This window comes from Chlorocebus sabaeus, chromosome 11, assembly GCF_047675955.1.
Source record: "Chlorocebus sabaeus isolate Y175 chromosome 11, mChlSab1.0.hap1, whole genome shotgun sequence".
Lineage (NCBI taxonomy): Eukaryota > Metazoa > Chordata > Mammalia > Primates > Cercopithecidae > Chlorocebus > Chlorocebus sabaeus.
Window position 1 is genome coordinate 110,929,791 of NC_132914.1, and position 288,358 is coordinate 111,218,148.

The 288,358-nt window shown below is 48.3% G+C and overlaps 1 protein-coding gene and 1 pseudogene across 1 annotated transcript; both read right to left on the reverse strand.

Moving 5' to 3' along the window:
- Positions 1–8,625: 8,625 nt before the first annotated feature.
- Positions 8,626–8,994, reverse strand: LOC119620605 (dynein light chain 1, cytoplasmic-like; annotated as a pseudogene).
- Positions 8,995–40,464: 31,470 nt separating this feature from the next.
- On the reverse strand, positions 40,465–182,073 carry RBM19 (RNA binding motif protein 19). The gene is made up of 25 exons (XM_008004832.3): positions 181,892–182,073; positions 177,973–178,155; positions 175,840–175,959; positions 175,646–175,684; positions 174,929–175,121; positions 173,477–173,745; positions 170,834–170,914; positions 168,233–168,311; positions 165,840–165,911; positions 164,614–164,817; positions 163,108–163,238; positions 162,066–162,187; positions 161,547–161,643; positions 157,996–158,106; positions 155,565–155,765; positions 152,553–152,682; positions 142,666–142,841; positions 140,010–140,070; positions 135,941–136,020; positions 133,701–133,756; positions 130,266–130,382; positions 76,723–76,828; positions 62,821–62,941; positions 41,642–41,754; positions 40,465–41,054 (listed from the first exon to the last, which is right to left on the reverse strand). The coding sequence occupies exons 1-24, from the start codon at positions 182,039–182,041 to the stop codon at positions 41,657–41,659; spliced, it is 2,997 nt and encodes a 998-aa protein (XP_008003023.3). The 5' UTR covers positions 182,042–182,073; the 3' UTR covers positions 40,465–41,054; positions 41,642–41,656.
- Between the last annotated feature and the right edge of the window lie 106,285 nt (positions 182,074–288,358).

Below are 288,358 nucleotides of genomic sequence, written 5' to 3' on the forward strand. Positions count from 1 at the left end.
CCCTGCGAGATACAGCAACCTGCTCTTTGCAGATGGGGAAACTGAGGCCCGAGGAAGTAAAGTGACTTGCCAAGGGTCACACCATGGATGATAGATCTAGGACTCTAACCAGATTTGTTTGATGATAAATTCTGCTTCTTTCTTTTTTCAAACTCTCACTTTCAAAGCTCTTGAGAGCTTTTTATACACATGAGAAATGGCAACTCCAAGGCATTACCCACTGTCAAACTGGGGCAGTGAGAATATGGGTGGCTGTTGGTAGTTCCTTTGTCATTTTCTGTTATTTCTCTTATTACTACTATTGAGTGATTACAAGATGCCAGACACTTTGTCTATCATTCTCAGTTTGTCCTCACAATAGCCCTATGAGATAGGGTGCATTATTATCCCCAGATTATAAATGGGGAAACTGAGGCACAGACAGGGGTTGCAATTTTCACAGGTCCTCTTAGGGACGGTACTGGGATTTGAACCCCGGCTTGTTCTGGTCCCTACCTGCAGGCTTCATCTGTCTTTCGAGAATATCGATCCTGTTCCTCCCATACCTTTGTTTTCATGGTCCAGATTCTCTGAAATGTTCCCATCTGTTATCTCCTATGTGTGTGTGTTGTGCAGGAAGGTGTGCAGGCAGTGAGTGCAGGAGAGTTTTATTATCCCTCTTTTCTTAATGGGGAAACTGAGGCCCAGAGTGGGGAAGTGGGTCTGAGTAGCTGGGACAGGAGGGCAGGGCTCCATGCGTGGCTCGGTTCTTCCTCCCTCCCTTCGATCAGAGCTAAGTGCCATCCTCTCCCCTCCCTCCCGTGGTCCCCTCCTCCAGACTCATCCCCCCCAGGGAGAGCCGAGGAGGACAGTGATGGATTTGGGCCAGCCTTCATTTTCATTCTCAATCCCTGCATCTCGCGCTTGCTCTCCCTCCCTCTCCACTTCTCCTCCTGCAGACGGATGACAAGTGAGAACGTCTGTGACCCAGAGAAATTATCTTCCCTTCTCTTTCACCGCATAATTTTCTGCCCTCTCGTCTGGACAAGCCTGGGTGATTTTTAGCTACAAAAAAGAGGGAAAATTATCATTCAGGAAAAAAAAAAAAAAATAGAAGGAGGCTCCTAGCCATCCGACAGACAGGCTGTCTTCTGGGTGAAAATGAGAATCTCCTGTCTTGTGAACTCGGTGGGGGACTTTGCAGGGGGTGTTCACACCGCAGGATGACTGTGAGCACCCCAGAGGGCCAGGCCCATGCCCCAGCAGATTCTAGAGGCTTGAGGCCCGTGCAGATTTTTCTGGGAGTACCCCAATGTCTACCACATGTGGGTGCACACCTGGAGGACTTCATGGGGGAGGCAGCACGGTCATGAGGCCCCTGTGATTCAATTGCATCACCTCACTCTCCAGCCCTGTGCCTAGGACCTGGCAACTTTTCCCCAGCTTGTGGCTTTCTGGAAGTTTCTTTCTCCCACCCCGCCAATCACATACACCTGCATGCCCAGACACTACGCTACATGCTCAGGGCCTGCTCCACAGGTCGACATACTAAGTCTTATTATTTCTAAAAATAAAAATCTCTATTTTATTTTTCTGATTTAAAATTTCAAACATTACAAGAAAAGGCTTAGCAAGTAAAGGTCCCTCTTTTTTCACAACCCTTTTAGTATAACCACCGCTAATGGGTATCCGTTTTGCCAGACTTTCCCATGCAAACATCATGATTATAAAAAGGTACACACACACACATGCATATGCACATGCGCACACACACACACACACACACATACACACGACTCACTGAGTTCCTCACCCAGCACTGGCATTCTCTGTGTGGCCTTAGGCAGATTGCTCAACCTCTCTGAATCTGCTTCCTTGTCTGTAAAACAGACACAGTTATAGATTGTAGGTTGTAGGGAAAACCAAATAAATTCACACATGTAATGTGCTTAGAACAGCACTGAGTACATAGAAAGGGCAGAGGACGAACATTGGAATACACTCACCCCAGCCCAGCACTTTAATCAGCCTAGCCTCTCTTTGTTTTACATATTATGAATTGTTTAGGAAAACAGGTTCTCCTGCTTAAAACAGCACACACACACATACACACACCAGTTGTAAAACTTCTAGCACTGGGGTCTGAGCAAGGCTGTGGTTAGCAGACTAAGCTGGTATACTCCTACTGTGTGACCTTGGACGAGTGACTTTGCCTCTCTGGGTCCCAGTTTCACCATCTATAAAATGGGAATAATAATAGCATAGAGGGCTCTTGTGAGGAGTAACTTAGGTAAAGTCTATAAAACAGACAGCAGTGCCTGACATACCGTAAAGATTGCCCCCAAATAGTAGCTGTTGTTGTTGTTAATTAGCTGTGAACATGACTTTGCATTGAATGGATTAGAGGGGGTGTGTCCTTATTCAAGGACTAGAAGCAACTATGACCTCCCTCTTTCCCAACCCCTGCTGTCACTTTGGGGTCAGAGATGGGCCTCACAGGGTTAGTGAAACCTCTGAAATTATGGGCATGCACACCCCTTTTGCATCCACTAAAAACGGTTTTCTTCCCAGGCAAAGATCTTTCTCTTTCATCAGATACTCAAAGTGGTCATTAACCCAAGAGAGTTAAGAACCCCTGAGCCTTAACACAGGCTCTCTGCTTCCTGCAAAGATCTGCTTTTCTACTAAGGAGAAGCCAGAGTTTGAATCTCTAAGCAGTGTTCTAAGGACTCTTCATGGCCCCAGAAATCCTTCCAGGGAACCTGGGGGGCTTTTCCCTTTCTCACCTCATATTTTTGTACAACTAGATTTTCTTCATATGCCTCAAGCAGAACAACAGGTTGCAAAAGAGGGTTTAAGAATCCAGGTGTTGCCGAGAGCAGTGGCTCATGCCTGTAACCCCAACACTTTGGGAGGCTGAGACAGGTGGATCACTTCAGCTCAGGAGTTCAAGACCAGCCTGGGCAACACGGTGAGAACATGTCTCTACTAAAAATACAAAAAACTAGCCAGGTGTGGTGGCATGTGCCTGTGGTCCCAGCTACTCAGAAAGCTGTAGTGGGAGGATCACTTGAGCCTGGGGGCGGAGGTTGCAGTGAGTGAGCTGAGATCATGCCACTGCGCTCCAAACTGGGTGACATACAGAGTGAGATCCTGTCTCAAAAATAAAAGAAAGAAAGAAAGAAAAAGAATCCAGGTGTTTTCTGTTCAGCCAGACATTTGCAAAAATGTAGAACAATGTCACTCTGCAACCTCCACCTCCTGGGTTCAAAAAATTCTCCTGCCTCAGCCTCCCGAGTAGCTGGGGTTATAGGCGCCCACCACCACATCTGGCTAATTTTTTGTATTTTTAGTAGAGATGGGATTTCACCATGTTGGCCAGTCTGGTCTCAAACTCCTAACCTCAGGTAATTTGCCTGTTTCAGCCTCCCAAAGTGCTGGGATTACAGCTGTGAGCCACTGTGCCTGGTCTTTCTCATTAAATTTTTATTTTTAGAACATGATTAGCTTTCTATAAAATATGTTAATGTTAATATATAATGACTTTATAATTATTATTTTTAAATAATTAAGCCTTTTAAATGTCTCAGTTTTAATTTCTAAAACAGTAAATATGGATACACATAGCTTACATAAATAAAAGCTCTTTGAGATCCTCAATATTTTATGAGTGTAGAAGTATCCTGAAACCCCAAAAGTCTGAGAACTTTCGTTCTTTGGAAACCTACCTGGTTGTGATAGAAGGAGCTGTGACACATCCAGCTCTAACCCAGGGCTTTGGCTATGGGGCATTCTGGGAGATGTGGTAGTTGAGGCAGGCTAGTGGCAGGAAAAAGGGGTGATTAAGGATCAGGCCAGCTGAACAGTAGCCAGAAACAGCCACCCTTGAGGGTCATAAAATCAGCAATGGATGTGTAATAATATGGAGAAAATAGTGTTTTGTCAAATTCCTCTCAGGAGAGTCTTGTATGAGGCTGTTACAGGGATAAGTAATGAGGTCCCCAAGAGGCTTTTTCAAGTAACAGTGATGATTGCTAAACTGCCTTGTAAGGACTGTGTACCTCGTAACTAACTGCAAGGCCATTCATTTTCCTCTAACAAATGGCAAGAGGTTATGCAAGTTTGGGGCCAGAACGGAATTGCTGCAGTTCCTGGAGAAGAAGCTGAACTTTGCCACCAGAGGGCACTCTTTCTTGCCATCTCCCCTAGAAGCTCTTTGCTGCCCCTTAAACCAGTGCAGAGCAAATACTTTTACTGGCTTTTACTTGGAGGGGAAGCAAGTTATTGGTTATACTGGGCAGAAAATGTGGGATGATTGTAAAGAAGGAGCAAATGGAGAAGCAGGTGAAATCAGCAAAGAGGCAAATCAGGACTCCTGGGCAGGAAAGGGCTCCCTTATTCATCAAGAGTGAGTTTGTGGCTCACTCTGTAAGACTCAGGACCCAAGGTGAAAACATGAACTCTCCTGTTAGGAAATTATGCTTACTGAGAAACATCCTCAGGGGCCACAAGGAAGGTGAAAATCCCAAATCTGCTGGGGAAGGAGGCTGGCAATAGGAAAGGAGGTTCCTTGGCCAACCATCATTTAATATGGAATGCTTTATCTTTAAGAAATAGATTCAAAGAATTCAAACTCAAGGCTGACTCACATAGAACCTGGCTGTCTTTGCAGGTTGGAGGTATCTGTCTGCCTTGTTAAAGAGGATAATCAGGATATCTGTCTGCCTTGTTAAAGAGGCTAAAATTCTTCTCCTTCCCTTCTGTCCCTAGTTTTCCCTCAGCAAGTCATGCATTTTCTGCCCAACTGAGGAAATTTTGAATGCTCTTGAAAAGGTTCTAGAAGGCAGCTGTGAAGCCAGAGGTATTTCTTTCACAGATAAGCTCCAGGGCAGTTAACCACAAGAGGGGCAAGTCATGCCAGGCTCTGCCAATGGGAAGGACAGAGGTTTTGAGATTGGGGGAGCTGTGGATGACTCCCAACTCTCAAATCTCACTTCTAGAACATCCCAGAACATTCCTGTTGTATGGTCTTGGTTCTGTCACTGAATCTCCATCAGCCAGGTTTCTGGGAGGAATGAAATGGTAATTGAGGGAGGTTTAAAGGAACAAATGTGTGGATGAGGTTAAGAGACATCAGAACGGGGAATGAAGCTACTTGGGACTGGTGGCAGTGAGGAGCCATTACACCTTGTCCCTATAAAGTAAGGTGAGGCAGAAGCTACTGGTGGTACCCAGGGAGCTCATGCTTTCTTAATAGGGTCAATTTCACCCCCCAAAAGGGGCAAAAATTGATTATTGGGAGGTGAAACAGATCTTACTCTGTTTGTAGGAAGCACAAATATACACACAGCACATAAACAGGAACACAGAATATCTGCAGGATTGTAATTTCATGGGGGAGGATTAGTGATTAGAAAAAAGTCTAGAAAGTCTTCTTAGGGGGATGATCATTTTTTAAAAGGTTGACTGAGTGCAGTGGCTCACACCTGTAATCCCAGCACTTTGGGAGTCTGAGGCAGGCAGATCGCTTGAGCCCAAGAGTTTGAGACTAGCTGGGAAACGTAGAGAAACCCCCATCTCCGCAAAAAATAGAAAAATTAGCTGGGTGTGATGCCGCATGCCTGTGGTCCCAGCTACTCAGGAGGCTGAGGTGGGAGGATCACCTGAGCCCAGGAGGTCAAGGCTGCAGTGAGCTGTGATGGTGCCACTATACTCCAGCCTGGGCAACAGAATGAGACTCTGTCAAGAAAGAAAGAAAGAAAAGAAAGAAAGAAAGAAAGAAAGGAAAGAAAGAAAGAAAGAAAGAAAGAAAGAAAGAAAGAAAGAAAGAAAGAAAGAAAGAAAGAAAGAAAGAAAGAAAGAAAGAAAGAAAGAAAGAAAGAAAGAAAGAAAGAAAGAAAGAAAGAAAGAAAGAAAGAAAGAAAGAAAGAAAGAAAGAAGAGAGAGAGAGAGAAAGAAAGAAAGAAAGAAAGAAAGAAAGAAAGAAAGAAAGAGCATGCGTGAGAGAGAGAAGTAAAGAAGGAAAGAAAGAGAGAGAAAGAAAGGAGAGAGAAAGAAGAAAGAAGAAAGAAAGAAAAGAAAGGAAAGAAAAGAAAGAGAGAAAGAAAGAAAGAAGAAGGAAGGAAGGGAGAAAGAAGGAAAGAAAGAAAGAAAAAGAGAGAGAAAGAAAGAGAAAAGAGAGAGAGAAATAAGGAAAGAAAGAAATACAGGAGAGAGAGAAAGAAAGAAAGAAAAGGAAAGAAAGAAAGGAAGGAAGGAAAGAAGGCCAAGAAACACTGCTGCCCCTGCTGGAGAGAACTGCTGGTTAGGAGCTATGACCTCTGGCACAGGACATGACCAACTCATGGTGCTCCCACAACAGGGCATCAGGGGCATTAATACCCCAACCTCTTTCTCCCCCTGCCCTCCCATCTTCTGCCAGTGCTTCCTATTGGCCAAACACAACCAGAAGCCTGAAAGGGGATCTATGGATGCAGCCCACATGGGCTCTGCCACCAGGCACAGAGCAAGGTAGAGAATAGTAAAGGGTGGATCAAAGGCGGCAAACAGATGATGTCCAGATCTGAGTCTGGACATCTGAGTTAATTTCCACCACTTATAAGCTGAGCGACTTTGGGCAAGATCTATTAGGTTCCCTGGTCAGCTCCACTTCCCATTTCTCTGTCAGAAACTCTCTCTCTCTCTCTATCGGAGAAATTGGGTTAGAGTTGGGTAGTTTGAAATAAACTATGGCAGTCTCGATATTTGGGAAGCTTGTGGTTTAACAGGGAGATAGACTCGCAGAAAGGACAACTACCCTGCAGAGAAGTAAATCAAGGGATGTACAAAGGTCACAAGAGGTGAGGAGGAGGCAGAGAAGAGGAAGGAGATCCCAGTTAGGCTGGGCCCTGAGAGATGGGTAGTGCCCTTCATACCACTGAGGCTGAGCTGCCTCTGTGCCTCCATTTATGCTGTTCCATCCCAGAATGTTTCTCCTTCCTCTCTCTAACTGCTTAGGTTTGATCCATCAGAGGCTTTTCTTCCCTGTTATGAGGTCTACGCCACCTTCTTTCTGGTGATTTCTTGGAGCTAAAGACAATCCTGTTGCTAAGTAATTTCTACTGTCTTGCTTCCTCTAACAGACAGCAAACGCCTAGAGGGAGAGAGGGCAGGGCTGCTCTTCAGATAGAAGGCCTGGGGCCAGGGCTAGTTTAGAAGCTCAGGGCTCCCTAAGTACTTGTGGATTGGCTCATTAGAGTAGCAGTTCTCAACTAAGGTTGAGAACTTTGCCCTTCAAAATTATCCGGGAAACGAAAACGTCACCAACGTCCCAGATAAATTATTCCAAAATCTCTAGGGATAGAATCAAGGCCTGGATGTTTTTCGTTTGTTTGTTTTTAAGACAGGGTCTCACTCTGTCACCCAGGCTGGAGTTCAGTGGCATCATCATGGCTTACTGCAGCCTCGACCTCCTGGGTTCCAGCTATCCTCCCATCTCAGCCTCCTGAGTACTGGGACTACAGGAACAGGCCACCCATGCCCAGCTAATTTTTAAATTTTTTTGGAGAGACAGGGTTTTGCCATGTTGCCCAGGCTGGTCTTGAACTCCTGTCCTCAAGTGATCTGCCAGCCTTAGCCTCTCCAAGTCCTGGGATTACAGATGTGAGTCACCACACCAGGCCAGACATGAATGTTTTTCAAAAACTCCCTAGGTGATCTGGATATTTATCTAGGTCTGGTCTGAATCAAATGATATGCTTTATAACTACTATCCACATGTGTACATTTCTACCCTTCCTATGTTTTTTAAACTGAGGTATAAATTAGATAATGTGCACATGTTGATGAATTTTGACCTATGTATACACTGTGTACCTATCACCCAGATTAAAATATAGAACTTTTCTCTTCTCCAAAGGCCATTGCTATCTTGTTACCACCTTCAGTTTTGCAAGTTCTTGAACTTCAGGCCAGTGCTGCTGTGGATGTCAGTGGTTTCTTTTTCACTGCTGAACTGTATTCTGTTGTGTGGATATACCACAATTTATTTATCCATCCTCTGTTGACAGACATTTGGGTTGTTTCCAGTCTTTTGCTATTGCAAATAATGCTGCTATGGACATTTGTATATAGATCCTTTGTCTATATTCTTATTGTATTTTTATTTTTTTATTGACATTTTATTCCTTTCTCCTTTCATGTTGCACTCCAAGTCCAATTTTCCTTTTTTTTTCACATCTGCAACATATTTATTTTTCAAAGGAATGGATTTTGAGAGAAAATAACATGGGGCAGAGATACAGAATAGAAGATAAATACAAGACCAGGTGATCCCAGCACTCTGGGAGCCCAAGTCAGGCAAATCACTTGAGGCCAGGAGTTCGAGACCAGCCTGGGCAACATGGGGAGACCCTGTCTCCACTAAAAATACAAAAATTATCTGGGTATGATGGTGCGCGCCTGTAATCCCAGCTACTCAGGAGGCAGAGATTGCAGAGAGCTGAGATCGTGCCACTGCACACTCCAGACTGGGTGACAGAGCAGAACTCTGTCTCAAAAAAAAGAAAAGAAAAGAAAAGAAATACAAATGTAGGTGGTTTTGCTAATTGTTTTATAACCATAACAAACTAGTTCAGTGACTGCCTTGTGTAAAACACAATGAAGGTTCCAAGATCAAGGCTAAAAATTTCGGTCTCTGGTTTTTGGAACTTAGGGTGCAGTCCTTGATTTTGGATGGATCACTGGGTGTGTGGCACAGTCCATGCTTTTAACCAGATTTGAATAGAAGAGTGGCCACTTGGCCCAGGTGGAAGCAGATGAAGCATTTGGTTTCATGTGTCACATAACTCCTAAAGTTCCTCCCCACGATGCAAGTCACGTGGGATTGGGCTTCTTGTCAAATTCCTTCTTGATATGAGCTGGAATGTCCTTCTGTGTATTCTATTTCTCTAGCGCCTGAGTAGTGCACTCCACCAACTCCTATTGCATCTCTTCCAAGATGTCAGCATTTTTTATCAAAGCCTTTAGGTTGCACATGGTTACCTAGGGAGCAAGCGACCCTCCTACCTCGGCCTCCCAAAGTGCTGTGATTACAGGCATAAGCCACCGTGCTCAGCCATGTCTGGAGTTTTCTAGGTACAGAACAACCATGTCATGGTTGAAATGCCACTGGAAGCACATTCCCTAGAGGCAAATGTGGCATGTAGAATATTCTGTATTATTTCTGGGACAGCTACTTTGACATCCATCTTTTATGATAACCCTATGGTCTTAGATGATTCCAGCACATGGGGCAGTATGTGCAGAGTAGGTAGGTATTTCTTCAACAAATGTTTGTTGGTGTATTAGTCCATTCTCACACTGCTAATAAAGATATACCTGAGACTGGGTAATTTACAAAGGAAAGAGGTTTAATTGACTCTCAGTTCAGTTTGGCTGGGAAGGCCTCAGCAAACTTATAATCATGGCAGAAGGGGAAGCAAACATGTCCTCCTTCACACGGCAGCGGGGAGAAGAATGAGTGCCTAGTGAAGGGGGAAACCCCTTATAAAACCATCAGATCTTATGAGAACTAACTCAATATCATGAGAACAGATAGGGGAAATGGCCCCCATGATTTAATTATCTCTACCTGGTCCCTCCCACAACACATGGGGATTATGGGAACTAAAATTCAAGATTAAATTTGGGTGGGGACAAAGCCAAACTATATCAATTGGTTACAAGTCAATATGCCACACACTTAGGCAGAGAGCTGCATATTTAGCATTTACACTGTACAGTGGATGCCTTCTCCTTGGGCAGGATGGTTTCTCTTGGTCAAACTGGACCTTAACACTTGTTGGCATTAGATTAAGTGGATAGGATGGGGACTGCCCTGACGCCAGATTCTTGGAACCAAGACTCACAGTTTCATCTCATCTCATGTCATTTGTGCTCTCAGCCTTCCATGATTTTGAGACCTTAACTCTGTGCTATCTAGAACTTGTGGCCATCCGTATGATTTATATTTCATTGCAGACTTGACTTTACAAGAATTTACATGGGCCTTGAGGGAACACAAAAAGCAAATAACCGTTCTTTTTTTTGTTTGTTTTCTAACATTGTATAATGAATCTGCACATCCCATAACTTTTCTTTCCTATTCCACAAAAAGTTTATTGTCACAATATGCCTCAAATCCTGGAAGCCCAGGGGATAGCAGAGCTCATGTGGAAAGATGTTCTACTTTCCACTGTTGTTCATTTTCCATCATCTTCAGCCCTTCCCCATTCAGGCTCAATGTCTGATTGGCTAGAACTCTGTCTTGGACACCCCCTAGCTGCCATCAGGGCTGAGAAGTCAAGTGGAAGGCAGCACTGGTGAAGGGGATTGGAAGCAGTCTTTCTCCAATGCTGCTATCTGTCCACCAAACTTGCTTTTGGGTGAAATAAGGGTCACATATAAAATAAGGATTCATGCCTATCTTGATTCATTTCATCTTAGCCCTTCCCCCAAAATATGGAACTTGAAGTAGAGATATTTAAGTAAGAAATAGATTGATTTTACCATCAGAGATGGCTCTTTCAAGCCTGGTGTCCATCTTAGAGTCTTAAGACTGCTGCTTTTGAACTCAGACTCACTCATATTGTTATTCCCCCATCCATAGTCCCAAACCCTTACTCCACGGATCAACTCAAGAATGCATTTGAGAGCAAGTAACAGAAAAGCCAACTATGCCTTAAACAGATGGGAGCCATTCTTCTTACATAATGAAGAGTCTGGAGGGAGGTGACTGGTGTGGATTAAATAGCTTGTTTGTCTTTGTGATTCTTTTGGTGGTGGTGGTTGTTTTTTGAGACAGAGTCTCGCTCTGTTGCCCAGGCTGGAGTGCAGTGGCACGATCTTGGCTCACTGCAACCTCTGCCTCCCAGGTTCAAGTGATTCTCAAGCCTCAGCTTCCAGAGTAGCTGGGACTACAGATGTGCACCACCACGCCCTGCTAATTTTTGTATTTTTAGTAGAGATGAAGCTTCACCATGGTGGACAAGATGGTCTCAAACTCCTGACCTCAAGTGATCCACCCATCTTGGCCTCCCAAAGTGCTGGGATTGCAGGCATAACCCACCATGCCCAGCTTCTGTCTTTGTGATTCTATTGGCCTTTGCCTCAAGTTTGGGAAATAGCTGTCACGGCTCCAGACATCACATCTGCCTCTGTGAAAGAAAGACAGAAAGAAGGCAGGAAGGGAGAGGGCCTATGGTTTCACTATCATTTTAATTAGGAAAACAGAAACTTTTCTGGAAAGCTCTTAGCAGATTTCTGGGTTTTTTGTTTTGTTTTGTTTTGTTTTGTTTTGTTTTTGGAGTCTTGCTCTGCTACCTAAGCTGGAATGCAGTGGCACAATCTCAGCTCACTGCAACCTCTGCCTCCCGGGTTCAGACGATTCTCCTGCTTCAGTTTCCAGAGTAGCTGAGATTACAGGCACCTGCCACTACTCCCCGGTAATTTTTTGTATGAGGTTTCGCCATGTTGGCAGGCTGGTCTTGAACTCCTGACCAGTGATCCATCCACCTTGACCTCCCAAAGTGCTAGGATCACAGGCACGAGCAACCGCGCCCAGCCAGATTTCTGTTTATGTGTGATTGGCTAGAACTCTGTCTTGGACAACCCCTAGCTGCCATCGGGGCTGAGAAATCAAGTGGAAGGCAGCACTGGTGAAGGGGATTGGAAATAACTGGTTATCCCACAGTATCTGCTGCATCCTGTTTTCACCCCATCTCCTGCACCTCACTGTTGTGTCATTTAACCTTCCAGTTTCAATGAACAGTTGCTTCTACGAGGCTGAATGTCTCTCCAGTTCATTCCACACATGGATTGTGTTCCGGAAACCTGGGCCAACTTTACATCCTCAAACACAAAGTCTCCCCGCTTCTGGACCTTTGAACTTTCTTTTCCCTCCACCCAAGCACTGCTGGCCCCAGCTCCATTCTCAGCAAACATCGGTGGTATCTTCTTAGCCTTCAAGTCTTGGCTGAAATGTCACCTCCTCAGGGTGACCTTCCCGGGCCACTGCAACCTGAAATCAGCCCTTTCTGTACCCCTCATCCCTGCCTGAAATGACCACTGTTTTTGTTCCTGGCTTGTTATCTGTTTTCCCAGGAGACCTCAGAAGAACTTTCTCTCCTACTATAGTACGCCCAAGTGCAAAAAACTGTAATGATATTGATGAATGTTTGTTGAATGAATGTGTGAATACGTGAAAGGGAGGAGGGAAAAATTCCAATAGTCTCCGAACTGTTGGTATATATTGTCAAGTGGGGACCATGGCCCAAATAAGTCCAGAGCTTTAAATGGTTACCACAAGACTTGTTAGGAGAAAAATGCATGTACATGGAAACACACACACACACACGCCAAAATAAAACAATAAAATAAGAAGAAAAAAGCAGAGGAATATTGAGGTGTGGGAAAGAAGTAGAGGCAAATTTTGTTGCCAGCCTTTTTGCTTCATTATTCCATCTTAAGGAGTACCAGGCTGAAGGCAGGCGGCCTCACCGAACAGATAACGGAATTTGTCATTTGCAGTGGCCGTGCTATTTTTAGGTCCAAATGCATTTCTTTCAACATGGACTCCATGTTGCTAGCTGCCAGTTCATGCAAATCAGGCCTCCATATGGAGGGACTGGGCTCTATTTTACATGTAATGCACATGTGCACCTTTGTTTGAAATAGGTTAGCTTGAAAACAGCCCTGCTCCACCCAACTACAGGGGTCTCAGTGCATGTGTGAAGTGGGTCCTTCACTGTGGCAACCTCCCACCTGGATGCCCCCTTTCTAAGAGGTCATCTGCATGCCAAGATCATTCCCAGTACACTTCAGCCCTCCAAGACCAGGGACTGTGTCTCTCATCTTTGCCACTCTTGTGCTCAGCACCTAGTGGATCTTATTAAATGCTCATAGCATTAATATCTGAACCCCACCTTGTTCTGATCTTTCAGAAGCCTCTGCACCTTCCACATGGAGTTCATTCAATTCATTCTTGTCTTCTGAACCCCATACACCATTTTAAGCTCTTTCACCACAGGGCCTGCATCTCTGCCCCTCAGCACCAAGCCCCATGCCTGGTCAATCACAGATCTTTGCAAATGGCAATTCCAGAGTTGACGCCCAGCTTTCAAAATTCTGAGTGCAAATTCCCTGCTTCTGTGAACTCTGAACAAAGAGAGGTGTTGCTTTTTGGCAAAGGAGGTTGTCAGGAAGCTTGGGGAAAGAAGTCTGTCTCTGGCCTGCAACCTCCCTGAATCTTCCTTTGCCCATCTTCTGCTTCTGGAATATTCTGGATTTGGAGAACATCAGTTACACATGAAGGGAGACATGAGAGAACGAAGTGGGTAGAGAGACAAGCAGAAATCTGTCTCTGCAAAGGCACTGTCTACAGTCTCCCCGAACCCTTGGGGCAAACCTCGCAGACCTTCCTTTATCTCCATCCTTCCTGGACAATCTCAGCAGCCCAGACCTCCTCCTCTCCATGCACAGTGCCCAGCCCCTCCTTCTCCCATTGCTGGACTCCATCCAGCCAGCTATGTTTGCTTCTGTGGAAATTTCCCCCACCCAAATTCTCTGGCCCCAACTATCCTGGGAGAGTGAGCTCCGTGTAGAACCAACTGAGCCTGCTGTGCAGAAGATAGACCTTGCCTGCTTTGCAGGAGGGCAGAACCAACCTCCTCGCAGCACCGGGTGGCCTCAGGTGCCCGTTGCCAGGGAGCAAACGGTCAGAACCTCAGTGGTATTCTCCCTCTCACTCAAGGACAGGAGGGTGGCCATCTGGGCCTCGGCCAGAGTTCCACGGAGGAAGCCCCAGCCTTTTCTCTCCAGCAATGATGCCGTTATCAAAACCAGGAGAGGGAATTTGAATAAAAAGGAGAGGGGAGAGAGAGTCACTGCCCCCCACTGCGGTTTCCAGGCGACACGTCGTCTGTTGCGGTCGCTGTCATACAAACCCTTTCCCCGTAAGACGGCGGGTCCCACGGGGAGAAGGGGTGAAGAGGAATATTTTATCAGCCGTGTACATATGTAACCAGAAAGGGGGCTGAAAAGCGAAACCTCGTTTCCCTGAATAGGGGGAAGGAGGGAGGGGGTGGGGACGCTGGCGGAGGTGGCAGAAGGGACTTATCTCTAGGAGGTCAACAGCGGGAACATGCGGTGACTGATTTCCACCCTCCGTCTTGTCAACGCAGGGAGCGTCTGCACAGACGGCTGTTTGGGGCACAAAGTTTAAAAGACATCTTGTTTTTGTATTTAGATATAAGAACCCAATATACATATCATAGGCAAAAGAAAAAAGAATAATAAATATTCTAAAACCATGCCGGAATGGGGTGGTTGAGTCTTTAGAGAATGGAACGTGAATTTCTCATACATGGGCTACTTTTCACTCATGGTTTGAAGATTACTTTGCTCCTTTGGGGAAGAAACCCTAAGCACTGGGAGGCCTGCCTTCCTCTGTGTTGAAGTCTCAAGTTCATTCTACAACATGGGGCAGTGTGGCACTGGGCTGGAGAAAGCCCAGCTTCCCCGTCCAGATCTGAGAAGCCTGGAGGCCTGGTCAGCATTGAATGTCCAAGCATGCAGGGTAGAAGAGATGATTTCATCTCTGCTCCACAAAAGGCAGCCATCTCGCCCCTTCCCCACTGAGCACCATCCTCGGAGCACCTTAGCAATGAGTTAAAAGGAAACAATTGTGATGAAACACTAGCTTTGCCCAAGAGTTTAGTGCGAATGCAACCAACCTTGCAGACAGTCACCAGCCCACTTGCCTAGGGAAAGCGACCACTCACAAGGTACTTCGTGAAGGAGGCTGGTTTGTTTATGCCGCTTTGTTTATTGTGCTGGTTGGGAAAGTCTAGCGGGAGAAGGTGAACCCATGCGTTTCTCTGGGAGGCATTTTTCTGGTGTCTGCTCTGTAAGCCCTTTTCCAAAGAACACGGCATGAAAATGATCAGATGTGAAGACAGCCATCCTACAACTGCTCTACCCAAACGCTCGGGTGGGGCGCCTGTTACTACTAGCTCATTCAAAAGTTTGGGAGGTTAGGAAATAAAAAAGTTAAGCCAAGAGGAATGGAGACAGAATGAGAGGGAGAGAAGAGGAGAAAGAGAGAGAGAGAGAGGTGAGAAACGCAAGAACCCATCTGGACCATGCATCACATTGAAATTGCCCCGCATTAAAAATTCACCAGCCAGTGAATTTTCAAGGGATTTGTAGTAATTAGATGACAAAATGCTGGCAAATCTCAGGCTTGCCAAAGATGTTACTCAGGGGTCAAAGACTCGACACTTTCGGCTGGGTAATTTGTAAGTGTCAATCACTCGCAGCCATCAGAGAGGATGCAGCGATCTAACGGCTGCATTCTAACTAAGTCAGGCGAGCCCGCAGCCGGCCGGCTGCCAGCAAGCCCCCAGACCCCGCGGCCTGCTGCTCTCTGCCCTGCTCCCTCCCAGCTTGGGCACAGACAGCGGCTGCGGCCTCGCTAGGGACTCGGAGCCAGGTGGGCCAACCCAAGTTTCCAACTTCTAGTTCGATTTGATCCCTCTTTTTTCTTTTTTGAAAGCTGCGGAGGCTTGCCAGGAGCCGAACTTCCCACCTTCGTGGAGGACAGAGTTCCCTGTTGTGCTGGTGCCATCAAAGGGTGACATGGGGCTCTCTGCTTTTGTGCAGGGTGGCCATTTCAGTGTCAAGGAAACTAGGTTCTCCTGCTTCGAGCTGCGTGACACTCAGCCTCTGGGACCTCAGTCTTCTGATCTGTGAAGTGGGGATAAGATGACTTACCTTGAAGGGTGGTGATGACTAAGGAGGGAGCCCGCGGCGCTCTCTGCCTACAAACTCATTCACTCCCTATCCATGTGCCTTTGTCCAGGGGTCGTTCTGGGCACTGGGGACTCAACAGAGACCAAGATAACACACCCCCACCCTCGTGGAACATTCTAGTTGGGGAGGGAGGAGAAGCAATAAACAAATAAATATAAAGTATGTCAGAGGGTGATAAGTGCTAGGAAGAAAATCCAATGAGTTGGGGACAGAGCATGTCGGGGGCGGTACATTACACAGGATGGAAAGGAAGGCCTCTCCAATGAGGCCACATCTGAGCAGAGACCTGAAGAAAAGAAGGGGACAGAGCATAAGGGACTGCAAGGTGGCCCTAGTGGCTGAAGTGGAGCAGACAATTCTAATCCCAATGAGAATTATTACCATGAGGCTGGAGACCACTGGGCAAAGGCAGCAGGGATACGGTGGGGGCTCGGCTCCAGAAGCCTTTGACACTTTGAGGCTCCAAGAAGCTGGACTCGTGTTGCCCAGCCTGACGGCCCCTGGTAACCCCTATTCCAGAGCCCTACGAGGGCAGAGAAAGCACCCTGAGATGCCCACGCGTGGTGCCTGACCCTGCCTATGGGCCAGGGCTGACACTGGCGGGAGGGTCTCATTCCAGCTGCTGGCACTGATTGAAAGTGAGCTGCAAAGGGGACCAGTGAGCCTGAGGGTAAATTGATGCTGTCACAGCTGCAGCCAGCTGAGACTGCCTGGACCCCAGGCCAGAAACTGTTTGCAAGATGATGGCCCTGTTTTCTCCCTCGCTGCTCCGGCCCATCCAGGTATCTTCTGGAAAGAACATTGACTTCAGAGTCAGACAGACAGGGGTGGGGAGTGGGGGTGGATGGGCCTGAAGCCTGAGCCCTGAATCTGTCGTTTCCGAGCTGTGTGACCCTGGGCAAGTCACTACACCTCTCTGAGCCTCAGTTGCTGCACCTGAAAAATGGGCATAAGAGCCTTCCTCACACGGTTATGGGCTGGCATTGTGAATGAGCATCTGGGGGAGGGCAGATTCTCAAAAGTAGCACTTCCAACCCCCCTATAACTAAAGACGATCACACCCCGGCTATCACAATCAAAGCAAGAATTCTGCAGCCGAACCACACTTTAGGGAAATGGACTAGGGGGCAAATTGCTGCTTTAAAAGATAAGGAGCTGCAACAGGATGTCATTGTGCGGTTTGCTGTTCAGTTTGCAAAATAAATGTCCCGAAGTGGGATCTCTGTGCGGTGTCATTTTTTGTATTTGGGGAATTCTTGTCTTGGAGCCAGGGCCAGTGTTTGTAAATCACTTTCTCCTTTGAGCTCTTCCTGGCCATTTCATGTTTTTTTTGTGTGTGGTGGGGGCAGGGCACAGTGTGGGGCATATTTGCTTCCCCTCACCCGCCTCCTTCCTGGGCCTGGGTCTCCATCCCAGCCAGCCTTTGCTGCAGGTTTAACTGGGCTGTGAAACTACTCAAGGGGAAAATGAGAAACTACCCAGTGTTTCATGGGAGGCAGCGGGCTGGGCCTTCCGAGCTCCGATGGCAAACCCTCTCCAGCCACCAGCCATGGATGCAGAGAGCCCCCGGATTCCCTCCGACCAGGGGGCAAGTGTCCCCTCCCCCCCCGTATCCTCATGGTGCTTCCCCACATCAGGAAGGTGACAAGGCCCACTTGAGATGCAAATAAAAATTAGCAGCGGTGGCAAGCTGGCCCATCTATTCCCCATGGCCCCTCATGAATATCGCTCATCTTTGCAGTTTAGATGGGGGAATTTCGAGCTGACCTGGCATCTGCTTAAGAATCGATGGGACCGAGAATAGGAATGTAAATAACAAGAAGAGGCACCACGCCAGTGGTGGCCGTTTATTGAGCACTTACTATGTGCAGGCCCTGTGTTGAGGGGCCCTGGACAAGCTTCCTCCCGGTCATCCTCAGGGTGGCGGTAGCATGACTGTCACCTCATCCGTGAGGCCGTGCCTGGGTCCCAAGTGAAGGCATTTTCTCACTGATGTGGTGCCTGCCCCTTGCTCTGATGACATTGCAGGCCCCTCTGCCTGACGTTACGTTCTGACTTGCTGAATGTCTGTCTCTGGGAGTGAGATGTGAGCTTCACGGGGGTGGGCCTTTTTGTCCGTTTTCTTCACCGCGGGATCCCCAGTGCCTAGAACAGGGCTTGGCACTTAGGTGCCTTTCAATATACACTTACCAAATAAGCGGATCCCCACTTTATAGAGATGGAACAGGGCCACGAGGATCCCAGGGGCAGGTGGGGCAGGGCTGGATTCGGCCACAGTGCAGGGTCCTGGGCCATGCCCTGGTTCTTGACCTTCTGCCCACCCACTCCTGGACATGTCCTTTAGCATTTAACATTTGATGAGGAGAGGGGGTGCTCATCCAACCTATACCCTGTTTCCTTACAATTCAAACCTTTCCCTTCTGGCTGACTCACACCTTCCAACAAAGGGCCGGGTGACCGCACAAGCTGGGAGAAGATGCGCACAGTGTGCTTTTGAAGCTCATCTTTTTTTTTTTTTTTTTTTTTGAGACTGTCTCGCTCTGTCACCCAGGCTGGAGTGCAGTGGCAGGATCTTGGTGCACTGCAAGCTCCGCCTCCCGAGTTCATGCTATTCTCCTGCCTTAGCCTCCCGAGTAGCTGAGACTACAAGCACCCGCCACCATGCCCAGCTAACTTTTTGCGTTTTTAGTAGAGACGGGGTTTCACTGTATTAGCCAGGGTGGTCTCAATCTCCTGACCTCGTGATCCACCCACCTCGGCCTCCAAAAATGCTAGGATTACAGGCATGAGCCACCGCGCCCCACCGAAGCTCATCTCTTGATGGGCTCTGACTTCCATAGGCTGAGTGGTGCAGACAGAGGTCCCGCCTGTTGGGAGCCCCCTGCCAGGAGCACATGCAGGCGTGGGAGGGGCCATCCCAAAGTTACGGTGTGCTGTGGTCAGGGGTATAGGCCCTGGAGCCAGATTCCCTGACTTCTCAGCCTGGTCATGCCACTTAGAAGCTGTGTGGTCTTGGGCACTCCACGACACTGCTCTGTGCCTTGTTTCTTTGTCTGGAAAAAGGGGAGAACACTAGTATCTGTTTCAAAGGCTGAATGAGTTCATTCACCTAGAGGACTTAGAACAGGGTCAGTGATCATGGAATTCATGATCCAGGAGAACTGGATGCTCACACATGCCAGAGTGAAATGGAACATGGTGTGCCTGGGGTGTTTTTTTCTTTTTCTTTTCTTTTCTTTTTTTCTTTTTTTTTTTTTTTTGAGATGGAGTTTAACTCTTGTTGCGTAGGTTGGAGTGCAGTGGCGCGATCTCATCTCACCACAACCTCTGCCTCCTGGGTTCAAGCGATTCTCCTACCTCAGCCTCCCGAGTAACTGGGATTACAGGTGCCCACCACCACGCCTGGCTAATTTTTGTATTTTTAGTAGAGACAGGGCTTCTCCATGTTGGTCAGGCTGGTCTCGAACTCCTGACCTCAGGTGATCTGCCCGTCCCGGCCTTCCAAAGTGCTGGGATTACAGGCGCTGGGGTGCTTTTTTTCAGGTGGGAGAAATGCCGCTTGTGTATTAGAGAAAGGAAACTGAGACTGATGAGTCCTGAGCTGCCCCCCAGCCTGACCATGTGCCCAAAACACTGCTCCATCAGAGTCCCAGTGGCGCTGTCTCATTTTCCTGGAGCCACTCCAGACCTAACACCCAGCCCACTGTCAGCAGTGGCCTTGGGAACGCCCTAATGCCTGGTCTCCCCGGGCCCCTCTGCACAAGACTTGACGTCATGTTCAAGATGTCCTGGCTGGAGGTGTCCACACCAACACAGCTTGTCTGTGGTGAAGGCAGACAACCTGCTCACCTGCCTCCCTGGGTTACAAAGCCTGCTGGTTTTGGCTGGGCATGGTGGCTCATGCCTGTAATCCCAGCACTCTGGGAGGCTGAGGCAGGCGGATCACTTGAGGTCAGGAGTTCAAGACCAGCCTGACCAACGTGGTGAGACCCCGTCTCTACTAAAAGCACAACAACAGAAAAATTAGCTGGGTGTGGTGGTGCACTCCCAGCCGCTTTGGAGCCTGAGGCGCAACAGTTGCTTGAACCTGGGAGGTGGAGGTTGCAGTGAGCTGAGATCCAAACACTGCACTCCAGCCTGAGCAACAGAGTGAGACTCTGTCTCAGAAACAAAAAACAAAACAAACCCCCCAATCTGCTGGTTTTAAAACTACCTTTTATGTCATCCCACATCAGAAAAACAGGCAGTGTGGCTGGGGAGGGGTCCTGGAGGGCACTGCATCCGTGTCCTGGCTACTGTTTAGATGAGTAAAGGCAGTGCCTGGTGCTTTCTGAAGGCCAAGGCTAAGCTCGGGGTGACCACGGAACTGTATGTCTGTGGTTTGCTGTCCCTTTCCACATGCGGGTGCACACAAACACACACGTCCAACAGGGCCCCGGGTGTGCCTGACCTCGGCATTCTCAATCCTCCATAATCGTTGGAACTGTGTGCTCCCCCTCCAACCTGTGGCTCCCCCTGTGACCAGAGGCTGTGTCCACCCTCTTCCCCATGGACACTAAGGCCAGGCCCAGCCCGGAAAGGTGCTAGTCAATGTCTGTTCTGATGAATGAATAAATTCTCTGGGCTCACTGTCACCAGCCTTCAGTTGGGGGTCCAGTCTTGGGGCTGGAAGTCAGAGACACCCAGCAGGAATGCCACACCGGCTTATTCCAAGTCATTTGGCGCTGAGAAGCCCCCAGAGCAGCCCTGAGCCTCAGTTTCCTCATCTGTAAAATGAGGGAGACAGCAGTACCCATGGGGCTGTGGGGAGGATTGGATAATGGAGCGATAGATTCAATTTATCATTGAATCCCCAGGACCTTGAATTTAGCTCTCAAAGAAGGCTGGTTACCGTCTTTAAGACACAATCCCCAGCCCGAGAACCTGTCCAAGATGTGCCTGGATGGATGCGGCATCTTCTGATTTCAGCCCCACATTTCTCCTGTCCTTACTGTGGGTTGACCGCTGTCTCTGATGGAAGGAATCTTTTGAAGGCGGAGAAGCTGTCCTCTCCTGGAGCTGGCTGCAGCAGATGCCATGAGTGGGAGTATGCAGCTGCTTCTGGGAACCGATCGCCTCTTAACAGCTAGGGACAGTGGCACCAAGACGGCACTGCACCAGGAAAATAAAGGATTTGGTATGACTGATTCTCTGCAAATCCCCCCATCAGCTCCTGCTGAAAACCCAACACTGCTTCCAGTGCGTGAGGGAAGGGGAAGTTCTCTCAGCCACCAGCAGCCTGCAGCTGGGGGCTGGAGGGAGATATCCAGTTTCCAGAGCCTTCCATTGCTTTCTCCAATAGGCGGGAGCACATGCCTGTATTTAAGACATTAGGCAAAGACTGACCCAGCCAGCTGAGGGGAACAGCACCAGGTGGAGAGCACAGACCCAGAGTCAGGCCGCCTGGTTCTAACCCTGGTTCAGCCATGAGCTGTGGGGTCTTGAGCAAGTGACGGGCCCTCTCTGGGCTCCTGCTTCCTCATGGGAGACAAGGATGGCAATAATGGCACCCATCTTGTGGGATGGTGTGAGGGTTGAATGAGTTAACCCATGGCTAGGGCAATGATGACAATCACATGTCAGGGTGGTGGATGAACCAAGACTCCAATGGGGGAGGTGGAGGGAAGGAGGAAAGCAGCCCTCATCCAATGCCCATGGTGTGCAGGGGGCTTTCTGCCTCTCATTTCAGTCTCCTGACCTCACCCTACAGATGGGGACGTGACTCAGGGAGGCACAGTGCTTGCCTGAGTCACACAGCTGGGAGGCGACACACCCAGGTACGCTCAGTTAATCCTCAGAGATGGGTGTTCCTCTCATCCCTGTTTTACAGAGGAGGAAACTGAGGCACAGAACAGCCAGGTAACCGCCCTGAGGTCACAGAGCTCGTAAGCAGTAGAGCCGGATTTTCACTCAGCACTCTGGCTGGTTCCCACGAAACTGTCCACAGTTCAGACTTCCAGCTGGTTCTGGTGAGATTGAGCCCGTAGCTCACAGGAAGGGCTCAGAACAGGGCCGGGTGTCACCCTCGACTCTCAGAGTCCCGAGCTGTCAGGGTGCTCTCTCTCCTGGACCATGGCCCCGGAGTCTCACCCCTTCTGGAGCACTCTACCCAGACAACTCATCTCTCCTGGGATCCCCAGTCGGACCCCACAGCTGCAGAGAGAGGCACTGGCTCTCAGCCAGGATGGAGAAGAGACCCGGAGGGCTCTCACGTTCCTGATGCCAACCAAAACACTAGGGTGGGTATCAGACATCCCTGAAAGGCTGCAGCCCTTTCCTCAGCCCTGCCTGGGGCCGACAGCTGCCTCCTTGTACCCTGAGGAAGCCTACCAGCCCTTGGTCCCTCATCACACTGCAGGGGTTTCTGAAGCATTCCCTTGGGCCACACATGCTCTGTGCTAGGGCTTAGAGCCTGCTGCCTGTGAGGGGACCCCTGCTCCCCAGGCTGTTTGGCGGCCCCTCCAGTGAGCAAGCAGGCGACCACGGCCACCTTGTTGCCTGTGGCTCTGTTGTCAGGTTTTCCAATTCTGGTCACATCATGCCCACACATGCCCGCTGCCCGCCGCTGCCACTCTCCTTCCCCAGACCCAGTTTGGGGTGAAAGCCTTGCTTATTAGTCAATCTGGATCTCACTTACTGTGAATTACCAGGCCTCATTGATATTCATGAGTGGTCACATCTGAAACCTCAGTCAGCTGCCACGTGACTCCCTGCCTCGGGGAGGAGGCCGGTCTGAGGACAGGGGCACCTGCGCAGCCCTGACCCAAGGCGTCGGCCCCCAGATGGGGACAGTTCAGTGTCCTGGGAGCAGCCCCTGGCTGATGGTGTTCCATCCCGGGACTGGAGGTGCCAGCTGGCCTTTCCAGCGGGGCAGGTGATGGAGAAGACGGGCCGGGGGCTGGGTTTGGAGGGGAGCCGGCAGCCACACACTGTTCCCGCTGCTGCACCTTTGCACAGGCTGCTCCTCCCTCCTGAACCTCCTTTTCCCTTTGCTCAGCTGCCTCCTACTCTCCCTTGGCTGGAAAATCATTTCCTAGAGAAACCTGCTCATTGTCCGTCTGAAGGAGGCCCCCAGGATCCTTCTCTCGTGGCACCCTGCACCGCCCCTGCATACACATTACACAGGTGTCACTGGTTGTCATTTTGGGTCTGGATGTGTGGGGATGACTTCCATCCCCACATCCCCTGGATGTGGATCCTTGGCTTACCAACCAGTGCCTGGCACTGGGCAGCGTTTAGCAAAACTCGGTGGAATGAATGGTTTACGTGTTTCCTGCAAACCAGGCACTCTGTGGTGGCTCAACACTCATCTTCTGGGTCTTCCTAACACTCCTGGGAAGGAATAGACACATTATCCCTGTTTTCAGATGAGGAAGCAGATGCAGAGATGTGGGAATCAGGAAGGAGAATCCTGGTTGGGGTGATTTTCCAGCCTGTGATTCCAGATTAAAGGGAGAAGTTTGACCTCTCACTCCTCAGGAACTGTGTTTCTTTCTCTCTCTTTTTTGTTTTTTTTTTTTTTGAGACAAGAGTCTCACTGTGTTGCCCAGGCTAGAGTGCAGTGGTATGATCTCAGTCACTCAACCTCCGCCTCCTGGGTTCAAGTGATTCTCCTGCCTCAGCCTCCCAAGTAGCTGAGGCTACAGGCACCCACCACCATGCCTGGCTAATTTTTGTATTTTTAGTAGAGACAGGGTTTAACCATGTTGGCCAGGCTGGTCTTGAACTCCCGACCTCGGGTGATCTGCCCACCTCAGCCTCTTAAAGTGCTAAGGTTACAGGTGTGAGCCACCATGACTGGCCAGGGCCTGGGTTTCTTGGAATCACTGGCATCTCATCTTGAGGGGTCAATGGCTTCTGCCCCAGAAGTCAGGACTCTCAGGCAAGATGCAATCAAAGTAAAAACAGAGCAGTCAACTCAGAAAACACAAACGCTGACTGCACCCCTTCCCATCCACCATCCCGCCTCGTTTTGAAAACTGTTTTACTGAGTCTGTTGGGTGGAGGGCAAGGAGACAGGTACGAGTACACTATTCTTTTTTTTTTTTTTAATTGTACTTTTACGTTCTAGGGTACATGTGCACAACGTGCAGGTTTGTTACATATGTATACATGTGCCATGTTGGTGTGCTGCACCCAGTGTACACTATCCTAAGTAGATCACCTACCTAACCACAGAGAAGAGAGACTGAAGAATCGGACTGTTTTTAAGACACCAGGAAGTTAAAAATCTGGGCTTCTCTGGGCAGGAACAAGGACGAGTTGGTTTTTCATCTGCCCCCAGAAACGAGGCTGCCCCAGCTGGGTGGTGAGGCAGGGTGGGGCTGCTCGCCCCTGATTCAGGGCTCCACAGTGAGGGCAGGGAGGCCTAGGGAATTGGAGAGGAAGCAGAATGCAGAGAAATGAGGCTAAATCCAAAACTCAGATTTCTAAATTCAAAGGTTTCCCAGGGAAAATGGGGTTTGAAATGACTGAGTCTTGGGAACCAGAATGAACTAGATCCGGCTGTTGAAGAGCCCTGGGGGCACTTTTTAAACTGGGGATGGGCACCATTTCCAATCCACACCACGGCCAATCTCAGCAGGCCGGGAGAGCGAACGAACGTGTGGGCACGTGCAAGGTCTGCTACAGAGGAGGTGGGTGGGGGGAAGGAGGGGGGTCCGGTTTGCCATCTGCCCTGGCAGGGAAGGAGGGATTGGCTTTGAGCTGGCTGGGCTGGCTTCCCTTCCTTAAAGATGATTGGGACTGGAGGCTGCCTGGTCCGAGGGAACCTGTCAGTGACCTCTGGGTGGTCCTGGGATCCACCTGGCTGTGACAGTCAAGCCGGTTGGACCACAGTGAAGAGCAAGACAAAGAGCACAGACCCTTCTGGCAGGAGGGAGTTAATTCGCTGGCCCACTCACACCTGGGGCTTGGGGAGTGCCATCTGGGTCCCTTGGCAGCACAAATGCTCCTGAAGTTGGAAGACAACCATGGGTGAGGCTGAGCTCACCTGCTGGACAGAACTCTCCTGGTTTTGGGCAATAAGTCTCTGAATGCTCCGTTTCTCAAGGGGACAGACTAGGGGCTCCCTGCATTCTAGCAAACACTTAGTGGGTGCCTCTCGCTTGTGGATGCTGCTGTGAATAAGGCATGGTTTCCGTTCTCAAACTGCTGGCAGCAGGGCGACAGGGCACACAGACTCTACAGTACAGTGAGGGAACTACCCTACAGCTGTGGCAAGCCCTACAGAGGACCAGAGGGAGAGCACCTGTCTTGGGTGGTCAGTGGACTGCTCAGAGGGAGTGATGTCTAGACCTCAAGGATGAGCAGCTGGTAACTAGGGGAGTGGGGTGAGGGAAAGGGGAGCGGGAGGCTGTCCCACTAATCTAGGCAGCACATGGGGGCTGGCACAAAGACGGTGCCTAAGGAAGATGACGGATGCAAGATATATTTAAGAAGTATGTGGCAGACTGACTATATTCATGGTCCCAGTTTTTTGTCCCTTTCCAGCCCATATCCAGGCCTTCTGATAGATGCTTCCCTTGCTGACTTGAAGCTCCACCCTGTGACTTGCTTTGACCAATGGGGCAAGTAGCAAACTTGGCACAAGAGGCTTTGAATAAACTCTTCTTCTCTGGCTCCTCTGCCTCACCCATGAAAAGATGCCTAGGCTGGCCAGTTGGAGGATGAGAGAGCACTGAGTCAGTTCAGTCTGAGGCCAGGCCAGACAAGGAGACAGCTCTGAGATATGGAAGAGCCCAGCCAAGATCTGCAAAGCCACTTAATTAACCTGCGGCTGAGGGCAGAGGCATGAATGACCAAGCTGGACAAAGACTGCCTACCTCACCTACAGACTCCTGAGCTAAATAAGCATGTAATGTTTTAAGTTACTGAGTCTTGTGATTGTTCATTAAGCAGCAATAGATAACTAATACAAGATGGAACTGGCAGAGCTTGTGTATGTAGCAGGTATTTAAGGCTATGACTTTTCCTCTAGGCATAGCTTTAGCTGTCATCAGAACCATGAGTGTTTCTATTACTGCTGGTTTTAGAAGATATTATGCAATTTCAGTGTTTATTTTTGACTCAAGTTCTTTGAGAGTTTTAATTTATAAGAGCTTTTCTTTCTCCTGTTTTGATACAAATTTCTACTTTTATTGCATGTAGTCAAAGGATGTAATCACTATTATTTCCTCTTTCTGGAATGTATTGAGGGTTTCTTTGGTAGCCTTATATATGGTGCTCTTTTATACATGTTCCCATGATTGTTTGAAAGGAGGTACGTTACAGTCTATGTTTACAGCAAAGAATCTGATACCTGAAGGCAGATAATATACATGTACACTTCATAACAGTGGATCCCAAACTGGGATACAGACAAATTGCAGGGATGGGGTGTATTTGCATTCTCACACTGATATAAATAAATACCCGAGACTGGGTAATTCATAAAGAAAAGAGGTTTTAGTTGGTTCATGGTTCCATGGGCTATACAGGAATCATAGCAACTTCTGCTCCTGGGGAGGCCTCAAGAAACTTACAACCATGGCAAAAGGTGAAGGGGAGGCAGGCACATCTTACGTGGCCACAGCAGGAGGAAGAGAGAGGCGGAAGGTGCTGCTACACCCTTTTTTTTTTTTTTTGTGAGACGGAGTCTCACTCGGTCACCCAGGCCGGAGTGCAGTGGCACGATCTCGGCTCACTGCAACCTCTTCCTCCCGGGTTCAAGCAATTCTCCTGCCTCAGCCTCCCGAGAAGCTGGGACTAGAGGCGTGCACCACCACGCCCAGTTAATTTTTGTATTTTCAGTAGAGATGGGGTTTCACCTTGTTGGCCAGGATGGTCTTGATCTCTTGACCTCGTGGTCTGCCCACCTTGGTTTCCCAAAGTGCTGGGATTACAGGCGAGAGCCATCACGTACTTTTAAACAACCAGATCTCAGGAGAACTCACTTAGTATCACGAGAACAGCACCCAGGGGGATGGTGTTAAAGCATTCATGAGAAACCACTCCCGTGATTCAATCACCTCCTACCAGGCCCCACCTCCAACACTGGGGATTACTATTTGACATGAGATTGGGGGGACATAAATCCAAACCATATCATGGGGGCAGGGGAGAAGGTGCCTGGTTCAATACAGAGTCTTAAGACTCAACCTCATTAGTATTAATTCATTTGGTACAAGGAGGTCCTGGTAATTGGGATTTCCCCCTTCCATCACAACCATAGCCAGATTCCTATGTAGAAAGTCACTGACTGTTCTTTGAATAACTTTATTCTTTATCTTTGATTGTTTATTGCTTTCTTGTAGACAGAGAAAGGGCCCTTAAAGTCTCTTGACTAATCCCCCTAATAGCCTTGCAAATTTGGGCAAGGCGTGCCATCTCTCTGCACTGGTTTCACTTGTCAAATGGGGACAACAACCCCATCAATTCTGGCTGTCATGAGAACTCCCTGGCTTATAGTGCCTGGCCCAGAGTAAGGCTCAGTAATTGTGACCACTGCTGCAATGATGGCCTGGGATTCCCGTGTCCGTTCTTTAGGTTCTGATGCCGGAACTGGCTTTCAGGCCTCTGCTTAAAAGACAATGACCTTCTGTCTCTTGCAATTAGTTAGTATTTACAGTTGAAATGTGGCTCAGCACCCACCCACGTAGTCAGTCTTCAGCAAACCAGACATGTTTCTAGGTTTTATATACAGATGATATAAGCTCACTCATTAAGCAAATATTCTTTAGCTCAGACTAAGTATCCTGTGCTGTGCGGCTGCAAGTCATGGTCCTGCCTGAAGGTAGCCTTGCCCTCAGCTGAACCCTGTCCCCAGTTGCCTTCTCTACCTATTTCCATTCCCCGCAACTCACTCCAGGCCCCCTGGAGTGGTACCTGCCCCACCCTCAGGAACATGCTTTGAAGTTATGCTTTCATAGTTCCGGAGTCCACAAGCTGAAATCCAGATGTGAGCAGGGCTGTGCTTCCCCAGAAGCTCTAGGGGAGGATCCTTCCTTGGCCCTTCCAGCTTCTGGTGGCTCCTGGCATTCCTGGCCTTGGCTGCCTCGCTCTGGCCTCTGCCTTCTGCGCCCATCATCGGAACCTACCCACTCTGCTACAACCACGGCTTCAAAGTCAGCCAGGGAGAGAACAGGTCGGGCTTCGTGGGGTGAGGGTGTTATTCCTGCAGAGGTGGTGGAGGGAAGGTCCACTAGAGGAATGCCTTCCCTGGGAGTGTGGGCTGCGGGGGCGTGTCCCTGAGTGTCAGGGTGTGGAGGGAGAGGAGGTGGCAGCTTCACAGGCAGCTGGGCATGGCTGCTCTCCTGCTCTTGGACCTTCAGGGGCTCTCTGCTGCCCTCAGGGTAAGTCTACCTCTCAGGGTAGCCACTACTCACCTCCTGGGACACAGTTTAGAAACCTTGTCTTTTGGGAAGCCCTCCCCACCCTTCCTTTGGACACTTGCCCCACTTCTCCCTTGGCACCATGACCACCTGTTACTTGGCCATCTCCCCAACAGACTGTGAACTTTCACAGCAGCAGTGAGCCTACTGTGTTGTATGTTTGCTTGTTTTTGAGACAGAGTCTCGCTCTGTCGCCTAGGCTGGAGTGCAGTGGTGCCATCTCAGCTCACTGCAACCTCCACCTCCCGGGTTCAAGTGATTCATGTGCCTCCTAAGTAGCTGGGACTACAGGCACCCGCCTGCACGACCGGCTAATTTTTTGTATTTTTAGTAGAGATGGGGTTTTGCCATGTTGGCTAGGCTGGTCTTGAACTCCTGACCTCAAGTGATCCGCCTGCCTCGACCTCCCAAAGTGCTGAGATTAGAGGCGTGAGCCACAGCGTCCAGCTAAGTTTTTTATTTTAGTAGAGTTGGGATTTCACCATGTTGGCCAAGCTGGTCTCAAAGTCCTGACCGCAAGTGATCCGCCTGCCTCAGCCTCCCAAAGTGCTGGGATTACAGGCGTGAGCCACCCAGCCCGGCCGATCCTGCTGTGTTGAAAGCTGGACCCCTGGTCGCCAGTTCAGGGCTGGCCAATAGGAGGTGCTTATTAAATGCTTGTAGAGCAAGGAAAACTCAGATGGTCTGCAGAGGGTTGAATGGTGACCTCCCCCAAAATATATGTCCACCTGCAACCTGTAAATATGACCTTATTTGGGAAAAAAGGGTCTTTGTACATATAACTAATGATCTTGAGATGAGATTATGGGTGAGCCCTAAATTCAATGCCAACTGTCCTTAGAAGAGAAAGGCAGGCTGGGCATGGTGGCTCACACCTGTCATCCCAACACTTTGGGAGGCTGAGGCGGGTGGATCACTTGAAGTCAGGAGTTCAAGATCAGCCTGGCCAATCATGATACCTCGTCTCTACTAAAAATACAAAAATTAGTTGGGTGTGATGGCGGGCGCCTGTAATCCCAGCTACTCGGGAGGCAGAGGTTTCAGTGAGCCGAGATTGTGCCATTGCACTCCAGTGTGGGTGATGGAGCAAGACTGTCTCAGAAATAAGTCGAGCAAGCATCCTCCCCTAGAGCCTCCGGAGGGAGCACAGCCCTTCTCACACCTGGATTTCAGACCTGTGGACTCTGGAACTGTGAAAGTTGCTTTAAGCCCCCCAGTTTGAGGTATTTTGTTACAGCAGTCACAGGAAATTAACCAACTGCCCTATCAGTGAAAGCCTTTCTGAAGATCGGCGGAAAAGAAGGACGTTAGGGAAAAGACAGCCTCTGCGTAGGCAACACCCCGAGGGTGCACTTGGCTAGACAGGAGTGAATCTACATATGGGGAAAACTTGATGCCTTATTCCCCCAGCCCCCCAAATTGGCATTTTGTCTTAATGTGTAAGCAACAAGATCCACATGTTACTTTGGAGTTTTTCACTGACAACCAGCACTAGTGTCTAAGACAGTGGGTTAAGAAAAGTGGGTTAACTTTTCTTGGTTTAAGAATGTGATGAGGCCAGGCACAGTGGCTCACACCTGTAATCCCAGAACTTTGGGAAGCCACGGCAGGAGGATTACTTGAGCCCAGGAGTTTGAGGCCAGCCTGGGCAACACAGGGAGACCCCTTCCCTACAAAAAATTAAAAAATTAGCTGAGCATGGTGGTGCATGCCTGTAGTCCCAGCTACTCAGAAGGCTGAGGCAAGAGGATGACTTGAGCCTGGGAGGTTGAGGCTGCAGTGAACCATGATCACACCAATGCACTCCAGCCTGGGTGACAGAGCAAGATCCTGTCTCAAAAAAAGAAAAGAAAAAAAAAAAAACGTTGAACACATTAGATTCATGAGTCTTTTTTTTTTTTTTTTAAATATACTTTAAGTTCTGGGGTACATCTGAAGAACGTGCAGGTTTGTCACATAGGTATACACATGCCACAGTGGTTTGTTGCACCCGTCAACCCGTCACCTACATTAGGTATTTCTCCTAAAGCTATCCCTTCCCTAGCCCCCCACCCCCCGACAGGCCTGGTGTGTGACATTCCCCTCCCTGTGTCCATGCCTTCTCATTGTTCAACTCCCACTTATGAATGAGAATATGTGGTGTTTGATTTTCTGTTCCTGTGTTAGCTTGCTGAGAATGATAGTTTCCAGCTTCATCTATGTCCCTGCAAAGAACAAGAACTCATCCTTTTTTATGGCTGTGATTCATGAGTCTTTAAACAACGCTTACATGGGGTTCAGTTCCAACGTCGGCTCAAAAGGTCGAAATCGAGGACAGTCAAATTGACCTTGAAAATGCCCTGGGAAGGCCCCAGGCAGCACCCAACGATCTGTGGCTGAGGCTGCTGGCTGCCTGCAGCATTTGTTTTCCTGCTTCCTGTAGAACGAGAGGCTGTGTGTTTTGGGGGCATACGGCTGCCCAGGAGAAAGACCATTTCCCAGCATCTCTTGCAGCTAGGCTCAACCAGGTGACCATATTCTGGTCAAAGTGAATGCCCAGGCTGTGTCCTTGAAGGGCAGGGCAAGCGCTCTTCTTCCTCCCCACTCTCAGTGGCTGGATGGTGGCAGCACAGTGGGGTGCTGTCTGGGCCATGGAGGCACGTCAGAGCGACAGTTCAGAGGGCTGGGCCCCTGCTGCTGTCAGACCAGACCTGCTCACCTTCCAACTGTCACGTGACAGAAATCCACCTCCATCTCATTCAAGCTCACTAATGTCTGGGTCTGTCACAGGAACCAACACATTCCCTGACCTATATATACTGTTGCTCTGGGAGGCGAACACAGCAGCCTGTCCCCCAGCACTGGGGCGGGTGCTGTTCTTTGGTTGAGCACTGGGTGAAGTTGTGACTTGTGTTCAGGGTCCACAAAATACCTCGCAGCTCACAAGGATTGCAGTGAGATGCGTACACTATGAGGGCTGGGCAACTGAGCCCAGGAATATAAAATCCTGGGAGGTGGAAGGGTTAAGGGCGCTGGACTCCACTCCTTCAGCCTCACATCTCAGCACCTCTGGGGAATGCAGTCTGAGAATTGTTCACGGGACGCAGTGTTTCCTGCTATCCCTTGCATGACTGCCACGTTTCCAGCTTCCCGTCCTCCTTTTCCACAAAGCCAGAGGGGAAGGAGAGGAGACTCTTTGTAGAGCCACAGCCTGGGAAAGGAGACTGCCTTCTTTCTGGAACATTGGCCGCGGGCTGCTCCCCTCCTTTCCTGGAGCCTCAGTTTCCTCATCTGTGCCACAGCAGTGACAGCCCCTGCCTAGTGACTCAGCTCCCACCTGCGAAAATGCTTTGTAAACTGCAGGTGTGCAAGGTGGCAGCGATGTTATCACCTGGAATCTTTCTGGGGACCAGGAGAAGGGAGGGCTCCTGACAGTCTCCAGGAAAGGCAGGAGCAGCTGCTAGGCAGAACTCTGCACAACAAAATGTCTGCTGTTGGCCTAAGCCCAAGGATGGGACGTGGTGGCCCCCGTGGACCGCTTCCATGAAATCTGCAATTACGGGGAAGTGGGCTTATTAAGGAAGCTGGAGGGGAACGCAGCCCTGGCTTCTAGCAATGCTATAATTAGATTGCAGGGCCCCTTTTACTTTGCTGCCGATCCAGAAGGCCTTGGCCCGGGGCTTGTGCTGAAATACCCCGGCCTCCTGGGTGGCGGGTGATAGCCCAAGCCTGTCGGGGTGCAGGAGGACACTGCCTTTATGTTGGGGGGATGGGGTAACAACAGCTGAGGCTTGTGTAGTGCTCATGTGGGGCCGGCACCATTCTCAGCCCTCACTTAATCCTGGCATCTGCAGGAGTCTGTCCTGTTCACGGTTCAAAGGTGAGAACACCAGGCACAGGGAGGTTAAGGAGGTTGCCCAAGGTCACATTGTGGCTAAGTGGCAAAGTAGTTAAGAAGGGACATGAGCTGGGCGCGGTGGCTCAAGCCTGTAATCCCAGCACTTTGGGAAGCCGAGATGGGCAGATCACGAGGTCAGGAGATCGAGACCATCCTGGACAACACGGTGAAACTCCATCTCTACTAAAAAATACAAGAAACTAGCCGGGTGAGGTGGCGGGCGCCTGTAGTCCCAGCTACTTGGAAGGCTGAGGCAGGAGAATGGCATAAACCCGGGAAGTGGAGCTTGCAGTGAGCTGAGATCTGGCCACTGCACTCCAGCCTGGGTGACAGAGCGAGACTCCGTCTCAAAAAAAAAAAAAAAAAAAAAAAGGGACATGAATGATTGAAATCAGGGGTTGCCAAACCACAGCTCTTTTTTTTTTTTTTTTTTTTTTTTTTTACTGCTACTGTTGCCTGGTCTTGTCAATAAAGTTTTACTCAGCATATGTGCTATTGACAATATGCAAACTAATGGGCATGGCTGTATTCCAATAAAAATTTACAAAACCAGGCAACAGCAGCAAAAAAAAAAAAAAAAAAAAAAAAGAGGGCCATGGTTTGCCCACCCCTGATTTCAATCATTCATGTCCCGTTTTTACTACTTTGCCTTATGAAAGTCCTGTTTTTAATACTTGTCTTTATACAAATTCACTGGTAATCCTTACAGCTTAGCAAGGCCACTGGTTTGATGACCTAAACAAATACAAGTTTGTATTTGTGGCATACATGTAAAAACAAACTTGTGAGTTAAAAATTAAAAAGAAAAGCGTGCAGTCCACCTAAACCATCTCCTGACGCACAGAGGTCCACGCTCTGTGATTTGGGAGACATTTTTTAGTTCAGTGTTATTTTTTTTTTGAGGTGGAGTCTCACTCTGTCTCCCAGGCTGGAGTGCAGTGGCTCGATCTCGGCTCACTGCAACCTCCACCTCCTGGGTTCAAACGATTCTCCTGCCTCAGCTCCCCGAGTAGCTGGGACTACAGGCGTGTGCCACCATGCCCAGCTAACTTTTTGTATTTTTAGTAGAGACGGGGTTTCACCATGTTAGCCAGGATGGTCTTGATCTCCTGACTTTGTGATACACCCACCTCAGCCTCCCAAAGTGCTGGGATTACAGGCATGAGCCACCGTGTCGGGCCTAGGTCAGTGTTTTTCAAATCGCTGAGGTGTTGGGGGGCAAGAGGAGTCTGGGTGGGGAAGGTCAGGCCCTGCACCCTGACTTGGAACAAAGCAGTTCTTGCTTAATCTGTTTAAGACATTTGTTTGGGAAATGGGTTCTGGGGCCAAAGGAGTTTGGAACCATCTAGAAGTGGCTTCAAAATGAACTTGAGGCCAGTGCAGTGGCTCATGCCTATAATCCCAGCACTTTGGGAGGACGAGGTGGGAGGATTACCTGAGGTTAGGAGTTCGTGACCAGTCTGGCCAACATGGCAAAACCTCACCTCTACTAAAAATACAAAACTTAGCCAGGCATAGTGGTGCATGCCTATAATCTCAGCTACTTGGGAGGCTGAAGTGGGAGGATTGCTTGAACCCAGAGAGGCAGGGGCTGCAGTGAGCTGAGATCACACCACTGCACTCCAGCCTGGGTGACAGAGTGAGACTCCGTCTCAAAAAAAAAAAAAAAAAAAATTACCTTGAAATTTTGGAGCTATGAGATTTCCCAGGTCTGTCTACACGGGGCTGTTAGTTCCCATGTTGACTCTTACATTTCTTTTTTTTCCCTTTTTTTTTTTCTTTGGGAGACAGCATCTCACTCCATTGCCCAGACTGGAGTGCAGTGGTGTGATCATGGCTCACTGCAGCCTCGACCTCCTGGGCTCAAGTGATCCTCCCACCTCAGCCTCCTGAGTAGATGGGACCACAGGCCCACATCACCACAGTGGACTGATTTTAAAAGTTATTTGTAGAGATGGGATCTCCCTATGTTGCCCAGGCTGGTCTCGAACTCCTGGCCTCAAAGCGATCTTCCCAGCACAGCCTCCCAAAGTGCTGGGATTACAGGAGTAAAGCACCGAGGCTGGCCCCTCTTAGATTTCTTAACCAAAGAAGGAGAATTTCGCATTATACCTCGGTCCAACCCTCTCTCCTCAACCCAAGACACATATCCTCCGATGTGTTCTCTACCTCTTAGCAGTTAACAGCTTACCGAGTTTAAAGCCAGTTCCTGCTTCCCTCTGAGCCGGCTCTTCCTGCAATGGTCTCAGCGCACACTAGCTTCCTTCTTCCCACTGCTTGGGCTAGAGCCAGGGTGCTAGCCTTGGTTGTGCACACCCCACAGCCAAACCTTTAGGCCACTGGCTGCATCTTCAATCTGTCTACAGGCTCGGGCCACCTCACCCCTCCACTGCCACCTCCCTGCTCTGAGTCGCCACCTCCCTGCTCTCCTGGCCACTGCAATGGCTTCTGAACACCTGTCCCTGCTTCGGTCCTTGTCCTTCTGCTACTGATCCTCAACATGGTGGCAGACTGGGCTGGCTCTGCTCCCCTCCACAGGCCTAGACTTGACACCCAAGCCTGAGCTGGGTTGGCGGCCCCCTGCCCACTCTCCCTGGCTTTTTCTGTGGCCTGGGCTGTCCCCCTCACGCTCCCTTGAGCACACAGAGCTGTTCCCTTCCTCCCGGCTCTGCTCACATGCCACCTCCTCAGGGAGCCCTTCCTTGACCCTGCCAGACATCCCCAGAGAGAATGGAGCCTCAGCAGTGCCAGGGAAGCAATCCTCTGTCCACGCGGGTCTGGGTCTCCCCACATTTGACCACCAGGTCCTCGAGGCCAGGGAGTCTTATCTGCTGTGTCCACTCCTGCATTCCCAGCATCATGGCCATGCCTGGTGCACAAAAGCTCAACACACATTTGCTGGGTGTTTCAGGTTGGAACCTCTCCCTTAGGCTCCTGGTCTATATGAGCCCTGGAGGATGAAGACAAGGACTCAGTCCTTGGAAGCGAACTGTCCTGAAGGTGGTCTCAGGGCTGCCCCCATCACCCCACTCTCTACCCTGAAAACCTATGATGCCTGGGCAATGCCTGGCACTGTCCACAGCCATAATGAGCTGCCACGCATGCCCACTGGCCCGGCATTGATGGCATTTGATATTTAAAAACAAAACGAAAAACACACTGGGGGTTCCATGGCAAGCAGGAGCTGAACAGGAGAACCTCATCAGGGGTGAGGAGAGACAGCCCTTCACCCACGCTGCCTTCAGGACAGGGCTCGAGTCGGCACACATTGGGCCTCCCTGGCTGTAAAGAGGAGACAGCAGTCCAGGCGCCACGGCAGGAGCGAGACGCAGGGTGCGCCTCTAAAGTCCGGCATAGGGCCGGGCCCCTGGTATGTGGGAACTGCCCTCACTGCTCTGGGAGGTAGGGGCTTGGGCTTGTGCCAGAGCGAGCTGAGCGTGAGCCTGGTGGCAGCCCTCTGTGCAGTGCCGTCTTGGGAATGTCACCCACCTCTCCATTTCTACATCTCCCGTCAACTTCCCTCTCGGGCCACCGATTCCTTCAATGAGTATTTACTAAGCATCTACTCCATGATGCAGCACGCACAAAACAGGCACGGACCCTGCTCTCCTGGGGCTTCCGGTCCAGAGAGAGAGGTCAGACATGAAATAAAAACACAGAAACTGTTCACAGCCGTAAGGAGCTACGGAGGCGTTTGGTGTGATGAGCACATCTAACGAGGGGCCTGGGCTTGTCTGGGATGGGGCTTGGGAAAGTCATCCAGGCAAGGTGTCTATTTCAATGGCCTAGGCAGCATGGGTTAATAGATTATTATTAGGAAAGTATTCTATTAATCTTTTATTATTAAGATGGCTGAAAAAAATGACGACATATTATTAGTGAAGCTCAGCGGAAGAGAAGCGGGCGGAAAGCTCTAACCCAAGAGGCCGCTCTCACAGGATGGGAGGATGGGTTACATTCTGCAAGGTGTACCAAAGGGTTAAAGTCATTTTCATTAAAATTTAAATTTCAGCAGGCGCTCACTCTCCCTTCCCCGTCCTTTGAACGTTTGACTGGCAACCATTTCATATTTCAATCTCGGCAGAACAAATTGAATTAGATGTTGAAACCAAGCTCGGCTCTGTTCACCAAAGCCTGCATGCTCTGCTCACACTAATCCTTTCCTAGACGCTGCGGAGCACAGACGGGCGCTGCGAGAGACGGCCCTGCACAAAAGACAAAAAAGACCGAGGCGGCAGGAAAAGGAGAGGAGGAAAAACAAGCGGGCAGAGGCCGCTGGAAATCATCTTCCACCTGATGCATGGGGCTTAAAGCCTAGGAGACAGAGCCTGTGTCCACCCAGCAGGGAAGGCCCATGTGGAGGGACACAGGGCGACCCGAGTTTCTGTCTTGTGTCTGGGGCACCCAGCACAGTGCCTCGCACACCGCAGATGCCCAGCGGGTGTCTGATGGATAAATGAATGAATGAGCGAGCAGACTCACTCTATCAGCCCGTGCCTGTGGCCTGTGCCCGTTCCTCCCCTCTGCAGAGTGGGCCCGGCTATTCTCACCCTCACAACTTCCTGAGAAGTGACAGCATGCTGAGCTGAGCTCAGTGGCTTCGTGGCTCTCTAGCCCCCGTGCCCAGTGCAAACCAGCGGAGGATGCCCCCTCAAGTTTCTGGGGAGGAAACAGGCAGACCTCTGGGCCTGGCTTGGGATCCCACTGGCACCCCAGGATCACCCCATGTTTGCTGGCTCTTTCTTTAAACTGTGTAAGTCTGCGGAATGACCTAGAGGTGCTGACCCAGGGTCCCCAGAGTCTGGTTTTCAGAAGAGACAGTTCTGCTACTGTGGCCACGGAGTCCTCACCCACGTGACACCCCCAGTTGAAAGGGTTAGGAACAGGCTGGGCGTGGTGGCTCACACCTGTAATCTCAGCACTTTGGGAGGCCGAGGTGGGTGGATCACTTGAGGTTGGGAGTTCGAGACCAGTCTGGCCCACATGGTGAAACCTTGTCTCTACTAAAAATACAAAAAATTAGCCAGGCGTGGTGGCTCACATCTGTAGTCCCCACACTTTGGGAGGCTGAGGCAGGTGGATCACTTGAGGTCAGGAATTTGAGACCAGCCTGGTCTACATGGTGAAACCCCGTCTCTACAAAAAATACAAACAATTAGCTGGGTGTGGGAGTGCACACCTGTAATCCCAGCTACTTGGGAGGCTGAGGCGGGAGAATTGCTTGAACCAGGGAGGTGAGCCCAGATCACACTACTGCACTCCAGCCTGGGGAACAGAGCGAGACTTTGTCTCAAAAAAAAAAAAAAAAAAAAAAGAAAGGGTTAGGAACAGACACACAGACATAGCGACAGACAGGCAGCTGCTCCTGGTGGGGTGTTCAGCTGTTTCCCAACAACCACTGGCCCACCTGGGCTTGAACTTTGGTTCTGTGCAGGAATAGCCAGGTGCACAATGTGCTGGTTTGCCTACTGGGGCCAGTGGGCAGGGGGGCACCTCCTACAGGCTCCTTCCTGGATCATAGGCTCCTCCCCAACATGGCACAGTGCTCTGTGAGTCCCTATCCTGCCCCAGCCTCTGGACGTGGGCCCAGCTGGCCTGACATCTGCTGGGTGCAGCCCAACAAGCTTGCCTTGTTTTGAAGTTATTTTCACAATAATGATGGCAACTACCATTACTAAGCACTCACCAGGCATGACACAGTCTGCTAACTACTTTCCATTCATGACCTTCTGTTTCTGTCTTAACCAATCCAATGAGGCAGGAATTCCTGGACCCATTTGAAAGACATGGAACGCAAGGCCTGGAGACACTAAGAGCCTAGAGATTCTAACGCAGGCCTTTGGAGTCAGAGCCTGTGCGTTCCGCTCTCCTCCTTCCATCACCTCTCTATCACTCCTGTCCCTCCTCCAGGCTCCACTGTCCCTCACCGCTGTCCGTTCTCCAGGACCTGTCTGACCACCCGTCTCCCTCCTGCAGTCTGACTGTGTGCATCCTACAGTAGAGATACCAGGGCCCTCCTCACCCATCCAGGGGTAGACCCTTGGTGAAGATGCCACAGGGGACAGAGGGAGAAGGTGGGACGCCTGGAGTTTCTCTTCTACCAGCCTTCCAGGTGCCTGCTAGTGCCCACCGCTGGCCAAACTGAAAACAAGCCTCTTGACAAGGGAGCTTCAGAGACGCAGCTCAAGGGGCCAGGCCCCTAAGACCCACAGCGGGTGGAAGACGGACATGAGGACAGCAGATGCGGGTCTAGCCAGCCCCCAACTCTAGAAACAGCCTATCTCCGTTCCTCCCAGGTTACTGAGCCGCGCTCTGAACACTGGGTCCCAGGCCTTGTCCAGATGTGTGCCTCTGGCTTTTCTGAGGCACGTGTCCCGCTGATCTCCCACCTCCCTGTGTCCCTTTGGCCCCTCTGGCCTCTTGGTGTCACCTCTCCTTTCCCAGGCATGTGCTCTGGTCCAGCCTGTCATGGTTCTCTTTCCTGGCTCTCTGGTGACCATATCGGCAGGGGACGGGTCACAGCCCCTCTGAGATGTGGCTGAGCCAGTTTCCTGTCCCCCTGCAGCAGTCCTGACCTGGGTCAGGAGGTTCACCGCCCTGGAGCAGTACTCCTTCCTCAGTGCCCCCTCGGTGGGTTATTTCTGGAATTTCTCTCCCAGATCTTCTGGGTGTCTGGGTCTACCAACGTCCCATCATTGCTGCAAACACAACCAAAGCTGCCTTTCGGAAAGCTCCCGTGTCCCCCTCCCAGTGACAGCGGTGACTATCAGTCCCTTGCTGCCTTGGCTTGAAGGCTTAGAGTCTTCCAGTTCAACCCCCACATGTCGGACGGAGGAATTTCTCGTAAGACGTTTTCACCAGTCCCTCTCCTCCAAAGGAAGAAGAGACGAAGCCCCTCCTCTGGACCAGGCAAACCATCCAGCTCACGGATCAGTCAGGCCACACTGGCTGCACGAGGGCAGCTGAGCCGGAGGAGAGGAGATGCGGGTGCAGTCTGGTGGGTGTGGCAAGAAAGGGCACCCCGAGATCTCTGTGGGAGTGGACTCCACTACTCCTGCGTGCTTACAGATCTGCCCCTTCCAAACAGCGAGTGCCTGGGGCAGGGGTGCAGAGGCCAGCCTCAGTATATGGTCTCCAGGCTGCCTCATTCTGCACTGCCAATTCCGGGCCAGGCCTGGAGAGGCTGGAAGCTCTTCTCCTCTTGCCACTTTTCATTCTCCTGCAGTTCCTGAACCTCCCCCAGCTCACCGGCTTTTTCTTTTGGCCACAGGGAAGGCAGTGACACAGGAAGGGTCGGACAGCCCTGATTCCCATCATTCCACTGTGTGAGCTCCGGCAGGGGCCTGCAGCTGCCTGGGCCTGAGGACGCTTTTGTGACGGGGATGCTACTTGGATCACCCCATTTTAAAGATGAGGAGACTGAGGACTCAGCAGGTTAAGTCACTTGCCCAGGCTCACGAGGCTGGAGAGTGGTGGACTGTCACGGAACCCATGTTTGTTCATCCCACACCAAGCCCTGGACGATGCTGAATCCTGCTCTGGGGGGAGGTTCTAGAAGCATCCTCTGGGCCAGTTAAGTCAGTGCCCAAAGACACCTGCCTCTGCACCAGGCCCGTGGGTCTACACCTGATTTTTGGTGACCAGCCGGCCATACCCGCTGGCTCTGGTGTTGTGGAAATGTGAGTACAAATTGTATAGACAAGAAGGTTCAGCCAGAAGGAGCCAGGTGCTGTTGAACAGGACATGATCCAGCTCACGGATCTGAGCAGTGGGAAGGCATGGGGTAGGTTCTCCAGCCCTATCATTCCGCACGATTCACAGCAACTTGGGAGCCTGGTCACCTGAGGGTTGGCCTGGGTGTGGTTTAACAGAGACCTCACCATTCAGCCCCTACATCCAGAAGGCTGTGGTCAATGTGACTCTATGAGCCACCCCACTATAAAAGCTGGAGCATGTGGCTGGGTGTGATGGCTCACACCTGTAATCCCAGCACTTTGGGAGGCTAAGGTGGGAGGACCGCTTGAGGCTGCAGTGAGCTATGATCATGCCACTGCACCCTGTCTCTAAAAAAAAAAAAGCAAAGGGCTGGGGAACGAGCCATTCCATCTCTTCTGTTACCACGAATTCTCAGGGATGAGCTTGGATGGCTAAGGGGGTGCCTGCCCTAGAAGACACAAGGAATATGCTTGGTCTTGCAGGCTGCCAGCTCTGTGTGGCCTTGCCTGGGCTCTGGGCCACTCTGAAAACTGGATGAAGACCGGAACCTCATCTCCACCAAAACGCACCATGTTTTATGCACAGAGTGAAGATTCCCACACTCTCACTTGGAGCCCCACCCAGTGATTCTAAATGAAGACACAACAAAAGTGCTGATGAGAATCTTCTCTGGGCTTTACTTGGCTTGACTCAGTTAACTCTGGCACCGTCTATCTGAGGTAGGCACAATTATCACCCCCATTTCCTAGAGAGAAAAACGGAGGCTCAGACAGGACGTCATTAGTCTGAGGTCACACCTCGGGGAATGGCAATGCCTGGATTCAGACCGCAGTCAGATGCCGTGCAGTTCTTGCTCTGCCCTCTCCGTCTTGCCCTCTGGCTGGTGCTGGCACAGACCCTTCCAGGCAGGAGGCTGCGTCTCAGGCTGGAGAAAATGTGAACACGGGCACCTGACAGAAGCCTGAGGATGCTGTTGGCCAGCGGAGAGGACCTTGATGCATTTCACAGGGCTCTGGGCCCATGAGCAGAACGCATCCGCCATGAGTGTCATCACTCGGATCAGCCGGGGAGCCTGGCGTCTGGGCTTGGAGCTCGATGCTTCATGAGCTGCTGGGAGGCTTCCCTGGGTGACTGAACCAGGGCTCCTGGTCCCAAGTGATGAGGATGGGGCAGGACAGAGACCAAGTCCCAAGCTGTGAACAGTCCCTTGGAAAGCCATAGGTGGGAATTCTAGCTCAGCAGCCCTGGAGGGAGAGTAAGAACAGGGCTCAGCATCAAGCTCGGCGCTCTTCATGCATTATTGCGTTTATTTCTCTCTAAAACCTTATGAGGTAAGAACTAGCTAGCAAGGGCAATGCTGGGCCCTGGGAGATAAGGAAACTGGGCCAGGGTCTCCCAGCTTGAGCTTGGAGACGGGGTTTCATGTCCAGGCAGCCTGATGCCAGAGAGCCAGCCCTCGTCCCCTCACTCTCCTGGGGTGGGGACAGGGGGAGCAGGGCTCCTTGCTCCCTGTGCAGCTGTCCCCAAGTCTCTCTTCCTAATGTGGCTCTTCCCTTGCACTCCCACACTCCCTGCTCCCTTGCGCTCTTCCGTGTCTGCCACAGAGCAGGTGCGCAGTCCGTGTCTGCTAGAACGTATCACTGGTGAAACCCAGGATGCCTGGGCTGTTGGGCAGTGGCCTGAGGCCTTCCTCATCCCCTGTCCCCTCCGACCTTAGACCAGTGCAGGGCGGGGCTCCCTGCCGCTCCCCGCCCCACGCCCCAGCCCACATGGTGGGGAATGCAGAAGCTGGAGCGGCTGTCCGGGTCCCCAGGGCCCCAAAGCCACGCACCCTCTCGGCGCCAGCTCACAGCTGAAGGGTCTGCTCCTCGCTGTCGCTGTCACTGCCTTCCAGCTGCTCCAGGATCTCGTCCAACACCACAGACCGCTTTTTCTTCGGGGGCTCTGTGGGAGCCCAGATGGCAAGAGAGGAGAAAAGAACAGCCGAGAGGGTTGGGAGGCAGGAAGAGAGAAATGACAGAGGAAGGAGGGAGAGGGGAGAGATGAGCAGAACAAGGGTGCAGGGAGACAGAAAAGCAGTGAGAAAATGCGAGAGGGAAGTCGGGGGGGGGAGTGGAGGGAGAGAAGATACAGAGGTGGGGGAGAGAGGATGGGGCAATGAAGAAAGACAAGGAGTAGGGGAGAGAATCAAAGGGGGAATGAGCAGGAGAGAGAAACACTAGGGTTAGTCTCAGCATCGTCATGGCGGGGCTGCCTCCCTCGCACTCTCAGAAACTCTCCTGCTTCCCTGGCCATCCCCTCCCCATCTTCCACCCACAGGGGAAAGGATTCCCTCGAGAAAAAAGAGGGGGGGGGTCTCCTGTGCTACTTCCTCACAGCAGGTCAGAGCTTGGTTTGGAGGAAGCTGAAACCCTTCAGAGAGGCAGAGCCAAGCAGTGGGCCACGGCTGGGGAGACAAATAGAAGCTGTTTCTGTTTTCCTAGAGGCCAGGCTAATGGTGTAGTACATGGCTGGCATAGAGCAGGTGCTCAGTAAGTTGTGGGTGAATAGAACAGATGCAAAGCTCAAGGATTCCAGAGAAGGCATGGAAGGAATGACAATTAGAGGTGGCTTTGAAGAGGAGGACTATTTGACTTGGGCTTTGAAGAATGCAGAGGAGTTTTCTGTGAGGAGAGGGAATTCAGGGTCATGAAGAAAAGCATGGAGGTAGGAAGGGGCACTGTGGGCTCAGTCCTACAAGCACCTCCTAATTAGGTACCATCATGAGCCACTGCTCCATTTCTGTCAGCAACCCCACAAGCAGGTGGTACGCAGGTGGCGGAAGTGAGGCACAGACAGGCAGGCCTGAGGTCACCCAGCTAGGAAATGGTGGAGCCAGGATTCGAACCCCAGTCACACCTAAATCCACAGTCTTTCTGCTTTTCATGGAAGTCTCGGGTGCTGGGCAGAGAACTCCAAGGGGATCAATGGTGGCAGGAGAGGATGTGTGGGGTCCCTTGGCCCTCCAGGAAAAAAGTGAGGCTGGGATCCAGGCTGGCTTCCTCTGCCAGTCCCTCTGCAAGTCTAACCACTAGTCAATGGGCAGCCTCGCTCGCAGGTAAGGCTTGATTTGTACAGAGGCAGTGTAAAGAGGCTGTCCAAATCTCCTCCCTTTCCATGGCTCAAACACCTCCCTGAATAAATCACGCTGAGGCCCTTTACCTCTATCTCTCCACAGGCTGTGAGCTCCCTGGAGCTCAGAGCAGTGGCCTAGCCTTTTCTACCGAGACCTCCCCAGGGCCAGCACAGTGCTTGGCCAGGAGATGAAGACTTGGTTTCCCTTTGTGTGTTCCTGGGCGAGTGATTTTACCTCTGAGACTGTTTCTTCAATCTCATCCCTCCCAAATCAATTCAAACACTGACCTCATTTCTCTTCAGCTCCATGGCTATACCCCAATCCAAGTACCTCTCAGCCCCTCACTAGAGATCCCCCTCCCACCACAGGATCCCTCTAAACCATGTGTGTCAGATGTACCACTCCCAAAGACCCAAGTTCCTCTGGAGGTGTCACTGGAGCTGGCCCACCTCTCCCTGCTCAAGACCTTTGCACTGGCAGCACCCAGATCTCCCTCACCCTCTACCCCTGAGCTCCAATGCCACCCCACCCCCTGGCACTTTTTATTATCCACACTGCTGCAGGCCTTTCTTTGTGTGGGATGTTGTCTCACTCATTGCTGTGTCCCTAGCCTTAGTACACTGCCTGGCACCCAGCGAGTGCTTGTGAAATATCCCAGAAAGGGGAATGAGCGGACGGAGCAAGGGTGAGAGAGACGGCAGAGCCTGCCCCATGGCGAGGGTGTGGAAGGTGCGGGAGGCGCCCACCTGCCTGCCACCTGGGAGCCTCAAGGCCTGGCAGCTGTACCCATCATTGTTAATCATGAAAAGGGAGAGGGGGACAGGGTGGGCTGGGGTGGTGGGGACTGGTGGCCTGGGGTTCAGATGCCGGCTTCCTCTCCTTCCTCACGCCCTCCTAGACACTCTTGGTTTCCTTATAATCGCCAGTCCTGGAGGTGTACAATGGCCTCTGGAAATTGAATTTGTGGGCAGGTAATAGGAGCTGGAAAATAGAAACGTAACAAAACAGGGCCTGCAGGCAATCGCTGGCACCCCTCCCATCTGCTAACATGGGTTGGGGTGGCAGCTCACTCCTGGGGCGGGGGTCCCTGCCTTCCTGGGACAGGCCTGGCCTGGGGTCTAAGGGATGGCCAGCAGTGGCGGCATGGGATTTTTTCTTCTTTCCCACATCCTGACAACTAGGAGGGACAGGCGAGGGGCGAGTTCTCGCTCCATCCTTTGTGTCGGCTTAACCTTTAAGATATACCCGGACTTGGGGCGCTTCTTCCCCGTGCTCCTGCACCCCTGGGCCGCACCACCATTGCCTCTGGCTTCCTCTGCCCTCCCTCCTAGGAGTCCGGTCTTGAATGGCAGCCAGAGGGAGCTTGTTAAATCCTCCATCACGGCATGCCGCTCCTTTGCTCAAGCCTCCAGGGACACCATCTCACCTGGGGAAAAGCTAAAGCTGTCATGTCGGCTGCCAGGGCCACTGAGCAGGCTGCGCCCCCTCTCTGCTTCCCTCCCACTCTGCTCAGGCACTCGGGCCCCTTCCTGGCTCCTGGCTCCAGCACTCCCACCTCAGGGCCTTGCACCTGCTGTTCCCTTGGTCTGGAATGCTCTTCCTCCACGGAGCCACTCAGGGGCCTTACCTTTTCAGTGAAGCTTCCCTCCTTATTGAAAATCCCAAGTCCTCCAGAGTGCCCTGACATACACTTCCTAATCCCTTTCCTGTCCATGTCCCCCACAGCATGTCTCCCAGTCTCACTGTGTATCATATTTCCACTTTACTATCTGTCTTCCTGGCTGGAACATCAGCCCTAGGAGGGCAGGGGTTTCTGTCTGTTTTATCCACTGTTCCATTCTCAATGCCCAGAACTGTGCCTGGCACATAGTAGATGCTCAATAAAAGTGTGCTGAGAGACTGAGGGAGTGAATGATAGGGAAACTTGAGGGTCAAGGAGTGTAGGTTGCTGAAGGACAAACAGCAGCAGAGATGAGGCCAAGAACAGTTCTTCAGAGCCTTCATTCATGCTCTCATTCCCTCACACGACAGAGACACCTGCAGCACCTGCTCTGGGTCAGGCATGGTGGGGAACAAGCCTGGTTTGGCCCCACCTAAGGCTTTCTGGTCTGGCAGGGGGAGATGGAGAAAGAACCAGATAGTTGTGCCTCAATTTCTAACCTGTAAAATGGGAATACTAGGGGTTGTGGTGGGGCTGAAATGAGTAAAAAGGGCAATGCCTGGCTCCTGGTTAGGGCTCAGTCGATGGTGCTGAGACCAACACCTGTGTTACTATTATGGATAGGAAAGGTGTTGATTTCGTGTCTCTCCTGGCCACTGGGGCAGTGAGAGCTCACAGGGCGGGGGCTCTTACACGGAGGCTGGCTTATGATACATGAGCAGTACACAGTTGGCAGGTAAAGGAATGAGATGATTTGGTTCATCAAGGCCAAAGGAAGTGTGAGCCCTGCCTTCTCGGTTTGCACACTGGAAACAGGGGCATCTGCTGACTCACTGTGGGGCAAAGTATGTGGAAGGCACAATGGTGACAGGCAATTCCATGGCTATGGGAGTCACATGATCTGAGGTTGTAGCTCAGCCACTGACCAGCCAAGTGACCATGGGACAGTCACTCCAGCTCTCTTGGCCTTGGCTTCCTGACTATACAGTGGGGACAGAAATAGGGGACATCTCAGCAGGCAGCTATAAAGATGATCAGGTTCACGGGTGGGGCCTGGGATGCCCAGGGGCCCACTACTCAGGAGCCATTACTGTGCTCCTGGGCCAGGCATATCTGCCAGGGTTCAGGCTGGGGCCCCAACTGCCCCCCTGGAGGACGTGTCAGGCCCTGAGTTCCCACCAAATGACACCCCGCACCTCCCGCCGGCCCTGCTTCCTTGAGGAGCACCCTGTTTGCAGGGAACAGCTGCTGAAATCCCACTTCCCCGACATCAAAAGCCTCAGTGGGTTTTCACCAAACAAACATAATGCAGAACCGGAGAAAGGTGTAAAATAAATAAACGAAACAAGCTGTGCATTTTCTTTCAGTATTACAGCTGCACCCGAAGATAAACAACAAGTGAATGTCACCAAACATCAATACCCGAGAAATTAACTTGACAAAAAGCTCAGCCGTCCCCCGACAACCCCCCAGTCCTGCCCCCCTCCCCCCCAACCTCTGACTACCATTTTTGCATTTCTGGAGTTCCCACCTAATGATTTTATTTTTCAATTAATTCCTTGACAGAATGCCAGCCTGTGTCTCTCCCTTCCCTGGCTGGCGCTGTCGGCCCTGCATGGGAGGCACAGGCAGGCAGGGAGAAAGGCGCAGGCAGGGAGAAAGGCGCGGGCGGGGGGCGGGGGTGTGTTGGGAGGACAAGAGAAAGCGCTTCTTGGGGTTTTGTTCCAGAAGCAGACGTTGAGGAAAGGCAAACCGGGGGAGAAGAGCGTGGCTGATAAGAGGAGAAGGGAGTTCTGAAAGGAACCCTGGGAAGAGGCGGGCATGAACAGCTTGGGGAGGGGAAAAGCGCTGGGCCAGGAAGCCCAGGGCTGGATTCTGAGTGGAGAGGCCTGAGGTGCAGGATGGAGGGTGCTAGATGCGGGTTGCTGGGCGGGTGAGCTGCCAGGATGAAACCCTGCTGCTCCTGGCTGGGCAACCTTGGGTAAGTTGCTTCACCTCTCTGGGATCCTCTCAGTTTCTGCAGTTACTGAATGGTGATGAAATTTACACGCCTAGGGTGTGTAAGGATATTAAAAGAATGAATATATGTATGTAAAGCCTTCACAATAGTGCCGAGCACACGGCAAGAATGTCAATACAGGTTGGTCATTCTTACTGCTACTGATAGAATCTGTTACTGAGAGCATGAGGGTGGGCCACTCCCCTCCTCTATAACATGAGGATGGCAATAGCAGCTCTGGATTCTTGTCTCAAAAAAAAAGTGACCAATGGGATGCAGCAGGGCCTCCCACTGTGGGCCCACATTAGAGCATCTGGATTTGCTGACATGATTTGCCATGAATAAAGAAATCAGTGACTAATGTTCAAAAACAGGGAGATGCTACATGACAATCTGCACCTCTAGTTTCTCTTGAACCTGGAATGGCTAATCTGTGAGTGTGGCAGACCTGTCCCCTCCCTGCCTACAGGTAACTGACAAGGCTGTGTACTAGCTGCCCCTGGAGACCGGAGGCCTCACTTACGGGAGCTTTTCTACCTGTTCCTGGAGGCTCCCAAGTTGCTACTTCCCAAGACAGAGGATAAGCAAGGCTTTGACAAACTCCACTAAGTCGGAGACAGAACTGACTCCAAGAGGCCGGGGTGAAGGGCATGGGCCGGGGGCACAGGAGGGCAAGGGGAGGAAGGAGGATGGGGCAGGTGGAGGACAGAATGAGGCACCACAATCTTCAGACTCAGTGGTGTGCAGTCCCGGGCTGCTGGGGGACACCAGCCACCTGTAGCTCCCACCCTTGGGGAGTATGAGGGTGTCCCGGTATGGGTACTGCAGGGGGCTGGCCTGGCTTGGGAGTCTGCCTGCTCTGGAAGGCTGGCCGAGCCAGATCCCCACCCTCAGCTGCTGGTGCCTGTGCCTGGGTCTCTACCCATCCTCCCTGGCTTCAGATCTTGCAGCCCCCATGGGCAGAGCTCTCATACCCAGATGGGTCTGCATCTCAGGGCTCTGTGTACAGCAGGCACACATTAGAAATGCACAGAATAAAAGGTACTCTTCAGGAGATTGGCCTGGCCCCTAAGAACAAGCCAATGGCCTTTTATTGATACAGGAGGCTGTTTTAGGGTTGTGCCTTTTTTTTTTTTTTTTTTTTTTTATTAATAGAATCTCACTCTGTTGCCCAGGTAAGTGCAGTGGCGTGATCTCGGCTCACTGCAATCTCTGCTTTCCGGGTTCGAGTGATTCTTGTGCTCAGCCTCCCGAGTAGCTGGGATTATAGGCGTGCACCACCACGCCCAACTAATTTTTGTATTTTTAGTAGAATTGAGATTTCGCCATGCTGGCCAGGCTGGTCTTGAACTCATGAGCTCAAGCGATCCACCCACCTTGGCCTCCTAAAGTGCTGGGATTATAGGCGTAAGCCACCACATCTAGCCAGTTGTGGCTTTTTCAAACACAGCGAGTCCTTCTAAGAACTAGGTGTGATGTGAGAGAGTCCTTGCACAGAGCGGGTGGGCAGGACCCTGGGCTGCAGACTGGCCTCTGCCACTGCGGGACTCCCAGGAGCTGCTAAGCTCCTTACCTCACTCAGTGCTCTCACCTGTTAAACGGGGATGGTGCCTGTTCTGCTTACCTCACGGGAACCCTAAGGGTTCCTGCCTTCAGTCACTCTTAGCAAGCATGACCGAACACATTCTATGTGCCAGGAATGATGCTAGGGATACAGCAGTGAAAAAAACTCCACAGGATAAACTAAACCACCAGCCACGGGGCCACACTAGGGCTCCGGGCAGAGAAGACGAGGTGGGACCTGAGTGCTGCCACTTGGTGGTCCCAGCCTTCTCTGAGTCACCAAAGTTACTCTTCTGTAGACAGGACACAGTAGTAGCACCCACCACAGGGGATCTGATGAGATAAAGCATGACAGCACTTAGCCCAGGGCCTGGCACATTGAGGTGCCAGGCAAACATGAAAGCTAACGATCAAAGGGTCCCGTGAGGCCACCCCAGAGGACAGGCAGGGCCCAGCAAAGGGGAAATCCAGCTGCCCAAGATAAGGCTGAGGGGTGAGCTGCAGGGACCACTCCTCAGAGGCCTGCTGGCTCTGGACTTTCCTACAGAAATTCCACCAGCTGGTAACATCATTGTCCCACTTTTCAGATGAGGAAGCAGCCACTCTAGGGCTCTGAAGAGTCAAGTGGCCACATTCTCCAAGCAGGACCTTGAACTCAGATGGGGCTGGCTCTAGCCTTGCCGGCACAGCACAGCAAAGCCTGCCCGCCGGCTGGGGACAATAGCTCAGCCTCCCTAGGCAGGGGGGGGTCTCAACAGGAAAGGCATGAACAGAACCGGGCCATGTAGCAGCAATTTTCTTTTCAAAGGCCATTGGTTCTCAATCCAGCTGTCTGACAGAATCAGCTAGGAAACCACTGATGCCTGGATCCTACCTCCAGAGGTTCCGATGCAAATGGCCTGGGGTGCGCATGGGATATTATGACTGCTATAATGACCGCTGTTATTAATCTTGGTGCTGAGGACTTGGGCTCCCTGAGTGGCTGGAGACTGGGCTGGTGGGTGGAGTAACTTCGCTCTGTGCTCTGGGTGTCTTATGTGTATGCAGAATTCCACAACTGGCCACGCACAACCCCATACACAGGGGCCGGCGAAGGCGCTGAAGCCCGGATTCCTGTGGATTTATCCTGAGCTAGGGCTGTAGGCGTGGGCTATGCCTGGGAGCTTCTAGACTTGGTCCCACATGTTTGTGTTAGTTACAGATGTTGGGAGACCTGTGCGGGCTGGGAAGCAAGGGGAGTGTCCCGGTGAAGGTGACACTAGGAAAAGGGAAAAAGAACCAGGAAAGGTGGGAAGGTGTCCCCTACTTCTCTGCCTTGGGTCTGGAGGCATCTCCCAAGTCTTAGGATTTGGTCCACATCAGCTACTGATCTCTTTTCTTTTGGCATAGGCCCTGGGTTGGAGGGCACAGGCTGAAAGAGAGCAGCTGGTAACATCTCATGAGGCCAAGGTGTAGTGGTGTCTGTACCAGGCTGTGTAAATGCAAAGGCTCGAGGGTCCAGATAGGAATATGATGACATCAAACAGTCCAGGGGGTAGGGGGAGATTACAGGGAGGACTATGCATTGTGGGCAAGGGGAAGCCCAGCCTTCGTATAAATGTGCAGCCATTCCTTGGGCCTGGTGCCCTGTAGGAATGTGGAACCAGGCTGGCCAAATCTGATTTTTCAAAAGAGGTCAGAATCTTGATTTTCAGGTTAAATCTTCCAATACAAAAATAGTGATGATTCATTCAAAACCATTGTTTTCGTATCCGGTAGGCAAAATAGAGATCTAATTTCATCTGACAACTTGCGATTGTGGTCTCTGCTCTTTTCTCTCTCTCCTCTCTGTCTACTAAACCCCACTAATTTCACTTGTGGTCATGAAGCAGTAATAAAAACCTTGTCTGTGTGTTTTCCTTGGGTTTCTCCGGGCTGGGCCAGCCTACAGTTCAGAAATAAAACTGGCCGCTCCCTACCACCAGCTACAACCCTGGAGGGAAACCCACCCTCCTCCTGTCCCTGTTTCTAGCACTCTGGTCCCCAAGTGCCCAAACCCTCGTCCAATCCTGGCCCAGCCCCTGCCCCTCCCAAGTCACTCTGAAATTCTCCTTCTGTCAGTTTAATTCCGTGATCGATGAGGAAGAGCACGAGAAATGGCCCGGCACAGCTGGCTTCCCCGTTAGCCCTAGCAGGGATTCCTGGCCTTGCTGGCGACGGCTGAGTGAAATGTTTGCGGAACGCAGAGAACACAAGTCAATAACAATTTAGCTGGATTGGGAGCAAGTACCTTCCCCGCACGGACAGCCGCTCCCGGGGGAAGGGGAGGAGAGTGTGCGGGATATTGCCGAAGCACTTGGAATTATTTCCAAAACACCGCCCAGCGAGGCTCGGGCGTGGGGAGTGGAAGGAAGTAGGAGGGGTTGACTGGGCCCTACCTGCTCCAGCTGACCTCCAGGCCCCCCAGCCTCCCCACACCGCTGCAGGGAGAAGCATTTTGCTCTCCGATCATGGCTCCCTGCACGGCCAGCCATGTGCACCACTTGGGTGCACACTTGGGAACTGCCTTGACCAAAAGAATTCCCTCTCCTTGATTTTCCTCCTCTCGATTCGGCCTCCAGCAGCTGTGGTAGCCAGGGGTGTGAGAAAGAGTGGGTTTCCCGGGCAACCTCAACCTCTTCTGGAACCACTTCCCAACATGACCAGGAGCTGGAGATAGATTAAGACACACTACCGTGAACACAAAAAGTGATCTTTTTTCTTTTCTTTCCTATTTTTTTTGTTTTTTTGAGACTAAGTCTCACGCTGTTGCCCAGGCTGGAGTGCAGTGGCGTGATCTCGGCTCACTGCAACTTCGTCTCCCAGGTTCGAGCAATTCTCCTGCCTCAGCCTCCTGAGTAGCTGGGATTACAGGCTCGCACCACCATGCCTGGCTAAGTTTTGTATTTCTAGCGGAGACAGGGCTTCACTGTGTTGGCCAGGCTGGTCTCGAACTCCTGGGCTCAAGTGATCCACCCACCTTGGCCTACCAAAATGCTGGGATTACAGGCATGAGCCACCACTTTTGGCTGAGAAGTGATCAAAGAGGTCAGGGATAAAACAGCTGCATATCCCCATGCCCCACCCAGTCTCAGCCTTTCCTGTCAGGACCTGCTGTGGCAATCCGGGACAGTCTCCCTCTTTGCCCGCCTCCTGCTTAGGCCTTTAACACCTCCAGAGGAAGGGCTGCCACAGCCAAGTCTTCAGGAGAAAACAAGAAGGACCCAGGTGAAGGAATGAAAATGGGAAGCTTATAGAAAACCTCTGTCTCCAGGTAGATGGAAGGAACCACGACCAAGGGATATTCTGAATAATAAATTCTGTGACTTCACATCCTTGCTTGAACTTTCCTGACTGTGAGTTTGAAAGCCCGATGATTATGTTTTCATGGGCAAGATCAAGGCGGCCTATTCACAAAGGTTGACGTGGGGATAACGGGCTCTCTCGTCTCCAGTCTTTTGAAAATGTATGGTCCTGTGAATGATGATTAAGTTATGGGAGTGGGGAGGGGGATGAACTCTTGCAGGCTTTAAATATCATCTGTCTGCTGATGACTTCCAAATTTATATCTCAGCCCAGACTTTGCCCCTGAGCTCCCAACTCATAGATCTATCTGCCTGACATCGAGGGGAGTCCTAATAGGTGTCTCAAATCCAACACGTTCAGAACACCCCCGCCCAGCCACCTGTTCTTCCCGGCTTCCTAGGCCTCCGCTCACCACGCAGCACCACCATCCTGTGAGTGGCTTGGAGCAAAAACTATGCACCAGTTTTGATTTTTCTCCTGCCTTCCAGAAGCAAGTCTGGCTGGCTCTACCTTTACCAAAAATGCTCAATCCACCTGCTTCCCCACCTCCACAGCCTCTGCTCCAGGGCCCTTGCTGGCCTGGATGGGACCTCTGCCCTCCATTCTTGCCCTTCTACAATGCAGGGGATGAGGTCTGACAGTATGAATCAGGTCCTGAGACTCTTCTCAAATCTTCTAGGAGCTTCCCACTGTACCTTGAATATAAGCTGGGCTTTCTGGCAGGCCACACAAGGCCCCGGGAGGAACCCCTGCTGGCTTCTCTGCCTGTTTTGAACACACTCTGCCCTAGGACCTTGGCACCTGTGGCTTCTGCTACCTGGGATGGTTCCCCCCAGATCTTTGGCTGGTTGTTCCCTTCGTATCACACAGAAATGCTGACTCGGCAGAAAGACTTTCCAACCACCATATTTGGAATCTCTCCTTTCCCTCTCTGGCCCTGAAGAGCTCATTATGCTATTTTTCTTTTGTTTTCTTTTCTTTTTTTTAAGAGACAGAGTCTTGCTTTGTTGCCCCGGCTGGAGTGTAGGGGCACAATCATGGCTTGCTGCAGCCCTGAACTCCTGGGCTCAAGCGATCCTCCCACCTCAGCCTCCCGAGTAGCTGGGACTACAGGTGTGTGCCACCATGCCTGGCTAATTTTTAAATTTTTTCTTTTTTAAGAGACAAGGTCTCATTATGTGGCTCAGGCTGGTCTCAAACTCCCGGGCTCAAGTGATCCTCCTGCCTTGGCCTCTCAAAGCACTGGGATTACAGGTGTGAGCCACTGCATCCAACCATATGTTACCCTTTCTAATTTCCACCCCAGGACTTGGTATCATCAGAACTTTGTTGCTACTTATTTTTTTTGGTGGGGCAGGGGAGGGGGCAATCATCTGTCTCTCTCACTCAAGTATGAGCTCCACGGGGGAGGACTTTCTCTTTTGTACACTGTTTTGCCCTCAGTGCCGAGAGCACAGCTTGATAACACGGTCATCAGTGAAGAACTGTTGAATGAATGAACGAATGAATGAATGGGGGTCTCCCATCTGGGGAAGCTGGAAATCTAAGCCCAGGGCACTGGGGGTGCAGCTATGATGCCTCTAGAGTTATATACTCTGAGAAAGGGGGGAGTCAACACGGGAGGAACTAGCCACCCCTGGCTTTTGGATAAAATAAGGGCAGCTACTTCACAAGGCCTAGGGACTGCAAGCCCTTTCTGTGAGGAGCCAAAAAGTAAATACTTTAGGCTTGGTGGGCCATGGGGTCTCTGTCACAACCACTCAACTTTGTCCTTGCAGTGGAAGAAAATAGCCCTAGACAATATATGAACAAATGGGCATGGCTGTGTTGCAATAAAACTTTATTTATAAAAATAGATTATAGGCTGTGGTTTGCAACTGTCCAGATCCAATAAAGAGAGGGCAATTTGGGATTTAGGAGGAGCTGAGGATACAGGGTGTGATAGAACACGCAGGTATAGACATTAACTACAGTTCTGCAGTGTCCAGACCTGTGTGCCTTCAGGCCAGGCACTAGGCTGCTCTGGGTCTTGGTTTGTGCTACAGTAAAATGGGAGCAACACTGTTCTTCAGGCAGCTGTGAGCCTGAAATGAGACTGAGTTATGTAAAAGCACCCGGTATCACTCTCTGCACATGGTAGGTCCCTGACAAAGCTCCCTCACCCTCTTTCTTTCCTTTTCCCCCGGCTTGATCTTTATAAGAACTTACATGATTGCCTTTTCAGACCAGCGGTGCTTTGAAGCACCCGGTTAGGAATATCTGGCTTCAGACCACACAGGGCTCCAGTGCCGACTGCACACCTGTGGCTAAGCATGGGGCCTGGAGCACATTAGCCAGCTTTTCTGAGCCCCAGCTTCCTTCCTTGTGGGGTGACAGTGAAGATGAACCAAGTTAACACTCACACAGTGTCCAGTATCTATTAGATGTTCAATTAAATTCTAATCATCATTCTGATGATTAGGTTCTTATTTATGTTCATATTTTCCACCCCACAAATGGTCACTGAGTGCCTCCTCTCTGTGCTAGATATGGGGCCCAGGCAGGGTGGGCAAAGGGCCTTGTACCCCCCCAGAGGATAAAATGTCACATGGAGAAGGATCTTAATTGCACACGTGAGCACCTGATGGCAGGTTGTGGCACTTGAGAAGGACGAGGGGAGGGGCATGACAAGGGAATCACAAGAAGGAGGGGTGTGGGGGAACAGCTGCATCTTTGACACTCTGGCCGGGAGGCAGTGGGAGCCAGGGTCAGTGGGGGCTGCTGGGACCAGGGCTCTAGCAAGCAGGCTCCTTCCCTGCCCCCCGTGAGGCTGGGAAGGTGACTGTTTGCTAGAGGCCAGCGACCCATGGGGACAGCCACCTGTCTGTGCCGGAAGAGCACTTCTCTGGGCGCTCTGCTCATAGATCTCCCGCCCCAGCCCAGTCTGGCTTGGGCAGGCGGGGGAAGGCGCCACTGCCAGCCACTCACCATGCTGGTCATGTCTGCGCTCCCAGCTCTGGAGGTGAAAGGTAGAAACGCTAACCACAGCCCATCAGTCCTCCCCAGCTGGAATAAGACAACACGGGAAGCAGAGCCACGCTCCCAGCCAAATAAAAGCCTGTTTGCCCGGCCTCCCTGGCTGTGAGTGCTGTAAAACAGAGGGTTCTGCGCACGGATTTCTTCCATACCATTATATTCTCTCGGCTGCGCTCGCAGGTACTGTGGCCTGCCGCGGCCCTGAAAGCTTCTCGATGCCGTGACCCTGCTGGTTTGTAACACGCTCGGGAAGAAAAGGACACAGCCAGCGGCGGACTTTCCTCTTTCTTCCCTCCTTGCTCTCTCTTTTCAAACTCCCACATGCAAGGCAGTGAAGAATAGCACTTTACCTACCATGGGGCTGCTGCGCTGGAGATGAGAAACCTGATTCTTGGCCGGCAAGGAAGGGAGGGAGGTGTGGGGCAGCGGGCAGGGGCAGGAAGAGGACAGGCGAGACGGGGAGGGCAGTTTGGTGGAAAAACGTCTGTCTTGCTATTCCCTTTTGAAAGCATCTCTGTCTGGTGTCAAGGTCTTTGCCTATTCAGGCCAACTTTTACAATGACTTTCAAAGCCCTGTCCTTCGCTGTTCAATTTGACAGGTGTTTTGCAAACATCAACTTGCAAGGAAAAATATAATGCCCTGCCATTATACAGGGACAATGGATAAAACGAAGGCTTCCGGTTGGTGGGGAGGGGATGGGGGGTTTACAACAAGCTTCTTTTGGCTGCCAATAAGGAACCTGGATAAGCAGAGAGCTGAAGACTGGGTGTGGAGCATGAGTTCTTGTAACTGCCTTAGAAGGCAGGACATTACGGTTGCTGCTTGGGCAGCAGTAAGTCCTCCTCTTCCTCATGGCACCTGGGCACTAATAAGCTTCTACTAGGTGCCAGGCTCTGTGCTATGCCTTAGAGACAAGGAAGAACAGGTGGCATCTGTGGTTAGATGTAAACATTCTACCCCAAGCAATGCTTATGTGTCAGGCATACCTGTTCTCTTCCTTACCCCACCCCCAAACACACACATCCTAAGCAATGCTTATGTGTCACGCATACACACCCTCCTACTTACTACACACACACACACACACACACATGTCCCAAGCAATGCTTATGTGTCAGGCATACCCATCCTCCTACTTACTACACACACACACACACACACACACACACACACACACACACGTGCTACTGCCCAGGCTTCTAAACACCAGGGCTCGTCTCTGTCTCGGTCCTTTGCCCAGAGAGCATCCTCCTTAGCTTGGCCTGATGGGAATGCAAGGAAAGTGGGAGTGTTTTTGGCAACTTAGAAAAGGAAGAGTGAGTGCCCTGAAGGACAATGAGGCCCCTCGACAATCCTATTTGTTGACTGCACGTGATGTGCCAGGAGCTGTGCGCCATCTCCTTTACAGGCATCCTCCCCTTTGAGCCCCACAATTTCCCTAACAAGGTGGGCGCTGTGGCCCCATCGTACCAATGACAGAGCTGAGGCAGAGCGACTTGCCTGAGGTCACAGAACAGGTATGAGGACACATTTGGGTAAAATGCAAGGGGCAGCCGCTCAGATCAGCTGGTGCAAAGGCTCGGTACAGCAGGACGGTGGAAAACACAGGTTTGAATCCTGGTTCTGTGGTCAGTAGCTGGGTGCCCTTGGGCAAGTTACTTGCCCTCTCTGTGCTTTAGTTTTCTCACCTCTAAAACAGAGGATTGCGACAGTACAGTAAATTGACAGGTTCATAGGTTCTTGGAAATCTCGCAACTTTCAGTGAAAAGATGTATAACAAACTCAATGTTACCACAGGCTAATGGACGTAAACAAGAGCTAAACTCCTACACACAAATGTATTTCTAATAACAAAAACATCACCAAACTTCTGAGTAAAGACACCAAAACTTCTAAATATTAAACACTGAAATAAATGTGAGCACTATATACATTTAAGACAGATTAATAAAAACAAGGAAGATAATGATTTACCCAACGATTCCAGTTCAGGGCTGCAGGTGGCCAGAGCCTCTCCTGGTAGCTCAGGACACTGGGAGGGAACCCACCCCGGGTAGGGCACCCATCACACACATAACTGCACTCACCCACTCTGGGACCACTGAGACGTGCCAATTCACCTAGCGTGCATGGCTTTGGGATGTGGGAGGAAACTACAGGACCTGGAGAAAACCCACATGGGGCGAACACACAAACTCCACAGGGTGAGCACGCAAACTCTATGGGGCGAACACACAAACTCCACAGGGTGAGCACGCAAACTCCATGGGGAGAGCATGCAAACTCCACGGGAAGAACACGCAAACTGCACACAGACAGTGGCCCTGGATGGGAAGCCATTTTTTTCTTATCAATTATGATAAAATGATATTATCTGAGGACCTGTGTTTACCTCCCAGGATTCTGCAGGACTCGTACCCATGAAAACTTGCAGATAGTACCTGGCTGTCAAGTAAGGCTTGACACATGAAGATTGCTAGTTACAGTAATGATAATAATAATTGGTATTATTTAGCTTGAACTACAAATTGAACGTTCTACTGTGACCTCGGTGCCTCAGGGACCCAGGGGAGATGAGGCCAGTCCTGGGAGCTGGGAAACTGAGACCAGGGGCAGGGGCACTCCAGGGTAATTCATGCTGGTGGCACCGACCACATCAGGGCTTCGGCTAGTGCCAAAGCTCCACTCTATCTGCTCTGGCCACCTCCCACTGTCCCTGAGTGCAGCTCACAGGCCACAGTGTCACCGGCATCTTCCTGCCAGGCCCTGCTGAACGGTTAGGATGCCTGCCTTTCATTCTGCGGCCCACATTCTGCAGGGAGCTCTTTGTTGCGGCCTCAGAGCTCGGCAGCCTCCACCTGAGATCTGAGTGCCTTCCTGGCAGAGTTCAGGGCTGAGGCCAGAGCCGGGGGAGGGAACTGGGCACAGACACCACCTGCCCTTGGGGTCTGCCAGGGCCCCAGGAGCTCTAAACAATGCGGATTTTGACACAAATGAACTGGGTATTTTTCTCCATGGGAAAAGGGCACAGGGTGGGGAGAAGGGTCTGGCCAGGAGGGCAGGAGGCCGGCGGGCCTATTCTGAACATTTGAGGCTGCTGTGGGCACCTCCTGTGTCCCAGAGACATCAATCGGACAACGGGTGTCTCAGTGGGTGAGAGAGACTGACATCTCCAGCATGGCTGCTCTGTGCTGGACACACTCCAGGTATCACCTCACTTTCCCAATCCAGTGTCACACTCCCAGGGGAGGACGGATAGAGAGGTAAACCTCAATATTGTCCAAGTTAAACCATTCACTACCATGTGACCTTGGGCAAGGTGCTTCATCTCTGCGGGCCTCAGTTCCCTCATCTGTAGAATGGGGAGATGAATGGCATCTCACTCACAGGGGTGGTGTGTGAATGACATGAGACCCCTCACAGCAAGGGATTTAGAAGAGTTCCTGGTCCCCAATAAGGAAAGCTGCTACTATGACTTTTGTTACTTCCCTGATCACTGTTAAATCAATTCCAGAAGGGAATTGTTAACAACATCTTTCAAATGAGAAAACAGAAGCCCACAGCACGCAGCGACTTGCCCCAGGACAGTAGCCTGGGACTTGCCCTGGGACACACAGCCAGAATGCAGAATCCAGGTCTCGCTGACTCCAAAGTTGATGCTCTTTTTCCTAAGCTGGTGGTTCCTAAACCTTCTGGGGCCCATGACCTCCTAGAAAATCTGATGAAAACAAAAGATTCTCTTGCCAGACACACACATAGACACAAACGCAATCACCAGGCATTCCCAGTCCCTCTGAGGTCAGTCATACTGGAAGAGAAAGTTCCATGGATTCTTATTTAAAAAACCCCCATCTTACATCTTGCTGTATTTTACAGAGTGTGTTCTTTTGTTTTCAAGGGATTATCATGTTTCTTTGGAAAACAGTGCTGAAAAATGCCATGAGGAATTCAGATTCTTTGGCTCCAAACTCTCAGGCCACTTCCTGGTCCACACAGGTGAGGCCAGCAGGGAGGTCTGACACTCCGCTGTGCTTGGCCCTGACCCCTGTGGATGGGTCATATCCAGGACCATATCAGCATCCTCTCCAACCTGGGCACCGTTTCTTAGGGCTGCTCCTGCCCCCAGGAAAACACAATCCCTACGCCTGGCAACATGCCCTGACATGTACGTAGGTCACCATACGTGCTGGACATTCTCTATCTGGTCCCTCCACATCCATCCTGTGTTCCACTCCATCCCCGGAAGGCTGACCCTACTGAATGTGTCACAGGGACAATCTGGGCCTGTGGCCGACAGGTGGGATGGCCTGATGGGAGGCTGCGGCTGGAGAGCAGAGGGCCGCAGGAGAGAGAGCTGCAGCTGTTCTGTCCCTAGCCCCTTCTTCATGCTTTGCTGCTGTCCTCTGGCACTGTCCCTCCACACTGCAGTGCCCACTGGTAGCTGCTCCTAGGCTCCTGTCCTCACTGGACCCCAGGAACATCACTTTCTCCCCCTGCCCTTTCAGCCCCTGGGGTGGTAAGAGCTCTGACGCTGCTCCCCTCTGGGAGCCCCAGCATCCTGCTGCTCCGTTGGCACTGCCTATACCCCTGTAAGCTGCCATTGCATGACAGGGTCTTTCTATGAGGCTCCTGTGTGAATTCTCTTCCCTCCTGGACCCTCGGCTCATCTCCCGTGGCACTGGGGGAGGGTCCCTAAGTGCTCATCTTTTGACACTCTTGGGGAGCCCAGAGCCGATGTCCCCTTCCAGAACCTGGGAGGGCAGTGCTTTTCCAAAGGGACTCAGAGGGGTGGAAACACGTGGCTCTGACACTCAAGCCCGCCCTCAGGGGCCTTATCTCATCTATGCACATCAGCTTCCTCATCTGTACAATGGGAACAATGAAACACGCACACGACAGGGCCTTCCACAATATGCCGTGCCAATCCTGAAGGGCCAGCAGTGCTTGTCATTATGATTCGTTATTCATTCTCTCCATTTCTGAAGCAGCCCTGCAGATCTTAGGTTCATGGTCTGGATGAGTCAGAGGGCCAAAGCCATGCAGTCAGTAGACACTCACATACCCCAGGTTAATGAGGGCCTGGGACTTTCTTTTTCTTTTTCTTTTTTTTTTGAGACAGAGTGTCGATCTGCCACCCAGGCTGGAGTGCAGTGGTGTGATCTTGGCTCACTGCCACCTTCACCTCCCGGGTTCAAGTGATTCTCCTGCCTCAGCCTCCCAAGCAGCTGGGACTATAAGCATGTACCTCCAAGTCCGGCTATTTATTTTGTATTTTAAGTAGAGACGGGGTTTCACATTGTTGGTCAGGACGGTCTCAAATTCCTGACCTCAAGTGATCCACCTACCTTGGCCTCACAAAGTGCTGGCATTACAGGCCTGAGCCACTGCACCTGGCCAGGTGACGTTTTTTTTTTTGTGACGTTAGATAGTATAACATAGTTGGGGCCGGTGAGTGGGGTGGGAGGCTCTAGAGCCGGTCTGGAGTTCACGTCCGAGCCCTGCCACTTCCACGCTTAGACACAGCACTGCCTACAGCTGCCACAGTTGCTGTGAGCACTGAGATGATGCCAGTGTGAGGACGGCTCCCTGATGCACAGTAAGTGCTTAATAAACACCACTCGTCATAAATGACTGCAGTGTTTGGCAGGCCTCAGTTCTCTCATCTGTGAAATGGGGCTAATCTCATGGAGCTGCTGGGAGTGAATCGGAAGATGTAGGCAAATGAAGAACTGTCATTGTTACTGTTAACCATTCGATCTGCCCTGTCTGGCCTTGGCCTGGCTGGTAAGTGGCTGTGGAGACAGCCAATCCCACAGAAATGCTGCCAGCCAAGTCTTTCCACTATGGTGAGGCAACAGTGCTGTCTTTGGAACTCGATTTATTGAAGGGGGTTTCTCTCTAAGGCAGGGCAGAATCGCTGAGCCTGCACTCCTCAGCTGGCCCAGGGGGTGGGGGATGGGGGTGACGGGGGAGGTGGGCCCCCGTCTCCGCTCTGGGGAGAGTCCCTTACGCAAACATTTGCCGACGGGAGCATTTGGGCTTGTCAATGGTTGTCGATAAGGACAGGCTCTCTTTCTGCACATCAGGATTTGGGGCCTTATTGAGTTGTGAGCTTGCAACTGTGTATTTAGCCTTCACTTCTCTGGTTCCACATTTGTCTAAGCTCATATATTCCCCAGCCTGAGACTGGGAGCCTGGCATGTGCCAGGTACTGTGCCAGGCACGGGGGACCCAGGGAAGAACTGATCACTAACAGAGATGAGCATGACACAGCCTCCACGTGGGGGAGGCACAGGTCCAGAGAGGATAACAAACCATAAAGAAATAAGTTGCAGCATGGCAAGAAAGCACAGTGACAGAAGAGGAGAGTAGAGGATGGAGAAATTACTGATACTTGTGGAGGGGGAGGGAACAGGGAAGGCTTCCTGGAGGAGGTGTCATTCTATCTGGGTTTTGAAGGCATTTAGCAGGTTAAAAAAAAAAAAAAAAGTGAGGGGCAAGGCATTCTAAGCAGAGGGAACAGCGTGTGCAAAGGCACCCAATCCTGTCTGGAGTGTGGGGAACAATGAACTCTGTGGGAGGTGCAGCGGGAGGAAGGAGGAGTCTGGGAAGACCATGGGCGTGGGCAGGAGACAGTGTTCTGAAGGGAGTGGCAGCTGGGCTAGAATCAAGGGGCTTCCCTGCTATCTCTGGAGTTCCGTGTCCACTTGTGGGGGATGCAGTCCTGCTGCATTGCTGAGACCCTGCTTCTCAGAAGCCCGGTTGTTTCGCCCTAAGGAAGACCAGTGCCCCCACTGGAAGGCTCCCATCTCCATAAGAGAAATTGTTCCCAAGGTGCTGCCTGGTTTGGCAACAGAGCCGCACAGGAGAGGGAACAATCACTCCTGGCTCCAGGTTCCATGTCTACCCAGAGAAGTGGGGTTGGGGGATGCTGGCAGCAAACACCCCCAGTCTGCACCCAGGTGACACCCGAGGCCCTGAGCTGCCCCACAGGGAAGGGATGGATGAGGGCACAATGACGGCTCCAGCCAGGAAAGCACCTGAGACCTGGGACCGAGGCGACAATGAGGTGGGGAGGAATGCGGCGGTGTGCCAGGAAGACCTCAGAGCACCACAGGTAGCACTACAGACAGGACTGTTCCCCATGACGGAGCCTGGCTTTTCTGGGCATGCAAAAGGCAGAGAAGCCCCAGCTGGGTGACCCACCGCCAAGTAAGCAGGATCCAAAGTGCGTGGAAAGCCAGCAGCTGCCGTTTTGCTGCCGGGCCCAGGCCACAGTGGAAGCACTTCTGCGATGGGAGGCAGAGGTGTGGAGATGGGGATCAAGGTCAGGTACCCCTTGATATCCCAAGTTTGGAGGGTGTGTACCGGACAGCAAGGGGCACCTGCCATACCTTCCATGTGCCCAGGGTGGAGCGATTCTTGAGGCTGTCTCAACCTCTCCTCACCTGACTCAACACAACCTCTTGGAGAAGACGAGGCCCTGCCGACCTCATCTGCTCCCTCTCTCCTCCCCTCAGCTCCAGCCATGCCGGCCTCCCTGTTTCTCACACACATCGAGCTTGCTCCAACCTTGGGGTCTCCCTGCCCCTGGCCTCCTGCTTAGGCAGCCCTTTCTTGGGTACAGATGTCACCTCTGCAGTGAGGCCTCTCTAGCCCACCTGATGAGGAATGTGTCCCAGCCTTTTCCACCTGAGCCTAGGACCCTGCTTGGTTACTGTCACATGGGTACATGAGGGCACAGCGGGCACTCAGTATTTTCTGGCCACCACCTGAATAGTCACTGAGGCCACATGACACCACCAAGGTGGGTAAGAGGGGAGTGAGACCTGTGGGCATCAGCCCTCCAGCAGGGAGTGGATGATCCTCCACCGGGGTCATGGAGGCAAGTGATCAGCAAGAGTGTGGTCCCCAGGGCTGGCCACCAGGAAGGCCGTAAGCATCCCTGCCCTGTGAACACTGGAATCTGAACACAGACACTGTGAGGACAGGGCCAGCAGCTGCGAGCTGTGGCCTGGCAAGCCGGCAGGCAGGGAGCGGATACACACTCTGATCTCTGTCTCTTCCTACCAAGGCGCCCAGTGACCCAACCTGACTGCAACCCAAAAGGGCACAGAACCCGGATGCTTTCACACAGGCCAGCCTCCCGGCAGGGAGTGCCCAAGAAAGGTGGAGAGCAGGTCTGGAGGGGCTGTGGGAGGATACCCAGCAGGAGGTGCTTGGCAGCCCTTGTGGCCATAGCCTGCTGGGTAAGGGCAGTTCTCTCAGATGCCCCACCTCTTGTGTTCCCCAGGGGGCCCATGAATCAGCCCAAAAGACCGTCCCGCTCCTACCGTGAAAGTGCGCGGCCGTCTTCCGCCTTAGGGCCTGCAGGGTCACCTCGGAGTCGGCCCACTCCAGCACCAGCCTCCGGCCGTACAAGTGGGTGCTGTGACACAGGGCATTGAAGGCTCTCTGCAGAGGGACAAGAAATGAAACTGCACATCAGCTGGATCAGTGCGGCAGACACTCCACTCTGCCCGCCAGCTGCCTGCCCGCGTCTCAGATGCCAAAGCCCAGGTTGTGGCCCCGTGACATCTGATCTCCAGCGAGGGTTTGGGGAGCAGTTGGGTGCATCTATTTAATTAGTGGGTTGCGTTCCCAGGGAGAAAGCTGCAAGTGACTGAGCAGTCAATATATCCGCCGTCTGGGCTGTAATTGGTGCCTGGGCCGAGGCAGCCGTCTATTTGCTGCGTGTCATCCGATCTGTGGAGGGCGACCCCATTAGTGGGCTCGCCTCCCACCCGGCTGTCTGCATGGTGGCCACTTGAGAAAGCCGAGCCCTGGCTGGCCGCCAGATGACAAACGTGCAGGCCTCTGGGTGTCACTGGGTGCCGCTCTCCTTCACTGCCCTGGTGACTCTGTCCCCCACGCTGTTCGGAGGGCCCCTTCTGCCTCCGCTGCCAGTGCCCTTTGCCTCCTCGCTGGTTCCCCCAGCCCTGCACTCCCAGCTCCCACCCCCAGCTCAGCAGCCTGGGTCCTGGCACAGGCTGTTCCCGCTCACTCTTTGCTCTTCCCGACTCCCACATGCTGCCTGGTTCCTCTTCCTGCTTTTCAACAGCTATACCGAGACAGAATCCACATACTGTATACACCGCTTGTCTGAAGACAGTTCAATGGCTTTTAGTATCATCACAGAGCTGTGCGAAATGTCACCAAATCCATTTTAGAACGTTTTCATCACCCCCAAAGGAAACCCCACACCCCTTAGCTAGCAGTCCCCCAGCCCTTGGCAACCACCAGTCTGCTTTCTGTCTCTATGGATTTGCATATTCTGGACATTTCATGGGAATGGAATCATATGGTAGTGATCAGTACCGTCTTAAACATCGCTAGGTCTCAAGTTCAATGGCACTGGACAGGAACACCCTGAGTTGATGGGCTCATCCCCAAACACTTCCATGGCACAGAGTGAGGTCACCCTGCTCAGGAAGGACAGACCCTGCAGGTCCTAACTTGAAGATCTTGGGCAAGTTAAATAAATCTGCCTTGACTCTATTTTCCTTACCTATAAAACAAATATGCTCATATATGCCAATCTCAGGGGTTCTAGGGACAAAAACGAGTCAACACAGTGTCTAGAACAGTATGGGCACACCATAATTACTCAAGAGATGTTACTTCTCGTTGCTGTTGTTTTGTTACCGTAGACATCACATCTGCAGCTGCTTTCTCTCAGCAGAGAGCTTTTGGGCAGGCATTGGTTTAAAAAGCAGTAGGCTCCAGGTGCTCAAGCATTGGCAGTGGAGAGCAACAGTGGCTAAGAAGGCCCTTTGCTTTGCTTCTGGGTTGCAGAGAGCACCAGTTGGTACAAGCAGAGGAGGGGTTTGCTGCTCTTGTTTCATTTATGCCGTGAGGAATCATATAACTGGAAGGGTCTGGATGGAAACCCATCCAGCTGTGCTCCTTATCTACAATGTAGCTCTTACGGTTGGACCATGTCCCGCAAGAGGGGTCATGTTGAGTCCTAACCCCCTGTACTTCAGAATGTGACCTTATTTGGAAATAGGTAGTTGCAGATGTAAACAGTCGAGACGAGGTCATACTGGAAAATGAAAGGCTCTGAGCCAATGACTAGTGTCACTGGATGGCCATGTGAAGACAGAAACACAGGGCGAATGCCGTGGGGAGATGGAGGCAGATACTGGGTGATGAGTCTACAAACCAAGGATGCCAGCTGTCCCCAGCAGCCAGGGAGAGGCACCAAACAGGGTTTCCCTCGGAAGGAACCAATCCTGCCAGCACTTGATTTTGGACTTCCAGCCTCTAGAACCGTGAGACACATTTCTGGATTTTTAAAATGCTTTTTGAGGCAAGGTCTCGCTCTGTCACTCAGGATGGAGTGCAGTGGCATGATCATGGCTCACTGTATCCTCGAATTCCTGGGCTCAGGCGATTCTCCCACCTTGGCCTACCGAGTGGCTGGGACAACAGGCACATGCTACAATGCCTCACTAAGTTTTTCACTTTTTGTAGAGATGGGGTCTCCTTACATTGCCCAGGCTGGTCTTGAACTCCTGAACTCTAGTGATCCTCCTGCCTCAGCTTCCCAAAGTCCTGGGACTACAGGCCTGAGCCACGGTACCTGGCCCATTTCTGTGGTTTGAAGCCATCCAGTCTGTGGCGTTTTGTTACAGTAGCGCTAGGGAAAGGACGCAGTGCCCTTGGGTAATCAACTGCCTCAGTTTCCTCATCCATGTTGGGGCTGGCTATGGGACTTACACAAAACATGCACAGAGGGCAGCACATAATATACATTCAATAAACAAATGAATCTGAAAAGACAAAAGGGAGGTGACTAGAACATGCATCTTTTTAAAACCAGACATGTGGCCAAATTAAAGAAACGCTTTGTTCTCCTCTGTGCTGTTCTGAGGAGGACCAGGTGCAGAAAACTTTTTCTTTCCTTTTTTTTTTTTTAACTTTAATTTAAAAAACTCTTTCTGACTGCCAGCAGAGCCTCTGCATTTTTTTCCATGTGGATATAAAAATGCATCTGGACTCCGAGCCGAAATGGCCCATTCAGAGCTTTAAAACACACGCGTTCTCAGCTGGCGAGGCAGAGAAACGGCTTGACTGGGGGAGTTGGGGTTTTAAGGCGGGGGAGAGGAATTGGTGGGGAGTCTGGCATGGCGGATATTCCATCCTCGTGCCAGGGTCCCTGAGGAGCTGTGGTCCCGGGGACACGGTGGGGTGGGGGTGGCCAAGGGGATGCATCTGGTGAATGCTAGGCTGGAACTCTCAAGAATGGAATAAGATCTCAGGAGGTAGGTCCGGGTGAGAGGCCCCAACCCCAGCCTCTCTGATTCCTACTGTTAGATTTCAATGTTTCTTTCTCTCCCTTAGAAGCCAGTTCTCCATTCTTGTACCACAGAAAGCCCTGGAGATCTCCATTCATTGCAGGAGTCACCAAAAATTCCCTCTCCTGGTTTCTTTGTGACATCACTTCTCACAAATCTTCCTCTCTTCCCTCTGCACTCCTCTGACACGTTACTGGCCTCTCTCTGGAAGAGCTCTTCACAGTAAGAGGGGAGGTGGCATGGCAGTTAGACAGGGTGGGCTCTGCTGCTGGCCTGCCTTGGTTCAAATCCCTGCTCCACTGCTTACGAGCTGTGTGATCTTGGGCAAGCTGCTGAACCTCTCTCTCTGAGCCCGAGCTTCCTCATATGTAAAAGGAGGGCAGCAGCAAAGAGTAGTGAGAATTCAGAGAACTGTTAAGTCTGACACTTAGAACATTGCCTGGCACATAACATGTGGCACTTAAGATTGGCTGCTGTGATGATGATGTATGCTTCCACTTTTCATTATCAGGCTAAAGAGCGGGGACAAGGGAAGGTAAGACACAAAAGCTCTTTTGTATTTGAAGTTAGAGCACAATACGTGGTTCTCCAAAAATAGCAGAATTACCCTGCTGAGTTCTAGTCCCTGCAGGTTAATATGAAATCAGGTTGCGTTCCCGAGTTCCCACTGCCTGGGTGGCTGGAATATGGTGGCCTCAAACTGTCGCAGGCAGTGTGAGGATAGCGATTTGAGGCTAAAATTGGCCTCGGATAATCCAGAGTAATTGTGTTTCATTAAAAGAGCGTAACAAGAGCTTGTTGTATTTGACACATTCTAGGAGGTAAGGCGGGTGCGGAGGAGGAGGAAGATGCAGGCCCGGGCCTCAAGGGGCTTTCGGGTTGGCACAGGAAGGACTGTGAGAAGTTTGGAAGGTTCCAGCCATCACAGAGGGGAAAGTGCAAGCCAGAGAGGTTCACTAGCAGCTCGCTCCCTGGTCTCTGCCTACACGTGATCCCATTAAAACTTGACCTCCACCTTCTCGCAAGCGTTTTTCTAAACCTCAACCGCAGGCGTGGTGCTCCTCTGCCAGAACAGTCCCCGGGCTTGTTCATCTCAGGAGACTGAGGAGTTACTAGACCTCTGCTCCTCTCCAAGTCTGTCTGATTTTCCTTTTGTGGCATCAAAGGCCTTTTTAGCATGGATGATCCTATCTCCTAGCTCCACAGAACTCCAAGCATATCACCTCAGCCCACTCCTGAGAATAGGTATTATTCTCCCATTTCAGTGACTGGGAAACTGAGGCACTGGCCAAAGCTTGTATGCAGGTCAACTTCCTTCTCCTTCTTCCTTTTGGCCTCTACATGTTGTCTCTGGGCCTCTTACACAGACGGCCCAGGGAGGGTTCTGCCCCTCCTGCACAGGCAACAGCCAGGCACCCTCCCTGTGCCCTGGACACCCGGCCTCCATTTCCAGAACCTGCTCCCTGCCCCATAATGCCTTCTGTGTGCCAGTCTTCCTGACTGAACTTTGAACCCTGGAGGGAAGACACTCCATGCTTAAGATCCTCAGCCTGGTGCTGGGGCAGAGGCCACTCAGTCAACAAAGCACACTGCGGCATCTCCTTCACTGGGGGTCTTGAGAACACGTCTCCAGACTGGGGTAGATGGTTAGGCTGGTCCTAGCTGGGGATGGAGGGCTGGCTTAGATGTCCTGCCACAGTTCCCTTCAAACCCCTGCACTTTATAGACTACAAACGCGGCGGGGATAAGAGCGTGTCCCATTCTGAGAGAGCAGGTAGTCCCCAACCATCCAGATGAGGGGGACATTTGGCCTTTTGAAACGATACACAAATAATCTTGGGTAGGGCTCTGCTCCCAGCATGCCTGGCTCGGGGCCTGGCAGGACAGGAACAGTAACCTGCACCATCCGGGCTTGAGAGACCGCATGTCAGACCCCCAGTTGCTTTGCTGGAGAGGCCTGAAGACCCAGCACAGAACCCCGAGGATGCAGGAGTCCAGCAAAACGAACGTCACAGAAGAGAAGCCACTTCCATTCTTGGGAGCACTTCCTGCCATCATTGATGGCCAGGACTGGTTATTCCTGGGCCCCCCTCCCCCATCCTCTACACTTTGGGAGTCGACTCTGCACAGTGTGACCAGGGCTTCCTTGGCCTCTGGTATCTACTGGGGGGAAGCAAATGGGCGGCACTGCTGGGAGACTGGAGGGAAGAGGGGAAGAGGGGAATAGGGAGGAGAGAGGTTGGTGCTGCGTCCCTCCCCCTCCCCGCAGGGCTGTAGCTCCTGCTCAAGGTCTCTTCTCGGCAGCTCTAGCCCTGTCTTTCCTTCCAACCCTCCTCTTGGCCTAAGTGAGATGACAGTTCTGGGGGCTTTGCCATCCCTGGGGAGTCCCTTCTCCCTACCTATACCTCCATCAACACCTCTTCATTCACACCACCTGGGGGTGGGGGTAGATTCTGTTTCCTGCCAGATCCCTGGGTGTCTCGCATGCCTTGGCCCTACTCAGAATTTGAGGCCCACCCAGGAAAGCTCTGAGCAGGTCTAGCCAGACTCCAGGGCTGCCCTCATGATTCAGCTCTCTGGCTCTGCTGTCCTGAAATCATAGCTCTTTGAGCTCCTCTGACTCCAGCCATGGACTCCAGGCATCAAGAGGCCTGGCCTCCTGCCGCCTTTTCTGAATTCCCTTAGAAGGCAATCTGCTAAGGTGGTGTGGGGTTGACAGCCGCAGGCTAGACTGTGGCCCGGCCTGGCGGCCTCTTTCAAGAACTGGGAAGGCATTGGAAGGCTGCCAGTGCAGCGCTGGGCCTGACCTTTCTGCAGCTTCCCTGGAGACAGACCTCCTCTCACAGCAACAAAAGGCATTGCACGCCCTTGGCAGGACTCCCATCCCAAGGGGCTGCGAAGAACTGCCCAGGGCCACGGCTTCTGGGCAGAGCTGAGGACACTATTCCTGTCTTTAGAAGACCAAGGCATTCTCCTGGCCCTCCTGCTCCCAGGGAGCTGTCTCTGGCAAAGCCAGAGGGCTGCATCTCTCAGCAGACGCTAAATCTGTCCAAACAGGGATAACACCAACTCCTGCCAAACCCGTTGTGCCCCCAACACCCACAATAAGTGGCTGGCACTGTTGGGGGCTCTCTGCAGAGGTGGTCAAAGGGACTTCTGGGAGGAGGGTCTGCCTCCCTGGGGTGTTTTAATGCCATCACCCTGAGAGAGAGAGAGATCCTTTCTCTATCTACCTACCACTAGCTGCTTCTCTCCTCACAGGGGTAGCTCTCTGCTAGGCAGGAGTTTGCCCAGAGTAAGTCAAGCTCCCTGCACAATCTTGGGTGATTCCCATCCCAGTCCCTTCCCAGAAATGACACCTCGGAGCTGAGGGTGAACTCCTAGGACAGGGTCTGCTTCCAGGTGATGCTGTCTGAACTCTTCAGACAAAGAGGTACCTCTCTCTCTCACTCACTCATTCCTTAGCTCGCTCAGCTCAGTGCGATTCGACTCTAAGTCTCTGGGGAGCTGACTGTGAGGCAAACAAGAGACGAGGCGACAAAGATGGGACACACTTTGGACCTCTGCCAATTTATAGCATCCCCGAGAGAGGAAAGAGAGCCACTAGGGAGAGAGGGCCAATGCCAGGGACCCAAGGGCACCAAGCCACAAGGCCATGGGCAGCAGGTGCAGCTGAGGCTCTGAGCTCTCCCTCAGGCACAGCCCTGGGCCTGCCACTTTCAATAAACTTCTCTAAGTTTTTACTTTTTCAACTGTAAAATGGGGGTGCTTCAGCGTCTCAGAACTGCTGGGAAGCATAAATAAGACAGCAACTCTTCCTTTAGCCCAACGCCTGGCATAATGGGAAGGGCCTAATTCCTGGTACCTGTTGCTGGTGCCATTTGTAGTAAAGTTTTTTTTTTTTAATTTAAATTATTTTAGGCCAGGTGCGGTGCCTCACGCCTGTGATCCCAGCACTTTGCCAAGGCGGGGGGAATCATTTGAGGCCAGGAGTTCGAGACTAGCCTGGCCAACATGGAGAAACTCGTCTCTACTAAAAATACAAAAATTAGCCAGGCATGGGGGTGCACGCCTGAGATCCTAGCTACTTGGGAGGCTGAGGCAGGAGAATCCCTTGAACCTAGGAGGTGGAGGTTGCAGGGAGCAGAGAACGTGCCACTGCACTTCAGCCTGGGCGACAGAGCGAGATTGTCTTTAAAAAAAAACAAAAATTATTTTAAAGCTGTTAAAAGGGAGGAAGGCTGTCAACTTGGCTGGGAGTTTTACCTTTCCTTGATGACTAGTACTGCCTGCCTGATAAATATGAAATGAAGACGTCTGAACCTGAGTCCTTCTCACTCTCATCTCTGTAGGACTGTGCAGGCCTCAATCCACACAGAAGCTCCAGGGACACAATTAGCAGAGGGATCCGTCCTGGCACTGCATCTTGGCTACAAAGGCTGCTCACCTGCCAGTCTGAGGAGGGCAGCCTGTCCTGATCCCAGGTCGCAGCCCATACATATGTGTGCTGGCCAAGCCTGCCTTGAAATGCAAGCTCGGGATCCAAACACATTTTCCATTCCTCCTGGGCTCTGCTGAAGAAAACTTGGCAAAAAGCCCACAATTACAACAGAGTTGTGAGCGCACACACGTCACATGCACACACGTCACATGCACACCTGAACAGAAAAGTGGAGACAAAACTCCAATTCCTGAATTTGCTTCCGGTTAACACTTTGGGACATACAGGACAATGGACACCTAGGTTTCAGGCTGCAGCACCTGTGATCCCCAGGGTCCCAGAGGAACACTCAGCCACCCTCACTTCTTTGGTGTCACGTGCCACAGCCTGTGTTAAACGCTTTGCACGCAACATGCTGCTTCGTCTTCACAAACGCCTGAAGGGGAGCCTTATTATTGCCTGTGTGGGGACGAGTCACTTGGGCTAGAGGGATCTGAAGTCCCTTGCCCACGTTCGCACAGCTGCAAAGAGGCCGCTTGATGTCACAGGCCACACTAACCACCGTGCAGCACGCTCCTCCTTCTCTGCACTCAGTTGAAGCAAACGTGTTGAATGCACGCCACTGACAATCTAATAGCGATTGTTTACTGTGCATACAACACGGCTCAGCACTGTGCTGGGTGCGCTGGGCACCCGGTGAGGAGGAAGGCTATCCCTGCCTTAATGAGCTTCGTCCGGCTTGCTCATCATTGGTCCCTTCCACTACAGGTCCTGTTTGGGTGGAATCTGCCAGGTGAAGACAGTAGGTTCACAGAATATTCCTCGAGAGGCCCAGTGGCAGCCTCTCCCAAAACACTGGCCTCCCCCAGGCTAGGGAGGGCCTGGGCCACATATCCACATCCCTTCCTCTGCTCCCACCCTTGGCAGAGTGGAAAAGTGAGAAATGAGGAAGGAGACATTAACTGGTGCGACCCTACAATGAAAGCTGTGGTTGTTTACCACAGTGCGAACAGCTCTGCCTGCCAACGCCAACCACCCTCGCGTCTCCCTACAGCCGGCTCCCCCCAAGTGTTTATTTAAGCCAACACATTGCTCTGCTAATTGGATAACATTCCATGTGAAAATAGACCTTTTAAAACAACAGCAGCGGCGGCAAATAAAAACAGCTGCAACTGCAAAAGTACAAAGGCACGGCAGGCCTGGGGAAGGGAAAAATTAAAGGCGCATTGCATGGGAAAAAATTAATATTCTGGCTTCTGGGCTGCAAGTCTATTCTTTGTGGTCTTCCCCTTCCGTGGTGCCCTTCCTTTCTTCCTCCAGGACCAGCCTGGTCTGGGTAAAGAGAGAGGAGGTGGCGGCTTTAACTGGAATCCCAATGGCTATTGGTGGCCACTCAGCCAATGGGGATGAGTGCACCTGGTAGGGAGTCCCCGGTACAGCTGCCCAGGTGAAAGGCTGCTGCCTCCTCAGTGAGGCTACTCCTGGGGATTGGCAGGGTTGGAAGGCAGCATGGTAGTGTGTGCTAGTGGGGACAGCTCACTGAATGCCCACTCCTCCTCTGGGGGCTGGGAGGAGTTGACTTCATTCTGGACTTGTTCCCAAGAGACGTTCTAAGGGACACTCTCTTGGCCTTCCTCCAAAGTGTCCCTCTAATTCGAGAGTCCTTCTCCTTGGTGAGGTGTCAGGGCTGGGTGAGAGATGGTGGGCATGGCAGGGAGAAGAGGCGCTACCCAGAGCCTGGTGTGGAGATACACAGAATTTAAGTGAATCAGTGAACGAAGGGAGGAGGAATCCCTGGATACAGGCTTTGGAATTAGATTTTTCCCAGCTCTGCCAAGTACCACTATATGATCTTGAGCAAACAACTTTGTCCCTTTGAGCCTTGGTTTCCCCAGTCATCAAATGGCTTCCTATCACCTATCTCCTAGAGTCCCGTGAGGATTAAAACTTATATATGCAAATGTCCTGCACCGTCTCTGCCAAAGAAGGGCTTCCAGAAGTTGACAGTTTTTATCAACTCAAAGATATTGCCCTTTTAGAAACTTCCAGGTTGTGTGGTCCCCTGGTTGCGTGGCGCTGATAACACAACTGACAGCCGTGTACACGGTGTAGACCCAGGCCCCCCAGGAGACCACTGACTTCCTATACCACCCCCATTCTCCTTCCTCCATCAACCTCTGTCCCCTGCTTCCCTCCACACGTGGGGAAGGCTCTTGAGAAATGCCAGATCATCACACCTGGAGGTTTAGATAACACCAGCACTTTCAGAGGGACTGACATTTACTGCCCGGGGCATCAGGGGCTGATAGAATGTCCTAGGTTGGGAGAATATGCCAGCTCATCGATCCTGCTTCCTCTGAGCAGGCCTCTGGTCACCAGGGCCCGTGATGAGGGCAGATGGTCAGGACCCAGCCCCGGTTCACCAGAGCAGCTCAGTAACAGACCAGGGTCTGGGCTTCCCATCAATTCATAGGGCTCCACGGTGGCTTCAGCGCAGGAGCTAAGCAAATGCTCAGCAAGACTGGGGAGGGAGACTGGATGCAAATCTCCCGCCTGATGCTGGGGCTGCCGCAGCTTGGGCTGGGGCAGTGCGAGTGCGGTGAATGTCACATACAAAGCCAGCACGCTCGTGGGAGCCTCTTGCTATTATCATCAGTTGCCTGGTTACTCTGAGCTCTGCCACAACAGCCTTCGAGGAGCCTCTTGCTAGGATTCTCTTTCCAGTTTGGGGGTATGTGTGCTTAATCCAGAAGGGGCTTGATGGATATCACAGAGCCCTTGAGGATATGCACAGTGGGACGTGGGTCTCATGGAGAAAGGTCAGACAATTCAGAACCCCTCGGTTCAGGGACAGCAGAGACGGCATGTGCTCAGGGTCACAGCAAGGACTGTGGTGTTGAGGGGATGCCTTAATTCTTCTGTCCTTTGCCAGCAGGCAAATGGACTGATGGATGATGGGGAAAGAGCACTGTTCTGGGAGTCGTGATACCGGGGTTCAAGCCGCAGCACTGGCCCCTCCCAGAAACCATTCATTTCTCCATTCCTTTTCCAGCCTCAGCCTCTACAATGAGCTGAGCTGCCCCCTCCTTTCAACCTATCCCTCCCTTCTTTCCTCCCATCTGAGGATTGCTTGGGGTAGACCTCCTGGCTCAAGAGGTGGCCGATGCCAACGCAGGGGGCGACTATTTATCTTCATTGAGGGTGCCACGACAGGAAATGGGATCTGTGCCCTTGGAGGGGGATCTGAGTGGGTCAGGGTTGAACTGAACCCTGGGAAGGGTTTCTGAAGGAACTCTCCTTCCCTAAGAGCTTTGACACGGGGAGGATGCATGGGAGCTGGCCCTGAGAGGCTGGAATCATGGAGGCTCCTCTACCAGCCCTGGGTTCTCACTAAATTCCTTCTGCTGAGATAAAAAAGATCACCAGTGCTTTTGACTCCATGTCTCTGGCACTACTGCTCTCCCTCTTCAAACTCACGCCCACCCTCGAGCTAACTAGATATTTACAATATTCAGAATCCTATTCACTAATATGCAGTGTGCACGATTCTACGGGTCAGTGGAGAGTGCTAAATGTTCCACTCAGAAGACAATAAAGTTCTCCAGACAGACCTGGAGCCGGGGAGGGAGAAAGCAATGGCAGCTTCCCCGGGAAACAAAAAGAGCAAAGGGATCCTTGTAGGAAAGATATGCTTGTGATGGGCTCCTCCTTCTTGGAAGACCACTGCGTTCCGTGGCACAAGCCCCAGTGTGGGAGAGGGAAGAGTTGCTACAGGGATGGAGGGGCCAGAAATAGCCGCCTGACAGGGAGAAGGGCCAATCCTTGAGAGGCTGTGAGTTGAGCCTGTACTGTCCTCGGCTGCCCTTTCTCCTCCCGGAGCCCGGAGTAAAGGCAGGCAAGGGATGGAGGGGGAGGAGCTGCCACCTCCATAAATCACTAGAGGGCTGTGCTGGGCTTCAGAATGAACATCCGCAGCCGGGCCCGGGGGTGGCAAGCACGGGACCCCTGGGTGCTAGGTGAACTTCCTCAGTGGCACGCACTGCTCCGATTACCTGGGAGTCCACCTTCTGTCCTAATAAAGCTGACGAGCAAAACTGAGCCAACGGTGACATGTCAAAGGGCTCACAGCTGGCGCCCACCCTGGGTGGACCCTCCATGTCCCAAGGGCTGTGTCAACCCGGCATGAACCTCTGGGTGCTGAAAGAGGGCTTCCAGTGAGGGGCTCCAGTGCCTTTGTGCTCTGCTCTCATCAATGGCCGGAATCCCCTCTACCTCTGACAAGCTCTTCCTCAGAAAAGCAGTGAGCGTTTCCTGGAGGAGCACCCATTGGGCTTTAAAGGTTGGCATCATAAGAGGTCCAGTGGATGGGTGAGAAAAGAGGCCCAGTGGGTGGCCAAATAAGAAGGGGAAAACCCTTTCTTATTTCAGACCACCGCCATTGTTATCACTGCCGGCTTCCATCTCCTCATCACAGCCAACAGCCAGTACACAGTGGCCAGGCCCTGTTCTAAATCATCACCCCATTCAAACCTCACAATGACTCTATGAAAATATGGAAAACCCTATGACCATTTTATGAGGGGGGAAACTGAGGCACACAGAAAGGATGTCACTTGCCCAAGGTCACACGGGAGATTTGTGGCAGCCCTGGGGTTCAAACTCAGGCAGTCTGGCTTTGAAGTTTGTGCTGTAACGACAAGCTCTCGCACTGGTCTTTGTAAGAGACATTTCTGAGGAACAGAGTGAATCCCTCATTTCTCCCCCAAGCACAGCCTCCTACAGGAACTCTGATATAAGACAGATGACAACACTTCCACACCATCACTGCCCAATCCCCTCAGGCACCCAGAGCTCAGTGGAATGCAGTGGAGAAAAGATGCTGCCCTGTACTCTGTTCTGTCCACAGAGCACCACATGTGGGCATGAATCCATGGACCAAGGGTGGCTCTGAGAAGGAAACGGTGTACCAGTATCGAGTGCCCACCACATGCCAGGACCGAGTCAGTGTCTCCCATGCATCACCTGCTCTAACCCTGGGAGGGGGGCGCAGCCATCATTCTCGTTTCACAGATGAGAAAACTGTGGCACAGGGAAGGCCAGTGTGGGTTGAGCTGTCACGGGTGGGAGCTCTGAAAGGCAGCCCTCTGTTGCTACCCTGAGCCAATGCAGGGCACCACGTGCCTGCCCCACTGTGAGGGTGAGGGCTGTGACCTGCTGCATGCAAGGTGGGTTCCCTGCTGTCCCTGACGTGAGGCGAGGGAAAGGCTGCCAGCCAGGAGGAGAGAGGAGCAGATGTCCGGACAAATATGGCCATGTGTCAACAAAACAGGCACTTGAGCTCAAGCCTCGGAGACAAAGGTGGCTGGCGAGGCTCTCCGAGGCTCCCAGTGCACCTTCTCTGCCTGTGTGTGTTCCCAGGGCCCACAAAGGCCGCAGCTGTGTCCCGGAGCTGCCACCTTTGGTTCTGCACAGCTGACCCACACCCTGGGCCCCTTGTGATGCCAGCCTGCTAAAGCCCAATGGCTGTGATTCCAGGAAATGTTCACTGTTCTTCTGAGGAACAGCTCGTCAGAGGTGGAGGGGATCCCAGCCACTAATGAGACCTCCCTGTCACTTTATTTTAGCCTTGAGGAACAGCGAGGCTGAGAGGGGACAGGTCGCCTGCGGGCAGAGCTCACGGAAGGCAGCCCACTGTGACAGCTCTGCCACTACCTTCCTTCCAGATTCTGACCTGGAGCTCGGTGCCACGAGGGCAGTGGCTTTAGGTACAGCCAGGCCCTTGTTCACACAGCCTCTGCCCCACATCGGTGGCTGGGCCCAGCACCCACTGCAGGAGCAAAGCCTGGCTGTGCTGCACTGAACCAATTTGGAGATGCCGCCTTGCTTCAAAAAGAAAAGGTTCTCAAGGAGCCTGGAGGGGTTTCGGTACACACGCTTCCATGCAGCTGCAGCTGCCGGGGCTGCCCTCACAGACAACCAGCACAAAACAGAACCCCCGGCCATGAGCGGAAGAAAGGAAGGGAAAGATGCATTCCCTTGGCTGCTTCTTGGGTGCCTCTTACTCTCCTTTCCAAGTGCTCTGCCCTCTCCGCACTGTTCTGTGTGGCATTTCCCATGCTGCCTACCCCACGGGGCCACCTGAACTGAGGGATTTTCTTGATGACTTGGAGAGGCCTGGGAAACGCATTTGCTTCCCATCCCCAGTTTATGTCCCAGGTTCCTGCATACATGAAACGGGGAGGGAAGGGGGACACAGAAACTGCTTCTTCCTCCGAATACAAAATCCCCAGGATCTTCTCCAAGGATGTTGTACACGTTAAGCAGAATCAAAGGCAAAAAAAGAACACCTGCATGAGGAGGTGACTCTGTGTATGTTAGAGGCCTGGCTGCCTCTTCTATAACGGGTCCTGGAAAGGGGAGGCCGGGACAGGTGGGGAAGGGAGCCACGGTCTCACCTTCGCATCCTGCTTAGTGAGGAAGTCCACAAAGCCGAAGCCTCTGTGTGTGCCTGTCCCGGTCATCTTCTTTGGCAAGCGGACCGTCTTCAACTCCCCAAAGGTGCTAAAAACAAAAGGCAAGATATAGGGGTTTAAGACTAGAGGCCGGCAAGTGAGGTCGGGAAGGCAGGACTGATTCTCACACGTAAATCCCTTTGGGTTATAAAAGGCAAGTGCATGCAGGCACACAGACGCTCGCACGTGTCAGCTCAGGGGCATGAGCGGCCTTCTCCCAGGCCCAGGCCATCAGGCAGGGCAGGGAGGGAAAAATCGGGCTGGAGATGTGAATGGAGAATTTTCAGTTCCTCTGCAACTAGCTAGAGACCCTCTGTCCCCATGGGGCCCCACTTCCCTGTGGGGTAACTATGCACTGGGGAGGACCCTGCCTAGTACACAAGTAGCCAGGCTCGGGTTGGGGGGCCTGGGCAGGTCAAGGTGCTGCCCATGTGTGCGAGTCGGGGCTCTGAACATGGGACCAGCAGGGTTGCCTGACCTTTCCAAACTGCCTCTATGTCTGAGCTGAGCACACGATGACCCCAGGCTGAGCAAATGGGATGGGGCCCCTTCTCCAGGACCTGGGACGTGGGACATGTGTTTCTTTAGCACTCAAATGACACGCAGCGACTCCCTCTAAACCCTGCTTCCCCTCCCTCTGAGCTTTCATTTTGATATCTTCCAAGCCAAAGTCAGGCAAAGCTCTGGAGAGGAAAATGGGTTGGCTTCTCCTGACAGGGATCAAACCGGTAACCACAGCCTTGGACCATCCCCCCTGGTTCCCTCCTCTCCTCTCCTCCAGATTAAACCTTTGAGAAATTGTAGGACAAAGGGATAGGACTTTCTCAGGCCTCCTTGCCTCCCTGTCTCACTTCCCACCCCCTAATCTTTTCCTAATGTCCATTTATCAAATATATACGTACAAATTGCTGCCGATAAATATTTAATGTGCACGGCATCTGAAGAGAGGTATTATTTTATTTGAAAATCTACACACACTTTCGGCCGCCTGGGCACACACACATACGCACGATGGTCTAGGATGCTTTGGGGCCAAAGACCGATTGGGTAAAAAACACAGTAAAGGCCGTAAGCTCTCATGAAATGATATAAGCTAAATCCAAAGCGTTAACCCACAGCCCTGACAGCATGACCAGGCATCTGCCAGCCCAATTTCTGAAGGCAGGACGGTGTGTAAATGCGGCATTATGAATCCTCAAAATGAATCTGCACGTCTCCTCAGAGCTCTCCCCAGCAGCTCTGCTCCCCCCTCCTGGTGCCTCCTCTGTGTGGGCAACGAAAAACAGCACAGAGGCACTGGTGACAAGGCCAGCCTCCCAGGGAGGGGAAGGAGCCAGGAATGTGGGGAGTGGAGCCCGGTCAGGTTTCCCTGCTGGAGGGGAGCCGGGACTGGGGACCAGAGGCTGGGCAAGTGGGGACAAGGTAAGGTTGGAGAGCTGAGGAGTCAAGCCCGCAAACCCTGCTTCATTCTGCCACCTAAAGGCGGATGCATCCCATGACAGACACTGTCTCTCTTCCCTCCACCAAAGCCCCTCTGCCATGCTGGCTTTGAACAGGGAGGGCAGGGCATGGACAAATTTTCCTGTAAGCTCATTCAGAAGAATGGTTCTTTGGGTCCAGGTCTTCAGAAGGCCACTGGGACCGCAGGGATGGCACATCCGGTGGCTACGGGGCTGGAGCCTGAGAGCATTCAGAGCTGGTATGAGGCAACTGAGGCACACGGAAGACCAGGCTGGCTGCTTTCTCAACACAGCCACAGACAGCCACTGGGTGAGCTGGTTCCTCCATCCCTGCCTTGGCCTCACCTAACTGCACTAGCCCCGAGATGTCTTTCCCAACCCCTCAAGGCTGGGGTGACTGCCCCCATCCACAGTGTCACCGCTCACTGTGCTCCCCGACCAGGGGTCTGTGGCGTGTATGCCTGTTTACTTCTGTGCCTTCCCTGGCCGGGGCTAGGGCTCAGCTCTGCAAGAGTCCAGGCCCCATCTATCTTGCTCATCACGACCTGCGGCAGTGAGCCCAGCGTCTGGCTCAGGGTAGAAGCCTGAAGGTATTTTGGAATGAATGAACAAGCAAATGGTAGCCCAGGAAGGTAGACATTACCATGGGTAAATTACACCTACCCTCAGAGAGTGGTGATGAGGGTGAAATGAAATACACATAGCACTAATGTGAACTATTGTTAGCCTTATCATTCCCATGTTACAGATGAAGAAACCGCAGCTCTGGGAGCCAGGGGTCCTTCCTCACAGGCAGCAGGGTTAGAATGTGAATCCAGGCATGTATGGCGTTATGCCCGAGTTCTCTTTCTCCTGCACAATGACTCAACCCCCTTGCATCATCTGGACGGGGACTGGCCACTTGCAAGAGCTGGGGCCTCTTTCTTCCTGAGTCTTGGTCAGGTCTGGGGTGAAGCAGGAAGACCCCATGCAGGGTGGCTAGGAATGCCTTGTGTAGACTCCCAGGGGTCCGGTGATTTCCCTAAGACCACCAGGCAAGGTGGGGGTAGGCCGAGTCCCAGTTCTTTCTGCCCACACTGTGTGCAAACCCTCTACTTTTGTCCACAAGGGCTATAATCTCCTATCCCTTGATGGTCTCAATGACCTCTGCCCAGATTTCTGGTAAGCCAGACTCTGTGTGTGTGTGTGTGCGTGTGTGTGTGTGTGTGAGAAGGGGAGAAGGGGTCATGGGAGGGGGTTGGTGTGAGAGAGAAAGAGAGAGAGAGAGAGAGAGAGAAAGAGACTGTTGAGGTTAATTCCTCCCTCTCTGCAGCACATTGCAAGCTGTGGATGCTCTGTGCATTGTAAGCAGCTAAGGGTCCAGAGAAAGGCGAGAAAAATAATTAAAAGGTAGAGAAAAACGCCGTTGAGGAGCGGCTGCAGGAGCCACGCTTTCGTGGCCTGCAGAAGTGGCATTTGAGAGTTCGGCAGGGAAAGCCGGGACAGAAGGGCAGCCTGGATCTACCAGGAATCGTGGGCAGGGATCAGGGAGCTGGGAATCCCATCCCAGGCAGCTGAAGGGCCTTAGGGAGGTCCCGGTTGTGGTCGGGGGTTTCCAGGCAGACATCAGCATGACAAATGAAATGCCGCCTATGAAGGCTAGAAGCTTCAGAAATCCTATTATTCTTCAGGGTCAGAGAAATGGCTACGGTGAGCAGGTTTCTTCCTTCCTTGTAAGAACAGGACAAGAGAGAACTGAAGCTTAAGGAGGAGCTGAAAGATCAGGGTTAGATGTTAGAAGGAACTTCCCAGTGCCTGTGGACACTTCCTGAAATGCATGGATGAGGCTTCAAGACACCATCACTGCTGCCATCATCTCCGCTACCCATGAGTGCCTGCAATATGCGGTTTTTTAAATACATCATCTCCATGCCTCTGTTTTACAGATGGGAAAACCAAGGGCCAGAGAAGAAAAGCGACTTGCCCATGTCCCACGGACCCAGGAACTCCAAACCCGGGTCTTTTTCATCCGGGCTGCTTCTCTCAGCCCAAGAACAAAGCTGGACAGTGAGTGGCTTGGTCGCTTGTATAACGGTATGGGATCATATAAGGCCAATACTAATGATCTCAGAGAGCTATCGAAAGAGAATTAAAAAGAAAAAAAAAAAGGTTGGGGGAGAAGAAATCAATGAAGTACCTTTAGCTCCTTGGAGATAAGCGATATATAAATACCAGCCATTATGAAGGTTCTTATCTGACAGCAAGGTCTACGAAGCTGTTTTTAAGAGCAGCTTTTGAAGGAAGTTGTGCGTGAACCTTTGTCTCCTGGGAGCTTAGGCCACTGTCGGGGTGAAGCTGCGCAGGGCCACCAGGGACTGGCGAGGAAGAAAATCACGGGGCACCCAGGAACTCCTCCCTGAGACCAACTCTGCCGCTCGGGGAAGGAGACGCACACCACACTCCCCACTGTGCAGATAATAGAAACCACAAAGTAGCAATTACTGTATCAGAAGCTGTGAATAAAGAGGACATACTGGGCTTTTAAACACAGCCCTCCTTCCCTCCCCCACCACGCTCACACTTCGGTAACAAACTCACACCTCACTTTTCCAATTATTTCATTCACCCTGGGTTCACCAATTACTCCCCCACCCTGCAGCCCCACCCCCTCTGCCATGCCAGGCACATGATTGGTGGTGGGTTTGTGGGTTTTCCACAACTGGAGTTTGTTGTCACGTTTCTAATTTCTTTTGAGGAGTGTTGGGGGGGTGAGGGGGAGAGAAGGGAGGAGCGGGGAGGAGGTGGGACTGGGCTCCGAGGTGTTGTGTGAGGCAAGCCAATTATGCCCAGCACTCATAAACAAGTCGGGGGATGTAAATCGTGTTTGCACACAGGCCTGAAGGCAGACACAATACGTGTGTGTGTGTGTGTGTGTGTGTGTGGGGCCAGCGTGCGGGTGGGTGGGGATTTCCTCCCTCCATGCAAACTGTATGCCCCCTGACTGGTCTCGCTCCAGCCTTGGCCAGCAGCTGCTACCGAAAAGGGATGAATCATCTTGGGTCTCTCTCTCCCTCCCTGATGGAAGCGACAGGCTCAGGGGGAAAGAAGTGAGAGGAAGGGTGGAGCAGAGGAAGTGAGAACCCTCTAGAGACGCGGAGCTGGACAGTTTTGCAGCTGTGCTGGTACCTGGAGCCTGGGTAGGCTGGGAGTCCGGCTTAACCTCACAGCCTGCATGCTGGCACCAAGTGGGGGTCAAGCTTAGGGCCCTCTGCTTCCAGGACATAAGTCTCCCTCACTATTTGGATCTGCTGGAAGAACCAGAATCCCAGCAGATGTGCTGAGTCATTGGGGGAGTTTGCTGGCATAACTTCTCCCCACCTGTGCCCAAGGCATTGTTGAGAAAAAAAGTCTGCCACCACCCAAGAGACCCTGAGTCAGAACAACGGTGTGATCTGAACAAGAAGAAGGGGTGGTTTCATGGTAAGAATAAACTGCAGGTTGCTTGTGCTCCACCTAGAGGTAAGAAAAAATAGCTAAATCTCTTGGCATTAAAAAGCCTTTCAAATATGCCACCCCCACCAATTTTCTAACACACATGACGCACATACACGCACATCTGTCCATTCACTGGGTACTTCCTCAGTGCTTACGTGCCCTGCAGCATGTTAGCACCTGCTGGACATGAACTCATAAGGCCCATGTGAGCTGAGCGATGTCAATACCATTTCCTAGATGGAGAAAACTGAGGCTCAAAGAAGGAACATGATTTCTCCAAGGTCTCGGTGAGCCCTTACCTACTACAAGGGGGGAAGTGACTTGCCCAGGGTTCCTTGGGCAGCATCAGGCTTAGCTAGGCTCAAAGCGGGCGATGTGCCCCCCAGGTCTGTGCTTTGCTAAGAGCTCACACGATTGGTCCACCTATCCACAAGCAGTCAAAGATGATGCAGAGCACAGGGAGGGAGTCACCAGCAGGTCAAGCATTAACCTTGTTCTCAGGGTGCCCTCACCTTGACTGGGGGCAGCTGCATGGGAAGCCTCTTAGCTGGGAAGCAGCCAGTGAGCTCCCTCCCCTCTTCCTCAGAGGCACAAGAAGACTCTGGGATAAAGTCACTTATCTCAACTGGTAAAGGTCTAGAGCTGAGGATGCCTGATCTTTGCTTACTGCTCCCCTGGCCTCATCCTAAAGAAGGGCCCCACCAGTGAACTTATGGACCCATGGAACCATTCCCACTGAGCAACAAATATGGTAAGATGGCAGCTGCCTTGCACCGTGTCCTGTCTCACATTCCCCTTCCCTTACAAAGTTCCCATGTGGCCAAGGGCCCCAGTTGTGGCAAGCTGGAGAGATAGACCAACTGCACAGCTAGGGGCAAACCTATCCCTTCGTCTACAATGGGAAATTTCTGTAGTGGAGGGAGGCTTGGGAACAGAACTATCATCTAAAATTCTCACTTTTCCTGAGATGTATACAAACTAAAGCCTTTGGTGAGGGCTGGTCTCAAGCCTGCCTCATCCAACTCTCTAACAGAGACTAATCCAATCAATCTGGTGGGTTTCAATGGGTACTAGTGCCCCGAGTTTCACAAGTATGTGCTAGTTATCAGCACTCCCACAGTGGGTTTCAATGGCTATACTGTCCCAAGTTTCATGAATATCTGTTAGTCCTCACCATTCCCATAGTGGGTTTCCATGGCCACTAGTGCCTTGAGTTTTGTGTGTATGTGCCAGTCATCATCTCTTCCAAATTGCTTAACGCTCTAATGGTTTTTGTATCCTTAGAATAATTTCTGAGTTCCTTACTTGGGACTCAAGGCTGTGCCTGATCAGACTTACTTTTCTTGCTCTCCAATCTTATCTCATGCCCTGTACCCCCTCATTTACTATGAAGAATCTACACTGGCTTTCCCCATTCCCTGAACCCACCAAACATATGCTTACCTCAGGGCCTTTGCACTTGCTTTTTGCATCACCTGGAACCCTGCTTGCCTAGTTGTTTTCACAACTGACTCTTTCTTGCCATTCAATTTTCAGCTGAAATGCCACCTCCTCAAAGAGGCCTTCTGTGACCACCCTATCTAACGTTGCCTCCTTTGCACACCAGCCCCCGCCTGTCACATCTGAGCAGTCTGAAATGGCTCGTTCACTTTTTTATCTTTCCTCTTATTTTGCTAGAGACTGAAAGTGGACTCTAAGATGTCAGGGGTCTTATACTCTGTTGTGTCTACAGAACCTGAGACTGTGTCTAGCATTCAGAAAACATTGTATCCATTCATTTAATCATGGATTCATCATCTATTGACCTCTCCCTAAGTGCCAGGTCCCCATACTTCACATGCATTATCTCATATAACTATATGCTCTTGTGGAGGCATAGTCACACTTGGGGGCAACATATTCAGTCTTTCCATCCCACAGGATGATGCTCTTTTATGTAGTGCGACCATATGCTATTACAAGGAGCATTTGGTCCTCAAGAATCAACACTCTTTCCAAAGTATTCATGTTTATTCCTTCCAGGCAATGAATAATCACAGCAAGAAAAAAAAAAGGGGCGGGCCAGCTAGATCATTTACCAAAGGAATACTGTCTAGATAACGATGTTCAAATCCTGTGCTGCTTGGTGGGAAAGAGAAAACACTGGCTCCTCCACAGGCAACCCTGGCCAAGATGCAGACACAAACAAGGAGTCTCAGCATGTTTTTCCCTGCACTGAGATGTTTTCTCTCCCGCAGAATGTTATGCTGATGAGTGTGTACAAAGTGCATGGTCAAGCCTGCTCTGACAAGGGGCAATGGCTTTGGAAGCCATTTAATGGAGGCATATTTAGGTGTGGAGTTTCTTCCTCTTCTGTTCTTGCTCTCTCTTCTTAGAGAGTGCCTTTGAGACTGAACTTCTCCAGTTACTGCTCATCAGGTGAGAGCCAGGTGTAGAAAGGTTACCTTATCCCATCAACGCAATATTCCCTTTCATTTTTGCCTCCTGGAGGCTGAAAAATGGCCTAGTTTCCAAGAAAGTGAAGAAAAGAGGTGTGGAGGACGGCATTTAGCTTTTCTCAATAGCCTTTCATTGGGGTCCTTTCCAGGCAAGCGTGAGCCTCTCGTGTTCTAGATGAGAAATCCCAGGGATGAGCACTTAAATGGTATTTCTAAATCAGAGTCAGGGCCTGTGTTTCAGATGGAACCCATGGACTCTCCTGGAGGCTTTGGATGGGGGCAGATTTGGCACTGGAAAAAGTAGGCTCCTGGCCTGGCTCTGCCCCTCACCAACTGGGTGAACCTGGGCAAATCATTTCCAGCCTGGACTGATCCCTGGACTGGCAGCATCAGCATCACCTGGGAGCGTGTCAAAAATGCAATGTTCTGCCCACCTCTTGTCTTTCTGGATCAAAAGCTCTGGGGCTGCACCAAGCCCTCTAGGTGAGTGTGGGCCTGCTCAGAGTTGAGGCCCACTGCCCCACTGGAAGGGACAGGGGCCACTCAGCCCTAATCTAGACAGTCAGGTGGACATTTGGGCCCGGGACTAGCAGATCTTCCCCTTCTTCCAAAGAAGCTAGTGATCCAGATTCTTTTAAGAAATGAGATTTTAAAATATTGAAATACTGGTAACAAAGTCAAGACACTGTGTTGCCAAAAACAACAGAAGGAGTCTGTGGGCTGCCTTGGGTACCATGTTCTACATTTGAGCTCCATTCTGATTCTGGTTTCAAGAGATCATAAAGGCTGGTCTACTTCCCAAAATGAAGAATCCTCTTACCTCTTTATGATCTGGGGTTAGGGCTTGGGACAAGCCACAGGGCCTTTCTGACCTCTCCTTTGGCCCCTGCAGCCTACCAGCCCTCTCAGTTGTGTTCACATAATGTAGCCTCTGCAGGATTCTAAGCTCTTTGGGGACAGAGAGGGTCTTGCCATGGCAATTTGCTGCACAGCATCTACCTCAGATGTGAACACATTTGTGGCTACACTTAATGAATGAATTATCCCTCAGCAATCTCCAGCACTCAAACCACAATTTGAAGCTTGATAGGAATTTTCATGGGACTCGTCATTCAGATACTATGGATCCTGCAATCACCAGGTAAATATTTCCCAAGCATATCCTGTGTGCAGGCACCAAGCTCTGGGCTGGGAAAGAATAGTGGACCTTATGTGCTCTGGCCTCCAGGGGGCACGGATTTTAAGCCAGTGGTTTTCAATCCCCTCCAACCCAGGGTTGGTGCATACTCTCAGCAAGTTTTCAGCATGCATCCCCAATATATGTACAGTTTAAAACTGATAAATGGTATGTGCATGTACTGCTACTTCATTCTCTACGTAGATCTTTAAATAAAAATTAGGAAATTTAAGGCCAGCTATGGGGACTCATGCCTGTAATCCTAGCACTTTGGGAGCCTGAGGTGGGTGAGTAACTTGGGGTTTGGACTACCCTGGCCAACATGGTGAGGCCCCATTTCTACTAAAAACACAAAACAAAAATTAGCCAGGTGTGGTGGCGTGCACCTGTAAACAGCCCAGCTAGTGGGGAGGCTGAGGCAGGAGAATTGCTTGAACCTGGAGACAGAGGTGGCAGTGAGCTGTGACTGCACCACTGCACTCTAGCCTGGTTGAGAGTGAGACTCTGTCTCAATAAATAAACAAATAGGAAATTTAGAAGGACGAAATAAAACCTAAGTAGAAATGGACATTCTAGTATTTTTTCTCCTGCTCCATCACAGGCACCTTCTGTAGTCACACCCTTTATTTGAGAGCACACAACAGGCCAGGCATTGTGCTAAATACAGTCCATTTGTTACTCTTATGCATCCTCAGTAACCCTGTGAGGCAGCTGTGTGTCCATTTTACATACAGGAAAAATGAGTCTCTGGCTGCTTAAGGTATTTACCAAAATGTACAAAGCTATTAGATGGTGAGCCAGGTCTCATACCAAGGCCTGATGAAACCCCAAAGCCTATGCTCTCCTCACCTGTTGCCTCCCAGTAGACAGGGTAGACCTGTCTGCTGAACCTGAATAGAGTCCTCGGGCAGAGAATTTCATAAAAATAGAGTTTTAAAAATCAGAGATAACTTTCCAAAAATAGTGTTTCCTGAACTTGTCCTGAAAGATATTAATAGGTATTCTGTGTGTAAAGTCTTCTGGGATTTGGTAAGTTTGGAAGACATCTGTTTAAACAGAGTTCAGCAAGCTTTTCTGCTGCAGACCTTGTCAGTGCCTTTCATATGTTAGGTACATGGAGGATTTCTCTGAGAAAGGAAAAGACATAGTGTTTCTCAAACTCCCAAACAAGGAAAGCTATTAGCATCTCTCAGGACACCGGTATTCCACGGAACACAGCTGGGAGGTATGATGTGGGAGAGGAAAAGAAGGCAGTCATTTCAGAAGGGCTGAGCATACACATTAAGGCACAAGGCCTTGGTCTTTAACTAACATTCAGGTAACACTTCTAACTTACCAGGGACTGTATACAGTAGGGAGCTTCTGCAGAGGAAGTCTAGCTCTGATAGTGAGTGGCCAAGTCACAGCATCAAGCATCACCAAAAGAACCTAATTGTGGGGCCAGACTTTGGTTCAGATCCCAGCCCGGCACCTGCCACCACCTTTCTGAGGCTCAGTTTTGTCACCTACAAAATGGGCTCCAACCAACACACAATGTTGTTGGCTCCTGGCATATATCAGGAACTGAAGAAATGGGAGCTGTTGTGAGTAATGTACTTGTCTGTGAAAAGGATCTGTATTGGTGCCAAGTAGGTGACCCCTCCTAAGCCCTTGCGGTGTTTTGGTGTTCAAAGTGAGGAGCTGGCTGAGTGAGTCCAACCCTTCCTAGTGAACATCAGGAGTTCCCAGCAAAGAGCTGAGACGGCAAAGGGGCCTAAGCAGAAGAGGCCAGATGTGATGCTGTGATTCGTGGAGCTCTGAAAAAGCAGCAGATCTCCCTCTTATCCACATGTCCTACTAGCTTTACAACATAATCAGAAGAAATTGTCCCCAAGAAGGTATCTCTCAGCCAGACCCAGGTACCTCTGCCATCCTTGGGCAGAGCAAGCCCTTGGGACAGCTGTGCATGCTCCTCCTCTCAGGAGAGGATGGAGGCATGATTTCTGGCCTACGGTACTCATTCTGGTCAGTTCCACCCCTCTGCCTGAGTGAGTTAATGAAACACACAGTGGACACTCTCCCGTACTTTCTCCCCCTCTGGTCTTCAGTTGCCTCAAGTACAGCTAATCCCATTACAAGAAAATAAAGTGGATAATTCAGGCTAATGAAATCGTTACTAAAATGTGGCCAGCCAGAGGTGGACATTCAGAACCAATTTAACACCCTTTGGTGTCGTCATCCTCAGTACAAGAAATGTCTGAAAAGAGGAAGGACAAAAATTAAAGAGGAAAAACAAAAACAGAAACAGAAAAAACCCAGCCGCTCACTTGTTAGCTTAAGAATGGTTCAAGAATTAATCAGCTGCATATCTTGCTTTTTTGCTATTATTTCCATCAGGCCTGATATCTCCACGGTAACTCCAGAAACTCCAAGAGGAGATGGAGAGAATCCAGGAAGTCACCAGCTGTGGTGAACATTGTGCATAACTTGATACCCTTTGTTTTGTCCATTTCTGCTGCCACTCTAAGAAAAGCCACTAAGGGGTGAACTCCTGGGCCCCCAGGGCTGCTCCACGTCAACACCAAATCTAGAAACCTCTGGTACTGGATTTAACTACCCCTGGGGTTGCTATGAAGATGAAGTTTCAGGATCCTGGAAGGCTGAGGGTGGAAACCAAGTTAGTGACAAGGCAGGAGGAGAAGATGGGGTGAGCTCCCTTGTAAAACAAAGCAGGGAGCTGGACCTACTGCTCACTCACAGAGTGAGCAGGCGATGGCAAGCAGGGAGACACACTGTGTCACCGGCTCACACCCACTCCTGCCGCCTGCTGCCAGCCACGCCTCCTGAAAAGGCTGGATTCAGGGTGGCCGCTCAACTTCCCAGCACCTACTATCTCCACACTGTGCCCACTCCTTCCCTTGCCATGACTCCTACCTACACTGAAAGGGCCCTATCAATTTCATTTGGTTCAGATCCATTTCAGTGCTCAGAACCCTAATGTGGTCTGCAGAGCATGAATCCAGATGGCCTCGGGTTGCCTTGCACCAGCCCTGCACTGTGCTGCTCTCCCAGTCTGTTTTGACTCCTCGAGCTAAGGCAAGAATCTTCCAATGACCTGGATTCTCCTACCTAGGGAACGAGGAGAGCAGGTGATGAGAATAAGGGGGCTGTCAATGGAAAAGTAGAGCAACAAACACAGGAAGAACTTCCACTGAGCTTTGTAGGGTTTGTATCTTACAAATACAGGAAGAACTTCCACTGAGCTTGCAGGGTTCTGTAGGGATCAAGGGGCACAGGTGGGTAGGTAGAAAGTTCCAGTCCCTAGGAAATTAGAAAACTCTTCATGTATTGTCTCTGTAGTAACAGCACCAAGCAGCAGCCCACAGTCACCAACACCAGCTCCTGCTTACTGGTCAAGAGGAAGATACCTCAGAGAGATTTGAGACTCACGACATAGCCGTTTGGGACTATTAGGGTGCTGACCTCTCTGAGAAGCACAAGGTGACACACCTCAACATCCACATCTACATGGTTTCCTGAGGGCATCTCTATGACAGGGGCCCTCCAATGGCAGCAGGAGGCCCCTGCATATGGTTCAGGGAACCAGATTCCTCTTGCGGGGCACAAATGGAATGTGAGGCAATGCCACCATTTAGGGGCCAGCACAGAGACTTAGGGAACAAGGAGCTTACAGCAAGTCACATGCTGTTAAGGCCGCATGACTACTACAGCTTGCACAAGGAGATGTTGTCACCCACTCTTCAAGACTCCAGAGAAGCCAAAATAAAGAAAAGAGCCCCTGGCAAGCAAAATGATGCCTGAAACCCATATACTAAGCTTCTGCCTGTCACCTATGGGAAAGCCCTTGGCCCTGCCCCATGGCCCAGCCACTGAAAGCCTATTTACTTTTATTTTACAAACAAACTTGTTTATTTAATTTCTCATCCCAGAGGAGTTGAAAAGGGCACTGGGATTAATACTGGCAGGTTCCTAAAAGGCTTCGAGAAGTGACAACTAGCAGCCACGAATTAGGCCAGGGATACACACATTTTTTCTATAAAGAGTCAGACAGTCAATAATTGTAGCTTTGCGACTACTCTACTCTGCCCTGTAGCGCAAAAGCAGCCCCTGATGATATGTAAATGAGTGGGTGTGGCTGCATGCCAATGAAACTTTATTTATAAAATGGACGACGGGGACGTGGACTTTAGTTTTTTGACCCCTCAATTACATAGAAAGTATCAAAACATCGTATTAGAACCACTGAGAAAGCACAGCAGCCTGGGGCTATTTAGGACAGGGGCAGACAGCAGACACACCTCAACAGATCTGACCAGTGTCCCCAGACTGTGGCCTGGGCTCAGGATTCCTTGCACTGGTTAGAAAAGGCACTGTGTATTTTAGGAAGATTTCCACTGAATGGTCAGCATTTTCAGAGGGCTGATACTTAAAGGTATAAGGTGGCAAGGTCACTTACTGGGGAAACCCCTCATTTTTCAGTGATGGGAGAAATGAGACGCATTGTGCGGGTGATGAGCTGAGTTACACGTGTCTGGACCAAGTGGGGAGTGCTATGCACCAGAGAGCCAAGAGCCAGACATCTCACCATCACCCTGGAGATCTGCTTAGCACAGAGACAAACAGATGGGCCTAGAAACCCAGTCATTGCCCTGCTAAACAGCAACAGAGAACAGCAGCAAGGTGGAGGGTGCCACCTCAAAGGCGCTCCGACCCAGGACGCTTGTCTGCACACGACTAGCATTTGCTGTCACCCTGCTTCATTTGTCCCCTCGATGTTATGGGACTTTGCATTCTACTGTGCATTTTTTCCCCTCTATTTGTTTATGGTTGCTCTTCCTTGCTGGACTACTGAATGGCCGGCACCCAGAACAGTTCCGACAGCACGCGGCACGCAGTAGCTGCCCAGTAAAAAGTGTCTGTGGCATGCTGATGGATGGAGTTATTAACGGATGCTTGTCTTTTCCTGGCTTTTCTGATTTCTGGCCCCTCTCATGATCGGACTCTTAATACCTAAAATAAGAAACGGGTAGTGGGAGGAAGTGGCACTTGACAAGCAGCTGCCGTGGCCATGCCGAATGCTCTACACGCGCTGCCTCCCTTCAGGCCCACAGCCGACTCGCTGGGCGGCAGGCCTCCCAGGACGTATGTGAGACCTCGAGGGGAGGTCTTATCTGAGGTCACAGGACTTTGGTCCGGGTCTGTCTGACTGTGGATTTGCTGTGGTACACTGTGTCCCACTCTGGGGACAGTAACCAACTTCAGCCCTTGAACTCAGTTCTTATGTTCTAGCTGGAGCCTGCCAGCCACTGGGAAATGATGGCAGAAGTGGAAAAAGAGGCTGAGGAGATGATGATGGATTGGGAGGACGGCTTCTGAAGAGCTTGCATTCTAGAGGCTTCTGACACCTGCCACGATGAGGAACACTCCAGAACTCCCATGATGTTAGAAAGCCCAGTTCAGATGCTCCCCATCCCCTTGGCAAAAGGCCCAAGCATCCAAATGGCCCTACTCAACGGTTGGAAAGAGGGAGCAGACATGGTCACTGAGTCTCCCTGGGAAGTCCCAGACCAAGAGGTCACAGCCATGAGGAGACCACTTTTCCAGACCAGTGGGGTACAGATTGGGGTGTACTTCAGGTAATTGAGTAGCTTCAACATCTGAGCTTCTCAAGAAAGCCAGGCCTACTGTCAACCAGGAGATGACAGCCAAGACGCCTCTGCAGAAGATGCAAGCGGCAAAGCCACGGTGCGGCCGTTCGACAGAAAGCGTTGGAGGCCTCCCAGGGACATGTCAGGGGACAGGGAGCACAGGAGCCAGTGATTCATGCCGCAGAGCCTGCCAGCACTCATGGGGAGGAGAGCAACTCACCCTGCAGGGACAAACATTATTTTTAAAAGTCTGGGAAATAAAACAACAATAAAACACCCCAAGCTCAGGATGACTGGTGAGTTTTAAGATGCAGGGAAGGGTTGAAATGAATCTGCAAGGTGGACCATTTGTTTGAGGCCAAATAAACCAACAAAGAACTCGATTCAATTACAAAAGTTTAGAATTGGATGGTTAGTCAGAAGCTGAGAGCCCAAGAGGTCTAATCGGGTCTGTGTGTGCCCTGGAGTCCAGGACCGAGAGGAATGGCCTCTGGAAGGCTGATTCCTGGTGGCGATAGGAAAAGGCAGAACATGTGAGTCAGAGCACGCAAATGTGACAGCCCAAGTGGGGACCACCCTTGGACTTCTTGGTGTATGTAGGTGGGACACTCTTTTCTTGATAAGAAACCCAGTTAGGATCAGATAGGATTTGGGGTGTAGCAAAACCAAGGAGCCTGAAGCAGAAGTGAAGAGAAAGAAGAGAAAAATCAATGGCCAGGAGGCCCCTTGCAACAGCCACTGTTTATCTCACAAGTGCGTTAAAGAGCATCATTTGCAAAGTTTGCACAGAGGGAAAAGTCAACGATTGTGTCTCTGGCGATGCACAAAGCCCAGGATGTGCTTCATCTCCCGGCTGCCTCTGTGCATGCACAGGAGAGGGGCCGTTTGTGTGAATCTCGGTCGCGCCTCCCCCGTCCTCACTTCCTCCTCCTCTATTCCATTTGGAAGATGCGGAAGTGTGGCCACAGCTTTTTCACAGCGACTATTCCAGCAGGCCTGTGGTGACGTGTGCCTCAGGGTGGGTGTGGGGTGGGGAATTATTGTTAGAGGAAAAATAATCAAAGGTTTTCACACCCTCACGGGGCAAGGTGGGAGATAATTAAAACCAGACTAGGATTCTCTGGCTGGATTCAAGCCCCCATTAAACAGAAATTCTGTCTGGATCAGATGTTTCTATACCTGGGTGGGGGGTTGCTCCAGCAACTGCAGGGTAGAATCTGCAACTCATGCTGGGAGTGGCCCCCACCCACACTGGGAAGAAGGGAAGTCTAGAGCTGGGAGGTGGGGGTCACCAGTGTGAGCCTGGGAGTCCAGCTGCCTCCAGTGCTTATGAGCCTCTCTCCTCCACTTGGCCTTGGCTTGTCCATCTGTGAAATGGGGACAGTGGTCTCCATGCTCAACAGAGTTGTGTTAAGGCTTAAAAGAGATAATAAATCTATGGCAATGAACACAGAGCTGGGCCCATTGTGAGTATTCAGGAAGAAGTAAAATGGGGCTGGGCATGGTGGCTTACGCTTGCAATCCCAGCATTTTGGGAGGCTGAAGTGGGAGGATCATTTGGGCTCAGGAGTTCGAGACCAGCCTGGGCAACATGGTGAAACCCCGTCTATACCAAAAATATAAAAATTAGCTGGGCGTGTTGGTGTGCGCCTGTGTTCCCAGATACTGGAGGGGCTAAGGTAGGAGGAATGCTTGAGCCCAGGAGGTTAAATCTACAGTGAGCTGAGATCCCACTTTATACATGAGGAAAGGGAAGGTGCTTGCCCTTGCCTACATGCAAAATGTCAAGCCACAGAGATGGCACTTGGAGCCCACAGACCAAGGCCCCATGCCCTAGCGGGCTGCCCCTGCAGCCACAAGGATGCTTGGCCTGTCTCACTCTCCCCAAATCAAGACAGGGAAGCTTCTCTAGGGTATGGAGGTGATTTTACTTGAAACAAGGTTTCCTTTAGGGAGAGGCCCTCCTCTGATACACCAGTGATCATTGGTGACTGTGAACCACAAAGACTCACAGGTTCGAACTGCGCTGTCCCAGGAACTTTTACTGACAATACACTGGGGGTGGGGCTCGTTACCGTAGAATAAGCATTACCTGCTTGCCAAGTATCTATGGCCCCCACTCCCCTTCCCAGACTCTCGAGGGAGGTGAAGTTAGGGGGAGCCCTGTGGCCAGGTCTGGCCTGTGAGGTGTGAGCAGAGGCCTGAGTGTGGTGCTGCAGCTGTCTCCTCCCTGGCCATGGTGAAAGCCGGGGGCCTGAGTGACTATGTGGAGCAGAACCTCCAGGACGTGTCCATATGCTGTAGCTAGGGTAAGCTACTAAGATTTGAGGCTAAGTTGTTACTGCAACGCATCTAGTCCATCCTGACTAAAACAGGCCTCAAAAAGGAAGAGCTGAAGGGAGGATCAGGACGCCTACAAGCAGGCAGCAACGAAAGCAAGAGATATGCAAAAGGACAGCAGCTCCCAGAACAGCAGCCCCAGGATGAGAGCTCATGTAGACTGGTCTTCAGAATCCAAGTTGGGCTTGGTTCCTCACTCAGTTACAAATCACCTACTATGTGCAGGCACCTACTATGTTCAGAACAGAGGGGTGAGTGAGGCCCAGCTCCTACCCTCTAATGTCGCTCAGCACTGGGATAGCAATTCCCATTTTAAATGATACAGAGGAAAAAAAAGGAAAAAAAATGACTGGTTCTTTTAGACAAGGGCTCAATAAACCAGGGCCTACCGGCCATATCTGGCCTACTAAATATTTGCAGTAAATATGATTTTACTAGAACACAGCTATGCTTATTCTCTTATGTGTCGTCTACGGCTGCTTTCAAGCTACGGCAGAAGTGAAGATCTTGAGACAGAAATCATATGGCCCATTATAGAAACTTCGATGACCCTTGTTCTCAACTCATCTCTTCCCCATCCAAACTCCACTCCCTCCTTAGGCAACACACCACCACTGTATCCCCAGCCCAGGGCCCCTCTCTGCCACTACGCCCTCATCATGTCACCCTAAACACCAGGTGTCTTGACCTCCTCACTCCCTGAGTTATTTGTTTTTCTTAATCAGGCACTTACAAGGGGCACGTAGTAGAAGCAGTGAGAAGATCAAGTCACTGGTAATTAGGGAGGTTAGCACAAAGCCTCATTAGGCCTCTCTACCTCTGCCTCCCCATGTGTCATTTATCTGAAGGGGCCTTAAGGACGGATACATTTTCAGGGATCCTGCCACTGCAGACAGCTGAACCTGGCATCGGCCATCGCAGCCCCCACACTGGCTCTTTTCTGCAAGTGACTAGGAGAAGGGACAAGCTACCTTAACACCCTGCCCTGAGAGTGGCAAGACATGCGGCCCAGAAGGAAGAGGGTGCATCCATTCTCCCTGACACACACATACATACACTCACCCTCACTCAGCAAACACCCCATAGCATGGGGATGGCAGGAGAGCCGCCCAACGTCACCTATGCGGAGGCACATTAGAAAACTGCTCCCTAAACTGGACCATAGCCAAGGGATGCGACTGAGTGAAAAGAAAAAAAGCCAGGTGCCAAAGAATTGAAAAAAAAAAGGGGGGGTGAGAGGGTGAGATTGGGGGAGGAGACGCACGTATGTGTCTATGCATGTGTATCTGTTGTGTGTCCACACATGCAAGTGAGTGGCCCACAGAGAATTAGTTCTAGAGTGACTGCAGGGGCTGCCTGTGGAAGGCAGAACTAAGAACTAGACCGTGTGTCCCATCTCTGCCATCTTGAAGTGTGGCTGCAGCTGCGGTGGATGGTCCTGTGAGCACTTGGTTTCCCCGTCCCTGCCAGTATTCTGGCCCTACTGGCTACCCATCCTGCCCTGGGAGTTTGCTCAACCCATGGGGAAGGAAAGTGAAAGCCTGGGGCAGTGCTCTGTGGGGTCCACCAGGGCACAGGACATCAGTGGGCAATTCTGGACCACATTCTGTACATTTCTTGCACGTTATGTTCATTACAGTGGCTGCAATGACACACTTATGTATGGACCTGTCCCTTCCCAGTCCTGCTGTCCCAGCTCCCTGGGGTCATCTGTACCTAAGGTCTTCTGGTTTGGAGAAAACAAACAAGATAGACGTTTAGCATTTTTCCATACTCTTTTCTGTAAAAATGATCACACATACATTTTATATATATGCGGATTTTTCTTTTTTTAAGGGGAAAAAGAAAACCCACTGACACCTCAAACACTGGCCCCGCCCACTGTGGCTGGATGGCTTGCCCATTCCTTCCTCCTAAGAGCTTAGTGCATAGAAAACACTGTTCTGCCTTGATCCCCATATCCATAATGCCCAGGAGAATCACTTGCTTCCCTTCTTCCCCAGGCTGCCGGGGAGCTCGGGCTCCATCCAGCATTCCATTGCAGGAACCCTCCTTAGCCTAAGTCTCCTGGCACAAATACTGCCCTCCTCCACCCCAGCTCGTACATGGCTCCATTTGCCCTTTTCCCAGATGCCCAACGGAGGGCAGAACTGTGACTCCTGGTGGGCAGGTGGAGGGGCTGAGGCATTTCCTCCTGGTGTCTTCTTGCTTAGACGCCCCTTCTCTGGCAGCAGTTCTGCCCTCCAAAATGACAGCTCCACAGGCAGCCCCTCCTCTGTGCTCAGTGGTGGTTCTGACTGTCTCCCCCAAGCCTGTCACTCTGGTCCCAGGGGTGGTAATGAAGGCCACCAGAGAAAATGAAGAAGGCCCACTTAAATATAAATTCCAGAAAAAGAACCAATACGTACTGCATGTACATCTAAGTACTGTATGGGACATATTTATACCAAAAAAAAAAAAAAAAGAAAACTTAAAAAAATTTTATCTAAAATTCAAATTAAATGGGAAATCCTGTCTTTTTATCTGCTCTGACATCCCCTGAGGTGACAGATTCTGTTTGCTGTGGTTGGTCTCTGGGCACGCTGTGTGCATCCCCTACCCCTCACTGGTTCCTTATGGGTTCCACGATCCTGCCCGCATCTGTAAAGATCCATTCGGGAAGTACTGAACACAGCGACATGAATTCTGTTTCTAGCTGAGATCCTGACAGGTACGACAGCTCTTGTTCTGTGAGCCTTGTCCTAAACATTTTTCTGCATGAGGGTCATCTTTCAAGTGGCTTCAGTTTCAGGGGAAGCAGGGTGATGTCACAGCTGTGAATGGCGAGTCTCTGGGCTACAGCCCTACTTCCTCAGGGCTGGGACACCTGACACTCCCCCTGCCTTGGTCTCTGCAAGCCTCAGGTCTAAGACACCTTTCCAGGGAAACCTTCCCGGCCCAGTGAGCTACACTCCCAGGCTCCCTCAACCCCATCGCCCTGTAACAAGCCTGTGTCACGTGACCACTCTCTGATGCCCCTGATTTACTGTCCCATTTCCCCACCTGTATATCAGCTCCATGACTGCAGGGGTCTTACTGGTCTTGGCCAACAACACATCTCCCACGGCCTTCTCATGTGCTCAATAATTCAATAAATGAATAAATGAGGGCAAATACCAGGAACGTAGAAAGAAAGAGGCTCTCTCTGCCTTGCCCCCTTCCTAAAAACACTGCTGTCATCAAATGTCCCTTAGTCTGCAAATGCTGGTGAGTTCTGGGCTGTGAACATCAGTACCCACATCGCATCCTGAACACCATCATCCCCTCAATTTGCTTCCTTATACACGCAAGGCTTGCCTCAACTGGGGCGCTGCTCTAATGGGTCTGAGGAGGCAGGAGGGAGTTCTGGAACACGCACTGTCTTGGATTCCCCACCCAGCCCCGATAATGACTTTTCTCGAGCGAGTTTCTCGGTAGCTGCAGCTGCAGAACCACAGACAGGTACAGTTGCCATGATACGGCCATTGTGGTAATTTAGCCTCAGAGCTCTGGCTCCCCTGGAATAATTTAACGATCTGTCGTGGGAAGGGAGGAAGGAGGACAAGTGTCGTGTGGCTTGGCGTCTCCACCTCCAAAAAATAATCTAAGTTCCCACAGCCAGAGGAGGCCCACGGCTGGGGAGATGGAAGAGTGAGAACAGTTTTTCCAGGACCCAGGTGGGAATGCCTGACTTCTCTACTTTTGGGGGAGGAACCAAGTGAATTAGAAAAACGGCAGGGACGTCTACACCAAACGGTGTCTTCCTCTGGCCACCAGTTACTTCCCTTTTGCATCCAGAGCCTAGGGTGTCTTTCTTTAAAGTGACGGCTTATATTAATAAAAACCCTGGCCTGGCAGCCTCCCTCTTTCCCTCAAGGGCCCATTGCATGGAAGACGAAACTATGGCTGGGACAGGAAGGCAAAATGCTGCCTTCTCTGCTAACTAATGGTTGGGAGGATGGGTGTGAACAACTGTCCTGGCTCCCTGACTTAAGAGGAGGTCTCTTCCACAAGCTGGACAAAATCCTTCCTTCTAAAAACCACATGTTGCTTCCTTGCAACACCAACTCTTAGAAAGAACTGAGGCCTGGTAGTGTCTCCTCCAGAGGCGCAGTTATTCTGTGGGACAGAAGCAAAGCCTTCTTGCAGAGACGACACACGTGCCCTCCACCCGTTGGGGGTGCACACACGCCCTGAGTGTCACTGACTATGCTGCTGGCTATGCGGTGCAGCTGGACCCTCTTATAATGGAGCTTCTGTCCTCAAATCCTCCAGGCCCCCATGAGCTGGTCACAGAGTTCTGATGGCCCCTGTTCTCTGGGAGTTCTGTCTCAGATCTGTCAGCTCATGTGCTCTCCCCTCCAAGGGGAGAAGGGCTCTGGCAGCTGGGATGAGGAGACAGTGAGGGGCAGGTGTACAGGGGAGATAGGTGCTGGGGCCTCATGGCTTAGGGTGAAAAGAAAGAGAACCCCATTCCTCTTGCATAGGACAGGCACCAGGTGTCTTAAGGAGGGCATAGTTCTCTGTCTTAACTGGCCATTGAAAGTTGTCCCAAACCTGGCCCGTGGGGCTCAGTGACCTTGAGCAAGTCACTGGCACCCTGTATGAAGTGAAGGAATGGCCTGGCCACCTCCATGGGAGTTTAAGGCTCTGTAAACCTTAAAGCATGAACCTAAATCACCAGAATTCTGTGTTCTAGCAAACTCTTCCTCCTCCAAGGTAAAGAACAAGCATATTTTATTTGAAAGGAGCTCTAGGCTCATAGTAAAAGGAATCTCAAGACGAACGACTTGCACAGCCTGCTCAGTACTGAAAAGAACCAGAGAAGGCCCTGGAGCTGAGTGGATTCTGAATGAGACCTGGAGGCACAGGGGGAGGGAGAGGACTGAGAGTTACGGGAAGTGGGGCCTGTGCTGAGGCCCGGGGTGGCTCCAAGGAGCGGCTTGGGGTACCTTACCCCTCTGGATTCCCATTAACCCCTCCCCAGTGACCCAAAATCTACATAAAAACATGTGCTTACTGGGCAAATGAAGCTCCCTGGCAGGTACCCTCAGATGCTCCACACCATTGGAGAAATTCTGGATCCACTAAGAGTCCAGAGATGCAAGAGTTCAAGACCCAGCTCTTATGCTGAGTCTGCAAGCCCTGTGTGGTCAGGTGTTAATACTAAAGCAGCCCTATTTTTCCCAGGAGAGGCAGTTGGTGGCAACATGAAGCTCTTGGGATGCCTTAAAAAACTGCCAAGCCTAAACATTTTTGGGAAAAGGCAAAAGGTGAGAAAGAGAGAGAGAGAGAGAGAGAGAGAGAGAGAGAGAGAGAAGGAGAGAGAGACAGACACAGAAAGGTTGTGGGGAAGGAGGGAGAAGAAACAGAGAGATAATTTTGAAGAACAGGACATGCAAAAGGCAGGTCATCCCCTCTAAAGAAAACTCCTGCCCAGAAATTTCAAGAAGTCACCTGTGGCTACCAGAGTGACAGTGACAGTGGGAAACGGTGAACAGACTGGACAATGCAGGCCTGGGCTGGGGGTGGCCAGTTCTGGCAGGAAAGCAAGCGAAGCTGCTGTCTAGTCCAGACAGAACCCTCTTTGATGCCACATGTGGGTCAGGGTGTCTGCTGGAATTAACTGGCTGAGCTATCAGTCAAGGAAGAGGGAAAAGAAGGGGCTTATCAAATATTGAGAAAGAAACAATCCCTCTCGTAGTCCGTCTTCTCTTTTCTTCTGGAAGGCTCCAGCAGAACACTGCACACTAACAGGGCAGAGTGACTGACTCCAAATTCTCAATCACAAAGACAGCTATTATCTTTCCACAACCAGTGATTCCACAACAGTGCCTACAGATATTTGTCCCATTTTACAAAAAAGGAAATCAGGCAGGTTAGGTAACCTGGCCAAGGCCATGAGACTGATCAGTGTTGAGCTGGGATTTGGACCCAGGTGTGTCTGGTTTCTGAGTCTCTGCTCTTTCCCATGATGCCATCGTGCTGTAGATGGGGCCGTCATGGGAACTCAGTTGCCTGTCCACCGGCCCTGGATAACAGGAGGAGGTTTCTCACTGCCTGAGAAGGCAGCTATAAATATGAAAAGGGGGAAGGAGAGAATGAACCCTGTAATATAACCCTGAACAGGAACTGGAGGTATCTGTGTGAACTCATCATTTTAATACAGATGCAGAAATAGAGATAGAAGTATACATATCCCTTCGTGTATCTAAAAATATATATGTTGGGCACAGTGGCTAATGCCTGTAATCTCAGCACTTTGGAAGGCTGAAGTGAGAGGACAGTTTGAACCCAGGAGTTCAAGACCAGCCTCGGCAACGAAGGGATATTCCATCTCCACCAAAAAAAAAAAAAAAAAAAAAAAAAAAGGAAAACTAGCCGGGCATGGTGGTGCAAGCTTGTGGGCCCAGCTACTCAGGAGGCTGAGGTGGGAGGATTGCTTGAGCCTGGGAGTTTGTGGCTACAGTAATCCATTACAGCATCACTGCACTCCAGCCTAGGTGACAGAGTAAGACACTGTCTCAAAAAAAAAAAAAATATATATATATACACACACACACAAGACACACAGACACGCACACATGTATTGTTTGCTAAGACAGGCTGGTTCTCAATTGGGCAATTCTGTGTACCCACCTCTATCCCTGCAGGACATCTGGCAATGTCTGGAGGCATTTTTAGTTGTCATATCTGGGTGAGGGATGCTACTGGCCTCTAGTGGGTAGAGGTCAGGGATGCTGTTGAACATCCCATAATGCACGGAACGGCCTCCCACCACAAATAATTATACAGCCCAAGATGTGCCGAGGTTGGGAAACTCTGTCCTGGAGGCAACGAGACCCTTTGGCAATGAGCACACCTGGCACCCAGATCTTGGCTTCTAAATACCATCACCCACTGCAGAGAACTAGGGCTCCCTGGAGAAATGGCTGATTCTAGGCTGGCACTGAGAAAGTAGAAGATGAATCTGAAATATATTCTTAGAAAACACTTAAGAAAGAATAACTTAAGAGTACAAAAAAAAAAAAAAAAACAAAAATGATGGGGGCACATCAAGAGGACATAATCTACCTTGAAGGGGTTCCCACTGGTCAAATTGGGGACAATTTGCAAAACAAAATAAATAATGATAATAATGATTTGTAACTCATTAAGTAAAATAACCACTGACCCCACACTGATAAAAAATAAGAAAGTAAATAAATATGAGGAGATGGAATGTGGAGAAAAGCCCTTTCCGGGGGAGAATACCCATCAGTGAACGTCATGTTGGAGGAATGATGGAATTACACAATCATCAGTTGGCCACCAGCACAGTGATGAATAATTCAGGCAAGGATCTTCAGTGTAAGCTAAAACTAGTAAAGTAAGTCCAGACACAGGATATTTTCAGGGTCCTGAAGTATCTTCCAACATATTTCTTAATTACAAAGGGACAAATAGTAACTTAGTGGAGAAAATCTGGTGGAAACTACTTTAACCAAATGATCAAAGACAACATCGCCAGCAATGGGACAAATCTTTGGTATTTCTACAAAAGAATCCTAACCCATCCAATCAGAGTCATCCCACAAACCCAATCAGGGAACTTCTACAAAGCAACTGGCCTGTAGTTTTCAAAACTGTCAGGGTTGTGAAAAAGAAAGCAATACAGGGTAACATTTCCAAAATTAAAGAAAAGTAAAGAGACATGAAAATGAAATGCAATGTGTTGTTCTGAATGGGGTTCTCAATCAGTTGTTTCCGGTTCTACAAAGGACGTTATTAGAGTAAGTGGTAGCATTTGGAATAAGGTCTATAGATAAGATAACATTGTCTCTAGGTTAATTTCCTGGTTTTGATAACTGTACTATAAGGTATAAAAAGGATCTTGTTTTTTTTTTTTTTTTTTTTTTAATATACTCTTAGATATTTACAGGTGAAGTAGCATCATGTACGCAACTTACTTTCAAATGGTTCAGAAAAACCAGTATGGGAATATAGAGAGAATGATAAACATTAACTTTGGGGAATATGAGTGCAGGGTATCTGGAACTCTTTATAATATTCTTGCAACTTTTCTATTTTAAGTTAAAATACTTTTAACATCATACGCTTTTATATTGCCTCTCTCAGTTTTGCCTTTTCTTTTTTTTTTTTTTTTTTTTTTTGAGACAGGGTCTCATTCTGTTGCCCAGGCTAGAATGCAGTGGTGTGACCACAGCTCACTGCAACTTCTGCCTTGTAGGCTCAAGAGATCCTCCCACCTCAGCCTCCAGAGTAGTTGGGACTACAGGCATGTACCACCACGCCCAGTTAAGTTTTAAATTTTTTATAGAGATGGGGACAACACTATGTTGTCCAAACTAGTCTCAAACTCCTGGGCTCAAGTGATCCACCTGCCTCTGCCTCCGGAAATGCTGAGATTAGAGGTGTGAGCCACCATGCCTGGCCAGCTTTGCCATTTTAACCAGTGACAGACCCAGGCCCATTAAGATAGATGCAGATTCCTCTAAGGCTTTTATGAATAAGTAATCACATAAAATAACGCATGAACGGCTGCACTGGAGTCTTACTCCTGTGCTGGATAAAGACTCAGCCCTGCATAGTCCACCATGGACCTTGCAACTGTGGTATGGCCTTTCTCAGTAGTTTGGACCTAACAGACGCTTTTCACAATGTGGTTGTTTTTCTTGTTCCCCCCGCCCCCGCCCGCCAAAGATTTGCTCTTGTCTTTGTGAGGAACAAACACTCATTTTCTTTGGATGGGGATCCTATGGGGTCCCCCTCCAAGAAAATCCATTAGTTCCAACTTTAACACGAGTTTCTCAAACAGTAAACATCACACAGGTCGTGCAGCCCAAGGACAGAGGGGTCTGGGCGTGCAAGTGCAGACGACTTTAGAGATGAACGCCTGATTCTCAGAGGAACACAGATGGCCTGCCTTGAGAGATAATTCAGTGTTCATCTAGACCAGGGGTTGGCAAACTGTACTGCCTGTTTTGTACAGCCATTGAAGCAAGGGTGGCTTTTACATCTAAAAAATATTTTGGGGGAAAGAAAAACACAAGAATAACATTTTGTGACACAAGAAAATCATATGAAACTCCAATTTCATCGTCTACAATACAGATTTACTGGAAGAATCACACCTACTTGTTGACTTCTTGTCTTTGCTTTTTGAGCCATAGGCAGAGTTGGGTAATCCTGATGGAGAGCTGGGGACCCACAAAGCTAAAACTCTTGACTGTCTGGCCCTTTATGGATAAATTTGACAATCTCTGATCTAGAGGAGCCTTTCTCACCCATGGCTGCATATTGAATCACCTGACAGGGAGTGTTTTAAAAAATGCCAACATCGGCCGGGCGATGTGGCTCACATCTGTAATCCCAGCACTTTGGGAGGCCGAGACAGGCACATCACGAGGTCAGGAGATCGAGACCATCCTGGTTAACACGGTGAAACACAATCTCTGCTAAAAATACAAAAAAGTAGCCAGGCGTGGTGGCACGCACTTGTGGTCCCAGCTACTCGGGAGGCCGAGGCAGGAGAATCGCTTGAACCCGGGAGGTGAGGTTGCAGTGAGCCGAGATCGTGCCACTGCACTCCAGCGTGAGCAACAGAGCAAGACTCCATCTCAAAAAAAAAAAAAAAAAAGCCAACATCTAGCAGATCTGATTCTACTGATCCTGGGTGGCCCCAGGCATCCCGACTGTTTTGCATGTGACAGGGTCTTGTCTGTCTCCCAGGCTGGAGTGTAAATGGTGTGATCTCAGCTCACTGCGACCTCCACCTCCTGGTTTCAGGTGATCCTCCTGCCTCAGCCTCCTGAGTACCTGGACTACAAGAGTGCAACACTATGCTCAGCTAAGGTTTAAAATCTTCTGTGGAGGTGGTAGGTCTCACTATATTGCCCAAGCTGTTGTTGAACTTGGGGGCTCAACTGATCCTCCTGGCTTGGACTCCCAAAGTGTTGGGATTACAGGTGTGAGCCACTGTGCCTGGCTCATCCCAACTTTTTAGTCCCCGAGGCCACCCGGATACACAGCCGGACCTGTGGTTAGCTCCCTGGACTTGCTCTCCTCCCTCCCTGGCCAACCATCAGACAGCTGGAGAAAGAGAGAGAGAGAGAAGAGAATGCTGCTCTATTAAGATTCCGAGTCAGGGGCCTCTGCCAGCATGTGCACTGCTTTTAGTGAAAAAACTCAACGCTTTACAAACATTCCCTCTGAAATGACATTATATAACCAATCTGTTTAATGACATAACAAATAACAGAATCCCGTGGAAGCCAACATCACATCAGTCAAAGACTATTTGGTTCTGCTTTGCAACCACTTTGTAGATTTCAGCCCAAATCTCATCTGGCTTTAAACCTTGACCTTCTAAGTCCATATTCCAGTGGCCACTGTCTTAGCTATCAATGTGGGGCCCATAAAGAACGCTCTTCACTGTCCACGTGATTTTAGGTTCTTCCCAGGAACAGTATGGCAATTTCCATACATTGTATATGATTTTTTTCAAAGCCCCTTTATGTACATTCTCTGAAGATTCTTAAGAGAAACATGTGAGAAGACAGGCATCAGTTCCCCAATTCAACAGATGAGGAAACTGAGGTTCCCAGAGGAGCAGTGCTCAGCAGAGTGGTTACAAGCAGAGACTGGCCTCTGCCAGGGCTGGGTTTTCAACCTGTCTTCCCTGTATTTTAGCTGTAGGCAGGGACACTGCCTCTGTAAGCTGTATTTCCCGTTTTCATCTCTGCAATGGAGGTAAAAACTTCAACCTCGTGGGACTACTGTGACGACCAAAAGGATATTAGAGAACTTAGGTTGGCATTTAGCATACAGTCAGCACTAGAAAAATAAAATATAGACAGAAATAAAGGCAGTGGTTCTTAATGGGCAGTACTACTCCCGTGAAAGCCTTCGGGGGGCTGTTTCAGACACTGCAATGACTGTGATCATGGCTGTTATTTAGTGGGTGGTGGCCATCCATGTGAAATGCCCACAGGCAGAGGACAGCCCTCTTCCCGCATGCCAACAGAAACACTGGGATGCTCCCGGCTCCTCTGCTGTTTCCTCCACACATTTCCCTCTGGTCCCTTCCCTACAGGCCACAGTCTCTCAGCCCCGTCTGTCCTGTGCACTGTAGGATGTCGAGAAGCACCCCTGGCTTCCATCCACTAGATGCCAGCAGCACCCTCCAGGCTGCAACAACCAAAAGTGACTCCAGACATTTCCAAATGTCCCCCGGCAGGCAAAGTGCCCCGGTGGATCCGCACTGCTATGGGGAAAGACACATCCCGAGCTGCGGCTCTCTTCCACTCTCAGGTACCCACAGGCAAGGAGAACCCACAGGAATGTGCGGGCTGCGCTCTGTAGCACCCAGCTCAGCTCACCCCCAAACCTGGGCACAGCAGCTGAAGCCTGAGTCAATGTGGGGAAGTTTGGGGGGTAGCAAACAAAAATGACACATGGTCTCCCTCATCTGGAACACAAAGACGGCATTCTCCTGCAGTCACCCTGCCCTTAAGACCAGCCTCACGGGTCCTCGGTTGAAAGCAAAAGTGTGCCTGCTTCCTGATCACCAAACATCTGCTTTCTAGTGTTGCTGACATTTTTTTCATACTAAAAAAAAAAAAAAAAGAAAAACAAAAAACAACAAAAAAACCCCCCAAAACCCAAACAAACAACGAATTTTAAACTGCTTAGGTAAAAGGCAGAGAATATAAAACATTATTTATTCCATTGCCTGGATGCACGGCTCCTGGAAAGAAACACATGTGGAACGATTTATATTATGGCTAGAGGAGTCTTCAAGGAAGAAGGGAAAATACATGCATTCCATTGCATTTCAATCAAGCTGAGGAGAAAAAAGCAAAGAAAAGGCGTAATCGATCAGAGAGCCTCAGCGCTCAGATCTGTACCTCCTTTTCCAGCTCCCAGCTCCCTGCTCCAAGGCTGCAGCTACCTCTGGCTTTCCGGGCTGGAGCCCAGGCAGCTGGGAGCCCGGGAGTGGTAACCTGGCTAATTCAATAAATGAACTCTGACAAGCCTAAATGGTTGTTTGGATGGATCCTCTCTCATTCCCCCCTCCCTTGCTGCCCAAAACCTCAAATAAAATAAATTAAATAAAACACGAGACACAATCTGAGTCTTTTACGGCCGCCTTCTCTAGTGGGAGTCAGAAAAATGCTAATGATTCTGGGGCTGCCGGAGCTGAGCCAGGCTGGCTCTGGGCCGTGAGTGGCCAGGGTGTTTCCCCTTCCTCTGCTCTGCTGTTTTCTTTTCCTCCCCTGGCACCCCCTTTCCTCCCTGCCTTGCTCTCTGGTGGGGGGCAGGGGTGGGCTGGAATATTATTCAGCATCCTGCCATAGGTGTCTGCAGCCAATCGGAGGCGATGGCAGCCACTTGCACCTTGCTGACAGTTGCTGTCAAAATACTCTCACAACCGGCGGCTCGATAATAACTCGAAAATGAGATACAAATGAGTGACTCTTCATGAGTGGAACACGCTGCCGATCACCCCCACCCCACTGGCTTCCGAGCGTGTCGGGGAACGTTCGGGGATGGTAGAGAGAAGCTCTGGCCACGGTGGAGAGACTGGTTGAAAAACAAAAACCAACCAGCTAGAAGTGCTGGCTTCTTCCCATTCCATGTCCCTAGGGCGGGGTGGGGGTGTCCCACAGGACTTCAGAACATGTCCAAGATCCTTCCCCCAAGGGATGCTGTGTGCTCCCCAATGCAAATGGATGTGCCTGTGGAATATACGTAATTTTTGAGACAGGGTGTTGCAGTGTCATCCAGGCTGGAGAGCAGTGGCGCGATCACAGCTCACTGTAGCCTCGAACTCCCAGGCTCAAGCCATGCTCCTACTTCAGCCTTCCGAGTAGCTGGGACTATAGACTTCAGGTGCATACCACTGTGCCTGGCTAATACTTCAATTTTTTTTTTTTTTTTTTTTTGTAGAGACAGGGTCTTGCTATGTTGGCCAGACTGGTCTCAAACTCCTGGCCTTAAGGGATCCTCCTGCCTCAGCCTACCAAGGTGTTGGGATTACAGGCATGAGCCACCAGGCCTGGCCTTGATGGAATATTTAGGTGGAAACACCCATGGGGTTATTTCCTAGCCACCAATCTAGGAAGGCTGCACCAGGATCCTTAGCAAGAGAAAAGAACCTTCTTCCCAGGAAACATCCCGTCATCTCCTGCCCCGTCCTGTTGTCCACAGCTGGGATGCTGGGATGCTTTTATTCGTCCAGCCAACTCTCTCTTGCTCAAACCTGGGCTGTTCCTCCCATGGGGAAGTCAACATTAGCACAACTTGTTTAGAAAAGCACCAATAAGCCCCAGGGAGTACAAAGAGTGTGGTCAGCACTTTTCCATGTTTCTCCAGAAGGGAGGGGGCTGACAGCAGGAGAGGGCAGTAACTCAGGCAGATCTTAAACTTCTTTCCCATTTGCCAGGGTTGGTTTGGACCTGGCATCACTCTCTACTTCTCAAGGCAGAGCTGGAATGGTCCAGGTGGAGAGGGAGGGAGGGGCTGTCATGTTCACTTACACAAGGATATAGTATGCCTCCGAAAATTGCAGAGCGCACACCATATCCATCCAGGAGGCCTAGAGGCCCTTAAAAAAAATTCACTGACTTTTTCTTTTTAATAATAGACCATTTTGGGTTACAGATGCTGCTCTGCTATATTAACAGAAGCCCAGGTGATGGTTCAGGCTGGGATGAAAAAAAAAAAAAAAACTTTTGCAAACACGCCTCTGTTAAAGGGACTTGATTTAAATTTAAGGTAGGCAGAGTATAATTGCCCCACAAAGTGTAATCACACTGTCTGGAGTCAAACCTCTCCCACATGATTCTCTTGGTCTTCCCGCTCATTTCCCTGTAGAAAGCCTTTATTCCTCCGTCGTGTGTCGGGTAAACACTGAGATTATTCTGCTTGTGTGTGACAACGCACATCCTGAATAACCCCGTCTGTGTCACCCGTATCTACTTTAAATAGTAAACTCCTGTAAAGAAAGGATCAGCCCGGTGTAACTTACTCTGTGAGCTGAGCCATTATAGAAGGCTTTTAAGCGCTGCACTTGGAAGGATAAGAGGCTCTCAGCATCCTATGAATAGGTGAGATGCCTATTTGGGGGTTACATCAAGCTTCACCTACAAAGCCAGGCAAAGAACACAGACTAGAACTCAGGCTTGGGCCTCGGATCTGCCACTTAACCAGCCATGAGACCTCAGGTGAGTCACTTAACCTCTCTGACCTGCTATCTCCTCATCTGTGCAGTGGTGATATTAATACCAGCCCTGCCTCCAGAGGTATATGAAAAAATGATGGGCAAGGCAGACAGAAACGGGATTGCTATTGTTGCCCAGTGGGGAGTGGGCTGGTTTTCTTTTGCATTTGTTCAATTTCCCAAACTCTCGGGAATGAGATTCATTTTATAATCAGGAGAAAGAATTTTGAAAGAGTAAAACTTTGACTTGCTAATAGGGTAAGATTCAAAAGAGTTTTGTGTAAGAAAGAGTTTTGAAATGATATAAAGTGCTGGGCAAAAAGACAGCAGAGCAGTATTGTCCTGGCTTCATTTAATGCAATTAGGTTTTTAAAAGGGTCAGCTTTAGAGTTAAAGAGGAATGCCGAACAGAGATGGGGAAGAGAGAATGCAGACAGCCACTCAAAAGGTTTATTAAAAGTGAAATGGGTCTTGAGTTTGAACCTGAGTATCTCACGAAACACCCTCCTTGCCCTCCCCTGACAACTGATAGAGCAATGAACAGCTGTCTTATTTTGAAGAAATATTTTTTCTTCTGATTCTAAAGTGGCATCTGTGTTCGGTGTAGGTAATTTGCCAAACGCATGGTAATATGGGGAAGGAAATAAAAAGTGCCTAAAAACCGATAACGATGTTTATTTTGGGTGCATTTCCTTCCAGTCTTTTTTTCTATGCATATATGTCTATGCGGGTCTACTCAAGAATTACACTGTATTTACTGATTCTTTTTTTTTTTTTTTTTTTAATAAGAGAGATGGGGTCTTGCTCTGTCACACAGGCTGGAGGGCAGTGGTGCAATCATGGCTCACAGCAGCCTCCAACCGCTGGGCTCAAGCCATCCTCCCACTTCACTCTCCTGAGTAACTGGCACTACAGACACATGCCACATATCTGTCTAATTTTTAATTTTTTGTAGAGACACGCTGGTCTTGAATTTCTGGGTTCAAGCAATCTGCGTGCCTCAGCCTCCCAAAGTGCCGGGATTATAGGTGTGGGCAACTGCACCTGGCCACTTAATTTTTAACTTTTTGTAGAGACATGCTGCTCTTGAACTTCTGGGCTTACGCAACCTGCCTGCCTTGGCCTCCCCAAAGTGCTGGAATTACAGGTGTGAGCCACTGTGGCTGGCCTACTGTTTTGATTCTTACTTTCTTCCCTTGATTGCTGGATGGAAAAGCATTTCTCCTCTCATTAACATTCTTGATAAACACTGCGGACGACTTTTCCCTCCATCATTTAGCCCGCCCCCTCTCACTGCTGAACGCTGGTAGTGCTTCTAAATTTTTGCTATCATAAGCAATCCCCTATTGAAGATCCTCACATTTAAAAACTTTGTCCACATTTCCATTGATTTCTTTAGAATAGAGCTCTAGGGGAAGAGTCACTAGATCAAAAGGTATAAGCATTTTAAAGAATCTAGAACTGTGCTGCCCAATATGGCAGCCTCTGCCACCTGTGACTAAAATGAGAAAGATACAGGTTTTTGGCTCTTCCATTGAGTAAAGTGAAAATTCAATTCCTCAGTCACACTCGCCAGATTTCAAGTGCTCAAGAGCCACACGGGGCCAGCAGCTACCGTACTGGACAGCGTAGATGGAGAATATCTTTATTGCGGCAGAAAGTTCTACCAGATGGTATTGTCTCGGCACACATGACAGACTCAGAGAGCGCAGGCGAGCAAGGGGGGACAAGCTTGGCACCGAAGATCAGCACTGGGCACTCCATCTTTTCCTGGTCTGCACCACCTTCTCTCTTTCATAGCCCCCTTTTCTACCTCTTTCTTTCTCTCCACTTATGAGTTAGGCCAAGATGTCTCAAAACTTCCTGGCAACACATCTTTCCCCTTCCCCTGAATGGTAGGTGAGAGGAGCACACACTTCCAGAGGTTCAGGGGGTGTGAGTCAAAGTCATCTTGTGCTTATTTTAACCCTGCATGCCAACTTTGCATCCTGTTCTACAACAGGGTAGTATGTGTGCAGTAACATTCAAAAAATAAGTCTGTGCTATATTACTGAGTAAAACTGATGCTGCAAGAGACTAAGCCTGGTTAATCTTGAAGTTTTAGGTACCAAAATACAAACAGAACATGCCCTCTCCAGCCTGAGAAATAACAGGCTTAATCTAGCCTGCCAGAACCCCTGGTACCCTCTGAGGGAGGGGCATCTCTTTAGAGGGCTGCGTGGCAGAGTAAGAGTAATCTTACTTTGGATTTCTTGCTTTGGTTGCTAGGGAGCTCTGACTGAAGCTTTGTGCCCCTTTACAAACATACTCCTTAGACTGGGGGTTGCACTGTAATTTTCTTTCAACTGACATTTTCTCAAATTCTGCAGGGATGAATTAAGATCTTAATTATTCCGGAAGTAGATGAGGAATCTACCTGCTTACAGAGCTGTATCTTCCTGAAAAGGAAATAATAAGCTACAAACCTACTTTTCCAAATGAAGGTCTGGGCCAGGACTCAAAGCCTGTGCTATCTGAGAGCAGAGTCCAAGTGCTGGCTGAGTGCTTTGCAGACAGTCAAGTGGGATACACCCTTGTGGGACGACACTAAGGCCACAACTGGGACAGCCATATGCCTGACCATTTTGATAACAGATAGGGTCTGTCCTTCACCTGAGCAAAGCCCTTCCCTGAGCCTGCTCTTGTGGCGAGAGGACAAGGCCCATCGCAGGGGGCGTGGCACACAATGAGAACCACTCAGGCCGGCAGCCAGGGAATCTTACTCATCAAGGCTTCTGTGTAGCATGCACAGTGATAGCTGATATTTGCAAGGATGAAACGGGGCCCAGCAGGTCCTGAATCACCTCCTGGATCATCAAAGATTTCAATTACACTCTATCGAGTTCCCATGTTAAGTATATTTTATTGTATTTGAATTCCCTGGAAAGTGGCCATCTATGGTATTGATGGTAACTCTCCATTAGCCTGCAAGGTGGCCTGCCAGGAAGTCCAATGCCTCACCTTGGTTGGGCCAGAGAGAGTGTGTGTCAGTCCATGAGGGATGAGGGGCAGGGAAGGTGAGCTGCTGGGAGGGAAACAGTCAGAACCACCTCTCAACCACACAACGTGCCCTGCTCCAAACCCACTCTCCTCATCTGTGAAATGGGCTTGCCTGGCCTCCTGAGAGTGAAGGATACGTAGGGCATTACGAAAGATGAGGAGAGTTACACGGGTGAAACAGGCAAGATTGCCAGACACACATCAGAGAGGGGAAGACGCCTGACGATACAGAAAACACAACACCATTTTCTCTAAATGGACACAACACTATCATATCCACTGCCTACAGGTTCATGTATGTACAGAATTCAAAGACAAAGATCTAGAAGGAGATTCGCAAATGAGTGGCATGAATTTCTCCAGGGAGGAGGGTGGCACGAGACTTGGGTGGCAGTGGATGAAAGGATATCTTGGCCTTAAATTTTTCTTTCAGCAAAGAAAACATACTCATGTTTTAATTGTGCAACTACATTTTTTAAAAAAGAAAAAATCCCATATATAGGATATATACTATATCTATAGGGTTATACATAAATAGATACTATATCTATATATAGGATTACATATAGGATATATTTTATGTATAGTATGTACATATATAAAATTCCAAGATATACATTTTGTTCTCTCTCAAAGATACATGTACCTATCTATATATCTCTCTACAGATATATATGCAGAGAGGAGAAACGGAGAGAGAGCTCGTGTGTGCTGGGTGCATGGTAGGGGTACAATAAAGGATGAACGATTATAATTAGGCTGTTTTTGCCTGTCAAAGATGACCACATATTAGCATTTTTCTGTAATTTAACTTGTCAACTGTCAGCTAAAGGGTACGCCAATCCATGAGGTCGCTGGAGGTAGCTAGAATGAGGATGCAAGTGAAAACAAAACAAAGCAAACCAAACAGAAACATCCTGGGCCCTGGGTCCACCTATCTTTCCTGTAATGTGCTTTGTATGCTTGCCCCAGAGCAGGGAAAACCGGCAGAATTCTCCAGAATGCAGCGGGCAATTTCTGGGCTCTGGGGCGTGTCGGCCTTAAAGGTTCAGGCCAAGGCTGTCCCCACAGGCTCCACCCCCCATGGGAGGAGCCACACCCTGGCTCTAACCTGGAGGACCAGCTCTTTCGAGGAACACTGGGAGGCACAGACATTACAGTGAAGAAAATTAATTTTCTTCTGAGACTTTTATGTTTTGGATGCTCTCGTGACACCCCTTTGAGATGGCTGCAGGCAGGCTGGGTTTTTTCCAAAATCTGGGCTGAGAAATCAATGTCTGAAATGCATTTTGCAAGAGAACAGAGGTGAGGAGAGGGAAGGCAGGAGGAACAGTGAATAACCCTGGATACCAATCCCAGCGCCTCCAAGACGACGGAGAAATGTAGGAAGAGTCGAAACAAAATGGAATCTTGAGGCCAGCACAGCCTTTCTGGCTCTACTACAACAAAAGAACCTCTCCTATTTATTGAGTGCTGATTTTGCACCAAACACTAGGCTGCAGGATTTTTTCATGGCACTCCTAGGCCAAAAGAAATACCTAACAGTTTGTTTATTAAGTAGTTAAGGCTAAACAACTTGACAGTAGCAGTTTATAACATCTCTGACAGATGTGGCTGTTTTTCCTCAGAAATCTGAAATAGCCCACAGGGAAGCTGTCAGTTCACTGTGGCACCCTGAGGTGCCTTGGCACACAGTTTGGGAACCATGGCTCTGGGCCAGTGCCTTTACTTGTTACTTTACTGAGCCCTCCCAATAGATCTGGCAAGTATTTATTATGATCTCCATTTTATAGGTGCAGATACCGACGGTCAGTGTTTATTTTTTTATTTTTTTTGAGATAGAGTCTTGCTCTGTCGCCCAGGCTGGAGTGCAATGGCGTGATCTCAGCTCACTGCAACCTTTGCTTCCTGGGTTCAAGCGATTCTCCTGCCTCAGCCTCCCAAGTAGCTAGGATTAAAGGCGCCCACCACCACACCCAGCTACGTTTTGTATTTTTAGTAGAGACGGGGTTTTACCCTATTGGCCAGCCTGGTCTCAAGCTCCTGACCTCAAGTAATCCACCTACCTTGGCCTCCCAAAGCTCTGGGATTATAGGGAGTCATGGCACCCGGCCCAGAGTGTTTAAATGACCTTGTCCAAGTGTGACAGCTGAAGGAAGTAAGATTCAAACACCAATCTAGCCAGGTGTGATGGCTCGCACTTACAATCCTGGCTAGTCAGGAGGCTGAGGTGGGCGGATCACTTAAGGCCAGGAGTTCAAGATTGGCCTGGGCAATACAGCAAGACTCTGTCTCTTAAAAACAAACAGAAACACCAATCTGATAGACTCTCAGGGCAGCCACGTTTGGTCGTGCAGGTTGAATACTGCACAATCCTAGAGGCCGCCACTCCTGCAGATTACAGTACTGAGCGTCTGAATCATTACGCTGGCAGTCGAGGCTTGACTGTGCACAAAGCCTCCAGCTGTAGTAACCCTTCTCTCTTCACTGAGCAGCCTCTTGCTTTGACTTCTATGATTACCTGATCGGAGCCTCCGGCCACATCCCATTCGCAGGTAAACAGACTCACAGGACATGCCATGGAGCACCAGAAGCTTCATTTAACCTTGGTGGCCAAGTAGCAAAATGACTAACTCCAATAGGTAAATTGCATCAAAACCAGCAGCATTTCAACCACAGGTGGGCTTGGCTGGGAAAAAGATCTACAGGTCTAAGTGAACCTGACAGGAATCCTGGACCTGAAATTTGGACTAAAGTAAGAGTCCATTTAAGGGAACAGTTTGTCTAATTAGGGTCTGCTGCCTCTCGGCTACATTTGGGCATATATACCTGTGCATGTGTGTTGAGGGTGGGGTGGGGGTGGAGAGGATTTACTCTTTTTGTAGGATAATTTTCAGATTTTTCTGTTTTTATTTAGACGGTCTAATTTTTAATATGTGTACATACATGTGTATCATGATAGAACCGTGAAGAGATTTCAATGCCTGTACTGGACTTCAGTGATGGGCAAGTGACATCCTACAGACACAGACATGACGCCTTTGGACACTAGAGTGTTCAGGTCATGTCTCTGCACCTAACCAACTGGCAACAAGAAATCAATTCCCTGGGATGAACAATGAAACACTTTTCTGTTCACAATTCCAAGAGTAATTGGTTATCCATTCATTCATAATTTCAGTAACACTACAATGCTAACTTTTATTTTTAAGTGATCAGAATAGAACCAATAGGCACTGCTGCATGAAAAGGGGTGTTTGATGACGGGCAAGACTCAGAGAAGCAAGAGGTCTAATCGTGCTGAACCAGCAAATGAAGCCTTCAATTCGGTATTCTCATCCTGCACAAGCACTTACTTATGCAAACAGGCATTCTCTGCATTAGCATTACTGACGTAAAAGAACCGAAACAGATTATAGATCTGGACCTGAGGCTACATCTTTCTAATATTAAAACCCACGTTCTGAATTTAGTTTCTGCAAAACGACATCATCCATCATGCTAAAATAATGTTGTTAATTTGAATTTTATTGATTTTAAATTTTGTTTGTATTTAACGTGAAATTGTGTTTTGGTTTTATAGTCCTAAAAGAACCATAAGCAAGAGTTGTCAGTTTATTCTGAGTTTTATATTTATACATAGTTAAATAACATAATAATAAAAATATTTACATTATCACCATGGGGAAGGACCATGAGATTTTTATTTTACTTTAAAAGGGCTCTTTATACATTGCTCAAGTTTGAGAAACACTGTGACGGCCCAAGATTTCACGCAATGTTACTTCAGGAATGAACTCAGAGACCATCACGTCGTTGGGAATTCCCTTACTTCAGTTTCCTTGGGGAGGATCAGAAAGGTTAGGTGACTTTCCTAAGAGTACACAGCTAGTTAGTAGCAGGGCTGGCAGTCACAGCTTAGTCCCCTGGCTCCTTACACAGCCCAAGTGTATTACAGAAGTCTGAGGCAGGAGTCACAATAGAGATGACAGCAACCCTAAACCGGGAGTGATACCAAGTGCTTTACTAGCCTCACTGACCTTGTATCTTACAGCAAACCAGACACAGCTGTTAATCCCGCCATTTTACAGAGACAGACACTGAGTTCCAGGGAACTCATCAGACCAAGTTACTAAGACAAGACAAAACAGCATGCACAATCCGGGGCTCTATCCTGAGGGTTTTAATGGGGTAAGCCTTGTATCCACCTCCCTCTAAGCCAAGATGGTTCCTTCCCTTTCTGGAGTTCATGATTGTTTCTGTAACCTAGCACCTGGGGCAGTCCCTGCCTCATTAGTGATGCTTAGTAAATATTTGCTAAACCGACAAGTTATTTCTTAACTAAAAAGCAGTGTTTGAGACCTCCCTTTTCCACAGAAAGCTCTGCGATGCGTGAGCGGAGAGAAGCTGTTCCTAAAGAGAAGTCCCTCAAGCTGTCTGGGGCTCCCTGCTGCCTTTCAGCACCCAGAATGCTAGGAGACATGGCGCACAATTATCAGCTCCAACAATGAGCCGACGGCAGCCCTCTGAGCAAGCCCAGACAAAGCACAGAGACCTTGCAGCTGAAAAGACTCTGAATGCAGACAGGGGAGGTGTGAAAGCAAGGTTAGAGTGAGCTGCAGTGCCTGCTTGGGGCAGGAGGGGAGGAATGAGGGCGCACAATGCCACCCTGCCCCCGGGACAGGCACGCTCTCCCTGGGGCACCCTGTTCCACTGTCTGAGCTTTTGTCGCCCACTCTGGAACCAGTCTAGGCGTGCAGTGAGGGAAAACGCCAGCTGCAGCGGAAGACCGGGCCTGTGAAACCTCAAAGGAAGGATGAAAACAACAGCAAAAAAAAAAAAAAAAAAACCCTTCTCAGCGCTCAGGGTTAATTATTTATTTTTCTAAGGAGGCAAACTAAGGAGGCTTCCACGTGGCCCTGGTTTGGGATTGCTTGACCAGTTAGTCTGGCAGATGGAAATGGCCTCATGGCAGATAAATGACATATTCTTTGGCAAGTACGTGCAGCTGTTGACTTATCAAAGACGCTGTCCCCACGTCTGTGGCAGACATCACTAATCAATTTCGGTGCCATTTTCCACGGAGCCCAAACAGCCTCGATTCTCCCGCACAGGGTTCCAGGCAGCCATGACCAATGGGTTTGTGTTGGCTTGGAAATGGCAGGCCTATCCCAAACTCTTCATGGAATCACTCAACAAATGAGGCCCCAAGAGGTCATGCAATCGCTGGAGGTCACGCAGCAGGGCCCAGGCCAGAAATCAGGTCTCCTGACTCCCTGGCTAGTGACCTGAATTTTTTTTTCACTTGGAAAATCATACTGGCTCATTTCCAAGCTGACAGTCAACTCCTGATGGAGGAGGAGGAGGAAGGACAGCATGAAGACAAGAACTCAGCTCACCCAAGTATGTCCTCTGAGCAAGTGGCACTTCTCTTGACTTGAGCAGCAGTAACTTTTACAGCCTCTGATCATCCTCTGGACTATTGGTAGGATGATTAAGAAGGAGAAGAGTCTGCAAAACCAGCTTCTCCAATGAAGAAGGTATCACTCAGTACACATCCCTCCCATCCCTCCCAAACTCCTTGGGGCTGCATTCCCAGAGATCTTAAGTAGAGAAGGGCATGTTCTGAGAAACATGGCTTTGTGCCCATCCTGCAATATGGAGAATCTGGAGAGACAGAGATAGATAGGAGCCCAAGAAAGTTCCACACTGGTTTCTTTGCTTTCTGAAAAGGGTCTAGAAAGATTCCCAGTGTTTCCTCACACTGTAAACTGAAGCTTAATATATTCTACATTCTTTATAGTAGAAGGTTCATGTATGAACCTACTAAATAAAAATAGATCCTAGATAAAATATACTTACTAGGTCAGCCTTTTGATTTCCCTAGGTACAGTTAGCCTAGATTTAAGTAATAAACTATGTAAATTATCTATATGGAGTATAAAAGTTGGGATAATTTCTCTTCCCCCACTTATCTCCCCTACCTGTTGACTCTGTGGCAGCTGAATATTAGTTTCCTTCTGACCCAGGAACCACCACCTGCAGCTGACCCCTAAGCCTAGAGGATTCTACCTTCTTTGACCCTACAAAAGACTACTGCTGGCATACTTTGGTGAGGAAGTTTCACATAGAGAGTAAGCCTGGCCTCTCATTCCATCAGGAATTCCTTCTTTTATTCATTCATTCATTTATTCATTCGAGACAGAGTCTCGCTCTGTCACCCAGGCTGGAGTGCGGTGGCGTAATCTCGGCTCACTGCAACCTCCACGTCCTGGGTTCAGGTGATTCTCCTGCCTCAGCCTCCCAAGTAGCTGGGACTACAGGGGCCCGCCACCACGCCCGGCTAATTTTTTTTCTATTTTTGGTAGAGACAGGGTTTCACCATGTTGGCTAGGCTGGTCTTGAACTCCTGACCTCAGATGATCCGCCCCCCTCAGCTTCCCAAAGTGCTGGGATTACAGGTGTGAGCCACCATGCCCGGCCCCAGGGATTCCTTCTTAAGCATCCTTAACAAACAGTTGACCTTGACATCACTGGCTTACCACTTGCCACTTGATGGGCAACTCATTACTGCAGGAAATGGCCTTTTTCTAATGCTTTATGGTTTGAGATATTCACTTTTTAAAAACCTTTTAATTTTGAGATAATTATAGATCTATATGCACTTGTAAGAAAGAATCGGAGAGATCTTATACACCCTTCACCTAGTTTCCCTCAGTGGTGACATCTGGTAAAACTACAGTACAATATCATCATCAGAAAATCAACACTAATAACTGACCTTATTCAGATTTCACTAGTTTTACATGCAGCCATTTGCATATATGAATTGAGTTCCATGAAATCTTATGAGAAGTTATGAGTGTCCACCACAATGAAAACACAGAATGGTTTAATCATAAGGACCCCCTAAGCTACCTTTTGACAGACACAGCCACTTCCCTCCCTCCTGTCTCCCACTAGTCTCTCTAATTTTGTCATTTCAAGAACATTATATAGCTGTGCGTGGTGGCTCACACCTGTAATACCAGCACTTTGGGAGGCCGACACGGGAGGATTGCTTGGGCTTAGGAGTTCAAGACCAGCCTGGGCAACATAGCAAGCCCTGTCTCTACAAAAAAATTGAAAAATTAGCCGGGCGTAGTAGCACGTGCCTGTAATCTCAGCTACTCAGGAGGCTGGGGCAGGAGGATCCCTTGAGCCCAGGAGTTTGAGGCTTCAGTGAGCAATGATTACACTACTGCACTCTAGCCTGGATAAGAGAATGAGACCCTGTCTCAAAAAAAAAAAAAGAAGACAACGCTATATAAATGGAATCACACAGTATGCCATCTTTTCGGGATTATCTTTTTCTATTTAGCATAAATCTCTGGAGATTTAGCCATGCAGTTTTGTGAATCAACAGTTTGTCCCTTTTCACTGCTGAGCAGCACCCCATTCCTTGAACATACCAGTTTGTTTAGCCATTTTCCTACTGAAAGACATTTGGGTTGTTTCCAAGTTTTGGCTATTTATGCACAAAGGTATTATGAACATTCATGTATAGATTTCTTTTATTGGGGGTGGTAGTAGCTTTATTGAGATATAATTCACATCTTCTGCAGTTCACCCATTTAAAAGTACACAACTGGATGGTTTTTGCTACATTTACAGAGCTGCGCAACCCTTGCCACAGCCAATTTTAGATTTTCGTTATCTCATACAGAAGTTCTGTACCCTTTATCCAGTAACTCCCAACCTACCTTCCCCTTCCCTAAGCAATTGTGAATCTACTTTCAGTCTCTACGGATGTGCCTAGTCGATCCTCGGTATCCACAGGGGATGGGCTCCAGGACCCTCATGGGTACCAAAATTCAAGGACATTCAAGTCCCTTCTGCATCATTTTCGATCTGTGGTTGGTGGAATCTGTGGGTACAGAATATGTGGATGTGGAACCCACAGATACACAATCATGGGATATGTGGCCTTTTGTGTCTGGCTTCTTTCACTCAGAATCATGTTTTCAAATGCATGTTATCAGTAGTCCATTCCTATTTATTTGTGTCTGGCTTCTTTCACTCAGAATCATGCTTTCAAACCCACATTATCAGTAGTCCATTCCTATGTATGGCCGAATAACATTCCATTGTATGAATATACCCCATTTTGTTTATCCACTCATCAGTTGACGGACATGTGAATCTGTTTTTGTGTGAACGTGAGTTGTCATTTCTCTGGTGTTGATGCTCAAGAGTGCAATCACTGGCTCATAGAGACAGTGCACATTTTACTTTGTAAGAAAACTGCCCACACTTGGAATTTCCCAGAGCGGCTGTACCATTTTTCGTTCCCACCAGCAATGCATAAACAATCCAGTTTCTCTGCATCATTGTCAGCATCTTGCGTCACCACTATTTTTTATTTTAGCCATCCTGACGGGTACACGTATATTCATTTGTTTGTACCCTCAGCAGAAATCTGATTTTCAGTAACATTTGCTCTGAGTCAGAGCCCCGAATGTTCCTCCTGGGCATTCCTTTTGCAGGCTGGCCAACCCTAGATCTTCTATCTTGATATAATCTGGGTAGTTCCTGTCTCTCCCTCCTAAAACAGGAGGATATACTTATTCATTTTACCCATTAAAAGATGGATTTAAGATGTGGTCATGCCATAGAGGAGTTCAGACCTTTGGGATCTGGACCATGGAATTCTGTTGAGCTACATCCCACAGCTGGTGAACCCTGGAGTCCACTAAGAACTCAAGATCTTTTTTTCAAAATAAAAAGGTATGAGGCAAGGACTCCTACATTCTGTCTTGGGGCCGTTCCCCTGGTGGAACTGATTCCCTGGCATTTTGCAGTCACTGCCTGGTACCTGTGCTCGTCTTCCAGGCGGGTCATCATTTCCTTGGACTGTGGTTATTCTGAGGGTAGGAGGGGGCTCTTTGAAACTGGTACAGCGCTGAGCTCCCAATAAGCACATGCTATTTGTGGACGGCCCCTGATAAGCATAGGGGACAGTAAAACCTCAGGGGTGATGCTTGCTGAAGATAGGCATGTTGTAAGGGATCAGCAGATACGTGCTGAATGGGCACATGAAAGAGTTAAAAAAACTCTTTCCCTCGTATTCATAATAGGAAAGACAGCACAGGAAGAGTATCTGCGAGTGCAAATATGGCTTTGCCACTTGTGCAGGGTTTTATAGCTGGGAAGCCATCTGACTTGTGCGCTTCAGTTCCCCAGGCTTCTTGGGGGAGGAATGAATGAAATCCTGAGCACAAAAGCACTTCAGGTCCCTGCAGGGCCCTTGGGTAAGGTGCTGTGCAGACATTGGGAGGTATCGTCAATGGTGCCTGGCTCACGCAGGCAGAGAATGCGGCAGCGAGGACCATCAAAACTGCAAATGCTGGTGCTGAGGCTGACATGCATGGATCCCAACAGGAATGCTCACAGAAGCCCCCAAACACACACAGACACACAGGCTGATGAGGTGAGGCACACAACCTTGGCATCACGACTGCGGCCAGTGATTATTTATACTGTGACAGGTGAGGAAAGGATGTGTGTGTGTGGAGCGGGGCTGTGAGGGATGCACATCCGCCAAGATGGCGGCTGTCTCAGACTTTCCCATCCCCAAATGTGGCCAATTATCCAGCTAGCTGCTTAGGACCTAAATATAGGCATCATCTGTGATCCCTCTCTCTGCCTGCACAGCCCTCACCAAAGACATCATCAAACATATTCCCATACTGACCTGGCATCCCACTTCCACAGCTGACGTCTGGTCCAAGCCACAGTCAGCTCTGGCCCAGGTGAAGTAAAAGCCCCCTCTTGGGTCTCCTCATACCTGCTCATCCCCGTGAGAGACTTTTCTCCTTATAAGATCTTTTACAAATGTAAGTCAAGAAAGCCCAACGACCTGAAGCGCTAACGGCCAACCCCAGCCAGGCAATCACGGGAAAGAACAAAGCCACTGGATATCAAGTCTATTACAAAGTCCTGGTAATTAACACAGGTTGGTATTGGCATGGGGGCAGACAAATAGACCCGGGGAGCAGATTAGAGTCAGAAGCAGACCCTCACACACAGTCACCTGATTTATGACAAAATCAATGCTGCAGAGGGAGGGGAAAGAATGGTCTTTGCAATAAATGATATTGGGCCAATTGAATATCCACGTGGAAAAAAAATGCTCCTTGGTCTGTACCTCACGCCATATACAAAAATCAATGCCAGATGGATTGCATACCTTGATATGAAGGGTCAAAGAGAAGCCTTTCCTTTTAGAGAAAAATATAGGTGGCCACCTTCATGAGCTCAGAAGAGGCAAAGATCTCTTAGCAGACACAAAAGGTTCTAACCAGGAAAGAGAAAAATGACAGTGACAAGATCTAAGTGAAGAGCCTCTGTTCATCAAAGGATACCACCGAGAAGGTGAAAGCGACTTACACAATGGGAGACACTGTGATTGCACAGTACAGTATTCAGAAAGTTAAATAAAAAGTAATTAGAAAATTGAAAAGAAAAATAAATTAAAAAATCAGACAAGCCAGTTTTTAAAAAGTGGGCAAAAAACTTGAACAGACATCCCACAAGAGACAACAGATATCCAAATGGCTCATAAACATATGAGAAAACATTTGACTTCCTAAACTACCAGGGAAGCACAAATTAGAACCATAATGCGGTAATACCACTGTAGCCACTATCCAACTACCAGAATGGCTAAGGAAAAGACAGACAACACCAAGTGTGGACGAAGATGAGGGGCACCAGAACACCATAAACTGACCGTGGAAGGAAGCGTAAACTGATACAACCACTTTGGAAACCTGCCTGGAAATAAATATCTGCTAAAGCTAAAATATGCATACCCTGTGAGCCTGCAATTTCATACCTACACATACACTCTAAGGGACACATGCATGTGGATGCCGAAAAAATGCTCACAGGAGCAGTATTTGAAATAGCCCAAACCCTGCCAACTACCCAAATGCTCATTGGCAAAATGGGTAAGCATACTGCAACATATTCATAAAATGGAATTGTAGACGGTCACAACAATGAACGGATTACAACTGCAACGTAACAACATGTACGGATCTCAGAAATAGAATGATGAGTAAAGAAGCCAGACACAAATGAGAATATATGTTCCAGTTCCATTTACAGAAAGTACAAAACCAGGCAACAGTAATACACGCTTTTAGAAGTTAAGAGAGTGGCTGCTCTTGGTGGGGGGCAGGTAGTGACTGGAAGGAGGCGCTGGACAGGGCCTAGCTGGAAATGCTCGGCCTCTTGAGCCAGGTGCTGGTTGCACAGTTGTGCTGAATTTGTGACTGCTTGCCACACTGTCCACTTAGGATCTGTGTGCTTTTCTGCATGCATGCTAGCTGGCCATCACACGGGGTAAGGCTGGTCCTGCCTCGTCGGGGCTCGGCATTTACTGTCGCTGGATCTGCACGTGCTCACTCCTTCACACCCCCAGGTCTCCACACAAATGTCCCCTCCTTGGAGAAGCCTTACCTAACTGCCCATTCTAAAACTCCCCGTACTGGGTGTCTTCCAAATGACGTCTACTTGAAACCTGTAAAGTGACCTTACTTAGAAATAGGACCTTGGCAGATGTGATCAAGGTCAGATGGGGTCAAATGGATTAGTGTGGGTCCTCAATGCAATGCCTGACGTCCTTATCAGGAGACGGCACAGAAGGAAGAACACCAGAGATGACAGAGGCAGGGATGGGACTGACACAGCCCCACGCCAAGCAATAGCAGGGATTGGCAGCAGCTGCCAGGAGTGGGAGGAGGTGAGGAAGGATCTCCCCTGCAGCCTTCGGAGGCAGCACAGCCCCGCCCACACCTTGCACTGGGACTTCTGGCTTCTGGAACTGTGAGAATACATGTCTGCTGTTTTAAGACCCCCGTTTGTGGCATGTTGTCATGGCAGCCACAGAAACTGGTACTGGTCTCATTCTTATCCCTCCTACCTCTTGCTTTAACTGTCTTCAGAGTGATCATGCCACCATGTCACAGGATTTATTTGTTCATTTGTTTACTGCCCCTACTGCCAACCACCATTAGAACACAAGAGCCATGAGGGCAGGAACTGTGCCTTATTCACAGCCACTTTCCCAGGGCTGAGCAATGCACCTGGTATAGAGAGAGGCTCCATCAACGCCAGAGGAATACCAGGGGAATAAATCTGCCTCTCCCTCGGTGCAGGCGAGACAGGAGGCGCCCCGTACACACTGAATGAATGAGGGTATGCATTCATTCCATCCTTTCAAACCACAGCAAAGTAGGAAGAGTAGGAACATCCTGATAGGAAAACAGGGCAGAGTGGGGAAATGACCTAGTCCTTGCAGCCAGTCCTCTGAGGGGTTCAATAGGACTTAGCTTTATTTGTAGCCCCTGTATGTTTCATAAAGGGGAGGAAGAAAAACACCTTATTTGTGTAACTGAAACTAGAAGACCACAAACCCTGTTCTCTGACTTCAGGTTCCCAGTGCTCTGTGAGGACATGCCACATCCCTACTTAGGCCTTGTGTTTAACTGAGTCCAGGGGTTGGCAAACTTTTCCCAGCCAGGGCCAGAGCATCGATATTTGGAAATACCTCATCAGGGTAGGATGAGGTCATATGGATGAGGTTGCAAGCTCTTCACTCTGCTGCAGACGCCCCAAAGCACCAGGCAATAATGAGCAAGCGTAGCTGGAGCTGGTCAGTGGCTGCGATGCCCCCTGACCTAGGGGCTCTCTGGGCAGGTGGACTTGGGAGGAGGCGACTTGTGTAGAGGAGAGACACCTGGGGTCAGCTTCATCCTCCTCACCCATCCCTTTGAGAACTTGGCTAAGGGTTTTCTCCCACCCCACACACCTCATCCTGCTTGGTAGGCTCTCAGGAGCTGCCCGAGCCTGATTTTTGCAGAGCTTCTTCAGGGAAAGCCTGGAAAATGGGAAGTCCTCTCCCAGCCTGCTCTGCGTCTCTGCCCTGGCAGATGAAAGGGCTCAAAGGGCTTGAAGCTCTTGGAAAAGTACTGCTGACAACCAGGAGTCAATCGGGCAGTGACCCCATGCCTGCGCAGGGGAGACAAGGGAGGTGTGTGTGCGGAGCGTGGGCGAGCGAGCTGTCCTCGGCCTTCCCTCCACCGTCATGGCCACTGCAAGAGGAAATGAGAAGGCCAGGAGGCCAGGGACGGACAGACGCTGTCCACAAAGCAGGCACAACAGGTGTGCGGGGGACAGGAGATGCAAGCCACGTAATTAAGATCTCCAGACACCTGTTGTGAACTCTCGCCCATTCACACCCTAGCAGGTGGTTCACACCTCAAGGTAGAAAATAGTAAAAAAAAAAAAAAAAAAAAAAAAAAAAAGATGCTGAGATAAAAGGAGAAAAGTAGCTCTCCGTCTGCCAGCCTGTAACTGCTGGCTGCTCTCACCAGACATCCCTGACCCATGGCAGGAGTTCCAGGGTGATGAGTGAAGCTCTGGAGGGAGAGCTGGTTGTGCTGCCTCAGGGCTGTGTGACCTCGGGCAGACTCCTGAACCTCTCTGTGCCCTACACTTTGCGTTTCTACCAGGATTGTATAGAGAAAGGCTTCACACAGTGGGTATGCGCTCCACTAACATTATCAGAGCACCAGCTATGTAGCAGGCACCTGTGGACGTGACAGTGTGCCAGAGTGTTCCAGCTTATATTCGGAGGTTGAGGGTCAGTACAGTAAGCAACCACATGGAGCCGTTCCAAGGGGAGCTGAGGCAGCTGGGGTGCAATGGTAATGGGGCTGCAGGAGAGCAGGACAGGCTGAGCTACCCTGGCCAGGGGTCAGGATTTAGTCAGTGGAAGAGTGTGCTGGAGTGTGCTAAAGGCCTCATTTTGTTCTATTTTTTTAGAGAGAAGGCCTCACTCTGTTGCACAGGCTGGAGTGCAGCGGCCCAATTATAGCTCACTGTAAACTCGGACAGCCAGGCTCAAACAATTTTCCTGCCTCACCCTCCTGAGTAGCTGGGACTACAGGAGCACCACACAGTTCAGCTAATTTTTATATTTGTTGTAAGGATGGGGTCTTGCTATGTTGTCCAGGATGGTCTTGAATTCCTAGCTTCAAAAGATCCTCCTGCTTTGGACTCCCAAAGTGTGGAAACAGACTTTTAGCACCTGCTACCCTGGTGACGGCCATGTGGGCGATTTTCTCTCAGGGGCCACACTAAAGGAAAAGCTAATTGCCCAAAACCCCAATCAAGAAGGTAACTCTCTCACAAATGTCCACCTGACTCCAATGGCCGGAAGGCAACGTGAACCACCTGCTGGTAAAAACGAAGGGAGGGAGCGGAGAAGGAAGAATGCGAAATCGGGTCTTGACTGTGAACCTGTGGATGCCAGCTTCCCCAGAGAAGACAGTGGAAACTCACAGGTGGAAAGTGAGCCGGGGCACTCTGGAGTACCGTGTGTGGACAGGCTAAGCGTGAACCACCCAAGCCTTCCTTCTCACCTCCAGACCCGCTCAACTCTGTCTTCCTAAACCTAACACCAAACAGCGTTCCTGGTGTGGCAGGCCACCAGAAGAAAACACAGTAATAACAGCTACGCTGGCTGGGAGCTTTTCATGAGCCCAGCACTATGCCAGCTGTCTTACACACTTGACTCATCGTTTATCACTCAGCTCTAAGGCAGGTTCTTTTCATCCTCATTTTACAGATGAGGAAAACCGAGGCCTGGAGAGCTAACATGACATAGCATAGGAAGGGAGAGAAGTGCACTGAACCCACAGATTTATCACCAGAACTGACTCTTCACCATGACTTGACCTGGCCTGGACTTCAGAGCTGCCTGGACATTCCCACGGTATCCTCAGAGAGGCAGGTCTGAAACGTGTTCCTCAGCAGTAATCCACAGAGGGCCTTAGTGATGATCATGACAGTGACAGACAAGCTTCCATAAACGCATCCCTCCTCTGGTCAGCCTGTCTACCCACCCTCTCCCTGAGCCTTTCACCGCCTTGGCAGGGAGGCAGGGGAGGCAGACACACTCTTCATTTCCATCCCGCAGACAAGCAAACTAAGCCTGGCCAATGGCCACTACACCCTGGCTCCAAACTTCCTGATTCTTACACTGGTTTGCAGGCAGAACTGGCTATACAAGTTGCAGGGCCTGGTGTAAAATAAAAATCCAGGACCCCTTGTTCAAACATTACTAAGAATTTCAAGAAGGTGACAGCAATGCATTTAACCAAGTGTGAGGCCGACCCTGTTTGCAGAACCTCCTTCCTGGAAGATGCAGGCTACCGCCAGCCAGAACCCAGGTGGCTCAAACCAGGCAGCCCCATGGATTATGACAGAAATGGGCAAGCCAGGGTCCATCTAGGAATAGCACCGTTACTGTCTGTACCCCAGTTTCCTCATCTAGAAGGCAGGTTTAACAACAGTCCTACCATGTTGGGCTGCTGTGTGGACAAACTGATACAAAGACTGCGTGGGAAGTGGTTCGCCCCGCGTCCCATGCCTCCTGAATGCCTGTATCAGCCAGCTCTGTTTTTAACGCCACTTCCGGCTTTTGAAATGGGTGCGGAAACAAGACACTCTCCACCAAATGCTTGCGCTCTGCACACAGGTGCTGTGTGTCAGCAGGAGAGCCCCAAGTGTAGGCTTCATTTGCATGTACACACTTAGGCCCAATCCAGGCCCTGACCTGCCTCTCTGCCCCGGGCACTTCCCGGAGGAGACAAGGAAAGAGGAAAATAAACAACACGGCAAAACACACGTGCAACGCACCTACTCCAGAGCAAACCCAGACAGGGTGGGGGTGGGGGTGGGGTAGTGGGAAGCCCAGTCTCCACCTCCTTCCTTCCTTCTTTTAGATCCATACTGACCTAAGACTCTGGGCACCTGCCGGGTGAGCTGACCACCGGCCATTTCCATCCTTGCTCGAGTGGTGGGGTGAGAAGTTTGTGTGTACATGCATACTTGCACAGTCTGGGGCACCGCCATTTGTGTGTCTTCCACATTTCCTTTTGAGGGGTAGAGAGGGGCTGGCTCAGCCTGTCCCTCAAGGTCCTTCCTGACTCTCTGCCCCAGAACACAGATGAATGGGGCAGGAAGAGAGGATTACAGGATTACAGCCTTCCTTTGCATAAACAAAACAAAACAAAATAGGAAAACACTGCCCAGGACCTTCAAGGCTTCAGCACTGCCGTTGTGGACCTGGGTTCTGTCTATAAAGTCAGATTCAAACCCTGGGTTCAAATCCTGGCTCCACTGGTTTGGTGCTGTTGAACACCACAGTCAACATTTATTAACTACCTGCTACCCTGCCAGGGGCTGGATTAAGTGCCTCATCTGCACAATCTCATTTAATCCTTATAGTCCTTGAGGCTGCTGAGCAGGGTGGCGGCCTGAGGCATCTGATGACCCAGTGGGTGGAATTTGGGCTCCGGAGCTGGCTTCTTCACTGAGAAGTGGACATGAAACTGCTTTACCGGGCCATGGTGATGAATGGGCCCCTAGAAACACGAGGCACTGCAGCGCATGGGGCCGGGGACATGAGAAAGAAATCAGCACTCACACATATTACCACAGCATCAGCACAAATTACACTGCATGTTATCACTAGTGTTACTACCACCAGTTTATGCCAGGGGAAACTGAGGTCCCAAAAGAGAGCCACAGAGAAGATGAGAATCGCCGTCCACGAATCCACTGCTGTGCCTCTCTCTGAGTTTCCAAAAACATAATCTTTGAGTCGCCCCAGACAGCAATCCCACAGAAACACGGAAATGCAGTGCCTCTTGATGCCTGTCTGGTTTAATCCAGGCCTGGTTAGTTAAGGGGCTGGAGTGCGGTGCACCGAGGACCCAGTGGAAGGCTAGTGGCCTCCGGGAATGGCCCCAGGCACTGCTGCTTCCGGCTAGGAGGCCACCTCCTCTCCCCTCCAGCAGGCCGGGTGGCTTGAGGCCCTGCCTGGAGAATGCTCTCCGGAGCCCTGCGCTCTCACCTGCACACCTGTCCCACTGGCTGTCACTGTCAGTTTCCTCTCTGGTCCCCTACAGAGAGACCTAAGTCTCTCCTGAAACAGCTACATGCCTCGTGGCTAGCACAGTGCCTGGTACAAATGACACACTCGCTGTCATTTGGTTCCCACTGGAATGATCTGGAGGAAGACAGCTCCTTCTAGACCCAAGAGAACAGGCAGCAGAGAGGAGTGGCTCCAAGCTGGGGCTCTGGGTTAGGCTGACTTAGATCCAAATCCCCACTCAGCAGTGTGGTCTCAGGCAGGACACTTTGTCTCCCTAGTTTCCGTCTCCAGTTTCTGTCCAGGTGCAAAAGGGATGACCGTCCCTCACAGGGCTGCTGTGCGGCTTAAAGGAGGTGATTCTGCATGAGAAGGCATTCAAGCTCAGAGCTCAGTACGCAGCAAGCGTGTAATAAAAGGGAGTTGTGATTTTTACTACACCTGGTTGGATAAACCCATAGAACCTGCCTCGCCAAATGGACCATCCTGGTTTCCCGAAACCCTGAAACCTCCCCTGGCTAACGACCTTTACCGGCCAGTGGCTTTGTCTGAAATCCTGTCTGGGTCTTCCCTGGACAATCTCGGAGAAGTCCCTGAGAAGGCTCACAGCGACCCCTGCTGTCTGCAATGAGGAACTGCCTTACATCCCCAGTCGGAGTGAACAACAATAGCAGGTACGGCCCCTTCAAGAAGGGCTTACGTTTCCAGGGGTTTAAGAAAACTCTCATCAGAACAATGGCAAGGAGAAGAGTCACCACATGTAATTATGTTCAGCGGGCACTAATTCCCTGTCTTCTAAAAATAAATATAATACGTGAGATCAAACAAAGTGCTCTCTCTTCCCTTGAGGTCTTTTGTTTCCCCGGATAAGTGTCATCCTAAATATACTGCAGAACCAAGTGAAACTGTCATTTCGGCGGGATATTATTTCCTGATCAACATGCGCTCTTCTTAGCAAGCCTGTTTTAATCTGGCAGTTCTTAAATTGGACTCTTTTTAAAAAGCAGAGCATGTTAAAGTAAGCAGACACACCGAGAGGCTAAGGATATATACCTTCCTGGAGGGACGACTGATCAACCGAGGTTTGGGGAAATGGGAAACATCCACCAGGTCATGACCCCATCTTGCCAGGCTGTTCCTGCCGTGCAGGATACCCGGGGATCATATAGCTAAGATCCTGTTTCCCAGATACAGGCAGGATTGGTTTCTGCCTCAGATCCCAGCTCACCACAAACCACATCTGTTTATGAACTGAATACTATTGTATGATTTAGAACAAACGGGAAAAAGAGGACAAAGATTTCTGAAGTTCCCCAGATGACTTCTTATGCTTCAAACTACAGAGTGAAAGCAAAGAAGGTAGATGCCACACAAAGATAATTCTTTTTCATCTCCAAAATACAAGGCTTATTTTGTATCTACAGATTGCCTTGCAAGATGCTAACTGGCAACTCTAACAGAGGCTTCACTCTTGGATCCTTGTGCAAGCATAGAATGAATGAACGAGACCTAGTTTGTAGAATTCTAAATGTTCACCCACATGCAGGCCACGGTGCTGCAGGTCCCCCGAGCAGTCCTGGATCCCACCCAAGCCTCAACAATGTGTTTGGGTGAAGCTGACTTCATCTGCCATTACATTCTGAGAGCTAGATGGTCTCTCTACTACCCTGCCCATGCCTGGGGAGGGCCTTGGCTTCAAGCAGTCCCTTCTTAGGCCCTGATATAAGGACATTTCTTTCATTCAGGGCTTAGTGCTGGGTGATGCCTACCTAATCTGAAAAAGCCAAACATTGTAACACGTCAGCATAGGGATCACCAACTAGCAGCCCTGGGGCAGGCCAGACTTTGTCTTGGTTTTAAAAAGTGAATTAGTTGCTGATGAATTCCCCTTAAGAATCCACATGGCTAGTTTCTTTCAAAACATGGGAACTGGTCTTATGAAGCCTGAGTTCCTGTGTGGCATCCCAGCTGGATGGTCAGAGAGAGGCCCTCCTGCTGCTCAGTCCCCACCCAGCCTGCTGCCGCTACCGGCTGGGTCCCCGTGACAGCTGCGCTTCCCACGCCCGTGCAGGCAGGTGCTGACGGACTGCTTTACGTGTGCAGGTAATTCACCTTCGTTTCCGTAGAGCCATTTAGGCCACTGGTCCCCAACCCCGGCTGGACATTGGGATCCCCTGGGGAGCTTTTAGCACACCGATGTCTGGACCCCACTGTTGAAAAATGGAATCCAACCCTCTGGGGATGCAGCCTTGGCAAAGGTGTGTTTTAGCTGTCGCCAGGTGGCTGGAATGCGTGGCTAAGGTGGAAAACTAGCACCTTAAACCAAAGGGGTGGCCTGGATGAAATTTCAAGCAGATCATGGGCAGGGCTGGATTTTAGCCACTGGGGCCCCTGCCCCTCTTGCACCTTGTGGATGGGGACAGGGAAGCCTGCCTGCCCTTTCTCCATCTGCCTTGGAGAGGGGAAACCTGGCTATTTTGACTTTTTTCCTGCACAATGCTCTGGGGAGCCACAACTGAGATTAAGGGAGATAAATCAAAAGCAGCCAAAAGATGACCTTTGAAAGACCACTGAGCCGGCCTGCAGTGGAACCATCCAGGACCCAAAGGCTACCTTCCCCGAGACTCGGGCAGGCTCCCCACCCACACGCCAGTCCCCTGGACTAAACGAGCGCTTCTCACCTGAAGAGCTCTCGGATCTCCCGGCTGTGGGCCTGGAAGGGGATGTTCCGCACCAGGATCTTGGAGGTGGTCTGCGTTCTGGGAACTTGCTTCTTCCGAGCCGATGTCACGGCTGGCCTGGAGGGTGAGGGGAGAGGGTTCGAGTTATTCAGGGCTTCAGCAGCTCCTGCCCAACACTGACTTCACCACGCCTCCATCAGAATATTCAGGTGATGGATTCAAGGAGGGTGCGTGGGGTGGGGGACCAACATGAAAGGAGAGGAAGGTGACAGGACCCAAAACAGCTGCAGAAGTCAGGGGGACACATCCATGCCTGGGTGGCTGCTGCCCTTCATTTGAGAGACTCTGGGGCCACCAGGGACTTAAGGAGCCCCGCTAAGGGTGGGGCTGGTTTCTCACCAAACCCAATCTCTATTGTGTCTTTCTCTCCAGTTGCAAAGAAAGACCCTGGTTGGTTTCCAAAGGTCTTGTTTGTGACACTTCATCAATAACCCGAGGAGGAACATGCGGGTGCCTAACCATGAAGATGGACCAGGGGGCGAGTGAGGACACCCTCAGCCCACGTTCCAGGTCATCCCCAATGCAGTGCTACCTGACCTGTCCCCCTGCTCTCCCAGGGAAACCTCCCACTCCACCAAAACAGGGTAGGGAAGTGAGAAAGGCTGGCAGTTAACAAGCTAGGTGTGAATGCCAAGTCGGATACTTAGGATCTCTATGATCTTGGGCAAGTAACATGGCCACTCTGGGCCTCAGTTTCCTCCATTGTAGAATGGGTGTAATGACAGGCCAACCCAATTTGATTGTCTGAAGATTTAATAAGCAGACTCAGTACTGGACCCAGCATGTGGTAAACATTCAATAAATGGCAGCTGTTATGATAATAACCATGTTAGGACTCACCTCCTTCAGGCCTGCTCCATGTCACCTCCTCACAGGCCTTCCCTGTCTTCATTAAAACGGCAACCCCCTCACCCACACCCCCACCAGCTTCATTTCTCTTCCTGGCACTGACCCCTGTGCTAGTACACTACAAATTTAATCATGTTCCTTGGCTGCCACGCCTCGCAGGGAGGGGCCTCGGCAAGGAAGGGGACAGCTACCCAGCACAGCTCTTTTTCTTGTCTTGTCATTCTGGGGGCTATGCTGTCTCATACAGTGGCCACCAGCCACATGTGGCTAGTTAAATCTAAATTAAAATAAAGCAAAACTAGGCCGGGCGTGGTGGCTTACACCTGTAATCCCAACACTTTGGGAGGCTTAGGTGGATCACCTGAGGTCAGGAGTTCAAGATCATCCTGGCCAACACAGTGAAACCCTATCTCTACTAAAAATACAAAAATTAGACAGGTGTGGTGGCAGGCACCTGTAATCCCAGTTACACGGGAGGCTGAGGCACAAGAATTGCTCGAACCCAGGAGGCGGAGGTTGCAGTGAGCCAAGATCACACCATTGCAGTCCAGCCTGGGTGACAGGGTGAGACTCCGTCTCAAAAAAATAGAAGCAGCAAAACTACAAATTCACTTCCTCAGTTGCTGGGGTATCAGGCTCCGAGATGGTGCCCGATGATCCCTGGCTCTCGGTGTTCATACCCCGTGTAATCCCTTCCCACGCTCTATCAGGGCCAGTCTGGGTGACCAGCAGGACACAGCAGAGGGATGGCGTGTGAATTCTAAGACTGGGTGGCAGAAGACATTGTGGCCTCCTCCTTTCCCATTCTTGGATCACTCACTCTGGAGAGACCCGCTGCCATGCCATGAGGACACTCAAACAGTCCCAGAAAGAGATCCCCAAGGTGAGGAACCGAGGCCCCCTGCCAGCAGCCATGTGAGTGTGTCATCTTCACGACAGATCCACAAGCCCCAGCTGAGCCTTCAGATGACTGCAGCCCTAGCTGACATCCTGACTGTAACCTCGTGAGAGACCCTGAGGCAGAATTCCCAGCTAAGCTGCTCCTGAATTCCTGACCCATGAAACTATGAGACAATGTTTTGTTTTCAGCCTGTAAGTTCTGGGATACTTTGTGATGAAGCAATAGACAGCTAAAACAGTTGCACTTGCCACATCTCAAGAGCTAAATAGCCACGTGTGGCAATTGGCTACCGTCTTGGACAGAAGAGATGTGGAACATTTCCATTACTACAGAAGCTTCTATGGAACAGCACTGCCCTAGGGTGTAAACTCCCAAGGAAACGCCATCCCCAGTGTCTAGGAGGAGGATATGGTACACAGTGGGCTTGCTGTAAAATTTTCTTGAGTAAAACAATGGTTCCATGAACACTGGCTAGGAAGTGAGATCCTGCAAGGCTGAATTCAGGCAGGCTCTCTGCAGATAGGGTACTGGACAGAAACCGCTGGCTCAGTGCTCATGGGCACTGCAAGTGCTAGATGCTTCACACACAACCTCTAGTTAGCACGTTTCACTTCAGAGGCAAAGTCACCCATGCAAGGTCACAGAGCTCCTGGATCAGAAACTACAGGTGTGGGGCTCAAAGCCTGACCTCTTTCTGTTATACTGGCAGCTCAGGAGGGCCCCTGTATCAAGCCTTCTTCCCTCCAAGGATGCTTAACATAGCACAGACCACAATGGGTGAAAAACGCCAGAGCTGGCCCAAGCGGGATTCACAGGAAGCATTAACAATACAGAAGGAAAAAGAAAGGTCAATTCGCTGGCAGCTAATTTGCCGGATGACCACAACAAATGACCAACTTGCTGAAAACTACCGAATAAATATCTGAAACCAGCTCTAGGGTTGTTAGAGGCAGTCATTTTATCACCCAAGGCAAGTAGATGATAATGACAATAATGGCTTACGCTGGGCACCTGTTATGTGCCGGACACTGTTGGAGGCACGTTGGGTATAATAGCTCATTTAGATATACAAGCAAGTAGAAATGAAGGAGCAAAGCTAAATCTCCAAATAATCCCCCTACTTCAGTATACTGGTCATTGGGCAAATTGGTCTGCCTCCATCTCTAACACCTACAGAATCTCTTTAACATTAACTGGAGGCCATTGTAGGCACTGTCATTCAGCTCTAAGAAAGCATGTTCCATAAAGAGGAACACCTAGGTTTTACAGCTTCTTCTGGTTCATCCACAGCACCAGCAACCTCCAGCTCTTCCTTGGTTTATTTATCCCAAGATGAGTGTTGTTTGCCTGTTTCTCCTGCACTTGTTCCTTTTCTTATTAAAAAAAAACCCCGTGCATTAAACATTCACCCAAACGACTAACACTGTTGTAATTCACTGGGAAAACAGGGGTCGGAGTTGGTAAATGCTAACTTAATTAGGTATCTTAATTAGGAAGAGTCCTAAATGGTAAAGGGATGGGTGGAAAGGACATTTAAGGGTGAGAGACAGCCTCCAGGGTGGCCGGCAGCAAGAACAGGAAACCCCAGCTCATAGGAAAGGGAACTGAGGACACTGAACACTCACTTAGTGGCTCGTTCCGAGATCCTCACTTCTAGCTTGTGGCCGTCCACGATGTGACCCTAAGACAGAAGACAACATGGCTCATCTCTCTGTCCCTAGAAATCCTCACCCGAATCCTTGCCCTTCACCAGAGCAGAGCCCTGGCTCGCAGATGGCAGACTCTGTTCCCCAGCGAGTGGGGCTAGCTGGCCTCGAGGACAGAGGATGGCCTTTCCCTGAAATGGCTCACACCGAGCCCAGGCAGCAGCTGGTGGTCAGAGACTCAGCCCTTGGATGCTCTCTTAAGTCACAGGTAGGTCTTGACCTAGATGTCATTCAAGGGACACAGAATTTTCCATTGTTTATAAGCATGTTCAGGCAAAGTAAGGCCCATAGGTCTGGCTTGCAGAGACAGTTGGGTTTAGTTTGTATGTTCCTGAAAAATATTCTAAATCATAGTGGAGTTGCATCTAAAGCTAGGTACTAACATTGGTCCCTCAAGGCGGAACTGGTGTATTAGCAAAATTACCCTTGAAAATCCCTTAAATCTCCCATAAAATACAGCACACAGAGCTTCGTAGGAACAATTCTTGGAGGCAATATTCACATATGCACGCACACAACGATGTCCAGAACATAATACAGTACACGTGCAAAGTAAAATTTCATAGAATCTTACATCACGTGAAAGAAATACGGACCACTGAACCTGCAGAGCCGATTTTAAGTTAAATGAGTGCACAGCCCCTGGCCAGGAAGAGCCTAGGATGTGGGGCATTATGAAGGGAGCAGAGGACACCTTCTCGAGCTACCAACACCTACTGAATCTCCTTCACATTAGCTGAAGGCCATCCTAGGCACCATCATCCAACTCTAAGACAGTACATCCCATAAAGGAACCCAGGCAAGGCCACAGAGCTTCTGGATTAGAACTTAGGCCGGGCGCGGTGGCTCACGCCTGTAATCCCAGCACTTTGGGAGGCCAAGGCGGGCGGATCACGAGGTCAGGAGATCGAGACCATTCTGGCTAACGCGGTGAAACCCCGTCTCTACTAAAAATACAAACAAATTAGCCAGGCATGGTGGCAGGTGCCTGTAGTCCCAGCTACTCAGGAGGCTGAGGCAGGAGAATGGCGTGAATCCAGGAGGCAAAGCTTATAATGAACCGAGATCGTGCTACTACACTCCAGCATGGGCGACAGAGCAAGACTCCATCTCAAAAAAAAAAAAAAAAAAAAAAAAAAGAACTTACAGGTGGTGCAAAATTTGCCCTGTGGTTTGGTGCCAATCCCAGGCTGTCTCGTTCCCCCAGCTCCCCTCCTGCTAGAGGGTCCCAATCTGTCCTTGTACTTAGGATCTAGCAGGAAGGCGTATCTCCCTTCTCTGTCTGAATAGGATGTTGAGTCTTTGTCCAAACAGTTTTCAGTTCAGCTCTGTTCTCCCCACCTTCTCCCACCCTGGCCAAGGCTGGATGACTCAAGGGTCTCCTACCTGCCCCCTGCCCCCAGCCATCGTCCCCTCTCCACACCAGCAGCTGCAGAGGCTGGAGCAGAAGCCAGTGTGCTCACAGCCCTCTAATGGTCTCCAACTGCCTTTAGGCTGAGCAGTAAAATGGCCTAGAAGATCCTGCCCTGCACACCTCTCTCCTCATCCTGCGCCCTGAACCGCCACCCCACGCCGCCCCGCCACAGTGGCCTCTTTGCTTTTCAAATGTACTGAGCTCATTCCCACCTTACAGCCCCTGCCTCAGACCCTCTGCACATGGTCCCTCCTCCCAAATTACCTCCCTCCCAGATCTCTGTGCAGCTCACTTCTGGCGAAGTAGGTGTGGGCTCAACTGTCACCTCCTTGGAGAGGCCTTCCCTGACCACACAGCCTAAGTGCCCCATCTCCACCCCCAACTTGCAGCTTTGTCTTCATAACCTGGTCCTGCATGTTTATTCAGAGGTCCATGGCCTGTCAACCCCACCAGAAAGAGGGGCCCACATCAGCAACCTCTCCCAGGCCTAGCACCACTCCTGGCACACATCAGGCCCTTGATAATAGTGCTATGGATCGAATGAATGAACTATGGTGACTGTGGAGTGTTGGGAAAGGTTCTTAATTTTTTCTTGGGCCACAGTCCCCTAGAGATCTGGTGAAAGCAATGGGCCGGGTCAAGTGTAGACTTCACACACATTCCCACTCAATTTCAGAGGGCTGACAGGACCTCCCACTACCCGCCAAGTGCCTCCGCGGCCCTCAGCTGAGAATCCTCACTTTACCTGGAGCTGCTTAAGAGCTTTCTGGGCTTGCTCCGGCTTCCTGTATTCCACAAATCCAAACCCCATGGAAAGCAGTGCTCCTAAGAGAGAGAGAGGTGGAAATCACACCAGTGGGTGAAGCGGAAGCACAAGGCCAAGTGCAAGGGCTGTGACGGGCCCCCAGACTTGCGCTGTATTTTCTTATTTTCATACCCCCTTCATTCCCCAAAAATCTCGGCTCCTGGCTTGCTGTTTATTACTAGTCATCTTGACGAATCAGTCAATGCAGTTAACATGGCTGCCACCTGAGGCCCATTTGACTATTAATTAACAGATGACTGACATGATAATTAACTTCATAATAGGATTCTGCTTTGGGAGGGAGACTGAACTAAGAGAGATGACCATCATGAAGGCAAGTGGCAAAACTTCTACCTGGGCAGTCCTCTGCTTCCACACGTAATGCCCAAAATGAACATGTGCATGAGAGTCAAATGCACCAAAGGCTTGCTCTTCACAAACAATATTTCTCACCAGCCAATCCCATTCAGTTCTTGGGTTTCAGATATAAAGTTTGGATCATGTGGGCGACTGCATTATTCAAACTTCTCTGGTTCCTTACTTCTAGGTTGCAAGTAGCAAGAGTTCAGATAGCAAATACTGCAAAAATTTCATCAGAAACTTCTGCTTCGTCACTATGTATAACGGGGGAGGGAGGAGTGCTTTTATAGGGCACTAAAAAACATTAAGATCCCTAATTACATCTTGCCCTCTTGACATTAGATTTGATGTCCCCCCACCTTCCACTCACACCCCAGCATCTTATACATATTTGTTAGGTTTATTCTTTATTGTGAATTCAAAGATTCACTTCAGTCTGATGGGTTCAAATGAGGCTCGAGGCTCTCTACCTTTGGCTCACTTTGCAGTTTCTATCTTTACCTTTACTGTGCTGTTTGTGAGACCTATGCTCCTGCCTTTCCATTGACAGCAGGTGTTCAAAATAAGAGCCAAGTGCATTAAGGAATCCCATTAATTGCCCATACATGGTTCAGACAGAACTGACAGCCAGTGCCACCCCACGGCGACTTTAAATGTTCGTTCTTCAAGCAGATACTGCTCAAAAGCTCTCTTTTGGAGGCTGAGGCTGCAGGTGGTGGGCTGGCATGTCTGCGTACCTATGAGATTTTAAAAGCGCAGTGACTGTGTGAAAGGCAACTGTGAGAAGGTCAAGTTCATCTCTGAGTTACTGACACTATGCAGATCCACTCTCCGCCACCGTGTCTATGGGAAGCTGACCTCTATAGACAGCTCTACCTGGACTCCCCAGATTCCTGGCTTCCTTTTGGGATCAGCCAGCAAGAGGCTCTGATCTGGGATTAGGGGGTGGGGGGATGGAGGAGAGAGAGGCTGGAGTACTGGATCCTTCCTCATGTCCCCACCCGCCTCCTTGCTTTGGGTGGCTCTGCAGTGGCCATGTCCAATCCACGGCCACCGCTCCTGCAGGTTATCTCGTGGCTCCAACTCTCAGCTAAGCTCTGGTCACACACTTTCCTCTAATGTCCCTCCAGGCAAGGCAGGGGGAACGGCATTCTTCCTCTAGAACCCACTCCCTGGACATCCCTGTGGGCTCCCTTAGCCCAGCCACACCTTGGCCCCTTCCTTACAGACATCTCTGCTCCAACCCCAGCTGAGAGTGCTTTCCGTCTCCTGCTGCAACCCTGACTGATATACTTTGTCTAGACTTTCCCCAAACTGTGACGGACGGGACCCAGAGAACAGGGCTCTCAAGTACACGCCCTTGAATGAGAGAGTGTATGTTTTAAGAGCTGCTTATGACATGGAAAGATCAGATAACCACTTCTAAAACATGCTGAAGAGCACTCCCCAGGAGGACAAGGCTGCCCCACAGAGCGTCTGACTGGGCGCAGTGAGAGGCAGGGACAGCCACCTCAACCTGCTAGCCTGGGTGTGCCTCCGTCTGGGTGTACCCCCATCCTGGACTTCAGCAACAACTTTTTTTTTTTTTCCTGAAATCCTCACAACTGGTCCTTCTCATCATTAACTTGGTACTTAGCTGCCTTTCCTTGCATCCAAAACTATATATGAAGACTCTGGAGATCAGGGATGTTAAGGGGTAAACGGTGTCTTCCCAGACTCACATGTAAAAATCCTGACCCCCAGTATCTCAGATGTGACCTTATCTGAGACAAGCTGTTTACAGAGGTAACCAAGTAAAATGAGCTCACAGGCCAGGCGTGGAAGCTCACGCTTGTATTACCAGCACTTTGGGAGGCCAAGGCAGGCAGATCACTTGAGGTCAGGAGTTCGAGACCAGCCTGACCAACATGGTGAAACCCCATCTCTACCAAAAATACAAAAATTAGCTGGTGTGGTGGCACATGCCTGTATCCCAGCTACTGGGGAAGGTGAAGCAAAGAATCGTTTGAACCCAGGAGACAGAGGTTGCAGCAGTGAGCTGAGATGACACCACTGTACTCCAGCCTGGGTAACAGACTCTGCCTCGAAAAATAAAAATAAATTAAATGCAGTCATTAGGGTGGTGCCTAAATCCAGTATGATTGGATGACTGCTGTTCTTTTAAAAAAAGTGTGGGTGGATTTGAACACGGGATGGGCATATACAAGGAGGATGCCCTGTGAACATGGAGGCGGCCATCTATAAGCCCAGAGACAGGCCTGGAACAGACCTTCCCTCACAGCCCCAAGAAGGTACCAACTCTACTGGCACCTTGAACTCAGACTTCTAGACTCCATGGCTGTGAGACAACACATTTCTGTCATTTAAGCCACCCAGTCTGTGACACTTTCTTATGGCAGCCTGGTAAATGAATACAAAGATGCTCTGACTTCTGTGCCATACGTCTGCTTAGAACCCTCCATGGCTCCTCAGTACTTCTGGGGAAAAGTCAAAACTCTTCTGTGTGTGTGGCATAAAAGCCATTTCATGGTTTGGAACTCGCCTACTTTTCTAGGCATATCTCCTGCCTCTTCCTCAACAAATTCCCCAGGCTTGGCCACTAGTGTGAGTGGCCTCTGAATACCTTGTTCCCGCCGCCTGGCTGCTCTGCGCCCCTAACCCTCCCAGCCTTGGGCTGATGTGGCATCCATCCCCTGTGCTGGACTCCTGTCCCTGCCATCCAACCTCTTGCTGCACTCTGCTGTAACCACCAGCGCATTTCTCTCTCCAGCTAGACTGTGTGCATGGTGCGGGCAGGGCTGCGTCTCCCTCAGTCTTATATATAACTAACACCGTGCCTGCTGCCTGGTGGGGCCTGGGGACTGTTTGAGGAATAACTCAACAGTAGACATTCTGGCCACCCAGTACTTTGCATTCAGCAGGTGCTCAGGACACAGTTTGGGCTGACACATGTGGCATTCCTACAAATCCTGCCAAACCAAAGGGACTCAGGATAGGGCTGGCACGGCTGTGCAAAAGCAAGGACGTATCCCCTGCAGGAAGCCAGGGCTGGAGAACAGCCCAGCAGAGGCCAGGAGACTCAGGATAGCACCCAGGGCCGAATGGAGAGATGAGGGTGCTCTCTGCCTGCCCATGTACCCACTGCCCTGGGAGGTGCATGGTTAGTAACTCAGGAAAATCTGTGTGGTTAATGACTTGGTAGAATGTTCCAGAAGATCTACAATTGGGTTATCTCCCTCAGAAGGGAAGAGGGAGAGCGCAAGACTGGTTGTTTCCTGCTATTTTCTAGGAAACTTTCAGAGCACAGACGTGCTGGGAGGAGGCAGAGCCTCTAGATACCATCCAGGGTCCTCGCTATCTGCCCACAAATGGCACCACTCTGAAACCACCCCGGCGGTTTGAGGTGCTGGAGGCTCTAGGAGGATCTGACCTGAGAGGCTGCTTCGACTGGAAAGCAGGAGACTCCAGGGGAATAGAAAGAGGGGCTACTTTCAAAGAGTCTGAGGCCGACCATGCTTCGGAAAAAAAGAGAACCTTCAAAATGTGCAAGGGAGAACTCCCCCAACTCCTTGTCTGAAGCTGGAGCTTCTTTTGGAAACCACTCTTTCTGGCTGAATACTGAATACGTTCTGAATTTCATGCGGAATACCTGTTTTGTTCTTCTTCTTGGAGATAGAGCAGCTCTTCACTGTCCCCACTTTTGAAAACACCTGGATAAGAAAGTAACAAGTATCATCAGCAGCTCTAAACCACTATGCAGGCAAGGGCCCCTGTCAAACACTATACCCCCAAATTTGCCATATGGACAACTTGGGGTCCCCAAAACATTTTGAGGTGATGAGTGATGACCTTCTTTAAGTAACCTGGACAGTCCCCTAGGGTTCCCCGTAAGAGCAGCTGGGCTTGTTTCTTGTTCCAGTTTTAGAAGGAGGAAGTAGGACACAGAACAGTGAGAGACTGACTGTAGATCATGCAATCGGGAAGCCGGGCCTAAGTTCCGGAGCATGGGGTCTACTGTCCCAGTCTGGGCCTCTCACTGCCCCCTGCACCAAATGCCAAAATAATTTTTACAAAAATTTTAAGTCATAGTCTATTCTATTTTCCCCTTAACTTTTTCTGTCTCCTTTGCTAGAATTTGAAACCCAATCATAGCAAAATCCATGTTTACCTAGTTCCCGACTGTGTCTTCAGCACTACACACGGGGCCCAGGGAAAGGCAGGTGCCCATTCACCAATGGGCAACGGGGAAGCCCAGGGGCCAGGGAGAATCTTGAGAAACAAATACTACGAGCAGCAGCCGCTTACTGACTCTTGTGTTTAAAGTGTCAGGTGCTTCACTTGGAATATCTCCTTCATCCAGTCATCAAAACAACTCCATGAGAAGAGTCTATTAACATCCCCATGTTACAGATGAAGAAACTATGGCACAGAAAGGCTGACAGACTCACTCAGGGTCACATCATTAGCATGGAGCAAAGCTGGGATCCAAGCCCAAGGAGGCTGATTGCTAACCACGGCTCTCCACTCAGGGCGTGAGACAGGAGCCCTGGGAACTAGGGGCTCTTCCCCCGAGGCCTCAAGTGGACTGTCTGACCCAAGGACAGTGAACCAGCCTCTCTGAAGCTCAGCCTCCAGCCATGTTCCATGAAGAGAGTGAACTAGGTCATCTTGGCTGTGACTTCCAGCTCCAGAATCCTTGAATTCAGAGGATGTTCTTGGGCTGCTGTTTACGTGCATCTCCCAGGAAACAATGATCCCGGATAACGATGTTCCCATACCAGAACCGCACCAGAAATAAAACTAATGTTCAAATCTATCTGACATATTCTAACATATCTACCTTTTGGATGCTACTAGCACATGCCGCTGTTTAACGGCAAAGCAAAACAAAAATGGAACCAGGAAGTAGCCAAAGGCAAGTCTAAGGGTGGGTTTCCAATTGCTTAATAAGGTGAATCTTGGCTCCTTAAACGCTGCTGCTTTAGTCAGGGTATCTCTGCTGGGGGGCTGCTCTTCTGATAGGTAAGGGGACAGTCACATCACAGAGGCTGAGCCAGAGGGTAACAGAGGGGCTGTGACCCTCTGCCTCTCTACCACACCCCAACATTTGCCTCCGTATCATCTGCCCACCATGTTCCTACCCCTGAGGCTCAGTGAACACTGTCTTCTCTCTTGACCCCATGATAGAATTTTAGGGTTCAGAGGGATTTTTAGAAATCAATCAGGTCAATTCTTTTTTTTTTTTTTTTGAGACGGAGTCTTGCTCTGTCGCCCAGGCTGGAGTGCAGTGGCCGGATCTCAGCTCACTGCAAGCTCCGCCTCCTGGGTTTATGCCATTCTCCTGCCTCAGCCTCCCGAGTAGCTAGGACTACAGGCGCCCACCACCTCGCCCAGCTAGTTTTTTGTATTTTTTAGTAGAGACGGGGTTTCACTGGGTTAGCCAGGATGGTCTCGATCTGCTGACCTCGTGATCCGCTCGTTTCGGCCTCCCAAAGTGCTGGGATTACAGGCTTGAGCCACCGCACCCGGCCCAATCAGGTCAATTCTTATGGCCAGCTTCTTTCCCAGAACAAGTTGATGGCTATCAGCCTGCTGTTGTTATTCATTAAAACTAAACAAAAAACTGAAAAACCCATTGAGTGTTTATTCTGTGCCAAGCCCAATATCTAGAAATAAAGGGTCTCCTGAGGGAGGTGCCACACAGTAGGGGAGCTTGCAGACCCCACTTCTTTGGAACTGGAGGCCCCGTTGTTTCCTGATCGCTGGTCCAATTCCTTCTAGAAGCCCCCTGCCCTCACTCAGCACAGCCCTCATTTGGCTTTTACTAACCTTCTATTTGGAGCTCCCTGCCCTTTCATCCCCTTCCCTCTTCCCATAAATGCAAAAATCTCACCCCATCCAGGGATTCCAGGTCAGGCCCAGACCCTCATTCATTGACGTGGCTTCTCCATTATTCCCAGCAGGCTGAGAGGATTGTGCTGACATTTACTTTTGGGTAGTTTACATCATAGAAACAACTATTGCCTTCATATTACACGGTCTCCCTAGAGATTCTGGTATGTCTCCAAAGCATATGTGGTAGCCCCTCTCAGGCCCCCTGGCCAGCCTTGCTACTGCTCTAGTCTTCAGTTGAGCTGTCTACTGGACACCCCAGGAGAAGGGGTCAAGAAGGTGGTGCTGGTTGTTGTCCCCAAGTGCCTATTAACACGAATCATGTTTTAAGGCAGAATCAATGCAGTAGCCACATCAGTAGACTAGGGTTTCCCATCCCACACCCCTCCCTACTGGACTGAGAAACCACTCACTCCCTTCAGCTTCTCTTCTGTTGTGTCAAAATTGAGATTCTTAATAAACAGAGTACACCCTGGGAGGCTCTCTTCTTCTTCTTCCTCTTCCTCCTCCTCCTCTTCCATGTTTGCTGAAGAGTTGTCTACTCCTTCCTCTGTTGGATTTTCATCTTCTGGGCTTTCACCATCAGGCACTAAACCCCCATCAAAACAAAAACAAAAACACCAAATCCATGAAATAATATCAAACCCACCAGAGCCCTGAGGCCAACTGCAAAGAGCCTACTAGGTAAAGGGGTTCTGCCTCTGCAGGCAGTGGCAGGAAGGGGCACTGTGATCCCCAACTTGTGCTGAGCTTCAGCAACTCTTGAGACAGAAAGTCCTGCCCCTGCTATGTTGTAAAGAGAAAGGAATACGAAACACAGCCCCCAAACAGAGCCTAAACAGGACCAGCTCACACTAATTTGAACCTCAAAATAAATTACCATGTGAACTGTTTTACTGAACCACAAGCCTAAGCAAAATGTTATTTTTCCTCAAAAAAATAGCCCTTAGTGAACTTTCAAACTAAAATGCAACTTAAAACTTTTCAAAAATTATAGGATGGGAGCAAAACTTAGGGAGTCTAACTACTACTCCCTTGAGCCTAAAGAATGTTATATACCATCAAAATCCCTCATATGCACTACTTCAGGAAGCATATACACAAAAAGTGTGGTTTTGTCTATACATATTAAATTCAGAGTTATGCATCACAGGGAAAAACTGAAAATACTCGATGTTCACAAACAAGAGACTAGGTAAGGTAGAGAACCACCAAAAGCTGGAATAATATGTAGTCATTAAAAATGACGTTTCCAAAGAACGTTTAATGACACACAACAAAGCTCATCACAAAAAAGTTAGAGAAAAATTAAGATTTTAAAAAAGTGTATACTGTAATTTTAGAAAATGTTCAAGGTAATTTAAATCATGATCTAAGCCAGGCGCAGTGGCTCATGCCTGTAATCCCAGCACTCTGGGAGGTTGAGGCGGGCAGATTACTTGAGGTCAGGAGTTCAAGACTACCCTGGCCAACATGGTGAAACCCTGTCTCCACTAAAAATACAAAAATTAGCCGGGCATGGTGGTGGGCACCTATAATCCCAGCTACTCGGGAGGCTGAGGCACAAGAATTGCCCGAACCTGGGAGGCAGAGGTTGCTGTGATCAAGCCATTGCACTCCAGCCTGGGTGACAGAGTGAGACTCCATCTCAAAAACAAAAAACAAACAAAAAACATGATCTGCACATTTATGAGAAAACATACAAGTGTGTACACACACACACACACACACACACACACACACACACACAGGGATCACAGGAAGGAGACGCATAAAGTGCTCCTGGTTTATTTCTGGAGAATGGCATTAGGGATGGTTGTCATTTCAACCTGTCACTGCTAGCACTTTGTGCCGCTCCTACTCTGAAAGAACAGCATTTTAGGGAGAGGCTCTTTAGAGAGGTTCTCTAAACAGCAAATGTGAAGTTGTGAGTTAGCAAGGGGTGTGTGTGTCTGTGTGTGTGTGTGTGTGTGCATGCATGTTATCTGTGTGTGGCTGCAGCTCAGGGAGTTGGGAGCAGGGAGACTAGACCTGCTAGCTGCAGTGCCCCTAAGCGTGTAGATTTCATTCTCAGCTGACAGAAGCCTCAGGAAGTTGGAACAGGGCAGTGTCATGATCTTTTGAGAAATCTTAGGAGGAAATGTGTTCAATTCGTTTCAAGCTCCCCAATTTTCCCAAGTCACATGATTAGGACCTGGAGACAAATTCCTCCTCCAAAGACAAGGCTTCTGAAGCTATTCCCATATCCCCCAGGAAATCAAACTGTCTTAGCAATTCTTCAGAGCAGTTCTCAGGCTGTGCCTTCACAGCCCTCACCCTCAATGTTTCTAAGCAGATGACCAGTGACCTCCCTTAAGAGTTAAACCCTGCACCCCAGCCTGGCAGAAGCACCTGGAGGTCCCATGGGCGGGTAGGCTGGAGCTGATGGAGACAGCCTGCTTCTTCTACTTACACCTTCACTTGCATAGTTCAAACTTCTGCATGATGTAAGGGGGCTTTCTGGGGTTCAGCTCCATTCCACACACTCTCACTGCCAAGCACCAAAGATGCCTCTGTCTGTTGTGCCCTTTCTGATGGAAGCCTAATGCTTTCAAGTCCTAATTAAGCTTCGACCACTTTGTCATAAAACAACCCTTTTAAGTCCTTACAGAAACAGCTACCATGATAATCCTATCTCTTTAACATCAGTTGAACACACTGCCTTCCTCCCTCTGGTAAGCCCAGAGTCCAGGCTCAGACACCAGGACAAAAAGAAATCTACACAAAGGCTCCTCCCCCAACCAAGAAACTAACACAATTTACCCAACAAGACAGACTCCATGGTGTGGCCCTTTGTACTCAAAACCCAACTTTCAAACAAAGCTGGAGGAAAAAGTACCACTAATGGGGAGAACTAAAGCTATGCAAGGCAGCTAAGACTTCAGGTCCTGGACCAGAACTTCAATGGAGATGAAAACCATGACCTTCAGCAGGGAATGATATTTCCACCCCGCTGGCCCTCCTTGGCGTTTGACATCTTGGAGATTAAAGGAGAAAGGAAAGAACACTGATGAGGTCCCCTACCATGCACCAGGCACATGGTTGGATGCCCTGAGTACAGTCTCACTCATGACCACAGCAGCTACATCACAGAAAACGGGGGGCCCAAGGAGAGTTCTGGAGGCTGCCGCATCGGAACCCGAAATCTCAGGCACCTTCTGGTTGATGAGACAGGTTCATGGAAGACTGGAAAAAAATTTTATAGAAAAAAGTATAGTGGGGATGATGACCAAGAGGGCTCATGGCCACTTTAAGGGAGCAGCCCCTTGGCACCGGCCAATTGACAGAAAGGTTAACCTAGCGTGGTCAGAATTCAGATCTATTAAGAGAAGCAGGAAATCCAACTTTACAGAGGAAATCCCACGGTTTTTAAATCTTGGCAACTTAATGGCAAGTGACTTTTAAATTAGGCAGTAGTCAACAAGTACACCAGCTCAATGAAGCCTCGGTGCTCTGCTCCCTGCATCTAGCCTGCCCCAGGGCACTGGCAGATGCCCTTCTGTCTTTCTACCCCAAGGCCCTGGAACCCAGCCAGTGCCCAGTGTGGCATTCCAGGAGTTCCAAGTCTCACAAGGGGAACAACCCGGGGAGCCCAGTACCCCTTAGCGTGGCTGGAGTTGACGCCACACTGCCTTGCTGGTCCGTGAGCAGTGGCTGGTGTGCTGCAAAGGGCATCTTTAAATGCCCAGGCACCTGCACAGGGAGGTGTGATGTTAGTAACAGAGCTGAGACCAGGAATGGATAGATCCCTTCCCTGGCAGATCAGCTGCCCTTAGCCCCAGCCCAGGAAGAACAAGAGGGAAATGTGAGGATGGTGAAGACTTATTATCTGGGTGTGCAGTTGGCCTGGCATGGGGCTCACCTGACATCTCCAACCTCCCATAAGTCAGCCTCTTACCCTCCCCTTCGGGAGGAACACCCAGCTTGAAATGAAAGATGTTCTCAAAGGGGTCTGCCTTTCCTCCAACAGCGCAGGCTCTGGATGACCCTGGAGATGTCCGTTCTTTCCCCGAACCCTGCATTCATAGCAACCACCAACCTATACCTGAAACTTCACCCTGGATCCTAGAAGAACTAACAATTCAAGGGTATCACGGTCTTTAGAGATCTGTTGGAGAAGGGCCCTGGAAGATGAGGAGGGCAGGCCTAGTCCCAGCCCTGCCACAACCTAGCTGCATGACCCTGGGCGAGTAACTTCACTGCTGTCTCAGCACCCTTACTTATAAAATGGAGTTTATTAAAACCATCTCTCCCCTGACACCAAAAATACATACACAAACAAAAACCCTAAACAGAACAGTGAGTGACTGTAAACTCAATTACCAAATTTTAAAAAGACGATGATATAATAATTATGAACAAGAAAGAATGCAAAATCTACATTTGAAGTTTAAATGAACTGTAAATTAATGTGAGTATATTGTATAGGATGTATTGTATAGGTTGCTTCAAAACCCAGCAAAACACAGGTGTATACAGACCACTGACAAAGGTAATGGCCCTTCCCCCTCTCTCCCACAAGGCCCCGGAACCCAGCCAGTCCCCAGCGTGGCATTCCAGGAGTTCCCGTCTTACAAGGACAACAACCTGGAGTGCCCAGCAGCCCTCAGCATGGTCTCCCAGGTCCATGAGCGGTGGCTGGTGTGCCTCGAAGGGGGAAGAGTTGTTATCTTTGCCAGCAGTCCTCATACACCTGCGCTTTGCTGGGTTGTTTGGAAATGCAAGTATCCACTACTTCCTCCACATGTCAGGCCATGGCTCCATCACCTCTCACCTCACCAGAATGACTGAAGAGCCTCCTTGCTGCTGTGCCCTCTGCCCCTCTCTCTGGCTCACCACTTTCCCTGACTTCATTCCTTATCCTTTTCCCTTCTCTCCTGTTCATCTCCTCCATTCCAAACACACTGGTCTCTTTTCTGGTGGTCGAGCCTGCCAAGCCCCCCTCCCTACCACAGGGCCTTTGCACCTGCTGGCCTCTGCCTATTCTGCTGGTCTGCTGCTTTCCCAGGCCTGGCTCCTTCTCACACAGCCTCCCCGCAGGGAGCTCATCCTGTCTACTGTAGTTCAAGCAGTCTCCAGCCCGGGCCCAGCCACTCGCTGTTCCATTCTTCTGCTTTCCTGTTTTCAGAGCCCTGTCCTGTTCTGGCATCACCGTACGGAGCAGTTTGCTCCTCTATCTGTGCTCCCCAGCTACACGGAGAGCTTGAGGACAGGACCCAGTCTGACTCAGTTGGCGCCGCATCTCCGGCACTGGGCTCAGAACAGATCTACTTGTGGACGATGAGTATGTTGGGCACTCGGCATGTGCCTAGAACACAGCGATAACGAAATAGCCCTTACTGTGATCAAGAGGAGCTGTGGGGTTTTAGGTAAGAGCACAGGCCTCAGAGTTGATGGCTTCAGGTCACATCCCAGCTCTCTCCACATGTGTGACCTTGCTCAAGTCATGCAAACTCTGTGCTTCCTTCTTTCCATCTAAAAAGGGGCTGGCCATCATGGTGCCTACGTGCAGGACGATGATGAGAATGAATGCAGAACAGGCTGTGAGACCTGAGCCTAGGCCTGCAGTGAGTGCTGTGAGGGAACAGTTTCGTTCTTAATATCATCCCTGCTACCCACACTGCCCAGCAGGCCTTGATGAGAGAGAAATCCAGGGGAAAATGTTGGAAATCCCTAACCCTGGGAGAGGTAAGACAACCCAGTGTGGGGAGCCCCCGGCCCTCCTTCCCCTTCTCCCTGCAGGGTGAGCTGCTGGCTTCATGCTTCCAGGAAGGCCAGCCAATGCCAGGCGTCCGAGTTCACAGCTGGGCGCCACTGCCAGTCAGCTTCTGCTCCCCGAGTCACCAGGCCAGGCTGTGTCCAGAGAGGCGTGGAGACAGCCAGGAGCCAAGGCCATGAAGCCAAAGGTTATTTTAAAAAGCACTTCTGCTGCTGGTCCCAAGTCAGGAGATAAAAGAAAGATGGGAAAGAAAAAAATAAGGTATTGTGAAACTCAAACAGATGTTTGCCAACAAAATCACCAGGAACCAGAAAAAGAGGGGAGAAGTGAGACAGGAATCAGGGTTGGGCCCGGGGGCGGGGGAGTGAGGGGAAGGATCTAAAAGCAAGGTGGGCTGGAGGGGGCTGGGAGAGGCAGGGGGAAATGTGCTTCCATCTGTAGTTAGCACAATCAAATCCAGTCACGCATCGCCACATGGGGCTTTATTATAATCAGGCCACAGAATTTACTGCGGCCTCCTCCCCTTTCCCGGCTCTCGGCGCTGGAGCTGACAGCAAAGACTGTTATCAGTTGCAAGCAGCTTTTCAGGACCTCCCCCCACTCTGAGCCCTTTATCTGAAGGTGAGGGTCTTGGTTGTGGGGAGATAAAACATGCTGTCCCCCTCCCTCGAGACTAGTACAGAGAACAGGAGAGCTTTGCAGAAAGGAAGCGGGTAAAATAAAAAAAAAAAGCTATGTCCACTCCCCTCCTACTCTTCTTCCTTGGGAGCCTGAGAAAATCTGGGGCTTTGGGGGCTGGCTGAGTCGCCCCCAGCCCTCCTTGTCCTCATACCACGGGGGAGTCAGGGATCTGGCGAAGCTTCGAGAACAATGCAAAGAGGGCGGGGGTGGGGGAGGAGCAGGTGAAAAGAACAGCACCGGCCAGGAGGGGCTGTGCACGGGCTGCCTGCAGTGAGAGGGCAGGAGGAGGCCCTGGAGATCAGCTCTGTGGGAATTCACCAATGACGCAGGACGCAGTAGGGCTTGGAATTAGTACAGACACGCACAACTTCCCGGGCCAAAGGAGGCCCGGCGGCCGGCCGGGCTCTAAGGCCTTCTTTGTGTGAGTCATGGTCAGGCCCTGGAAAGCAGCCCCTCTGGGAGGTAGGGGCTGTTGGGGACATGCTCAAACCTGCAATGTAGACCCAGAAAGCTGGGGGACCCGCGGGCAGGGGTGGGAAAACACTCTGACGGTAAACCACAGCACACTATCTCCGCGACACACCCTGTGCTGTGCTGCAGACATTGCTGTACTCAGGGCCCACTTCTATTACTACTTGTGACATCTCACTTGTCCCCCAACAGCTCTATTGTCCTCCACAGCTCAGCAGCTCCAGGGGAAGGGGGTCTGTGCATCTGTGTGGTGTCCATTTTGATCACCCAGCTCAGCTGCTGGCTCAGGGTTGGTGCCCATGGTGAGTTAAAGACTATCCACTGTGACATATTTTTCTAAATTTAATTTTTGAGACAGGGTCTCGCTCTGTCACCCAGGCTGAGTGTAGTGGTGCAATCTCGGCTCACTGCAGCCTCGATCTCCCAGGCTCAAGTGATCCTCCAAACTCAGCCTCCTGAGTAGCTGGGACAACAAGGCATGCACCACCACGCCCAGCTAATTTTTGTATTTTTCGTAGAAATGGGGTTTTTTCATGTTGTCCAGGCTTGTCTTGAACTTCTGGACTCAAGTGATCCTTCTGCCTCAGCCTCCCAAAATGCACTGTGATTTATATTACTCGGTCACCAACAGCAGCAGAAGACTGGTAATGTGCATGTGACATCCCACCACGCCCTCGGGGGACGGGGCAGATATCACACCCATTTTACAGATATGGAAACCGAGCCTCAGAGAGGCAGGTGGTTTGTCCAGTCACAGAGTGGCTGCTTACTGGAAATCTCAGGGCCATTTCTCCAGAAGCTCTAGGCCGTACATGATGAGGACGCCAAGGGCTTAGAACCATGCCCGGCATGGCATAACTGCTGCTTTTGCTCTTGGGTTCGCTCACACGCACTTCCTGATCACTACCAGCCACGGGGGCACATTCCTGGGTGCTAGGATACTGCTGTGAGCAAGGTCAACGGGCTCTTGGTGTGTGGAGTGGCCATTCCAGGGGCAGAGTCAGACAGAGCAACACCAGGGAAAGGAACCCATTCATGACACAATTCCAGGAAGTGATAAGCATTTGAAATAAAATAAAGGGCCATTTGTGCGGGTGGGGACAAATGGGAGCCCCCACTATTATTCTGATAGATGTATTACTGTCACCACTGTGTTCTGAGGCAGGGCTAACAACCAAAACCAAACGTTCAAACCTAACTAAGCTTCTACTATGTGCCAGAGGCTTGGGAGAAAGACAAGTATGACCCAGCCCCATCTTTCCAAGGGACAGAGGCAGATTCTCATGCATTCACTCATTCCCTTGACACCTGTGAACCGAGCTTCCCTATGCCTGGGCCTCCCGGGGTGCTTGGTACCTGGCAGTGAAGGAGAGAGCCCCACTCCGTGCCTTCACAACTCAACGTCTGGCTGAGATAGACAGGAAACAAATACGAGTAACAAATAAACAGAATAAATAGAAATTGTCACAAGTGTTACAGAACAAAGGAGACAGCAGAGAGGAAGAATCCCCAGGACACAAGGAAATGAAAAGCCTGGTGGAAGCGGTCACCTTGGGAGGCACCACGTGTCCCCCGCCTGCCTCCTGTTGCCACCCAAGGCTGCAGGAAGAGGTCTCCTCCGGATTTGATTTCAGTGCCGCTCAGTCCTGGATGATCTCTGTGTTTCGAAGGAGAACTTGCTTTGGGCCAAAAAAACACATTACTTAGGTTCAAGGGTAGTAACTGAACTGAAAACCAAGGCAGCTGTGATTTGGGGGAGACAGTGAAGAACAAGCCAGGATGACATAAAGAGAATTTTGTTTTGATGGGAGCAAGCACAGGTTTTGAAGGAGACCCTGATCCAAACGGAGTGGAGAGAGCTAACTCATAAATGAGCAGGAGCAGGAGACAGGCTTTCACAAGGTTTACACCAATCATCACTAACCCCAATGACAGGGGATGCTTCTGGGTCCTCACACCGCAAAGGGACTGAAGGATTTTGCTTCCTGACTGAAACAGGCCTCCAGACCAGCACTTCTGAATGCCTTGCGCTGGCTGAGCCAGTCCTGAAGATCCACAGTGAAACACGGAAATGAGAAATGTGGACAAGGCAGGGGAGGTTAGGTACAGCAAAGTCTATTTCATTAAAATCTTAGACTGGGCATGGTGGCTTATGCCTGTAATCCCAGCACTTTGGGAAGCTGAGGCAGGCAGATTACTTGAGGCCAGGAATTCCAGACCAGCCTGGCCAATATGGTGAAACCCTGTCTCTACTAAAAATACAAGAAAACTAGCCAAGTGTGGTGGCAGGCACCTGTAGTCCCAGCTACTTGGGAGGCTGAGGCAGGAGAACTGCTTGAACCCAGGAGGTAGAGGTTGCAGTGAGCCAAGATCATGCACTCCAGCCTGGGCAACAGAGCAAGACTCTGTCTCAAAAAAAAAAAAAAAAAATCTTAAATCTGACAATGTTTCTCCCCAACTATTTTTTTTTTTAAACTATGAAATGTCCTTATATATATATATAAAAAATACAAGAACAAAGGAGAGAGTAGCTGAGGACTTATTACTTTTTTTTTTTTTAACATTCTTATTTTAATAAATTAAACAACTGGTTGCTGTAATGTGGGTGTGTACAGGGGAGTGGTTACTACTGACAAGGAAAATCTTAACATCTGGATAGAATGACGTGGTCCTGTTCGTCTTGGCTTCTAAGATGTGGTCATGGTTCTCAGACTATGAGGTCCTCAGTGCAGGGGCTACACTGCCCACTGTGGGCATCTAGGAAAGCATGGGGGTGTTCCAGGTTGTCACAAGGACTGGGGGCACTCGTGACACTCAGAGGCACAGGCCAGGGATGTGAAATGTCTTGTGATTTGCAAAGCAGTCCTGACAAGAAAGTACTGCCCAGTCCCAAAGCCCAATGATACCCCTTTCCCCAGCTAGGAAGCATTAGCCAGGGGGTGGGGGCTGTGCTCTCTGGCCCCCAAGGGCCACGGCTTCCCCTTCCTTTCCTGCCTTTGCAGTCACTGGACATCAGAGGGCACTGCCACTCCAAGGACATGAGAATAAGTATCTCCCATACCAGTCACCCTCCCCCATGAGCCATTCTGGTCCGTCTTTGAAATAGGAAGGTTGTTTACACTTGCTCTGCTTTGAATCCTTGTTAACAGATTATAGTTTTTTCCCCCTACAAGCTTTAATTGACAAACTAAAAGCATGCTGCATCCATAATTTTGACACTGGTTTTTACAGGACATGCCCATAAAATCTGAGTCTGAGCCCCACTAGTCTCTAGCATGAACAAAGAACTTTAAACCAGAGGCTCGATGAGAAACTTCCCGCTGCCCCTCACCCTCCTCCTTTCCCTCACCTGTTATCCCAAGGCATCCTGGTCTCAGACTCAGCTCTTACCTGTTTCTGTCTCTGCTTGGTCCTTTTCCGCAGGTTCCAAAGGTGTGTCTTGGAGCTTTTTCTTCTGTGGGGCTGTGCTGGAGAAGACGCTAACTGGAGCCCACTCCAGATACAGGGGGACATGGTGGAACTGCAGAGACAAGAGTGATGGCCCTGTGGGTCCTCATTACAACACACTGCTAGGGAGGGACTCAGTCCCATGCAGATCACAGCCCAAGGGTCACAGAGGATGGGCAATTCACCCAAGAATGGAGCCGGAAGGAGCCCAGCCCAGAGCCCTGACTGCTGTCTACTCCCTGAGGACAACACTCGCCCCCGATCTGCATCTCAGGGTACAGGAGAGAGGCTTTAGTCTCTGTTGCCACCAGACATACAGTAGCTCCAAGGCCCTCTTTGTGCTTTCTCCAATCAGAGTATGAAACGCTAAAGTTTTATACTTTAGATGGGAGTGGGACGAGGAGAGAGCACATCATTGGTAAAGTGCAGCTCTCCAGGAGGAAGTGTAAAATACCCGTTAAGAGAACACACTTTCTCTCTATGTGCATATAACCACGGGCAACACCTGTATACGCGTGCGTGTGTGTGCATGCAGATGTTATTTTCTTAAAAGGATAGCTGGGCATAGTGGCACACACCTGTAGTCCTAGCTACTCAGGAAGCTGAGGTGGGAGGATCCCTTGAGCTCAGGAGTTTGAGGCTGCAGTGAGCTAGGATTCTGCCACTGTACTCCAGGGAAATCCTGTCTCTTAAAAAAAAAAAAAAAGGGGGGGGTCCGGGGGTGGGTGATAAACAAGACACTGATGACACCTGCCTCATTAGGTGGCCACTGGGGAGCTGCAGGACGGGGAGGGAGCGAGACTTGTCAACAAATGCCCTTTTTGAATCTTTTCAAATTTCATACTCCATGAAAGCCTTGCAAATTAGTTATGTTTCAGAAACATACACATGCTTCAGAGTGAAACAGACTGGCGTGCAGACAGCGAGCTGCATCACACTGAGCTGTGCGCTCGTGGGCCAGGGCATCAGAGAGGCCATCAGTTTCCATATGTGCAAAATGAAGACAGCAGTCTTCTTGTTGGTGAAATAGACACTGCTCAAAACAGGAGGCCTCACCTAGTCAGTGCTCTCAAACTGTGGCTCACACAGAGAGAGCCTTTGGTGATGGACAGGTCCTCCCAAAGCAGAAGGAAGAAAGGATGGTGTCACATTCCAAAGGATGCTCACATCTCAGTCATGGGGCCCCACCTAGATAATTTTTCTTATGGGTCAGGCACAGACTGACTTCCTGAGAGCTTAGTGACCACAGAGTCACAAGCTAAACACTATTATGGGGTTAAAGTAGCAGAGAATGAGAAATCATTTCCTCACCAGCAAAATGGGGACATGAATATCTATCTCTCAGAATTGCTGGGGGACATGAATATCTATCTCTCAGAATTGCTGGGGGACATGAATATCTATCTCTCAGAATTGCTGGGGGACATGAATATCTATCTATCAGAATTGCTGGGGGACACCAAGGTCTGCAAAGTGCTAAAGTGCCGTATAAACAGAAAACACTTGCAGTGGCCCCACAGGGTATGTCTATGTCTTGAACTCCTAGAACCCACGAATGTGCCCTTGTTTGGAAAAAGTATCTTCGCAAATTTCATTAAGTGAAAGATTTTGAGATGAGATCATCTTGCATTATCCAGGCAGACCCTAAATCCAATGACAAGTGTCCTTCTAAGAGAAATACAGAGGAAGACTGAGAGGAGAAGAGGAAATACCACGTGAGGATGAAGGGAGAAACTGGAGTGATGCAGCCATGGGCCAGGGATGCCTGGAGCCACCAGAAGCTGGAAGAGACACAGACCAGACTCCCTAGAGCCTTCAGAGGAAGCACAACCCTGCTGACACCTTGATTTCAGACTGTGGCCTTTGGAACCGTGGGACGATCTATTTCTGTTGTTTCAAGCCAACTGGCTTGTGAAAATTTGTTATGACAGCCGCAGCCAGCAAACTAATACACAACTGTTGGCTTTTTTCTAAACCAAGAACCAGGAGACAGCCCCACCTACAGAAATGACTTTCATTCATCTCATTGTAGCTACAAGATTGCAAAAGCATCAAGAATGCTCATTCTTGGGCAAAATAGGGAGAACTTTTTCTCTACAAAAATAGAGAAATTAGCCAGAAATTTGCTCTCTACAAAAAATAAAAAAATTAGCCAGGTGTGGTGGTGCATGCCTATAGTCTCAGCTACACAGGAGGCTGAGGAGGGAGGATTGCTTGAGTCCCAGAGCTTGAGGCTGCAGCGAACCAAGATGGCGCCACTGCACTGTAGCCTGGGTGACAGAGAGAGATCATGTCTTTAAAAATAAATAAATAAAATACATTTTTTTAAAAAAAGAATGAACACATTTAATTAAAATTAAAATGTTAATCCAAATTAACATGGGTAAAGAAAGCCAAAGAAAAGCTAGAGTCAGGCAAGGAACCAAGGCATGCTTTCTGGAGGATGGTTTAGAACTTCCCTCTCCCGGCCGGGTGCGGTGGCTCACATCTGCACTTTGGGAGGCCGAGGTGGGTGGATCACAAGGTCAGGAGATCAAGACTATCCTGGTGAACACGGTGAAACCCCATCTCTACTAAAAATACAAAACAATTAGCCAGGCATGGTGGCAGGCGCCTGTAGTCCCAGCTACTTGGGAGGCTGAGGCAGGAGAATGGCGTGAACCCGGGAGGCGGAGCTTGTAGAGAGCAGAGATCGCGCCACTGCACTCCAGCCTGGGCGACAGAACAAGATTTCGTCTCAAAAAAAAAAAAAAAAAAAAACTTCCCTCTCCCATTCTTCCCTTCCAGATGGGTTTTCAGGCGGTAGGGATGACACTCAACCATGATCCAGACCGGTGGTTCAGGGTGAGCTCCCACGTGCCAAATCTGTGAATCCACAGTCCAGTGCACCCTCTCCCTTGAAGCAGCCCTCACTGGTCCTTCTCCAGATCAACTCCGGGTCTCCAGCAGCCCTACCTTGGAATACGCCAGATGCCTGAAGGCCCGGCGGGCCTCCAGGGGCTCCAGGAACTCCACGATGGCGGTGATTCCACCCTCTGGCAGCAGCACGCGGCCTAGGCTGCCAAAACGGCCGAAGGTCTCCTGCAGCTCGGCCGCCAGGGTGCCTGCTGGGAGGTTCTTGACCAGAATCACAGTCTTGCTTCGCTCTGCTGCAGCCTGCAGAGAGGAAATGCCCACATGTGGGACCACAGGAGGGAGGAGGGTCCCCAGCTGACACCAGCAGGGATTGTGGGGGTCTCCAGATGAGGCTCTCCATTTGGAACCTCAGCAACCAGGCACTTAGGAGATGGACCCAGGAGGAACCACCCTCTCTGGCATGATCCTTGTTGCAAGGCTGCCAGGTAGCTCTACAGAGGCGGGTAAGGCCTGGGGCTCTGAAGCTGGAGCTCCTGGATCAAACCCCAGCCCCTCCTCCACTCGTGAGCAGGGCTGCACCTTCCAAAGCTTCCAGGGGCTGGTGTCTGCATCTCAGTACCAAGGCTCCTGAACTACAGACCGCCCACCTGCTACCACGTGCAGCCAGCAGGATGCGCTGCAGAGTTAACGCCCCCTGGGAGCAGACCCCAGCTCTCAGGAGTTGCTGCTCCCCTTGTCCTCGGGTGGGACGAGACTGAGGTATGAGCGCTGCAGGCTTTCCCCTAGGCAGAGCTCTAGGCACCCACAGGGCAGCGTACTGCAGCAGCACACTCTGCACCCTGGGCTCCTCCCCTTCCCCGCATCCCTTTCTCACCAGGCTTTTCTGCACCGCCCCCAATACTGTTTGCCCTTGAATCCTTGTGTCAGAATCTGCTTCTGGGAGAATTCAAACTAAACGACTAGCTATTCAGCCTTGAGAAATGTATTTAACTGTGCTTCAGCTCCTGCAGCGACAGCAAGGACAGAGCATCTATTTCACAGGATAGCTCTAGGAAAAGCTTTCATTAAAAGGGTTAGTAAAAGTACATGTAATATGAGCACTCTGAAAACGTTAGCAATAATTTTATTAAAAAGTAATGTTGGAGGAGAATAGAAGAGCCAATAAAATATAATGGAAAAATCTAGGCATATGGCCTATCTGGGAATAAGTCTTAGCTCAGCTGCTAATTTAACCTGAGACTTTGGGTCAATTACCTTGTTTCTGTGGGCCTCAATTTTCTCATCTGCAAAATCGGCTAACAGTCACACCCATCTTATAGAGGCCACACAGGGTTAATATGAGGATTGAGTGAGGTGAGGGGAGTGAAAACCATCTGCAGGTGGGAAAGGCTGGGCACCAGTGGGCCTTTTAGATGCAACTCAGGCTGCAGTGTTACAGTTAGAGAGAGACTCTGGGGCCAGAAAGCCTGTGTTCAAATTCAGCTCCACCATTATGAGCTATGAAGTGACTTCACCCCTCTGTGACTGTGGTTCCCTCTGGAGAGTGGAAGCACAGTACTGCTGCTTTCACACGGTGGCCATGTGAACGAAATGAGCCAATTAAACACGTAAACTTAGAAGAGTGCTTTGGTGAATCTTAATATATGTTAGCTATTAGTATATTTATTTTATCCGTCTATCTATCCATCCATCCATCCATCCATCGATCATCTATATTCATTCATCCACCATCTATATTCATTCATTCATCCACCATCTATATTCATCCACCATCCATCCACCCATCCAGTCGATCCATCCATTCATTCACTATCCATATTCATCCTCCATCCATCCATCCATCCATCCATCCATCCATCCACCCATCCATCCATCCATCCATCCATCCATCCATCCATCCATCCCCTATCCATCTTCATCCATCCATCCTCCTTATCCATCTTGAGGCAAAAATTTAAGGCCTGGGAAGGCTGCTGAAAGGGCTGTTTTGGGAATCAGAAGCCCTGAGTTTTAGTCCAGGCTCCTCTCACAAATACTGTTTGACCTTGTAAGTCACCTCCCCACTCTCTGAGCGTTGGTATCCCAGATTGTAAAATGAAGGGGTCTCATGATGTCTTAGGGGCCCTCTAAGCTGCAGCCATCCATAAATCTAAGACCTGCTACTTCGCGAAGAACAGGCGCATGGAGGTGCTGGACTCTTCCCTACTACGTTCAAGAAGGGTCAAAGTCCCCGAACAGACAACAGATGCTCTGGGAAGTCACTGGGTAGGGGAGTGAGATGTTGGGGGTCCCGATCTGTGTTGGGGAACTGTGGGGTTAGAGGCAGACCTATGGCTCTGGACAGACAGCATCAGGATCAGATAGGCCACTTGTCTGAGCCCATGTAACATTTCTTCCCTTCTTTAGAGACAATTTAGAAACCAGTAATAGTCCTTAGAAGGCCAGATCCTTAAATCCATCTGCGTCTCCCCTGGAAAGGCCATGCCCGACTCTCCAGTGGCCACTGGCTGGTGCTGCCGAGAGCACTCACCTGGCTGAAGGAATCCAGGCTGACCCCGTTGTCTATGAGAAAGCGCCGCACTTCCTGGACGAGTTGGGTCTCCCCGAGAGCCACGCGCACAGCCACGCTGCCCTTGGTCTCCTGTGGGAGAGGAAACGAAGAGTCCTGGTTGGCTGTTGGCCAGGTGACTTGCTGGCCCTCCCATCTCCCAACAGCCTGCAGAAGAGGCTGGGATGGAAATGGATTCCACTGATGCTGCTCATCTTCCTACATTGATCAGATGCCCCCCGTGGCTCTGTGCCTTTTTTTCTTTTTTTAAAAAAACAAAAAAAAAAACAAAAAAAAAACAGTGTCTCACTCTGTCATATCTGTCCCCCAGGCTGGAGTGCAGTGGTGTGTTCATGGCTCACTGTAGCTTCAATCTCCCAGACTCATGCAATCTTCGTACCTCAGCCTCCTGAGTAGCTGGGACCACAGATGCACGCCACCACACCCAGCTCATTTTTATATTTTTTGTAGAGATGGGATGGGGTTTCGCCATATTGCCCAGGCTGGTCTTGAACTCCTGGGCTTAAAGCAATCCACCTGCCTCAGCTTCCTGAAGCGCTAGGATTACAGGCGTGAGCCACTGCGCTTGGCCCCCCAGTGGCTCTGGCTTCCCAGGTCTCACACAGTAGATCTGGGACCCCAGGGTCCCCCCTGTACTCCCTCCCCTCATCATATGGGTCTTTGCCGCCACTCCCATGCTGAGCTCATCCCACCGCAGGGGTCCTGCAGTTGTTGACCTTGGCCTCCAAGGCTCTTACCCCACATTCCCTTGCTCCATTCGGTTTCTGCTTAAGTGTCATGTTTCTGACCAGCCCAGCCTCACGGTGACACCTTATCCCTTCCTTGGCTTTTCTATTCTCTGCCTTCACCAGGCCTGCCGCACTGCACCTCTGCTAATGTGTCAGTGTCTTCTCCCTCACTAGAAGGCACCACAGGAACCTCAATGCTCCTGTTTGGGGGGTTGCTGCATTCCCAGAACTCAGAGTACTCGGGGGATATGAAGCGGCTGCAGGCCCCTAGCTGGCCTGGGTCTAAAGCTGTGCCATCCAACACAGTGCCACAAGCTCCTCAGAGTCACTCATTCTGTGAAATGCAATGCGATGCATCCAAAGTGCTCTCCGTGGAAAACACACACGGAATTCCGTGAGGAAAAAAAGACTATAATAGCTTATATATTTTTTTTTAACATTGTGCATATGTTGAAATTATAATATTTTGGACGACACAGTGGCTCAGGCCTGTAATTCCAGCACTTTGGGAGGCTGAGGCAGATAGATCACCTGAGGTCGGGAGTTTGAGACCAGCCTGACCAACATGGAGAAACCCTGTCTCTACTAAAAATACAAAATTAGCCAGGCGCGGTGGTGCATGCCTGCAATCCCAGCTACTCGGGAGGCTGAGGCTGGAGAATTGCTTGAACCCAAGAGGCAGAGGTTTCGGTGAGCCAAGATCATGCCGTTGCACTCCAGCCTGGGCAACAAGAGCAAAACTCTATCTCGGAAACAAACAAACAAACAAAAATATCTTGGATAAACCGAGTTACATCAAATATATTATTAATATTAATTTTGCCTGTTTCATTTAGCCTTTTAAACACGTGGCCACTAGATGATTTCCAACTGCACGTGTGGCTCACATTCCCTAATGGACAGCCCTGACCTTCAGTACCTGGTGGACAGCAATGGGCAAGGAGCTTATGAGCCAAATCCACCCATGTCCTTTGTTAATCTGATGAAAAACACTCCCAGGTTTGCCTGGGAAGAACTCAGCTGCCTCTAACTCCAGATGCATGTTTTTTTGTTTGTTTGTGTTTTGAGACAGTCTCGCTCTGTTGCCTGGGCTGGAGCGCAGTGGCATGATCTCGACTCATTGCGACCTGCCTCCTGGGTTCAAGTGATTCTCTTGCCTCAGCCTCCCAAATAGCTGGGATTACAGGCATGTGCCACCACACAAGGCTAATTTTTGTATTTTTAGTAGAGATGGGGTTTCTCCATGCTAGTCAGGCTGGTCTTGAACTCCTGACCTCTAGTGATCCGCCTGCCTCAGCCTTCCAAAGTGCTGGAATTATAGGTGTGAGCCACTGTGCCCAGCCCAGATGCATGCATTTTAAAAGAAGGTATGAGGATACAAAATATACAAAGAACAGGGTATTTTCAGGCTTTCTGCAAAGTACTTTAGACAAAGTATACTTTGTACTGATATATATATTTTTATATATACATAAAAATATACTTTATATGACCCCTGCCTATAATCCCAACACTTTGGGAGGCCAAGGTGGGATGATCACTTGAGCCTAGAAGTTTGAGACCAGCCTGGGCAACATAGTGAGACCCCATCGCTGCAAAAATAAAAATAAATTAGGCATGATGGCATGCATCTGTAGTCCTAGCCACTCGGGAGAGTGAGGTGGGAGGATTGCTTGAGCCAAGAATTTGGGAGGCTACAGTGAGCTATGAGCTATGGTCATGTCACTGCACTCCAGCCTGGGTGACAGAGCAACTTGTCTCAAAAAAATAAAAAAAAAATTACAAATATGTGTATATGTATAAGAATGTGTGTGTATATATATATAGATGTATATACACACACACACACCCCTACTTGAATATACCTTTTAAAAACTATCCTTTTATAGAAGGTACAAAGCACATATAGGATCCAAAGCAGAAAGAATACAAAAGAGCAGATATGTCAGCTGCATAAGTCTAGAGATCTAATATAAACACACAACATGAGGACTAGAGTTAACACTGGAGATTTCTGCTTCTAGCAAAATCTTTTGTAGTAGATTTTAGGTGTTTTTTGCCACACACACAAAAAGGGCAAGTGTGAGATGATGGAAATGTTAATTGGCTAGCTTATGGTAAGTATTTCGCTATCCATATGTCTATCAAAACATCATGTTGATTTTTAAAGCTATGTGATGTGGAGGAGCGGGATGGATGGAGAATTTAGAAGGAATAAGGCTAGACTCGGGAGAGAAGGAGGAACGGAACCCAGTGACCCCTCCCCTGGCTTCAGAGACCTGGGCTGCCTGGGCTGTGGAAATCATGAGACACAGTTCAGAGCCAAGGCGCCGGAGCTGGCCAGACCTGGTGTCCTCCCACCTCCACCTCTTTGCAAGTCTGTGACCTTGGACAAGCTATTGTGTCCCTGGGTCTCGGTTTCTTCATCTGCACAATGGGATACAAGAACCCCTACTTCACATGGCCATTGTGAGAAGTACCATGCACTAATGCTTATGGCCCAGTGGAAGGCTCAGGAATGTCACCTGTCAACACTACTGTCAATCACATTCTCTGGGGTGGCTCCACACAAGGGCAGGAGAAGCCAGGGCTAGAGGCTGGCTGGGGATGTTTCCAAAGGGAGGGCTGGGAGAGCACCTTCCATTCCAGAGACCTCTGGGAAGGCCCAAGAGGAAAGCCCTGGAGGCCCCAGCCTCACAGCTGAGAGCAGCACAACGTGCCTCCTGTTCTTTCTCCCCTTCAGTTTGGCCCAGATCCCAGAGAGGATTGGTCGGCTTTACTCACGTGGTCAAAAACTTGACTCTTGGTGGCGTTGTACTTCTGTGCGATGGCATCAGCCACGGCATTCGGCCCCATGAATAATGTGTTCCAGTTGTGAGAGCTAAGAGGCAGGAGGCAGAACACGGAGATCAGACCAAGCTGGAGGAGGGGAACTTGCTCTCAGACATGAATCCTGTAAGAAATGGGCTCCTAGGCCTGCCTTTCTACGTTCCTCCAATTTCCCTATCATGGGCTACATATACAGGGCCTGAAGACAACCCGATGACAGGGACCATCCCTAGCAGTGCTTCATCTGTGTCAGGGACTGAGAACTTCGCATACATTCACTCACTGAAACCTTACAGCACCACAAAAGGAAGGCACTACTATCATTCTCCGATTTTACAGATGAGAAAACTGAAGCTCGGTAAGGTATGAACTAAACTCATCAGGAGTCAGAAGACCCAGGCAGCTTAGAAAGCACAGGGTGAGGGTGGTAGACGGTTGGGGTTGGGGCTCAGCAGCTTCAGGGACACTGAGGACCTGGTGCTGTTGGCTTTGTCCTGGGCCTCCTTCTTTTTCTTGTAGGATGACGATCCCAGGGCACTGGCGTCCTCGCTGGCTTCCTTCTTGATGGTGGATGGTAACACGTGGAGCATCCTGCCCTGGACGGGGATGACAGGAAGGGAGTAAACAGAAACCCTGCCTTTAAGCCGTGCTTCCTGGTGGAGGATGTTGACTTCTGCCACGAGTAAGGTGGACCCGGCACTGATCAGAGGCTGGGAGAGAGGTCAGGTAGAACGTAACCACTCTCTTCCCACCTGACACAGGGACTCGACGTTGTAAGGAGGCCACCTGACACAGCCACACACAGGAAACTTCGATCAGTGTATAACCCGCACCCGCAGCCCTCTCCCCGCCCCTCAAGCCTGCATCGCATCCTGTCCCTGCACCGGTGAGTGAGAATGTGAGCTTCATGCCAGGGGGCCAGGTCTGGCCTGATGGCAACAAGGGGGTCAAGAAATCATGAATAAATGAATGAACGAGCAAAGGAAAACGGGTGAGGATGAGGTAGCCTGGGGCTTGAGGATGTATGCTAAGTAGATGACTTGGTAACACTGGGAAAAGAGAAGTTTCTTATATTCCACTGTGGCCATTTTAATATGCCTCTGTAAAAATTCCTTTCTTCTTACTCCTCTTCCAAGGTGGGATCTATAGAAATGGAGAGCAAATTCATCCATTCAAGGAATATTTTTTCAGTGCCTGCTATGTGCCAGACACAAGTGTAGGTGCCACAGATCAGTGACCAGAACAGATCAGACCCTGCCCTCATGCGATTTCTTACCTTCTAGTGGCTTGTGTGAGGCGGTGACTTAGCATGCCACTGCACGTTTTCTTAGGCCCACAAAGTGGACGCCTGTGTTCACACACACACACACACACACACACACATACACAGCCTTTCCTGACCATGTGAGCCCACAAAGTGGATGCCTGTGTCCACACACCACAGACACACACACACACAGCCTTTCCTGACCACGTGAGTCCCGCAGCCTCCCGGCCAGCCCAGGAGGGGCCTCACCTGGAATACCTGCCCGTCCACCTCCGAGTAGGCCTTTACAGCATGCTCAGGGAACATGAAGGTGACGAATGCAAAACCCTTGGGTTTCTTGGTCAGGCTGTCGATGGGGTAGTGGAGCTCAGACAGGGGACCTGAGGACAGGAGAAGTGTTGGTCTCTGGTGGGCCAGGCCACTCAGCCCCAGGGAAGAACGTGGTGAGCACCAGCTGTGAGCCAACCTCACAGGTCACGGGTATCATTTCCCAGTCCCCTACGTGTGTCTATCCTAAGAGCAACAATACCTGGGTTGGAGCCCAGCACCACCACCTACTGCTCATGTAGCCTGCCTTGAGCAAATCACTGAGCCTCCCCATGCCTCAGTCTTTTCATCTGTATAACAGCACAATGGTACCTAGTTCATGGGCAGCTGCAACAACTAAATGTGTTAATGCGTGCATAGTGCACTAAACAGTGCTTGCTAGAGTTAGTGCCAAAGAAGCGTCTTCTATGATGATATTAGCATCATGCTCAAATTAAAGCACACCCTTCCTGCAGTGCTTTCCACTCTGGACCCCAGGGTGTGGCCGCGTCCCCTCTCTGGGTCTTTCCTTCCCAAATGGACGTTTGGGGTATATCAAAGAATGCCCACTCAGCCCAGCCATGCAGTATAAGCCGGGATGCCAGCCTGTGTGAAGGATCTGGTGAGCAGATCAGTGAATGGAACACACAGTTCCATTGGGGGCAGGCCCCAGCCTTAGAGGTCAGATCAGTTTTCCTGATGGCAGGCCCTACTCAGGGCATCCTTACCCTGACAACGGGGCCTACATCAGGTGTTCAACCTACAGCTCCAATCCTCCACAACCTACAGCTGGCCTCTGAATAGACATGGGGAGACACTGCTGGGATCTCAAAGGTATCAAGACCTCCCCTCATCCTGAACCCTCCCTTCCTGCCCTTCAACAATGGTAACTCTACAAACAAACACAGCCTATTGTCACCAAGCTGGACTATGGGCCCTCAAGCCCATGGCCCGAGAAATAACAGCAACAACAACACTAACCTTGACACTGTCAAATCTATTTGGTGCTCAGCTTGGATAAGAGGACTTTACATAATGAAGAATTCAGATATGGAGGAACGCCGTGTAGGTATACTCGTCAGGCGAAACCTGTACAGTTACTCAATTCCAATATTGAGTGGCAAGAGTTTGGACAGCAAGGGAGAATCTCAAAAAAGTCATCCAAATTGCTTCAATTCTGAATTTGGAAAAGTTAGAGAGCTCAGACAGCAAAAGATGCCAGAGATGCTATTAATACCTTTTACTTCCTGTCCTGCAAATCCCTGCATTCATCATGTCACTGAATCCTCACAGCAGCTCAGGGGTACTTGGTCCCATTTTACAGAAGAGAAAACTGAGGCAAGAGATGTGGAGTCGTGTGTACACTGGGACTTGAACCCAGGATGTTAGAGTCAGAGCCTGGTTCCCACAGCCGCTGGGCTATCCACAGCCCAGGGGCCTCGCCCCTACCGTATTTGGAGAAGAGCTTCTCCAGATCCTCCTCGGTGCTGGTGTAGGGCAGGTTCCGTACAAAGAGCCTTCCGGACTCGGCCAGGTCCTCCTCCTCTTCGTTCTCCCCGAGCATCCGGCCTTGCCAGGATTTGGTGGTATTCTTTGGCGCAACATTGGTGGTGGGGACGTTCTTTTCCCTGAACACCTCGATGTAGCGCCCGCCTGCAATGAAGAGGAGTCAGGGCTCCAGGGGGAGGCCTGGAACTTGCCAGCGACTCCTTGCTGGTGACTCCAAACTCTTCTCTGCTGCCTTCCAGAAAACACAATCGACGTGGCAGATGACAGCACCCAACACCTGCCCTGTCACCTGGGGTGGCAGCGTAAGCCAACCCCAGGCCTGAACCCAAATCTCACTCACCCTGCCAGTTCAGCTCCAGCCCTGGAGGGAGCCTGCCTGAATTATCCCAGACCACAGTGATGCAGTCTCTAAACTGCGGGCTGTATTCTCTGGCACTGCTTGTTGTTCTGCCTTGGGAAAGGTCTTAGGTGACAGCCCAGCCCTGGGTGCTTACCTGCTGATGATTCATTTACATGCATAGCCCGTGTGCCTGATTAGGGTACTATTATCACCGTATCCTGCACAGGCACTGCTAGCTGTTCAATAAATACCCACCTCCTGACTTGCTAACAAGATTCCCAAGGCTCTCCATCTTCTCTAACACAACTCAAGTCTTCACTGGGGTTGACGGTTGGACTCAAATCACTTGTCTTGCCCGGGGATTGGTCAAAGATTACGTCCCTGGGTATTGTTCCAAAGACCTCCCAACTCTAGGGAATTTGCACGTGCTGTTCCCTCTACTGAACATCCTGCCTGTAGAGCCAGAGCCTGCTTCCTCAACTGCAGGTTTGTGTACCAATGTCGCTCCTCGGTGAGGCCAAAGCAGACAGGACCCTGTTTAAAGCCAAGCCTCCTCAAATCCCTGCCTTCCCCAGGACCCGTGTCTCCTGTGTGTCTTCCTGTAGCATGGATCACACATTTAACTACCTGTCTCTTCCTGCTAAGTCAGTTTACTCTCTGTCAGCTCCGGAAGGGCAGGGATTTGGGTCTGTTTGCTCCCTGCTGTGTCCCCAGTGCCTAGAACAGTGTCTGTAGAGAGTCAGTACTCAACAAGAACGTGTAAAGGAAATGAAGGAACGAAGAAACCCTGTAACACAAAGATGGCACGTGGCCAGGGCTTCCTTACCCATGTACTCCCGGTTGCATTTTAGAGCTTGCTTAACTTCCTCTTCATTGCTGAAATCCACAAAGATGTATCCTGACAGAGGACAATGAGAGGTAAAATTTGCAGGCCTTGCAGACATTTGTGAGGGTACCCAGGGGAATACCCCTACTGTGCTAGGAGCAAAAAGTGAGGGAGAAACCTCTACCTTTGCCAAATCTCCAAAATACAAAGGGTCTCCCTCTCTCTCTCCCACCCACAGCCCAATTTCCCTCTGCAGGGAGCGTCCAGACCCCAGCCTGGTGTTGTGGATGAAGATGCTGAATGCCAGGAGTCGGAAGCCCAGGAGGCATTTCTGTCTCCCTCCAAGCCTCACCTCACCCCTGACTGGCACCTGCTCCAAGCCATTCTCTGGAGAAGGGCCTGTGGCTGAAGCATGAGGACCCATCTAGGTGCTGGAAGCACCGTCTCCACACCCACTCTGCTCCTGGGCGCCTGAGGCCTTGACTTGCACAAAAAAACAAGCAAATGGGGGAGTCTTTCCTCTAGCACAAGAGGCTCCGCTTCCTGACCTCTTTGGGTCTCAACCCCATGAGGCAACAAGATGAGGACCATTCCCCTGCTTTGCTGGGGCATTAAGGAAATCCTCCCAGGGGCACCCAGCTAACAGCTGGCAATGTCTATTACTTGGTCCAAAGCCCTTGGGTTTTCTGCCTTTAATCACAAGGCTGTTTAGATGCTTTCGGTGACTCCTCTGTGCCCTCCTTTCCTATATCCAGGCATCTCATCCATCCCTATAAACATCTTCCATCCTTCTCCCTCCTCCTCTCCATGGCCACACCCTGGGCCCCATCACCACTGAACTTCCCTTAGAGGATGGCAAACACCTGGCTCCAGGACCCATTCTTCACCAGCCAGGGACCATCCTAAATCTGATCACTGCCCTCCCCTGCTCTAAGCTCCCAGGGGCCCCTGCATCCTGACTGAAGCCCACAATCTTTTTCTTTTTGAGATTGGGTCTTGCTATGTTGTCCAGGCTGGATTTGAACTCCTAGGCTCAAGTAATCTTCCCACTTCAGATTCCTGAGTAGCTGAGACTCACACAATCTTTAATGAGGCCCCTAAAGCTTAAGAGGCCCAGCCTGCCTCCTCCCCAGCTCTCCTGCAGGGGACATTCTGCTGCTTTTCAACATTTCATGCTTGGATCCCAGCTCTCTCCAACTCCAGGGACTCCAGTATGGTTTTCTCTTGACCCTGACAATTCAGATATGCTTCTTCCTGCTCCCTCTCTGTTCTCTGAAGTGCCATAAAAGCAAGGGTACCACCACCATCATGAATATTAACAGCAGCTTTCACTGAGTGTGCAACAGGGGCTTAGCACGACACTAAATGCTGTACACAGAACCATTCACGCAACTTGGTGGGACAGGTTTACCTGACTGCCCAGAAAACAAACAAACAAAAAAAACCTGAGGCTAAGTCCCTTGTCCAAGGTCATAGGGCTCCTACCCGAGATCTGCACCTAGGCAGAGCCCTTTCCCCTGACCTCACCCTGCCCTGGAATCAGTCTGCAGGGAGAAGGATGGGTGGCTGAATGGTCGGCTGGGTAAGCGGGACTTTCCTGATAAGAGGAGAGTTGGGGAAGAAACGCAGAAACGTGACAGTGAGGAGACCATCCCTCAAGTACACTTTCTTCCCCGGGTGTCAGCCTAGGCAGATCTCAACTGCTTTGCCCAGGCCAGTGTCTTCTTGCCAAAGACAGAGTACACATCCAGCGGCTTCCAGCCTCTAGCCTCCCTGCAGCTACAGGGCCTCAGGGTGGTTCTCTTGAGAGGCAGCAAGTCTGCTGCTCAATCTCCCACAGTGCCCTGGTCTGGCCAGCAAGGAGGAGTAGGCACAGGCGGTGCCCACCTTCCTGAGCTCAGACACTCTGCCTTCCAGCCACACTGCTCATCTCAGGGAGGCCGGAACCCAGGGCTCTGAAGCCAAAGGAGGTGCCTGGTTGCCCAGAGTGTAAACCTGCGGGGAGGGTGGCACGGGGCAACACCACATAGGCTCAGCAACTCAGAGCCCTGCGCACCAGCAGAGCTGCCTGTGAACTTGGCCCAGCAAACCCCAGGACCTGATGGCATTTGTTTCAGTGCAATAGGTGAGCCCACTGGGATAGGCAAAGGCTAACATGAGGAAGGGAAGGATGAAAAGCACAGGTGAAAACTCCTTCCCTATACACCAGGCCTCCAAAGGCTGGGGCAAGAGATGCAGCCTTGACCTGCCCAGGCTGACCACATCCACACGACTGAGGACCACAAATAGGAAGAAAAACGGGTGCCCTTAAAACTTCTCCCTTATTTAACTACCCCAACCTTCCATCTTCACTGTCTGCCCCCTTTCCTACCCGGAAACATCCCAGATCTTACCTGTTTTATTCCCATGAGCATTTCTCACAATTCGAATGGCCGCTGGTTTCAGGGGTGCCAGGAATTCCGTAACATTTTTCTGTAAGAAATTTTTTCCCCTTACCAACCACATAATAAAAATACAACCCAACGAAAAGACATGGGGCAAATTTCTGAATCAGAAAGGATTACAAAGTGTTTCATTCTTTACTTTTTCTCTTTCCTTATACATCTCTCTTCTCCAATTACCTTGGAAAAAATTTGAAAAAGAAAATTGGAGAAGAAATGAGTAATATAAATATAAAATAGCAGTGTCACTATCAGGATTAAAATAGCGATGTCACTATCAGCATTTTAAGGCATTGTTTCTCCCCTAGATAATTTTATATACTTGGGATTAAATCTGGCTTTTTTCACTTCTCGTTAAGTTTGAGTATTTGGTTTTTGTGTATTAGTTTTGCAAGCAGCCACCTCGTGGTTTTTGCTTTGCTAATTAAAGCATGTGATTTTCAGAATGGTTGGTACTGAAAGAATTCTGACAAAATTACAAGACAACTCAGTGAGTTTAATAAAACCTAAATGCTTGCTACTCTGAAGTTTGATAAGTTGTAATTTGGAAATTTATAAACATAGAGTACCAGAACAAAAAAAGATTTCAAGAGAAAAAAGGGCAAAAGACATGAACGGGCACTTTCCAAAAGAGAAGATATATTGGCCAGGTGGGGTGGCTCACGCCTGTAATACCAGCACTTTGGGAGCCCAAGGCGGGAGGATCACCTGAGGTCAGGAGTTCGAGACCAGCCTGGCCAACATGGTGAAACCTTGTCTCTAACTAAAAATACAAAAATTAGCTGGGTGTGGTGACGGGTGCCTGTAATCCCAGCTACCCAGGAGGTTGCGGCAGAAGAATCACTTGAACCCTGGAGGTGGAAGTTGCAGTAAGCTGAGATTGCACCATTGTACTGCAGCCTGGGAGATAAGAGCGAAACCCTGTCTCAAAACAACAACAACAAGATATACATGATCTACAAATGTGAGAGAGTATGATCCATCTTATAAGTAATTTAAAATATAAATTAACATGAGATGCCAATTTTACCTATCACTGATAAAACATTAATAATACCCAGGGTACAGGAAAATGGGCACTTGTAGACTCTGCTACAGGGAGTATCAACTAGCAATGCTCCCAGAGGGCAACTGATATTCTGTGCCAAAGCCTTAGAATTGTACACGCATGTGCCTACACAGAATATTTATCTGGAGCAAAGATCAGCAAACTGTGGCCCATGGGCCAAATACCACCATGGTCTGCTTTTGTCTGGCTTGCAAGCTAAAAATGGTTTTTACATCTTACAGGATTATTTACCAAAAAAAGAGAAAACAATGAATATGTGACAGAGATGAAATGGCTTACAAAGCCTAAAATATTTACCATCTGGCCTTTACAGACAAAGTCTGCTCACCCCTGATCCCAAGGAACTGGATTATTATAATAGCAAAAAATTGGATATAACTCCATGTCCCAATTTAGGGGACTGAGTAAACCTGTAGAAGTTTACCCTGAGTAAGGAAGAGCATGAGTATAAAAACTGCTGCTGTAACAGAGTATCTTCAATATTCAAAGAGGTCTATGACATATCGTGATGAGGAGGAAAAAGGGGTTTCCAGAGTTCCCAGTAAAGGATTGCTTCTTAGACATACAAAGACAAAAACGTCCAAGAAGAGGCTTCAGTGAGCTATGATGGCACCACTGTACTACACAGCGAGACCCTGTCTCACAAAAAAAAAAAAAAAAAAAAAAAAAAAACCCACACAAAAAACAAAGGAAAACAAAACAAAAACCATCTAAGAAGACACATCCAAAACGTAGCAGTGGATGTCACTGGGTAGGACACAGGTGTGTTGGCCAGACAGCCCCAGTTTGCCTGGGATGAGTTGTCACTGTATCTGGAGTCATTAGATCTGTGGTAATTACATCCACAGCCTGGCACCCCGGTGGGGTAGCACCCCTCTCATTCTCAATTTAGTGTAGATGATAATTTAGTAGTCATCCTACTTAGAGGCAATTTTTAAATATGTTTTATTTAGCTACACGGTTTTGAATTTTCTATATTGAACTTCTATTACTTTCATGAAAAGTGAAAATTAAAAGTGTTCTTCCGCTGTTACAGACCCAAAGGCAGCAAACTACAGTCCACAGGCAAATCTGGCCCACTGCCTGTTTTTATACATAAAGTTTTATCTATTTTTGCCTACTTTCTGAGACCGCTTCCTTGCTATAAGAGCAGCGTGAGTAGTCACAACAGAGACATGTTGATCACGAAGCCTTAAATATTTACTGGCTGACCCAACCCCCACGCTTTTCTTTAACAGAGTGTGTCCACCCTGGTATGGGTACCAGCGAGTGAAACCAGACCTCCTTTGTCTTGGTGTAGCCATCCCTGTTTCCTGACCCTGACAATGCCAGAGATCTTATTTCTCAGCCTTTTTGGCCCCAGTTCCTTCCAGCTCATGTCCTCAACGGGCTCTAACACCCCCATGCACCAAAGGCTCCTGGTCTTCCCACCCTCGTCTCCTGCTCCCACAGGCTCCCGACCCTTGTCCTCAGTCAGCACATACCTCTGTGATATTGAACGGGGCTCCCCGCAGCTTCACGGTGTGGCAGGTGGTGGGTTCCTTCTGGTTTGCTGGTTTCTCTGTCTGAGTGATCAGAAAAACAAACAGAAGTGGCCACACTAACGCTTCATACAGCTGCAGGAGGTGGCACACTGGGACATTTCAGTGCCAGAGAAGGTGCCTGCTGTTAGGGAGAACTGGGGAACGCTGGGAAGAATCCATGTCTACCGTGCATGGAGTCTGGCCAGAGGTGGGGCTAGGTGATGCCAAGTCTCCATGTGTCCCTGAGATGAGCGCTGGAACCAGAGCCTGGCAAGCTATGGGCACTTGGACAGGAGCCCTGGGGCCACAAGGAGGGGCAGGGTGAGAATGGGAAGGAGCCCTGAAGAACAGGACTGTCAGTACCACTATGCAGGGCTTATCAGTGCCAGACACTGAGTCAAGCACTTTACAGATGCCAGTGATCTACTAAATCTTTACAACAATCCAATGGGGATTATGGGTTCCGGATGTCTTTTCCCCTCAATTCTGGAATCCAAACAGCTCTGAAAAATCTAAGTTTCTAGAAACTTTTATGACAACAAAACCTGCCCCGACTCAAATGCACTTCCCAGCAAAGCCTGCCGTGAGTGGATGTGGGCCCATTTATAGCTTATGCTGATTCACGTAGCGCAAGCAGTCTTGTCTATGCACTGCAGAAAAAGACAATGGGGTGCTGCCTTTTATCCTGTATTTAGTAACAAGGTAGGCAGAGGGGAGTGAGCCCTGCTGGGGGTACTTCATTCCAGAGGGTTCTCTTCCTAAAATCTGAAGATTCCAGAATTCCAGCATATACTTAGCCACAGGGTCAGAAACCAGAGGCAGGGAGCAGTGCTACCAGGAGTGTCTTTTTGTAGATGAAAATTAAGAGGCTGAAGGAAGTAAAGTATCTCACCTAAGGACCAACAGCTACTAAATGATGGAGCTAGGATTTGAACTCATAATTCTAACTTCCCCACACTCTACTACCTCTCTGAAATATACAATTTTTGGGGGAAAAAAAAAGGACAGGGTGCATAATTAGAAGAGGCAGAAAATGAAAGGAGGGAGGAAGAAGAAAAGGAAAAGAGGAAACAAAAGAGGAGGATGAAGCCTGCTTTCATCTCATTTGAAAATACAGGGCTGGGGCCAGGTGCAGTGGCTCATGCCTGTAATCCCAGCAATTTGGGAGGCTGAGGTGGGTTGATCACTTGAGGCCAGGAGCTCGAGATCAGCCTGGCTAATATGGTGAAACTCTATCTCTACTAAAAATACAAAAATTAGCTGGGCGTGGTGGCATGTGCCTGTAATCCCAGCTACTTAGGAGGCTGAGGCATGAGAATCACTTGAACCCGGGAGGCAGAGGCTGCAGTGAGCTGAGACCGCACCATCACACTCCAGCCTGGGTGACAGAGCAAGACTGTCTTAAACAAAGAGGAAAAAAAAAAAAAGAAAATACAGGGCTAGGCAGGGAGAGAAGTGATACTTCACAGAAAGAGGGAACAGGGACCTGGACAACATGTCAAACTGCTCTGTCTCTGATGCAGAGAGGACTCCCAGGTCGGAGACGAGTTGGCTGACTTCCAGGGAAGCGCCCACGTTTATGATCTTGACTTCAGACCCCAAAGACCTGGGGCTAAGTCCTGAACCCATCACTTCCCAGCCATGACCTTGGCTGAGGCACCTTCCTTCTCCAGGCCTCAGTTTCCTCATCTGTAAAATGGAATAAGAGCAATACCTGCCCTCAAGATCACAATGAAATGCAACGGCATGGCAGGCATGGTGCCTAGTGTGTAGCGCAGGCTCAGTTGATCCTCCCTGTTATTGCTGATGACTGCTCTGCACCCCTCTGCCTGTGCTGTTACTAAATAAAAAGGATAAAGGCTCAGAGCCATCACTCAGCTCACTCCTGCCCCATTGGTGGGATGTGGGTGTGCTGACCAGGCTGCTCCAGTTTGCCCAGGATAGTTGGTCACTGTATCTGCAGTCATTAGACCTGCAGTAACTACATCCACAGCCTGGCACCCCATTGGACTAGCATCTCACTTTTAACTTAGTGCGCATAATAATTTGTCACCCTACTTATAGGCAATTTCTGGAAGGCAGGTGACCTCTCCAGGTTAGCAACAGAAAATAAATGCAGAGGCTGGGTGCAGTGGTTCATGCCTGTAATCCCAGCACTTTGGGAGGTTGAGGTGAGTGGATCACTTGAGGTCAGGAGTTTGAGACCAGCCTGGCTGACATGGCGAAACACCATCTTGACTAAAAATACAAAACATTAGCTGGGTGTGGTAGCGCATGACTATAATCACAGCTACTCGGGAGGCTGAGGCAGGAGAATCACTTGAACCCAGGAAGCGCAGGCTGCAGTGAGCTGAGATCGCACCACCACACTCCAGCCTGGGCGACAGAGCGAGACTCTGTCACAACAAAATAAAATAAAAAATAGAAAAGAAATGCAGAAAGGACACACGGCGAGCAAGCGGCAGGGCCAAGATCAGGAAGCCTTTGGACTGCAGAGCTGCGTCTTTCCCCAACATTCCACTCTCCTAAAAGAGGAGCTGTGGGGACCATAGGCAAGCAGGAGAGCGGACCTCCTCCCTTGGCATCTGCGGGATACACACGCACCTCAGCTCTGGCCTCCGGTGGTCTCTTTTTCCCAGCTGGCATCCCTTGCTCTTGGCCTGCACCCTTGCCATCTCTTTCCTGCAGGATTGGGGTGGCGGAGGAAGCCTCTTCCTCGGCCTCACTCCCTTCATCACAGTGCACGGCTTCATCTTCACTTTCCTCTTCTTCTGAGGAAGAGGACGACCCGGCCTTCACCATCTTGGATTTCAGGTAATCCATGTCTGACAGCTCCTTCTGCACAGCTGCCTTCAGTTTGAGGCCTGCCTCTTCTAGAAAGACAGGGAGGCTGAGATCAGTGATAGCTACGAGCAAACCGGAGTTCGGAGGCAGCAAATGGCAGATGGTCCTCCTAGTGAGAGGCCTGAGGCCCCACGCCCTGGTGTCCTCACCACACTGTGTCCATGGCCCCTGTGCCCAGCATCCCCCATGAGTCCTCTGATTAGCAGTGCCAAATGGGGTGGGGCTACTGCAGCTTTGATATTCTCTGTACCACACACTGAGCTCCTGGCTCCCTGCCGCCAGCCATGTCTCCCCAGTTCTCTCTATATGGCAGCCTCCACGACACTTTTCAGAGTAGGTACAGGACGGTCAGTCTCTGCTTAACACCTTCCAGGGGTTTCTGGATGCTCAGGGTGAAACTCAAGCTCCTCATCAGGGACGGCTGCGTGGGCTTCTCCCACTGTCTCCTCCTGCTCCAGCCATCCCAACCCACATCAAGCCCCTCAAGCCCATGCATCTTCCTTTCCTCTGTGTCTTTGCTGTTCCCCTGCCTGGAACCCCTTTCTTCTCCCCTCCCCTACCGTGTCCCACTAAGTCCCCTGAGTTCCTCGGATGTGAACTTAGCACAGAAACATTACCAGGCATAACTGCACTAAATGCACATCCTCTCACCTTTAGACCCAAATACACTCCCAGCTCTCCACCGAGCAAGTACTCTCCTGTGTTGCAGTTGCTCCCTTGCCCACCAGGCCTCCCCCTACACCACAAACCCCTTCTGAGGACAAAGGCTCACTCCTTTACCTCCTCAGGGAGGCCTTCCCTGATAACTCTCCTGTCCCCCTTTCCTGCTTTCTCTCTGTAGCATTCATCATCCTCTGATATACCCGACAGTGGACTTATTTGCTTATTGTTCCTCTCCACAACCATAATCACAGCTCCATGGGGGAACAGACCCTTCTGTCTTTTGCTTATCAACATGGTCCCAATGCCTGAAGTATGCCTGGCAGATAGTAGGTGCTCAAGAAATATTTGTTGAGTGATTGACTGACTGACTGAATACCCAAGTAGGATCAGTGAAGGCAGACGCACCTGCAGAGGGATCATCACCCCGACTGGAGAGCTCAAGGGCTCACCTGACTCCTAGAGTCTGGTACAGAGGGGCCCCCAGTGCCGATGAGCCCAATGGCAAGCACAGGTCCGTGCACATGGAGCACACAGTCCCCATGCCCTCACCTTCCAGGTCCTCCCCGGCTCCCTCCTCCTCACTCTCCTGCCCAGAATCGGAGTCGAAGTTCAGGTAGTCGCTGGCCGGCTTGCTCTTCCCTTTCGAGGACTCAGCATCCAGGCCATCGTTCGCCCAAGTGGCTGCCTGCGCCCGCCTCTGATGAACTGACAGAAACTCCTGGAACTCTGTGTCCTCCTTCAGCTGGTGGCACCAGAACCCGGGCAGCAGGGACACGGGAAAAACGGAGAGGAAGAGGCAGAGAAGGCTCAGGTGGGGCTTGATCTTTCTGACTCTTAGGAGGGTGAGAAGATCCCTCAAGCTCATTTCCCCCATTCTCTAGAGGACCCCGAGGTTCAGCTGGGTCAGTTCTAAGGAAGGCAGAGTTGACTTCTCACCAGACAAAACTAAGAGGACATGAAGACAAGGCCAGGGGAGACCAGAGGCACAGCTCTCTGCTTCCCAGGGCCAGCCTCCATCCTCTCCCAGCCTCCACCCTCTCCAGCCTCCTCCCTCTCCAGTCTCTTCCCTTTCCCAGACTCCTCCCTCTCCCAGACTCCTCCCTCTCCCAGCTTCCACCCTCTCCAGCCTCCACCCTCTTTAGCCTCCTTCCTCTTCACCCTTTTCAGCCTCCACCCTCTCCCAGCCTCTACCCTCTCCAGTCTCCACCCTCTTCCACCTGCTGCCCACCCTCCCTCCCTCCCTCTTGGGCAACAGGACAGACTCACCTTCTCCAGTTGACCTGCCACCTTTTTTTTCTTCTCGTCCTGAAAACAGAAGGCACAGAGAGTGAGGGTCACACAGATGAAGAGAGCTGGGAAACAGAACTGCATTGACTTGGGAGGGCCCATCTTCGGGAACCAAAAGGGAGTGACTACCCTGCTGGCACTGGGGACAGAGGCCAGAGTGACCCTTTACATACTTTCTTAATTTCTGGAGTAGTAGAGTCTTTTGGAGGCTGCTTGGGCTGGCTTGGTTTCTGGGCATGTTTGCTCCAGGCTCTGGGTTTGGCCGGGTCCCCAAATGACTTGCAGAACTCCACCTGTGTGGGAAAAGAGCCACGGCACCCAGGTGTTAGGTGCTGCCCTTTGGCACCTGGGAGCTCGGGCATTTTAGACAACTGCCACTGCCTAGCTGAGTTTGCAGAAGTAGATTACACATCGCCCCTTAGCCTGGGCTTTCTTCTTCAAGTCTAGAATGTAATACTTTAACAGTCTATCAGTATGAGTCTGTAATACTGTAATGGTAATAGCTGCCACTTACTGAGGAATTCCACATACCAGGTACTATCTAAAGTGCTCTGCAAGTGCTGATACACTGAGCCTCTCACATTAGTGACAGCTACGACTTTCTATAATTCAGATCAAGAAACCGAAGCATCAAGAAGTCAATTGCTCTGGGTTACCCAGGTAGTAAGTGACAGAGTGAAGACTGGCACTCAGGGGGTCTCTGGGCTCTGGAACCTGAGTTCTTAACCATCCACTCTACAGGGTGGCGAGATGACCTGGGCCAAGCACTCAATCAGGCTCTGGGCAGGGCAATGCGGGGCAGTGGCTACCAGGGTTACCCCACACTGCCATGGGTTAATTATCATAAAGTGAGCTCCTCTGGCTCCAGCGAACAATTCTAGAGTGATAGGGACAGCGGGGTGACCACTGGAGGGATGGAAGAGTTCTGGAGACCCAGTCTGAGCTGATGCACCATTCAGGCCCTAAAACCTCCAATACACTCCTCTGAGAGGACTTTGAGAGCGCTGGTTATTCAGGCATCCACCACTGCCAGCCACGTCCAGCCACGGTTAAGGCTGACACTGGTCAACCAACCACTGCCCCTAGGGGAAGGAGCTGCCAACTGGTTGCAGTCCTCTTTAAGACACAGGGTCTCACTCCATTGACCAGGCTGGACCGCAGTGGCATGATCATAGCTCACTGCAGCCTCAAACTCTTGGGCTCAGGAGAACCTCTTGTTTCAGCCTTCTGAATACCTAGGACTCCAGGCACATGTCACCATGCCCGGCTAATTTTTTTTATTTTTGTAAAGACACAGTCTTGCTATGTTGCACAGGCTGGTCTTGAACTCCTGGCCTCAAGTGATCCTCCCACCTCAGCCTCCCAAAGTGCTGGCATAGGCATGAGCCACCACACCTGGCCAGTTACAATCCCTTTTGTGCACACTTTCAAAATAGGCTTGTTATTTCTATAATAATGACATGTCCTCATGGTACAAAAGTCAAATAATATACAAAAGTACAATGAAAGTTAAAAAAAAGTACTCCAATTCCTACCACTCATAGAGAGGAATGATTAGTATTTTGGTACAAATCCTATCCTATGGCCTTCCATGCATTTATCATACATGTATGGAGGAATACGATTGTGTCTAAATGGGATCACATGAGACATACATGTATTTGTCCATCATCTGTTTTTTCCTTCTCAAAAAGCGTTAGAGATGTTTTTACGAAGTCACTAAATACACGAGTGACCTAAAGTGGAGCCCCCTCCTCCAGGAAGCTTTCCTGACTCCTCCCTGGTCAGGCTAGAGATCTTTGTTCTCCCACAGTCCCTGAGGCTCACCTCATCATAGCACTGATGTCACTGAGCCAAAGCAGCCTGCTGACCTATCAGCCCCCTGCCTGCCCAGAGGCAGCTGGCTCCATGAGGACAGGGGCTGAGACGTCACCTTTTTCTCTAAATTCCCAGCATCATTGAGAGCTTGCTAAATGCATGAGTGAATGGATGAGGCAGAGCTGTGGTTCTCAAGGCGTGGGCCTCAGACCAGCAGCATGGGCGTCACCTGAGGGCTTGTTGGATGTGTGAATTCTTGGGTCCTGCCTCCATGCACTGAATCAGACGCTCTGGGGATGGGCCCAGGAAGCTGTTATAATAAGCTCTCAGGTGATTCGTACGCATATGAAAGTGTGTGAATCAGTGAGGAAGAAGACCAAAGACATCACAAAGTGAAGAGGGACGGTCTTTGAACTCAAGTGTTGAGTGAAAGATCAAACAACATCACACTCGACAGGCAGGTGAGGGTGAGACTCCCACCCACTCACTGTGATCCGGGATGTGTCGATGAAGCTCTTGTGGAAATGCTTCAGTGCCTTTTCGGCCTCTTCCTCGGACTTGAAGCCAATAAAGCCAAACTTGCGGAACTTGCCATCTTTGGTGAACTTCAGACTGCAGTCTGTCAGCGTGCCGAAGGCGGCAAACAGCTGCCTGAAACGCTCCTCCTTCATCTAGGACAGAGGGAGAGGAATGAGAGACAAACTGGAAAGTCCCCAGAGCAAGGGGACAAAATGCACTGGAAACCTGAGGTCATGAGATTCTCTAAGGGTGGCCTCGGATGAAGAGGGGCAGAGTATGCTTTTCTAGCTACAATAGGTTCCAGCTGTGACTCTAGCACGAGTTGTGTGGCCTTGAGAAAGTCCCTTAACCACTCACTGATGTGGAAATCATGACTCATAATGGCTGCAAATGACGTCTTCCTACCCTATGGGGCTCCTATGAGGATAAGATCAATTACAGAAGTAGTATTACATCCGCTACATAGTAGATACCTAATAAATACTTGTCGGAATAAATGAATGAATGAACAGGCAGGGTAAGCTCTATATATCTTTGTCAATGAAGCCTCCCACAAAAAGATGCCCACATCCTAATCCTTGGAACCTGTGGATATGTTACCTTACATGGCAAAAGGGACTTGGCAGGTGTGACTGATGTGGAGATGGGGAGATGACCTGGATTATGCAGCCAGGCCCAATGTCACCTCATGGGTCCTTACGAGAGGGAGGCAGGAAGATGAGAGAAGATGGAAACAGAGGAGATTGGAAGATGTTATCCTATTGGCTCCAAAAATGGAGTATATAACCATGAGCCAAGGAAGGCAGGTGCTTCTAGAAGCTGAAAAAAGGCAAAGGGACAGATGCTCCTATAGAGCTTCCCAGAAGGACTGCAGCCCTGACAAAGCCTTGATTTTAGGATTTCTGACCTGCAAAACTGTAAGATAACAAATTTGGATTGTTTAAGCCAGTAAGTTTGTGCGAATTTGCTATAGCTGCATTAAAAAACTAACACACTAATATTATAATTTGGTCAAGAAGCCCCACCCTATGGAAAACAGGCTCCTGGCTTCTCACCATCTTCACTGCAGCCAGGCTACCCTCACAACTCAGTTTTCTAAGCAGATACTGGGAGATTAGTGTGTGTGGTAGTGGAGTTGAGGGGACATTCAGGGCCCACAAACAGCCAAAACAAGTTTGAAAATGCAAGAAGCTAGAGGTCTTGGCAGTCCAACTAGAAGACGACATTTTCTGAGGTAGCTTCTTACTAACTGATCTCATCAAAATCTCAATCACACTGTGAGTTAGGAATTTTTATCCACATTTTATAGAGGAGAAAATGAAACTCATAAGGGATAAATGATCTGCCCAAGGCCTACAGAATCAAGGTTTGTGACTCAATTCAGAAATATACAAGACAGTGAATTCAAGTCCTCAGTGCCTGGGAGAGACCAGGCTCAAGTCTGAATCCATCATTCCTTTGTCAAAAACCTTTTGGTGACTTTCTGGCACCAAAGTCTCAAGGACAAGCATCTAAAGGAAAACATGCAATTCTTCAAGATCTGCCCCGACTAACCTCTTCAGCACTACGTTTGCCAAACTCCTCACAGCCTTCTCACCTCTGAGGTTTTACTTTGGTTGTCCCCTCTGGGTTACATTTCCCAAGACAGGCCCTGGCTAACTCCTCATTCTCAGTTCAAACATCTCCTGTTCCAAGAGGTCTTTCTTAGATGCCTTAGGTGGACGAGATAACCAACCCTCACTGTGCTCCCATAGCACCCTGTTCCTATTTCAATGATGCACCTTGCATCATAATGATCTGGTGCCTCTCTTTTCTGCTAGACCGCAAGTTCCGTTAAAAATAAGGACCCAGGCTTATCCACCTCTATCTACAGTGTCGGCAATATCACAAGTATTCACTACTAAATATTTGTTGAAAAATAATTAAGACCAGTGCAGACCATCCTGCTAAGAGAGAGTCAGGTGTAGTGGTGAGGAATGCAAATTCTAGAAAAAGATTGCTCAATTCAACCCCTGCTCTATAAATTATACCAGTGTGTGAGCTCAGGCAAATCCCTGTACTTCTCTGTATCTTGGTTTCTTTACCTTTAAAATGGACGTAAAAATAAAACTTACCTCACAGGGATAAGGTGAGGATTAAATGTTACTTTACCTAAAGCACCTGGAACCGTGCCTGGCACATAGTAAACTCTCCAAGTGTCAGCTGCAACTGCCCTTGTTTTTGTTATTCTTTCATTCATGAGATAAGACAAACAATAAGAGTCAACTACACCGTGAAGTGCAACAAAACTGAATTTGGGAAGAAAAGGAAGTGCAGCCATGCTAAAATAGATATTTTTAAGTATACTGCTCAGAGATGATGACAGGAGAATTAAAAACAAGAATATTACAGACACTGGAGGGGAGGAACAGATGATCTAAATTCCTTATTTTTCATAGTTGAGGCCTAGCAGATAGTCACTGGGGCAGGCAGGTCAAAAGGAGGAAGGTACACTCCTTGAATATACAGAGATACATGTGAGGAGTCCCAAAAACAAATCAATGAAGATGGTTCCTCCTGGACAGAGAGGGAAGGTAGGACAGAGCAAAGACTTTGCTACTCATGATATACACTACTATACTGCTTGAATTTTGAAAACTGTGTGTTACAAAGTTCCTTTGTCCCACCTGACAAAGGGGGGAAAAAAAAAGGAAAGGAAAAAACTCACAACATTAAAACAGAAATGGGGGCCAGGCGCAGTGGCTTAGGCCTGTAATCCCAGCACTTTGGGAGGCCCAGGCGGTGGATCACCTGAGGTCAGGAGTTCGAGACCAGTTTGGCCAACCTGGCGAAACCCCATGTCTCCACTAAAAATACAAAAATTAGTTGGGCGTAGTGGCGCATGCCTGTAGTCCCAGCTACTTGGGAGGCTGAGGCAGGAGAATCGCTTGAACCCGGGAGGCAAAGGTTGCAGTGACTGGAGACTGCCGAGATTGCGCCACCGCACTCCAGCCTGGGCGACAGGGCCAGACTCCATTTCAAAACAAAACAAAACAAAAAACACGCGAGAGAGAGAGAAAAAAAAAGGATATAAGACAAACAATGATAAGAGAATCAACTACACAGTGAAGCACAACAAAGCTGAATTTGGGAGGGAAAGGAAGTGCAGCTACGCTAAAAATCCTCATCCCACAAAGCGAGGCATCAAGAAACACTGTCTAACCTGATGGATGGATCAGTAATCCATTTAAAAAAAAAAAAAAAGCGACAAAGAGAAAAAAGGATGATCCATTCGAGCCCACTACATTTAATCATCTAGTATTAAGTACATTCACCTATTTTGCCTACCATGTGTCGAGTTCTGTGCTGGGCTCTAGCGAAACAAAAAAGTATGGCTGGGTCACCACTCCCCACTTACTAGATAAATGCTGTAAAGCTCTTTACCCACTCCGTATTCCTACTTGCCCTAAGGATGCGAGTGGGAATTGGAACGCAGGTCCGCAGATTAATATTCCCCATGTCTTCCCCAACAGTCTCCAGACTGTGAGAGGAATATAAATACAGTGTTGGACAATATCCCAGGTCAACAACTAAAAAACAGTGATTGAATGAAAGAGGTTGTGGGAGCAGGGCATTCGCCACAAGGTGGGAGTTGTCACCTCCCCGGGAAGAGTTGGGTTAGGAGTCAGGTACCAAACAACCGGTTGTGAAACCGTAAGCAGTCACTATTCCTCTTTCCCCGGGATCAAATGGGGATAAGCCCAGGATCCCGCCCTTTTTGAGTTCGGAATTGGCCCGGAGTCCTGCCCCAGAGCAAAAAATCTTCCATTACCTCCAGGCATCTCTTCCCTACCTCACAGCTCCCGGCTGGTCTCATTTCAGATTCCCAACTCCTGCCTCTGCACTCACCCCATTCGGGAGATTCTTCACGATCAGTCGCGACATGGCGCAGAGTCCCCGCTGTTTTGATTCCAACACAACTGGACAGCGTCTTCCACCAACAACTTTCACGCTACCGCCCTGGGCGCCGCCATCTTTGCCGAGCCGGAACACAGTCATGTGGCTGAGACCTCGGCCTGATCTGTCCGGAAGTAGGCGTGGCTAAATCAAAGCCACTCAGGGAAGTCACACCCTACAAGGGGTGGGCCCGGGCGCTTGCATTTTGCGCAGGCGCAGGGTTTTGGGCGGATTCTGGAGACGCCAATGCAGCGGCGAAGGCAGCAGGGGGCGCAGGTCCGTAACGTGCGCTGAGTCTGCTCGGTGTTAAGGGTCGCGCCAATGGGACAGTCGCGTTCTCGCCGTTTTCCTACTTTATTTTTATTATTGAGCCTTAGGACTGCCCTGAGAACGGGGGCAAGATTAGGGACCCTTGCGTTCCTCGTAGAAATGGGGAAAGTGAAGCTTAGAGAGATTGCCAGCCAACATAAATCAAGTATTGAGCCTTTTGTGTAAATACTTGGAATGAGCGTGTTGGAAATAAAGGCTCTCATTTTGCAGACAGATAAACTGGGAATCGTGCGTGTAAAGCAGCTTGCTCAAAGTCTTATAACTATGAATTGGAAAGTCAGATTCGAACTAGGGGCTGCCTAGGGCCCTACAATGAGTCTCTACGCCTTCAACCCCAACACCACAAGCATTTTGCCTCCCTTCCTAACGTTTGGAACTCTCACCTGGCAGATCTTCTAGCTGAGAGATCTTGGCCAAAATGGCCTCTGAGCCTTTGTGTCTACTTCTGTAAAATGGGAATAATTCTTTATTATGCTAGGGGTTAAGGAGGTGAGAACGTAAAAGGGATGTTATCTTTCTATTGCTTCTCTGAGCAGTCTCAGTACCCACTCTTGGATGGAGACATCCCATGAAAACCCCTATTTTCCCTCTTGAATGACAGTATTGCCTTTCCGTTTCCCCACAGTGCCTCAGCTGCACTGGACGTTGCTCCCACGCTTTTGCAATTTCCTTCACCTAAAAGACATTCCCTCCTTACTTCTTATTGTTAACAGCTTTATCACAAACCATACAATTCACCCACTTAAAGTGCACAATTAAACGGTGCTGAGTATATTTACAGAGGTGTGCAGCCATCACCACAATCAATGCTAGGACATTTTCGTTACCCTCAAAGAAACACCGCACCCTTTAGCTATAACCTGCCAATTCTTCCCTCTCCCTTCCCCCTGATAACCACTAATCTACTTTCTGTCTCTATGGATTTGTCTATTATGGACATTTCATATAAATGGAATAATACAATATGTAGTCTTTTGTGTTTGACTTCTTTCACTTAGCGTAATGTTTTCAAGGTTCTTCCATGTTGCAGCATGAATCAGCACTTTATTTATTTGTTTATTTATTTGAGACAGTTTCTGGCTCTGTCACCCCTACTGGAGTGCAGTGGCACAATCTCAGCTCATTGCAACCTCCGCCTCCCAGGCTCAAGCCATCTTCCCACCTCAGTCTCCTGAGTAGCTGGGACTACAGGCACATGCCACCATGCCTGGCTAATTTTTTTTTTTTTTTTTTTTTTTGGTAATTTTTTGGTAAACACGAGGTTTCAACATGTTACCCAGGCTGGTCTTGAATTCCTGGGCTCAAGCAATCCACCTGCCTTGACATTTCAAAGAGCTGGGATTACAGACGTGAGCCACCACACTTTTTTTGCTGAATAGTATTACGTATATGGATGTACTACATTTTATTTATTCATCAGTTGATGGGCATTTGGGTTGTTTCCACCTTGTGGCTATTGTGAATAATCTGGCTGTGAACACTTACCTATAAGTTCCTGTGTTGGCATTTGTTCTTATTTCTCTTGGCTATATTTCTAGGAGTAGGATTGCCTGATCATATGGTAACTCTATACTTAACCTTTTAGAACCTGCTAACCTGTTATCCAAAATGGCTTCCCCATTTTACATTCCAAGCAGCAGTATATGAAGTTTCAAATGTCTCCACATCTCCTCCCATGTTTGTTATTGGTCTTTATAACAATAGCCATTCTCGTGGGTGTACAGTGGTGACTCAATATGGTTTTGATTTGCATTTCCCCAATGACTAATGAAACAGCATCTTTCATGTGCTTTTGGCCACTGGAATGTCTTTCTGAACCCACTCCCATCCCCTCTCTAAGACCAACTCAAGCATGGCGTCCTCGAATATGCCTCTTTCCTACTGAAACCCAAATTCAGGGAGCTCATACGTCTGCCACAGCATAAACCTACAGAAATCACTGGTGAGGAGCACACGGTGTAGGTTCAGAGTTATAGATGAGGCCGCTTGTTCTCTCCACATTATATTGCTGAAGGGGCGTCCTTAGATCTATCTTTGCAAAGCATCACACCGGGCACCAGGAAGAGACAGGTAATAGGAGTTCATTAAATGCTAATTGTAAATTAAGGTCTGTCCGTTCAACAGAATTCCATGCAGTTGTTAAAAAACAGGTAGGGATGTAGCTATAAATGTTTTTGAAGGAAATGCATCAGTCAGCAGGACGCAGACGTATACTCAAAAAGATGTAACGAAAGAAAATCTGGACAAGAAGCTGTTTACGGAAGTGTGGGCAGCGTAATGGGATGAATGATCCCCTGTCCCCTCAGCACCACACACACTGGGGGCATCCTGACCCCTGGAAGCTGTAAATATGACTTTATTTGCAAAAAGGGTTGTATTAGTTTGTTCTCACGCTGTTAATGAAGACATACCCGAGACTGGATAATTTATAAAGGAAAGAGATTTAATGGACTCACAGTTCCACATGACCGGGGAGGCCTCACAATCATGGTGGAAGAGCGAGGGATGTCTTACATGGTGGCAGGGAAAGAGAGAATGAGAACCAAGTGAAAGGCTTTCCCCTTATAAAACCATCAGATCTCGTGAGACTTATTCACTACCATGAGAACAGTGTGGGGGAAACCACCCCCGTGATTCAATTATCTCCCACCGGCTCCCTCCCAGGACACATGGGGATTATGGGAGCTACAATTCAAGATGAGATTTGGTGGGGACACAACCAAACCATATCAAGGGTCTTTGCAAACGTACTTAAGGATCTCAAAATGAGATCATCCTGAATTATCCTGGTAGACCCTAAATCTAGGACCCTCTTAAAGGACACACAGAGAACATCATGTGAAGGTGGAGGCAGAGTCTGGAGTGATGCAGTCACAAGTCAACGAAGACCTGGAAGCTGGAAGAAGCAAGGAAGGGTTCTCCCCTGGAGGTTTTGGAGGGAGCATGGCCCTGCTGGTACTTTGGGGGCTTCTGGCCTCCAGAAATGTGACAGAATAACTTTGCATTGTTATGCCATCTAATTTGTAGTAATTTGAGACAGCAGCTACAGAAAATGAATACAGGAAGGGTTAAGGGAACCAACAAAGGACGGTCAAACCCCAGGGCCCAGCAACAGTGGGGAGCTATCACCACCCCTGGGGCTGAAGGGCAGAGCGAGACATGTCATCCCAGGGCCTCAGTGATGCCAGAAGCTGTGGAAGGGGGGCGTGCTTTAAGGACTAGAGCTATAGAGAGATACAGCCACTGTGGAACCACAGGTGTGTGTGTGTCAGGAATAAATACCCTGTCGCCTCTTTCTCTTCCCACCTGTAGTTTCCTGCTGGAGCCTCCCCTTGGCTGAACCAACGGAAAGCTGGAGGCATGGCCACAGGTGTTGCAGTGCACACAGATTGCATCTGGGGCACAGAGCAGAGTGGAGGAGCAGGCTCGGGGAACAGGAGATGGGGTGTTGGAGAGGAACTAGCACATGGGACAATCTCCAAAATATATCGTTAAGTGAAAACCAGCAATGTACTAAGTAATTTATTACGTATGCTGTCACTTAGGTTAAAAAAAGAAAACGGGAGGGAGGTGGGCGAGGATACATAGATACTTGTCATGTTTATTGACAGGGTACTCGTAAATTTCCAAATTTATTGTCTTGCAGTTCTGAAGGCTAGAAGTTCAAGATGAAGGTGTTGGCAGTGCTGGTTCCTTCTGAGAGCCATGAGGGTGAATCTGTTCCTCCCTGTCTCACTCTGATGGTGTGCTGACAATCTCTGATACTCCTTGGCCTGTAGACACGTCACCCCAATCTCAGCCTTCATCTCCACATAACAGTCTCCCTGTGTCCACGAGTTTGTGTACAAACTTCCCCATTTTATAAAGACACCGGTCACATTGGATTAGAGCTCATCCTAATGACCTCATTTTAACATAGTTACTTCTGTAAAGACTCTGTTTCCAAACAACGTCACTTTGTGAGATATGAAAGGTTAAGACTCCAGCATAGGAATTTGGAGGGGACACTATATATGACTTATGTAAGCAAAGGTGATCTCAAAAGATATGTGAGGAAGTGGTAACAGCAGTTGCTTCTGGGGAGGGGACTGAGGAAGTGGGTATATGGATGGATGGAAATGTCGTTTACCTTGAGTAACCTGTTGTAATTTTGATATTTCATTATGAAAAAATTATCTATTTTTTTAATACATAAAAATGTTAATCATGTATAAACTACATCTGCATGTACTTATACGTAACTATAGGGTAAAGTCAACAAGCATGTATATTATTTGTGGTCATTTCTGAAGGGTGGCTTTGGAGGGGTGAAATTGTAGGGAGACTAATAAACCTTTATGTATCGATTTTGGGTTTTGTCTTTTTTTTTTTTTTGAGACAGTAATTGGGATTATAGGTGCACACCACCATGCCTGACTAATTTTTTGTATTTTGAGTACAGATGGGGTTTCACTATGTTGGCCAGGCTGGTCTTAAACTCCAGACCTCAAGTGATCCACATGCCTCGGCCTCCCAAAGTGCTTGGATTACAGGCAGGAGTGACTGTGCCCGGCCTTTTTTCTTTTTTTTTTTGAGACAAGGTCTTGCTCTGTCACCCAGGCTGGAGTGCAGTGGTGTGATCATGGCTTACTGCTGCCTCGACCTCCTGGGCACAAGTGATCCTCCTTCCTCAGCCTCCTAAGTGGCTGGGACTGCACGCATGAATCACCACACCCAGTTAATTTTTAAATTTTTTGTAGAGACAGGGTCTGGCTTTGTTGCCCAGGCTGGTCTCAAATTTCTGGGCTCAAGTGATCCTCTCGCCTTGGCCTCCCAAAGTGCTGGGATCACAGGTGCACGCCACTGTGCCTGGTCTGTGTATGTTTTAAACCAGGGATTGGCAAACTTTTTCTTAAACAGCCAGAGAGTAAGTAGTTCAGGCTTGGTGGGCTATGTGGTCTCTAATGCAACGGCTCCACCCTGCTGCTGTATTTTGAACACATCCAGAGCTAACATGTGTGGCCGTGTCCCAATAAAACTTTATTTACAAAACCAGGAAGCTACCCTATGAGCTATAGTTTTAAGTTACAGGATTATGGGGTGTATTGGTTTTCTACGGCTTCTGTATTAAATTACCAGAAACTGGATGGCTTCAAACAACAGAAATGTATTCTTTTGCAATTCTGGAGGCCAGGAATTTAAAATCAAGGTGTCAGCAGGGCAGTGACCTGTCCAAAGGCTCAAGGTGGGAGGATCCTTTTTTGTCTCCTCCAGCTTCTGGTGGCAGTAGGTATTCCTTGGCTTGTGGCTGCATAGCTCCCATCTCTGCCTCTGTTTTCACATGACCTTCTCCACTCTGGTGTCTGAGTCAGATCCACCTCTCTATGCTTCCTCTTAGCAGGACACCTGCCATTGAGCTTAGGGCCCAGTCTAAATCCAGGTCAATCTCATCTTGAGATCCTTAGCTAATTATATCTGCATAGACCCTTTTTCCAAAAAGAGTCACATTCACAGGTTTTGAGGATTAGGATGTAGGCATATCTTTTTGGGGGCTGCTATTCGACCCATGAGATCTGCTTGCTTTGTAGTAGTTTACTCTGAAGATCAGATTTCACCCTCTCTCTGTCTTGTGTAGGCTGTCTATTCAATTAAAACACACATGCATGTAAAAATGTACCCTCAAGCCTGGAGTCAATGACTTACGGGTCACTGTTTCAAAGTCAACAGATATTTATTGTTATGTCTTTAATTAAATAATAACTGGAGGGTTGTTTCCTGCACACTGTGATATTTAACAGATATTTATTGATATGTGATATGAATTAAATGACAACTGGGGGGCTGTTTGCTGCAAACCGTGACCCTGGTTAGGGTGGGCTGGGGCAGGCTTTATGAGGCAGCTCTGAGATATTAGCCTTTTACAAGAGGGCCAACGTTGCCCAGCCAGTCCTAGTTTCACGTACTTTTATTATTTTCATGAACTGCCTTTATTAAAATGTACAATTCAATGTAGCCTGCCCTAAAAAATTTCACAAATCAGAAGGTCTTTCAAAGGCATTAAAAGAAAATGGAATGCCCATTACGAATCCCCACATCCCAATTCTGGGTACAGAAAATATGGTCGCCACATGTGGGGAGGAGGGACCATTCTCAGGCTATATATTCCCGTGCATTTAATAAGCAGCCACGTTATAACATTATTATTAGTCTTCCTGCTCTCCAGCCTTCCTGTTTTGTCTCCTGCCTCCTTTTTTCTCCCAGCAGAACTAAGCCAGGGGCACCTCGATGCCACCAGGCTGGGCTCTCCAATTATACCTAGATGTTTAAAAAATTCAGTCCGGTCTAAGCCAGCTCCATCCCTGGGCTTCATCAGTGTACTTCTTTGGGAGGCCGAGATGGAAGGATCCCTCGAGCCCAGGAATTCAAGACCAGCCTGGGCAACATAGTGAGATCCTGTCTCTACAAAAAAGTATAATAATTAGTAAAGTGTGGTGGCACATGCCTGTAGACCCAGTTTCTTGGGAGGCTGAGGTGGGAGGATCACCTGAGCCCAGAAAGTTGAGGCTGCAGTGAGCTATAATTGTGCCCCCACACTCCAGCTTGGGCAACAGAGGGAGATCCTACCTCAAAAACAAAACAAAACAAAAATCCCAAAACAAAAAGCATAAGTGTATGTACTTGAGGACGTGAGAGAAGTAGTGCCTGGTCCCTGAGGGAATTAACTTCCCAGCTGGAGAAAGGCCAGTTATTGGGGAGGGATTCTAGAAGGTTCTAGAAGAGAATGGAGAGAGGAGAGGAAAGCAAACTTGATTTCCTTCCTATGTCAGTTGGTCCCAGTGAGAGGGACCAATGGGCACCCAGCTGCTCTGGCTAGAAACCTAGGGGTCGTCCTGAGCCCACCCCTCACTCACCAGCCTATGTCTAACCCATCATCAAGTTCTGCCAACCCCAATTTTTAAAGACTTGCCGAACACATCATCTTTTCCCTGTCTCCACTGCTATCAGGCTAGTCCAAGCACATATTGTATTCATTTCCTGCGGCTGCTGTAACAACCCCAAATTTAGTGGCTTAAAACCACATGCATTTATGATCTGCAGTCTGGACAGCAGAAACCCTAAAGCCGAGGGTGGCAGGGTGGTAGAGGCGGCAGCAGGGCTCTGGAGGCTGCAGGGGAGAACCTGTTTCCCTTAGCGCGTGGCTCCTGCCCCCATCCTCAAAGTTCTCTCTTTGACCCTCTGGTCTGTGGTCACATCTCCTCTTCGCTCTGACCCTCCTGCTGTACCTTTATCACTACACTGGGCTCACCTGGATAATCCAGGGTTATCTCCTCATCTCAAGATCCTTAATTTATCAACTGAAAAAGTCCCTTTGCTGTAGAAGGCGATGTACTTACAGGTCCCAGGGATTAGGACGTAGACACCATTGGCAGACGTTATTCAGCCTACCAAAACCATCATCCTGCCCATGTTATTCCAACAACACCCTCATTGGTCCCCTTGTTCTGTCTTTTACTTCTGCGGACTCTTTAAAACAAAAGCCAGACTGACCAGTGCCTTCTCTGCCGAAGCCTCCCGGTGCCCCTGGGGTCTGAGCAAAAGAAGAAGGTGTCACTTCAGTCTCTGACTTTGCTTCGTCCCTTCCAGCCTCCCTGCTTGTCCTCACCCCCCTCCTGCAGGCTTCTGCCCCAAGACCTTTGCAATCTGCTGTGTTCTCTGCCTGGAGCACCTTTCCCCGTCCATGGGTCCCCTCCCTTACTCACTTCCCTCAGGTCTCTGATCAAAGTTCATCTTCCCAGAAAAGCCTTTCCTGGCCACCATCTCTGAAAGGGCACCAACCACTCCATTGTACCCCATCTCTCTCATCCCCCTACAGTCCATTTTTTTCTGTTTTTCTTTTTCTTTTCTTGAGACAGAGTGTATTGCTCTGTTGCCAGGCTGGAGTGCAGTAGTGTGATCTTGGCTCACTGCAACCTCTGCCTCCCAGGTTCGAGCGATTGTCCCGTCCCAGCCTCCTGAGTAGCTGAGACCACCACACCAGCTAATTTTTGTATTTTTAGTAGAGATGGGGTTTCACCGTATTGGCCAGGATGGTCTCGATCTCTTGACCTCGTGATCCACCCGCCTCAGCCTCCCAAAGTGGTGGGATTACAGGCGTGAGCCACTGCACCTGGCCTAGTCCGATCTTTCATCGTGTTTTTATGACCTGGCATTTCTTACTTTTTGTGTGTCTGTTTGTTGGTCTCTCCCGGTAGCAGCATTATCCATGAAAGCAGAGATTGCATCTGATTTTTGCACTGGGTGTCCCTGGCACCCAACCCTGTGCCCCACCAGACCCTCTGAGGCAAGACCTTTGGTTTGAATTGTTTTCTGACCCTTTATTGACCACACCTTGAGGAACTGACTCAATGGGTAACCATAGCTGCATTGCAAAAGATATTTTGGGTAAGGGTTGGGGGTTGGGAGAGAAAGGAGGAGGAAACTTTCCCTGCTTGGCATGAGACGGGCAGGGCGATGACGGCAGTTTTAAGAGGTGAAAATGTGCACAGGAACTGAGAATTGAGCTTTGTTCAGGGTGAGGGGTAATAGGGAGAAGTCGTTGCTCTCTTGCCCCAATCCCCTGTCCCTGCTGGGCATGGTTCAGAGGCACTGGGGAGGACTTGCAGAAATGTATCATATAGCTATGCTTACACATTAATATTTATTGCAACATTGTTTGCAATCGCCAAGGGTGGGCAACAGCCAAAATGCCCATCAAGAGAGAACTGGTGAGACAATGGATAAAATATCATGTAGATGTTCAGAAAAGAATGAAGCAGTGCTCAGCTCTTGATTTCAAATCCATTCTTTAATAAAAAGGACCAGGGCTCTTTGGAGTAATGGCTATTTCTAGGGCTGGGGCAGGGAATACACTGGTGAACCTGGAGTATCTTGTAATGCCAAAAAGTAAGAACAAGCGCAAAACAAAATTTGTTCCCTAATGGGACACAAGAGCCAACTGAAAGGGCTTCCAGTGCCCAAGGCTGGAATATTTTGAGTAACAAAGTAAATAATATGGCCGGGCATCGTGGCTCATGCCAGTAATCCCAACACTTTGGGAGGCTGAGGCGGGTGGATCACCTGAGGTCGGGAGTTTGAGACCAGCCTGGCCAACATGGTGAAACACCATCTCTACTAAAAATATAAAAATTAGTCAGGTATGGTAGTGGGCGCCTGTAATCCCAGCTACTCTGGAGGCTAAGGCAGGAGAATTGCTTGAACCTGGGAGGTGGAGGTTACAGTGAGTCGAGATAGCACCACTGTACTCTAGCCTGGGCGACAGAGCGAAACTCCATCTCTAAATAAATAAATAAATAAATAAATAAATAAATAAATAAAGTAGTATTGGATTATAACCCAAAGTACAAAATAAATATTCATAAACCCAGTGATATAAATAAGTAATAGAAAATAAAATACATGTGGAGGATAGATAAATTGAGAATTTCAAATCATTTATGATAATACTTGTCCCTCAAGACTGGGCATGGTGGCTTACAGCTTATAATCCTGGCTCTTTGGGAGGCCAGGACGGGAGGATTGCTTGGGCCCAGGAGACCAGCCTTGGCAACATGGCAAGATCCCATCTCTACAAAAAGTGGAAAATTAGCCAAGCATGGTGGTGTGCACCTGTAGGCCCAGCTACTTGTGGGGCTGAGGTGGGAGGATTGCTTGAGCCCAGGAGGTTGAGGCTGCAGTGAGCCATGGTCTCACCACTATACTCCAGCCTGGGCAACAGAGTGAGACCCTGTCTCAAAAAAAGAAGAAGAAGGAGGAGGAGGAGGAGGAGGAACATGACTTCCAAGCCTTATGTGTGGGCTGTGCATCATGACTTCCAGAGACTATATTACAGAAAAGGAGGGAGAAGAGTAGCTTTATGGTGGAGAAACCTGAGAAACGTGTCCTGAGCCAGGTGGCCAAGGTTAAGATCAACAGAGACAAGTCATGTTGATGTATGTATGCTTGATAGGAAATGACCGTTCACATCTGTGGTCATCCCCCCAGAGACCCATAACCAAAGTCTAATTTTGAGAAAACATCAGACCAACCCCCGTTGAAGGACATCCTTCAAAATCCCTGGGCAGTGCCCCTCAACACTGTCAAGGCCATTGAAAACAGGAGAAGTCTGAGAAACTGTCACAGGCAAGAAGAGCCTAAGGAATAAACAGAATATGGGATGCTGGGACAGAAAAAGGGCATTAGATACAAACAAACAAACAAACAAACAAAATGTCTGAATAGAGTATGGACTTGAATGAATAGTAGTGTATCAGTATTGGTTCATTAATTGGGACGAACATTCCAGAGTGATGCTGACAATAAGGAAATCTGGGTACAGGGAATTTGGGAACTCTGTAAGGTTTTCACAACTCTTCTGTAAATTTAAACTATTCCAAAATAGTTTATTAAATATTTCTTTTGTTGTTGTTTTTGCCCAGGCTGGAGTGCAGCGATGTGACCTCGGCTTACTGCAGCCTCCGCCTCCCAGGTTCAAGCTATTCTCCTGCCCCAGCTTCTCGAGTAGCTGGGATTACAGGCACGTGCCACCACTCACACATAATTTTTGCACTTTTAGTAGAGGTGGGGTTTCACCACGTTGGCCAGGCTGGTCTTGAACCCCTGACCTCAAGTGATCTGCCTACCTCCATCTCCCAAATGCTGGGATTACAAGTGTAAGCCACTGCACCTGGTCTATTAGATATCTCTTAAAAGACATTTTGAAAGTGAAAAAAGAAGGGTGCAGTAATTCTGTATTTATAGATGTGTATTAATAGCCAAAGTATATTCCAAGTCATCAAGATAGCACACAGCTGCATCTTGCTTTTTTGGCAACAATTCTGCAGGCTCACATGGTGCTGTGTCCTTTACAGTGCACCAAACTGAGAGGCATGTGACATCAAAACTGATGATGGTAACTTTACTTTTTATTTATTTTTTTTGAGACAGAGTCTCACTCTGCCGCCAGGCTGGAGTACAGTGGCATGATCTCACTGCAACTTCCACCTCCCAGGTTCAAGCAATTCTCCTGCCTCAGCCTCCTGAGTAGCTGGGACTAAGGCATGCGCCAACAAGCCCAGCTAATTTTTGTATTTTTAGTAGAGACGAGGTGTCACCGTATTGGCCACGATGGTCTTGATCTCTTGACCTCGTGATCCAGCCACCTTGGACTCCCAAAGTGCTAGGAATACAGATGTGAGCCACCGCTCCCAGCCTGTGATGGTAACTTTGATCGCTTGGCTAAGGGGTGCCTGCCAGATTCCTCTTTTGTAAATTTTTTCTTTTTGTCATTAACAAGCAATCTATAGGTTTTTAGAAATGTTGTTAGTATGTAGAAAGGCTCAGAGATAGTACATTTTAGTTAATTTAGTTTTTTTTTTTTTAAAGGTGTACATAGGTCCTGAGGCAACCTTCTTCTCATCTGCTGACATACAGGGAAACTGAGGCCTGGAAAGCAGGAAACGCTTGCCCAAGATCACATTGTAGAGACCAAGGCCAGGTTCGAGTTTGGCTCCCTTTGCTTCTCGCTACCTGTGACCACCCCTAGGGGTCAGGAAGTGGAGCCAGTGGAGGGGGGTGCTAGAGATGGTTGCCCTGGGGTGGCAGATGGGGTGTCACCATCTGCTATGTTGAATGTCACCAATGTAGCCCAGCATTTCACTGCCCACCCCAAAAAGGTGTCTCTGAAGGGCATCCTCCTACTCCCAGGCAACTGCAGAGGAGCCTCAAGGGAGAATCCAAGTGGCCAGGATGACTCGAAACAGGAGACCAGGTATGCACTAGCTTCAGCCACGCCTGCACGGAGACCAGGCAGCTCACCTGCGGCAGGTGGCAGCTGAGCCTTGGCCCCGGTGGGCCCTGCTGGGGGCCCAGCATTAGAGATGGGGGGCCCTCCTGCTCTTGGCAGTGAACCAGAAATATTCACCTGGGAGGAGCAGAAATAATAAATCATTCATCAAACAGACTATGGCTGGAAAAAGCTAAATTTACTCTGAGAAGACAAGCCAACGAGGTGTCTTATGCCAGGCTCTGGAGGCCCAAATTCCAGGGCCGCTTTCATTGGGGCTGGCTGTGATGCTCAGTGAGGACCCAGGCAGCGTGATCTAGGGATGGGTTGGAATTAAAATCAGAATCATTGTCTCCTTTTTAAATTTTCCAGCGGTGCTGTGGGCTGATACCACTTTCACACATACAGAGAATCATCAAGGTCTGGCTTAAAAAAGAGTTCGGTTGAAGGAATGGTTTGCCAGAAAAAAAAAAAAAAAGAAATGAAAGAGAGTTTTTTTTTTTTTTTTTTTTTTCAGTCAGGGTCTAACTCTCTCCCCCAGGCTGGAGAGCAGTGGCACAACTGTGGCTCACTGCAGCCTTGACTTCCTGGGCTCAGGTGATTCTCCCAGTTCAGCCTCCCAAGTAGTGGGGACCACAGGTGCACTCCACCACACTCAGATAATTTTTAAAACAATTTTTGTAGAGATGGAGTTTTTGCATGTTGCCCTGGCTGGTCTCAAACTCCTGGGTTCAAGTGATCTGCCCAACTCGGCCTCCCAAAGTTCTGGGATTAGAGATGTCAGCAACGACACCAGCCCCATCACTACATTTGATTGTGGTTCAACTAGACAGGGAGCTCTGCTTCAGGGAGGCAGACATGACCCTTCATTCACTCACTTATTATTCACATAGTTACTGAGCACCTGCTCTGTTCCAGACCCTGTTCCAGGAACTGAGAGTATAGCACTGGTCAGGACAGACATGTTCCTTGTCCTTAGGAGGGTTATAGTCTAGTCAGAAAGACTGACATTAAAAGGCATACTCTGGCTGGGCACGGTGGCTCACTCCTGTAATCCCAGCACTTTGGGAGGCCGAGGCAGGCAGATCACCTGAGGCCAGGAGTTCAAGACCACCCTGGCCAACATGGCGAAATCCTTTCTCTACTAAAAATACAAAAATTAGCTGGATGTGTTGGCACATGCCTATAGAGACTTGGGAGGCTGAGGCACAAGAATGGCTTGAACCCGGGTGGTGGAGGTTGATGTGAGCCGAGATCACATCACTGCACTCCAGCCTGGGTGACAGAGCAAGACTCTGGGTCTCAAAAAAAAAAAAAAAAAAAAAAAAAAAGGCATACTCCTATAATTCATCATTATGTTCATTGTTGCCGTCACAATGAATTATATACTCATTATGGGACAAGTTCTTTACCTTCATAGGCACTATCTTGGAGGAGAAGGGGCTATGCTTCTCCAAGGTCATGTCAAAGTCTAGTTTCTGCTTTGAAAGGAGTGGAAAATCCTCCTCTTCAACCATGGGCTGTACCTGCCTACCACTCCTGGCTTTTCTCTTGAAGTAAGCATCATCATCATCTCTCCAGTTGTCCTCTTCCATTCCACTTCCGAGGGGAGCCCTGGAAAGTCAGAGCCATGAAGTAGCTCATCCGTGATGATGACATGGAGCCCTGGAGAGAGAGAGAAGAAACATAGGCGGTAGAGAGACCCGAGTCCAAATCCCATCTCTGACACTTCATGCTGTGTGACCTTGGGTAAGTCAGTCACCCTCTCTGAACCTCATCCCCCTCATTTGCAAAGCAGGACCAGTAATGCCTACTTCCAGGGTCATGGTAAGGATTAGAGAGAATATCTTTATGCTGCCTAGCACAATGCCAACAGCAGTAACAACCAAATTGTATTTTGATGTGCCAGGTACTGGTTAAAACAGACTAGCTCATTTAAACTTCACAGCAACAAGTGATGTAGGTAGAATTATTACAGATGAAGAAATTCAAGCACAGAGAGGTGAAGTGACTTACCTGGGCTCACTCAGCCAGGAAGCAGTGAACAGAGATTCAGAATCTGCATTGTATCCACTATGCCATGTATCGAATAGCTGCAGTCGATGCCTCTTTGCTGGTGTTACATTTTTGCCTCCCAGTATTCTCGCTAATTGCCAGTCCCCACTTCTCATCTCCTTTTCTCTTTTTCTTATTAGGTGAGAGGCATCTTAACTCAGCTGATCTTTGTGAGGGTGTTAGAAAAACTGCCTACAATTCTATATAGTTACCAGCAGGGGACGCCAGAGGACCGTGGATAAGCCCGTGCAGAGCCTTAGAAGCAATGCGAAAAATCCTTAGGAGGCTGAATTAGGAGAGCTGGGACTTTCACAACAGCGAGTGACACGTACCCAAGCTGGCCTGGTGCACAATGGTTGGATCTTATTCCTGATTTTGCCCCTGTGGGGAGACAGAATCCGGCCTTCTCACTGGAAGGACCCTGATCAACAGAGCGTCCAGCTCTAGTTGGTCAATAAATATTTCTGCATAAATAAATATGTAGATTTGAACCAGGAGGAAGTTAAAGAAGCCAGAGGGGCCTTAGTACAGACAGCAAGAAGGAGCTATCTGGCTGGGCAGGGAAACTGAGCTCATGAGGGTCTCATGCAAGGAAGAGGCCACTGAGGTTTTGCAGCTACTTCTATGAAGGTGGGGCCAGGATAAGGAAATGCCAAGAGGTCCTAGGACACCAGGAACCTGCAACAGTGGGAGTCACGGTAGGCTGAGAAATGGCCCCTTGCAAGATATGCACTCCCTCAAAAAAAGGGGAGAGGTCTTTGCAGATGTGATGAAGTTAAGGCTCTTGGGATGACAGATTATCCCTACATGCCATCGCATGTACACTTACAGGGGGAGGCAGAGGGAGATTTGACACACAGCAGAGATGGAGCCAGGTGTGGTGGCTCACGCCTGTAATCCCAGCACTTTGGAAGGCCAAGGTGGGCAGATAGCTTGAGGTCAGGAGCTCGAGGTCAGCCTGGCCAACATGGTAAAACCTCGTCTCTACAAAACATACAAAAATTAGCCAGGTGTGGTGAAACACACCTGTAGTCCCAGCTACTTGGGAGGTTGAGGTGGGAGGATTACTAGAACCCAGGAGGTGGAGGTTGCAGTGAGCTGAGATTGTACCACTGCACTCCACCCTGGGCAACAGAGTGAGACCCTGTCTCAAAAAAAAAAAAAAAAAAAAAAAAAAAGAAAAAGCACTGTGGAGATGGAATGCAGAGAAACTAAAGGGTGTCAGCCTTGAAGACTGGTGTGATGCAGCCACAAGCCAAGGAAAGTTGGCAGCCCCCTGAAATTGGAAGGGAGAATGGGGTGGGTTCTCCCCTAGAGCCTTCAAAGGGGCCCTGCTGATAACCTAAATTTTAACCCAGCCATGCTGATTTCAGGCTTCTAGCTTCCAGGGCTGTGAGAAAATAAATTTACATTGTTTTCAATGTGTGTGGTCATTTGTTACAGCAGCCACAGGAAAGGAACCTAGATGCAGGGAGAGGGAGTGAGGTTACTGGGCTACTTAGAGAGGACCAGCAGAACCCTGGCTGGGCCTAGGGGTCTCTAACTGCCTCTTCTTCCCCCTCCTGCTGCAATCGCCTGTCGGTGCCTCCCATGGGCTGACCCCAGCCAGAAGGTGAAGGATGACAGGTAAGGGAGCCATGGGTGATGCAGTCCAACGGGCCAGCCTCCTGGGCACAGAGCTGGGCGGTTGAGGGGGACACATGGCTCATAACCAGCACACCTGCTGTGTGCCCAGCATGCACGTGTATACCCAGCCAAGATCTCCATTCCCCAGGACAGCTCCAGATTTGAGTGGATTTTCCCCTCTTCAACAACAGTAACTTATGTACATTGCAATGTACGTTAGCTTTGGTGCTTTGGAAACACTTTGTTGAGAACACCTTGACTGATTAGGAAAAAAAGAGTTATCCATTTGATTGCAAATGGCTTAATTTTGAGCTTGGGAAAACGGGGTGACTGAATAAATGTGAGAGTCAGGAGTCCTACCCCCAAAGAACTTCAAACCTGACTGTATTCCATACATTCACAAGAAGGGGACACCCAACAGTAACAGGCAGCACTTGATTAACTGGTGGGATTCAGGCCAAGTGGACGTAATCCAGAAGAGCCCCCAGATCCCAGGAGTTGTTTTCATGGAGTGGATGAAAGCATGCACTTTGGAGTCATCTGCCTGGGTTTGTAATCCCAGCTCTGCCTCTTAAGAGCTGTGTCTCCTTGGGCAAGACACTTAACCTCTCTGTTCCTCATTTTTCTTACCCGCAATATGGGGATAGTGATGACAGTGGATCCCACATAGGTGTGCTGTGATGATCAAATGCATTAATAAGCAGAAAGTGCATTACACAGTTCCTGGCTGTGGTCAGCACTCCTAAGCACTTACTCTTATCCTCTCTTAAATAAATGAGCAACTTTGGGAGGCTAAGGTAGTGGGGATCGCCCGAGCCCAGAAGTTCAAGATCAGCCTGGGCAACATGCCAAAACCCCATCTCCACTAAAAATACAAAAAAATTAGCCGGCATTGTGGCATGCATCTATAGCCCCAGCTACCTTGGAGGCTGAGGCAAGAGGACCCCTTGAACCCAGGAGGCTGAAGCTGTGGTGAGCTGTGATCACACCACTGCCCTCCAGCCTGAGTCGTGAGAGTGAGACCCTATCTCAAAAAAATAAAAATAAAAATTCAGCAGCACTTACTAATTGCTTAGGACTTGCTATGCACTATGAATTATCCTAATGAAATCGTTACCACTGGCCTCCAACGTGGGTTCTACTGGTTTTCCTATTTTACATGCTGAGGAGGCTGAAGTGAGGGACTTGTCGTATGTCATGCATTGAGAGGCAGAGCTGGACTCAAGTCTGTCTGGCTGCAAAATGTGTCTTCTTAACTATTACTCCCTGTTGCCTCTAACATGGTGCAGAGATATTTCAGGAAACAGATGGCTTAGGAAGAGTGTCACAGAGACTTCCCAGCACAGGGCGGTGCCTGAGGTCTTGCAGCTTCCCCGTCTAGAAAGGCCCCTTCTTGCAAATCCTAGCACACTTTGAACTCAGTGGCACAAAGTGGCTTGGGTCATTGGAGGAACCGAGTGACCTGAATCCATCCTGGTTCCTGAACCACTGGAGGAACCACTGAAGCGTCAACGGCCTGGCCAGGCCCAGTAGAACCTGAAAGAAATAGCATGTCCTGAGCTTTTAAGATGGGGATGCTTAGTGCAGTGGCCTGGTGGAATCTGAAAAATTAAAAGGCAATTGTAGTCAGAAAATGGTTCGCGAGTGCAATACCTCTTGTATCAACCTGGCTCTGGCCTCAATTCAAATTGAGGAAATTGAGGAAAGTTTGATAAAGGGGAACGTTTACCGATGTGTGTGCAGGGTGTGGGAGAGCACGGTGTTCAGGGCCACTCACAGTCAGGTTCAGGATGTGTCTAGTACTGAAGAGGGAGGGGAGGGCAAGGCCTCTGGACCCATTGAAAGAATGCGGGCTGTGTCTGATGGGAGCTGGGGCCTGTCTGGCATGCGACCAGCCCAAGGCAACCCTGCAGGGAAGAGCTGTTGGAATAAATGACCTAGCCCAACATGCTTCCCTCCCTGTGATCTCCTGTTGGAGATCCCCTTTGGCCAAACCAAACTGGAAGCCAGAGGGCACAGCGGAACCTGCAGGATCTATTCCAGGCCATCTCCCACAGCACTAAGCAGCATGGGGAAGGTGGGTGTGGAGAAGGGCAGACAGCAAACAAGCCTTCTGGAAGCTTCCCATCACCTCCCCTTCTCCCTGTGGGGATGTGCAGGTGGGACTCATGATCTCTGGGCTCCCTCTTGAGGGTTAAGTCCTTGACCCTCGGGACAAGGAGGAGAAAACCATCAATCTGTTGCAATGTCATTAAGCCTGAGGAGTAAGTCTCGGAGCATCTTGGAGAGATGATTTAGTGAAGTGAGGTTGGGGAAGTTGCTTGACTTCTCAGCAATGTCAGAACCCAGGATCCTTTCATAAGTGTTTCCTGGAATCCTCCAGAAAAGTCTGCCTTCTTCACTCCCTCAGGGAACTTGCCCTTCTGACCCAGTGGAATCAGTGAGGCTTAGGAGAGTAGCGTTTTGATTTGTCACTTAATATCTGGGTTCAAAATTCAGCAGCTAAACTTGGAAGCTGTGTGGCCTTAGGGTAATTACTTAACCTCTCTGAGCTGGTGCCATGAAGACAAACCTCTAGACTAAAACCTGGGTTCCAAGCTCATCTCAGTCATTAGAAGTAGAGGTAGATGACTTCCCCAGCTGTGTGACCTTGGGGAAGTCACTCTACCTCTCTGAGCCTCGGTTTTCTCATCTGCAAAATGGAGTACCTATCTTGACTTTGTACATATCTTTGTTATGGATTGAATTATGTTTCTCCAAAAGAGATGTTGAAGTCCTAATTCCCATGTATGTGACCTTATTTGGAAACAGGATCTTTACAGATATAATCAAATTAAGTTGAGGTCTACTGCAGTAGGGTGAGCCCTACTCCAATATGACCAAAGTCCTTATAAGAAGAGAACAGACACAGACACACCGGGAGGACACCAAGTGACAATGGAGGCCCAGCCTGGAGCGATGCATCTATAAGACAGAGAATGCCAAGGTTTGCCAACAACACCAGAAACGAAGGAAAAGGCATGGACTCCCCCCAGAACCTGCAGAGGGAGCAGAGCCCTGCTGACACCTTGACTCTGAACTTCTGGCCTCCAGAACTCTGCACGAATGAATTCTGTTGTTTTAAGGCAAGCAGACTGTGATAATTTGTTACAGCAGCTCTAGAAAGCGAACATATTGCTTTTCTAGGTACTAAGGTTGCATAACAAATTATCCCAAACCTGATGGTATAGCATATCCATTCATTATGCTCATGGATTCACATGGGTTAGAATTCAGATGGGACACAGGTGGGCTGGCTTGTCTGGGACCTCAGAGGCCTCTTCATGTAAGCTCTTAACCTAGGCTTGTTTCAGCTTCCTCACAGCATGGCGGCTGGCCTCCAAGGTGGTTTTCCCTGGGAGCAAGAGAGACGAGCAGAAACTGTATATAGTTTTAAAATCTGGCCTCTAAAGTCATGGAGCATCGCTTCTGCTATACCCTGTTGGGCAGAGCAGTCATGGCCCCAAATGAATTTAAGGGCGGGAACACAGACCTGGCCTCTTGCTGGGGTGGGATTCGGGGAGCATCAGCTGCATCGTGAGAAAAAACATGTGGGATTGGAGCTGTGGGTGGGATCCTGCATCCTAGGTGTGGATATGAGAATTAAACAAGCTCCTGTTCAGCAGAGCATTTTGGAAGCTGAGAAACACTAGACTTCCCTGCTTGTCAATGGAAGTTGTGTTTATCTATTTGTTACGGTGGAGAGAGGGTAAATTCTAGGCAAGGGATGGATGGTCATCTCAAAGACGATGCACAGCTCAGTGACATTTTCCTGTCAGCTGGATAGTTATAAAAAGTGCCATTTTTCTTCAGGTGAAAGGGGCATATTCATGACCATTTTCCCTTCTTGGTTAGGCTGAAGGGTTTATTTTGTGCTTCTATGAACTTGAAGGCAAATTCAATTCAACCCAAATGGGAGGGAGTTCAGGCCCGGTGGCTCATGCCTATAATCCCAGCACTTTGGTAGGCTGAGGCAGGAGGATCACGTGAGTCCAAAAATTCAAACCAGCCTGGGCAACATAGCAAGACCCCCTTTCTACAAAAAATACAAAAAATGAGCCGGGCATGGTTGTGCATGCTTGTAGTCCCAGCTACTCAGGGGGCTGAGGTGGGAGTTTGAAACTGCAGTGAGCCATGATCGCGTCACCGCACTCCTGGGTAACAGAGTGAGACCTTGTCCCCAAAAAACAAAACAGAACAAATGGAAGGGGGACTCAAATGCTTCCCAAAAAGGGAAGAGCAGGCTTGTGTGAATGGAATTGTGTCCTCCCATCCCAATTCATATGTTGAAGTCCTAGCCTCCTATGCAACTGTATTTGAGATAGGGCCTTTAAGGAGGTAATTAAGGTTAAACGAGGTCATAAGGTGACAAAATGAGACCTTGGGGCAACCCCAAAAGGGGATTTTGAATGATGTCTTGGGATCAGAGGGCAAGGCCGGGCCAAGGTGCTGAGATTAAAGTAAGGATGGAGTGAGGGCTGGGGTGGGAGCTCTAAGACCTGTCTTCCTCAAAGGGGATGTGGCCTCCTCTTTGGTAGTTACGGCATAAAACTCTCTTCACCAATACCCCACCTCCAGTTCTGGGCACATGCCTCCTAAGCTAAGTTCTGCATTGCCTGGGTCCCCTTTCCGCTCCATGTCACCAAGTGACTCATAATGATGAAGAAGGTAATATTGAGTTTGTACAATGTGCTGACTACTGCTGTAAGCACTTGAAAGTAACTGCTTTAGTTAATTTTCATGCTATCCTCCCTATTAGGGAGATACTATTATGATTTCTATTTTATAAATGAGGAGACCAAGGCTCAGAAAGGGGAAGTAACTTTCCCAAGGTCATACAGCCAGACAGTAGAGATGTGATCTGTCACATTTTAATTCCAGTGTTATACTGTAATTTGTACAGGTCACATGGTAACATTATGGCTACAATGTTAGGCTGCCTTTCTCACAAGCAGAGCCAAAGTATTGGTTCATTCAAATGTTTAAGTTCCTACCTTATCCCAAGGCATTTTATTAATATGCGCTTCATCCATCTACTCCTGTGCAAACTACTGGCTTCAAAAACTATCGTTGTTGTTGAGACAGGGTCATACTCTGTTGCTCAGACTGGAGTGCAGTGGCATGATCTCAACTCACAGCAGCCTCGACCTCCTAGGCTTAGGTGATACTCCCACCTCCTGAGCAGCCAGGATTACAGGCACACACCACCACGCCTGGCTAATATTTGTATATATATATCTTTTGTAGACACAGGGTCTTACTATGTTGCCCAGGCTGATGTTGAACTCCTGGGCTCAAGGAATCCTCCCACCTCAGTCCCCTGAAGTGCTAGGATTACTGGCATGAGCCACCACACCTATCCAAGGACTATTATGATGACTATTTTGTAGATAAAGAAGGTGATGCCATGTAGGTGAGTGACTTGCCCAAGGTCACACATCTGAAAAGTGACAGACCCAGGATTTGAATCCAGGGCTCTCTGACTTGGCTTTTCTCTCCATTCTGCCACCAAGTGCAGCCTTGCTGGGGACAGGGCTGCGGGATAAAGTGCCAAGCCCAGAGGGCATGAGAGCCACAAGACCAGTCCGCCTCCTTTCCAGGCTCTCTCTGCCCCTGGGACTCTGTCTCACTCACACGTACACAGCTGCCAGGGATCAAAGTCCTCTCCAAGATGTATTTGCTGTGAGTTCTAAACAAATGACTGTTACCATGTAGTTAAAAGAAACATTGGGAGGACACAGTGTATGAAAGCCGACTGGCCTTTAAAGTCCTGTTGATTGATCAGCCTCCTCTTTGGTCTCATGCTCTTAGGGGGCCAGGGTGGAAGGGTGGGGAGATTCCAGCTCTGAGAGCATCGAGGCAGAGCTTTTCAGTACTTACGTGGCACCTCCAGACCGCCCAATTCATCTCTTCTTCCCTCCTGGAGAGAACGCCCTTTTCAGTCTATAAATCCATAAGACTAACACACTCAAAATAATAATAAACAGCTACCATTTGTTGAATGAGCATGTTAATTACACTGAACACTTCGGATGCATTATCCCTTTCCAGGCAAACCACAAGGCAGGTGTCTTTATCGGCCCATTTTACAGAGAAGGCTAAGAGCAAAGAGCTAGTAATCAGTGAGATTGGATGCCAGTTGGCATTGAGAAAATATTGATTGATCTGGCCAGGCACAGTAGCTCATACCTGTAATCCCAGCACTTTGGGAGGCTGAGGTGTGCAGATCACTGGAGGTGAGGAGTTAGAGACAAGCCTGGCCAGCATGGTGAAACCCCGTCTCTACTAAAAATACAAAAATTAGCTGGGCATGGTGGTGGGCACCTGTGCTCCCAGCTACTCGTGAGGCTGAGGCAGGAGAATTGCTTGAACCTACAAGGCAGAGGTTGCAGTGAGCCGAGATCACACCACTGCTCTCCAGCCTGGGTGACAGAGCAAGACTCTTTCTCAAACAAACAAACAAAAACAAAAACAAAAACAAAAAAAAAAAAAGAAAGAAAAAGAAAAAAGAAAATATTGATTGATCAAGATGGTGGGACACAGATCCTTTTCTTCAGTTGTTGACATTCTTCAGAGGGAGACAGGTGGGAAATAGAATTTTGTGACTCAGTGTGATGAGGGCTAAGGCTAAGCAGAGTTGATGTTTGGCTGCTGCACAGCAAGGTGGGTTAGACCAGTTTTTTTTAATTGCAAATATCTCTTTTGATTGGGTCAGAGTTGATGGGTTATTACTGAAGCTTACCAGGTGTTAGCTATTTTGATCGTCACTTTGGGCAGTTTATATGAGAGCCTGAAGGCCACAGAGGAAGCCCTCACCTGCCTAGGTTGGTCGGTGAAGATAAACCAAAAGAAAGTGGAAAGAGGGCACACTTGCTGACACTGGAAGGAGAATGAGAGCAGCAATGAAGGAAGAGAGAAGGTTCCAGGGAGGAAGAACAACCTGCGAGCGCAGAGCAGGGATGAGGGAGGACTTGACATTTGAGAGCCTGGAATGTTTGCATGGTGGGATCATGCAGGACAAGGGAGGAATCACGAGAAACCAAACGGGAGATATTCGCGGGGATCTAATCCTCTCGGATCTTGGCCTTGCTAAGGAGTTAGGACATTCACCAAAGAGCTTTGGATTGCCACATCAAGATGTTGGGCAGGGGAACGAAATGCTAGATCTAACTTCAACCCCCTTGACAGTACACAGTTCCCAAGACTGCGAGACATCACTGCTTGGGGACTGAAGGCAGATGCTGCATCTAGTGAGAGAAGAACAATTAGGGCATCTATTTGTTCTGGCCTTTCTGCATCTCAGTTTGCACACCTGTTAAAACCAATATATAATACCACTTGATAATATAATGGTTGTTGTGTGGGTTGGAAATAATGTATGCAAAGTGCCTGGCACAGGTCACTCTCTTGAAAAAGGTAGGTGGCATTGTCTCAGGTCTAGTTAGAATTTGTGGCTTTGGAGGTTCTGAGGGTGGGAATTCAAGCCCATCCAGCACACCATAAATTTTTAGTTTGCCTATGGGAATTGGAAACTGGGGCGAGAGAGGGTAGATGGGATTTGCTACTTGCCAATTAGGTTGCAGGTGCTGGGGGTTCCTTGTATATTCCAGCATTTTTTTCAACCTTATATCATGTCTGTCTGTCTATCTATCATCTATCTATCTATCTATCTATCTATCTATCTAATCATCTATGTATCAATCAATCATCTATGTATGCATCATCTATCAATCTATTTCATCTCTCTCATCATGCCTTTTAGAAAATTGTTATTTAATTATATATACCATTTTATATTTTGCTTACATTTTATAATTCTTTTTTATAAAAATAACATATTAATTCCACCAAATAGACATGAGCCTGTTTCTGTAATCCAGTGAACATTTAATACATCTTAGGTGTTATTATTTGGAAACATGCTCATAAATTTTGTTGAGTCGATGAAGAAAAAAAAAAGCAAAGGGAAATGCCTTCTCCCTACCCATACGTGGCCAGCCACTGAATATTCCGGTGTACACACTTCCAGTGTTTGTTTGTTTGTTTTCTGGGTTCTTATAACTGTATTTGAAAAAGTAAAATGTCACAAGGCTATCTCCTACATGCTGTTTCATGCATTTTTTATTTAATTAACTGTAAACAGAAAATTTTACAGATTTATGCATCTGTATAAATTACATTTATATATAAATTACATTTATATATCTGTAATTTATACATTACAGATAATATACATCTAAAAACAGATGTATATTATTGTCATGGGTAGAGCTACTGGCAACCTCTTCCTTCATCACTGGCAACCTCTTCCTTCATCTCTGAGATTTTGTTTCTTCGCTCATTTTGAGGCTAGGGCCCTGAATCTAGCTCCAGCATTTTCAAAGTTAAGCATCAGTTTCTCTGCTCAGTGTTGGTGGACCTTGGTCCGTCTGAGACCTTACAGTGACAGGAGTAGGTCCCCAAGCCCGGCTGGCTCCTCCTTGACCCAGCCTATCCCTCCACAGTGGCCTAGCATGTCTCCATTGTCACATGGCTGTTCCGCCACCCTCCCGCCCTCCCACCTCTCTCCTACGTGCATCCATAATCCTGTGCTTTGGGGAGGGACTGGGTAACAGCTGCCTTTGATCAGCCCAACATCTGGGCTGATGGGTGATCAAAGATGGGAACGCTGTGACAGCCGAGACTTGGCTGGGACCCAGCCTGGCTAAATACACGTGTGGGGGAGGGAAAGGATAGGCTTGGGAGTAGGGAGGAACAGGGATGGGGGCAGGGGAAGGGCGCAGAAGCAACCCACAAAATCCAAAGGACCTGGCAGAAGGGCAAAGCTTTGCCTCTGTGACCTTGACTCTCTGAGCCTCAGTTTGCTTTCCTGTAAAATGGAACAATAGTGTGAGCACAAAATGAGGTAAGGAATAGAACAGTGCCTGGTTCCAGGAGTAAGAGCTCATATACATCACCTCTTGTTGCTGTGCTGGGATTATTCCTGTTCTTATTCCTGGGACCAGCCAGGGAGGGAATGAGAGAGTCTGGTCTTCCCGAAAGCTTTAGTGCCTGTGAGTTTGTAATGAATCATTTCAAATCTCAGTTTTGCCACATGTAAAATGGAAAGCCATGACAGGACTTTGGAATTCGACAGGGACAATTTCTTTCCATTTTACCAGTGGAGAAACTGAGGTCTTGAGATGAGAGGTCATGCAATGACGAACCAGCCCAGTATATTCCCACCTGGGAGTTGCCCTGAACTGGCTGGTTGGGCTTCGCTCAGGAGTGCTACCAATATAAAGGAGCCCAAGGCAATGCCGCTGGGCGTTTTATATTAACCAAAAATGCATCCACTTTCTCCTACACCTTGGAGTTTAATAATATCACCACCACAAGCAGCAGCAGGTTATTTTATTTTTTGCTTTAGACTTCTCATTAAAATATACGACATATACAGAAGAGTGCACTGATCAGCACATTTGACTTATCAATGACTGTACCCACCCACTGGAACCAGCAGCCAAGTAGAGAAGCAGAGCATTCCCAGGCCCCACGGAAACCCCTCTTGTACACCCTTCCAGTCACTGTCTCCTCCACTAAGAATCAGATGACATAGGCACTGACTTTCATAAACCTTGCCACCACACTATGAAGCTAGTGCTATTATCATGCCCATTTTACAGATGAGAAAAACAGAGGCACAAGAAGTCTAAGTAACTTGTCCAAGGTCACATATTGGTAGGCGGGGCTTCAAGGCTCCAAGTCCTGGCTGCAGAACTTTATAAATTTCCTTTATAAATCACCCAGTCTCAGGTATGTCTTTATTTTTATTTTTTGAGATGGAGTCTCACTCTGTTGCCCAGGCTGGAGTGCAGTGGTGCAGTCTCGGCTCACTGCCACCTCTGCCTCCCGGGTTCAAGCGATTCTCATGCCTCAGCCTCCCAAGTAGTTAGGATTACAGGCATACACCACCATGCCCAGCTAATTTGTGTATTTTTTTTCTAGTAGAGATGGGTTTTTACCGTGTTGGCCAGGCTAGTCTCGAACTCCTGACCTCCAATGATCCACCCCCTCCTGAGCCTCCCAAAGTACTGGAATTACAGGTGTGAGCCACCCCACTCAGCCTCCAGTATGCCTTTACTAGCAGCATTAGAACAGACTAATACATGATCCCAGGGAGAAGCAAAAAGGGACAGTGCAGGAAGGAGAGGACTTGGCCACCACTATAGACATCTGGTGCATATTTTGCAGGATCTGTGAAGCCTTGTGAGAGGCATCTCAGAAGTGTCTGCCCAGGGCAGGAGGGAGAGAAGCAGTTATCCATGGGCTCCCTTCCCCCATGGGTCAAGACGATCCTGTGGCTTTTAACTCATCCAGCTTTTAGCTTGTGTGATAGTGTGGCCCTTGCTTTACTGAGGGTATCCACAAACTCCTGCACCAAGCTGGTGGCAGCTGCGGCTGCTTGCCCCATCAGCAGTAGGGGTAAGGGATGGGCCTGAATAAACAGAAAGGGGTGCATGAAAGGAACTGGAGACACTGGATGCCACTAGGGAGGCTTCTCAGAGCCCATGGGCTGAGGCTGGCTCATTCTCCCCATAGTCAACCAGTCCCCTCCACTCTCAGGGGTCCTTCCTCCTTCCCACCCTCTAGTCGGATGAACACTTTTCTTCCATCCTTTGCCCCAGCACCATCCCTGACAACTCAAGATATTGGCCTATCCCACTTGAAGACGCTCTGTTATGGGCCGAATTGTGTTTCCCAAATAATCACATGTTTATGTCCTGACCGCCAGTATCTCAAAATGTCACCTTATTTAGAAATAGGTAGGTTGAGTGCAGTGGCTCATGCCTGTAATCCCAGCACTTTGGGAGGCTGAGTTGGATTACTTGAGGAGTTGGAGACCAGCCTGGGCAACATAGAGAGACTCCCCCAATCTCTACAAGAAAAAAAAGTTACTCAGGCATGGTGACATGGTGATGCACACCTGTGATCCCAGCTCCTCAGGAGGCTGGAGTAGGAGGATCCTGTGAGCCCAGGAGGTTGAGGCTGCAGTGAGCTGTGGTCATACCACGGGACTCTAGCCTGGGTAGCAGAGAAAAGCCCTGTCTCAAAAACAAATTTTTAAAAAGGTAGTCACAGATGTAATTTGTTGGGATGAGGTCATACCGGATAGGGTGGCCCTAAATCTTATAGAATTTGTATCTTTATAAAGAGGGGAAATGTGGACACAGACACACATACACACATACACATACACACACACACACATACACACGGAGAACACCATGTCAAGGTGAAGACAGAGATCCGGGTGAAACATCTACAAGCCAAGGAATGCCAAAGGTGCCAGCAATTGTCAGAAGCCAGAGAGAGGCATGGGCCAGGTTCACCCACAGAGCCCTCAGAAGGGACCGATCGTGCCACCCTGGGTCTTGGACTTCTGTTCTTCCTGAACTGTAAGACAGTAAATTTATTGTTTATCTGGTATGAGCCACCCAATCTGTGGTTTTGCTTTGTTTGAGATCAGGTCTCACTCTTTCGCTCAGGATGGAGTGTTGTGGCGCGATCAGTGCTCACTGCAGCTTCGAACTCCTGGGCTCAAGTGATCCTTCCACCTCTGCCTTCCAGGTAGGTGGGACTACAGTGCACAGCTCCTGCCTGACTGATTTTTAAGAATTTTTTTTTTTTTTTTTTTTTTTTTGCAGAGACAGGGTATTGCTATGTTGCCCAGGCTGATCTTGAACTCCTGGGCTCAAGTGATCCTCCCACCTAGGCATCCCAAAGTGTGGGATTACAGGTATGAGTCACCATGCCCAGCCTGTAGTATTTTGTTTAAACAGCCCTAGCAAACTAATAAACATCCTAATATAGAAAATTCAATTCCACCAAACAGAGGAACTTTCATCTTGGATTTATTTTGGGTCATGAGCCACCTGGATAATCAAACCAAACAACGGATCCTCTCTACAAAGAACTCATATCCACATAGAATTTTGAAGACAACTTTCGGAAGCTCTCCAATATCCTCAAGCCCATTGGTGGCTTCACAGGGGAGTGAAGAAACATCTCGGTTGACCAAGTCAAGTAGGTTTGATATACAGATGTTCTTTTGTTATGAGCTACCTTTGTAGAAGCATAAACCCCTGCTTTGTAGAAGCATAAATCCCTGCTTTGTAGAAGCATAAACCCCTGCTTTGCAGAAGCAGGGAGAGAAATCTGTAACTTTCACAATCAGAGGAGCACGGTGGCAGAAACTGTTGGCAGGGCTTTGGTATAAATGCCCAGTGAGGTCATATCACAGATGCCGACTCATAATAGGGAGCTTTCTGCGGGCTCCTGAGAAGGAGGGACATGTCCAGGAACAGGAGCCACTACTTTGTACACCAACAGAAGTCCCACGAGGTTAATTCGTTTTAATCTGATCACCCAGCTGTCTAGCAGATTTGCACTGTTGATGTCCCAGTCAGATTCTCTTTCTTTTACTGCTTCTGTGAAAATATTCGCTGGCTTCTAGGAGCTCTGGCCTCTTGTGGTTGCGACTGTGACTCTCTCTGGAGGCCTGCTTTGAGGCTACCAGCTGCTCTGCCTGCAAGCCCAGAGGACTGATGGCATTGGGAGGGAGTGGAGCTCTGGGGTGACCCCTAGCTGAAGACTGACACGTGCAGAAGCATGAAAGCCCAACTTCTCTGCCTTGAGTGAGTGGGGACACACTCAGAGCCATAATTTATGCTGAGAGCTCCCCAAAGGCTCAGCTAGTGCTGAGGCTTTGCTGAAATCTTACGCTGGCTTGGCTTCTTCCCTTCCCCAGTTTTGCTCCCCTCATCGTCTGTTGGTTTCTCCTGGAGCACGTCCTTAATAAATCACTTGTGCAAGACTCCTCAGGTCAGTTCCTGCCTCTGCAAACCTGACATAAGGCAGGGAGGTTTAGATCCTTCTAAGCCCCCCACCTCCCGAATATCTTCTCAAATATATAAGGCTGTCTACTGTGGCCCAGGTTCAAATTGTGCATAAGTGGTACAAGGAGAGACTTGAGTATCATGAGAGAGAACAACAGGGGAAACCTCCATCAGTTAATGAGGTGATCAGGGAAGGTGATCTCATATTGAATCGTGGTTTCTCCATCTTGCTACTATTGACACTTTGAGCTGGGTAATTCCTTGTTGGGAAGGGCTGTCCTGGGCATTTTAGGATATGGAGCAGAATCTCTGGCCTCTATCCGAGAGGCCAGTAGGATTCCTCCAGTTGTGATAATCAAAAATGTCTCCAGGCCAAGTGTGGTGGGTCATGCCTGTAATCCCAGCACTTTGGGAGGCTGAGGATGGAGGATCACTTGAGTCCAGGAGTTCGAGACCAGTCTGGGCAACATAGCAAGACCCTGTCCTGCCAAAAAAGAAAAAAAGTTAAAACAACTTGGCTGTGTGTCATGCGCCTGTGGTCCCAGCTTTGCAGGAGGCTGAGGGAGGAGGATCGATTGAGTCCTGGAAGTCAAGGCTGCAGTGAGCTATGACCATGATATTGGATTTCAGCCTGGGTGACAGAGCAAGACCCTGTATCTTTATTTTTCTAAAAAAGTCTCCAGACATTTCCAAATGTTCCCTGGTTGAGAAATGCCACAATAAACCAAGGCCTGAGAGAGGAGTAAGGCTTAGCCAAGAGAAGTCAGCATTCCAGGTAGCAGGAATAGCATGTGCAAAAGCCCAGCAGTGGGAAGAACTTAGATCACTGGGGGAGACAAAGGAGGACAGTGCAGCTGAGTACAGAGAGAAGGGGGAGATGCAGTGCGAGATGAAGCTGGAAGGGTGGGCAGAGGCCAGATCATGCAGGGACATGCAGGCCACTGCAAAGACTTTAGATCTTAAGAGAAATGGAAAGCCACAGATGGGATTTTCCCCATTCAATTTATTTATCAAATGCCTGCTCTGTTCCAGACAGTGTGTGAGTGAGGGTGAGAGAAGGGATTTCAGAGAAAGGATTGTAATGAGTGGTGAGGTCCCCTCTGTGTATATTGTCATAGTTGAGAGGACCAATTCTGTGCATTTCTTCTCAGTTCTACGTTCAGTGACATCGTATCAGTAGCTTGACCTCGAATGCAGTGGGTGTATTTACACCTCAGAAGTCAGCAAGTGCTACAAATTAGGACCTTACCCTCCACGTGCCCCACAAGATCACAGTATCCACAAACAGAGTTTTACTCCATCCCTCCTTTCTAATATGATTGCTTTTCTATTTCTTGCCTAATTCCCTGGTTTGACTCTTCAGCAAAATAGTGACTAGAAGTGGCAAGAATGGCCATTCCTATCATGTTCCTGATCTTAAGGGAAATGCTTTCAGTTTTTTTATCATTAAGTATGATGTTTACTGTTGGGTTTTTTTCTCTTTTCTTGAGACAAGTTCTGGCTCTGTCACCCAGGTTGGAGTGTGGTGGCATGATCATAGCTCACTACAGCCTCCACCTCCTGGGCTCGAGCAATCCTCCTGCCTCTGCCTCCCGAGTAACTGGGACTACAGGCATGCACCACCATGCCTGGCTAATTTTTGTATTTTTTGTAGAGGTGGGGGTCTCACCATGTTGCCCATGCTGGTCTTGAACTCCTGGGCTCAAAGTGATCTGCCCACCTTGGCCTCCCGAAGTGCTGGGATTATAGGTGTGAGCCACCATAAGAAATCAGGTGTGGCCCTGGTTTCTTACAGATGCCCTTTATCAGGTTGAGGAAGTTCCCTTCGATTCCTAAGTTGTCGAGTATTTTTTTTTTTCTCCATAAAAGGGTGTTAGAAGCGAGGTGCGGTGGCTCAAGCCTGTAATCCCAGCACTTTGGGAGGCCAAGGTGGGCAGATCACGAGGTTAGGATTTCAAGACCAGCGTGACCGATATGGTGAAATCCAGTCTCTACTAAAAAAATACAAAAATTAGCCGGGCATGGGGGCCCACGCCTGTAGTCCCAACTGCTTGGGAGGCTGAGGCAGAAGAATCGCTTGAACCTGGGAGGCAGAGGTTGCAGTGAGCCGAGGTTGTGCCACTGCACTCCAGCCTGGGTGACAGAACAAGATTCTGTCTCAAAAAAAAAAAAAAAAAAAAAAAAGATGTTAGATTTGCAGAAGAATTTGCAGAGGGGTGTGCTCTGGTCTGAGCTCTGGTCTGAATATTTGTGTCCTGTGAAATCCTAACCCTTAAGGCACTGGTCTTAGCAGGTGGGGCCTTTGGCAGGTGATTAAGTCATGGGGACAGAGCCCTCAGGAAAGGGATTAGTGTCTTATAAAAGATGCCACAGAGAGCTTGCTAGTCCCTTTCACCATGTGAAGACATGGCAAGAAGGCACCATCTCTAAGCCAGAAAATGCACTCTCACCGGGCACCTTGACCTTGAACTTCCCAGCCTCTGGAACAGTGAGACATTTCTGTTGTTTCTAAGCTACCTAGCATATGATATTTTGTTATACCTAGTGCATAATATTTTGTTATAGCAGCCTGAATGGACAAAGACAAGTATCTTGAGCTGATTTTTACTTTTAAAAGCTCCTTCTGGTCATTTTGAAGAAAATGGGGGGATTGAAGGGAGGAGTGGAGGCAGGGAGACAGGGTGGAGGCTGTGTGGCCACCCATGAGAGATGGTGGTGGCTTCAACTCTGGTAGCAGCAATAGAAAGAAGGGCATAGCCTCAGGAGGTACTGTGGAGGGGAAGAGGACAGCATGTGTTGCCCTAGGTTGGGATTTGTAGAAGCAGAGTCCAGAAGTTGGGGAGGGGCTGAGCCAGGATGTGGTCTCAGGTGCAGTCTAGCCTTGGTCTGACCCTCAGGGGGATACTGGAGCATAAACTGCATTACAGAATTGTCCCTATATCAGTCAATGATTGGCTGCCCCCAGTGAGGAGCGGTATGGCCTCCAGGGGTCTGCATCTCTGGATGAAGTGGCTCGACTCAGTCAAAGTTAATTCTCCAGGCATGGTGGTTGGTGGTTGTAAGCTGCCTGCAGTACTTGCAGCATTTAAAGAATGGGTACATTAGTGTCAAAGGGGATGAGAAGGGTGAGGGGGATGTCAGCTACATCTACAGTATTTATGGACCACGTACACGGGACTCAGCATTGTGCCTGAAGGGTCAAGAGGAATGTGGGAATAATGTTTGCACTTGATTCACCAATATCCTTGAAAAGATCAGGGTTGGCTAGGGGTGTGTTTATTTGTGTATGTGAATAGTTAGCAAGACTAATGAACCACATGCCTTTTCCCAGGAGAGAGGGGTTTCCCAGGATGCAAGACTTTTCTATGTTAAAACAGGGGAGTCCCAGGCAAACCAGGATGGTAAATCATCCTATTAGTGGAAGGTGGGCTGAGCCACCTAATCCATAGGATTCTCACATATCAGCTTTACCTGCAGACCAGAGGTGACATACCTCTACTAAGTCTATTCCTAATAGTATGTCACAATAAACTGATAATCTGAAGCATCTTCCAGACATTTCCTTATTTTCCTCCTGGGGTAGCAGAAGATGGTAGTTTGGTGGCTATTGGGCTATTGATCTGAGCCCTAGTTTTGAAGATGGGGAGATTTTGGCTCCAGATTAGTTCTGTCCTGATGGGTCATGTGGCTGAATCAGAGGATCGACTCTCCTGTTTCTGCTTCCCAACTGCTACCAGGAAGTGGGACTCTCATTTTTGGTCTTCCCACATTTGCATCTTTCTACTGCACAATCTCTCTGTCTCTAAAAAGAGAGACTGACCAACTTAGATCACTGCATTAGTCTGTTTTCATGCTGCTGCTAAAGACATTCCAGAGACTGGGCAATTTACAAAAGAAAGAGGTTTAATTGAACTCACAGTTCCCCATGGCTGGGAGGCCTCACAATCATGGCAGAAGGCAAGGAGGAGCAAGTCACATCTTATGTGGATGGCAGCAGGCAAAGAGAGAGCTTGTGCAGGGCAACGCTGGTTTTTAAAACCATCAGATCTCATGAGAGCCATTCACTATCATCAGAACAACACAGGAAGGCCCACCTCCGTAATTCAATCAACTCCCACGGGGTCCCTCCCACAACACATGGGAGTTATGGGAGCTACAAGATGAGATTTGGGTGGGGACACAGAGCCAAAACACACCAATCACGAAGGCTTCTTTATGTTTGCAGTCCACCAAAGGCTCCAGTTGTTTCAGAGCCCACCCTGGCGCTCGCTCTTTTTTTTTTTTTTTTTTTTTTTTTTGAGACGGAGTTTCACTCTTGTTGCCCAGGCTGGAGTGCAATGTGTAATGGTGTGATCTTGGCTCACTGCAACCTCTGCCTCCCAGGTTCAAGCGATTCTCCTGCCTCAGCCTCCTGAATAGCTGGGATTACAGGCATGTGCCACCATGTCTGGCTAATTTTGTATTTTTGGTAGAGATAGGGTTTCTCTGTGTCGGTCAGGCTGGTCTCAAACTCCCCCAACCTCAGGTGATCCACCTGCCTCGGTCTCCCAAAGTGCTGGGATTACAGGCGTGAGCCACCGCACATGGCCACCCTGGCTTTCTTCTCCACAAGGATGGGAGACGCAAATACTCTTCTTGTAAAATGACTATCTCCTGGACCCTCCTCCCGGGCTCTGCCAAGATACATACAGTCTCTGCCTTTTCTCCCGAGCCCAGTGCCCAGCTGTCTTGGAGAGAATGAGCCACTTGTGAGCCCTGCAGGGTTGCCCTGCCCAGGGTGGTCCACTGGCATCTCTGTGAGCCTGACCTCCTCTGCCCTGGGCTCAGCTGGCCCTGTCCAGGGAACTGGCGGGACTCCCCAGGGCTCCTGGGCAGCTTATGACCAGGGAAGGGAAAACCACCTCCCATGCTGGTGAGAATTTTGAGTTTTCTTGGAAGCGTTTGATGATTTTTCAAAAACCTTATTCTACTTCTTTTCCAAAAGCAGCCCATAAAACAATCTTACAGCCAAAGGAAATGCATCTTGGTTGGGCACCACCCAAGCATGGGCAAGCTGATGAAGAGAGATTTCTTTTTAACTCTTTTCTGTCTAGTGCTTTAAGAATGTGATAACTTGGTCCTGTGTTCTCAACATGTGGGGAAGGTTGTGCATGTGTGTTTCAAATGTGCCACTTAGTGATCTGCAGGTCTCTGGATCCTAAGAATATCCTAGGTTAGCCATTCTACCCCCTGCCCCCGTAAGACTCTCTACAGGCTAATAGTCACCCCCTTTTGAATGGAATTTGAAAAAAAATCTGTTGCATAAATTGTAGCATGTTGAGGGTGGAGAGATGAGAGGGTGTCCAGGCTGAGAGCCTGCATGGGGCTCTGACCTGGGCCCTGTGATATCTAGAATTGCAGCCACTTTGCCTATTTGAGGGGGCAGAGGAGCAAGGGAGGCTGCCGTGTGCTCCAGAGGAAGGTTGCAATGCTGGGCAGCTCAGGAAGCACCCTGGGAAGCCCTCTTCTCCTAATATCCTAATATTACCTGCCTTGGTGGATACAAGCCTAGCCAAGCGTATCAGACACATGAAAACAACCTCAGCCTGCATCAGCAGAGGGATCAAAGACTCAAATCCCTGGTTTGGGAGCTGGACTCCCCTAGAAGCCAACCTAGAGACAATGAATCCAGTGAAAGTAGTTTGTTTGGGACATGAGCCCAGGAAGCACTCGGAAAGGGTCAGGGAAGTGAAATGGGGAAGAGAGAGAACGGAGCCCATGGCTCCAGAGCCCTGTCTCTTATTCTTCATTCATAAGAGGAAAAGCTTTGACTAGGTGGCTGGCAGTCCTGTGTTAAAAACAAGTTGTCTGAAATGCAGCACTTTAAAAACCCGTGTATAGTATTGTATATGTCTGCACCAGCTTCTGTAAGAAAGTGCTACAGACTGGGTAGCTTAAACAGAAATGTCTTCTCTCACCATTCCGGGGGCTGGAAGTTCAATATCAAAGTGTAGGCAGGACTGGCTGCTTCTGGGGCCTCTCTCTCAGCTTGTTGATGGCCTCCTCCCTGTGTCTTCACATGGTCATTCCTCTGTGGGTGTGTCTGTGTCCTAATCTCTCCTTAGGAAACCAATCATATTGGATTAGGGCCCACCCTAACAGCCTCCTTCAGCTAAATTACCTCTTTAAAGACCCTATCTCTGGCCGGCTGTGGTGGCTCATGCTTGTGATTCCAACTCTTTGGGAGGCTGAGGCACGTAGATCACCTGAGGTCAGGAGTTTGAGACCAGCTTGGCCAATATGGTGAAACTCCCTCTCTACTAAAAATACAAAAATTGGCCGGTCATGGTGGCGGGCACCTGTAATCCCAGCTACTTGGGAGGCTAGGCCAGGAGAATCGCTTGAACCTGGGAGGCGGAGGTTGCAGTGAGCCGAGAATATGCCATTGCACTCCAGCCTGGGTGACAAGAGTGAAACTCTTCTCTCTCTCTCTCTCTCTCTCTCACACACACACACACACACACACATAACAACCCCCCACCGCCATCTCCAAATACAATTCCATTCTGAGGTACTGGGGTTAGGAATTTAATTAATTAATTTTTAGATACAGGGTCTCACTGTGTTACCCAGGCTGGAGTGCCATGGTGCAGTGATAGCTTGCTGCAGCTTCAGACGAGGTCAGGTGCATTAGGGTGGGATGGCCATGCTCGCTGCAGCCTCAAACTCCCAGGCTCAACAATTCTCCCACCCCAGCTTCCCTGGGAGCTGAGCCTACAGACACGACCACCACGCTTGGCTTAGGAATTTAACATATGAATTTTGGGGGATACAATTTAGCAGATGAGAGACAGTGACACTGGAAGTTGTATTGCAAGCCACAGGAACATTTTGGCCTACTATTAGGATGGTTGAGTTTTTGATTTGTCTTGGAGGTATCTTTATTCTCTACAATGCAGTCCCTTAGTATATTTCATTAAATGATCATCTTTAAGAGGCTTCTCGACTGTGGCATCCAGCACACGCTATGGTGAACTCATCCCGCCAGGAATAATTACGCCCTGACTGAATTAAGGATTTAGGCTAACGAGGAGTTATAAGTGCCAGGTGGTTTCCACGAGCATTGCACACTCGCAGGGACTGAGATTGTTCTAGGTGGGGGTTCTCAGGCTTGACTTCATCAGCAAGTGCTGAAAACTCCTTATGCCAAGCCCAGCTCAGACCAGTTACAGTCAGGTTTTCTGGGGGTGGGGCCTGGCTTCAGGGCTTTAAAAACATCCCAGGTGACTCCACTGTGCAACAGAGTGTAGGAAACACCTTTTTAGGCTAAGTGTCTTCCCCAAGTAATACTTTGTTGTTTGAAGTAAAATAATGGACAAGGCTCCTGTAATATGGAAACTTGGTAAGAATTCAAAGATAATGCAAATTCTTCTTCTCTAAGGAATGTAAATTATAGATATGTGATAATAATATATATTATATATTATAGTATATAATTACAACGTGTGGTTGATGCACACACACACACACACACATATATATATATTTTTTTGAGACAGAGTGTTACTCTGTCACCTAGGCTGGAGTGCAATGGCATGATCTCAGCTCACTGCAACCTCCACCTCCCAGGTTCAAGCTATTGTGTTGCCTCAGCCTCCCGAGTAGCTGGGATTATAGGCGCCCGCCACCACGCTTGGCTAATTTTTGTATTTTTAGTAAAGATGGGGTTTTGTCATGTTGGCCAGGCTGGTCTGAACCTCCTGACCTCAGGTGATCCACCCGCCTTGGCCTCCCAAAGTGCTGGGATTACAGGCATGAGCCACCCTACCCAGCTGATATGTTATAAATTAGTATATATTGTAGAATATATGTTTTGGAGGTGGAGGGATTCTCTGTCTTCTGTTCAGGCACGGGAAGTAATTTGGTTTCTGTCTGTCTATCTGTTTGCTTCTGTATAGGATCTCTTCTATTCCCCACTACCCCATTCTCTACCCCTCTAGATCTACTCTCCACCCTGTTCTGTGTCCTGCAAGGCTGACCTGTAAGCACCATCCATGTACCCCCCTAGCCCTGACTTCTGGTTGGTTCTGGCTAACCTGAAGCGGGAGCGTAGACAAAGGAGAGTTAGGTCAGGTTGTTGGTCTGTGTGGCTCCCTCCCTTGGAGATGGTCTTGGCCTGACCACGAAGATCCCTGCTTTTCTCAAGTTGGCCAGCTCTGCACATCTCCCTTTGCTTACAGGTGGTGATAGTTCCTCCCCCTGGTCCCTTCTGGTCTAAGAGTGGCAACAATTTTGCTTCTGCTACCCAGGATCCTGTGTCCTCCCTCGTGGTCCCCTTCCACCCTGCCATACTCCTGCAGCAAGTGCTTTTGTAGATCATCCTAATTGCACTGTGTAATCCTGTAGGGACCCTGACTAGTAGGTTGTAAATGGAAAATCAGGTCTATTTGCTGTCACTTGCAGGGAACCATCATCACAAATGTAATAAAAATGACATTTATTTTTGACCAAATGAAATAAAGTCTTTAGGGTCGTTTGTCTATTTAAACAGACATGTTAAAATCTTAACAGCACCAAGCTGAGACTTTCTTCTCCGGGTAACCTAAAGGGTTGAATAGAAATAAACAAATGAGTGAGTTAATGGGTGTGGAATTGGCTTTCTCAAGATCATTTAATGCTGTGTGCACACTTTCTATACCATTCTGAACCACCAGTGCAAGATGGTCCACCCCAGTCTTTAAAATGTACCCAGGATTTATTTTAATCCTGGATGGTAAGATACACAGACATGGAAATGACTGTTATGAAGAAAGAAGGTTTCCTCACGTGACCCTAGAAACAGGAGACATATCACCTATGGAAGGCAGCACGGGGCAGCACCAGAGTTGGCCAGAAAGTAGTGGCGGAGGGAGGCAAAACATGGGCAAGAACCTTTATTGTGGCTTTTGCAGGAAGACAAGACAAGGCAGGGTAAGTATGCTTAGGATTGGCAAACTGGGATAATTCCAGCAGGTTCTGGAGCATAGGCACAGAGGGGCTGTCCCTAGTTTTTTGCCCCCCAGCCCTGGGGTGATTAAGGCAGGGGAATAGTGGCCTGAGTGTGAGAGCCCAGTAGAAAAGGTGGCTGGGCTGTGGGCTTCAGATTGGTTGGTTTACACATGACAGGTGCACTTGCAGATGAATTCCTCACTATCTCTAGAAATTAGCTACCCCTGGGAAGGACATTCTCTCCAGGATCAGTGAAGCCCCAGATGTCAACACATCAGAAAATACAGAAAATAAAAAGACATGACTCACGCACCCATCTCGCGGCAACCAAAGAGTCAGGGGAAGGTGAAGGGAGGATGACCTTCCCTAGGCCACATGAGAGGTCTGTTAAATTTCACTGATCATAAAAGTGGTTATGAGGTTGCTAATGTCTCTGCTGGTCTCTTGGTGACATTTGTTACCCAGAATTCAGAACCAGCCAAGGGTGGGGAAAAGGTAAGAAAGGAAACTGAGAGGGAGGAGACACGGAGCCCACTGCAGGGCAGTGGCGGACAGAGACTTGGTAGAAAGGACTGAAGAGCACTGTGTCCAACGGGACAGGCATGTGGTCAAGTCTAGTTAGCCAGGTGACAGTCACTGGACAAGCAAGCTCTGCCAGGACACAGTAGCCCTGAGGCTCCCGAGGCACAGGATCACCTGGGATCACATGAGCATCCGGGGAAGGAGAGATGGACGGATGGACGGAGGGCTAGAAAGAGAGAGAACCCTGGGCTGCTCTGCAGTCTACAGTCTGTCTGCTCAGCTGGGACCCAGCGAGGAGTGGGGACTCACCCAAGGTCTCACAACAAGACTGGGGCAGAGCAGGGTCTGGAATTCAGGTCTTTTTTTTTTTCTTAGATGGAGTCTCGCTCTGTCGCCCAGGCTGGAGTGCAGTGGCATAACATCAGCGCACTACAACCTCCGCATCCCAGGTTCAAGCAATTGTCCTGCCTCAGCCTCCCAAATACCTGGGATTACAGGTGTGCACCATCACGCCCAACTAATTTTTTGTATTTTTAGTAGAGACAGGGTTTCACCATGTTGGCCAGGCTGGTCTCGAACTCCTGACCTCAGGTGACCTGCCTGCCTCGGCCTCCCAAAGTGCTGGGATTACATGCGTCAGCCACCGCGCCTGGCCCCTGGAATTCAGGTCTTCTAACGACAGAAGCACTGTAATGAGTCCCCCACATCTCCTTTGACACAGCTGGACCCCTATGGTAGGTCCCTCTTGGGTTTCTACCTTCACCTAGAGGTGTGAGATAGGACAACACTCTGGGCTCCATGCTGGCTTCCCTAGGACCCATCCCCATCACCTCAGAGTCTAGCATGGAGCCCTTTCTGACCTCGGCTCATTCTGAACCCCCACACACGACTCAGGCCCAGTCTGTTTACTCTCTGAAGCTGCTGTCTAATGCAGCTAACACAGAGAGTGAGTTACAACAGTGCCAAGCCTGGACACCTCTATGCTAGACGCCCTTTGAACACTTACGTGCTTTGTCTGACTTACTCCTCCCTCTAACCCTCTGAGGCAGGTTTTATTATTTTTCTGTCTTACAGATGAGGACACTGAGGTCCATTTTCCAGCATTTCACAAAGGGAGATCAAGTAGGGTAGAGGCCCTTCCCCAGGCAGTGGGGTCCGATATTCATATTTACACTGTTCCCATATTATGAACTTCCTTTAATTAAATACTTACTACTAAGCAGTTTTTAATTCTGCAGTGAGCTCTGTTGCCCAGGCTGGGGCAGTGATGTGGTAATAGCTCACCATAGCCTTGAACAGCTGGCCTCTAGCAGTCTTCCTGCCTCAGACTCCTGAGTGGCTGGGACTATGGGTGCATGCCACTATGCCTGGCTACTTTTTTGTGTTTGTTCTGGAGACACAGGGTCACGCTCTGTTGCTCAGGCTGGTCTCAAATCCCACCTCGGCTTCTCAAAGTGTGGGATAACAGGGATGAGCCACTGTGCCCAGCCTGCTAAGCACTTTATATATGTGATTTCGTCTCTTCCTTGCAACCACCTATGAAATTAGTGCCATCAACATCCCCATTGATGAGGAGGTTGATGCAGAAAGAGGTGATATGACTTCAGGTGACATGACTAGCCAGTGGTGAAGCTGGGATTTGAATGGAGGCCATCGCATAGTGTAGGTTAATCAGGAACTCTCCATGCCTCTGTCCCTTGTCTCGGGTGGAAACATTTGGGGCAGGTGCTACGTGGTTTCCCTGAGGGTGCCCAGGTGAGACTGAGACCACGTGTCCCTAGTGGAACCCAACTGAATAATGCACCTGCAAATCGGCTTTCTCTCCTTCCCTATCTCACCTCCCCCCAGCTCCCTGCTTCCACTCCCGGGGACCACTTGCCCAAATAACCTTTGTGTTGGGCTCTAATTTGGACAAAACCCAAAGCTAGGCAGTTAGTATTAATACTATGTCTCTATTCAAGACAATTTTTCTCAGGATCTAATATTTAAGCATCTCTGTTCCCCAGGCACTAAGAGCCATTTCCATACATTTCCTCCTTTAATGTTCTCTACAACTCTAGAAGTACATGTTTTTATTTTCCTCTTGGTACAAATGAGGAAATGGAGTCTCAGACTAAGTCATTCAGCACCATTTGGTCATTTGGTGTAATTCACTTCACCCCCAGTCTTCCTGCAATTCATTGTTGTTTTTTTTTTTTTTTTTTTTTTTGAGACAGATCTCACTCTGTAGCCCAGACTGGAGTGCAATGGCGTGGTCTTGGCTCACTGCAGCCTTGACCTACTAGACTCAAGCGACTGTCCCTCCCCAGCCTCCTGAGTAGCTGGGACTATGGGTGCATGACACCCTGCCTGGCTTTTTTTTTTTTTTTTTTTTTTTTTTTGATAGAGATGGAGGTTTCACTATGTTGCCCAGGCTGGTCTTGCATGCTGGTCTCAAGTGATCCTCCTGCCTCAGCCCCCCAAAATGCTAGGATTATAGATGTGAGCCACCCAGCCTAGCCACAATTCTTATTGTCACTAGAAAGAGCAAATATCGGAAGCAAGGCCTTACAATTCTTAGGAATTCTCTAAATCAATGATTCTCCAGTAAGGCAGATTTTGCCCTCTCCCCAGGGGACATTTGACAATGTTTGGAGATATACCTGGTTGTCATGACTTGGGATGGGAGCGCACGTGCTACTGGTATGGTTAGCAGAATAAGGCCTCTTAAGGATGTCTATGTCCGAATCCCTGGAAACCTGCGCATGCATTACATAACATGGTAAAGGGAATTAAAGCTGCAGATGAATTAAGGCTGCCACTTGTTTTACCTTAAAATAGATACATTATCCTGGATTATCCGTGTGGGCAAATGTAAGGGCCCACTGAGGCCCTTAAGTTATCTTCCTTAACTGAGGAAGAGAGAGGCAGAGGACTGGGTGCTGGGAGCTTCTAATGGAACAATCTCAGTGATTCCCCTCAGCACCAGCCCCCTCTGTGACAAGATTCCAGCAGCCAGGGCAAGCAGACCCCATATGTGTGCCAATGAATTAAGAAAAGAAAGCCAACCTTTTTCTCTAAAACCCTGTGGTGCACTGCACATCAGGGAATGTTTATTCACTTGTGAACAAGAGCAATAAGGATTCCATCCTTTATGTAGGTAGAGTGTCAACCGAATGAACTAGTGCACAAAGAATAGATTCTGAGATGAATTAGACACATTTCCTGGCATGAAGGAGCACACTGCCCGGATCCAGATACTGAGGGTCACATTGAATGTATCACATCACAGTGCATGGCAAGGATCTGCATGTAAAAAGGAAACTGAGGTAATATGGAGGCTCGGAGCACTTCTCAGATGTTTGGAAAGGGGAACCTGGGAAGGCTTCACAGAAGTGGTGATGTTGGAGATAAATCTTGGAGGACAAATTCAAAATACTCAGGGAAAAAGAAAAGAAGGAACAATGCAGGCAAAGGGAATGGCACATGCAGAATCACGATTTTCAAATCCCCCAGATGGCAGGATGGAAAGGTTGAGAGTCTGAAAAATGGGCACAATGATATGACTTCCCTCGTAGATTTATCAATGAGAAGTGTAAGAGAACCTAAGCAGAGTCTAGCATACACGAAGGGCTCAGAAAACATTATTGCAGTAGAATAGTATTAGATTTACCTATCTAATAGATCATGCAGCATGGCATGCTTGAGTTTTACGATTGTATATCTGTGTTGGCAGGGAGTACTCCAGGCAAAGAAATGAATTAGGAACTGTCTTAGTCTGTGAGACTACAGATTAGAGTCCATATAAATAAAATAGCATGAACTAGGTAGCTTATAAAGTACAGAAATGTATGCTTTACGTCCTGGAGGCTGGGATGTTCAAGATCAAGTTGCCAACAGATTCAGTGTCTGATGAGGGTCTCTTTCCTGGTTCATACAGGGCACCTTTTGACTCTGTCCCCGCATGGTGGAAGGGACAAGAGATTTCTCTGGGGCCTCTTTTATAAGGCCGCTAATACTGTTCATGAGGGTTCCATGACCTAATCACCTTCAAAAAGGCTGCATCTCCTAATGCTATCACCTTTGAGTTGAGTATTTCAACACAAGAATTTTGCAGGGACACAAACATTCAGACCATGGCAGGGATCTCTCACTCTTCAATAGCTTTTGGCACTGTTTCAGCTCTTGGTTCTCACCAGTATGTCTATGCTGCCCTGGACTTGATCCCATTAAGGAAACACAGCAAATACATTCATAGTAAAGTTTTAATGAGTGATGATATGGCTTGGCTGTGTCCCGCCTCCAAATCTCATCTTGAATTGTAGTTCCCATAATCCCCACGTGTTGTGGGAGGGACCTGGTGAGAAGTAATTGAATCACGGGGGTGGGTTTTTCCTCTGCTATTCTTGTGACAGTAAATAAGTCTCACAAGATCTGATGGTTTTAATTTTTTTTATTATACTTTAAGTTCTAGGGTACATATGCACAACGTGCAGGCTTGTTACATATGTATACATGTGCCATGTTGGTGTACTCCACCCATTTACTCGTCATTTACGTTAGGTATATCTCCTAATGCTATCCCTTTTCCCTCCCCCAACCCCACGACAGGCCCCAGTGTGTGATGTTCCCCTTCCTGTGTCCAAGTGTTCTCATTGTTCAATTCCCACCTATGAGTGAGAACATGCGGTGTTTGGTTTTTTGTCCTTGCAATAGTTTGCTGAGAATGATGGTTTCCAGCTTCATCCATGTCCCTACAAAGGACATGAACTCATCCTTTTTTAATGGCTGCATAGTATTCCATGGTGTATATGTGCCATATTTTCTTAATCCAGTCTATCATTGATGGACATTTGGGTTGGTTCCAAGTCTTTGCTATTGTGAATAGTGCCACAATAAACATATGCGTGCATGCGTCTTTATAGCAGCATGATTTATAATCCTTTGGGTATATACCCAGTAATGGGATGGCTGGGTCAAATGGTATTTCTAGTTCTGGATCCTTGAGGAATCGCTACACTGTCTTCCACAATGGTTGAACTAGTTTACAGTCCCACCAACAGTGTAAAAGTGTTCCTATTTCTCCACATCCTCTCCAGTACCTGTTGTTTCCTGACTTTTTAATGATCACCATTCTAACTGGTGTGAGATGGCATCTCATTGTGGTTTTGATTTCCACTTGTCTGATAGCCAGTGATGAACACTTTTTCATGTGTCTGTTGACTGCATAAATGTCTTTTGAGAAGTGTCTGTTCATATCCTTCACCCACTTTTTGATAGGGTTGTTTTTTTCTTATAAATTTGTTTGAGTTCTCTGTAGGTTCTGGATATTAGCCCTTTCCCAGATGAGTAGATTGCAAAGAACAAAGCTGGAGGCATCACACTACCTGATTTCAAACTATACTACAAGGCTACGGTAGCCAAAACAGCATGGTACTGGTACCAAAACAGAGATACAGACCAATGGAACAGAACAGAGCCCTCAGAAATAATACCACACATCTACAACCATCTGATCTTTGACAAGCCTGACAAAAACAAGAAATGGGGAACGGATTCCCTATTTAATAAATGGTGCTGGGAAAACTGGCTAGCCATAAGTAGAAAGCTGAAACTGGATCCCTTCCTTACACCTTACACAAAAATTAATTCAAGATGGATTAGAGACTTAAATGTTAGACCTAAAACCATAAAAACCCTAGAAGAAAACCTAGGCAATACCATTCAGGACACAGGCATGGGCAAGGACTTCATGTCTAAAACACCAAAAGCAATGGCAACAAAAGCCAAAATTGACAAACGGGATCTAATTAAACTAAAGAACTTCTACACAGCAAAAGAAACTACCATCAGAGTGAACAGGCAACCTACAGAATGGGAGAAAATTTTTGCAATCTGATGGTTTTATAGAAGGCGGTTCCCCTGCATATGCTCTCTTGCCCTGCTGCCATGTAAGACATACCTTTGCTCCTCCTTTGCCTTCCGCCATGATTGTGAGGCCTCCCCGGCCATGTGGAACTGTGAATCAATTAAACCTCTTTTTCTTTATAAACTACCCAGTCCTGAGTATTTCTTCATAGCAGTATGAAAATGGACCAATAAATTGTGATGGTTAATATTGTCAACTTGATTGAAGGATGCAAAGTATTGTTCCTGGGTGTGTCTGTGAGGATGTTGCCAAAGGAAATTAACATTTGAGTCAGTGGACTGGGAAAGGCAGACCTACCCTCACTCTGAGTGGGCACCATCTAATCAGCTGCTAGTGCAGCTAGGATAAAAGCAGGCAGAGGAATGTGGAAGGACTAGACTGGTTGAGTCTTCCAGCCTTCATCTTTCTCCCCTGCTGGATGCTTCCTGCCCTCAAACATGAGACTCTAAGTTCTTCAGCTTTTGGACTCTTGGACTTATACCAGTGATTTCCATTTCCAGGGGCACTCCTGCCTTCAGCCACAGACTGAAGGCAATACTGTTGGCTTCCTTACTTTTGAGGTTTTGGGACTCACACTGGCTTCCTTGCTCCTCAGCTTGCAGACAGCCTATTGTGGGACTTCACCTTGTGATCACATGAGTCAATGCTTCTTAATAAACTCCCTTTCATGTATACATCTATCCTATTCGTCCTGTCCCTCTAGAGAACCCTAATATAATTGACATGATATTAAGGATTTTCCTCCTCTTTCAATTTTGCATGAAATTGTATTTCTTTGCATTAAGAGGTTGTCCACTATATTTGATGCTAGAAATTCCCCATGAATTGCAGAGACAGTTAGGGCCAAGAAGTGTTTCTTAGAACCTCCTAAGCCAGTTTGGGTTGATGGCTTGGGAGTTAGGAAGCTTTGACTCTCATTCCAATTCTGTCAATCAACATGCCCTGCGACCTTGACATGCCACTGCCTCTCTTGGGCCTCTATCCTAATCTAAAACCCTCATTTAGTAGATGAGAATATATAGTTTTTCTCAAAGTGTGGTATGCTTAGCACTGGAGGCATCATGAAGCATAAAAAGACACAACAAAGGAAAAGGATTTTATTAAAGTTATCTTTTGTGTCTAATACTGGTTTTCAATTTCATAGTGTATTAGTTTGCTAGGGCTGACGTCACAAAGTATTGCAGATGGGGTGGCCTAAATAACAAATTAATTTTCTCATGATTCTGGAGGCTAGAAGTCTGAGATCAAGTTATTGGCAAGCGTGATTCTTTGAGGTCCCTTCTCCTTGACTTGTAGATGGCCATCTTCAAGTTCATATGATATTCTCCCTTTATCAACGTCTGTGTCCTAATCTCTTCTTATAAGGAAACCAGTCCTATTGGATTAAGAACCATCCTAATAATCCCATTTAACTTAATAACCTCTTTAAAGACCCTTCCTCCAAATATAGTCATATTCTGATATACTGGGGGTTAGAACTTCAAAATATGAGTTTTGAGGTGTCTCAAATTAGCTCAAGACATGGCATTTATATGTAGATAAAATTTGTTTAAAAATATGACAAAAATGTAAGTCAATTTAAAGGAAGAAACTCTTAATACATTCATATAGCAAAAATTATGACAGTGGTACAAAAATGTTAATTTTCTCTTATCTATTGTGGGTAACAAGCTGTCTCAACATTTGGTGGCTTAAAACAGCCATTTTATTTTGCTCATGGTTTTGTGGGACAGGAATTCAGGAAGGGCTCAGTGGGTAATTTCTCTTTGATTCACTTGGGGTCCACTGGGGCAACAGGATCCACTTCCAAGACAGCATCTTCACTCACATATCTGGAATCTTGGTGCTCCTTGTCCTTCTTCATGCTCCACTTGGTACCTTTCTTTCCAGGCCCTCTCCCTCAAGTAGCCTGGGCTTTCCCACAGCATGGGGGCATCAGGGTTGTAGGATTTCTTACAAGGCACTGACTTGTAGAAAGTTTTCAGGAGCTCCAAATGAGGAGATTCAAGGGCTCTTATGACCAACCGTCGGCTGTCCCAGTACGTCACTTCTTCCACATTCTAGTGGTCAGAGTGGTCACTAAGGCCAGTCCAGGTTCGGGGGGAAGGAAATTAGATTCCATGTCTCTATGGGAGGACTAGCCATGCTAAGCCACTGCACTGGTTTTAGAACTGTCTGAAGTCCCCCCTAGAGGTCATGTATTTGATTCTGCATCTCCGTGCTCTGTGAATCTTGCATCATTTAAATTCAGCCTTACACACTGATGCCTTTGGTGCTGTCCCAATATTCAGGTAGCAAACTTGTAGTGGGTTCAGGCTTAAGCCTCCAGCCTGGCTCTGAGGACAACTGTCTGGGGATCCCTGCCCTCTTCCCCAGGGACGAGAATCTTCCCAGCCTTAGGCAAACAGTGGGAGCTGGCACTGTCTCCCGCTAGACACCTCCCTCCTTTTCCTCTTGCCCTTACCGTGACTCCTGGAGTTATTCTCAGAAGTAAAAGCTTTCCATGCCTGCTCTTCTCTCCTGCAGCCAGGAGTGCAAATTTAGATATGGGAGCTGCTCAGGCAGAAAAATGGCCCTGGAATCAGGGAAGCAGAAACCTGCAGCTGCCACGAAAGGATCGTGGAGATGAAGACCCAGAAGCTTGCGTGTGCTGAGGCCCGGGGTGAGGGGGACTCCTCGAGGGGCTTTCAGAGACCTCTGGGAAGCCCTTTCCACCCACTTGCAGCCTGCTCCTGTGCCTGACAGTCTTCCACCGGGGAGCGATGTCATAAAGAAATGGAATTCAGCAGGAAGGATGGTGGACTTGGAAACAAAAGATCTGGGTTTGCTCCCTGGCTCTGGCCTAACTTACCAGCATTACTGGAAGCACATTAGGCAGGTGCCTGTCAGAGTCCTGCATTCTAGGTGCTTTACAGGTGTCCACTTACTGAATCTTCACAACACACCTATGAGGCAGGGAGTGTCATCTCCGTTTCACAGCTGAAGAATCTGAAGCTAAGTGTCATGACTGTGTATGGAGTGAGAGAGGGAGGCCAAGAGGGAGGTCAAGAGGGAGATGGAGGAGGAAAGAGAGAGAGGGAGACGGAGGAGGAGGGAGGAGGAGAGAGAAAGAGAGAGGGAGATGGGGGAGGAGAGAGAAACAGAGGGAGGGGAGACGGAGGGGGAGGGGAGATGGAGGGGGAGATGGAGGGGGAGGGGGAGATGGAGGGGGAGGGGGGAGGGGGGAGGGGGGAGAGGGGGAGGGGGAGGGGGAGAGGGGGAGAGGGGGAGAGGGGGAGGGGGAGGGGGAGAGGGGGAGAGGGGGAGAGGGGGAGGGGGAGGGGGAGAGGGGGAGAGGGGGAGAGGGGAGGAGGGGGAGAGGGGGAGAGGGGAGAGGGGGAGAGGGGGAGAGGGGGAGAGGGGGGAGGGGGGAGGGGGGGAGGGGGAGGGGGAGGGGGGAGGGGGAGAGGGGGAGGGGGGAGAGGGGGAGAGGGGGAGAGGGAGGAGAGGGGGAGGGGGAGAGGGGGAGGGGGAGGGGGGGAGAGGGAGGAGAGGGGGAGGGGGAGAGGGGGAGGGAGGGGGGGAGGGAGAGAGGGAGGAGGGGGGGAGTGAGAGAGGGAGGAGAGGGGGGAGTGAGAGAGGGAGGAGAGGGGGAGGGGGAGAGGGGGAGAGGGGGAGGGGGAGAGGGGGAGAGGGAGGAGAGGGGGAGGGGGAGAGGGGGAGGGGGAGGGGGGGGAGGGGGGAGGGGGGGGAGGGGGGAGGAGGAGGGGGGGAGAGGGAGGAGAGGGGGAGGGGGAGAGGGGGAGGGAGGGGGGGAGGGAGAGAGGGAGGAAGGGGGGGAGTGAGAGAGGGAGGAGGGGGGGGAGTGAGAGAGGGAGGAGAGGGGGGAGAGGGAGGGGGAGAGGGAGGAGAGGGAGGCGGAGGGGGGGGAGAGGGAGATGGAAGGGGACGTTTCAAACTTGAGTGGCATACCTAGTAATGGAACACAAACGAATCATTCAGGTGGGGAACTGAGGCCCCCAAAGGGGGGCCTTCTTCCACAATAATATGATAACAATATTTTAAAATATTATTTTCCAGAACAATGTTTTTCTCCAGAGGAAAAATAAAGCATTTAGGTTTATAAACTTGGACAGTACAAATCAGAATAAAGAAGGTCAACAATTACCTTTATTGATCTCGCCATTCAGATACAACCATAGCACATTACTTCAATGTATGACAAGGACGTACAATGCTGATTTTTTTTTTTTTTTTGAGATGGAGTCTCGCTCTGTCAACCAGGCTGGAGTGCAGTGGTGCGATATTAGCTCACTGCAACCTCCGCCTCCCAGGTTCAAGCAATTCTCCTGCCTCAGCCTCCGGAGTAGACTGGGACTACAGGTACGCACCACCACGCCCAGATAATTTTTGTGTTTTAGTGGAGGTGGGGTTTCCCCAGGTTGGCCAGGCTGGTCTCGAACTCCTGACCTCAAATGATCCACCCACCTCAGCCTCCCAAAATGCTGGAATTATGGGCATGAGTCACTGTGCCTGGCCAAATGCAGATGTTTTAAATAAAAAGATGGCTCATGTCTTAGGTAATTATTTCCCATCTGCTTTTTAATTAATCTTTGAACATTTCCTTTCCAAATCAATGTTCTGTGACATTGGTTTAAATGGCTTCTTATATATATGTAATATATATATTCATTATATAAATCAATTTAATCAATCTTTTGTTTTTGGATATTTGTGTTGTTTTAAATTTATCTTACTAATGTTGAGATGAAATAAGTCAGTTCTTCCTTCCAATCTTCCCTCCCCTTTCCCCCTGGGGACCAGTCTGCTTTCAGTCTGAATTGTTTTCAGGTGAGACAACATTTTGCCACAAGGGGTCCTCCACACTCTTTAAGCAGAAGCAACTGTTTGTCCATGTTGAAAGGGATTTGGAGCAAGAGAAACTCTGGTTTGCATCCCAGCGCTGACACTTGCTCTCCCTGAGACCTTGGACAAGTGATTGGGCCTCTCTGCACCTCAGCTTTCCCTGGGGAGAGCCATCATTTACCCACCTTCTCTCATTTTCATCATCTTGCAAGAAAAGTGCACAGCACAGTGCCCGGTGGGCACTCAGTAAGTGAAGGTTCTTCATCTTATCAGTTCTACTCCAGCTCCTTCCTGAAAAATGAAGTTTGCAATAACTCATGGGGTGGTGGGAGAATTAAATGAGATCACACATGTAACACACCTAGCCAATAGTTTTAGTTGATTGGATTTGCGACCTGGTCTCACTGTTGCCCAGGCTGGAGTGCAGTGGCACAATCACAGCCCACTGCAGCCTCCACCTCCTGAGCTCAAGCGATCCTCTCCCCTCAGTCTCTCAAGAGGCTGGGACTACAAGTTGCACACCTGTAGTCCTACCATGCTCCACTAATTTTTTTTCTTGGTAAAGATGGGTTTTCTCCATGTTGTCCAGGCTGGAACTTTTAACTTTAAAAATTACTACATAATATTTTTATTATATAGAAAGGGGTAAGAGATAAATTAGGCTAAACCTTTGACAGGAGGTCAGAAGGGACAGTGACTTCTCTTTTGGCCTGGAAGTTGACCCTTCCATCCCAACCCCAACTTCAGCACGCTTCCCACTGTCATCAGCAAAGCAAGTCCTGAGTGGGGCTACCAGAGATGGCCAACTCCAAGAGCAGCTATTCACATAGACTCCCAAGAACGCAATAGAAATGGCATCCCTCACAGGCACGTGGCAAAATGACCCAGCTCCTCATCCATTCTCTCAGAGGACTAAGTACCAACCCCTGCAGCACAGAAATCCCTTTCAAGAGTTCTAGCCCATATGGTCTTTTCTTGAAGAAATTCATCCAAGTGCCCCTCAATTTTACACACACTTCCCATCTGACACCAACTCTGCAAGGGGTAGCAATAGAGTGACACTTTCCCAGCCTTCCCGTCAATCATGGGGGCTGTCTTGGGAGACTTAGTTATCTGTGGAGCAAGGATTTAAAACCAGGTCCAGTCTGAGTTCAGCACCAGAGCTCTTATCTACTATTCGAAGGACGAATTACTGACAAGAGTACATGCTTAATACTGGCTCTGTTCATATATATGAGAATATATGCAGAAAATAGTATATAACATAGATACAAGAATATGAGTAGATATACATTTAAAAAAAAATTTTTTTTTTTTGAGACAGAGTCTCGCTCTGTCACCCAGGCTGGAGTGCAGTGGCGCGATCTTGGCTCACTGCAAGCTCCGCCTCCTGGGTTTACACCATTCTCCTGCCTCAGCCTCCCAAGTAGCTGGGACTACAGGCACCCGCCACCTCGCCCGGCTAGTTTTTTGTATTTTTAGTAGAGATGGGGTTTCACCGTGTTAGCCAGGATGGTCAATATACATATTTTTTATCGTTTCTGCTTTTGACATAATTGTACATATTTATAGGGTACAGTGATATTGCAATAGTTATACAATGTATAATGACAAAATCAAGGTAATTGATATACTTACCACCTTAAATATTGATCATTTCTTTGTGTTGGAAACATTCAAAATCTGCCCTTCCGGCTATTTGAAAATATACAAAAAATTGCTATTAATTACAGTCACTTACAGTCCTATAAAACACTAGAGCTTATTCCTCCTAGCTAGCTCTAACTTCGTATCCATTAACCTACCTTGGGCTATCTCCACCTGCACCCCTGACCCTTCCCAGCCTCTAGTAACCACTATTCTACTCTACTTCTATGAAATCAACTTTTAATTCCCACATGACAACATGCAACATGCAGTATGTCTTTTCACACACATGACCTTTTAGTTATAACCACTCTGAGAGGTACTGTTATGCCCATTTCACAGAAGAGCAAACTAAGACCTGAAGATGACAGGTGACTTATTTCAGAGTCCGTGCTCTTAGCTGTAAGTTCTGCTATGTAAGCGCTCAGCACACGGTGGCTGTTATCACAGGAGGCTCTGAAGGAACTCTAAATAGGCAGCCACGGGGGTCCTCCACTTGGATGCCTTTTAACTGATCTTCTGTCGGGTGGGGGCATGGAGCTGGGTTATCTCACCGTGGCCTTTCAACCTCTCGGAGAACCAGGGTCAGGGTGGGGGCAGCAGGCCTGCTGAGAGCTGGTGGGCTGAGCAGCGTGGGCTGTGTCAATGTGAGATGTCCCAGGAGGACCAAGGGGGTGATGCCCTGCAATCCACATGCCTGCCCAGGAGAACGGGAGGGAAGAGGCAAGCTGGGGGCTAGGGCTGAGGCTTGCTCCACCTTCGTGCTTCAACCAGCAGCTCCCAACATTTCAGTTTTAAAGTTTACCTTTATAACTTCAATATTACAAAGCTGTATCTTTAAGTAACACAGAGCTCTACCATCCAATCATCCAGGACTAACCAGTCATCATCTTTTGATGTATTACTTCCCCCACTTTTCTCCATACTTATATAAACATGCGCACATGTAGGATTTCCCCACTTTTGCAAAGTGAGATTGCCGGCCAGTCACAGTGGCTCATATCTATAATCTCAGCAATTTGAGAGGCTGAGGTGGATGACTTGAACCCAGGAGGTTGAGGCCACAGTGAGCTATGATCACACCACTGCACTACAGCCTGGGTGACAGAAATCCTGTCTCAAAAAAACAGGGGGATTTGCACTGTATTGTTATTCTACAATGTGTACTTTTTTGCTAATATCTCCTGGACACGTTTTCAATGTAGAATTCAGGGGTCTCTTTTTAACAGTTGCATGGTATTCCACACCAGGGATATGCAATCTTTTGGCTTCCCTGGGCCACATTGGAAGAATGGTCTTGGGTCACACATAAAATAAAATACACTATCAATAGCTGATGAGCTGAAAAAAAAGTCATCGTGAAAATTTATTTTAAGAAAGTTTACAAAATTTGTGTTGGGCCACATTCAAAGCCATCCTGGGGTGCTTGCAGGCCACAGGTTGGACGAGCTTGTTCCATACTCCAGATGGGTCACCACCTCAGCCTATTCCCGATGGATAAACATGCAGGTCATGCCCGGTTCTTCGGATGTTATAAGATGTGCTGCAGTCAACACCACTGTGTGCCTGTTGAGTACTTACCATTGTACTTACTACTGCTAGGCTAGAGTTCTGCAAGTGGGTCAAAGGCCATGCAATTTTGGAATTTTAGAGTTCACTAGATTGCTTTCCAAAAGAACTAGCAACTCACACTTCCTGATAGTTCATTGAGAAACTCACTTCTACATACCCTGAGTGTTGTGGGAGGGGGAGGAGGGAGGATCAATGAATCGAGTAGACAGAAACCTTAAGTGTAAAGAGCTGGTAGTTTTCACATAACATGCTGTCAGAAGAAAGACCTTCTGACTGGAATATTTCATCCTCCCTTTAAAACATTGCAAACAACCACGTCATTTCACAAAAGGGGAGACAGGATTTGTAAGGGGACCTCCATCTGGTCCTGGGACTAGGACGGTAATGACCAGAGGGACAGCTGTCTGGGGATGGGGGAGGATACAGCACATGCTGTAATAGATTTATGGTCACAAGAGATGAAAGCAATGAAACTTCCCAGGAGGTATTGGAGTGGCTCTGTCTCACCCACAGAGACAGAAATGTCTAGGACTTTATGTTCTAGAACAGCCTCCAACGCAGTGACTGACTGGTGGGGACAATAGAAGCCCAGGTCCCTTGCTGGGAGTCAAGTCCTATTGAGAGGCTACGCTGTGCCCCACAGCATTCTGCAGGCTCAGGCTCAGGCTGGGATTTGCCTGAAATCACACCCTTGCTGGAATTCTTCCCCTTTCCTATCCTGCTTCCCCTCTCCCTTCTCAGTTCTTCCTGGAGACAATCCATTGATAATTCACTGGCACACAACTCCTTGTCCAAGGTCTGCTTCTGGGAGAACTGGAGGGATAATGACAGTGTCAGGAATGCAGTTGTTCAACAGAAGAGTCAAGGGAACCTCACACTCCCCTCTACAGCTGCAGGGGAATCAGCTTCCCAAAAGGGTTTTCCACCGGGGAACAGGAACCTTAGATGTAAGGGGATGAGAACAAGGAGTATACAGGCTTTAAGAATCAGCCTGAAGAGATAGTTACCACCCACCCACCATTTACTAGCTCTATAATCATGCAAAATCTTATTTTCTACAACCTGCGATTTCCCAACTTAAAAATAGAATAGCAGCACCTGTGTCATGAAGAATTGAGAATGTACTTTGTACTTGTCTTTATGGTGTGTGCTTTGGCAGAAGATGTGGGATCAGATCATTTCATCATTCACTGTCCATGTGGCCTTCAACTCTACAAGTAGGGACAATCCTCAGGACTGTCATGAAGATTATGCAGAGGATCAGGCTCACAGCCTTGCATAGAGTAGGAGCCCAGAGTAAGAGCCCCCACCCACGCTCAGAATCACAACTGTAGAAGTACACTAGATGCTGGACCAGGAGAGAAATAGTTTGTTTAAAAAATTCAGCAAGAACATTTTCATTATGCAAATAATTACATAATTGAAATGTATAAAGGCCAAAGAAATAAAGCCAAAGTCTCTCTTGACACTCCCCCAAAGATTATCACCAGTTAATTCTCCAGTTTTTTCAATGCATTTTAATATTTCAAATATATACACCTAGATGGCCTCAGAGGCATGATTTTGGAAGGAGGATCATTTTCCAAACATTTAGAATTACTGGTATTTTTAACGTAGTGCATCTCAGAATGGGGTGAACATTTTCAGCGTCAGTGTATCTGGCTTAGTTAGCATGCTCCTCTTGCGGGATACGTTTCAGCATTTACTTAATCGCTTACTCCTTGATGGACACGTAGGCAGCTGCCAACTCTCCCTATTAGTCATCCTGCACATAAACATCTTTGTGCTTGTTTTGTACATGTGTAGTAGTGTTTCTATGTGATGCATCTGTCGACTTCCCAAAGAGACTGCTGGAGAAAACCCCACGTTAAAGTTCAGACTCATTGCAGTAAAGGAGAACCCCTGATAGTTTGAGGTATCTCACAATGGGGAACCGTGCAGGGTATCTGAGATCTGAGGCTTGGGCCTTGACTAGGCTTGGGCAAGCCTTCTGACATGGCTCTGGCCCAGTAAGGAGGGGAATTGGGAGGAATCTTGATGAACAAGTTGTTAGTCTTGTTAAGTCATCTAGCTTCATCTTCTAGGGGCAGATAAATACCAAAGCCAAGGAAAAAAACAGTTGAACTGCTTATTTCAAGATATAACAGGGACAGACAGTGATATTAGTTTCAATTGTCAATACCTACAAGTTTTCAGGTTAACAGTTATGACTTTAGAATTGCCAGCATATAGCAATAAAAAGCAGATCAACGTTTAATTCATTTTTATTGTTTTAAGATCCTTCACAGAAAGTACATTCTCATTGACTTTACCTGTGGCAGCCCAGTCCCACTGCATCTTTCCACCAAATGCCGTGGATTAGCAGAATTATTTTAGAGAAGAGTTGGCAGGAGATAGTAAAATATAAAACAATGTCAGTAATGCAATAATTCATTCCTGTCATTTTTAGATACTCTCTTAAGATCCCCCTTGGTACAGTACAACTTCCCAGTTATACCCTAACCTATGTAAGGCTAATTATTCAAAAAGTTTTAGAAAATTTTAGATTTACAAAAGCATCCCAAAGACAAGAGTTTCCATATACCTCACACTTTTAATGGAACATCTTCCAAGACCACAGGACGTTCATCAAAACTACAAAGCTAACCTCAGGACCTTACTGTGAATCCTGGACTTTATTCAGATTTCACAACTTTACTGCAGTATCTTTCTCTGTTGTGAGATCTTCTCTAGGATTCTACATTGTGTTTGGTTCTCATGCATTAATATCTTAGTTTCTTCCAGTCTTCTCAGGTCAAAGCTTCTGTCTCTGTTTCATGACCTTAACTTCTGAGGAGTACCGGTCAGGTGTTCTGCAGGATGTCCACCTGTTGTTGTTCTGATGTTTTTCACATGAGGATCCTGGGGTGATGCTTCCCAGGAGGAAGACCTGAGGTGAAGCATCTTCCTCATCTCCCAGCCTCCTGCCTCCCAGATGGTGTTGACCTTGATCACTCAACAAAAGGTGGCAACTGCCAGATCTCTCCATTGTAGAGCTACTATTTTCCTCCTTTTCTTATTTTTAGGGAGTTTGGGAGGCGAGAAACAGGATATTAAGCTCCACTTCCTGAATGGGGTTGTATTGACTTATGTTATTTGGGTTTCTTTTGTAAGGAAGATTTGTTTCTTTCTCCCCTTAATTCCTTTTGTAAAAATAATTTCTCAACATCTAAATAGCTTTCTCCAAGATGGATGAAGACATGCTCCATGAGTTGGTACTTGCCTCGAAGTCTAGTTTTAAGTTAAACTGAAGTCACCTCAAATTCAAGCAAGGTCCCAATATCAGCTTAGTTCCTTCTTGGAAGTCCTACCCCAGGGTCAGGCAGAGGGGGGAGTGGGTGGTGTTTAAGATGTTGCCTTCTAAGCTGTGGCCAGATTGGCAGTATCAGCATCACCTGGTAGGTTACAAATGCAGCAACTCAGGCCCCACTTGGACCTCCTGAGTCAGAGACTCTGCAGTTTAACAAGACTATGACTTGTGTGCATGTCCATAGTTTGACAAGTGCTGTCTTAGAAGCCTAGAGCCCCTGGAAACAGAGTCAAGGTGGCAATCTGCTCCAAGCAGGGTGATCTCTTTGTTGCCAGGGCACCTGCCTTGGTTCTCCCCTCCTGCATTTGTCCAGGTGGAAGATGATTAGGAAGGGCAGAGGAGAGGCAGGAACAGCAGATGGCTCTGAGAGGAGCCTGGGGCTGGAGGGCTTGAGTGAGGTAGGCAAAGAAGGGGAGAGTGCTGGCATAGCTGATGGATGAGTGTGGTGCTTGAGATGGCCCTGGGGAGTTGGATGAGAGCAGGGCCAGAGTGATTGATGGGCTGGGGTGGAGAGGCTGCCCAACAGCTGTAAGGAGAAAAAGACTCTGGGTTTGGCAGTCTGCTATGGGTAGAAGCAAAACCCAAGAGCCATGAGAGAGAAAGTCCTCTTTCTGTGGCAGTGCTCACAGAGTCTCACTCTGTCACCCAGGCTGGAGTGCAGTAGCATGATCTCAGCTCACTGTAAGCTCCACCTCCCAGGTTCTAAGCAATTCTCCTTCCTCAGCCTCCCTAGTAGCTGGGATTATGGACACATGCCACCACACCTGGCTAAATTTTTGAATTTTTATTAGAGACAGGGTTTCACCACATTAGCCAAGCTGGTCTCAAACTCTTGACCTCAGATGATCCACCTGCCTCAGCCTCCCAAAGTGCTGGGATTACAGGCATAAGCCACCGTGCCCAGCCCCAATTCTCTTTGGAAGGTATTCTTTTAGGTTGGTTCCAAGATGGCTGAATAGCAACAGCTCCAGTCTACAGCTGCCAGCATGAGCAACACAGAAGACAGGTGATTTCTGTGTTTCCAACTGAGGTACTGGGTTCATCTCACTGGGGCTCAGACAGTGGATGCAGCCTATGGAGTGTAAGCCAAAGCAGGGTGGGGCATCATCTCACCTGGGAAGCGCAAGGGGTCAGGGAATTCCCTTTCCTAACCTAGGGACACTGTGACAGACTGTACCTGGAAAATTGGGATACTGCCACCCTAATACTGCACTTTTCCAGCAGTCTTAGCCAACATCACACCAGGAGATTATATCCCACGCCTGGCTCAGAGGGTCCCACACCCATGGAACTTCACTCACTGCTAGCACAGCAGTCTGAGATTGAACTGCAAGGCAGTAGCGAGACTAGGGGAGGGGTGTCTTCCATTGCTGAGGCTTGAGTAGGTAAACAAAGCAGCCAGGAAGCTCAAACTGTGGCTCAAACCAGAGCTCAAGGAGGCCTGACTGCCTCTGTAGACTCCACCTCTGGGGGCAGGGCATAGCTGAATAAAAGGCAGCAGAAACTTCTGCAGACTTAAACATCCCTGTCTGACAGCTTTGAAGAGAGTAGTTCTCCCAGCATGGAGTTTGGGATCTGAGAATGGACAGACTGCCTCCTTAAGTGGGTCCCTGACCCCTGAGTAGCCTAACTGGGAGACACCTCCTAGTAGGGGCCGACTGACACCTCATACAGCCGGGTGCCCCTCTGAGACAAAGCTTCCAGAGGAAGGATCAGGCAGCAACATTTGCTGTTCTGCAATATTTGCTGTTCTGCAGCCTCTGCTGGTGATACCCAGGCAAACAGGGTCTGGATTGGACCTCCAACAAACTCCAACAGACCTGCGACTGAGGGTCCTGACTGTTAGAAGGAAAACTAACAAACAGAAAGGACATCCACACCAAAATCCTATCTGTACATCACCATCATCAAAGACCAAACGTAGATAAAACCACAAAGATGGGAAGACACCAGAGCAGAAAAGCTGAAAATTCTAAAAATCAGAGCTCTTCTTCTCCTCCAAAGGAATGCAGCTCCTTGCCAGCAACAGAACAAAGCTGGATGGAGAATGACTTTGATGAGTTGAGAGAAGAAGGCTTCAGATGATCGGTAATAACAAACTTCTCTGAGCAAAGGAGGATGTTCGAACCCATCACAAACAAGCTAAAAACCTTGAAAAAAGATTAGACGAATAGCTAACTAGAATAAACAGCATCAAGAAGACCTTAAATGACCTGATGGAGCTGAAAACCGTGGCAGGAGAACTACGTGACAAATGCACAAGCTTCAGTAGCCGATTCAATCAACTGGAAGAAAGGGTATCAGTGATTGAAGATGAAATGAATGAAATGAAGCAAGAAGAGAAGTTTAGAGAAAAAAGAGTAAAAAGAAACGAACAAAGCCTCCAAGAAATATGGGACTACATGAAAAGACTAAACTTACGTCTGGTGTACCAGAAAGTGACAGGGAGAATGGAACCAAGTTGGAAAACATTCTTCAGGATATTACCCAGAACTTCTTCAACCTAGCAAGGCAGGCCAACATTCAAATTCAGGAAATACAAAGAATGCCACAAAGATGCTCCACGAGAAGAACAACTCCAAGACACATAATTGGCAGATTCACCAAAGTTGAAATGAAGGAAAAAATGTCAAGGGAAGCCAGAGAGAAAGGTCAGGCTACCCACAAAGGGAAGCCCATCAGACTAACAGTGAATCTCTTGGCAGAAACTCTACAAGTCAGAAAAGAGTGGGGGCCAATATTCAACATTCTTAAAGAAAAGAATTTTCAATCCAGAATTTCATATCCCGCCAAACTAAGTTTCATAAATGAAGGAGAAATAAAATCCTTTACAGACAAGCAAATGTTTAGAGATTTTGTCACCACCAGGCCTGCCCTACAAGAGATCCTGAAGGAAGCACTAAACATGGAAAGGAACAATAGGTACCAGCCATTGCAAAAACATGTCAAAATGTAAAGTACATCGATGCTAGGAAGAAACTGCATCAACTAGCAAGCAAAATAACCAGTTAATATCATAATGACAGGATCAAGTTCACATGTAACAATATTAACCTTAAATATAAATGGACTAAATGGTCCAATTAAAAGATAGAGACTGGCAAATTGGATAAAGAATCAAGACCCATCAGTTTGCTGTATTCAGGAGACCCATCTCACATGCAGACACACACATAGGCTCAAAATAAAGGGATGGAGGAATATCTACCAAGTAAATGGAAAACAAAAAAAAAGCAGGAATTGCAATCCTAGTCTCTGATAAAACAGACTTTAAAACCATCAAAGATCAAAAGAGACAAAGAAGGCCATTACATCGTGGTAAAGGGATCAATTCATCAGGAAGAGCTAACTATCCTAAATATATATGCACCCAATACAGGAGCACCCAGATTCATAAAGCAAGTCCTTAGAGACGTACAAAGACACTTAGACTCCCATACAATAATAATGGGAGACTTTAACACCCCACTGTCAACATTAGACAGATCAATGAGACAGAAAGTTAACAAGGATATCCAGGAATTGAACCCAACTCTGCACCAATTGGACCTAATAGACATCTACAGAACTCTCCACCCCAAATCAACAGAAGATACATTCTTCTCAGCACCACATTGCACTTATTCCAAAATTGACCACATAGTTGGAAGTAAAGCACTCCTCAGCAAATGTAAAAGAACAGAAATTATAACAAACTGTCTCTCAGACCACAGTGCAATCAAAGTAGAACTCATGACTAAAACTCAATCAAAACGGCTCAACTACATGGAAACTGAACAACCTGCTCCTGAATGACTACTGGGTACATAAAGAAATGAAGGCAGAAATAAAGATGTTCTTTGAAACCAGTGAGAACAAAGATACAACATACCAGAATCTCTGGGACACATTTAAAGCAGTGTGTAGAGGGAAATTTATAGCACTAAATGCCCACAAGAGAAAGCAGGAAAGATCTAAAATTAACACCCTAACATCACAATTAAAAGAACTAGAGAAGCAAGAGCAAACACATTCAAAAGCTAGCAGAAGGCAAGAAATAACTAAGATCAGAGTAGAACTGAAGGAGATAGAGACAAAAAACCCTCCCCCCACCAAAAACAAAAAACAAAAAACAAAAAACAATTCAATGAATCCAGGACCTGGTTTTTGAAAAGAACAAAATTGATATACCACTAGCAAGATTAATAAAGAAGAAAAGAGAGAAGAATCAAATAGACACAATAAAAAATGATAAAGGGGATATCACCACCGACCCCACAGAAATACAAACTACCATCAGAGAATACTATAAACACCTCTACGCAAATAAACTAGAAAACCTAGAAGAAATGGATAATTTCCTGGACACTTACACTCTCCCAAGACTAAACCAGGAAGAAGTTGAATCCCTGAATAGACCAATAGCAGGCTCTGAAATTGAGGTAATAATAGCCTACCATCCAATAAAAGTCCAGGACCAGATGGATTCACAGCTCAATTCTACCAGAGGTACAAGGAGGAGTTGGTACCATTCCTTCTGAAACTGTTCCAATCAATAGAAAAAGAGGGAATCCTCCCTAACTCATTTTATGAGGCCAACATAATCCTGATACCAAAGGCTGGCAGAGATACAACAAAAAGAGAGAATTTTAGACCAATATCCCTGACGAACATTGATGCAAAAATCCTCAATAAAATACTGGCAAACTGAATCCAGTAGCACATCAAAAAGCTTATCCACCATGATCAAGTGGGCTTCATCCCTGGGATGCAAGGCTGGTTCAACATATGCAAATCGATAAATATAATCCAACATATAAACAGAACCAAGGACAAAAAACACATGATTATCTTAATAGATGCAGAAAAGGCCTTTGACAAAATTCAACAGCCCTTCATGCTAAAAAACTCTCAATAAATTCGGTATTGATGGGATGTATGTCAAAATAATAAGAGCTATTTATGACAAACCCACAGCCAATATCATACTGAATGGGCAAAAACTGGAAAAATTCCCTTTGAAAACTGGCACAAGACAGGGATGCCCCCTCTTACCACTCCTATTCAACATAGTATTGGAAGTTCTGGCTAGGGCAATCAGGCAGGAGAAAGAAATAAAGGGTATTCACTTAGGAAAAGAAAAAGTCAAATTGTCCCTGTTTGCAGATGACATGATTGTATATTTAGAAAACCCCATTGTCTCAGCCCAAAATCTCCTTAAGCTGATAAGCAACTTCAGCAAAGTCTCAGGATACAAAATCAATGTGCAAAAATCACAAGCATTCTTATATACCAGTAACAGACAGAGAGCCAAATCATGAATGAACTCCCATTCACAATAGCTTCAAAGAGAATAAAATACCTAGGAATCCAACTTACAAGGGATATAAAGGACCTCTTCAAGGAGAACTACAAACCACTGCTCAGTGAAATAAAAGAGGACACAAACAAATGGAAGAACATACGATGCTCATGGATAGGAAGAATCAATATTGTGAAAATGGCCATACTGCCCAAGGTAATTTATAGATTCAATGCCATCCCCATTAAGCTACCAATGACTTTCTTCACAGAATTGGAAAAAACTGCTTTAAAGTTCATATGGAATCAAAAAAGACCCAAAAATTGCCAAAAAAATCCTAAGCCAAAAGAATGAAGCTGGAGGCATCACGCTACCTGACTTCAAACTATACTACAAGGCTACAGTAACCAAAATAGCATGGTACTGGTACCAAAACAGAGATATAGACCAATGGAACAGAACAGAGCCCTCAGAAATAATGCCACACATCTACAGCCATCTGATCTTTGACAAACCTGACAAAAACAAGAAATGGGGAAAGGATTCCCTATTTAATAAATGGTGCTGGGAAAATTGGCTAGCCTTAAAGTAGAAAGCTGAAACCGGATCCTTTCCTTACTCCTTATACGAAAATTAATTCAAGAGGGATTAAAGACTTAAAAGTTAGACCTAAAACCATAAAAACCCTAGAAGAAAACCTAGGTAATACCATTCAGGACATAGGCATGGGCGAGGACTTCATGTCTAAAACACCAAAAGCAACAGCAACAAAAGCCAAAATTGACAAATGGGATCTAATTAAACTAAAGAGCTTCTGCACAGCAAAAGAAACTACCATCAGAGTGAACAGGTAACCTACAGAATGGGAGAAAATTTTTGCAATCTACTCATCTGACAAAGGGCTAATATCTAGAACCTATAAACAACTCAGTCAAATTTACAAGAAAAAAGCAAACCACCCCATCAAAAAGTGGGCAAAGGATATGAACAGACACTTCTCAAAAGAAGACATTCATACAGCCAACAGACACATGAAAAAATGCTCATTACTCGCCATGAGAGAAATGCAAATAAAAACCACAATGAGATACCATCTCACACCAGTTAGAATGGCAATCATTAAAAAATCAGGAAACAACAGGTGCTGGAGAGGATGTGGAGAAATAGGAACACTTTTACACTGTTGGTGGGACTGTAAACTAGTTCAACCACTGTGGAAAACAGTGTGGCAATTCCTCAAGGATCTAGAACTAGAAATACCATTTGACCCAACCATCCCATTACTGGGGATATACCCAAAGGATTATAAGTCATGCTGCTATAAAGACACATGCACACGTGTGTTTATTGCGGCACTATTCACAATAGCAAAGACTTGGAATCAACCCAAATGTCCATCAGTGACAGACTGGATTAAGGAAATGTGGCACATATACACCATGGAATACTCTGCAGCCATAAAAAAGGAAGAGTTCATGTCCTTTGTAGGGACATAGATGCAGCTGGAAACCATCATTCTCAGCAAACTATTGCAAGAACAGAAAACCAAATACCTCATGTTCTCACTCATAGGTGGAAATTGAACAATGAGATCACTTGGACACAGGAAGGGGAACATCACACACAGGGTCCTATTGTGGGGAGAGGGAGAGGGATAGCATTAGGAGATATACCTAATGTAAATGATGAGTTAATGGGTGCAGTACACCAACATGGCACATGTATACATATGTAACAAACCTGTATGTTGTACACATGTACCCTAGAACTTAAAGTATAATAATAATAAAAAAAGAAAATTTGGCACACACACACCATGGAATACTATGCAGCCATAAAAAAGGATGAGTTCGTGTCCTTTGTAGGGACACGGATGAAGCTGGAGAACACCATACTGAGCAAAGTATCACATGAACAGGAAACCAAACACCACATGTTCTCATTCATAGCTGGGAATTGAACAATGAGAACACTTGGACACAGGGTGGGGAACATCACACACTGGGGTCTGTCATGGGGTTGGGGGTAGGGGGAGGGATAGCATTAGGAGATATACCTAATGTAAATGACGAGTTAATGGGTGCAGCACACCAACATGGCACATGTATACATATGTAACAAACCTTCACGTTGTGTACATGTACCCTAGAACTTAAAGTATAATTAGAAACAGAATTTAAACAAGGTATTCTCTTATGGCATCAAGTACATTCACATGCTCATACAACCACCACCATCCAACTCCAAAACCGTTTTCATCTCACAAAACTGAAATTCCATACCCATTAAACACTAACTCCCCATTCTCCCTCCTCCTTCATCCCTGGAAACCACCATTCTTTCTCTGAACTTGGCTACTCTAGGTACCTCATGAGTGGAATCATAGTCTCCAGCCTTCTGTGATCTTTCCAGCTTCATAACTGCCTTCTGACACAGATGAAGCAGGAAATGTTACTCCCTTAGGGAGACGAGGGGAGGGAGGGTTATGGGGGAAGTTATTTGCCCTGGGTCTCACTCCTAGTGAGTGTATAGCACACTCAATAGCTTCAGGAAGCCCAGAGACCTTCCTGGTCTGCTGCTGTATTAGGTCATTCTTACATTGCTGTAAAGGCATATCTGATACTGGGTAATCAATAAGAAAAGGGTTTAGTTGGCTCACAGTTCTGCAGGCTGTACAGGAAACATAATAGCCTCTGCTTCTGTAGAGGCCTCAGGAAGCTTCCAATCATGGCAGAAGGCAAAGAGGGTAGTAGGCATCTTACATGGCAGGAGCAGGAGCAAGGGAAGGTGCTACATACTTTTAAACAACCAGACCTCAAGAACTTACCATCACAAGAACAGCACCAAGGGGAAATCCACCCCCATAATTGAATCACTTCCCATCAGGCTCCACCTCCAACATGGGATTACAATTGAACATGAGATTTGGGAGGGTCACAGATGCAAACCATATCAGCTGTGGAACATTCTGTCCCACCTAACCTCAACCCTCTTTTCCTCAGTGGTGTGTTGAAAAGAGGGCTTGGGCTGAAAATGAAAGGAATAGGATTGAAGGGAATAGGATTGAAAGGAATAGAATAGCACATAGGTGGTAGAGGGGACCATCTCTGAGATTAAGATCCAGACAGGGGAATGAAAGATTAAAACTTTGAAATATCCCTAGCACCTGCCTTGGGACCTATAATAAAAAGATGCTTGGTCATTTGCGTGAATAAACTGGACTATTCCTAATTTCAACTATTGATAAGAATGAGTTTGCTAAGGCGAGAAGGGGAATCTGTTACAGTAAGTTGTATAATAGAAATTTGGTGGCTGATATGGTTTGGATTTGAGTCTCCACCCAAATCTCTGTCGAACTGGAGGAAGGGCCTGGTGGGAGGTGACTGGATCATGGCGGCGAATTTCCTTCTTGCTATTCTCATGATAGTGAGTTCTCATGAGATGTGATGGTTTAAAGTGTGTGGCACTTCTCAATTCACACATTCTTTCTCCTGCTTTACCATAGTAAGACATGCTTGCTTCACCTTCCACCATGACGAAGTTTCCTGAGGCCTCCCAGTCATGCCTGTTAAACCTGCAGAACTGTGAGTCAATTAAACCACTTTTCTTCATAAATTAATTACCCAGTCTCAGGTAGTTCTTTATAGCAGCGTGAGAACAGACTAATACAGTGGCTTTAGTAAAGATATTCAGTGCAAGTTTAGAAGGCATTCTTGGCCCTCAGCACACAGGGTTGTATAAGTGCATGTACAAAATAGGTATTCAGGTTAACCTTGTTATGCCTTGTGACTGTTTCATATTTACCTTTTTAAATAGAACCTCTGAAATTTACCTCAGAGGCAGTGTCACTTGGGGGATTTCATCCTGTGCTCTGATCAAGATACTGGACATTAATTGCCAATCACATGCTTATCTTTAAAGATGGGAATATTTGATTTCTTCCTACCCCTTTCCTTTAAAAGGCTTATTTTACTAACCAAAATGCTTTTCTACTAGACCAGAGATTGGTAATTTTTCTGTAAGGGTTAGATGTTAAATATTTTAGGCTTTGGGAGCTATATAATCCTTACTGTAAGGACTCATTTCTGCTATTTTATTATGAAAGCAGCCACAGACAATATGTAAATCGACAAGCATGGTTGGGTTCTAACAAAACTTTATAGAGGCCAGGTACAGTGGCTCATGTCTGCAATCCCAGCACTTTGGGAGGCTGAGGCAGGCTGATCACTTGAGCTCAGGAGTTCAAGACCAGCCTGGGCAACATTGTGAAACCCCACTTCCACAAAAAAATTAGCTGGTCATGGTGGCACGTACCTGTGGTCCCAGCTACTTTCAGGGGCTGAGGTGGGAGGATCGCTTGAGCCCAGGAGGTCAAGGCTGCAGTGAGCCCAGATTGCACCCCTGCACTCCAGCCTGGGTGACAAACTGAGACTCTGTCTCAAAACAAAGACACAAAACCCCCGAAACCCAACTTTATAGAAACTGGTGGCAGGCCAGATTTGGCCCATGAGCTCTAGTTGCTGACTCTTGCCACAGATCATAAACTGTTTTATATTGGTCTGTGGATCCCCAAGGTTTAAAATCAAGCAGGGATTCCAATCTTTGGAATCATGAAACATATTCTACTTTTGTTTACTAGTTGCCTGGGAAACTGATATGAATGACTGTAAGATCTGCTGTTAGTCCCCAGATCTGTCCTTTACTTCTTTGGAGAAGCTGGGACTGAAGTAGAGACCTGATACATTCGCCTGCCCTCCTTTTCTGACTTCCAGGGGAGCTCTGCTACTGGAAGACCCAGCAGGATGTCAGATGTAGGAGAGAGAGGTCAGGGTAGCCCCAGCCTTCTCTTGCTGGCCAGGCCACTGGTTGGCCAGTAGCTGCTCCTCCACTGTCAGGCAGCCCTTTCCATATGGCTCTTTCCTCTGTGTTCAGGGAACTGCACCGTACTCCTTTCCCCTTTAGAAGCAGGGATGCAAACAGTTTGCCAGCCCCAGGACAGTTCTCTGCTTCCTTTTAGTGTCCCTGCTTACTCCCTTTCCACACCTTTGAGAAGAGTTTAATGAAGGGATTTCATTTGAATATTCCATCTGTTTTCTGCTGGGACTCTGAATGCTAGGAATTAAACAGAAAACCCAGGCCATGCATTAAAGAGTTCATACACCTGACTCATAGGTGGGAATGAAAGAGCTGATACATCTCAGGCTCTAAGATTCTCTCCAGTAGTCCCTGTTTCCTGGTACTTGGGGCCCTTGTCAACCTTCTTTCTCCCCGCCTTGAGTACAAGTAGGACCTGTGACTTGCTCCTAGCTGGGAGTGGCAAAAGGGGTAAGATGTCACTTCTATGGTTCTAACAACTATCTTGCTAGCAAACTCCTCCCCTTGCTGTCTTTGATGAAGCAAGTTGCCATGTTGAGGTGGCCCACATGGCAAAGAACTAAGGGCAGCCTTCAGTCAACAGCAAGAAGCTAAGGTCCTCAATCCTACAACCTGCAAAAAATCAACACTTGCCAGGGATCACAGGGGCTTGGAAGTGGGTCCTTCCAGGGAACTTCTGGGTGACACCTTGATTGCAAGCCTCATGAGACCCTGGTTCAAGAGGATTCAGCCGAGTGATATGCTGACCTGACTTGCAGAAACAGAAAATGAATGTACTGTTTTCAACTGAATTTGTGGCAATCCATTAAGAAGTAGTAGGCAACTATATGGCACAGTAATTGCCTCTTTTTCACAGATAAGGAAAATAGGGTTTGGAGAAATGGGCCAAGTTGCCCAAAAGACACAACTAGGAACATGCAGAGCATGAGCCGGGGGTAACAGGCCCTGGAGCTCACTGTCTCTCTCCTGTGTTTGCAGATTTCTACCAAGCAGATGCCCTCTTGGGTCTCACTGTCCTTGGTGAATGACTTGCCTCTGAGCCTCTTCCTGCTTTACCCAGTACCTCCTGGGAAGCAGCAGGGGCCAGGGTTTGTAAGACAGCGTTCAGCTGTCAGCACTGGCATTTGTCAAAGGAAGTGGCTGCTCTTGGGCCCTGCCACCCTTCCCAAAGTGGACACTGCTTTTGAAAAGTGCTAATGTACAAGCTTGTCAAGCCCAGCCTTGGGGGAGGGGAGGGCTGCAGCAGGGTTCTGGTGCTGGGGGACCGATAAGAGGCAGCACTGCTGCAGGAGGCTGGTCATCTTTCCCTTGCTCACTTCTTTTTCCAAAGTACTGATGGGCTGGGAGCTGGGTGAGAGCTGGGTCAGGGAGAACAGAAACCACTTCTTCAGATCTTTCTATTCTTAAGACCCGGAGCCAAACCAGTGAGTGTTCTGGGTGGGAGAAGGGAAAGACCCCTCTCTCTCTCTAGTGGAGACTAGTGCTAAAGGAATGAAAGTGCACAGTTCATCTGCTAGATGATTACTTTATGTTACAGGGTAGGGGAAGAATGGGACTTCATTCCACCTACTAGAAGAATTAGAACCAGAATTTGAGAAGCATGCCCCTTTGAAAGCAAGCACATAAACAGCTGGCTGCCTGGTTAAGTGTCAGGGTGTTCCCAGGTCTTGTTTCATATTATTGTTCATTTCCATTTATTACAGAGATAGGCAATTCCAGATTAAAAACATACATAAGTAGCCTCTACTCAACAAAGGGGCAGTGGTTTTGTTGCCTAGAAACTGGAGGTACAATGGTGAACAAAACACCATGCCTGCTTGAGTGAATAAATGGCTACAGTGAAAAGACAGTCTATGCATTATTGAACTTACATCCTGGTGAGGGGAAAAATAAAATGATTACTGCATAACAAAAACCCCGAAACTTGGTAACTTGAGATAACAATGATTGCTCATTTCTCATATTGCAGTTTGGGTATTTGGGCAGGGCTCAGCTGTGTGGTTCTTCTACCTTATGTCACCTGGAGTTAATGCATGCTTACATTTAGCTGGTGATTCAGATGGAACATTACTGTGGCCTCTCACCCCCCATGGTCTCTCTGCATGTGGCCTCTCTCATCATTGAGAGGTTCAGCCTGGACTTCCTTACAGCATGGCGTCTGGGCTGAAGGGAAAGATACAGCTGCAAACCTTAAGAGCTCAAGTACTAAGACATCACCTCCACTATAAACTATTGGCTAAAGCAAATTCCAGGGCCAGTCCAGACTCAGGAGAAGGAGAAAATATTAATAATGCCTCTTGCTATGAAGAGTGGCAAGTGCATACAGGGAGGAGAGGAATTGCTGGTAGCCATTTTTGGAAACTATTAACATACAATTGCTGACATGAATATTAAGCCTAGTAAAGGGAAAGCCTAGAAGGTGAGTGAGCAATGCTGTTCAGTTGAGGTATAGGTATAGCTTTGAAGTTTTGGTAGAAATTACATTTTGAAATGACACATTACGATTATTCGAGTATTAAATAACATAAGTATTATCCCCATTTTACACATGAAGAAATGGAGAGGGAAGCAAATATTTAAGATGACACAGCTAAGTTGGTAGTGGAGCTGGGGTTTGGAACCAGGGCATGACTTCACAGGTCTCTTGTAATATTATCCCAGATGAAAATCTGACTCAGTTGAGATCTTCCTTTCTTCACCAATTGACTGAAGTAGCTAAAGGGACAGACTTGTCACTATCTGTATGCGATCCCTGAACTTCTGATTTATAGATAAGTTTTATTCTGATCAGATGACAGAATGAGTGAATATCCAGATTCAAAACATCCTTTAGGTCCTAGAGAAGAGCTCCACAAGGGATAGATGAGTTAAGCCTCACATGTCCATCTCCATGGGTGAAAATTATCTGATGTCGGCCCTATTTGCAATAACAAGAAAATGATAGTTATAGTTTAAAAATAGCCACTATACCTTGAACACGTTGTCAAGATGACATGAGACTCCTGGGTCAGAGACAAAAGATTTTTGTATTTTTTACTTAAAGCACAGCAAGTAGAATGAACATCATGAGTGTGAGGGTTCCCCCTTGCTGTCCAAGTTTTCCCATTCACCTGGGCACAGAGCAATCCAGGTGAATGCTACACATGTGGTAGGTTCACACCTCAGCTGAGACACCTTGAGCCTAGGGAACCCGACAAAGAACTACAAGAAGACCTGTCTGACCTTTGCCAGAGAAGCAACCTTGTCTTTATTACACAGGACAACAAATGAATCTTCCCTCTGCTCTGAGGCGGCAGAGGAGGGTGGTGAGATGCTATCTACCAAGGCAGTTGATTATATAAACATTCTTGAAGAGGTAGTCCAGAACAAAAGGTCAGTGCTTCTCAGAAGACATGCAGAAATGTAAGTCGCCTATGGAGAATAGTCTCCGAACACTATGTCCCAGGCACTATTCTATGGACTTCCAGTGTTTAATTTAATCTTCACAGCAGTCCAATGAGTTAGGTACTGTTATCCTACTTTCTAGTTGAGCAAACTGACCTTGGGAGGGTCCCTTAACCTCTCGTCTTCCTAGCTAGTAAGTGCCAGACCAGGTTGGTATCCCTCTACATTTGGTTCTCACAGCAATGTTCTTCAGCACTGCATCACATAGTGGATAATGTACCATCTGCTATTGATAGTCAACCTGCTAATTATGTCATCTCAAAATTTTACAACAACCTTTTGAGGTGGCCATTAGGCTCCTTTTACAGAAGTTTTGGATTATTGAGCAACTTACACGAGATCACAATAGCCAAGCTGGGATTTGAACCCAGGGCTGACTCAAGCCTTTTCTACCAAATGATGTTCTATTTTCCTTATCCCTGCAAATCTACTGTAATAGAACTGGCAGGTGATAGAGTATCATTTCTTTTCTATTGAATACAAAAATAAGGTGGTGATGTCACAAGGGAGTACAAATCCACTTGTGTAATATTGTGTCTTCAGCTAGACTGCGTATTTCCTGATAGCAAAATCACATCTTGCATCTTGGCCATGTATAGATTACTATCACTGAATCAGCAGCCACTAAAAGATATAGAACTTGGGGGCATCCTATTTGATTAAGACAACTCATATACATGTATAGATTTCTGAATGTATGGGAAAAAGCAAGGAGGTTAACTCCAGTTTGGCTATTTCCATTATTTCCATTTTCTAAGGGCATTCAGGAGGATATATCCTCTGTGCTTGGATTTATCCTCTTGGCTGGAGCCTGCCTAGGAAAGGCTCATGCATCCTTCTTACAAAAGAGGCACTGACACTTCTAATTAAGGTGGGGTGAGCTGTCACTGGTGATTAAAGTTTCTACCAGTGTCTAACCTATTGAAGGAGAATATTTTGCTTTCTTTTCCTTCCAGATCTCGGGGATGGGCTGTGGAAATGGAGTACCTTAACCATTGCATAGAATGGACTTTGGGCAAGTTGCTGAGCTATAAGTTACATAGCTCAGAAGTGGCAGAGCCAGGATCCAACATCTGTTTTGCCATACATCAAATGGGGACAATAGAAGTAACTGATATTAACCTAGGGCTGAGATAAGGCATGTCTGCTGCTTGGTGGTTACAGTCACAGTCACAGGAAGTTTTGAAGGCACTGTAGTCAAGAGTTTGGCTTCCTCCTCCCAGGTCTCTTGGGGTGGCCCTGTCCTCCATCTCATTTCCTTGGCACAGCAGGGTCCACCCTCTATTCAGCCATATACAGGAGCCAGGTTGCTGGAAAACATAACCCCAGCCCCAACTGCTTTCTCCAGTCTTGGGGGAGGTGGGAAATGTACTCACCTAGAAGTGATGATAGTATTCTCCTGCAGGTTCCCATGAAAAGCAGCATCCCAGTGAAGTCAAAACCCTGGAACAATCTTCTTCATCTGTGTTGCTGCTGAGAGATCAGAAGTCTACCTCTGGAGATAGAATCCTTGTCTGCTGCTGGGACAGAGTGAAGTGCTAACATTCCACTAGAGAGTGGGTTCCTTCCAGGGAGGGATAGAATTTCATTCTTGCTGCTTATACACAGTAGGTGCTCACAAGGCACTTGTGAACAGCCAGCTCTGCAGAACAAGTCCCCATCATCTCGTTGCAGGCTGCTCACCTGCTGGGATTGGCGTCCTGGGGCCTTCGTCTCTGGCCACCCTAGACTTTGGTTTTAGGAAGAAGGGAGCTCCTGAGGCTCCCTTCTTCCTGCCAGCTGGCCCTGCAGTCTGTCACTGATGGGATGGCCAACCTCAGAGCCGGGTGACTTTTCAAAGACACTAGGATTTGTTTAATTTTCAGAATTCACCTCTCTTCATCCTTTTTATATCAGAGGCAGCTAGGCCCCAGCTGGAAAGGCTGTTTGGCATTTTTCCCTGAATTTTGAAACAGATGGGCTGGGGCCTTCTCAAGTGGAGTCTTTTCTTTTCAACTGAGAGAACTAGAAAGACAGACAATGATAGAATGGGGTGGGGGTGGAGTAGAGTTACCAAGAGAACCAAACATACATTGAGTTATTTTAACACCTGACTCATTTTCATGAAAACGTTGTCTTTCATTACTGCACCTTCTGTCTCCAAGGTTTTCTCCACACACAATTGCAGCTTTTGTTTACAAAGTCATTACCACATGCCAAGCACTTCACATGTCTCGCTTCATGTAACCTTCACAGCAGCACCTTGAGGTCCTATTACCTCCATTTTACAGGTAAGGTTAGTCTTTGCCCAAAGCCATACACTGTGTTGAGGGGCCAGAGTTTAAACACAGCTCTGTAGACTCAGTCTGTGCATGAAGCAATACTATGTGCAAACCTCACCTGATCCTCACAATAACCCTGGAAAAGAAATGTATCCTCCCATCTGATAGAGTCGGAGTATTTCACTTCAGCTTTCAAGTCACCCAGCAAATGTTGAACACAGGAGGAATAACAATTATAGCAGCGGAGACTAAGCAGTACCTGGAACATGGAATAAAAACCCTTCAACATCTGGGAATCTATTTAATCCCATCAGTTCCGTGAAATAGGTACTATTATCACCATTTTACAGGAGAAAAAAAGATAAGGCTCAGGGATGTGAAGTATGTCCAAGATCAAGTGCTGGTGAGTGGTAGAAACAGATTTAAGTGACGGCCATCTGACCCCACAGCCTACATTCTTGACTGCTGCATTACCTCCCTTCCTATGCATACAGACCATGGTTGGCTGGACCAACACAGAGGTCTTTCTCTAGTGGGGTCTTCTAGGGCTTAAACAATTCTGGATGCCCAACTGCAGATGCTATGGAAGTGTATTTTCGTGCTTACCTTTCTTCCTTTTCCCTTCTGCCCTGACCAATCTAGATACCTGCTAAATTCCCCTAGAAACTGTAAGGATAATTTGAGGCTTGTACAAATGGTTTCAATTGGAAAATGTCTTTGGAATAAGTGAATAAGTGAATAACTGTAGCAGGCTATCGCTACCTAAGCTAGGAGGAGAAGATATTTTTCTCAAAGGGAAGCTTTAACAAGGTACCTGTGCTTGGGAATGAGGGGCAGGCTCATCTGCTTTTCTGATGGAGAGGAATATGTCAAGAGAAGCCTGAGGTCTTGTCACATAGGCCCACTCATGAGGTGGGGGATGGTGTAAGGTCCTTTTGAGTGGGAAGATAGGAGAATGAAGTTCTCAGCAAGAAGCCACCAAGGGACTTAACTTGGGAGGACAGATGAGCAAAAGTTTCTTCTTTTGGAGTCTGGTTACTTTAGCTCTGAGATGTCCAGACTTCTTATATATGACCTAGAGGGTCATATGAACTTAAAAACACACAAGAGTAAGACAGATTGATATATTTCATCTTAGCTGATTTTAGGTTTCCAACTTGACTTTATAATTGCTCCATTTGTTTTCTTCATTTCATACCATGATTATGCCATTTACCATCTTAGGTTGTGCCTTATATACGTTTTATCTTATTCTTTTGTGATTTTTAGTTTCAGAGGCCTCATTGAATTAAATTGAAGGTGGGAAAAGGAAAAACACTTAGTGAGCATATACCATGTGCTAGGCACTATGCTAGGTGCTGGGGATACAACCCTGCAGAAGGCAGACCCCATTCATACCTTTTGCCTCTCCCATTTGCCTTGGGAAGGTTGTCAGTTACATGTCAATTACCACGGTAAGCAGCTCTAGCAAGGGAGTATGGGTTTTCCAGGAGCACATATAGAAGGGTCTCAACCTAGTCGAGGGAGTTGTTTTACCCTAATTCTGTTATTTTAACCTTTTCTAGTTTTATCCATCCCTTTAATTGGCTTTATTTTATCATTTGTTTGGAATATTGTCCATTTGGAATTTTATTCCTGCTTGATGAACTGGCAGGCAGGAAATGTGGATGTAAGGGTGGCTGCCACAAGGATATTCCTCATTCTAATCATGTGTTCCTTCCAGCAAACCTCAGTAACCCCCCGCAACACACACACTCCCTTCAAAATGTGGCTGTGGATCCAAGTTAGAATAAAACTCCCTCAACATTTATACCTTAACTGCTGGGACTAGGTTTTCCAAATATATCCTTTTTTTGGAGAGGGTGGTGACATCTTGGTGCTGGTGGGGGGTGCAACGTGTTGGTGGTGGCGGTTGGGGGGGGCAACATGGTGGTGGTGTGTCGGGGGGCAACGTGGTGGTGGGATGCTACATATTCCAAATGCCCTAATAAAAGCATCTGACTTTTGAGTGCTTACCGTGTGCCATGATCTGATCTTCACCATGACTCCAACAGTAAGGTGCTATTATTCCCATTTTCAGAAGGAAGAAACTGAGGCCCAGCAAAGTTGAGAAACCTATCCAAAAGACTAGCTATTAATGGAGTTGGCACTTGACTCATGCAGTCTAATTTTAAAGTACAGGCTATTATTTCCAGCCCCTGCATTACCTTCCCAGATCCCTAAGCATGAGGCCAGCCTCGTAATGGTCTACGTATAGAAGTCAAAAAGCCATACCACCATGCTTTGAGAATTGAGTCAACTCCTATAGGAAGAGTTATTCTTCACCTGGGGGAGATGTCCTTGCGCTATAAACTCTAGGGGACACAGTTGAGGAACTGAACATTGAAGGTAACAACTTACTGAGAACAAGGTGGAAAATAAGATCGGAATCTGCCCCCTCAGTGTGACTTGGGTGAGCCTCAGCTTGTTTATCCATTAAATGGGGGGTCCTACCACCTCCCCCTCAAAGACACAGTTTGAGGATCAAATGAACAGAAAAAGGGAGGTACAGAGGTGTGACTGGATGTGGGAATTACTTTCAAGTAGACAACTGTTATCAGAGGTGTTGGTCAGCAGACATTCTCATGTACTGCTGGAGTGTCTAGCCTGTTTTGGAAATCAGATTGACATCATTTGACAAAAATCAATGTAAAAACCTCTGTGTTGTGTGGCATAATATTTCCACCCCAAGCCCCAGGAGACAAGTCCAAGGATGCCCATAGCAGCATTGCTCATGGTAGCCCCCAAACAGAAAGCAAATTCCCAAAGTAGAAGAGATAAGTTGTGGCTTATTCATATAATACTGTAAAGACCTAATTGGAAGAACCAAACCATATAGTGTGGTAGATTCTGGAGAGTAGGGAAGGGCTATAAGGTAACCACACTTTAAAGGTTAGCCTAACAAGAGTATGGTGACCAAGATGGATAGGGAGTCCTTGGCCTCTGGCTTCATACCAGGGAGGTAATAGACCAGACCTTTCACATAGAATTAAGGTGTTAAGCATTGAGGGGTCATTCACAGAAAAAAAATCAATACCAGGGGCCTGACATTGACAATGTTCCCAATAAGCAGCAGCTGAGTCCAGCATCTCTCCCTGGATACCGCCAACCACATAGTTTTCACTCCAACCTGGGTAGCCCATATTAAATTGAATAAGGAAAAAATAATAAAAGGAAGTGTTTATGGAACTGGAAAAAAAGTGTTTAAGAAGTAGTTGGAGAGTACAATAAGACAAAACATGCTTGTGTTTTAATGGATCTGGAAAAAGTAAATTGAAAACCTTCTGGAAAGGATTCATATTCTAGATGCCATTAAGAATGTTCATGACTCATGAGAGGAGGTCAAAATATCAACATGGTCAGAGTTTGGAAGATGATTCCATCCCAAATGGATGACTTCAAGAGGTTCAAAATTTTAGTGGAGGAAGGAACTGCAGATGTAAAAAATAGCAAGAGAACTAGAAGTGGAGCCTGAAGATGTGACTGAATTGCTTCATCTCATGATAAAACTTTCACAAATGATAAATTGCTTGTTACGGACAGCACAGAAATTGCTTTCTTAAGATGGAACCTGCCTCTGGTGAAGATGCTATAAACATTATTGAAATGACAACAAAGGATTTAGATGATTGCATAAAGTTAGTCGATAAAGCAGTGGCAAGGTTTGAGATGACTGACTCCAATTTTGTTTTTAAATTTTCTTAGGCTTTTAAAAAAGAATTTTTAAATTATGATTGTACATATTTGGAAGCCTTTATGGTATTGAGACTACATAACATGTAATGATCAAATCAAGGTTATTGGTATATCCACTAACTGAAACGTTTATCTTTTGTTCTGGGAACTTTACAATGATCTTCTAGTTATTTTGAAATATAAAATAAGTTATCGTTAACTATAAAAAAAAGAAATTGAATAAGGAGAAACTTAGACGTTGTACCAGCTCTGATGGCAGAGACCTCCCACCCTTGGTCACTCTTAGTTCTGCTCCCTGGAGACACGTGGGAAGCTTGAATGAGTTTCCAAGATGGCAGTCTTCATCTATGATGAGCTTTTACCTCCTCTCATCTCCCCTTGCTTTAACCTGAAATGGGAAGGTAATATAGTGTGATGGTAATAGTACTTCATCTGGAGTCAAGTGGCTCAAGTTTCACATATAACCTATGTTAGTTGTGTCATTTTGGGCAAGTTATTTAACCTTATAGCGCAGTTACTTCTGTCTCCCCTTATAGATGAGAAACCTTCAGAGAAGCTGTCATGGAGATTAAAGGTAGGGTATCTCTTTGGCACAATGCCTGGCATGCAGCAAGGGTAAGAGTTTTTACTACAATGGCTCAAGTTATGCTATACATTAGAATTACCTGAGCAGCTTTAAAAAGCCACCCTGATGCCCTGGTCACATCTCATACAAAATCAGTGTCTGGGATTAGAAGCCAAGCATCAATACTTTAAAAAAATCCTGGTGTGTAGGATTTGGAAGACACTGATCATAATTTTCCCAAAGCAGATTTTAGGTGCTTTGAGTTTTCCTTATTTGGGGCACTCAGCCACCTGTCTGCAGACTCCTGTTCCTTTAGTAGCTGTGGCTTCAAATATTTCCTGTGTAGGTGTGAAAGATGGACTCAGCTGCTCTGAGACTGAACTCAGCTGTTCAGTCGTCTTTGCTGCTTGGCAAATAATAAAAAAACACCACTAGCCTTTCCTGCTGCAGTCAATGGTACCACCAAATGCTTAAACTCGGGAGGCTACCTTAACTTTTCCATCTACTATATTCAGTCAAGTTCCTTCTATAATCCTTCATTGCTGTCTGTCAAGGAGAGTGAGAGAAGCACCTGTACTCATGCAAAGCCACAGTGATCAACCATCATCCCCCATCTAGGCAACTTCATTAATCTACTTGCCTTCCTGGCCTTTGTTCCCAGGTACCAGTCAGCCACATGGGTCTTTTAAATGCACAGTTCCTCTGCCTTAGGTCCTCAAGGGCTTCCCATTGCCATCTGGATAAAGACCAAATTGCTAATCCTTTCCTGTAAGACTATGGTGCCAGCTTCTCCAGACTCATTCTTATCCCTTGAATTTCCAGCCTCCAAAGGGAGTTGCTTTTAATTCCTTGAATGCTTCAGCCTCAGGACCTGGTTGTTCTGGCCACTGTTATCCCTACACAGCCTTCTCTGATGGCTTTAGTTGTCACCCCATTGCTGCTGTCAAGTGCTTTCAGTGTTAACTCATTTAATACTACGAGGCTAAACCTTATTACCCTAATTTTATAGGTGAGGAAACTGGACAGACAGGTTGAGCTGCTTTTATTAAGCTAAGGGCACAGCACCAGGTAACTGAAGAGCTATAACTTGACCTTGAGGAGTCTGGTCCCAGAGCCCGAGGTCTCGGCACAAACTTGTGCTGATGGATATAGAACGTCACAGGTTTGTCGCCCCTAAGCCACAAATGATTTTACCCCTAGGTTCCTAGAGGCTTGCATGCAGTAGACAATGGTTTCTGAACAATTTCCCCATGGGACAGAAAACCACCTCTCCCTGTTCCCACATTAGCTCAAATACCACCTGTTATTCCTGCATTGGCTCAAAAACCACTTCTCCCCAATCCTATGTTGGCTTAAACAAAACCAAGTGGAAGCAGAGGTGGCCTAAGCTCTCGGTCAGGGGTCCCCAATCCCTGGGCCACAGCCCAGTACCAGTCTGTGGCCTATTAGGAGCTGGGCCACACAGCAGGAGGTGAGCGGTGAGTGGGCGAGCAAAGCTTCATCTGTATTTATAGCTGCTCCCCTTGGCTGGCGTTACTGCCTGAGCTCCACACCTCCTGTCAGATCAGCAGTGGCATTAGATTCTCATAGAAGTGCAAACCCTATTGTGAACTGCCCACCTGAGGGATCCAGAGTGCATGCTCCTTATGAGAATCTAATGCCTGATGATCTGGTCACTGTCTCCCATCACCCACGGATGGGACCGTCTAGTTGACGGGAAACAAGCTCAGGGCTCCCACTGATCCTACATTATGGTGGTTTGTATAATTATTTCGTTATACATTACAATGTAATAACAGAAATGAAGAGTACCATAAGTGTAATGCACTTGAATCATCCCAAAACCATCACCGCCAGAGTCTGGAAAATGTGTCTTCTACAACACTGGTCCCTGGTACCAAAAATGTTGGTGACTGCTGCTCTAGGTGACACTGGTGTGTGCCAGTAGAAACACACCCACACACATGCCCACATGTGTCCATACAGCACCCCTCACTGAGGCCAGGTCTTACCTGTTTGGAAGGAACCATCCTGCCCTCCCCTCGCTCCCTTCCCAGCTGCCTGCTCGGGGTCTCTGAGCAGAACAACCCCACCAATTCATCAGGGGACGTCAGCCTCTCAGAGCTGTTTGGAGGCATAAATCAAATGGCAAGGAGAAAAGGTTTTTTAAAAAAGAGGTAGTGGAGAGAGAAAAATCAGGAAAGGGGGTGGGGAGAAAAAGCAATGGCAGGAGAGAGGGGGGGAAACGAGATCAAAGGCAAAAATTCAGAGATAACGGCATTATTTATTTTTCCTGCTCGCAGTCACTGGGCCTTTGAGGCCTCCACAGTGATGTATTTGGACATCTTGGGGCTGTCTGTTACCAGAGGCCGCCCTAGCCCCTCTGCACGGGCCCAGCCCCCCTAAAGGCACGCCAGTTCCATCAGCAGCGGCTGCTCCCGGAGTCTTTTGAAGTGGGCCCTGGTGGTGTTTATTCGCCTTCGTGTAAGAAACGTGTGCACAGTGTTGGCGGCTGCAGCTGCAGCTGCCCTGGGTGGAGGTGGGAGAGAAGGGGGTCCCCCCTCATCACTCATGATCCTGTTTATTTGGGAACCAGAACAGCCCTTTCTCCAGTTATTATTCAATGTCCTCTACAGGCTACACCCACCATCCCCCATTCCAGAAGGTGGGGCAGGAATAACAAACGTGCCTCTGCCAGAGGCTCCCATCTTGCCTGGCCCCATGGTATACTTGACTTTCAGAGAAGAGATGGAGATGAAGGGCCCACGAGGATGTTCAGCTGGTTGTCCCAAGAGGACTCAGAACAAGATGATTAAAGGCATGGATCCAGCAGCCAGAACGCCAGGGCTCAATAGTTCAGTCCCTAGTTACTATTACTCATGGGCAAGTGAACTTACTGAATCCTCGAATCAACTGGTCTTTCCCAGATAGGGGAAACAGGGGCCAAAAGTAGTCAATATATGCAAATAGCTGAGTATGCAACACAGCAAATCCAAAAGTCAGTGATTCAAAACTTGGCAAATTGCTGAAGATTAACATGGTTCATCTTCAAGTATCACATCCTCTAAGATTTTTATTTTCTATTTTTTTTGAGATGGATTCTCCATCTGTCACCCAGGCTGAAGTGCAGTGGCGCGATCTTGGCTCACTGCAAGCTCCGCCTCCCGGGTTCACACCATTCTCCTGCCTCAGCCTCCCGCCACCACGCCTGGCTTTATTTTTTTATTTTTTTATTTTTGTATTTTTTAGTAGAGGAAGGTTTCACCGTGTTAGCCAGGATGGTCTTGATCTCCTGACCTCCTGATCCGCCCATCTCAGCCTCCCAAATCCATCCTCTAACTTTTTACTCATCTGGTTGAAAGCTTAAAACATTCTCTGTTCTAAAAACTAGCTAAGTTTTGTGCTTAAGATTAAATGGATAGTATTAAGATTAATGAACAGTGTTGGTACAGAATGCAAGAGTGTCATGTTCAAAGGGCAACACCATTTTGCCTCAAGTCACCTTCAAATCAGTTAGACATAATATTAAACTGGGTGTATGAGCAAAACTCAAGTCAGATGGCAGAGGCTGACAGTTGAGGCTGGCACTTGCTGTGTGACCTGTGAAGCACAGAGACCAGCTCTTATTTTCTTCTCAGTAAGACGGATAGTTCCTTCCTTTGTGAGGTGTTTGCAAGGGCTCTATGGGATTTAAACACTTGTATAAACACGATATGCTACAAGCACTGTTCTCAGTGCCTGCTAAAACATTTGCTGGAGTGTCAGAACAGTCCTATAAAATAGATGCTATTATTTCCATTTGACAGATGAAAACACTCAGGCTCACAGAAGCAAATATTTGAGCATAATATTTCTAGGGGTACACAACAGATCAGAGGTTGACCGCTTTAAGTTTTATCTCATGTTCATAAGCCTTTACAGATCAAAATTGCAACATGGGCTGCTGTGTGCTGTAATCCCTGGGACAGGGTACTTCAGCATGCAAACAAGCAGGTGTAAGAAATGACTCTCCCGGAAGGGATACAGGAGAAAAACAGGAACATGCTGTCAGGCAGAGACATCTCCTGAGTCTCAGTGAGGCGGTAGCCCAGCCCACCCACTTGTTTCTCCTGCAGAGTCAGGAACCAGTCCTGCAGGAGGGATCGTGGGCCAGCCAGATCCTGGTGGTTGGATCCTGGGCACCACCGGGAGTCAGGAGCAAGTGGGCTTTCCTGGCATGCAGAGCCGAGGGCAGGCTGCTCCTGGGGGACAGAGGGAGGGCCATGCTAGCTGCTGGTTTGAGGCAACAGAAGAAGTCATCCAGCAGACCAGAGATGCTGCAGGCTCCCCTGGGGTGAGGGTAAGGAGTCTCCCAGAGCCAGCAGCAGGGTTGCTGGAATTTGTAGTTCGAGCAAGTACAGCTGGAGCCTACTTCACTCCATCCTGAGTGCTCCTCGGAGCCCCGCTGCCAGACACCAGCACCACAGGACCATGCCACTTATTCAGCATTAATTAAGCCACCTGGATTCACATTTAACCAATTTAGAAAAACTGAAGTGTATCTTCATTCTCCTCTGCCATTGAGGCTGTTCTAGAAATCACGGTGGCAAACGCTTCTCAAACTTCTCACTCCCACCCTCCCTTCATCTAATCCAAGCCTTGGAATAATCCTGCAGAAGGTGACATAGCTAGAGTTTAGACAGTAGCCCATTCTTGAAATGGGGCCAGACCGGTGGTCTTCAGTTTGCCTTCCCCTCTCTGGCTCTCAAAGGGCCTGGCTGGCCTGTGCTGAGAAGGAAACTGGAGACGAGCAGTTCTCTGGAGGAGGTGCTTTTAGTCGAGACCCGAGACCCGAGACCCGAGACCCGAGACCCGAGACCCGAGACCGAGGGGGAAGGCTTTTGCTGGCAAGGTGGTCATTGGGTGAGGGCAGTGGTCTGGTTTTGATTTAGGAGTCATTTACTCACATCAGGAAAAAGGCTCAGGAAGGCAGTTGTCATGTGACCCTTGGCCAGCCTGGGAGCCCTGCAGACCCAGAAAACCATGATGTAGTCATCACATCGACTTTGTGCGATTACTCCTGATACAGCGGAAGTCCTTGCTAAATTTGTGTGATGTTCCAATGAAAACAGACATACATTTTTATTACAGGACCTTATTACTCAGGAAGGTACTGATTGATCTGCAGACCAGGTGGACCACTTGGAACACTGATGAACCTTCTATCAATCACAAAAACTGGGACCTAAAGGCAAAGATTCTAGACTTTTCTCAGGTTCGGGTTTGCTATTGCTGCATTATCTTGAGGTTCCACTTAGAAGCTAAGTCAGTAAGAGTTGCAACTTTCCCTTGTCTTTTCCTATCTCAACCAGATAACTTCTAAGAGTGTGTGGTCCAAGGATTTTTTCCTACTTGGTGTAACAGTGATGAACATCAGCAAATAGTCTTAATTGAGGCTTTAATTTCAAGGTCACTTAAATCTTACCCAATCTAGTGAGAATCACATTTTACAGATGAGAAAACAGAGGCTCAGACCAGCTCATGCAGCAGGCTCTCCCCAGATCCATACAGCTAGAAAGTGCTAGAAGTAGGGCACAGAATCCAGGTTGGCTGGAGTCTAGAACGCATGGTCTGAGTGGCTCTGCATGCCTGTAACTCCACTCGGGTGGGGACCTTGCCCCTCTTCCACACTGTAGAACAACATCTGGGCGCAGGCTGTGATCTTGAGGCTCAGGGGTGAAAGGAGTTCCCAATTTCTTCATTGTTAAGACAGTAGTGAAACATCTTTACTCTTTGGCCACAAGGAGGCACTGTAACGAATGTGGTAGAGGATGAAATATGGGGTCTTGATCTGTTGCTCAGGCCAGAGTGCGGTGGCACAATCATAGCTCACTGCAGCCTTGAACTCCTGGGCTTAAGAGATTCTCCCACCTCAGTCTTCCTGGTAGCTGGGATTATAGGCACACACCGCCATGACCAGCTGGAATGTGGATTCTTTTGTCCATGTTTTTCATAATTCTAAGTACATTCGGAATGACCTTGAAGAGGCACCAGCTTCTGTGGCACCCTCTCATGGAGGTGGGACCATTGGAACAGATGTGTCTCAGGTTCTTGGCTTTGCACTGGGGCCAGTCTCTTGGTGGCTGCCAGGTCTCTGCAGGTAGTTGAAGGCTTTAGGGTCATACCAGACACCAGACAGAAGTGCAGTGGGAACGGTGGTGGCTGCTTCTGAGCAGCTGCCCAGATGCCTCCACCTTGAAGTTCTCAAACATGTTGAGCCCAGAGCCAGCAAGCACTGAAGTTGGTGTTCTTGTCTTTAAACAGAAGTGTTTCAAGTGTCCGATTTGAGAGTTAGGAAAAACCCAGCACTAAGCTTATAGTCTTGGAATGTACTTTTACTTTGGAATAATTTTAAGTGTACAGAAAAGTCACCCAGTACAGAGAGTCCTGTATATCCTTCACCCAGCTTCCCCTAGTATCAGCGTTTTACATCACCATGCTACATTTGTCACAATTAAAGTGAATATTGGTATATTGCTACTGACTCCAGACTTCATTTGGATTTCAGCAGTGTTTAACTCTTGCCTTTTGGTTCCAGGATTAATCAACCCGAGGTACCACAGTGCATTTAGAAGAGTATTAATTTTTAACATAATACAGGGAATATACTTCCTAAAGCCAAGTCACACACACACACAAAAGGTCCTCTTTGACTCCTGGCCTCCTGCCCCAGTGCTGTTAAGTTCCATCTCTAGCCTTCTCAACTACAGGTGGGGCAATTTTAAGTTAAATCAAAATTAACATTCAGTTTTTCAGTCACACTGGCTATACTAAGTGCTCAGTAGTATACATTGCTAGTGGCTATGGCACTAGGCAGGACAGATAAAGAACACTTCTATACATATAGAAGTGTTCTAGACTTTCTCCTATGTGTCTTCCTACAAGTGTATACTTAAATACATACTTTTTAAAACATGGTTTTTATGCAGTCCGGACTACTGCGTAAAAAATAGGAATTTTACCTAATGTGTCTGAGATCATCCCATACTGGTTTCTATTGGTCTCCCTCATTCATTTCAGCTGCTGTAGAGTGTGGGTGTCTCATTATATAAGTCACGCACTCTTGATGAGCACTTAGGTTATTTCCAGTTTCTTCCTAATAAAGGCTACAAGGAACATCCTTGTTCGTTCTGGGAGCCCTACATTGATTTGATTCAGGGTAGAGGGGCTTAGGTCAGGAATAAAAATACTCCCTCTAAATGCTCTTTTTGTATCACAAGACCTGTGTTCAGGCTGATGACCAGAATGGGAGAGAAATCAGCAAAGCTGCCACATGGGCAGGAGGCCAGGGGCCACCCAGGCATGTTTTGGACCACTTTGGAGAGAAGTGGTCTAGAGATGCCATTTGGACACCCACAGTACATGATAATCGGACTGGAGAGTCGCATCTAACCAGTCCAAGGGGCCAAACTGTCCGGTTTGATTGGCAAATACTAACTGTGTAATAGAAATATCAGTAGTCGGATCTAAAGCAGTTATGTGGCAGCTTTGTACAAACCCTAGGTAATACCATTTAATCCTTAACTCCACTGGGTAGAGTTATATTATCACCATTTTACAGATGGGGAGACTGGTGAAAGGTTAGGGACCTTCATTCTGTTTCCTCAAAATATTCTAGATGTAAGTGGCAGAGCTGGGTATGAACTTGACAGAGCCCATGATCCTAACATGCCACTAGTCACATCCTCGTGTATGGGACCGCATGCTAAGATGGTGCAGAGAATTTCCACATACCCTTCACCCAGCCTCCCCTGGTGTCCCATGGTAACATAAGATGTGGATGTTCGTCCAAAGAAATTAACCTTTGTGCATTACCATAAACTATACGCTGGACTTTGGAATTCAATGTTTCCACCCATGTTGTGTCCTCCTCACTGCCCACGACAGAAGGAAGACTCATTTCTGCAACTATTGCCTCCTTTTTGTTGGGGATGGGGCAGGCACTGAGGGAGCTGTGTTCTCCAACCCAGGCCTGTCTAAAATCAGACCGTGCACCATCCTTGCTGAGTGATCTCGGGCAGGTTGTACTTGAAGATTTATGTTCTCATTTGAATGTGATTAAGTGCTCAGAGCTGTAGAAACCAGGTAAGTCTTGGCAGAGTGAGATTTGAACTGGGCCTTAAGGAATGGGTAGAATTTGGTGGTGGTGTGGAATAGAAGTCACCACTGGCTCTGAACACAGATGTCATCTTATGTGCCAATGTTTCAGCCCTCCCTTCGAGGTGGCAGTTTCAGGCACAGAGAAACCCAGTATTTAATCGCTGACAAATTGCAGGCCTAGAGGCTTTGGATACCCCAAATCTTGAGTATTTCTGATCCAATTCAGCCAACGATTCAGCCATGTGACATTAGTGTGGGGTCTGCAAACCCTGCTGAGGCAGATTTGCTGTTGGTTGTACAGCATGTGTCGGGGGGGCCCCTTCAAGTGCAACATACTGTGACTCAACCTAGACAGATCTTCTGACAGCCATAGGCCATGGGCCCACCTGTAAGACTTCTATCCCAAGCATCCTCAGTGTTTTGTCATAGTGGGAGAGCGCTGTGCCGTGGCTTCAATTCTACCCCTTGTTTATCACAGGGGGCCTCCAACAACGGGTTCTTGAAGAAACATCACTTCCATCATGTTCCCTTGAACATTAAGTATCTAGAGACCTAGGTTCCACTTCCAAAGTCACAGTTCCTGGGGATTGGGCACAGGCTTCATATTTTTTTATATATATATATGTGTATATATTTTTATATTTTTATATATGTTTATATATGTATATATTTATTTATATTTATATATTTATATTTACATATATTTATATATATATTTATATGAGTGATTGGATCAAAGACAGATTAAAGAGTTACAATCCTGAATGTTTTCCAAGATTGTTTTACAGGCATCACTTCAAGGAGTCGTTTGTGAAGAAGGTACCACTTACGATACCTTGCGTGTGATGTACAAAATCCGGCCTCTGCTCACATTGTCATTCGGTACCATCCAAGTCAAGTCCCTCAGCTTTTCTCCCGCTGAGTGAGTCCATAAGAGAGGCAATGCAAGCCACTTCCCTTACTGTATTGGTGGAAAACTGCATCCAAGTTATTGGAGCAACAGTGAGGATTAAGCAATAGTTTAATAAATATAATACATGAAAGATACTTTGCCAGAGCTCCCTACCCAAATTAAGCTTTTTTCAAGTGTGTGGTATAAGTAGAGAAATGTTTACAACCCCTTTGTCTTGTGTTCAGAATGCACTTGTACCCTGAACCAAAAACTTCACCAGGTCTCCGTGCACATTTTCCCAGCAAAGACCCTTTGCGTAGTAATAGCTCCATTGAGAAACTATGTACATTTTCGAATTTTATTGGTTTATAAAAGTTATATTTGGTTAAGTCAGGGTACCCAATAATCTTCATCTCACATTAAAGGGGTCCACCTGCAAAGCAATACAACTTAAAAAATAGTTAAGTCTCCTATTCATCCTTACTCCCTGAATTCTGCTACCCAGAATTCACTATTGCTGTTTCGTGTGTGTATCTTTGTAGACTAGTGGTTCTTTACTGAGAGTGATTTTTGCCCCAGGGACGGTTAACTACGCTTAGAGACATTTTTGGTTTGTCATACCAGGATGGTCTGACTGGTATGAATGTAAAGAAACCAGGGATCCTGCTAAACATCCTGTAATACCTAGGACAGTCCCCAAAGAATTATCTAGACCTAAATATCGTTAGTGTTGAGGTTGAGAAACCCTATTCTACATATAGTCTGTGCATGTACAGATATACCATTTGTGCAAATGTCCCCAGTTGTGCAAATCAAGACAATTCCATGCTTGTTGTAGTAACTGTTCTGAATCTCATTCTTTTGTACTTAGTATTGTATACTTAGTATTGTACTTAGACATCTGTATTCTGTAGTATGCATGTACCATAGAGCATTTGGGGAAAAATGGGAAACCTAATGCTGGTTACTATAAATGCCTCAGTAGCTGCATCTTTGCACATTTACCCGATGACCTCAAGTCTTGTGCAATTGCAGATGTGTTTTTTGTATCTAAGTGAAATGACTCTTGGGCACCAATAACAGATTGTCAGCTTAGGTTTGCATAACTGCACTATCCTGGTTGTGTTAGTGCCTGCATGTGTACACACAGTCCTGTGAATCATTTAGCCACTGGGGCCTTGCAGGGATCTTCTCTTAAACACAGACCCACACTGAGAGCTCAGGCTCTTGTAGACAGTTGCTCTCCAGGTCATAAGCCTGGAAGCACACATGAGTCATGGCTTTGAAATCCACCTCAGATGCCAGCTGAAAACAGAGGCTTTGCATAATCAAATTGACAGATGAAGCTGGGCTTGCCCTGCTAGGGACAGACTCATTCATAACCTGGTTTAAAAGAAATATTGCATTTTTAAAGAGGAAAGAAACATATTTAAGAGATAAAGGGAGGGGGAAAAAAAGAAAAGTTTTCTAGTCATTAATTATAATAAAACAGAGGGGGAAAAATTCACTTTAAAGGCATGCTAAAGCCCTGTAATCTTCAAAGAAACAGACGGCTCAGCTGCCTTGGAGGAGAAACTTCACCGGGAGACCACCATTTCCAGTCGATTGCAAAGAACCAAGGTGAAGGGCTGCAGTTGTAGGCGGAACATGCCAGGTTAGGAACAAGTTATTTTCCTACCTAGCTAAGATCAGCTTACTCTTTAGGTACTGCTTAACCTAGGTACAGTGGGAAAGGTGCTGTTTTCCAAGCCTAACCAAAGACCCTAATGCCAAAATGTCCACGCTTGCTTTTTTGGGGGGAGTCTCAAACTTTGCTGCCTGTTGGGACTCTGGATAAGGTCACAGTTCCATTTAACTCCATCAGATCATTGCCACATGAGAATGTGAGTTCATGGTTGCCAGATTTTCTCATTGGTCACAAGCAACCCCAACACGGGGTTTTACGTCAAATATCCCTGATTGCACATATCAAATAGCATGCTTGCAACTGAAGTGGGCTCTGCTGCAGCCAGTTTGCCAATTATGGGAGGTATTGAAAGGCTTAGACTATCTTGAAAGGTGACAACACCACTGTATTGATGGTGGAACATGGCTTTGTTTATTCAATGAACTCCTGGCGTGACAACCCACGGTGTCATAACTACCTTTTTAGGGTATGGGTTTGGACTAGGGAAATACTTTGCTTTCCTTGATAGAAGCCCCACTAGAAAGCCAATTCCTGGACAGCCTAACTCCCATTTCCAAGAACACTTCTCAGGGCGTAAGACAACTTAAGTACTTTTGGGAACAAAACCTGCAGAGGGAGGCTTTGCAAGCTTTTCAAAGTTAAAGACAATATTTTCTGCTCATCCTCCCCTTGTCCCAATTAAGAAACCCTGGATCACCCTGGAGGAGCCGGAGAACTCCTGCCTCTGAACCCTCCCTCCTTCATATTCATTTAGCTGCTGCTTGCTCTGCCAAGCAGGACCTACTCCCAACACATGCATTTCAAGCTGCAGGTTGCAACCACCTGTTAGAGGCCTTAAAATTTAGTGGCTTGAGAAAGGGTTTAAACAGTGAAAGCGAACAGAAAAATCAGTCTCCTGGCAACGCAGATTAGTAAAGCGAGGTTGCCTCCAAATACTTTTGTTTCAGTTACATATACACATGTGGACACACTGGGTTGCGGGCAGTAGTGTCCTTAAGCTAACCCCTACTGTAAAAGTTATTTTGCACATCTCTTCCTGATTCTATGTTGTGATTTAACTAGTGGTTTGAAATAGTCAGGTGTATTTGTGTTACAGAAATCAGAATACAAAGTCTTCCTCCCCGCACCACCCCCCCCCCCGACCCCGCAAGAGCTCGTTTCTATGCAATTAGTGGTATACGGGTAAATGTTAACATGTCAAACTTCAGCTCATGAGAATAGTGCGCAGGTGGCTTACCGGGGAGAACACTAACGAACAGTACCTGTTGGGTACTGGGGAAGGGAGATTTGGTTTCCTATGGGAGAAACTGTAGTTCAGTTGCAAGGTAACTCAGCTGACCCCACGGAGAGCTTTGAAACAGGGATTCCCTTTCAGAGCTATCTCAAGTTGGAGTGAAGAGAGATGGGCTTTATACCCTTCATGGTCATGGAATGTAGGTTGCCCCCAGGAAGGGAGCATGCTAGCAGAGGCCGTCTTTAGCAGAAGGTACTTCCTGAAGAGCATCTGATGCATGAGCCACCAGCAGCCCAAACTCACAGCACCCAGGGGAATTACATCTCAGTTTTGAAAGATGAGACCTGGGTAGCACCCAACTGTGTACCCTATTTTAGAATCTAGCTGCAGGAAAGGGTGGAAAAAGCATGCTATCACATGTGAATGAACCTAAGGTGACCTGCTAGATAACAGACCACACGGCCCAGCTGTCCTAGCCAAGACCATCTCAGATCCATTTACAGCCAGTTGATTCCCAAAGATGTGACAAAGGCCAGCTAGGGTTAGCAGAACTCTCTCTCCAGCTGACCAGAGAAGCGCTAATGAGCCCAGCTGAGACCAGAAGAGCCACCATGCTGACTCCAGGACTCAGTACCAATAATACATGCTCATCCTTTTAAGCCACTGTTTATTATTGTATGTTAAGCTCTGGGGTACATGTGCAGAACATGCAGGTTTGTTACACAGGTATACACATGCCATGGTGGTTTGTTGCACCCATCAACCCATCATCTACATTAGGTATTTCTCCTAATGTTATCCCTCCCTTAGCTCCCCACCCCGAGACAGGCCCCAGTATATGATGTTCCCCTCCCTGTGTCCATGTGTTCTCATTGTTCAACTCCCACTTATGAGAACATGTGGTGTTTTTCTGTTCTTGTGTTTGCTGAGAATGATGGTTTCCAGTTTCATCCATGTCCCTGCAAAGGACATGAACTCATCTTTTTATGGCTGCATAGTATTCCATGGTATATATGTGCCATTTTCTTTATCCAGTCTATCATTGATGGGCCTTGGAACCATCCAAGCCTTTGCAATTGTGAACAGAAGCCACTGTTCATTCATTTGGAAAACTGTGGTAAGAACCCTTGATATTTAAGTGTGTAATATTGTTAGCTATAGGAACAATGTCGTATAGCAGATCTAGAATGTATTTTGCACAAGCTTTATGCCAGTTAAACAGTATCTCCCTCCCCCATTTTCCTTGACCCTAAGCCCCCAGTAACCACCATTCTATTGTTTCTTTGAATTTGACATAAGATGAATCATGCAGGATTGTCCTTTCTATGATTGGCTTATCTTATTAGCATAATGTCCTCCAGGTTCATCCACGTTGTTGAATACGGCAGAACTTCCTCACTAATCCAGGAAATGCAAATCAAAACCATAATGAAGACTCATTTCACCAATTTGGACGGCTATTAAAAAGAATGCTGGCAGGAGAATTTGGAACCCTTGGGAATGTACATTTATTTCACCACGGGAAATATTATGGAGTTTCCTCAAAAAAACTAGAGCTACCATATATTCTAGCAGTCTCACTTCTGGATATATACAAGAAGTTAGGATCTTGAGTTATCTGCATTCCCGTGTTCATTAGAGCATTATTCACCATAGCCAAGATGTAGAAACAACCTAAATGTCCAATGATGAATGAATGGATAGAGGAAGTATGGCATATACATGGATAGAACATTCAGCCTTAAATGAAGTTAAGCCATCAAGTTTTGGAGTAAGTTTTACACAGTAAATAGCTAGTTTACATACACAGTTTTAATAGCTAGCTGATACAATGTCTGAGGCAATTTTCCTGGGTAGAGCCACACAGAAATGAAAGCATGAAAGGATGTGTTAAGTTGAACCTCTAACTTTTTGAGACCTTTAAGATAAAAAAAATAAACTTCGTTCCAAAGGCAATAGTGAGCTATGGAAGGTTATTGAGCAAAAGTATCCCCCCAAGTACTTGTCTTTCTGGAATTGGACTTTTAGATTTGGGAATACATGTGCAGGTTTGTTACATGGATATATTGTGTAATAGTGAGGTTTGGGCTTCTAGCAGATCCAACACCCAAATAATGAACATTGTATCCAGTAATTCTCATCCCATCCCACTCTCCTTAGTTTGAGTCCCCAGTGTATCATTTCCATCTTTAAGTTCATGTTTACCCATGGCTTAGCTCCCATTTATAAGTGAGTTTGGTGTTTGAGCCCGTTTGAGTTGTTTCACTAAAGATAATGGCCTCCAGCTCCACCCATGTTGCTATAAAGCACATGATTTCATTTTTATGGCTGAATAGTATTGCATGATGCACATGTACCATGTTTTCCTTATCCAATCAACTGGTGATTAACCCTTATGTTGGTTCCATGACTTTGCTGGGATCAGACTGGTCTAAGACGTTTGGCTACTAGAAACTGATCTTCTCAAGTCAGCTCATGAGGGTTACCTTAAGCAGTGGTTTTAGGGGTGCAGATCTCAGTCTATGGATAGGAAATAAGAGGTCTGGGCCTGCTAGGAGCCAGAACGCTGTCAGTGACAGAGGCTACTTTCCATCTCCCTGTTCCAGCATGATCTCTTTTCTACATCCCTGTAGCTCTGCTTCAATTCTGTTTGAATGACAGAAGACACTAGTCTTCAAGTATTTGGATACCTACTGTGTGCAAGGTCAAGACTGCTCTGCTAGTCATTTCTCTGCTTGCATTTACATCAATTCCTCATCTTTCCTCGCTGTGCATATAAAGAGCCCTGCAAGCTATGTGTCCTAGGCTCCCTTGCCAGTGGTATTTGTTTTTGAGTTCAACCAATAGGAACCCAAGAAAAGGAGAAACCGGAATATTTCTCCTCGGATGTTGTCTCATCTGGTTTTAGCTCCTCTTGCCGGCCACTTCTCCCTGGTCACCAAGTACTGCTGGGAAAGCCTGAAGCCTTTCCAACTTTAGCATGATGGCGCCAGCTTCCAGGCTCTGGTGGTGCTGCTTCTTCCATTTCTCCAACTTCAGTGTAGTAGTGGCTTCCAGCTGTTGCTAATCTCTGGGTGATCTCAGATACTCTGTTCTTGGGATGGCTTAAGGGCTTTGAAACTCTCTCCATGTTAGATTCCCTTTGAATTTTCTAGCATTTTCCCCCATGGCTGGGGTCTTCCTTATCAGCCACCATGATGGGCCATATAGGTATATACTGCACAAATCCAGGGTGCCTTTACAGAGTACCCACTTTGAGAACTGACAAAGAAGCACTGCATTGGGTAATTCATTCAGTTGCTGGGGGTATAGCAGTGAACACAATGAAATCCCAGCTTTCATGGAGCTATGAATTCCAATTTAGGGAAGACAGGTAAGCTAAAGAAATTTTCAGTTAGTAGCAAGTGCTATGGAGAAAAACAAGACAGGAAGACAGGTAGAGGTGGGGCGAGTAGAGTTATGATGTTAAATATGGTAGAAAAGGTGTCAGGTAGGTGACATGAATAACCTGAAGGTAGATGGTTGGGGGAAGCATCGTTATAGATGAGAAAAGGTACAAAGGTTCTCCTGGAGTTAATAAGTATCTTGATCTGTCTCTTACATTCTGATCTCTTGCCTCTTCCTCCACTGGCTGAACTCAAGATGCTAGAAAGCAGAAGTTGGGAATAGCTGGCATGAACGGGAAGTAAAATACTTCTGGTTTAGTTAGGATGTGGGGACGCAGAGATGGGGATTGATAGCCACGTGTCTTGCAGGCAGACCTAGGGAGTGTGTTTGCCTTATGTGTTTTCCTTGGAGGAGAGATTTTTCCCTTCCAAACATGCAGTGGGTGGGAGGCAGTCAAAGGTATACTTACGTCTCAGATCAAGCATGATCTTATGTGGATTTTAACAGTTGAATTCAGTAGAGTGGAATGGTGATTACTAGGGGTGTGTCGGGGGTAACATTTGGAATGATGTTGGTCAAAAGATAAAGTTTTTTTTTTTTTTTAGGAGGAATAAGCTCAAGCACCTATTGCAGAATGTGGTGACTACAATTAACGTATTCTAAAAAAGCAAAACAATAAAACACTAAGTAGATTTGTGTTCTCACAAAAAAAATAAGCATGTGAAGTAATTCTTGCTAATCAACTGGATTTAGTCATTCTACAGTGTATACTTATTTCAAAACATGTATACTTACAGTGTGCAACATGTTTTGTGAGTTAAAGTTGATTCTTAAATAATCTTTCCATTCAGCTGCAGGAATGTGATTAGCTGACAGACTCAGGACCAGTCTCAGCTTTGAAGCTGAGGTTGTGTTCTATCTTGGGCAGTTGCTGGCCAGGAGACTCAGCACAGAGGGGTACTAAGGCCTGGCCATTTCTCCCCAGTGCGGAACCCTTCTCGTAAGCAGTCTTCGTCAGTTCCTTGTTAGCTGATACTGTGTCAGGTCTACTCTGCAGGCTGAGGCTCTCCCTGTCCAATTCTACTTCCATCTTTCAGACATTCGAGGTGTGCTGGTAAGTATTTAACAACCAGTTCTGATTTATAGCATTTACCAATTTCCGAGGTGTAAATACTCCCATCATGACCAGTTGAGCTCCCCATGTGACATCACTGAGCACAGCAGAGAAGTGCTACCAGCTCCAGTTTAGGGGAAATGCTCTTGATAGGCCGCTTCCCCCTTTTACTCTTTGCATGTTTTCTGGAAGACTCAACAGATCTGATTATCCTAGTTTGAGCTCTCCCTCTTCCCACATCCCATCCCCTCAGCATCTCATGTAAGCTTCATCTCAGATCCTAGATCTGCCCACATCCTTTCCATTGTTCTAGAGAGAATGAAGGCAAGGAGGCCAGTTTACTTCATACTTTAAAATCTTAACAATTCTAGCTGCCCATTGACCTAAGAATAAAAACTAAGCTTCTAAAGAGACTTACATCATCCAGCCTGATTTGTCCTTTCCAAAGGTGTCTCCTACCACTCTCCCCAAGCCATATCAGCCTTCTAACAGTTTGACACCAAGCTCAGTCACATCTAACCACTTTGCTTTCATTGTTCCCTCAACCTGGATGTTTTTCACATCTACTGTTGGCATAGCTGGCTTCCTATTCAGAGCTTAGACCAGTCAGCTGCGAGGCCAGAGTATTTATGGGTATCAATAGGGCATTGCAATGGAAAGTATGCTAAATGTACCTGATAGCAGTAACTTAAGCAGGCCCTGAAGGGCAGATGCATCTGAACGTGTGTTTCAAGCTAGGGAATCCAGGAGCAGCCAACTGGGAGATTTCTTCCTTGTCTATGAGGAAGATCTGAGTCTCCAGCCCATCCCATGGCACATAGGCCATACAGGGGAGTAGAGGCCCCAAGTTTTAGGTTGATTGAAGATTGCCAGGTAGGATGTTGTTGCCAAGTGAAAGTGCTATGTAAGCTGCATGCTTCTTGCAAGTGGTCATGGTTCTTCTGCCCAGCTTGCTGCCACTAGACTATATGTAAGGCAGTTCTGTTCGGGTCACTGCCACTGGATTATACCTTGTATGTAAGTTCCCAACAAAACCCCAACTTCAGTCTGTTGGTTCTGGGTCTCTGATCTCTTGAACCTGGTATCCTCCCCATTGGAGTCAATAGGGGGTTCAGCACCACAGTGCATACTGCTGTTGGCTCAGGAGAGTTATGGGCACTTCATGAAGGTACAAGATGTCATCTCTATTCACTTCTGTATCCTCAGTAGCTGCAGTGCTGGCACACGGTATTTGTTGGCTGCACTGGCGAAGGCTCCTGAACTGACCCAAGCATGAGCTGGAACCAGATGCAAGCCGGCAATTGGTCTCCCACATCCAGCTGGCTCACCTGGAGGTTCACCTGCAACTTCAGTGGACAGTTCTTGTCACATGACCTTTAGGCTGTTGGCCTCCCACCTTGAAAGCACCCGAGTCTGAGGGTGTTCTCTGGCTATAGGAGCATCTAGAAGCACACACAGCAATCCAGAAGTGCTTACAGGTTAATACCCTGAGGGACCTCACCCCCATGAAAGATGGGGTCAGTGGTTAAATACTACCCCCCACAGCTTCCGCACTCCTTGGAGAACAGTCCTGAGATTTGTTCTGAGCAGGCTCTCAAGTGGTCCCCATCTTGGTCCACTGGGGCTGCTATAACAAAATGCCCTAGACTGGGTGGCTTGTAAGATTTCTCATGGTACTTGGAAGTCCAAGATCAAGGGAGTGACAGATTCAGTGTCTGGTGAGGTCCTGTTTTCTGGTGCACAGATGGCCACTTCTTGCTGCATCTTTGTAGGGTAGAAGGGGCAAGGTAGCTGCTAGGCTTCTTTTATAAAGGCTCTAATCCCATTCATAAGGGCAGAGCCCTCATGATCTAATCACCTTCCAAATGTCCCACCTACACTACGGTCACATTGCGGGGGTGGGGGTGGGGGCGGGGGGGGAGGGGCACGTGGGCAGGTTTTCAACTGTTAATCAGTTTAGCCTAAAGCTGCCTCCTTAAGTTTGGCCTAAAGGTGTTTCTGTACATTGTGAACTAACAAGTGGGAGGTGCAAACTGACCATAGCCACACCTGTGCCATTTACCAAATTTTGGCCAAATGTAGCCCACGGTTCGAACTGTGTTCAAATAAGGCAAACGCCAACCTTTAACCAATGCAGCCATTTCTGAGACTCACTTCTGATTTCTGTAAGTCATTTCCTTTTTTCATCTATAGTTCTACCATGTAGCTGCATTGGAGTCTCCCTGAATCTACTGTAATTCTGGGGGCTGCCTGAATCGCAAATCATTCCTTCCTCAGTTAAACTCCTTTACATGTAATTCAGCTGAGGTTTTAACATAAAAATTTGGGGTGGGGGGATCCAAGTATTTAGACCACAGCACAGACCACAGCAGTCCCTGATGGGATAAAGCCCAGTTGCTCCCTCATTAACAGCCCCTTTCAACTGGGAGGCCAGCCCAGGAAAATACACAATAGGGTGGGAAAATGAGAGAAGGGAAGAAAATCAGGTGGGAAGCTTAAGTGGTACCTAAATTCTCATCTCAGTTTGAGATCTTTCAAAAGCAGACACTCAGCCAAAGTCAGCTGAGCTGGTCCCAGGATGAGCAGGGGTGTGCGAAACCCAATATAAAGCCTTGATGTCAGGCTCAAGAGTTATTTAGTCCCAGGAATTTGTCGCTGGACAGAAGCCATCAGCTGCGCAGACCTGCTGTTTACTGCACAGCAGCAGGTGTTTTCAGGGCTCTCAAAAGGTAGAGGGCTACTTTGATCCACTTAGCCTGGGCATTCCAGGCTGGAGACGGCAGGACCTGTTCCACACGTGGAAGCCTTCAGAGGAGAGTCTGGTCTTACAGATTTAGAGGTTGCAATCTCCTGCCTTGATCCGCTTTCCCAGACCCTCCTGTTCTGCATTCTCTACCTGCTCTGAAGTTATTGGGGCCTGGTGTGAATTTAGGGACAATAAAACCATCAAAGGACTTGGTCCTGAGAACAATCAATTGGGAAGCCTGCAATAAAGAGACATCCTGCTCAGGAAGGTGTGACTTCAAGGCAACCCCATGAGACCTGGAAGGGGCCTCCTCTGAGGAGTCAGGCAGGGTCCACACCTGGGAAAGATTAAGGTGGCATCTGTCCCAGACACAAGTGGATATGCCTTGTTAACTGCAACACAGATCCATCCTCCAGGGTATCGGGAGTGAGGTCACCATCCTCCCTGAGACACCCACTCCAGTTGTCAATGGCTCTGGTACTCCCTAGAAATTCAGCTGTCCTTTTGCCATGACACACCTACAGGGTCAAAGTGTCCACCCCCGGGGCCTAGGAACCCAACATCATCCAAACAAGCTCCTTCATTCCACCACTCTTTGGCCATCCTAGCTCACAATGTCATCTTACGTTTTTACCACCTGGCCCTTCTTGCCAATCTTGACTTGCAGGACCAAGTCTCTGAATGCATCCAGAGGTCTGTCCTGCAGGGCAGCAGGCAGTGCGAGGGTTGGGATGTTGAATAACAAAGTAGGTGTGCTCCAAGTCTCTGCCCTTATGAAGCCTTTTCATGGGAGAGTACTATCTACCTTCTCATCTTTCTATGACCTGAGGAGAGCTGGGAGGCAAAGCAGGGTGAGAAAGGGAGAGTATAGGGGCTGCTGTATTAGAAAGTAGCATCAGCTCAGTGTTACCTTCCCAGGAAATTTCGCAAGACCTGCATGAAAGAGTGTGAGTCATACGGTGCATAAAGTGTGTTCCAAGGGCAAGTGCTCAAGACAGGAACATGCTTAGGTCAAAGGACAGCAGTGGGTCCAGTGTCTGCTATTTTCTTCTTTCCCCTTACCTGTGATGTTTCCTTTGTCTGCACGTTCCTCCTTCCTACTATCTTTCAGGTAGCCAAGTCCTACTCATGTGACCTTTGGAAATCAGCTCAGATGCCACCTCCTCCGGGAAGCCCTCCCATGCTCCATCCCTGCATACCATGTTTCCTTGTGCTATATACCCAGACCCCCCTTCAGCTGCTGGCTCAGGCTGTCAGCCCCTCATTGTCTGAGCTGCAGAGAATGGCTGAGTCTAAGATCATGCACATCTGTGTAGCTCACAGCCACTAACACCCATACAGAGGTATGAAGGTTTGGCCAGACCACCTCAGGGTGTCTCTGAAGGGCCATCCCAGCTCCCAAGATCTCTATGTGGTTGGCCAAGGTTGCTGTTGGGCCCACACTGCAGCTCACCTCCCTCTTTCCTCTCCTTTCCACGGGTTGAGCCCAAGGGCACCCCTAAAACACATCTCTTCAGGGTATCCCAAAAAGACTCAACCTATGATTTTCCCCAGTGGCATTTAGAGTCTATTAAAGTAGTAGCAGCTACAAATGAGGGGGCAGTTACAATCTCCTTGAAACAGTCTATCCAGAGCATCCGATATGGTAGGCACTGAGGACTTGCTGGATCTCATGAGAACCTACGTGATCATACCATTGAATAACTTTCCTGTTTCACAGATTGTCATCTCAGAGCCCTTTTCCCAAATAGCTCAGCCAAGGTTTTGTAGCAGGCAGGAGGCACAGCTAGGACCTGACACCAAACCTATGCCCTTAGGCGTTAGTCTATGGCAGCCCCTGACTTCCCAGCTTGTCTATCTCCACTTCACTGTCAATCTTAGGTTGAGTCATTGATCTTGCCTCCCATTTATACAGCCCCAATCACATCAGCATCTCAAAAGGCACCTGAGTGCCTAGAATGGACATTCAGTCCCTTGACAGCTATTACTGAGTCCTCTTGATGACATCTCATTTCTTTTAAACTCTCCCATCTGTGGGCATGCTTCCTTTCTGTGCTTCCTAGTGCAGACTACAGACCATCACCTACTGTTCCAACTGAAGGGCCTGCCTCTTAATTAGCCAGGGTACACTTTTTTTTAAACAGGAGACCACAAGATCCTAGAGCTGGGGGAGGGCAGGCTGACTCGTTCACAACCACACAGCATTGGAATGGGCTAATTTCTATCTCTAAGACAGTAAGGTGTGTGTGCTTACAGGCACTTCACGGTACGAGAAAAGGGGGACCTACTCTGGGGTCTGAGTTGGCACAAGGGTCCTCGTGCTTTGCTTGCAAGCATTGTAGCTGAGAAAGTTTGGGACCTGGGACCCAGGACCGAGGTGAGCTGTGTTATCAGCAGACCCTGCCACTTGGTATTGAAGACAGCTCTGTAGTGGGAAGAGTAATGGATTAGGGATCAGGATTCAAATCCAGAGGACTTTCAGGATACAGAGACTTGTGCCAGCTTATCCCCATTTTCCAGCTGGGAAAACTAAGCCCTGGAAGCTAAGCAACCCCTTCCATCTCCTAGCCTTCATTAGGAATAAGTGCCTCTGATTTACAGCTTTTATGAACTTTACATCCTTTTCTCAGCAACCCTGCATGTGTAACTCTTTGGGGCTGAGCAACTGTGAAAGGTGATGCCTCCCTTACAGCAAGGTGGGATCTGCAGGTAGGGAGGATCTTTCATCTCTCATAGGAATCCTTGCTGGAGACACATAGTGCCTAAGTATTTTCTGTGCTGAGCATAGAATTGACCTGTGTCTTGGGAGGGTCATCCTGAAGACAGTCAGTAATCATGTTAGTAGCATAGAAAAAGGTTTAGGGTTAGATCTGTGTTTGAAGATCAGCTCTTACTAGTTTTGTGATGTTGAGAACATGACTTTACCTCTCTAATCTTTATATGAAAGATGAGTTCTCTTCCCATACCTCATCGTTGCGATTTCAGAGCTGGAATGTTCTTCGTATTATGTGTCTATTGCCTAAACAGTGCCTGAAGTCAATAGTAGTCAATGCTTTTGCCCATGGATCTGCATATGAGCAGGGTTGGGGGGATGGGACAGACAGCTGGACCTGTCAGCAGGGGCAACCTGAGCGTTCCTGGAAGTGGATGCTTCAGCCCTGGTCACATGGCTGGTGAGTCGATACAGGTTATTTCTTTTCAGATGTCTGTTCAAGGGGAAGCTTGGGCTTCCTTGCAGCATGACAGTGGTTTTCTCAGAGCAGGTTTCCCAAAAGATGAGTGCCAGGTGGAAGATGTATCACCTTTTATGATAAGCCTTGAAAGACAATGCCACTTCTGGGATAGACTATCAGAGGCAGTCAAAAAGTCTGGTGCAGTTTCAAGGGATGAAAATGTAGAACCTACCTCTTGGTGTCTGGCAAAATAGATGGGACATGTGATGATCGTTTTTGGAAAATATTACCTGCCATTCTACCAACATCCTGGCCTTTCCCTTCCTTTCCCTCCCTTGTCCAGGTGTGCACTCACCATTGCCCCATCTGCGAGACTGTACCCTTCTATAGAAGTAAATTGCTTTGCTGAGGATTAAAAACAAAATTTCATATTCCAGTGCTATTTCTTTTGCAGCACAGCAACTTTATAACAATTTGGGGGCCCATCGGGGATTACATTCCCCTCCGGGGGTGGTCTCTGGTTCTGTCTCATGAGGCGTGCCCTGCCCCCTTGTGGCAGTCCTAGGGGTGAGAAATCAGGACCCACACAGTACGAGGAATAACTCGAGCTCTCTGCAACGTGGAAAGAAACCGGCCAGCAACCTGGGGTAAAGGATCCTCCACAACGGCCATGCAAGTCTGTGCATGGACTGAAGAAAAGATACCATGGGAGCCGGTAAGGTATTTCCTTGGTAGTTGGGACCAAGATAAGAAAGCAGCAGGGGGGGCGGTGAAGTATTCCTTGGTTGGGGTGGCTTAGAGGTTACAAAGAGGTGAGAGATCCCCATTAGGGGGGATTGAAGCTTACACAAACCTCCAGTAGTAGAAAAGGCAAGAAATTTCCAGTGGGGGCAGTTGAGCCTCACCCCAAAAGGTGAGAAATTTCTAGTAAGGGAAATTGAAGCTTACCCCCAAGCCATCAAGATGGGAAATACCCCAAGCAAGACAGGGAGCAAGAGGGATAAAGATAGTAACAAAGATATCTCCCCAGATAGTCCCCTAGGTCTCATGTTAAAACACTGGAAGGCTAATGAAAGGATTAAATATCGGAAAAAGCAACAAATGATAAAATATTGCTTTAATTTGGACTCAGGGACCCATCCTCAAACCCTCAATCTTCTGGCCAAAGTTTGGGTTGAATGAAGATGTAATAAGTCAGCTTCTAATCCCATACGTTGACAAAAGTCCAGTGTCTCAAGAAGAACTAAGCTATTCCCTTTGCTGGAGACAAGGACCTGCCTTCCTTTTTCCCTTAAAAATAAATAGGGAAGAACCCAATCTGGCACCTCAAAATGAGAAGTCAGAGGAGCCAGCTCTCATACTGAAAGACTTCAGCACATGGGATCCCCTAGACTATCTTCCCCCACTCAGTGTCCCCAATCTTTTCCCTCAGACAGCCACTGCCACCTCAGATCCCATGCCAAAATCCCACATCTTCCTTATAACCCTGACTCTTGAGAATTACTGCCCCACCAGCCTGTTCCCTCCCAACCTAAATACCCCTCTCCAAGAGGACTCCACCGTGAGGTAGCACAATGTAAAAAAGATATTCAGAATTTCCCATTTCTCTCCATACCTAAGGGGTCAGCCCAGACCCTCTTCCCTTTGAAAGAGGTACCATAATGAGGGGGTGGCCGTTAGCTTTGTAAATGCTCCCTTAACCAGTTCAGAAATCTGGAATTTTAAAAAGGAGCTTAAACCACTACTAGATGACCCTTATGGAGTGGTAGACCAAATTGACCAATTCTTAGGACCTAATTTATACACTTGAATCAAGTTAATGTCCATCTTGGGCATCCTCTTTTCAGGGGAAGAAAGGAGAATGATTGGTAGGGCTGCTATGGTAGTTTGGGAACATGAGCACCCTCCGGTGAAAATGTTCCTACTGTGGACCAGAAATTCCCTGCCCAAGACCCCTGGTGGGACAATAACAACACAGATCAACAGGAAAATACGCAGGACCTAAGGGAGATAATAAAAGGAATATCGGGAATCAGTATGCCAAACTTGAAATCTTTCTAAAGCATTTGATATATAACAGGAAAAGGATGAAGGGCCTATAAGATTCCTAGGCAGACTGAGGGAGCAAGTGAGGCAGTATGCAGGTCTCAATTTGGATAATCTCCTTGGGCAAGGAATGTGCATGTGGAAAGGAACGAAGAAAAACAAGACAAAACATGTTTTCCACCTTCCAACCAATGGCTCCAAACCCAGGTACTTCTAGACAGTTTCCACGGAGCCAGAAACTATAAAGGGTCCAAACCCTCTTTTAAAGGACCCCAGCCTCCATCTGGAGGACCAAGGTTCTCATCTACCAGGACCCCTAAAGAGTATGGGGGAACAAGGTTAAAGAATCCCAGAACTAAGAGGGAGGAAGGACAAGATAGGTGCTATAGATGTGGAAGAACAGGCCAGTTCAAGAGAGGATGTCCTGAACTAAGAAATGAGAAAGAAGCCCTTCCACTCATGACTTTGAGGAAAAATGGGGGGGGGGGGGGTGGTCAGGGACTCTGGCTCTTTTATCTTGAGTCTCACCGGAAGCCCTTGATAAATTTGGAGGTGGGACCTAAACATTAGCTTGTCACCTCTTTTTAGCTGATTCAGGGGCCACTCGCTCCTCTGTTCCCCACCGCCCCTCCATCTAATGTTGTCTCCTCCTCAGAGGAACTTTTAGTCTCATGGGGTAAAAGAGGAAGGATTTAGAGCAAAATTGTAGAAAGCACGGAAGTTAGATACCAGGATCTGTCAGCCCATATTCTGTTCTTGTTAATCCCTGAAGGAAGAACTAATTTATTGGGGAGGGATTTAATGTTAAAGTTAGGGATAGGTCTACAAGTCAGCCCAAGAGGATTCCTCACCTCATTAAACCTACTCACCACTGCAGATGAAAAATATATTAATCCTAATGTCTGGTCCAAAGAAGGAAACTGAGGGAAACTCCAAGTCCCTCCCATCCACAACAAGCTAAAAATCCCTGGAGAAGTAGTAAGAAGGAAGCAATACCCTAATTCCCCTAGAAGGTAGGATAGGGTTGAAACCTATAATTGAAGGCTTTATTAACGACGGGCTTCTCAAGCCCTGTACATCCTCTTATAACACCCCAATATTGCCAGTCAAGAAATCAGACAGGTCATACTGGCTAGTACAGGACCTTAGAGCTATTAACCAAATAGTCCAGACTACCCACCCCATTGTCCCTAATCCTTACACCATTTCTCAGCAAGCTTCCATATAATCAATGGTTTACTGTAATAGATTTGAAGAATGTTTTTGGACATGTCCCCTGGCTGAAGATAGCTGAGATATATTTGCTTTTGATTGGGAGGATCCCCACTCAGGGCAGAAACAACAATATTGATGGACAGTCTTACCCCAAGGGTTCACAGACTCCCCCAATGTTTTTGGCCAAATTTTAGAAGTATTTTAGAAAAAGTTGTCATCCCAGAACAAATCTGCCTTCTCCAATATGTGAACGACATTCTTATAGCTAGTGAAGATATAGAGAAGGTAATTTACTTCTCTACACACATTCTTAACCATCTGCAGTTTGAGGGGCTACGAGTTCAAAAAGAAAGCTTCAGTATGTAGAGCCCAAAGTTAAATATTTAGGCCACTCAGTAAGCGCAGGCAAACAAAGAATAGGGCCTGAATAGATGGTGGCACCCAAGATGGCCGAATAGGAACAGCTCCAGCCTCTAGCTCCCAGCATGAGTGACACAGAAGACGGGTGATTTCTGCATTTTCAACTGAGGTACCAGGTTCATCTCACTGGGACATGTCGGACAGTTGATGCTGGTCCATGGGTGCAGCCCGACCAGGGAGAGCTGAAGCAGGGCGAGGCATTGCCTCACCTGGGAAGCGCAAGGGGGAAAGGAATTCCTTTTCCTAGCCAAGGGAAATGGAGACACACAACACCTGGAAAATTGGGTAACTCCCACCTTAATACTGCACTTTACCAAGGGTCTTAGCAAACGGCACACCAGGAGATTATATCCCACACTTGGCCCAGAGGGTCCCATGCCCACGGAGCCTTCCTCATTGCTAGCACAGCAGTCAGAGATCTAACTGCAAGGTGGCAGCGAGGCTGGGGGAGGGACATCCGCCATTGCTGAGGCTTAAGTAGATAAAGCCGCCAGGAAGCTTGAATTGGGTAAAGCCCATGGCAGCTCAAGGAGGCCTGCCTGCCTCTGTAGACTCCACCTCTGGGCACAGGGCATGGCTAAACAAAAGCGGCAGAAACCTCTGCAGATGTACAAGTCCCTGTCTGACAGCTTTGGAGAACAGTGGTTCTCCCAGCACAGAGGTTGAGAACTGAGAATGGACAGACTACCTGCTCAAGTGGGTCCCTGACCCCTGAGTAGCCTAACTGGGAGATATCCCCCACTAGGTGCAGACTGACACATCACACCTCACACAGCTGGGTACACCCTGAGTGGAAGCTTCCAGAGCAAGAATCAGACAGCAACACTTGCTGTTCAGCAATATTCTATCTTCTGCAGCCTCTGCTGCTGATACCCAGGCAAACAGGGTCTGGAGCGGGCCTCCAGAAAACTCCAACAGACCTGCAGCTGAGGGTCCTCACTGTTAGAAGGAAAACTAACAAACAGAAAGGACACCCACACCAAAACCCCATCAGTACATCACCATCATCAAAGACCAAAGGCAGATAAAACCACAAAGATGGGGAAAAAGCAGTGCAGAAAAGCTGGAAATTCAAAAAATCAGAGCACATCTCCCCCTCCAAAGGAACGCAGCTCATCACCAGCAATGGAACAAAGCTGGACAGAGAATGACTTTGACAAGTTAAGAGAAGGCTTCAGTCCATCAAACTTAGAGTTAAAGGAGGAACTACATAACCAGCCCAAAGAAACTAAAAGCCTTGAAAAAAGAATGGAAGAATGGATAACTAGAATAATCAATGCAGAGAAGACCTTAAAAGAACTGATAGAGATGAAAACCATGACATGAGAACTACATGACAAATGCACAAGCTTCAGTAACCGACTCGATCAACTGGAAGAAAGATTATCAGTGACTGAAGATTAAATGAATGAAATGAAGCAAGAAGAGAAATGTAGACATAAGAATAAAAAGAAAGGAACAAAGCCTTCAAGAAATATGGGATTATGTGAAAAGACCAAATCTACGTCTGATTGGTGTGCCTGAAAGTGACGGGGAAAATGGAACCAAGTTGGAAAACACTCTGCAGGATATCATCCAGGAGAACTTCCCCAACCTAGTAAGGCAGGCCAACATTCAAATTCAGGAAATACAGAGAATGCCACAAAGATACTCCACGAGAAGAGCAACTCCAAGACACATAATTGGCAGATTCACCAAAGTTGAAATGAAGGAAAAAATGTTAAGGGCAGCCAGAGAGAAAGGTCGGGTTACCCACAAAGGGAAGCCCATCAGACTAACAGCAGATCTCTCAGCAGAAACTCTACAAGCCAGAAGAGAGTGGGGGCCAATATTCAACATTCTTAAAGAATTTTCAACCCAGAATTTCATATCCAGCCAAACTAAGTTTCATAAGTGAGGGAGAAATAAAATCCTTTACAGACAAGCAAATGCTTCGAGATTTTGTCACCACCAGGCCTGCCCTACAAGAGATCCTGAAGGAAGCACTAAACATGGAAAGGAACAACAGGTACCAGCCATTGCAAAAACATGTCAAAATGCAAAGTCCATTGATGCTAGGAAGAAATGCATCAACTAACGAGCAAAATAACCAGCTAATATCATAATGACAGGATCAAGTTCACACATAATATTAACCTTAAATGTAAATGGACTAAATGGTCCAATTAAAAGACACAGACTGGCAAATTGGATAAAGAGTCAAGACCCATCAGTTTGCTGTATTCAGGACACCTGTCTCACATGCAGAGACACACATAGGCTCAAAATAAAGGGATAGAGGAAGATCTACCAAACAAATGGAAAACAAACAAACAAAAAACAGGGGTTGCAATCCTAGTCTCTGATAAAACAGACTTTAAACCATCAAAGATCAAAAGAGAAAAAGAAGGCCATTACATAATGGTAAAGGGATCAATTCATCAGGAAGAGCTAACTATTCTAAATATATATGCACCCAATACAGGAGCACCCAGATTCATAAAGCAAGTCCTTAGAGACTTACAAAGAGACTTAGACTTGCACACAATAATAATGGGAGACTTTAACACCCCACTGTCAACATTAGACAGCTCAACAAGACAGAAAGTTAACAAGGATATTCAGGTATTGAACTCAACTCTGCACCAAGCGGACCTAATAGACATCTACAGAATTCTCCACCCTAAATCAACAGAATATACATTCTTCTCAGCACCACATCACACTTATTCCAAAATTGACCACATAGTTGGAAGTAAAGCACTCCTCAGCAAATGTAAAAGAACAGAAATTATAACAAACTGTCTCTCAGACCACAGTGCAATCAAACTAGAACTCAGGACTAAAACTCAAAACGGCTCAACTACATGGAAACTGAACAACCTGCTCCTGAATGATTACTGGGTACATAACGAAATGAAGGCAGAAATAAAGATGTTCTTTGAAACCAATGAGAACAAAGATACAACATACCAGAATCTCTGGGACACATTTAAAGCAGTGTGTAGAGGGAAATTTATAGCACTAAATGCCCACAAGAGAAAGCAGGAAAGATCTAAAATTGACACTCTAGCATCACAATTAAAAGAACTAGAGAAGCAAGAGCAAACACATTCAAAAGCTAGCAGAAGGCAAGAAATAACTAAGATCAGAGCAGAACTGAAGGAGATAGAGACACAAAAACCCTCCAAAAAAAAAATCAATGAATCCAGGAGTTGGTTTTTTGAAAAGAACAAAATTGATAGACCACTAGCAAGACCAATAAAGAAGAGAGAAGAATCAAATAGACACAAAAAATAATAAAGGGGATATCACCACTGACCCCACAGAAATACAAACTACCATCAGAGAATACTATAAACACCTCTATGCAAATAAACTGGAAAACCTAGAAGAAATGGATAATTTCCTGGACACTTACACTCTCCCAAGACTAAACCAGGAAGAAGTTGAATCCGTGAATAGACCAATAGCAGGCTCTGAAATTGAGGCAATAATCAATAGCCTACCAACCAAAAAAGTCCAGGACCAGACGGATTCACAGCCGAATTCTACCAGAGGTACAAGGAGGAGTTGGTACTATTCCTTCTGAAACTATTCCAATCAATAGAAAAAGAGGGAATCCTCCCTAACTCTTTTTATGAGACCAACATCATCCTGATACCAAAACCTGGCAGAGACACAACAACAAAAAGATAATTTTAGACCAATATCCCTAATGAACATCAATGTAAAAGTCCTCAGTAAAATACTGGCAAACCAAATCCAGCAGCACATCAAAAAGCTTATCCACTGTGATCAAGTGGGCTTCATCCCTGGGATGCAAGGATGATTCAACATATGCAAATCAGTACACATAATCCATATAAACAGAACCAAAGACAAAAACCACATGATTATCTCAATAAATGCAGAAAAGGCCTTTGACAAAATTCAACAGCCCTTCATGCTAAAAATGCTCAATAAATTCGGTATTGATGGAACATCTCAAAATAAGAGCTATTTATGACAAACCCACAGCCAATATCATACTGAATGGGCAAAAACTGGAAGCATTCCCTTTGAAAACTGGCACAAGACAGGGATGCCCTCTCTCACCACTCCTACTATTCAAGATAGTGTTGGAAGTTCTGGCTAGGGAAATCAGGCAAGAGAAAGAAATAAAGGGTCTTCAGTTAGGAAAAGAAGAAGTCAAATTGTCCCTGTTTGCAGATGACATGATTATATATTTAGAAAACCCCATCATCTCAGCCCAAAATCTCCTTAAGCTGATAAGCAACTTCAGCAAAGTCTCAGGATACAAAATCAGTGTGCAAAAATCAAGCATTCTTATATCACCAGTAACAGACAAACAGAGAGCCAAATCATGAATGAACTTCCATTCACAATAGCTTCGAAGAGAATAAAATACCTGGGAATCCAACTCACAAGGGATGTAAAGGACCTCTTCAAGGAGAACTACAAACCACTGCTCAGTGAAATAAAAGATGATACAAATGGAAGAACATACCATGCTCATGGATAGGAAGAATCAGTATTGTGAAAATGGCCACACTGCCCAAGGTAATTTATAGATTCAATGCCATCCCCATTAAATTACCAATGACTTTCTTCACATAATTGGAAAAACCTGCTTTAAGGTTCATATGGAACCCAAAATGACCCCATATTGCCAAGACATTCCTAAG

Coding starts and splice junctions, on each gene's coding strand:
- RBM19 (XM_008004832.3), bottom strand. CDS start 182,041: ATGACTGTGTTCCGGCTCGGCAAAGATGGCGGCGCCCAGGGCGGTAGC. Junction 162,188..163,107: donor TGGACGGGCAGGTATTCCAG/GTGAGGCCCCTC, acceptor ATCCCCGTCCAG/GGCAGGATGCTCCACGTGTT. Junction 41,755..62,820: donor GACGGCCGCGCACTTTCACG/GTAGGAGCGGGA, acceptor GGGCTCCCACAG/AGCCCCCGAAGAAAAAGCGG.